The sequence below is a fragment of the Homarus americanus genome, unplaced genomic scaffold (assembly GCF_018991925.1).
Source record: "Homarus americanus isolate GMGI-L3 unplaced genomic scaffold, GMGI_Hamer_2.0 scaffold47521, whole genome shotgun sequence".
Taxonomy (NCBI): domain Eukaryota; kingdom Metazoa; phylum Arthropoda; class Malacostraca; order Decapoda; family Nephropidae; genus Homarus; species Homarus americanus.
The window spans coordinates 1-245,000 of NW_024718149.1; the positions used below are offsets into that span (position 1 = coordinate 1).

General features: G+C 43.6%; 2 protein-coding genes across 14 annotated transcripts; both read right to left on the reverse strand.

Annotated features, from left to right (window-relative positions):
* Positions 1-2,181: 2,181 nt before the first annotated feature.
* LOC121859221 (protein sickie-like) lies at positions 2,182-135,025 on the reverse strand (the record flags this gene model as incomplete). Of its 13 annotated transcripts, none has more annotated exon segments than XM_042355950.1 (27): positions 2,182-2,327; positions 2,520-2,716; positions 5,554-5,799; positions 6,044-6,934; positions 7,499-7,671; positions 7,876-8,003; positions 9,442-9,760; positions 9,982-10,065; positions 10,231-10,257; positions 11,031-11,182; positions 13,871-14,052; positions 15,965-15,991; positions 17,694-17,876; positions 18,173-19,093; positions 21,641-21,810; positions 24,141-24,252; positions 68,197-68,400; positions 70,823-71,012; positions 73,145-73,276; positions 73,594-73,747; positions 73,888-74,893; positions 75,091-75,198; positions 77,457-77,583; positions 78,499-78,516; positions 79,952-80,148; positions 101,948-102,077; positions 134,875-135,025. In XM_042355950.1, coding segments are annotated over 27 exon segments (6,360 nt in total), but the record flags the coding sequence as incomplete, so codon positions are not given.
* A 103,978-nt stretch (positions 135,026-239,003) lies between these two features.
* Positions 239,004-243,987, reverse strand: LOC121859223 (proline-rich 33 kDa extensin-related protein-like). Its single transcript, XM_042355962.1, has 2 exons — positions 243,875-243,987; positions 239,004-241,629 (listed from the first exon to the last, which is right to left on the reverse strand). Exon 2 carries the CDS (start codon positions 239,851-239,853, stop codon positions 239,005-239,007), a length of 849 nt encoding a protein of 282 aa, XP_042211896.1. The 5' UTR covers positions 239,854-241,629; positions 243,875-243,987; the 3' UTR covers position 239,004.
* Between the last annotated feature and the right edge of the window lie 1,013 nt (positions 243,988-245,000).

Here is a 245,000-nt window from a genome sequence, read left to right on the forward strand (position 1 = left end):
AAAAAGTCGATAATCTACCTCCCCAAAAATCCGATAATCTACTTTCCCGGAAAGTAGATATTTCCCATTTTCTGTGATACAAATTTCCCGTTTTCTATGATAATCTACTTCAGAAAATCCCCAAAAAGTCGATAATCTACTTTCCCGAAAAGTAGATAATCTACTTTCCCGAAAAGTAGATAACCAACTTTCCCGGAAAGTAGATATTTCCCATTTTCTATGATACAAATTTCACGTTTTCTATGATAAGTAGATGACCAACTTTCCCACAAAGTAGATATTTCCCATTTTCTGTGATACAAATTTCCCGTTTTCTATGATTAGAAAATCAACTTTCCCAAAATGTAGATATTTCCCATTTTCTATGATAATCTACTTCGGAAACTTAGGTAATGTTTCCCCAAAAATCTATAGTCTACTTCCCCGAAAATTCGATTTTCAAAAATAATCATTCTCACAATGTCAGCACAGCTCTTCTAACTCAAATCTCCGCTCCTGACCCACCCACTCATTGTTCATTGGCCAAAACAAAAAAATCTTGCCCAATAAAAATACTCCTATCACTAGAGCCAATAAGAACCTCCCACTTCACCCCCCGGCACATGCGCCGTAGACGCTCAAGAAGCGAACACGGAGGTCTGGACCGATGCGTGAGCGGGTGTCAGACCTCCTCCACAAGATGTAAACGAGACATGGCGACACTTGTGAATGAGCGAAAGTAATAATCTTGAAAAATTAATATCTCGGTTATCCTTAATTTCTGGTGGAAATATATTAGAAGAAAAATGTCTTAGAAGTGTCTAAACATTACGAAACACATATTAATAACAGCGAAAGAATGTCCGGTGTAAAATTATAAATTCATCACATTTTATACTGGTACCTGTACCTCCCTGTTTAATAGCTGCCTACTGCCTACACAAAAAATCTAAATTTGTTCATTTTGTTTATTAGGATTCATTCATCATTGAAGAATCCTATACTGTAAAAGGAACTTGTGTGTGAGGGTCCCCATTAGTCATTGGGGGTTACATACTGAAGATTTCCCCAATAAGAAATGATGGGATAAGAGGGTTAACATTCCTATTCATCACTAACACTACTCATCCAGCAAAATGAGTGGAATTTTGTCTCAAGAAATAATGTAATAAGGTCATGTTACATTCAAATTTGTTGCCACACCTTAGGACATCCAAACAATATAGTAAAGTCTCGCTTAATGTTGTCCCAAACAATGTTGTTTCGTTATAACGTTAGTCTTTAGATACCCATGATTCTGACAACGTTCTTTTATGCCCCGCCCGATTAATTCTAAAGTTGCCGTAGCATTGTCATCCAGCATTGATATTGTAAATAGAAATATCTTGTTACAAAGTATTTACACATAAACATATGTAGGTATGGGAGTGCCGGATTGTCAGTCAAACAATGTCTGGAGTGTAGACATAAGATGTGAAGAGTGGGGTCATATATATCAACACGGAACAGATGGTAAACAGGGGTCTTGTCCTCGACAAAAATGGCACTGGTACCCTCCTAACTGGCACAGGTACTCAAGAATGGACCCGGGAGGAACAGCACAGAGGCTAGAGCTGACAGCGTCCTAGCTGGCGTGCTGACAACCTTTCAATCATCATACTGCTAAGACCGCCTTGGTCGCGACTCCATGAGCCAATGGTTGCATTTTCAAAATGTGCCAGACCATGGGAGTTGCCTGACAAGAGTGTTCCAACTTGTACAGTACTTTAAAAATGTTATTTTTTTTTTTATCTAAATATATCTGCTAACTGTATTTTTATGCTATCTATATGTTGACTTCTTACTGTACTCTGCCATGGCAAGTAGTGTGAATGACGAATATGAGGAACAAATGACAAATAACAGTTACGTATTCCTCAGTCGATAGGCAATGAATACACTGTATTTGCAATAATAAGAACCCCTGTAATTGTTAACAAAAATAAAAAATTCTCTGAGCCACTCTGTTATAGCAATGGAAGGATCACAGGTATATTTAGGGGATAATTAAATTAGTGGAAAAAAAAAATTAAATATATATATATATATATATATATATATATATATATATATATATATATATATATATATATATATATATATATATATATATATATATATATATATATATATATATAAATAAATACAGTATATATACCATACCTCCCAAGTAGCCCTCTTCCCATATAGCTGAAGACCTTCTCGAACTGCCTCTATTAAGTAGGGTACCAGAGAATAATTCCAGAGGTCTGTAAACCAAACTTGGGAACCTTCTAGGGAGCCTGGGCAAGACAGGAAGAGGCGAGGTCCTGAAAAAATACAATTTATCCTTAAACAATCATTATTAATGTCTTTCTGTAAATAATACAGCATTTCCTACTAAGAATATCATAACAACAACAAAATAAGACCAATGGTCCCCTTCCTGTAATGAATCATGTTGTTAACATTCCAATAAATAATTACAATACTTGAAGAACATTTATCAAATCCCTCCTTACCAATAGTGACATCTGAGGACGAATGAGTCTCCAGGAACTTGTTGATGTGACTCCAGCAACGCGGCAGCCAGTCTAGCACCTGCTGCAGTCGTGGTAGTCTGGACCCAGCCTCTACCTCAACTTGTGTTAATCTTCTTCTAGCCACTCGGCCAACCAAGCCTTTAACTGGTTCCATGTGGTTGGCCATTAGCACCCACCTAAAAACAAGGATATGTTATGCAGACTTGTTCGAATGATCCTTTAATTGCTTCATGTGTCTTTTTACACATAAAACCATCATGAAGCCTTGAATTTTAATAATTAACTGAAAATTGAATAATCTACGATGGCAAAAATTATTCTCTCTGACAAATTTATTAGCAATTTTAAGTCATACGGTACAGTACACCAATAAATAAAATATCTAGGAATACGGCCGATGGAATTCAAAATGAACATATGATTACAATTGTCTCGATAGATTGGTAGGAGTGAATGAGAGATGCATTTCCTAATAGGCCAAATTATGGTAGCTTCTCTTTATAGTAATTACAGTACAGTAAGGTCAGGATATATCATGAGATAGGGTCCAAGGATGTTCGCTATACAGTATACTGTACTAAATCGCAATATATAATTACATGTAATCAATGGGGAAAATAGGGGTAGGTGCTGGAGGCCAATAAAATTTACTAAACTTGTCATAAAATGGCACAGTCTAAAGTTAGTAGAATATAAATTGCATTGTTGGAATCCTTGCAAGACAGCGAATAATTTGAATATAGACATCGTATATTTTTAGTCTTTTAGATTAGTGCATTTAAGTACTGTAAAATTTTTCAACTCATATTTATGGGGTGATTTAGGGGGATCTTTGGAAGTGTTTCTGACTTTATATGGTTTTTGGCTTTATGTGAGGTCCCAGGAACATAACCCCACGTAAATTGTGAGTCTACTGTAAATAAATTTATCGCTATACAGTGGTCCCTCGATTAACGAACGGTTCAATTAACGAAATTTCGGTTAACGAATTAGCTCCCATAAGGATTTTCAGTCCCTTAACGAACAAAACTTCGATTAACGACAGCCTTACGAGAAACACACTTTGTTGTGCACATCAGCTGATCAGCTAGTCTGCCAATACAGTACAGGTAATTGGTTCTATGTTTACATTCGTTTCCAGTGGAGTAATTATCAAGAAAGTTGGTCTCTTGAATATTTTTGCATTTTTTATATTAAAATTATTGGTCATTCTGAAATTTAGTTAACATATTGATAATATATACAGTACAGGGAACAGCTTTTGTGTGCTCTTCGGCTGATCGAATCACCCACCAACGCTTCTCAGTTTAACTTTGTTTACAGTGGAGTGAACATCGAGTTTGTTGGTCTCTTGAATATTTTTGCATTTTTACATTAAAATTATTTGTCATTCTGAAATTTAGTTAACATATTGATAATATACAGTGCAGAAATTATTATGAAACATGAAGAAGGCATTAGAACCAATGCACTCTGTAAAGAATAGGGCATGTCATCATCGACTGCCTCTACAATCAGCTGTTTGATATGTAAACAAAGCTGCCGGGAATACGACATACGAGTACACACCTCAAAGTAAGTTAAAATATAGTACCTGTATTATGTTGTTTTTTACTTATTATTGTACGGTACTGTATTTAGTTTATATTTAACGTTTTGTTAATTCTATTACCGGTATACATTATTTTGTGAGTTGGAACCAATTACCCAATGTCCCACAGAAATAATATTCAGTTAACAAAATTTTTGGTTAACAACCGACTCAGTGGAACCAATTGTGTTCGAATCGTGGGGACCACTGTACATAGGAAAAAGGCGATAATTTGGTAGCCGCCATATAAAATAATCGTTTAATAAAAGTCGCTATAAATCCCGACCCTACTGTACTGTACATCCAAAATCAACACTAAATAAGTTCCAAGTTCTATTATAACAGTTTGAAAACAGTAAACTCTACATGGTATAGTATTTTGTTTAAGCACATTCAAAATATAGTATCCACCTCAGAGGACGAGTTGCCATATACAGTAGGAAAAAAGAAGTCACAGGAAGTGAAGCAAATACAGTAGAATCCCAGTTATCTGGAGTCTAGGTGACTGGCAAATTCAACCAACTGACACCAAATGAAATAATACTATACAGCAATAAAAATTCCTCCAATATCAGCTAAAATCATAAGTTTGAATATGCCAATAGTGATGAGCTGCCATATTTATTGGACCATCTAAGGAACTACTACACCACGTGAGTTCTCCTAACACCATCTGGGAGGGAGTTACTACACTACGAGTTTGCTGTTCAACACCTACATTAATCTGTATGTTCACTGTATGTTCCTTTACCTTTCTAATGAAGGCTTTTGTTAAACCACCAATGTATGTAATAAGTCATTTATGTCCAATGTATATTTTCAGCCTTCAGGCTGCAGAACTTTTTCAATAAACCGTTAATTATTATTATTATTATTATTATTATTAAATTCCACTTCATATAAATGATGTGGTTCAGAGTTAAAGAATTTAGTGAGCACAAGGTGAGCCTAATTTGAACAAATTTCAAATTGCATGTGTCAAAAATGAAGAAACAAAAATGCATTTAATACTATAAACATTTTGCCCCCCAAAAAAAAATATTGTATCATGACAAATGACAGGAAAAGTCATTAGTATTCCATATACAGTACAGTATTGTATTATCATATCCGGAATGCAGGGCTACCAATGAAAAGCAAGAACCTAGTCTCGAGCATTTGTCAAAATCCCTTATCTGTTGTATCATAATGTCAAACACAAAAATGTTAGGATATATACTGTATTTTTTTTTGATGTACAGCCAATCCAAAAAGTATTGAGAACCCAAGCGACTGAAAGCACATGAAACATTGGGCAAAGACCAACCCAACTGATACATGAATGCATCATCTGAGGTTATTGCTTGTTTTTTATTTCACCAGACAGACCCTGGGGTCTCGATGCTTCTGGGTTGGCTTTACATACCATTTATTATTACAAACCTGAAGTTATGATGAAGCTGCAAATTTGTAGTTGAGCATGATGTGGTTTGATTCATGGTACCAATGATGTAGGGACACTGAGTATACTTTGCACTAAGGAACCCATTAAAAACATCAGTTAAGGCTCCTGCATGATGCAAATTGTCAAGTATAATAACCAAGGGCAGATCAGCACTATTATTCTCACACTGGTCGCTGACATGTGACAGGTATGCTCCAAGATCTTTTCCTGTCTTGTGGTCAACACTGATGGAAGAAAAATTGGAAAAAAATTAGTATGCACAGCTCTATGCATTTATTCTATCTATAATGCCTGGAGATCTGTATCACCTCTACTGTAATATCTAGGTAAGGAAGAACACTAAAACTGCAAAAAGATTATGTTACATGAAAAGAATAACTCCCTGGAAAAATATGCTCCTTATTTTCTTTAATTTAAAATAAATGTAAAGGAAACCCTAAATCAATTGGACTAGATAATTTTACTTACTTAAAAGTTGCAATATATCCTGGTGTTGGATCCTTCCCCATTCTGGTGACTAAGTATTCAGCAAGTTTCTGAGCCAAATATGTTTTTCCAGTTCCTGAGGGGCCACAGAGAATAATTCTTCTGTGCTCGGTGAGGAGAGACATGTATCTCTGAACAATTGACTTGGGAATCAGAGTCTCAAATGCTAATGCATCTACATGATTAATTGTAGCTCCCTTGAGGATGATTTTTATGTTTGTAACTTCTCCAACTAGGTATCCACAAGGCAGTAGCTCAGGTGATTCTGGATGACGGCCTCTTGCAATTTCCCCAATGTGATATGAAAGGATGGATTCTGCACTAAGCCCAAGATTAGACACTGGGTCAACTCTCAGGATGTATTCCTTAAAAATGCGCTTCACTAGACTGTCTAACATATCCCACTTGGTCTTTCCACTCACAGAAATAGCACCTATTATACACTCACAAGCTGTTATGCCATCTACAGGAATCATGTATTTATCATAATTGCCATGACACCCCATGAACACTGTGATACTGACTCTCTTTCCATCTTTATCACTTGGGTCAATTAGAATTACATCTGATGAGTCGGGCATCGTAATCTCTTCACCAAGACTTAACCTTTGTTCTATTGAGTCTGACACGGGAAGTGAACTTTGTGAGGAGTTCAGAGATTTTGAAGACACCAGTCTATGCAATCTGTCATTGTCCTGTTTCAATGATACCATTTCTGTTCTCATCTTGCTCAAGGTTTCCTTCAGGGATTCTAACTGGTGAGCTGAAGTCAGGGCCTCTAGACGTATGTCAGTGAGAGCCATGTCCTTCTCCCGCAATTGGCACTTGAGGATCTCGACATCTTCTTCCTTTGGTTTACTCTCCATGCACATGCTTTTGGAGAAGAAAAAATTAAGAAATAGTACACAGTATACATATAAAAAAGTTACACCAAGGAACCTTTACCTAATTCATGCTTTAGGGCCGAGTCTAAAAGCCTATTAGTATGGTGCAGTACTGCACCCACAATCAAGCTGGTAAACTACTGTACAGTAAAGTACAGTACTGTATATTAATTATTTGTGATACTCATCAGAATCATTTGATCCCCCTTCAATCATTAACTGATTTTCTTTTAAATATAACTAACTGCTCTCATATTTTTAATATATATTTCAAGTTATGGGCATGATCTTTGTCTCAGATACAAGATGCAGTATTTCAATTTGTATATTCTTGGTGCATTAAACTTTTTTGTTAAATCTTCTATTTTAATTGTGTAAAAGCATCGGTGAAGGACTATTATTATTTTTTTTTCATAAAGATTATCTTAACCCAGTGGCAGTCCTGGTTCTCATAAAAAATTAGCTTAATGCCAGTCACATTATCTAGCACAGTATACTGTAGTGGTACTACTGAAAATATTCTTAAAATAAAGATAAATTACTGTATACTAACCTAGACATAGACTGACACTCTGGGTCAGTTGATCCTCCATTTGCCCGTTGAAGTTGTGGCGACGAAGGAGCAGAACAGTCACCACGATCGCATCCCTCCATGTCTGATACTGATCCACCAGGTTTGCTCTTTTTGTGCCCTCGGGAGAATGCCTTGCTAAATGAGCTCCGGAGCTATGAGAAATTTGATAAATATATTGTTGATGACTTCATTTTACAAACATATCTACATAAGCATACCTGAATGTGATCATGACATTCTACACAGTCAGCATTTTGTATTTTCGTAACTTATATGGAACTAGAATAATTCTCAACAAATCAACACAAATTATAAAAGTTTAAAGTAATAATTATGCTTACAGGATAATAACTTACCCATCCCTTCTTTTTGCCAGATTTTGAGCTGTCACTTTTATCGTGGTTTGAGGTGTGAGAGGTTGCTGAGCAAGCTGAAGATACACTTGACACAGACTCTACAGATGTTCCTCGCACTAGTTTACCACCTGTTGTCAAAAATGTTATAAAATGAGACCACTACAATTAGCACCAAACACTAAATTTCTTTACTTTAAACAGAGAATATATGAATGCTTTCTCTCCGCATCACTGGGTAAAAATACTGCATGTCAAACACTGTATGTCTATGTATGAATGAAGTGTTATGATCTCAAATTAAGGTAAAACTAATAATTTTGACTTCCTTTTCTTCCTAGTTAATTATGTCAAGTCCTCTGCTGCTAATCCACCAGACAAAATTTAATAGGTATCTAGTTCTAACAGAGGATATGAACATGACCTTTCCAATGATTTATAATGATTTAGTCACTACATGGTGAAGATTTGTTATCCATCCATTTCCCACCAGACAAATTATAAAAAAATACATGCACCTGACAAACATTTTCTAAATTCGTTAAGTCTCTGTATAATATCACATGCATTACTAGGTGGTCTCCTTTCACCCTTGCAAGCAGTTTCTCAATATATTGGAGTAGGGCTGGAATATAAAGCAAAACACACACATACACACACTAATTCATCTATATTATGAGTACACTTTACCACATTCAGGATCAACCCAGAATAGTTCAGCTGCTTACTAAATAGACATCTTCAAGTTCCATGTTGGTTTGTAGCCATTTAGTGCCCCTTAGGTTGGAATGCAAGTTCCTGTAATCTTTATAAATTAAGAAGTGACTCTTTTCACTAAGTTCAAGTACATTGTTCAACCTTAGGCACACTTCTAACAGCATTTTATCTGAGGAAATGCAGCAATAACTACCTTATGAAGGCCCTTTGTAAATGTTTTCCATAGTGAAACACTGTAACCAGGAAGGACAGAAAACATTCATTTCTTTGTTTAACAACAATATTTAAAATCAATGAGATTTGTGCACGGAAACAATTTAAGACATGACATGTGCAATTAATAACCACAAGAAATAACAAATTACACCAAAAGCCAGCAAGCTTCAACAGAGGAGGCAAAGTGAAGAAAAAAAAAGACATGCAGAAGAAAATGTATAACAATTATCATTAGTACAGTACTGTATTTCTATTGCATTAGTTTTGTTTTGTAAATTGTAATTAAACTTATGAAAAACGATCAAGCTTGTTGGAACAGTTTACAAGTAATTAGCAATTCACAGCAAAATTTGTATAAAGGGGGTACAAGAAATGGAACATTAATAAGGATAACAATAAGAGTACATGGGAGGAAAAGGAGGCTCATTCTGTGACCTGCAGTTAGCCATCACCCATGCCTAACCATTTTATAACCAAATGGCTCAGTAGTATGTTGATTCATGAATTGATAATTTTGTTATTCTTTAGTTGCCAATGCCTGGCTGCTGTAAGTCAGCTCAACCAATGAGAATCAGCATGAGCTTTGAAATATAGAAGAGAAGCCTGCTTGCTTGTCAAAAGGTGACGAAGTCTCACCAGCTTCACTGAATTCACACACTACAAGGTCTTTACAATTCCCTGTGAAAGTGTGCCTGCGTGCAACATCATGACCCGGTTTTTCTGGTGAACTGGAACGACTTCCGGTGGTAACATTGAGCACAGAACACGAGGCAATGTTGGGAGGGTGCTGGGAATGGTGGTGCCTGGTGGGGGAAGGGGTGGAGTGGAGGTGGTGGTGGTGGTGGTGATGGTGGTCAGGGGACGTACTTTGCAGGCATGCAACAGTCAGCCCGGCATCTACACTCTGCTGGCGTAGTGCTTCAATTGTTTTCCGTAATTCCATAACTTCCGAGTCCTGCAATAGCAAATGTTGAGGCTATAATTAAAGAAATAACAGTTGACATTACTCAAGAGGATAAGTTAATTTTACAAAAAGTGTATACAGTGTAAAGTAATTAAAAAACAATTCAAGATTTCTTCTGAGTCTTGTTTTCTTTGATCTTAACATAATTCCTAAAGATAAATTATTTGTAACAAGTAAAAGAGGATAGGGGGCCATAAAAATACTTTTTATACCTTTTGTTCAGATGTAGCTGTAAGTTGTTGTAATCTGTTGGTCATGTTTGTAAGAGACTGTTCAAAGGCAGCTACAACATGAGCCTGAGGAGAGAATGACTGTGTATGAGACTTCCGCAAGGAAAATATACAAGAATGTTAACAACCAGCCAATACTTAAGTGATGTGCCGAATGATACAGTGCCTGACTATGTGCAATTTATCATCTGCCACCATTATTTACCCAAGAAAAAGTTCTCTGATAATTACCGTATTCATGAGGTTGAAAACTGAACTCTGAAAAGAAAAATACTTTAACAAAAATAGTGTTCTCTTAAAATGGAATGAAATCTAATATATATTTATGTGACTGGGAGAACAAAATATATAATTACATGATGTTCTTAAATAAATTTTTACACAGGGATGCACAATTAAATTTTTAAAAAACTATAAAATAGTTTTTTTAATAAACCTTTGGATGACATTTCTGCATGCAATTATCTTGTGGAATGAATACCTTATGTTTGGCTGGTTGTCAGTAACTTTATGAATACAAAGCTTCTGAATAACTGAGAGCAAAACATAACAAAAAGTTCTGAAGTTTCTAAAATGTAGAAAATACACAGGTTACATCAATACAATGAGGATCAGCAATTCTTGATCTGTACAAATATCTTTTATCACTGTACATGTTTTCTCAATTCTTCTAGCCAAGACATTAACTGTAAAATGAATGCCACCATGGAGGTCACAGATTTGTATAACATTGTATAGTAGGTATTAAAAATTTTATGGTGGCATCAGGAAAATCAGCTTCTCTAGTTATTTATGTATTAAAGAATTAGGCTAAAGCTGGTAGACCTATACTTATTAGATACCATTATGTTCAGAAACCTGTTACTACAATAAGCAAGTTCCTCTATCAATAACAGTAAATAAGTACAACACAAATGTCTGATTTTTTTACATAAATCTACAATCCACAATTCAAACTACAAACTATTCATCACAAAACAAGATACTATATACAGGGGTATCTTCAAAAATACAGAATTATGCAAACTTACATTTGTAGTGAGCTGGTTGGTCAGCGATCCCACTTTTTCTTGTGCGTCAGATAAATCCTTCCGCAGTTTCCTAATTTCTGCTGCCTGTTTCTCCTCTTGGGAACTATACAGTGACGACGATGATGATACAAGTGACAGTGAAGATCCATGACCTGAGGGAAATGTAGATATTTTGTTTAATTTTTCATACATATTTTATTCTAACGACATGAACATTATAGCAGTAACATATGAAATGATAACTGTATACGTACATGTACAATATCGATTGGGACTATTGCTCGTACAGTATTGTTCTGGTCCCAAGTTCCGATATTGGGATATTCAAGTGAAGATATGAAAATGTCTACTGTGAAGGTCCTTAGCAATTACCATTTCATAAAAAGTTTGCAGATTTTGACTTCTTTTAAGAATTTGTTTTCTTGGGTCCTCACATTTGTTCATATGTTACAGAAAATGAATTAATATTTTAGTTTGCAAGATGAAAACAAATTTTAATCAATACAGTATTACTGTGCTTGGTGCTCACTTTACGATCAGCTAAGTTAAGCAAAGACAAACTCCAGTCGAGTAACCATTAGCCTTACAAGGCTTAGAAAAAACAACAGCGAAATTGTAAATAAAATTGTGTCCCAACTAATATGCAGTTTGCCATATCCTAGTTAAACATATTAAGTTTATTGAGTTTTTCTTGTGCGGCTTTATGATAAGCAAGGAATATGACCTTGGTGATGTGAATCTAGAATATATAAGAACTTAAACAACAAAACAAGGTGCTGTAGCAAAATGTAGTCACTATGTAGCCTATTATGGTAATAAGCAGTCAGACAAAAGCACTGTACAGTATAACCCAAAGCAAATTTACAGCAAAATCTAAAAACCTTAGAATATGTTGAAATTTTAAAACATTAACAATTAAAGGAATTTAAAAGATCTAGAAAATTTAAATCTTTATTTCCCCCACCCCCCCAAAAAAAAATTTGTCAGCTATTTCTTGCAAGTCAAAAAAGTCACCGAAGGTAAAATAATTACTGTGTAATGTATCAGAGTTCTCAAATTGGGGTTCGTGAACCACCATGGGTACGCAGGAGGGTTTCCATGGGGTACATTGAGGAGTGGCAAAAATCAATACTGTATAGTATATACTAATTTTACGAGATTTAATTCACGAGGTGATATGAATTTAATGTTATCTTTACAATATGGAAAGTAGCGTCTAACCAAACACCAAATATGTTTTAACACTGTCATTCTATATTGATTTAGTGTTAATGCAGTACCATTCTATAATCAGTGTCTCAGTAATGGGGGTACGGGTCGATGGTCTAAGAACTCCGAAGGTACCTGGTGAGAAAAAGTTTGACAAACCCTGACCTATATGATTTTCAAATGAAATAGGGTTCAGGATGGTGTTTCCCAGCCGTGACAAATTTAGGTCGGATGTGAAATTGGTTTTAAGGAAAGCTTCACGTTGTCATTTGCAAGGTGAAAATTAAAACACTCAGATGAAAAATAAATAGAACATGATTTAACAATGCCAAGGCTTTACTTGATTGAAGCTCCCCTGATGTTTTCTTTTAAATATTACTACCCTGTACATACAGTGAACCCTTGAAGATCTGGACCCGGTAAATCCAGATTTTGGAAGATTCAGACAAAAAATTGGGGGATCTGGGCTAAGAAGCCTCCCTAAGAAGTATTCCCAATATAGAGCAAAGAACATTTTAGGCCTGTGGACACTGGTTGACCAGTTGGTCGCACTGGACACAGGTGCCCAAGGAGGTGGGAAACTTAATCAGTTGTCAATTGTTATTTGTTGGAATATTATTTCATTCATTCTAGTAATGATATAATGTTTCTTATTATGTTATTGTAGGTATATGCATGGTTTATATAATTTATTAACCACTGTGCCCATCACTGTTTTCAAATTAGACTAAAAGATACGTACAGTATTTCTCCCATACGTATTTAGATCGTACGCCTGGCAATGGGTGCAAGTAAGGGGTGTGAGTGACTGAGTCTTCTAATTAGTACATGGGCTGCTGTTGTAACTCATCACTCCTCCCTGCCATATTTCTCTGGATTTACTGTTATTATGTTTACTGACAAATACATAGTGCTTAATAGTGATTAATCATGGCATCTAAAGCAAGTGGTGGTGTGATGAGAAAGCATGTACATTTATCTGTTGTGCAGAAACTCAAGTTAGTAAAGAAGTTAAGAGTCTGGTGTGTCTGTGGCTCACGTCTGTGATGAATACGGCATGAAGAAACTGTGTCAGACATACGCAAGGCCAAGGATAAAATTTCCGCATTTGCAATGAAGTATGATGTTGATGGTGCCAGTACGGCTAGTGCAAGGAAGCAAATGAAAGTGCTGAAGGATAAAGAGCTGGAAGAAGCAGTGTATAAGTGGTTAGTTCAGCAGTGTTTGTGTGCAGTTAAAGTTGGTGACGTGGAGATAGCTGAAGCGGCTAATATGCAGGCTCCTCTGACTCATAATAATAATTTGTTCTCAGTCCCCACTATACGATCACAGAAACACAAACTCATCTATCCGCTGCATAAGGTATGTGTGACTACATTACTGTATTTTTGGCATCTCTTTTATCATTATTTTCATTTTTTATACATTTTGGACATTCGCCGGAAGATTCGGACAACCGGCTTTTTCGGACAGGTGTATTTATGAATGACTCAAGTAGCTCAAACATACAATACTAAGGCCACTAATACTACCCACATATTTCGACAATTTGGGAGTTATTGGTAACTAACCCCCACAAATAGCAAGGGTCTACTGTACTGTACTGTATTTGTCTAATGAGAAACACTCACATTCATCATCTTTTGAAGTTCTGGGAATGACAGTTGAGTAGTATGGAGAACCTCTGACAGTGTTCAAGGGTGAGATGGGCAACCTGGCTCCTGCTGGTGGTGTTGGGCTAGTGGGCTGTGAGGCATGGTAACCTTCACGACCACTCACACTGCTACTATACAACTTTTCAGATTTTGTTGATCTGTTGAATGAGAAAATTATGCATTAAATATAGACATAAATTGAATCTAACTGAATGATTTGCATGAATAAAACATGAAAGATTTATTAATACATTATACGGGTAATGTTACATGGAGAACCCCCAAGGTCGTAAACTGTACTGTATATTGCTAACAAGAATAATGTTTGATATCAGGGTTTAATTACCTAATAATATTAAAGTGCTAATTAGTGGGAATACTAAATCAGGAGAAGACAAGTAATTTCAGTACCTGTACCAGTTGCATGTACTGTACAGTACAGTATGGAATAAAAAAAGATGGGAGGATTTATGGGAGACTTGAAAAAAAGGAAAAAGAATAGTGGAAGAATGGAAAAGGATACACTTATTATACCAGAATGAAAGAGAGAGTGAATGACAGTGTGAATGAAGATAGAATACACGAGTGTATCTGCTCTAGATTCCTGTCACTGCCCTATAGCAATAAATGGCTTTAAAAATAATGTATGACTTCTCTTATACTGACTGCACGAGGAAACATTAAATTAACAATTCTGCATAGTCCAACGTGTGTACTCCTATAAGGATGGGCCCAAAGTGTCCTGTTGCACTCTCAATTATCAATCGGGAATGGGGTCAATGAAGGACCTCGTAGAACTTGAGCCACCAACCAATGTTTATTAAGAGGATACCTAAGGCTGGTACTGCTTCATATATCCCTTAACAAAATGTAACGATTATGAGGCAGTGATGATTTTGTTTTATTCCTAAACATGAGTGACCAGTTCTCAGAATACACACTGCCACCTTCATTAACCTACACCTACAAGTAATGTATGCAGAGCATTACTTACAAAAAATATGGTACCCTCCTTGTATAAAAACTATGGTATATAAGTAAAGGAGGTGAAGTAATATACAGTAATTTGTTTTCTCTGGCTATAAGTGACATCTATCCACAACAACATCTAAAATAACATTATGTACGGCACTAGTATATCATAAGAAGTGCATATTACAAAATGCAAAAGGTGTTTACAAGCCATGCAACCCAAAAACAAAATTTTCATTTTGTTAAATCATAAAACTAAAATACTGTACTGTACAAGCATCTTCATAAGCTTAAAAATGTGTGCTTGCAGGTATGTGCATAGTCATGCATACACAAAAACACAATAACAAAGACCTAAAATTATTTCATCCATCATTGACAGTATGATCTGCACTATGCACATCTTTGCTAAGTTAGTTTGTTTACATGATGTCATCCACTTTGCTACTCTATGGTTATAATGAAGCTGTGAAGATAGATTTGTAATTTTAGGGACAGCTTCATTATAATCAATTAAGTCATGCACATTATCTATTATAAGTAAACCATTTACAAGAGTTGCTTCTTATAAGCTCAAACCAATACAGAAACTATTATACTTTCCCCACATATAGGCTCATGATAAAAATATAAATAAATAAAAGTAATAAAAAAAATTCTATAAAGGCTCAATGTTACATGAAATGGAGGTGATGCATGATTTCCTCTGAGTAACATTCTCCACAAATATAAAAATAAAGGCAAAAAATATCTTTGTAATACTGTAAAGTAACCTAACATGCTTTGGACATTCTACAATAGGGATGCAAAGCATATATACATGCCACAAGTAAACCAGCCTTTCAGAACGGTTCCTTTTATTGTGGCATTATCTGTCAACTTTTTCAGCAAATACTACAGTGCCCTTATCCATAGCAGCAAGTATGAAAATATATTCATAAAATTATTATACTATTAAGCATAAAAGATAAAGTTGATTTTCTATATACAATTTATTCTCAGAGCAGTCTATGGTAAATATCTGAGAAACGAAACAGTCATTTACGTCTTATGTTTAAATTCCAGCAAGCACGGAGATATAATGCCTCAAAACCATACCTAGGGAAGGTCCGTTCAATAAGATGGCTGTGGATGGCATAAACATGGGTTATTTGAAAGGACACAAAAGTCTAATTAATGTTTCACATATGTACAGCAACACAATACTGTAGACAGAACGACTAAGATATGGTTTAAATTTGTATTCATACATGTAAATCTATTTCGGTCGCAATTGTCAAGAAATTAAATAACTTTATGCTGTACACAGTTGCACTATTAATAGAACATGTTAATGTACTACTGTACTAAAAAACTTGCTTGAAAATACATAAGTAAAACTACCTTTACGGTTATTTTTAATATCAACTGCAAACAAGTAAAACCCAAGAAAACTGGAATTCAGTCAACTAAATTTTGAGACAATATGAATACTATGGGAAATAATTACATAACATTCTTTGTGAAGGAAATATTTGACTGTTTCAACAATCTTTAATCCGCATGGTCTTACCAATAAACCAAGTGAAAACTATACAGTTAAGGTACTGTAAGAGAGAAGGGAGATGAATCATATCCCAGTCTCTTCTGTATTGCCATCTATACCCAAGGTTCACCTTAGTACTGTACTGTAGTGTTATCTCTTCATTGGAAGGTACAATTATCATGTAAAATCATCTTATAATATTATACTGTACAGTATATGATACTGGTGAATCCTGAATTATTTTAAGTATTATTCATCCCTGGGAAAGACATACTGCCGTGTTCAAACAGCTCTCCATCACTTACTCAGTGATTCAAGGGTTTTACTATAAAGTGATTCATGTGTTTATTATAGTACAGTACTGTATGTTGATTTAGAGTGTACAAATAATCTAAATCAACATACAGTACTATAATAAACACCATACTGAAGTGATTATATAATTTGAAATCTGATAAATTAATTTCAAATTTGCATTGAGCCTATCCCAATCCTCTCACTGTTTGTGCATGACATTTGAGTAACAAAAACCATTTCTAGGCACTATGAAAACTTAGCAATACTCACTCATTATTTTACACTATGACTCCAAGTATAAAAGACAACTGATTACAAGATACAGCATCAAAATTAATATATTGAAGCCAAAATGTACTAACTAGCTTACCAGTTGGCCTTTGTTATCTATGTAAACACGATCACTGGAAGGGAATTACTTGCTATCATTGAATATCTATATCTGGTTGTAATTTCAGCATAGCACCACTTGGTTGGTTACCACACATTCTACCACTTGGTTGGTTACCACACATTCTCAGACCCAATAATGTCCTTCAAAAGCAGTTGTCTTTCTCTTTCTCAACAAACTTTATCAACACCTACACAACAACTGTACATATTTATGAATTTACTATTCATTAAATAAATGATTCTTAACTCTGTGTCAATGGTATTAGACTTCAGTACAGTATTGCAAACATCGCCAAGGATGATGCTTCATTCTTTAAAACCTTTATATCACGGGAAAAGAAAGCAGTGCGCATACAAGACCAATATACACAAACAAATATATTTCCAATGCAAAAGCAATGATAGTAGCAGAAGTCACAAACTGCCCTTCACCATTTCAAAGACTCCATATATACAACATGTGGTATATGCAGCACATATTGGATAAAAAAAATTTTTTCCTTATATATTCAATTCAAATTTTGGCACTAAATTTCATCATGTGAAGAACACTGAGTAACCCACCATACCCAAACCTACAGTATTCATAACACTTGATGGATGGGTGTTTACCTAACACTATTGGAGCGAGCGAGTCTAGGGGAGGGTGAGGAGGACATTTCCCGCTGGTGCATCATGAGGCGGGCTTGTGTGAGACTGGTGGCCCGAGCGTGCTGGATTTGTGCAGCTATACTCGAGGCGCTTGAGCTTATACTCTCCATGCTCTCTGCTTCTGTCAGACTGCCACCCAGTGGTCTGTTTCATTTTAAAGAAGCCGAGGTATGAAGCTGTATTATCAGGGGCTACTTAATAAATTCTGATGCTTCACGACATATATATTAAAAAAAGTCTTCTTACATTTACTTTAACTGAGGTGAAGAGTATGTGCAGCTTTAAAATAAAAAAATAAAATAAAATTATCAAATATTAGGATGCTATCAAGCTTATTTTAACATAAAAGAGTACTTACAAAACTAGTGCTGCTCTTTGTGAGGGACACAAAAAAGTGCAAAAAAAGAAACAAACATAAGCATTGAGGATAAAACAGTTACCTTGTAGGAGCAGAAGCTACAGAACCAGCATAGTTGCTTCTGGACACCCAAGAATATGGACTGCTGTAAGGGCTCCCACTGTATTGCAATTCTGCATAATTGGAGTAAGGAGAATCACTTAATGAACCATCTGTAGGTTTGATGCGAGGACTTCTCTCTCTGTAGTAAGCAGAAGGGTACTGTCCATATTCACCAACTCCTACATGAACTTTACCATAAGGAGACTGCATAATTCTCTCTCGAACAGACTGTGATAACTGGGCTGCTACAGGACCATTTAGAGAGTAAGATTTGAGCTGGTATTTCCGACCAAGAGAGCCTGAGGAATATTCACCATCACTGTGCACACCACTGGACATGTAATGTAAGTCACTAGTAGTCTGTGTTCCACCTGAGACCTTAAGCTTTGTTCTCGGTCTCTCTAGGCTGTGACTAGAACTGTCATGGTGAGAGGAGCTGCCTCCTGCATTATCTACTTCTTTCATTGCTTTGCTGCCTTTTGTGCTGCCTGTGCTGGATACACTACCAGTGCTAGTTGTTCTCTTGCCATTATAGCCAAAGTTGCTCGGTGCAGTCTTTGGATTCTGAAGCTTTTTAGAATCTCCATTGACCTGAGGAGTCATGGCTGCCTTACTTCGGTCTCTACTGCTCCTCTCCCCATCTCTTCTCTTGTCTCCACTTGCTCCTTTCTCAATCTTTTTAGACCCAGATGAAGCTGAACCAGAGACACCTGAACTGCTGTTCAGCCCAGGACTGCTAGGGACCCCAGTTTGTGGAGACCCTAAGTTAGATTTTTTGTGATCCATTTTGCGGGAACTTCCACTTGAAGGGTCTACACCTTTCTGCAATTCCCTAGTTGAACGCTCAAGGCTGCCCTTCCCATTTTCAACATATTTTTTCCATTGTGTGTTTGATATTTGTCTGGGGAAAATGGTTAAGTGTTAGTAACTTCAAAACCTCATGAAAGTTTTACCATATATAGTTAAAACCAAAATACAGTATTAGTGTGGCAGCAAGTTTCTAAAACAGAAAATGCATAAGCATTAAATCATACCTCTCACTAATATCAGACAAGAGCTGTGCACAATATATATATATATATACAGTCAACCCTCGCTTTACGCGGTCCGACTTTACGCGTTTCCACGTTTACGCGGTACCCTGCCAAACACGGAATGCTCGCTTTCCGCGGTGTGTGTACCCTTTTATGCGGAGAGCGGCGCGAGCAGGATGCGCACAAGGTCGCCCAGTCAACAAAACATTACCGAGTTCTTCACCCGCCACCCACCACAGCCGGCCCAAGTCAGTGATAGTGATAATGATAGTGAGGATATGGACTTATATGGACTTTGAGGGGTTTGACAAAGAGGCCCTGCAAGCCTCTGTGGTGGATAGTGATACAATTGATACAAGTGATACAGGTGAGGGCCAATAATCTGCCCTCTGCCTCGGAACCAACCCCCCATCCCCGTGTGCACAGCCATCTTTTCTACTAATGTAAGTGTTAAAAACCCTAATATTATTGATATTTCTCTTAATTATTAATTGTGTGCATACCATCATAAAATTAAGAAGTTATATTTACTACAACGTAGGTATTGTGTCTGAAAAAGTGGAGTTTGGGGGTCGGCCCGGTCTCTATTTCAATTAATCCCATATGTTATGTCGTTCACTTTCGCGGGCCGCCGTGGGTTCAATTGACCGCGTAAAGTGAGGGTTCACTGTATATATATATATATATATATATCACGGCCTATAAGGCGGCGGGGTGCATAAGACGCCCCCCCCAAATTTCCATTTAAAAAGTAGCTTTTGAGCTCTATTTGCTGTATAAGACCAGTACCCCAAATGTGACACTTACCCACTGACTCAGTAGTCCTTTACCAACCATCCTTGATTTTTTAAAATAAGGCCAATTCACTTCAAGTAATGTCATCAAATTATACTCGCTGGTGTAGTGTAAACACTAGTGACGTCACTGAAGCGTGGTGGGAGTGTTCCCTCGTCTGGGTGGTGTGACTATTTATACAACATGTGGTTAACAGCAACCACCGTATTCTAATTGTGATGTTTCATTAGGATTTGAGTGAAAAAGGTTACCAGTATGTACTTACTACATACATTTATTACACAAATATATATATATATATATATATATATATATATATATATATATATATATATATATATATATATATATATATATATATATATATATATATATATATATATATATATATATATATATATATATATATATATATATATATACTGAATATACTATGTACAAAAAATGAATGTTCAATGAATTATTTATGGTGCATTAGGGTACTGGTCACTTCTGATGGGCTATAAATAGCCTTCTTTATCTCCCCTACATCTCACCCTGAGCCAGACGGAAGGGTCTTGGTAAATAACATGTTTGCTTATTTTCCATTTACTTTAAATAGATTTACCGAATTATTTGTTTTATTTATTTATTTATAATATACTGTAATATATTAAACACACTGTAATTATTTTCTTTAATTTATAAACTGTTTTGCGACAAAGGAATGTTCTCCAGTAGTGTTTCATTAGGATTTGAGTGAAAAAATATTACGTACTTACACAATTGTTCCTCTTACTTTGACAACACAACATACATACAGTATATTATTTCTCAGTTTTGATCTTTTTTTTTAATTTTTGTATTTATTTATAGTTAGTTACTTAAAATAAGGCCAATTCACTTCAAGTAATGGCATCAAATATTACCAGCTGGTGTAGTGTAAACACTAGTGACGTCACTTGAGCGTCTGTAATTAACCGTCGATAGTTTCAAGAATTAATGCACTTTTCCTTTCTTGTCTCCTCACTGGCAAATGGGGGGGGGCGTGGGGAGGGGTGTGTGATGATAGCTGTGTTTATTACAGGGGTATAAATCTCTTTTACGGTATGTTAGACAGGTTTATAATACATTTTTATTATTTTAATATACCGGTAATCTTAATTTGAATCCAGCTTGCCAAACGTAAGTTTCAGTATAAAATAATTAGTGGTAAGACCTTGTGAGTGGCTTACGATGTTTTCATCACCACTCTTGACACACTAAACCACAATATTTAAGAGGTAAGAATTTTAAACTTGGTGGTTTAGACGACCCCCTAACTTTGGGCAGATTTTTTTAATGTTCAAATTTCGTCTTATAGGCCGTGATATACGGTATATATATATATATATATATATATATATATATATATATATATATATATATATATATATATATATATATATATATATATATATATATATATATATATATATATATATATATATATATATATAGTTTAGTTTACTTTTTATAGAAGTGTATTAATTTCAGAAGTCATACTTCATGGTATTGGATTTTATTATTAATAACCTCAAGATTAATTTGTTTAATTACTGTATTGATATTCTGCAAATTAAGATACAGTAGTTACTCACTTAAAGGCACTGTTGTCAGTCTGCTGAGAGCTCTCCGTCTTCTTGACATGAGCTCGGCTGGACACTACTTTGTACATACCAGAAGGATCTACCCCCATTGCCACTTTACGTGATGAGGACCCACTAAGTCCCACTGGCAACTTCAGGCCAACTTCTTTCATGCTACGACCCTGAAATATAAGATTTCACATTCAGTATTATTCCAAGAATACAGTATTCAGTATCCTGGCTTTTAGAGAGTGGCCATATTTATGGAGATACTGTACTTTCTTGTGTTAATATCACTATGTACTGTAATTAAGAACCAAGACACAAAAGACATTAGTATTTTCATATTATGTTATGAAACAAATTGTCAATACTGTAATACAAGTTCCATAATCCAATTACAAGTCGGTTATCAGGACTGTATCAAGAGAGAAAAGGACTATGATGACCTTCCCACTGACCCACTGGTTCCTTATGAGGCAGATTCTTCTTCATCACCCTTCTACACCCATTACAAGATATGTTTGTGGCATTAATCATCAAGTGTTTCACCACAAAAATTTTACTACTTTATACAGACAGAGAATTTTGGCAATAACTCTATATATCTGAGTGATACTGATATTTCACATAATAAATTCAGAGTGGTAAAAAAAAAGAATACGTTAGAAACAGCACATACAAGACACAAAGTAGTGAGTAGGAGGGAGGGAAGAACAGGATGTCAAATAAGTGAGCAGCAAAGGTTATATGACTGAAGAAATTTGAAAAACTTACCACAATGATATCTATTTCACTTTCAGAACCAAATTTTAATTTAAAAAAGACAAAACTGTGCACAAATCATATAAAATAAATACTGTACAAAGCATCAAATGATGAACAAATGCATAAGGAGTAGAAGGAAGCAAAAGAATGTCCATACTGTACTGTATATGAGAAATAGGTACAGAAAATAGACGAAAAAAATTAAACATTTATAAACATAGTTGTACGTATATATTTGAATTCAGAATATTTACAGATTTCGGTAATGTTATGTTACATTTACTTCTCAATTTAACAAGTAAGATACCAGAGGGACAGTTCTAGAATTTTCCAAACCGCCAGGGTGGGAGAGGAAGCATACCTGTGCCGGCACGAGAAAAAAAAAGATGGACAGTTCAAGTCACCTAATAAAGTTTGGTACACAAGATAAAAACAGTCTTGTTTTGTTCCAGAAGAAATATATGATAGCTAAGGTTTTGTGTAATGAATTATTTATATATAAATCTGATGTTTAAACTACGGACAAGAAAGGCTTAAGTCTCAATCCTTTAGGCAACACTAACACTAGGCAATAACATTTTCCAGAGTCAGGTCGTGTTGGGGACCAGCCAGTGAATATATCAAGGGACAAACGCCGCTCATGAGGAATGGAAGCCTACCCAAGGCTAAAACGGCTTCCAGTATTTTTCTTCTCGTTCCAAATCTGTAGACAGATTCCAAGGAAAGACTTTATCAAGTGACAAATCCAACAAAATATACCACAATTTTAAAGGAAAATTGTAACTCATCAATAAGCAAGGAATAAATTCCCATCAAGGCCGGTTCACTGGGAAACAAGTGTTAGAGTGCTTATCACTATAATTATAGTATGTTTAGTGTGTCCGGCGAGGTGAACCCGTCTAAGGCTTAATATACACTAAACTTACTAAGAAATCACATTAGATTGTTTTTCATGTTGGATTATGTTGGCAACATAAACCCCTACACTATATTTCAATGTGATGATGTTGGGCGTGTTGGCCTTGAAGCAACACAATCGTCTTGGACTCAGAAGAGAGAATATTCTCAGCACGAAACAACTTCCTGTCGCTAGGTTGTCGCACCCCACCCAAGCCACTACTGCAGCTCCTGACGAAAATGCATTCACAAAATAAAAACAAAGTCGAGCCGGAGAAGCTGGATAAATCGATAGCCGGCATTTATCGTGGACACAAAGCCGCTGTCCACTTTAACCCCGGCTTCCACGAGGGTCGTCCAGCTCCAACACGTGACGATAAACACCTTATCTGGGAGCTGAAGACAATCCAGTTAGATCCCTCACAATTCTTAATTGTTTTTCAATAGTATAATTAATATCCTAGTTATGCATTAAAAGACCTTAGTTGTTGAAGCGAAATAAAAACATTAGAGCATCAGTAAAAAAAAATTCAACAAAATACTGATGCTTTGCGTTTCATTATCCGCTCAGCTGGGCTAATAGCTGAAATGCTAAGAAGGAACGGGGGGGAGGGGGGAGAGAGAGAGATTATCTACCATATACTTACCCTTGCCACCATTCCTGACAGTAGGCCTACCCAAAACTTCCCTATAGTGTAGAACGAGAAGAGTTGGTGGTTATGGTAATAACAGTGAAGTAGGCTGGGTGGGATGGGGTGGTGGTGCTGACCTTGGAGTAGGCTGGGTGGGATGGGGTGGTGGTGCTGACCTTGGAGTAGGCTTGGAGGGGTGGGGTGGTGGTACTGACCTTGACGTAGGCTGGATGGTCGGAGGACAAGGAGGACGAGAGCACGTCCTCAGCAGACATCTCGTTCAGGGTGTCGCTCACCCCGGAACTCAGGCTGCTGCTGTCGTCGAAGCTGTAAAGGAGACAAGGTAAACATTAATCACACGTTTGGTTGGTGACAGGCCGGCTGGGTTGTTCTGCTGGTGCAACACGAGTTTAAAGTTAATGTACTTGTCTATCTGTCTCTCTTTCCCTCCGGGGGAGGTAAAAATAACCTCTCCGGGGATTTTTCCTACAAATTATACGAAATTTATAAATTAATGACTTAATTACACCTCTCTTCTGTTTTACAGGAACACAAAATAGTGCACATGGAAAAACCAACACGTATGATACCGCGATAATACGGTGTACAATATATCAGGTATGAAAAATAAAAGGGGAAGAAAGACTCCAACAGCTTCACTATGAAAACCAGGCAATACCTACACTATGTTCTTTCGTGACAGATGGTGGGTTAGCGAGTAAGGGTGGTGTGTGGGTGTATTGTGGGAGTGACGAGTGAGGTGTGGGGTGGGGTGGGAGGCTACGAGGCAAGTGACAAGGTTTGGGATTTGTAGCGAAAAGTCGGATGGAGGAATGGGATTGAATATGGCTCCCAGGTCCTTTAAACATGTGAATCATACATCAACAACTTCCCAGAAAAACAATATAGAAATTGACATTAAGCTTTTCCTTTGACACAAACATTGGGAATGTGACAGCAACACGGCCAAAATGACTGTACACGTAGGAAACATATAGTGAAACGACAATACTGTATAGCATTATAGATCGTTTTAGAACAACGACAAACGCAGTGTGCACAAAAACGCGGTCCTTGAGGTGACGTCACTCAAAGTGATTTCCCTACAGACACTTTGTTCGCCGTCACTTTTTACACGAACACTTCATAAAACTGCAGACCGATGCACATGGCTTAATGTTATTACATGATATTCCTTGTGGATGAAATAAATGTAAACAATAACTACTGTACGTACACATACATACACACAGGTGAATATGTAATGCCGGGTGTGCGAGTGTTAACACTGAAATCCATCGAAAGGCCTTTAAAAGGCGGTGAATTGTCATCCACACGTCTGTCACTGCCAGGGTGATCCATGTCTCGCATGACGGTGGCGAAGCTGCATCACTAAGTTATTTATTTATGAAGCCGCTCCATATTACTCACCCACCCTACACACTAGCTCAATATGCAACTTCACTATGCCTTATCTGCACAGCTCATCGCCCACCATACTGTTCAATAGTGATTTTGACTTCTTGCGTCACAACACTGGCCTACTGTACACCCACACAGTGAAACTACACTAGTCCACACAATGACTCATAACTGATTCACACACCTCATTACAATGATGGTCAAGAGACACAACTCCAATTATGGAATAGCACTACCGGAATGATATATAAGCTATCATTTGTGAAATATAAACCAAGAAAATCTTACGAGCGAAAGAAAAAAGTCCATATACTTATTTCATTGAGCTTACGCAATACTGTTGATATATATCTACAGATAAGATGTACCATTCAACTTTGAAAAATAATATTATGTGTGTACAAAACAATCTCATCCAACAAAACATATACCATCCTGCAGTTTTAAAACTTACTTTAGGCTGGAGCAGGCCATTAAACGCTATATAGAATTTGTCTTTACTCGAGTCGGGAAGCCTACTGGGGGAGAGGGAGGGGGGAACGACTGCTCACAACAGAGACAAATAGACTACAATTTCATATATGTTGTTGTAAATGTACGAGGTAACAGCCTTATTCGTACATTTGGTGGGGCGCCAGCTTGAATCAGGAGTTACGCCTAACAAGAGCTAAGCCTAAAAGCTTTACCCGGGAGTGCGCATCGACACAAGAGACCAGCTAGTATTGTTGACATAGCTGCCACACAATGAAACAAGGCTACACAATGCCCAAGACTCCTGCCAAACATTATGTATATATTCCATCCAAGAGTCATAAGCCCTGCTACTAAGCCAAAATTTTGAACTATGAGCTCCGCTGCTCTCGCATGATAACAATAAGATAAAAATAACACTAGGCTGCCCTCTCGTATAACAATAGTATAAAATAACGCTAGGTTTCTTTGTTACATGTAAACAATAGGACAAACAAATAACACTAGACTTCTTTGTTGCATGATAACAATCTAAGTTAATTAACAACACTCGATGATATAATCACAAGATATCAAAACTTATAATATTTTGAACCAACACCAAAAAGTTTACCTTGCTAACATATTAGGATCAAGGACTAGCCTACGTATATGTAAATATACAGTATAGGCTATATTATTAGGTAGCATGTAAAAGACTGGGATTAACCTCATTTATTTTATTTAATGTGCTATATAAAGATTATTATTGAGTAATACTACAGATTACTTTTTATGCATATACACTAAATTTATGACTACCATCTAAAGGTGACTGCTGGAATATTCACCAACTGTAGAGGAGAAATAGATAAAACAGAATTCTCTTCTCATCTCTTAAATTCTTACTGTCAATGTTTGAAAATTTCCACTGCAATTAATGGTTTGGAAAATGCATCTGCATTGTATATAAATTCCTCCTTATTTACACATGCACGCACGCATGTGTGGGCAGTTCAGATACACGCAAAATTACGTGACAAGAGACGCGCAGAGCAACGTTATAATAATTAATAGTTCTCATTTTTCTTACGGCAGAAACTTAAAGTTGATTAATTCGCGCCTTTGAACAACAGTAAGTCAATCTGTGTATACATATCTCTCTCACCTGTTGTTTTTATCATGAATATCATTTTCCAATAATTAGTAAACGGCGAAGAAATTTATCGTCTACAGACTAATAACAAACTTTAAATGTCATGAAATTGGGGATGTGGGTAGAATAGTGGAAGCGAGGCGAGAAGAAAAACTACACAACGAAAAATGAGAGGAAGATGATTCGAGAAAAGGAGAGAAGGGTAAAAGAATTAAAAGAGAGGAGTGGTGAGGTGAGGGTAGATAGGGAGACGAGCGGGATTAGCCGAGAGAGGGAACAGAGGAGGACGGAAGGAAGGGGAGGCTGAGTACCGAGGGACGGGGTCACAGGTATAATATTCTGTTTCCTAGAAGACGGCTGCTGTGCCCTGGAGGGTCTGGCCCATGCAGTTAATAATACTGCGTTCCCTCGTACCTTCCTAAAGTGGCCTGGGGCTGAATTTTTAAAACATCGTTCTCTATAATTCCTCTCACAGGAAATATAACAAAGTACCTACTAACTACAGACATAAGAAAAAGATGGCGGCTAAAATGTGTTAAGACTACCGTAGCTACACGAGTCTTCTTGACCACAGGTACGAGTGAAAACACTAACATCAGGAACCTGGCCCCTACTTCATAACACTGTCGGGAGATTCTCAAATATTAGTACTCAGATTTTCTCCGTGCGGTACTTGAGGCAGCGAGAGCACATAAATAACACAGTCTCTTTAGTCTAAAGCCATTTTGGCCATTAACCTTTATTTATAAAGTGAGCCTCCAGGGGCGTTATCTCCGGGAAGGAAAATACTTATGATTCTTTGATAATCCAGGCCTATAACTCATATTCTTGAAGATTTGTATGTTAACTGTTCAACGCAAAGTTTACATGAGATACAGCATTATGTAGAACCACAGTTTCAGTGCAATGTTAACGTAGTTCGACCTTCATTACTGTCGGATCTTTATTAGCTAGTTGAATGCGTTACTGGGATAGTAATATAACACAAGAATCAAAGGTACAGATAACACACAGTACAAGTGGTTTGAGAAATCAATGCGTGTTTTTGTAATTATGTGCATATTTTGTTTTTCCTGGAGTGGAAATTTGGAAACCGTGCCCGGGTGTATATCAACAGTTGCCAGGATGAATGTCCAAACTGACACTCTTGACTTATTTAAAATGCTGCTAAAGTGATTTACTCTACGCTGTTCATGTTACTGTGGTTGACTTGTTAACGTCTGCAAATAAAGTATTCAACACGCTCGACAACTTTGCAATACTCTGATGATAATATCCGGCTAGTGTAACGTAACCAACACGTTTTATGCAATTGTTCCTTGTACGGCCTTGACGCAATAAATGGTTGCTGTCATCACGAGAAAAAGGTAACTATTATATTCAAACTGCCTTCTGCCTTCCGGTTTCATTTACATTTTCAGCCTGGCATAAAAGTTTACAGTATTTCAATTTCATAATACCGGTGAGTCCAACTAAAATATCCTGATGTTATTTTTATTTAAATTATTTATGTGCAAATTGAATGTCAGTACAGTAGTTTGTGATGCATATTGGCGGGTCGCTGTCTGCCGGCTCACTATAATAGTATTCAATATCGAAATCTTTTATTAATTTTTTTCTCCTTTATTCATTTCCTTGTTTATTCACTGTACACAATTTTGTACAGTATATAAGAGGTAAATGCTATATCTATAGGGAGGGAGGGACTGATGTAATATATCAGAGTGTGTGTGTGTGTGTGTGTGTGTGTGTGTGTGTGTGTGTGTGTGTGTGTGTGTGTGTGTGTGTGTGTGTGTGTGTGTGTGTGTGTGTGTGTGTGGTGTGTGGTGTGTGTGTGTGTGGTGTGTGTGTGTGTGTGTGTGTGTGTGTGTGCGTGTGGTGTGTGTGTGTGGTGTGTGGTGTGTGTGTGTGGTGTGTGTGTGTGTGTGTGTGTGTGTGTGTGTGTGTGTGTGTGTGTGTGTGTGTTTTAAGTTCTTTGCAGTGCTAAATTATGTGTGTAAATCTGTAATGTTATAAAACCATTAATAAAAATCATATTACATATAACATTCTCAAACTTTAGCACCACAGTACAGTACATCCCTGTATTACCTACATAATACGCTTCGTTTTAAGTTATTCCGGGGTTTAATTATGAAACAGGACTAAAACCAAAGATTTAATCGAATCCAACAATGATATTAAACCACGAGTAAAACTTATAAACTCGCCCTTATGAGTATAAGGTTATATCAGAGAGCTGTGGACACCTACCACTCACTCTAAATCCAGTTCACCTATAAGCGACTGCGGCATGCCATGTTATTCTAAACAGCTAAAGGAAAACTAATACCAGAAGCCGGGGTAAAACGGTAATATATCCAGTTAAATTTTCAGACTAAACGACTGTCAGCACAAACTCTGAATAATGGAGCGAGTAAATCGACCTCTCTCTCTCTACTTCCCGGCCATTACCACCTAACCTAACCATCCTAGCTTAGCCTAACCAACCAACTAACCAAATCTAACCTTTGCTTTATCTATACTCTAGGCTAGCCTAACCAACCTATCCCTACACCACAGAAAACAATAATTACAAGTTGACATTCTGAAACGTGAACAAAATAATAATGTAACAAGTCAAGCTGGCCTGAATGAGGTTGTCACGTCAGTTTAACAGTAGACATTTGTGTTACGTCACGTTCAGTACTTCAATGCTACAATATACCGAATACAGTGTATACTGAATTTACAGCGAAAAATGTATATACTGAACTGAACAAATGTAATTATCACAGCCTAACTTAACCAAGACCGACTCCTCCAGTGTTATATCCTCGATGAGAAAGGTAACTAACGTCACATACTCTCACCTCTTCTCCACCCACCTAGGCTATTCCACCTAACTCTCCTCCACCCACCTGGGCTATTCCACCAAACTCTCCACCACCCACCTGAGCTATTCACTAACTCTCCTCCACCCACACCTAGGCTATTCACCAAGCTCTCCTCCACCCACCTAGGCTATTCCACTAACTCTCCTCCACCCACCCCACAGAGCTATTCACCAAGCTCTCCTCCACCCACCAGAGCTATTCCACCAAACTCTCCACCACCCACCTAGGCCTGTTCCACCAAACTCTCCTCCACCCACCTAGGCTATTCACCAAACTCTCCTCCACCCCACCTGAGCTATTCACCAAGCTCTCCACCACACCCACCTAGGCTATTCCACCTAACTCTCCTCCACCCACCTGGGCTATTCCACCAAACTCTCCACCACCCACCTACTGTAGGTCGTTTCACCAAAACACTCCTGCACCCACGTAAACTGTTTGGCTTAACTCTCCTTCACCCACATAGACCGTTCCACCTAACTCATCCACCCCACCTAGGCTATTCTACCTAACTCTCCTCCACCCACCGAGGCTATCCCACCTAACTCCTCCACCCACCGAGGCTATCCCATCTAACTCCTCCACCCACCTAGGCTATTCCACCCAACTGTACCCCACCCACGCAGTCCCACCCTAGTCCCTTAATCCGGAGGGCGCTCCAACTAATACCGCGTCATCGGCTGTTCCGTCTCACCCTCTTCCAGTGTTCCTAGCAAGGCCGAAAAAATCCCCTCCTTACCTATCCCTTCCCCACGGTAAGAGTTTGCATGATGATTTATTTTTCTCCAAACAGGGGACAGGAAGACGCATAAGTTGTAGTGGTTTCAGAGTAATTTCCAAGTTATTTTTGCCCCAATTATGTGGTTAAGAGAGTCCGTTATACCCGTTCGGACAATTCGGTTTCGTTCAAGGGGAAATTTTTAATGTCCTAGAGCAGAGTGAGCGAGGTGTGCCGCCCGCTCACGTCTAGACCCCCTGGAGCCCTCGTGATCGGCGCCTAATACCGGTACCCTTCCCCTGGCGCCACCCACCCACCCAGTTTCGATTTTTGTCACTTTTTTTTTCGTTTACGTGACCAGTTTACACGCACACCTTTACATAATAATATCTAATTTATTTTTAACTTATGCACATTTTACCACATATTACCTAATGTATGTGATAATACTCTTCCATCACCAGAAGGAAACAGCTAATAATTGCTTCACTTGTTAGTTCTTGAGTAGAATTGGATTTCTTATTTTCAAAATATAGTGATGTGATTTCTTATTACTGTTTCAAAATACTATCCTATAAAGGCAACAGAAAAAAGACTTCAATAGACCCGCGACCCAAGACTAAAATCAATATGGATCATCAACAGTGCATGAGGAACTGTGGGTGAAGTTTGGTTGCAGTGCGGCCAATTACCTTAAATTATGGAGTGGAAACCATTAGTCTACAGACAGATACAGCTGACGCACTGCACTATGACAATCTACCCAGATTATTTCGACGGGGTGACCGAAAAAAGGAATATTATGAAGTTGGTGTTAGTGCGTTGTACCCGGGTTGTGACGTGGCGATGTTTATTTCCCTCAACGCCGGGAACCTAACCTGGAGTTATGGTTTGCGTGAACCTGCGACCTTAACTCACGCTCAACCGTAAACAACAATTTAATGCTCCTTTACTTAGCACTTAAAGAGGAGATTGTGTGGTATTTACACTAACGAATTATTTATTCTGTTAGTTGTTTAACCTGCAACACAAATGTAAAGATGTCATAATTATACAGTATGTATACGATACTTATGATTTACGTAAGCAGGAGCTAAGGTGTTTGCCTAGTAGTTTAAAAACATTATCAATATACAGTATTTACATTGCCTAGAGATAAACTCATTAAATACACATTATATAACGTCTCAGGCTTGCTCACTTGCATTATATATTGTGTAAGTTAAAAGTTATACAATATTAGTCATATATAGGCTACTACAGTATATACATATAAATAAAAGTCTGTCTGTTTTTCTAACTCCTTAGAGGGACACATGACTAATATACTGTATACACACCCACGTCTACTCAATCGTGTTGTTATACCTTTTATGATTGTTCTACGGCAGACTTCTACACTATAAATGGCTAAAAGCGGAGATAAAAAACTAACTACACTAAGAACAACTACAATATGAAGTGTCGTAGTGAGCTTACTCGGCGTCGTAGGAGTAAGAGTAGCGATGACGGAAGTAGTTTTCGTCGTAGGAGGACATGGTCGAGTATGTGTGTGTGTTTCTAGATGGACGTTAACGGTGGAGGGGTGGAACAATGCTCCACTACATCACTTCTCTGTACCTCTCCCGATCTCACTGGCCTAGCAGCTGTCTTCAGTGCCCATACCTATCATTACATAACACATCAACCAGTTCTTCCTAATAATTCAATGGGTCTTCATTCGCCTTTGCCATTTTTTTTTTCAGAGTTCATCAACTAACTGGTACTTTCCAAGGGCTTGAAGGTTTGCGTTACTGCCAGAGCGATGCATGTTCTGTTTTAACTCGATGTCTTTTCTTTCAATCAAATAGTCGCTCTTCACTTATCATAGAGTCTGTAATCTCCTCAACAACTTCACGAGGACAACAATTCTTCCAACTCCAGGTCTGGTGATCAGGGTTCACCGAGCACCGCCTTCTTAGAGTGGAGGAGACTGCGCGTCTTCATGTCCGGCGTGTGAATTGTGTCATCTCTACAGCCTCGCTCCATCCTTTGTTGGGTTCCGGGGGCAGGATGGAGGACCCCCACGAGCCCCTCCGACACAAGAGAGCGGTGGAGAAGGTCGTGAATCACTGCCAAGGCCGAGGGAGGTATGGCCACCCTTATTGATTATCTAATAAATGTAGTTTCCAGAGGCTTACACATCAACTACGATAATGAAAACCTCGCCACAATGTCCATGCTCATTACACACATGCCAACGATACCTTGGACACATTCACCTCTGACCGGACCATTCACGCTAGCTACTTCTTTTTTCTTATATGAGTTATCATGTGTCAAACGAAGAAGTTCAAAATATTTCAGGCTTCCAAACACTACACAAATGTTTCTTCGGACATATCCAACTAATGCGACTAAGAACCAACGAGAATCAAGGACGTTTGTTCATGAGTGTTTCTATTGGTCACATTCACAAGACTTCTTTATATCACAACGAATCACAGTGAAAAGTGAAAGGCCTCTCGTGACCCGCCGTTCAACAGGAGACGGCCATCATGTAGCTGCCAGGCACAGTCTGTATACACACGAAAACCATGAGTATACACATGTGTGCATCGAACACTTCGTGTGTACACGGAAATCAAAATCAATAACTGTAAGAATATGAAGTTAAAATAAAAAGGAATACTACGTAATAAATATCATAATCGTTCATTACATTATTTGGTAGAAGTTTAATTTCAGGATCAGTATTGTAGCGTTCAATACAGACAAACCCCCTCAGGCTGGCTGCTAGCTACACCAGTGTTTCCCTCACAAACAACACTACTGACCAAGATGACAGGAAAACAACCCTCAGCTCATCAAGTTCTTTATAACCAGCGGAGACATGAACAAAGGCGGCAGACGACCTTCCGTGAAGCGTATCCTCGACACAACAGATGATCTGCAGCTCACCGTAAACACCTCCTCCTGTATCAACTCCAAAACAGATTCATGGCTCAGTTCAGAGGGTCAACAGCAGAACCTATTCCTTCTGGACCTTATGACAACTACACTCTGATTCTCTCTTCATGTAATCAAATACCTTACAAACCAGAATCAGTCCTCTTACTTGCTTACGGACTATATAATGGTTCTCTAGTTATCTTAAGACAGCAAAATTCTTATTTAAAATTTATCCATAACACTAATAATAACAATAATAATTACAATGATAATATTGTTTTCGTCGACAGCGCACCACAAGGACTAAAATATAATTTGGTACACTTAATTAGCTGATTAAATTTTCTAATTAGAACATTGAGATGCTGGCAAATGCGTGACTGAGGTTAAAGAAGGAAAATAAAACACATATACATACCAAGTCGTGGTACTAACAATATCGTGTGTATGGTATAGTCAAGGTTGGCACGAACATACGAGAAATGTTGGAATCGAACGTCTTCGAACGTGGGGGGGCACTGGGCGCCTCTCAGTCCAGCATACTGTGATGGCGTGATATGCGGCTCCCAACACACTCACGCGCGTGCAAGCAGTAATGGATTCACACACGTGAGCTAAAGTCCGTGTGCTTGCATGTTCAGCGGTCGTAAATCTAGCATTAACGAAAAATTAGCCCAAGCAGAAAACCAGCTGTACTAAATGTCAAACTTGAAGTACTGACTACCACTCCCTGGGGCGCTAAACCCTGGCTCAGTAAAAGTTCTTCAACACCAAGTAAAATGTAAACAATATAAATTTCCACATGTCGCACTTTAAGCCATTGCCCCATAATCTATATACACCACACTGACTAAATAATACACTATAAATATACAGTACTTAACCCCCTAACCAACGTAAAAGACATCCCCCTTTCGTAAACTTGACCCACCAATAATAGAGATGAAACCTTAGGCCAATCAATACGCAGTTTTTTGTCGGCGAGTGTTTCCATTGGTGTCCGGAGAGACTTAAGATGAAGACCCGGACCTCTTGGCCACCAGCCCACCATCATCCACGAGTTGGGTGATCTCTCTCTCTCTCTCTCTCTCTCTCTCTCTCTCTCTCTCTCCCTCCTATATCCCCGCGCTCTCTATCCTGCCCCTCTATATTGACATTCCCAGGCCAATTGCCAGTACTCATGGCATCCTGTGGTTGCCAGGGGAATGTTGACTTCGCCAGAACAACATTTGCTAAATACACTGGTCTGTCCTATAAGCTCCCCGTCACTCCCTCACCCAACCAACCAACCAAGCTCTCCTTCACCCAACCAACCAAGCTCTCCTTCACCCAACCAACCAAGCTCTCCTTCACCCAACCAACCAAGCTCTCCTTCACCCAACCAACCAAGCTCTCCTTCACCCAACCAACCAAGCTCTCCTTCACTTTCTATAATCCTCCACAAGCAAGATGTTCACCAAGGTATTCATGTTACCCGCGTCACGCAAAGGAAATATCAATTACATTACCAATTTGATACAAGTAATGGATACCACTACAGCCACAAATCAATGAAATACCCTGACATCTCCATACCTGTAATACCTGTAATACCACCACACAGGTACCAAATGCACTGTAAGGGTATACTGTACTGTAATGAGCTGGTAATTTCTGTAACTGTTCTTGTATTGGTATCTGCACCTGTACTGCATTTGTTATTCTGAACTAATGTACTGTACCTGCATCTGTACTGTAATTAACGAATCACCTGAAGATTAGGACCCCTAACTTATTCCACCTGATAATTAAACACACTAACGCTACCAACGCTACCTAGGTTACTGTCCTTTCTGAACCAATCAAGTGAAAATTAAAATCCAGGAAGCAGAAACGTCCAGGTGGTGGTGGTGACCTTTCCAGTCAACAGGTGACTAAGTGAATCACATCCTCTGCCGCAGTCCTACGCCCACGGTATTGCGGATATTCCCAGAACTCCGGCATTTACCCGCGGATTCCAATATGCAACGCCATTCATGGGGTCGAGGGGAGGAAGGGAGGGGTGTTGACGACTGTGGTGGTTTGAGGGGTGGCGGGAGAGAGAGAGAGAGTGAGAGAGATCACCCTCGCCTTAGACAACCATAACAATGTAGAACTCAGAAAGGTGCCACGGTTAAGGAATCCACACCCCCCCCACCCCACCGTACACCAACTCCCCCCACCCCCTCCCTCCCTGACACCTACACAGCCAGTCGACGCCTCCCCCGGTGGAGAGCCCTCATGCCTGGGCCTAAAGAATATGCTCCACCACGACACTCGACAACAGCACCACCATCACCGCCTAGATAGTTCTATACCCGCCCCACCTCTAACCTTTAAACGTGTAGAAAAAACTTGTTAAAAAATATGGTGGGTCTACTGACATATAAAATAACACCTTTTTTCCCACCCCAATATTCTATACTCAAAGCTGGAGATGAAAAGCTGCAGGGTGTACTCATGCTTAAATCAAAAGCCGTGTAGAGGTCGAGTCAAAAGATCGGCTTTAAAGAAAAATAAAATATGGTGGTTTGTACTCCTTCACGTTAATGATATTGCTCTACCTGTACTCTCTCTGACTGGCTATTCAATCTCACACACACACACACACACACACACACACACACACCAAATTAAAGGCAGGTTTTTTTTTCTCTATTCAATAGTACCCACAACACAACTATTAGATTATTAACAGCTTACATATCTACAGAAGGTATTGGTGGTGGTTGTTGGAGGTGTGGATGGTGAGGTGTGGAGGGTGTGGTGTGGATGGTGAGGTGTGGAGGGTGAGGGTGTAGTGGAGGGGTTGGCTGTGTGAACATATGGCTGGTTTATTTTAGTTTCCATATCGTTGAACACCCTTCCTGTCCCTGGCTCACCCTAACCACACCCTCCCTGTTCCTGGCTCACCCTAACCACACCCTCCTTGTCCCTGGCTCACCCTAACCACACCCTCCCTGTTCCTGGCTCACCCTAACCACACCCTCCTTGTCCCTGGCTCACCCTAACCACACCCTCCCTGTTCCTGGTCCTCCTTAACCACACCCTCCCTGTTCCTGGTCCTCCTTAACCACACCCTCCCTGTCAACACGGCGTCTCCCATCCAGACCAACCTTAAAATAGTCGAGAATCACGGACCAATGATCCCTCACTCCACCTCCTACGGTAACAACATGATGGTTCACCGACTGTCACCCCCCCTCCTTCAACCTCCCTCTCCCCTCACCACCGTCACCATCCCTCTCCTCCTCACCCCCTTCACCACGAACTCCCTCAGCATCGCCTTACAAAATCAAGACCGCGTTGAGGGTATGGCAGACTCGACACGAAAATGTAAACAGACTTGAGCGACATTGACTCCTCCTCCTCCTTCAGGCCTCATCCATCGAGCGATACCTCCTCCTCCTCCAACAATGTCCAGAAGGAGCGACACACGACATTCTTTTATGAGTGTCTCCGGCCCGGCGCCCACACCCCAAGTTATGATGGGTGGTGAACGTGGACGGTGGTGGGTGGTGGATGGATGGACGGGTCATGAATGTGAAGACTGGCTTGGGTGGGGCAGGTGAAGGTCCCGGAGGAGGCGCCATGGGGATATAAAAGTCTAAAGTCCTCGGCCTGGTCAGTTGTCGTCACTTTTTACCAACATCTTTTTCTTGGCGGTCAGCCCAGTAGGTTACACAAATACCTACGTCGGCCACTCCTCCCTCTTGTTCCCCCGCCACTCAACACCTTACACAATCAATCCACATCAACAACAAAATATACTCATTCCTCTCCAAGCCAATAACACGAAAAAATGATTCATGGCAACTTTTTTCTCAAAGTCAGAATCACGAAAAACTTATTATTTATGGGAATTTTTCTAGGAGTTTCAGAGCAACACCCAGACAACAGTGTATTTGTTACGAATGACTGTGATGTAAAGAGATTCTATGCTCTTTATACTGAAGATAAAGATAACGTTCCAATACTTCCTAAATGTTGCCGCAGTTCTTTCCTTCTCGCATTGTTAATAATCTCATGGGTCATATTTTACAACATGATAATAAAACACTTTATTAACCCTTGACCTTGTTTGTATTCTTCCCGCCACAAATGGATGATCTTGTTAAAACTTTCCTGCACGAACACACACAACACGGCAGGATATTTGCTGGCTGGACGAGCATAAACTCATACATCCGGGATAATAAGGCAATTACGGAACCCCGACTTAAAAATATCACAACTTCGAAATAACCTGACGACTTTTTATGAATAAACTACTGTAATAAGGAGTGTATATAGTTAACTACAGTCATTACAGTAAAACAGGTGACAACTAAGTAACAAATGAACGACGTTGGTTACAGCTGACGTGTGTATAATAAGAAGGTTAGTATAATTGACTTAGTGTATTGTATTATCAACATTATCTTTCCTCTGTTGTTTTCAGGTTGGCCAGAACCCTTGAGCGTCCACTCTTGTACCACTCAGAAACACAACTCGACTTCTCACTTAGTCATTTCTCAGGTTTTTTTTTTTTTTTTTTAGCATTGTAAAGTGAGCCTCAGGAAAGCCAGGCTAGGTTTTCTGTGTGTGTGTGTGTGTGTGTATGTGTGTGTGTGTGTGTGTTCTTAACGTAGGGTGAGTGTGCGTGTATGTGTACATGGTCAGGAGGGTCGATGGAGGGAGCGAGGTGGCTGACGGCGTCGTTCATGGCAACGCTGGCATGGAGGACCGTGCTGGTGATAGTTATGGCGGTAGTGACAACAATAGTGGTAGAGAATAATGGTATATTGGGTTGGTGATGGTAGTTGTGGTGGTGGTAGTTGTGGTAGTGGTCGTGGTGGTTGGTAGTAGCAGGGGTAGTTTTGGAAGTGGTTGTGGAGGTGGAGATAGTGGTAGAGGTGTAAGTAATCTCACTAAAGAATGACTGTGGTGCTGTTCCGACAAATCCAACTACACCGACATTCTGGGAAGCTTTCCAATCAGTTTAATACACGAAATCAAGAACCACCTGGAACACGGCTGACTGGAAGGTACCGAGAACCACTGGAAAAGGAGCGAGGGCTGGAGAGGGGGGCAGACGAATGCAAGGGTACTCCAGCTCTCTCTCTCTCGTTGCTATACCCATCGCCATGTACCCACACCAGGCCAAGTCTTCCCTCTTACCTCGTGTACCCCTTCACTTCGTTACCACACACACACACCTCCTACTACCACCCTCACCACACACACCCTCTCCCCCACACGCCACAATCGTCACCTCAGAGCCGAGCATCATGGTGGGTGGAGGTAGTAGGAGGCGGCAGTAACACACACACACACACACACACACACACACACACACACACACACACACACACACACACACACACACACACACACACACACACACACACACACACACACACACACACACACACACACACACACACACACACACACACACACACACACACAAACTCAGGGTACAAGAGAGGAAATTAGGAGGAGGCGTGAAAAGCTGTTCGCACCTGAGACCTGTCCGGTGTTAACGAGAGAGAGAGAGAGAGAGAGAGAGAGAGAGAGAGAGAGAGAGAGAGAGAGAGAGAGAGAGAGAGAGAGAGAGAGAGAGAGAGAGAGAGAGAGAGAGAGAGAGAGAGAGAGAATTAGAAATGAGAAGATGTAAGTGCAGGTGGAGTGAGACAGCGGGAGATGGGGGAGATATAGTGAAGAGGGAAGAGGAGGAAAAGAAGGAGGTGGTGAGAAGGAAGGGAGAGGGGGGAGACAGAAACTGACAAGAAAGGCGTAAAATTAACTGGTTTTAATTTTCTGATTGATCATTTGACAGGATCAGGAACCGATGGGCGGCAGGTTGGTTGGTGGGCGGGCGGCAAGGAAGGTTGGCGGATGGTAAGGGTGGTTGGTGGGCGGCAAGGAAGGTTGGCGGATGGTAAGGGTGGTTGCGGGCGGCAAGGAAGGTTACATGGTAAGGTGGTTGGTGGCAGCAGAAAAGACTATAGGAAGCACTGCAAATGGTGCAAAATTAGCTCGGGAGGAGGAAAGAAGGGAAGATTGGCTAGTGTGCATGTGGGTAGGGTGGGAAAGAAATTAGTGGGCGGCATAAAAAGTGGGTGGGTTGGAGGGCGGGTGAGTAAAACAGACGGTTGGGCGGGACAAGAGAAGAGGGAGGTGGGCGGGTCAAGAGAAGAGGAAGGTGGGCAGCAGAGATGGTGGGCGGCAGGTGTGGGGGGGAGGGGGAACTAAGAATGGGGGAACCTTTTAAGAAGACAGACACTCTGGAGGCCAGGCCGCACAAAGTCCCCCTCGGGGCCCACATGATGCCTCACAGCCTTACCATGAACACCACCACCACTATCACCACCATTACCACAATCACTACCACCACAATCATTACCACCACCACCACCACCACAATCACTACCACTACAATCACTCCTACCACCACCATTAACCCACCACAATCACTACCATCACCATTAATCACCACAATCACTCCCAACACTTCAACAATCACTACCAGTATCACCAAACATCACTAAACCACCACCACCCCTACACATTCACCACTACACCATCACCATAACCACCACCATCGTTGTCTGATTAAAACATGAAACAAGATTGTCCCAGAGGAGGCGGCCAAGATTACATCACCAATATTACAAAAAGCTCCCCCCCCCCAAAAAAAATGCAAATTGAAAGACACTGCAAACCCGCCATGAGACACCTTTAACACATTGTCAATCTTTTTATTAAATTTCTATCAAAAGTAAAATAAAATCAAGATGTTTAAAATTACGGCCCTTTTTTTTCATCGTATATTCCATAATAATAATAATAATAATAATAATAATAATAATAATAATAATAATAATAATAATAATAATAATAATAATAGGTTTTAAGACATCGACACAACAGAACACTCATGAACACGATTATCATGTGTTTTTTTTTTATACAATGGAGGGAAAAACTGTTAAATCATAGTCGACGATGATATATATATTTTTTGCCTAAATCACACCACCAAGATAAAACAAAATAGTGGGTTGAGAGACATTAGCACCTTAGAAATAGACAAAAAAAATCACATCATGCATTTTAAACACACCAATACAGTGATACAAAAATAAAGTAAGACCGAAATATATACCTGAGAACTAATAATCATTTTTAGAGTAAATTACATTAACAAAATTTAAATATTATAGAGAAGCAAACTTAATTGTCATGTTTATTGGATAAAACCCCTGGCGTACAGCTCCATCATGCACCGTGTGTGTGTTTAAGATCTCAGAATGAAAACATGTAAAGGGCGGCAGAATAATAGTTAATCAACAGGTCAGAGAGATGACTTCCGTGTTGGGTTATTATGTCAGAGTGAGATTAGCAAGTATTATTATAAAGGTAAATTTAACAGGTGCCTTTCAAGATGGCTTCAGTATATACTCAATAGGCTTAAGTTATGTCAATATTTTCGTTCTTTGTGTATTAGTCTGGCTATATAAACTAGTCTCAGAAAAATATGTACACACTCACTTACAGATTTCGTAGAGATCATGAAAATATATTACTACAACATTGTCACTCACTTGCTGATATGTAAGGTCTCTCAAGTAGGAGTGACAAAGTTGACGTAATACCAACACTCACGCCATGTCCAACGAAAATATGTAAGGCAGTGTGTGCACAGGGTGGGTGTGTGCATTTTTTTTTAGACACCCTGTATTTCAGTTTTGGGTTAGGATGGAGGAGTTCCGGTTTAATAAAGTCATCATAAAAGAAGAAGCACTGGCGATAAACTTAGCATAAGGTGGGTAGCACAGGAGAGGAAAGAACAAAATGTGAACCAACCAAACTCTGCAGAACCACAGGATCCAATAGGGCAATTTTGGCAAGTTTAGGTCAGTTTTGTTTGTGTAGTTTTGTATCGTTTAACTTAGTTCGTGTAGTTTGGTTAGGTTAATTTTGGCTAAGTTAGGCGTGTTAACTTAGTTTTGCTTATGTGAGGATAAGTTTGTTTGATTAAAGTTTCCTTCACAGCATAATTCACTCCTCGGCCGCCAGCCTCACGGGCGACGCACAAGGTGTGGTGGCTTCGACGTGGATCACTCGCCACAGCTCTACAGTACACCCCCCCCCCCCTTAACCAATAGCTGGAGCTCACCTTAGAGTTTCAGGTGTCGGGAGTCACTGAAGCAGCCACCTGATCTGTGCTCCTACCTAGTTATTGCCAAGTTACTAACACACACACAACTCTCCCAGCTGTGAACAACCTTTAACTTTGATACGTAAATGTAAACACTGAGCGAGGCCTGAGCCATGCAGTGGTGCGTAAATTACAACTAAAATATGAGCGACAAATCCATATAATCCATATTCACATACAATTATATAAAACAAAGTGTGAACAAGCATGCAATCCCTGGATACATCTTTATATGGGATTAAATTATGAGAGAAAAGTTTTATAAAATACAGATTAATAATAATAAAGTTTGGGCTTAGCTGCATGAAATGAAAATACACAAGTAACATATAAGTAGAGAATAAGCCTTGCACCAACACAAGCAGACAGATCGACCAACATGCAGACACACACATCGACTAGTTGGCGCGCACACGCCACCCCAACGACCTCCCTCCCTCCCTTACCTCGTCGCCCCTCCCACCCCCACTCTGTAAATCCAACATTCTTGTGATCAATGTCTTCTCCCACACAAGCCGTTTACATAGTCAACTTTCCGGGTATAGAGGACCCGATATCATCTCCCACCGATACTTTTTACTCCCACCGATAACTTGGCCTCGGGAGGGAGGTGACCCAAGCAAATGATAATCATGGGATGTTCAGGTTCGTGTTTGGCGCGGGCTCTGACGTCATCGGATGACTAATTTTCTAATTACTAGAAAGAGACCCAGTCGTTGGCAAGGTCGTGTAATTGTCTAAATGATTCCCTGCTGTATATATTACCATTGCAAGATTAGGTCATGTTAACTATGTCCTATCATGCTGGAGCCTCACTCTACAACACGAAACTACTCTCCAGTTGACAACTTTTAATCGTCAGACTTTACACCAGAGCTCAATGTTAACTCCACATCATTACCATCAACTGTCGCCCTGGCGTCAGGGTGTGTTCACTATTACGTATTTATATATTGGGTGATTTTCTCCGTGTATTAACAGTGGGCACGCGACGTGCACGGCCGCGACTGCAAGTTAGCTTCGCCCAAGGTCTATGGCTTCACCTTCACAATATTGTAGACGCGAAAATTGTTAACAATAAATTCCAGCGGACGCATTGTTTTGTCCACGCTGGCAGGATAATGACCTTGTTAAAAATGGTGCAACGTTTTAATACAAGCAACTCATGATCTGCTCTCCACCGGGCCTCTCGGGTCAACTCTGGTGGCCAAGAGGTCATTCAGTGGCGGATTTGGCCAGCGTCTTTCATTCCCTCCGTCTTAGTGACTTTTACCACCCACCCTCCGCTCCCTGAGTCGTGACTACCTCACAATTTATACCTTTACCAAACTGAATAACGAATTTGTTCCGTAGAAAGTCTTCAAACAGCATATTCAAGACTAAGACATCTTGATTAACACTGTTACATACCACTAATGAATTACTAAATTCTCTTGATTAATTATTCCTTTTGTGTTAGCTAGAGGTTCCTCTTCATCCCATTCTAGAGGGAGGGAGACGCTGGGGTGTGTGCTGAAGGCCTGGAGGAGCGGGCGGGCACACCCCTGACACAGACTGTACATCAATATTGAGTACCCCGACCAACTCTCACCTGCTTCAGGTGTTACAACAGAGAATAATGTAGGGCAGCTCGCCACACCTACTGTCTTGTTTATCATTACAAGATCACAACTTTCGCTTCTAGTTATGCATAAACAGAATTGCTGGATAGATCTCGGAAGATCTTGGTGGCCACTAAGGCACTGTACAGTATAAGTAATCGGTTATATAATGGGTATATTGGATTTTTTTTTGCCAACTACAATATTTTGGGGGAAAATCTATTATTTTGGGAAACTAGTGGTAAAAATAAAAATGGCGACTCCAATATGCAAATCACTGCAATTCAATTCTACGATGCCTTGTGCTGAATTCAATTTAAATTTTTTTCACTAGGGTAGCCGGTGGTCAGGAGTGCCGTGAGGTAAAAGCGTTTGTGTGCAGTGCCAGACACAACACCTGTGGTTGTCTGGGTCCTGTGGTGAAGCAGTGCTCTAAGGGGCTGCCTCAGCTACCGGCGATTGCAGTCATGGGAATACCTGCTGGTGACGGCGTGTTCAGCCTTGCTTCTTGCACCAGGTGGCGCTGGAGGTCAACTTGTGACCCTTCCTCAGACCTGCTGCCAACTTTGTGCCAGTCTTAACTCCAGTAATTCTTGGCGTTTCTCATCCTTTACCAAAATCTGTTCACTCTTACTCGAGTCTTACTAACAATACTGCTTGATATAGCTTGTTAACCGTCTCTTTTATACGGGCCTTCACAATGTTCACTGCCGTCTTGTTTACTTGTGCTACGTAAGACTGGCGGCTCCATCGTGTTGACTGATGGGGTTGTGTTGTGCGAACCTCTACGTCGGTAACCCTCACCCTAACAGTCCTTCACGCTATCAATTCTGCTCTTAACGATCACTTTCGCTTGTTAGTATGGCTAGATACTGTTTACTGACTCTGTAGTATAGTTTTAAAATATTTTAATGCTGAACATAACAGTCTTGATGGTACGTCGTGCTAACTCATTATTACCCTTAACTACATATTTGAGAGTGCGTCTGGCAGCTCTGGACCTGTGTCTCTCGGGTCTGGCAGCCCTGGACCTGTGTCTCTCGGGTCTGGTAGCCCTGGACCAGTGTCTAAGGTCTGGTAGCCCTGGACCAGTGTCTAAGGTCTGACAGCCCTGGACCAGTGCAGGTCTGACAGCCCTGGACCAGTGTCTAAGGTCTGGTAGCCCCTGGACCAGTGTCTAAGGTCTGAAATAGCCCACAGACCAGTGTCTAGGTCTGGTAGCCCTGGACCATGCCACAGGTCTGGTAGCCCTGGACCAGTGTCTAGGTCTGACAGCCTGGACCAGTGTCTAGGTCTGGTAGCCCTGGACCAGTGTCCTGGGTCTGACAGCCCTGGGACCAGTGTCTTAGGTTTTGTTGGCCCTGGACCAGTATACAAGGTCTAGTGGCCTGGACCAGTGTCTAAGGTCTGGTAGCCCTGGACCAGTGTCTAGGTCTGACAGCCCTGGACCAGTGTCTAAAAGGTCTGGTAGCCCTGGACCAGTGTCTGGGTTTGGTAGCCCTGGACCAGTGTCTAAGGTCTGACAGCCCTGGACCAGTGTCTAAGGTCTGACAGCCCTGGACCAGTGTCTAAGGTCTGACAGCCCTGGACCAGTGTCTAAGGTCTGGTAGCCCTGGACCAGTGTCTAAGGTCTGACAGCCCTGGACCAGTGTCTAAGGTTTGGTAGCCCTGGACCAGTGTCTAAGGTCTGACAGCCCTGAAACTCTCTTTTAGGTCTGGTAGCCCTGGATGTCTCTCAGCTGACAGCCCTGAACCTGTCTCTCAGCTCTGACAGCCCTGAACCGGTCTCTCTCAGGTCTGACAGCTCTGGATAATCCCCCTGGATATCGCCATCAGCACTTCCTTCCCCACCACTACCCTCCCACACCCGACAGTAAGACAACACCTCCTAGACGGGGATAACATAAGACCCCGTGATAGAGAAACACTCATCTGGACACACTGAACGTTAATGAACCGGGAGGTAGGCAGGATAAACACCCAAAGAAGTGGTTAATTATTCAACTTAATACTTACACTCGATGATAAATAATGATGACAAAAAACAACTGGAGAAGAATTGGCAACATTGAGAACAAAATTACGTGTGTGTGAGAGGTGATGCAGGTCATGGCAACACTAACAAAGTCCCAGAAAATATCAACACTACAGTGAAGGAGGAGGAGGAGGTGCGACCAGCCCACGGTACTGAGGAAGCATGTGACGTACTTGTTATGAGAGCATAATAAATTCCGCATCGCTATATATATATGGACGACTCTCCCTCAACATTTCTCTTTGTTGTCACGAACACACCGCCACTACCCATCATGACCTCCACAACGTGTACTCCAACTGTCACTGTCTTGTCAATACTACCAACACCACAGGGTAAATATACTGTACACTCTGGGGTAAATAACAGTCTCCTTGCAAAAAAGGCAAACAAAAATATAGTCGAGTTTCCAAGATTTCTAATCAACAGCCGCGAGGATTACACGACCACAGAATTGCACTCTTTTTTTCCAGGGTTCTCGTTAAGAGGATCAGAGCTCCATCATCCGCCTGAATATCCTCCAGAACAGTGGCGGTTACTAATGATGAATGCTATACGGGCTAAGGTCCCCTACAGTCACATAGTCCAGCAACACTTGCACGCGTCCACACTCGAGATCTCCGCCACGGGGGGCATCACGTTTCCACAGGTGATGAGAGTGGTGTCAGGCGGTGTTCCATGTTTTCTGTGTCACTTGGAACAATAATAGAGACTTGGACTGGCGCGATAACGTGCTCCCGACTCCTGGATCATAAGAGCCACTGGGTGGTCTGGCCAGTTCGGGGTTGCCTCGCGCCCAGCTGGTCAACGTTGCCGCTTCTTCACAACTGGCCCAACTTAGATATTTTCTCCTGCTAAAGTCCTACTAGTTGTTTTGAGTTTGGGTAGCTTTAAGAGAACTCTCATAATGTTTCCTGCTATACCGATGTTAAAAACTTCACTTTTAACCAACTTTGAGTGTGGGAAATGTATTTTGGATGTAGTTGGACCTGCCGGGCTTCCATATTGATTCCCACACTGGAGTTGCCGGTTACCTATATCACCGTGGAAGGTAATATTACCGCACACTTTTCCTTTGTTTACCACCAAGAAGAGCTCCTGTGACCAGCTCATTGTCAAGAGACAGTAGTAACAGAGAGACGGCAAGTAAATCTTGGCGACAGTTTGACAGGAGATAACTGGTTGCTGGCACCTTGACCGTGTGCAGCTGTGCCACGTCTACGACCACACGACCCTAAGGATTCTCAGATCGGGCGTGTCATGAGGACTCGAGAGGAGGAAAATAAACCTAATTGTTACATCATGAGTTTTAATATTTTCCTTCTTCAAAGTTCTCTCATGATACTAATTGCTACTCTAACTAACCACAAGAGTTGTAGAACACAATGCCACGAAAAAAGTAAAAATGAAAAAAAACAAAAAAAAAACAAAGACACAACTGGGGAAAATAATTGTGGCTTCAAAAAATGTTGCTGGAGAGAGAGAGGGAGAGAAAAAATCTTCACGAGCAGAGGCACGAAGGCTGGCGGCAACAGGCTAGGCTAGCCAGTCGAATACTGGCGGGCAAGCACAGGCGGGGGAGGAGGGTGGGGTGACAGGGTAGAAAGGTTGCAAAGAGGGAGAGGGAGGGGTGGGAAGGGATGGGAGGAAGGTTGCAAGGGAGAGGGGGGTGGGAGGGAATTAAGAGGGAGAGGGAGGGTGGGAAGGTTGCAGAGGGGGAAAGGGTGGGAAGGAGCAGGGAGAGAGGGGAAGAGAAGTTACAATGTAAGGAGGGAGAAAGGGCGGGAAGGAATCGAGATTGTAAGTGAAGGAGAGAGAGAGAGAGAGAGAGAGAGAGAGAGAGGTTACAAGGATTAATGTCAAAATATCATGTATCAGACTTGTAATGAACGAAGGTGATCACGACTCACGCATTACTGTGACCTGCCAACCAATAACACGTGTACCTGCTGACCTGCCAACAAGCACCACGTGTACCTGCTGACCTGCCAACAAGCACCAAGTGTACCTGCTGACCTGCCAACCAATAACACGTGTACCTGCTGACCTGCCAACAAGCACCACGTGTACCTGCTGACCTGCCAACCAATAACACGTGTACCTGCTGACCTGCCAACAAGCACCACACGTGTACCTGCTGACCTGCCAACCAATAACACGTGTACCTGCTGACCTGCCAACAAGCACCACGTGTACCTGCTGACCTGCCAACAAGCACCACGTGTACCTGCTGACCTGCCAACCAATAACACGTGTACCTGCTGACCTGCCAACAAGCACCACGTGTACCTGCTGACCTGCCAACCAATAACACGTGTACCTGCTGACCTGCCAACAAGCACCACGTGTACCTGCTGTAAGGGCGGAAACGATCCTCCGGCTAGTTACCGTTGCTAACTCGCTCGTTTGCTGGTGCAGACGACACTTGGGGTGGTTGGACGGAGGTGAGAACGGCAGCGACTATCACCGCCGCGGGCAGATTCAACCCAGCCGCCATACCGTCAGTATCTAGCTACCCTGCTGTCCGTCAAATTCTGGCTGTGATCTCATCATAGGTCCTGGACTCGTGGGCTGTGTTCCCAGACCTTCACCTATCAACTGCCAACTCTCTGGTCATCTACCACTACCGCATACCACGGCCATCAGTTCACATTCCGTCGGTGCCCCGGTGTTCTCCTGCCTTTTCAAGACGTCGCTGAGTGTGGAGTCGAAGTGGACGTTTCGTTACCCTGAGTGTGCATCACCGTGTTCCAGAACCTTCCCCCAGGGCCACTGCCGTAGGAAATATTTGTTCATGGTTTGATTCTATAATTGTTTGATTCTATTAATTGCTGATTCCCCTGTGTTGTTCGATTCTATCAATTGTTGACTCCATTTAATTGTTTGAATCCATTAATTGCTGACTCCCATTATTTGTTTGATTCCTTAGTGTTTGCTTCCATTAATTGTTTGACTCCCGTAATTATTTGATGTTTGTTGAGTGGTGTCAGAGTTTTGTGTTATATTTTTATAGTAAAGAGATGCCAATCTCTAACGGTTGTTTGTTATTCCTCGGAAAACCATGGTCCTTGACTTTCCTTTATTAAGATCCTGATTAGCCTGGTAAGGGATTTCTATCCCTAAGTCCCAGGCCTTTACAAGTGGCGACCTTGCCAGGATTGTCTCTGACCTTTGGTTTCTGAGGTTTAACATTCGTTCCGGTGTTGTTGTAAGTCGCCGTGAGCGCGCCACCTTGCTGTCTGTGGCCCGGAAGCAAGTGTTGTTCAGTGGTTATCCCTTCCTTCTGTGTGCTAATTTTGTTGCTCTCCCTTGTACGTGGGGAAGTTAATTGGTGTTGGTTGGGGTGCACTGTGGATGCTGTCATAGCATTTTTGTTGTTGTTTCACCTGGTGCGGTTTCGTTACCCTGAGGTGATTCAGCTGGGCTGGGTGCGGAACGAGGTTCCCTCCAGTCGGATCAAATCATTTACTGGTCTGATTGAGCCACTAGGTGAGTTACCTTTGGCTATTTGCGGGGTAAGTTGTTTGTTTTTTCCTTTGTTCTTGGCCTTTCGGATCATTATGTCTGCTTTTGAGGTGTGGAAAGGTCAAGCGGTGGCCCTGGGTCTGACAGGTAGTGACATTGGTCAGTATGTGGTCACCCAACAGAATGCCGAGAGAGAGGCACGTCAGAAAGAGAGAGGAACGTCAGAAAGAGAGTTGGAATTAGCTAAGTTGCAGGCAGAAAAGGACCTAGAACTGGCTAGGATTAATGCTTCAAGTAGACCAGCATCCTCTGGCCATATACAAGACAATGTGGTAAAACCCAGCTTGCCTGTGTACCGTGAAGAAGACATCGCCTCCTACCTTGTTAGGTTTGAGCGGATAGCCGAGCTGCTTGGTGTAGCCCCAGATAGCTATGCTGTAAGGTTGGGTAGCCTACTGAGTGGTAAGCCGGTAGAAATTTACACGTCCCTGTCTGCCGACATCACCCGAGATTACTTCTTGTTGAAGCAAGCTCTCTTGCGAGGATTTTGCAAGACTTCTGACGGTTATCGTGCTGATTTTCGCAGAACGAAGATTAGAGAGGGAGAAACGTACCAGCAGTTTTCGATTCACCTGGGTCGTTTATTTCAACAATGGCTGGAGACATCAGGGGTTGAAGAAACCTTTGAGTCTCTCTAACTTCATGATATTAGATCAGTTTTTGTCTTCTCTACCTCCAGACTTGAGAATTTTCATCAAAGAACACCAGCCAGCGACGCTTGGAGAAGCTGTGCATCTTGCCGACAACTGGGCGTCTGCTCGCAACGCCTACCCCAAGTCTTCCCCTCCTGTAGTGAAGATTGCGAAGCCTCCGTCCTCCGAGGAACCATCCCCAGGAGTACACAAGAGTAGTTCACCAGCCGTGCGGTGTCACAGCTGCGGAGGAGAAGGGCACATTCGTTCTCGCTGTCCCAGGAATCCCCTCGCCTTCAAGACTGCTGACACTCAACCCAGCAACAAGGTCGGATTCTGTTTGGAGGTCAGGAGCTGCCCCCGTTATTGTGTCAGTGGAACAATCAATGGGTCTAGGGCATCTACTTTCATCAGGGACACTGGTTGCTCGTGCATTATTGTCTCTGAAGAAGCCCTGCCTGACGCTGACGTCTCCAGCTGCCCGAAGGTTAGTGTCGCCGATTATTTAGGTCGTGTTGACCAGTTCCCTGTTGTTAGGTGCTACCTGCGTTGCCCCTATTTCACTGGTTGGTCTAATGTGGTAAGAGCTCCCATTAAATGTGCAAGTGTCCTCATTGGTAATGTTCCCGGTGTTCGTGACCCTAACGACCCGGAAACGTTAAAACTCTCATCGCCACCAGCACCAGTCTCCTCACCACCAGCACCAGTCCCCACGCCACCTGCTGAGGACGACGACTCGCCACCTGCCGAGGTCGCCTCGCCACCCTCTCACGCCGGCCGCCAGGGTCCAAGCTGTAGGGCCACGGACGGCGAAGGTGAAACGACAGCATCCCCTGATTCTGCCGAATTTGTTGCCACTGACTGTGACGCCCAAGGAGTTCGCCAAGCTTCAAGACTCGTGTGCCACTCTGAAGCGGGTAAGAGAGAAGGTGACTTCCGGGGAGAAGGATCAGGTGAGAGATGGGTCGGTTTATAAGTTTGTTTCTATTAATGGGGTGTTACACAGGTCTTGTTTCATCCAAGCGACCAGCTAAAGTAGGTCGGGTTTTACTTGTTGTCCCTGCTGTTTGTCGTAGTAACATTCTCTCTGTAGCTCACAAGAGCTCTCTTGTAAGTCACTGTTCTCGTAGGAAAACTTATAGGAAGGTTGCTGATCAGTTTTACTGGCCAGGTATGGGAGCGGATATTAGAGCTTTTTGTAGGAGTTGTGATCAGTGCCCACGTATGTCCGCCAAGGGTAGAGTCCGTCCTGTTCCACTTGAACCCTTACCCGTAGTTGCAGAACCATCTTCTCGGGTAGCCATAGATTTTGTTGGACGATTCTCACCTCCTTCCTCTAAGAAGCCTAAATTACATCAAGCTAATTTGTTAAAGCAATATAATTGCAGGACCCACATTGCTCGTGTCCTTGACGACGTCCCCAAGCTGGAGTTAGTCGAGGCACTACCCTGCAAGAGTGCCTGTGAAGTTCGGACGCCAGAGTCTGTTGATCTCGGTTGCCAGTTGCTGCCAACACCTGACGAGTTAGAAGAATCCTCTACGACTGGAAATAGGCCCAAACTTAAACTTGGACTGAAGTGGACCCCACGTGCAGTTCCTTGATACGGCCTTACGTTTTGGACATCAAGTTACCACCTATTCTTTTCTATGACCTTTCTTTATTGTGCAATGTGTATTTAAGCATTTGTTGTAAGATGATTATGCTTTGTGTACTAATCTTAAGTTTTAATCTACCTTACAGTAGATTTTTGTTGGGGGAGCAGTGTAAGGGCGGAAACGCTCCTCCGGCTAGTTACCGTTGCTAACTCGCTCGTTTGCTGGTGCAGACGACACTTGGGGTGGTTGGACGGAGGTGAGAACGGCAGCGACTATCACCGCCGCCGGCAGATTCAACCCAGCCGCCATACCGTCAGTATCTAGCTACCCTGCTGTCCGTCAAATTCTGGCTGTGATCTCATCATAGGTCCTGGACTCGTGGGCTGTGTTCCCAGACCTTCACCTATCAACTGCCAACTCTCTGGTCATCTACCACTACCGCATACCACGACCATCAGTTCATCACATTCCGTCGGTGCCCCGGTGTTCTCCTGCCTTTTCAAGACGTCGCTGAGTGTGGAGTCGAAGTGGACGTTTCGTTACCCTGAGTGTGCATCACCGTGTTCCAGAACCTTCCCCCAGGGCCACTGCCGTAGGAAATATTTGTTCATGGTTTGATTCTATAATTGTTTGATTCTATTAATTGCTGATTCCCCTGTGTTGTTCGATTCTATCAATTGTTGACTCCATTTAATTGTTTGAATCCATTAATTGCTGACTCCCATTATTTGTTTGATTCCTTTAAGTGTTTGCTTCCATTAATTGTTTGATTCCCGTAATTATTTGATGTTTGTTGAGTGGTGTCAGAGTTTTGTTATATTTTTATAGTAAAGAGATGTCAATCTCTAACGGTTGTTTGTTATTCCTCGGAAAACCATGGTCCTTGACTTTCCTTTATTAAGATCCTGATTAGCCTGGTAAGGGATTTCTATCCCTAAGTCCCAGGCCTTTACACCTGCTGACCTGCCAACCAATAACACGTGTACCTGCTGACCTGCCAACAAGCACCACGTGTATCTGCTGACCTGCCGCCATTGCGTACATGGCAGGCTGGGTCCGCTTCAGGCTGGGGCTGGATTTCTTTAATACTGGGCTCAATTCAGGCCTGGGGTGACGCAGGCTACCTCTGATGCAGGCCGAGCTTGACGCAGGCTACCTCTGATGCAGGCCGAGCTTGACGCATGCAGGCTGGGGTTAATTAAGGTGTTGTCGGGTGGTGACACAATAATAACAACACAGTCAACTTCACCTGTGGTAATACATAAACAAAGGAAGGAGGGAGGGGGAGAGAGAGAGAGAGAGAGAATAATCAACAATAATAAACAAACGAATAAAAATGGAATAAGCATAAAATCAAAATGTAGTCGTGGTTGAAGACGAGAGAAAGGAGAGATGATAAAAGACGAAGAGAATAGTACAAAAGAGATAAGAGTAGAGTGTCATGTGCAAGGGGGGAGGGGGGGTTCCTTCTGCCCTCCTTGTTTCCTTCCTTCCTTCAACCACTCTTCTCGTACCCCCCTTCACTCCTATCCCATTCACTCCCATCCTCCATTTCCCACACCTCCGTCTCTTCTGAAGTCGTTGTAGCATTTAGTAGTTGCAAGAAAAAAACAGACTAGTGTTGCATAGCGAAAGTTGATGCACAATCTCTCGCACAAACAGTACATAACGACTCGTACCATGTTTATATGGCCTTGGTGCTTATTATGAATGGATCGTAACCAGAACTATTACCAAACCTAACTTGACCTAACCATATATAACGTAATCATACCGAATATAACCTAACCTCACATGACACCACAACAATAATACTGTAAAATTAATTATTATATATCCCTTGTTTATACATATCTCATTCTAATATTAGTTTTATTTTGTTTTCATTTCATCATTATTAAAATTCCCATTGTGCCTCCCCTTCTCCTCTCCCCTTCACCTCACGCCCCGTCACTTCCCTATACACCGGAAATATCAACGGGTTTGTGTAACATTGTTAAAAGTTGTCACATAACTATTTGAACTGAGCTTTAATCACACACCTACCCACGTCATAGGACCGAGACTCATCAATGTATATACACAAATTTATATATATACACTGGCATATAGACACAAAATTTACATACACAGAAACATGCACAAATATTATACATACATGCATACATACACAAAAATTCAAAACACACACACACACATGTAAAACGCCCATTCCCAGCTAACGCGCACCACCACACCCCCCGTAGCCGCTTATTCCCTGCAATACGTCCAATACTAAACAACAATTTATATAACAAAATACACCCAAACACTACTGTATACCTCCCACCATCATACACGACTAGAAAATACTCCAACTACAGATGATACAAAATTATACAAAGAGTTACAGTATAAATCATTAGGTTAGGTTAGATTAGGTAGTTATGTATTTTTTTTTTACCAGGAAACGATAACTTGTATGAATTTGACGACTATACACTACAAAAAAACCACTCCAAATATAAACCATTACGGAATAAAAATTTTCATTCACAACAAACGGGATAAAATTATGAATTTTTTTTGGCCGGTATGTTTATTTTATTTTTTTCTTCATTTATCTGTTATTTATAATGTATATCATCATGGCACTACCAGCCCCCTCCCCCCCCCCCACACACACACAGAAACAAGCACACGAAGGCAGTGACAATGAGCACTGAAGGAGCACAATTGGCCCGTGATATGCTAATTACCGATAACAAAGAAGCTCCGACGTGGGGAGAGGTCAACTGTCTGGCCTCGACCTGTGCCACTGAAAGGTCAAAGGGTGAAGGAGGGAGGAGGAGGAGAGACTGTCGATAGAGAGGAGGGGAGGAAAGACGATCGAAGGAGAGGAGGAAAGAAGGTTAGAATAGAGGAGTAAAAAAAACTGATAAAGGGGAGAAGCAGAAAAGGCGATTGGAAGAGAGAAAGGAAACGGAGTATGTAAATTAAGGTCACATAGGTCGAAGTTGGTTGGTTAGAGAAAGTGAATAAGGAATAAGAGAGGTAAAGAAGAACAGGGGGAAGATAATTACGAGAGGACTGAAAATGGAATGTCATGATGGGAGGGAAGGAGGGGGAAGGAAGGAAGAATAAGAGTGGGGGAGTAAAGTAAAGAGGGGAGGGAGGGAGGGAGGGAAAGTCGATGAAAGAGGGAGGGAAGGGAAAAGAGAGAGGGAGGGATGGGGAAGGAAGTAAAAGAGGGAAGGAAGGACAGCTTTTATTGGGGTGCAATGGAGTGAGGGGACTTGCTAAGGCTTCACCAAAGTACACAACACTACGGGTTTGACCACCTCCCCTCTCACCTCTTCCACCTCCCCTCTTCCTCCACCTCCCCTTTCACCTCTTCCTCCCTATCTTAATCCACAATATTCTTCCTATTCCGTAACCTCCCACTTGCCATCACTTTCCCTTGCACGTCATTCTTTTCCACCACACGTCATTCTCTCCCCACCACACGTCATTCTCTTCCCCCAATAAATTACTACTACCTCCCCACTAACTAAAGAGAGATAGAGAGAGAGAGTATGTGTGTGTGTGTGTGTGTGGTTAGGGAGGATTACACTAGCTTAAATATGAATCACACACAATCAACCTCCAATGAAGTACCGCGTATGTGTGTGTGTGTGTGTGTGTGTGTGTGTTTAATTTTCCCCACCCGGTCAAATTAACTTTTTGAAAACTGTATTATTCTATTATCTGGGGGATTTAAGGGGATTTTTAGTTACCCCATTACTATATTATTTGGGGATGTTTAGTATTTTAAGTCAACTATTATTTTTAAACTTAGTTATTTATTACTTATTTCTATTTCGAGATACAATAACCCCTAATATTTGGGGTTTTTTCATTGTTCAATTCTCATCACGCCGTGTCCGTGTGTTGTTCATAAGATAAACTCTTCTAGTCCTGTAGTTGCTAAGGTTAGGTTAGGTTAGGTTAGGTTAGTCGGGACGTTGGTTAATCCATTACAGAAATCCGGTTAAGCAAACATCCGAATAACTAAGTCCTGGATAACCGAACACTATATCGTGTCCCGGATAACTGAACACTGGCAAACAATCCATCCCGAAAAATCTAACACCCGCAAGCCACCCATCCTGGATAACCGAACACACTAACCATGCTCCGGATAAGCGAAAATTCTATTATCCGTGCCCTAGATAACCGAACATTTTATTACCCATGTCCTGGATAACCACAAAGCCGTAAAACAATCATCCCCGGATAACTGAAGTATGGCGACCGTCCAACCTGAGTGGTAATTTCACACGAGCTTTGAAGAGCAATTTTTCCGGAGGCGCCTCATGTTGTCAAAGAGGGCACAATCTCTCTTCTCTCTCTCTCTCTCTCCTGGCTCTCTGTCTGCCTTACTTCCAGCGGTCTCTCACACTTCCGGCTTTTTCTCTCTCACACTTCCGGCTGTCTCTTTCTCTCTCACACTTCAGGCTGTCTTTCTCTCACTTCCCCCGGCTCTCCCTGACTCAAGAAAGGTGTGGTGTGTGCGTCTTCTGGCAGCAGTTCCAGCTTCCCTCGCCAGGAGCCAAAACGTTTCATCCATTATCAAAAAAAGAATAAAAGAACCGAAGGCAATTTTCTTTTATATAACGTAATGGTCATATAAAATTGACAGTCATTTCTTAAAAAAGTGACGGCCATAGCTTCTAAGTGACGGTCAATTGTGCTAAAGTGACGGTCAGGTCTTATAAGTGACGGTCAACTGTGTTAAAAGTGGCGGCCATATCTTATATAAATACTGAATCAGTCATTATCCTGGAAGGTGACGAGTGGCCACCAGGTCAAGACAACTCACACCATTACAAGAATCTGTTTACGTCAGGTCACGAGGGCGTCTTCCGGGTGTGTATGTCTGTATGATGGAAACAATATCACAACACTCCATTAAAATATTGTAAAATAAAATAAGTCACGGAGTTAAAATATTTTGCCTCGCTTCTTAATAATACGTAAATCATATTCTCCATTAATAGGATATAAGAGAGAGGATCAGGTTGACGGTAACCTCAATGGTATTTCAAAGCCACTCTGGCCATAACATTTGTGTAGTCGGTTAAATGAGGGATTTAAATTTAACGCAGGAAGCATGAAGGCTCCACCACTTAGCCTTTTGAAGTATGGAGGCTCGCCACGCTAGCCTGAAGACTCGTGTACATGATAATAACATCAACAAACTCTCTCAAGGGTTCACACACACTCCAGGAAGAAGCAAATTCCACAACCCACTAAGAAACTTCCACAGCCGCTCTCCAAGACCTTGTTAACACATAATGAGGAGAAAGTTACAATAATTTACACGAAATATAAAAATCTTCCAACATTTTATCGTCAGCAAACAAAGGAAACTAGTAAAATGATTCCTGACATTAACTTGACACACGGAAGCGACAAACAGTCACGCTGACATGACATGCGGAGACAGTGTCGGAGGCAGACGTTGAGATCTTACAAGATAAACTATCTCACACATGGAATTATTTCTTCGAATTTTCGATGACTTTTCAAATATATATATTTTTACGAGATTCCATAAATTTTCACGCCTCGAAAAATTGTCAGTGGCATTCATCTGATTTCCTTCCAAGAAAAAAAGAAGATATTTCCGGTATGTCTTGACTTCAGGATTCCCAGAACCAATAAGAACAGCGCACCAAGAGACAACTCTCCATAATGAAAATATCCCGACACAGTGAAGACATGTGCGGGAAGACGTGAGAGCGTGAACTATGTCAACACAATAACACACGTAAGAATAACCACAACACTACCTGGTCAACACACACACGACCATAACACACCCTACCCTCAACACACCCCTGTCACCACCACCACCACCTTGTAAAACTGATTACACGAACAAATACAATGAAAACAAATACATCACCTCAACACATCACAAACAACCACAATACCAGCAGCAACAACAAAAACCATAACACTCTCCTGACAACACACTTTACCCTCAACACACCCACTACCTCACCAGTCCTGGACAAATACACTCAACACGCCACACCACCTCAATACATCACAAATACCACAATACCTGTAGCAACAACAAGAGCAAACAGCCGCCAAGAGTGGTCCCCTCCTGCCAGACTTCCAAACACGGCAGCAAATACGCTCGCAACGTCAAAACTTCGTCCGATAAATAAGAGTAAGTCCAGTGAGGCTTTGGGACCCAAAAATAGTAAGGACTCGCCACAAAAAAATAAAAATAAAATAAAATAAATAACAGAAGGAACTCGCTCAGCCAAGTGCTTCCCGGATCAACCAACAAATTCCCTGATCAGAGTCGCACTTCCTGGAGTACCAACTGGCAAGTTCTATTTACAGCTACAGAAGCATTGAAAAAGTGAGTGGGTCCCAAGGTCCCATAGGCATGACTCCCCGTAAGGAACAGTGTGGATACAGCACACTATATAAAGCCTTCGGTACACAAGGAGGCAGCATGGCAGGTACTGCACTCGACCGCATTCACTTCCCAAGTTGTAAACTTAGGTACCCATTTACAGCTGGGTAAACTGGGAGCGACCGGGGATCAACCACCTAGCTCTGGAACAGAAGGCGAGCTCTGTATCTGACTGAGTTATTATACCCAGACAAATAAGAAAGATGAAGAGATAAAATTTAGCAACCACTTTGTATCTCTGTTTTCGGAACTCATAGCCTCAGGACACACTTCGCGCGGTGGGGGGGGACAAAAACCAGCAACAGCCATTACCACCGGGTGACGTCATGACAAGTGTGGATCGATGTTAGCATTACTCTACTTAGCGGGACGTTCATCAATCATTCATTAAGGTGGAATATAGCCAGGGAAGATCAATATCCCTGGAGCAACACGCACACCAGTTGTGACCAACACCCTGAAAATCACATCTCACGGCCGGTGTGCCCAGAGTCGTGTCTTTTGCCCCTGGCGTGAAGTGGCGAACAAACTCGAGTTGAACTAAGAACTATTAATACCAGGCTGTAGTTTATACACGTTTTTAAACTCCTTTAACTAGTATTAAAAGTTTATTTCCGGTTTTACAGTAAGTCAGGATATTCAGTTTTCACACACACACAAAAGCAACGATACACCCTGTATTCTTAAAACTCCACCGGAAAATAACTTACATAATTTTTCATATTTCAACAAACTCGAACAAACGACATTAAGGTAAATTTATTTAAAACTAACTACAACTGCAGTTTTGACGTTGATTTCGATATAACCTGACCTCGATTATTTTCCAGACAATCTTACCCAACAAGGCAATCAATCGTTTATTTATTTCTTAACGATTACAAGTCAAAAAGCACTCCATCATTTTAATCATCCCGTGTACAAGAACAGAGCCTAACCCGTCAGGAGTGGTATATCTCTCCACTCACCCTATGGTCGAGATTTCTGTGGCGTGGCCACTGGTGGTCGACATAATGGTGTCTCCGTAAATTTAGTTCCTCTTGCCTTAACACACCAGTCCGCTCAGTGGGTGTCCTCCAGCAATCATGTTCCCACTCCATAGTCGGAGGTCGTTCCTCCCACGTCTACAAAGGCGGGTTAGTTTACACCTTTCAATGTCGTGACCAGCCATAAATTACGTTTATGAACTCAGTACAAGAACGATAGAGCTTTATGGTGGTTTGTACTTGTGGTGTTTGTGTGTGTGATATTCACCAGGTATAGAGTTATGGCCACTGGGGACAGGTGTGGTGTGAGCCGGCGTCTGTCACTGACACATGTGGGGTACGCGTGGCGAGGGAAGGGGTGGCCAGCTGTTCATCGCCTCACCATACGACGCGAATTTACTTACATATTCACCTTGGGGACTTTACTCCCCTCCCCAACTCCCGGGGATGGACACCGGGCTAAATAAGTGATGTGGGTATGTACATGTCGTTTAATATAATCAGGATGCATAAATTACACATTGCCAGAATATAAGACACCTCAGCTTATTCCACCTTAGAACATAAGAAAATAAGGAGTCTGCAATAGGCCGGTTGGCCTGTGCATGGCAGCTCCTGTCGAGAGTTACTACCACTCTCTATCATCCATGAATCTATCCAGCATCCTTTTAAAACTTTCCAGCCTAAAGCAAACCTAACCTACCAGGTAGCGTTAGGGTGGCTAGTCGGCGGGTCACACTAGCTATTTGTCTAGTCTGCAGGTGACTCCAAAAATAAATTAATGAGTTCCGTTAACTTGTTTCTGCCGCGGATAAATGTAACCCGACGCTCACTGTCACATGACCTAACACAATACAACACACAACTCTGCGTCTCCGTCATGTCACACCCAGCACACTGACCTGCGGTGTTTACTAGCCTCTGCCACGCTCGCCTGCCAATTTCCTAAGTTAAACAATACACCGATCGTAAAAGAATAACCAAGGCTGATGAAATGTAAATATTCCATCAGATTCAAAGAGGAAAGTAAATATCCACCAACTTGGAGGACAAAAAACATTTGTTAAAATAAATAAATACAAGTGTCGTGTAACAGGAAAGCCTTACAACTGTACAAAACATTTACGCTGCTAAAAGAATAAAAATCGATACAGAACACACGTAAATGTCAAATGTAATTGGCGCATCTGCTCGGTATCGCGAGGCAAGGGAGGCGCTGGGGAGATTAAGGCAGATGTTATCTCCCCAACAGCAAATCCCCCCCCCCCCTCCCCAGTGAGCGGACGTCCCTTCTCCCCGCCCTTCCCCCTCCCTCGCTTCCTAGCCAGTGCCTCCTTCCTCCCCTCCTCTCTTCCCAGCCAGTCAGCTGACACACCAGATGGCCCGATAACACGGCTCTGGACCAGCTCAGGCCAGGTCAGCTGACACTATCAATACGGCCACATCCACACTAACATAACGCTACCTGTGTTTTCTTCAACCCAGTAACAAACTTCCCACTACTACAAAATTTAATATTAATCATGAAATATTATTTTTACACCTGTATATAATAAGTAGGTCTGTTTTTTTAATTAACCCCACAATGACCGTGACGTCAAGATGGGGTTGCCAGTTACTACCACAACTACCAATACACAATTTAAAAATAAAAATAAAAAATCATAAACAATATAACGACAGTAAGCTTGAAAAATTGGTTTAAGTATTAATTCATCCAGAAATAAACCACCAAAAAACAATTTATGGAAGCAATCGCAGCTCCCACATCATCCATTACAATTCAAATTTTAAAGTTCCCAGAGGCCACAGTCATATCACAACTACACCCACAGTGAATTTCTTTGACCGCTTACATTTATATTTATCATCTTTATCACTGTAACTTTCCAACCTTCAAAGAATTTAGTTTAGAAACATTATTATAAACTATTAGTAGAGTGATCGTATGCAATCATTTCTGCATAAAAGAAATAACTTAAACTTCTCAAATGTAATAAATTTCTAAGAGGAATACGATTTTAAACATTTCGACATAATCCATTTTTCCATGATTATTTCAAGCTAAAGAATGTTAATCTGAAGAAACATAAATAATTAATGGTGATAACTTCAAGAATTATAATATATCTTTTCTGCATTTTATTTTTTTCGGCCTTCAAAGACCATTTGCTGCACAAACATTTTTTAAATTCTTCCGAAGTATTTTTTTTACATTAATACCGTATATCTTTACCAGTTAACTATTTCCTCTACTAATTAACTATTTTCTTTACCAGTTATTTTTTTATTTACCAAACACATTTTTTTCCCTCAAAGGAAATTTCCCCTCTCAGCCGCCCGCCTCACCATGCTAGGTCACCCCGGCAACCTGGCCAACAATGACTCACTGTACACTTGTGTCACCATCAAGGTTATTTATGTGGTCACAAGGACGGCCGCCACGGTGCCACCTGAGAGCGAGGAGACTGACCCACGCCCATAATAAACTGCAGGGATTTTTTTTTTTTAATCCCGAGCCGAGATTATTCCTGGGAATCTATTTTATTTATTTTTTTCTGCGTGCTGGTATGTATGTATGAACGTAACGAGAATCGGTATGTAGTAAAAGTGGCTGTGTTTGTGCAGCAAGGCTATCGTCCACCAGGCACCAGATACTGCCTAGACCATCACGTGACACCATAAGGCCAACCTATAACTAGACCAACTGAGGGAAGGAAGGTGAGCTGCACGTTATTTACCAATTTATTACATCAATCACAATTTCAGTGAGGTCAAGAATGTTACTTCCGCAATGTAGCTGCAAAATATATACTGTACCTCGATTACAGATTTCAAAATTGGAGCGAATCTCAATCAATATAACACAACTGCGTTGTAAACATTTCAAACCAAGTTATTTATACTTTCAAATGTTTATTTTGTGATAATACACGAAAAAATGAGAACTGTACATGCAAATAAGTATAAAAGATGTAAGAAATAAATATTAAATAATATAGAAATAATATAAAGGCAATTTTACCAAAAGTCAGGTTTTGCGAAGAAGAAATTCCAAATTGATCGGAATTGAAGTTTTGAAATTAGTTCCATTAAAATACCATTTTAATGTCCGTTTTCATTTTAAAGACACTATGAATGTTTTACTGCAGCAGCAGACAGCTGGGGGCGGTGCATGGCAAAGCGAACACGACATATTCCACAAATGGCGAAAAAAAAAGGACAAAAGTTTTGCGCCAGTTACCCCTGAATTGCCTTAATTTTCTCCTGAGTGCATCAATGGCTTGGCATTATTACCAACCATTTCTCGGTAATCGGTGGATGGTATGCTCTAATTTATTTAATCCTTTCTTTATTCTTGTTTTATTTTATGTGTTGGAATGAGCGTTGGCATATCCCTATGTGAGCAACAGCAAATACAATTTAGCCCACTATTAAAGGCTGTTATTTTTTCTTTAAAAAATTAAACACTCGTCTTCTCAACATCTTACTCTTAGTGTTGATTACAGCTTCGTGTTTTTTATTCATAAATAGACTCATTTTTAAAATTATGAGCGGCAACATAACGAAGGTCAACTTTGAAACTGTTACATAATGCACTCACACAAACACTGACTTCCTCCCTCTCCCCCTGTTCATCACGTGTCCCTCTAGGGTTCACACATAAATAATAACACCGGTTGTCATATATATATATATATATATATATATATATATATATATATATATATATATATATATATATATATATATATATATATATTGTTTAACACTAATAATTTAATACGATTATTGTTACTAAAACTTTCCTTAGCAATGAGTGAAGACTTAACAGAAACACTAGTGATATTTCATTATATAGAAAACATTGTACACATAAAACAGAATCAGTCCCAATTATTTCTAACCTCCGACAGCCGCATAAAAGCCTCAGTAACATAAGAACCAAACATTTAACAAAACTTAAGAATATCTCTTATTGTATTAAACAGATAATAAATAATATTGATTTTGCCTTACACTAACACGGCCACCAAGCCCCGCACTATCACTGAACCAGATGTAAGCGAAATAAAAACAACAATAACCTGTCCCTTAAGGTGAACAATATGCTCCTCACGCCCACCTCACCTGGCGTATGAAAACTCGAACGGGAAGCCTGTGCGAAGGCGAGGAATCCTGCAGTACGTCCAACTAACCTGGCGCGCACCACGGCTTAACCTGACTTGACCCCAATCCCTCCTAACACCCACCTGATGGCACTGACCTTTTGCACGGCAGCGGCTTCCCACACAGGCCTATCTAATATGCAGAGAACTTGTCACCGCGCCGCTGAACCAACGACACAACCCTGCTTCTGCTGCCAGGGGAAGACGACGCCCAGTGCCGCCACCTGCCAACTCGAGGCCTACACATACTGAACTTCTTGACATATTTCGCACGCGATATTTTTACCCTACCAGTTACGAGACACAATTTCTAAGTTGTTTAAGTTATCATGTTTCTGCCTATGTTTATATGAGACAGATAGAAGTGTTCTCACATCCCAAGCCAGGTAGAACAATATTTACGTGCGATTGTTTACGTATCCAGGAAGAGCGGCTTTTTACAGATGAAACTATTTCCACCACACGATATGCAGCTCTAAGCTCGCGACAACTACAGTGCAATCAACATGCACGTAACCAGCGCGTCCGTAGAGTAACTTGTTTTTTTATCAAAGCTTTGCCATTTGTTTTTAATTTGCCCCGTTACTGCCACAACACTGGACACTTTATTTTCTTCATAACTACTAGCCTCTTAAACATATTTCTGAATACTGACTAATTATCAATATGTACTTGTAATTGTTAATAAATTTTCTCTATGTCCTGCCGTCAAGAATCAAACCTTTATTGAACTTAAATTAACTAAATTATGGAAACATTTTAATATATCAGCCAATATACAGTGACGTCATATAGAAAACTTTCATTACAAATTTCAATATTTACGATGCTGTCAAGTGTCCCGGTCAACACGGCTTGTTCAACATGTTCCTCGCTACATATTCCTGACAGTGTGGCGTCAGTGGAGGAAGCGTGCCACTTACTTTCTTGGTGTGAAGCCTCTTATTCACGCCGATGTCATGTCTGGCTTGGTTTAGTGAGTATGAATAAATACTTAGATGGAAGGAGCCTCCCTAACCTAACCTACCCATACTCCAACTTAAACCTAACCTACTACCCTTCAGATAGTCTAACTTAACCTAACCAAACTCGGTTATAGCTAAAACATTTGGGTGGAAATTTAAGAATTCTTTAAGTCCTTCCAGTCCAGCTCACCCAACGAACATTATTTTACCGGAAACATAACTACAAGAAGTGCAGCTTGATTCCCTATACTTAAGACAGTCAACCTTGTTCAAAATGACGATCATAAACTCATTAGAAGATGTTAAAAGATGTGTCAGAAAGTTGATCTCATTAAAGAGTTTATTAAAGTTGGGGGTTTGGGCCAATTAGTGGGGAATTTGGAGAGGGGGGAGGGGGTGTTAGTACAGCATATTTGTGTTTCTCTTGCGTACATGGTGTTACTTAGTGTACATGATGGTGTTAGTGTACATGATGGTGTTACCTAGTGTACATGATGGTGTTACCTAGTGTACATGATGGTGTTACCTAGTGTACATGATGGTGTTACTTAGTGTACATAATGGTGTTACCTAGTGTACACGATGTCACCACCCTCAGCCCATCACTTACCCACCCCACCATCTCCCTCCCCTAACCTCCATTCCTCTCTCCCCACTCTTTCTCCTCCTTCATTCACCCTCTTTACCTCCCCCACCCACCACTCTGTTCTTTCTCTCACCCACTCCACCTATCTACTCCTAACCAAGCCCACTCCAGGTCACCTCTCCCTCCCCCCTCATCTAAATTCCCACTCACCCCCACTTCGCAGCCACGTCATGACCGCGCCCTGTTCCCCCTCTTCATAACCCCCCCTCCCCTCCCCCACGTCAGGCGGCCGCGACCACCATCCGATTCACACGCCCCACACGCCCACAAATTGAGAGATAGTAGGGATGACTTCCTTATTCCCCCTCGCGTCAAATGAGTGTATTGCGGCCCTCTAGCAATGGTGAAGGGAGGGGAGAGGGTGATGGGGGAGAGGGTGATGGGGAGGGGAGGTAGAAACGAGGAGACGGATATAAGAATAGGGGATAAGGTAGGAGAGGAGGGAGGTAGGTGTAGAGGAGAGGACAGAGGGGTGATAATGATGTCCAGTAGGGGTGACAGGAGGGGTGAAGGAGAGAGTGACCTACATACCCCATGACAGACGAGAGCAACAGCCTCCACGAGGGGTGAAAACACGACCTTGGAGGACCACCTGAAGATTAGGCACACCCAACTTATTTCACCCAATGATTAAATAATTAAACACCTAAACGCTACCTGGGGGAAGGGAGGGAGGAGGGGAATTCGTACGAATCTTTAGGTTAGGTTAGGTTAGGTTAGGTTAGGTTAGGTTAGGTTAGGTTATGAGAATCTGGACTGAAGATACGAGAGAGGGGGACTTATGACGTACTCAACATAAAACAATAACATCACCACCAAGGAGAGAACGAAGATAAAACATGTTAAACCTCAATGTTCTACTAAAAACCAGGTTTGTATTACACCAAGGACAGTTTTGTTTTTAACTCTCCCAGACACGACAATGTGTTTAAAATGTTGCTTTTAATTTCCATGTTTAATGTTTGTAAATTACCTGACCCATACAAAGTCCTATCCTCCCTCTCTACCAGGCATCTCACCATCATCCCTCCCTTCCTATCCTCCTCTCCCCTTCCTCCCCTCCCGTCCCCCTTCCTATCCTCCTCTCCCCCATTCTATTTTCCAGTTAAGTTTCGACCCTTCCCCTCTCATCCCTCTACCTTGTCGTACACATTCACACATCCGTACATACACTTCGCATATACAGTAACACGCACTTACAAAAGACACTTTGGTATGTGTTAGTGAATCCATTATACTGTCAGTGTACACACAATCATTTACACACACACATGATCTACGCACACGATAAGGTTTACGTACAGTACACGAGGCTTTACTTACACGATAATGGTCTACGCACACGAAACCTTACTTACAAACGCATATAATACTCTGATAATTGACCCTATATAAGTACACGACAGTACGCACATAACACAAATTTACGTACACGACTGTTTATACAAAGGGCCCTCCCTACGCACACGACATTTCACGTAAAGTACTGCTTACTCACCAGCCAATCAATAAACAAGGCTTGTAAACAGACGGGAGTGGGGGAGTGGGGGGGAGAAGAGGCGGGGGAGAAGGGGAGGAAGGGGATGAGAAAGGAGGAGGGGGGAGGGAGAAGGGAGGAGGAGGAAGGGGAAGAGAAGAAGTGGGAACAAACAAGGAGGAGGTTGTTTGGTAGTTACCTGCGAACCGTGAACCATCAACAAGAGGAGGGAGCATTCACCTTTCATCTGGGTTCATTACCTCGCTTATACCTCCCTCCAGGTAAACATCGCTATGTCGCTAAACTTCTGCTCTGTTACATCACATCTCTGCTGCTAAACTACTCTATAGCTAAACTACTACTTTGTTATATCGCTAAACTGTTACTTCGTTACATCGGTAAACTGCTACTTTGTTACATCGCTAAACTGCTACTGTGTTACATCGCTAAACTGCTACTGTGTTACATCGCTAAACTGCTACTTTGTTACATCGCTAAACTGCTACTGTGTTACATCGCTAAACTGCTACTGTGTTACATCGCTAAACTGCTACTTTGTTCGTTTATAACAACACTAAATCAGGCCCTGCAACACAGCTGAACTGCTCGACCGCTACAGTAGCTTAATGGTCGTAGGATCAGGAAAAAACACACGGCCTGGAAGTGCGGGAAGTAGTGCCGTTAGTGCTGCGTTAGTATGCAAGGCTGACGAGTGGTCAAATGGGCCCCAGTTCAAACACGCCCCAGGTCCAATAGGCCCCGAAATTTAACCAAATCCTCACCACCAGGATTAGGGCAAACTCCCAATGGGGTGCCAATCCTTACAGACCCGAGTCTTAATTTAATGAATGAGCGAATGGAGAATTTGCACAAAAATGCATATAAAGCCATTATTTTTTTAATTTAGGTGAAATTGAAGTGCAGAGGAATGAATATGCGAGGGACAGAGCGGCCCTGGGGTATGAATGTACAGTACGTCGTAGGTGAGGCGAGGGGAATCCCCTTCCACGGCTCCTCCAGCCAACCCTAGTGAGCGTGACGTCATCACTCAAGTACCAGGGTTGTGACACACCTATAAGTCCCCTCACCTGCCCGAGGCACACTACACACACTACCATCACAACACCAAAACTAATTATGATGATGTCAGCTTTATTGCCCATGAGTCAATTTTTCGGTAAACCTTGTTCATCGCTTGTTGAACCCGAACACGCAACAGTATTTACTCGTGTGTGATTAATTTGCTCATAACTTTATCAAATCTGACCACAACAACAGTACCAATTTTTATTTAAACCTGACCAATACACCAGAAGATCAGTTAACTGTGTGTGTAAATGTTTATTAAATCTAGTCTACCATTTTTGTTGTGTGTATGTGCGCGTGTCGTTACTCTACATTCCGATAATTTCGACGTCCAATTCTGGCACTAATGAGAAAACTTGAAGGCTGGGTTGCGTAACCATTGTTAAGGGAGGCAGGATCTCCGCCCGGCCAAACTTCCTCTACCCTGAGCCGTCACACACAGCAACTCGCACACGTTTTCACTTCTTCACAATAGAAATCTGACGTCTGGGAGGTAGATGTTCCTGCAACCTCCGAGTCACTTAACACCTACTAAACGTCTATTACATTCATGGTTACCTTCTAACACCACAATATGCACCATTAACACCACCAAACATTACGCGGAGTTATTACCCACAACAGATCCCTTACAGTACACGACGCCCTAGAAACTACCCACCATCACCAGTATTGTTAAACTCGCCACACGCACAAGTTGCCTGTAAAACTGGTGTCAGGTTTTGCCCTTGTCTCCTGCGTGCTGGTAACCTGAAACCGTGTAGTTAACACCTCAAGAAAAAAAAAAAACACACACACACACACACACACCTAACACCCCTGGTCACGGGCAAGCCATGAGAACACCACAACCAGGCAGGTGTGGGGTGTGGGGTTAAAAACATTAGTTCACTAGCTACTGTCTACACTAAGTATATAAGAAATGGTGATATTTTTTTTTCACTCAACACTCGGGGAAACTCGCTACAAAAAGCTTTGGTCACATAAATTCATATGACACTTCACTCGAGACAAGTTGTGTTCGGGACTGTAATTCTGGGTTGGAATAGGAAGCATTCTATAAGCGTTTACCCGTCCCTTACACCTTCGACATTCTGAGTAAAACATATGGTACAGGTATTTCATAACTAGCCAGGTAAATCCTCCTCATAAAGGCGATCTATTGACCTTCATAACAAGCCTTTACAGAAGCAAATCTAAGCTCTAAAGTCACAACACACCGGAGAGGAACTGTAAAAGTCACGGGTTAGTTGAGGCCACACACACACACACACACGAGGTGAGGGAGGGTCCACCCGCATGCTACCTCCAACACTCACCGCCTTCTGCCTCGCGTCTCTGTTGGAGTTACTGCTGGTATGTTCTCATCACCAAATATATCATCCTCCTCCTCTTCTTCTTCTCCTTCATCTTTAACATCTTCGTCTAAATAGTCGTCTTCGTCAAAGTGTCTAGGCTCTGACGAAATGGTGGAAGGAGAGAGAGAGGAAATCTCCATCTCGTTTTCTGTTCCATTACTTCTGCTTTATACGACAGAAAATGGGAAGAGTGGAAAGTAAAAATACAAAGAGAGACAAGAAGAAGTTATAAATATATAATCAACAGTACTTAAGGTAGATAATTAAAACAATAAGTCATGCACTTGAAGGAGGAAATGTTATTCAAGAACAAGTGACAGAAAACTTATTGCTAGTTAAAAGTGCACTCATTAACATTTCTAAGAGGAGAAAGCAAAGAAAAAGCAAAAATAATATTTCCACTAAATTTATACATAAAAATTTAGATCACTTTAAGATTAGCCCCTAGATTATTTCCCTGATGATTTAACACCCTAAAGCTACTGAAACTGGAAGGGTTAGGTTAGGTTAAGTTAGGTAAGCATTAGGTTAGGTTTGATTAAGCAATGGGGGTGGTTAATCTTAAGGTGAAACATGTCTAGAGGCTAATCATCAGGTGATCCCACATAAATACACAATATACAGAGACTCATCCGCTATACAGAACTCGTGCAGCAGTATGGGAGGCACACGACACACCTCCGCCACAACCTTGCACTTCAAACAATAACCTCATATGACAGGGTGCGTGAACAGTGTATTGCCAACTGAAGGCAATCAATGTATCAGTCACCCTAAACACGGGTATATGTTTTGTTATTCTCTCTATGTGTGTGTGTGTGTGTGTGTGTGTGTGTGTGTGTGTGTGTGTGTGTGTGTGTGTGTGTGTGTGTGTGTGTGTGTGTGTGGAGGACCAAACTACTCTCTTAAGTATTACTGAATCATGCATTCGCTCCTGTATGACCAGTATACAGCAGGGGAGCCGGGCACACCCTCCCCCGCCCTCCCAGGATAAAGCTATCTGCCCCCAATGCTAGGGTGGCGTCTGTCTCCCTGTGAAATATTCCCACCAAGTTCAGGTCACAGTCCCTCTCCACTAGGCTGGGGGGAGAGGAATAGTTTGACAGACAGACGAACACATTGACATGCAGTAACACACCACCCTCGTCCACCTTTCCTATGTTGGTGCATGAGATGTGTTTAATGGCTTTCAAACCATGGCGTAAATGTTTATATTCATGGCTGCCTGACAGAAACATCACACTGGTAAATATGATATAACTTTTATCTGCTGTGTTTGAACCACCGTTTTTCTCTCCCCCTCTATTATACCTATACAAAAATGCCAGAAAATTCTAAACAGAGTATGGCGAGTCATTATGTCTTGTTTTATCTTTCAAATTTGTAGTTTAATTACTAACGTGTTTTCTGACAATTTACACGTTTCTTATATATAAACCTAATCTAGTGACTCCAACATGTCTGGTCAGCAAGAAAAACAAAAGACTGCTGCACTGCTAAAAGAAATCAGATATAAACTGTGAAGCCATGAGTCATGAGTGGTGTACCGGGCCCACACCCAAATCAATAGTGGGTGGCCGTTTTCTCTCACACACACACCTGACAACACAGAGAATGTACATGACACGAGGACTAACAAAATATGGAGACTGGCTAGTAAACACGTCATCGGCTCTCATTATTTACCAGACAACCGGATATGTATGACGTAACTTCTTATGACAGCAGACACGACCCAACTAGACTTAATTTATCTAAACTAACCAAACAATTTTAGGATAAGTCTGGCTTGTACTCTATGGTGTAAATTGCTTCTGCTCTACACACAGATTCTATGATCAAATCAGCCAAATGAGTGAGAAGGCCGTGTATTTTCTCAATAGATTATACCCATGTATACTGAACTGAGAGCTAGACCCGGTAAGCTATCACTTCCATATCATAAAACGTTATCATAAATTACTTTTAAAATCATTCATGCTAAATTAAGATTATTGTATTTGTGAACATTGAAACTGAACTTTTGACACACCGTATATTGCACGTGACGACAATAAACACATTATGACCCCTAACTAATATACTGCTGTACTTGTGAATAAAGTATTACTGAAGACGATCATCAATGTAAATTCATCTATAAATAAAATTAATATGTTTTCAATGTTGATTCGTTGCATATTTAATATCGTGTTCAATGCAGCATTGATGTAAATGATATAAAAATAGTTGTATAGTGGACGATATCATTGTCCGTACACAAATGAGTCGTCAAATTAAAAGAACTTGCAAGTAAACAACTCAACTGGTTAGATGTTTTCACCGACTCATTATTCCAACAACACCTTTTTCTGGTTACATTTCTAAATGTTTGTTTCAAGCTTTATATAATGTACAAACGTATTTTTCGGGAGAGAATAGAAACTGTTTTGTTTTATAAATGCAAACGTGCTGCACTTTCCATTCATAAATCATTCTTATTCCTGCTCCTACACAGCAAGAACATTTCCACGCACACAATCACATACATACATACATACGTACACACAAAAATAACACCCAAGACATGCAAAGGTGCCCAACTTACCTGTCGTCTTGAATGAAGTGCTGCACTTTGTTCATGCTCTCGTGCACCTGCCTCATGCCTTCCTTGAAGCGCTGGTTGAGGCGGTGGGCGTAGAGCGAGGCGCCGCCCTCACTCAGGTACCCGTCCAGATCTGACGAGTTACCCGACTTGTACCCAACATTACGCAGCACATCCCCGTCCGACATGTAGCCTGTACCACCCCGGGGAGAACAACAGTCAAGTTATTACCTTTAACATATATAATGTTTAATAACAATTAAACCAAAACAATAGAATAGTTACCATCATTAACATTCTTTATAATAATAATATTACCGTAACAATGATAATAATAATAATATCAATAATTGTTTGTACTGTGTAAAATCTTCAACAGTGAATCAACAGAAAGAAGTTACTATAATCAACATACTGAATAAATACAAACTACCAGTCACATTGTATAGAGTATAGATGAAAGATAAAACTAAGTTATTATAATTATAAAAATATACAGAAAAATGTTCATAAAAAACAACATTAATTCTGTAGTTAATTATTTGCAGGTGAAAACAGAAGGTCATTACCATTAAGTTAATCTACAACAATAATTACAACACCCGACCATTAACAACCAGTATCTACAAACACCAATTCCACAACTAATGACTCACCCGTGGAGAAAAAAGGCCATTATAATAAATTACTATAGCGTATAAAAACCGAACTGAAATTAACACCGATACAGGTTTAATTCAATGTCTAATTATCTGCAGGTGAGGAAATAGGTCGTGGGTATTATTATACGTGGTCACAAAAAGAGCCCACACCACATTAATAATTACAGAACAGTGTAATAGAATAAAAATATATAAAAGTATAAAAGTTAATAAATACTGTATATGAAATAACGTAAAAGAACAAATATATAATCACAAGAGAAAATGGTTTATATTTTTAAGAAGCTAAATAGAGGAAACCCAAAATTGGGTCTAATAAGTGACAAAAACAGTTATCTTAATTTTCTTTAACTGTGAATGTTAGTAGCACACAACACCCTCCATTATCCTCGACATTGAATAACCCGATAAGAATGACGACTAAAATACCGTTGTCATTCACTTCTTAATTTCCTAAATACGAAGATAATATACAGAGAGAAGCATCACTTTCCTCTAAAACACTCCAAGGTTACTTTTCATTATCTGCACTCAAGCTTATTTTGATTCAATTGACTTGCACTTTATCATACTAATTTCTCTTACATTAAACGCAATATGGGTAAAATCCTGCAATAAATGTCCACATAATAACATGATCTTCAGAAAACGTGTAAATTTTATGTTAAAAAAATAATCCAAGTCACAATTACTTCAGCTCAACAGTACAATAATCTGCCATTAGTCTACTTTACAATAAGGCTATACTACACGTCCCACCTCACTCACCGCCGACACAAAACATCCCAAGCCTGACATTATAACTTGACCTTGATTTCAAACTTCTGGTTCGTATATGGCGTCTCAGAAAAATGTATACACAGTCTTACAGATTTTTGTGAGATTCGCGTAAAGGCTTCTTGAGGGCGAGATCTCCAACATGTGAGGACTATATTGGTGACTTAATGCAAGCAATCACACTATCTCCACGTAAATCTGTAAGAATGGGTGTCTACATTTTTGTGACACATTCTACCGATCAGACTATATTTATAACTTGACAAACTGCCTCAATAAGCAGTATTTGACCTTGGTAAAAAATACCACTACCTTTCAAAACTCTTTTATCAATTCCCTTTGACGGAGTGCCACACACATCACAAACTGAATATCCTGAAGAGATTATTAGACGAGTTTCAAAATGTTAAGAGCCTGAGGATGTATTCAGGTCACAGCTGAAGTGTCGCCTACAGATGTGTAAGGGTTCAGAGAGTCCGTCCACTTCTCGTACCACCTGAAGCACCAATACAAGGTGGACGTTGTTAAGATTAAGTGGGACTCAGACTTTTAAGGGGAGGTGTTAAGAGGTTAGTAGAAGAAATGAAGGGCAGAATGAAGTTAAAGAATAAGACAAAAAGTGACGCTAAGAGGAAAGAGACGAGAACAAAACAAGTCAGGAGATATACATAATCCGCACATTCCCGTATTTGACCTTGACCCCTGACACAGACTAGTGTTGTGGGTGCAGGGAGGCTCACAGACATTAACAGTATTAATGGACAAACCTTTTAGTGTGAATGTGATGACGACAAAGCCATAATAGGCAGAATAGGTCCGTTTTCAAAGAGTACACTGTACATAAATGGGGTAAATACAAATATTTAATATAACATTAATGACTTACCGTTCGTGAGTTCAACACTCTCTAGGTCGCTGTAGTCGGCATCGATCACTTGGTTGGATCCAGGGGGTCGTTTTAGGTGAGGACCGAGACGCATTCCCTTCTGAGGCACTGTGTTGGCGTTGTCCTGCAGGGCTGTGGGGGAGAGACGACCTGTGGTTAGAACAACATATTAACTTGCTCGTTAATAGGAATAAAATATACACCGATGTAAGAAGTCATCCACTTGAAAACATGCCAATATTTTATTCCTCGATATAACAAACAGAAGAAAGCTAAGGTGGAATGGATATACTAAAAGAGAAAAAAGTAAAGAATTGGTTAAAATGAATGGAAGATTCACATTAAGAGACAAAAGACATAAATGCCTTTACAGTGAAAAGAGGAAATACAAGCAATACAAGAAAATTTCTAGTCGTTAAGATGACTAACGTCAAAGAAGAGACACACACCTAGCCTGGAGACGTGTAGTGAGGGAGGCACAGTGCGGGTCTGGAGGCCCAGGCCACGCATGTAGCCATACTGCGACGCGCGAACCAGCGGCTGCATCGGCTTTATATTGAGGATCACTTCGTCTCCGTCTTCTCCTTCGTGCTTCTCGTCCACCTGTGAGAATTAAGGCAGATTGCAAGAGTGTATGAGCTACATCATCTCACAAACAACAGAATATTAAGTATGTCGTTACAACAGCGTTCCTTCATGAATTTTATTATACAGTAAGTTACAAGATATACTCAGTTGTTTACCTTCCTAATGTGAGTTTTGAAGTCGGTAACACTTCCGTCCTCTGAGCTAGTTGGTTTATAGATTACAGAAGAGTTGCCAGAAGAGTTGCTGTTGCTGTGCCCACTGTTGCTCTGTGACGACTCGCTGATGTTGGACCCAGACTCTGAGGGGGTCACCAGGTCCTTCTCGCGTGGGTTGGGCATCGGGCTCACCAGGGCAACACTGATCCCTGTGGCAGAGTCTTCCCGTCTGCCCAGCTGCTTCTGTCGTGGCAGAGATCCCTTAGGATCCCGGGATTCTTGCGCATTGTTGTTGTCAGTGCCCGCAGGTGTGCCAGCTGGCCGTGGGGAGCCAGTGCCTCCACTCCCCACCTTGGGCGATGACACACCTTGGCGAACCATCTTGTTGTAGTCTTTTGTCTGGTGGGGAGTGTTAACGTTGGGGGAGGCTGTGGGAGTCGTTGGTCCCGTCCGTTCTGGAGGCACCGCTTTCGTCTGGCCCTTCACGTGGGCTGTAGGTTTAGGGATACCTGTGCCAGGGGTGCCTGGAAGTAGAGGGCTTCCTGGAGTAGAGGCTATCCCATACTCTGCTGATTGCTGATTTTGTTGTTGCTGCTGCATGGCTGAGAGTAACTCTGCTTGTGAAATTGGGCCGAAATCTCTGTAGGAGTTCTCCTTAGGTGGGAGGGCTGGGGGCTGCTGGGGGTCCGAATTCTGGCCTGTGGTCTCAGGGCGCGGGGCCAGCGCCGCCACCCGTGACTCTTTAATTTGGTCAGCTTGGGGCGGGACGTGTTGAGGACGTGAGCGGGACCCGCCATCCAGCTCCAGGGTCAGCTTTTCGCTTTTCTTTCCCCCGCGTTCTTCACGGCCACTCCTCTCCCTACTCTCACCACGCTCAGAGCGGGGGTCCCGGTGGGCCTTGTGACCTCCCCGCGGTGACCCTCGCGACTCCTCACGCTCTTTATCCTTCCGCGAGGACTTGGGGGATTCCTTCCCTTCCTTACCGCTAGACTTGGAAAACTTTGACCTGGAAAAGATGACAGAACATATTACTTTTACATTCCTCAGTTTACCTCAATGTTTGGAGCAACAAATCCACAGCATCACCTTAAGTCTTAGGACACTCAGCATGCAGGAATATTATCCACCAGCCGACGACTCTGTCATCTAAGACAACCCAGAGGTGAAGCAACAAAGGTGAGGAAGGACAGGTGACGGGTGTACCTGATGCCGCGGAGTCCCTGTGGCTTGGTTGAAGGCGGGGCGACCCCCGTCTGGGCGTCAGTGTGGCTCGTCTGGTCACTACTGCTGCTGCTCGTGCTCACTGGCAAGCTGTACGTACACAGGCACGTTAGTGCAACACACCCACACCACAACACACGTCAGTAATGGGTGTACACAAGGCCAGCGACACATACATGTTGGGGTAAGCTCGTGTGTGTGCAGGTATACGCAACAAACTTTATATATACAGTGAGTTGTCAGTATATGTACAATCACAGGTGTAATTAATGTTAGCTGGACACACACACACACACACACACACACACACACACACACACACACACACACACACATGCACGCACGCACGCGCACAGACACACGCACACACGTCCGTCAGTCCGTTCGTTCGTTTAGTGTACGACGGTAAGTCACTGAAACGAGTCTTTGTGTGAGTTTCCGATCTGAGCATGACTTGGCACTTACACGTGAGGCTACAGCTGGCCGTCACCGCACCAGCTCTGGCCTCACGTCAGGTGTCAGCACGCTGAGAGCCGACGTGGATGACAGTGTATAACTGGTCATCCTGGTTCATCCATCACAATAACCTTACCTCATTTTTTCACCCAAATACTCTGGATTATTTCAACTGCTATTAGAGTTATTAGAATTATTTAAATGTTATTGTTAGTAGCATTATCATTACTACCGGAATCATCTTAACTGTTATTTTGGCGACAATAATTGTTTTTTGTACAATTATTTCTATTTCAGTAAAAAAAAAAATCTGGTACAATTGCTAAGAATGTTCAAGTTGGTGGCACAAGTAAACGGAAAACCATAAAAAATATCATTTCCTTTGTTTCTAAATGACACCAGAATACAGGAAATCCCTTAAAATTTACATTAAATTTCTTTGTTTATAAATGTGACAAATAGACGGGAAATAACTAAACACCAAAATTACTTGAATGTTACTTACAAGTAAATTTTATTATTTTTTTAATAATTGCCACTAAAAAAGATTTTAACAGTACAATAGTGTATATTTTTCCGCTTATAAATCACTCAAACAGTAAATTTAAGAATGATTTACCAGTACCACTAATAAACGGTGAATTTAATAGTACTGTACTGTACAGTGTATATATATATATATATTCACTTAATATCGGGAAATTTTACTTTTTCTAATAGGATCACTAATAAACGAGATATTAGAAAAAAACGTAAAAAAAATTTAACCACTTCCTTGTGCAAAAGGAAGAGACCAGCGACAAGACGGCGGCGGCGGCAGCGAGGGGAGGAACTAACACCACTTCTTGTAATAACCGGAAGTAGCGGTTCAAACACCCCCCTCCCCGGACACACACAATATATCACAAAAAAAATCCCGCATGTTTTTCATTTCATTTATTTTATATCAATGAAAAAGGTCCCAATTGTTTTAAAATATGTGCGTTTCAAATACCATTAAAAAATTATTCCGCGTTTCGATAAGAATTATGATTTTTTCCTCCAATACAAATTATTTGTGGGTCTGCTAAACCAAAAAACAAAAACAAAAACATTCTAAATCGAGAAAAAATAATGTTCACATCCATTAATAAACATGTCAATATTTTTACGAAGAGAAAATACGAACGGAGAATCAAAACAAATACTGTACTACCTAGATGTGCAAAGGAATAAAATGTAACAAAAACAAAAGGTCGGGATCAAGACAACCAATCCTAAGTCATGTTCTCTGAAGGATGATGTAAACATGACCAGTTGTTTTCTGGTAACTATGACATCGTTGTTTCGCCTCGTCTTACTCCCCAACGTTTATACAGTATATACCGTTGTGTGGCTTTACTGTATATTATATTTTCCAATCATCTTTTTAGTCAACACGATACTACAACCAATCCACCCACGCGACGCAACGACCATTAACTCATGGCGCTACGACCCATCTGACCGTGACCTGAGACGCAGTTGAGTCTAAGAGGACCTTTAAAACACTCGACTATGAAAGAAATAACGTGACTTGAGAAGCACTTAGATCATCAAAGGACTCCAACATATACGTGGAAATGATATCCACAACAAACACCAGACACACGTTTGTGACGCAAGAGTCAAATGAACAAAGAGACGTACTTCATGAGCCCCCTCCCCCCTGCACACACTATGACAATTAAGAGATGTTCATATCATATAGACAATTTTCTCTCTCACACACACACATTCAAATAAAGGCATTAGGCGTGAAAAGCAAGTGTGGAGCGAGGGAAGGAGACGAGAGAGAGAGGGTGGCACTGGTAAGGCGGAGTGGTGCCAGTCAGTGAGGGAGGGTGCAAGGAGGAGGAGGCAGTGGCACTGACCTTTGGTGTGGCGGTAGTGGAGGAGGCTTGGCGTCAGAACAGACGCTGGTGGAAGAGTCGGAACGCTCAGACCTGGCCGAGCTGAACCCACTGCTGCTACTTGTCCTCTTGCTCACACCGCTACTACCTGAAGGGGGAGGAGATGGTGGTGTTCCGTCAAGTCATTGGCGAAGAGAACACGACGATGGAGGTAGTGTAGGTTGTGATGGAGGGAGGGGGTTGTGAAGGAGGGAGGGAGGGAGAGGGTTGTGGAAGGAGGGAGGGAGGTTGTGAAGGATGGAGGGAGGAGAGGGTTGTGAAGGAGGGAGGGAGGGGTTGTGGAAGGAGGGAGGGAGGGAGGAGGAAGGAGGGAGGGAGGAGAAGGAGGGAGGAGGGAGGGGGTTGTGAAGGAGGGAGGGAGGGAGTTAGAAGGAGGGAGGGAGGAGAGGGTTGTGAAGGAGGGAGGGAGGGGGCTGCAAGGAGGGAGGAGGAGGGAGAAGGAGGGAGGGAGGGGTTGTGAAGGAGGAGGGAGGAGAGAGGGTTGTGAAGGAGGGAGGGAGGGAGAGGGTTGTGAAGGAGGGAGGGAGGGGGTTGTGACACTATTGGAGAAGGTGGTGGTTCATGTACTGTGGTGGTGAGGTAGAATGTGGCGGCAGTGTTGCGACAGTTTGAGAAGGTAAGAACCGTGTAGGTTGTGGGGGAGGGATGGAGCGTGAAGAAGGGTGAGGCGGGGGGAGGGGGGTGAGAATGTTGGAGGTGGTGATGGTGGTTAATCTGGAGTATTGTGGTGGCGAGGGAGTGGTGATGGTGGGGTTAAGCAGTTGTGGTGATGGTGGTGAGGTTAAGCAGTATTGATGGTGATGATGGAAAGGGAAGGGTAAATGGTGGTGAGGGTGATGCTCTAGGTAATGGCTGGACCTGGCCTAATAAAGGTGGAAGCGGTAGCAGGTTGGGAGTCACTGTGTTGGGGGGATTGTGGAAATGCCCAAAATATTACTTTAAAAAATACGTATAATACAATCCAAGCATCAAAGCTACAGTAGTTACGACCATTATCACTTACCTATATCATCTCCATAAACTGCAATAAATAAAAAATAAAGAAAATTAAAACTTTTAATTTACTGTTTAAACATTCATACAATACGCATTTATGGACAGAAAATACTACAAAAAAATCATCAAAGAAAACGTAAATATAACTAGGTTTAAGAGGGTAGACTGAATCATTTTGTGGTTACGGAGGGTAAGTTCCAGTCAATGGTTATTTAGTTTTATAGCTCACATAAAACGCGCATTACAAGACATGGGGAAAAGAATACGAGGTTACGGCTGGACAACTTCACTACCAATACAAACGAAACAGGTCAAACTATGTTGACTTGTTATCCAGGAGTCACATGCCAACACACTTTTGTACTTCTCACACACACACACACACACACACACACACACACACACACACACACACACACACACACACACCAACAAATACTTCATTCCATAAATCAAATTATCATTTACACCAGCGATAAAACAGATTTCGGAAACACCATAAATCCTCCTATGGGAGAACGAAAGATTGACACCTGCTGGAAGGCCACAGGTAGGTGTGTGTGTGTGTGTGTGTGTGTGTGTGTGTGTGTGTGTGTGTGTGTGAGACTTTTCTCATCTGTTTCTCTAGTTCCAATTTATAACACGGACGGCAATGAATGGGAGTGGAGAATATTAGGAGAGTAGAATAATGAGGGAAGTTATCATAGACGACTCACGAGAGAGAGACCTACATTCCATCACTATTGAACTGTAACATTCATCTCCTCAGGGCCTTGTCTTACAGTAGCACTAAATGGAGACTGCGTGACGAGAATGCGTTGGCCCAAGTGTGGATATTTGTCTCCGTGAGTCTTTGTCTGGTGTAGCCAGTCAGTATCCCACACCACTATCACCACCACAGCACACATCACAATCAATCATGAACCACTGGAGCCCCATCACCACATGTGACCACCACCACCACTATCAACCACAATGCACCACTACCACCCACCACAGTGGACTTCCATCAGGCCAAACTACAGCATGACGGTGTGTGTCACCCTCATAACGGGACACGCCGCTAAAATATCAATTCTAGCATTTGCCGCCAACACTTTACTCCTGCCAACCCCAACAAAAAGTAATATTTGCAGAGTATCTCCAACGTGAATCTTGTGTCTGGATAATCTTGTTTTAAACTGATTTTTTATTGTGGGTTTGACTGTTCCGAAATAATAATAATAAAGACCATTCAAAAACTTTTTCAAAAATTAAAACTATCACCCGATAAATTAATAAATTTATAAACTAATAGAAAGCTAAACAAAAAAATATATATATAAATTATACAAACAATAAAAACATGCTATTATCCAACTTACGTAATCATGAACTGACAACAAAGACAACTACTAAACTAAGGACAGAATACTGAACACCATCAATATTAAAAAATATATATTGATTCTCACTCTTACTCGTAGTTTTGTTCCTGCCATCTTTTTCTTTGTGGTTGAAGAGCTTGAATTTGTCGAGCATGGAATCCTTATGCTTGGGGGTGGGTGCAGGAGCATGGTAAGGCGATGCGTGAACGTGATTAGTTGAGGCGTTGTGAGCGGGCTGACTTGCAGGACCCCTTAGTGAGGATCTTGCCAAGTTTGACGTCCCGCTCGTTCTGTAAGACAAAAAGAACAATAATTTAATATAAAATAACGTACTTAAACAAGCCAAGAAAAAATATATGACATCCAAAATCGGGGAAACCGTATTTTTCACAGATATATAAGGGGCTATCTTGTTTTTAGACATAATAGAACAAATTACCTGGTTGGCTTTTGTTTCCACTGTTCGACACCCATTTTCCTTATTTTCTACACTATTCATTCACACACAATGTTTGCAATGTTTATCTTTTCTCTATTTATGTCAATAATACTTTCCGGTTCCGTTTTCTATCATCAAAGCACTAAAAATACATTGATCAATTAAAAGACACGAGGAGCACTCACAAGGTGAAATATAGATCACTCAGGACGGAAATATTACCAAATAAAATAAGGTCTCGAAAAAAAAAACTTGCCACACTTCAACATACACTGCAGCAGTTAGAAACAAACCACCTTCACGCACCACCAAAAGCCAAGTACCACCTGAAGCTGTGATCTAGACCACCGCCAACACGCTCCCTCGGTAAAAAATAACAGTGACCAGATACAACGCTCTGCCGCCAGTCAATGACAAGAGAAAGGAGAATACCAAGACAGAGGACCAATACACCTACACCCCGCCCCCCCAACCACCTCCTTTCTGAGACGCCAGCACTGGAAACTGACTTCTCTACGAAATGAGGGAAGACAAGAAGGAAGCGGGACAGAGAAAGAGGGGAAAGACAGAAATGGAAGAAGACATGGAAGAAGAGAGAGGGAGAGAGGGAGAGGGAGAGAGGGAGAGTCACCATCACCCTGCAGGTGTACACTCCCTGCCATTGTCTCGTCAGTCATCAACATTACCAACGTGAACCCCTCTCTCCCCCAGCATGACGCTCCCCCGTCAGCGAGAGGGGGGGATAAAAGCCCTCCAGCCTCCCAGCAAGAAATAGGAAAAAATCACCCTCCCCCAGCAAGACAGGGGAATAAAAGCCACCCCTCTCGCTTCCCTCAGCACGACTACCCCCCCTCCAATACAAACAATGGAACAACACCCCCCACCTTCACACCCCCTGCAGCGCTGACACCCTTCACCATTAGGATGTGCAGGTCCCAAACACCACTCTTGGCAGGACACGCCCAGCAGGACAACCCAAGCAGGACACCCAGCAAGACACTTAGGACACCCAGCAGGACGTCGGGTTACACAACAAAGATCTTAACCTGAGCTGACAAGAGATACTTTATCACCTACAGACAATTTATCACTCAAGCTACCAATCCAACCAAGTACCTCCCTCACGTTGGCTGGCTGCCGTGTTACACAACCATTTATGTATGTATGTATGTATGTATGTATGTATGTACGTATGTCACAAAGGTTGAATTTAATTGTGTATGTATTTATGTGTCTTGACTTCATATATATGTTCAACTATTTTTGTATTAACGAAATATAAAAATAAAATCCACGGTAGTGATATTAACACACACACACACACTACCACACCCACACACTACCACACCCACACACATACACACACACACACACACTACTGCACCACCCTCGTCATCGCCACCTCCTGCAGCCCCCCACCCAACTCGCGCAGTCAGCCACTATGACAAAATTCAGCCCATAAGAGCCCGCACTGATAGATATAAGAACAGCACCATCCCATCTATTGTTAAAATAATAAACAACTCCTGATTTATGTACTGTACAGCCCTGTAAATGTATTCAATGCATATTATATCATTATGTCTAAATCAAATGTAAGTCTGTATATTTTCAGTCACCGGCTGCAACTCTATTAATAAACCGTTTATTACTATTATTATTATTAAATACACCAATCTTGTAAAACTTGAATTGAATTGTAACAGTTTATTTAGCCAGAAAAACACAGATGCAAAGTGGATAATAATAACAATATTAACATGGCTGAGCCAGTTGAGAACCTGAGCTCTCTTTTAGGCACCTGATATATACTATACATTTATCTCAAGGAAGTACTATGTAACATTTAGTATTATCTGGAATAGTACAATAGCATGGTGGTAATAAGAACATCTCATAATGTTACCAAGGTTATCACTTCAATGTTTATTAATTTTATTATTTATTATTATTTTTATTTATTTATACATACATATACACATACCTATACATACATACATATGTACACATATACACACACACATATATATATATATATATATATATATATATATATATATATATATATATATATATATATATATATATATATATATATATATATATATATATATATATATATATATATATATATATATATATATACATAAATATATACAAATACATATATATATATATATATATATATATATATATATATATATATATACACATACACATATATATACACACATACATATACATATAAATTAGAGTGGACTTGGAGACGTTGTGTTGATGTAATTCGTGTAAGTTCTAAACTAACCAAACTTCACGAGGTTCGACCTGAGATACGATGACATATGGCTGGGTTCCTGGCTTCCTCGTGTAGAAATGGACACACACTATAACCTAGTCTATCTAGTGAGCCCGTGTTACAGCCCATCTCGCCCACCCACGCCGTGACCACGCCTCGCCCGCCCCTCCCGGCAACATCACTCTACCAACATCATCTTCAATTAGTTGGCCATCGAGGAGCAGCAGACACACGCACCGGGGAGTAATTAACAACCACCACGGCCGACAAGGGCACTATTTTCCCCTCAAACCATGTGAGAACGCCTTTATGAGATGGCACGTCCCCTCGCCCAGTCCCCTCCTCGACCGATACCACCCACCCACCACCACCCTCGGGTAATGGTGGAGAGCGGAGTGACTCATTCAAAGGGGGAGAAACAGCGACTTGCAACGCGCTGCAACCTTAACGAATGTAATTTTGGTTTGAGTGAGTGTGGTAACCCGCAAGAAGTGTTAAGTGATTGTCTGGTCAGTTCCCGAGTTCGTCTACCTCTTATTTCAAGGCTTTTTGTGGTCTATGCTTTCGTCAATCCACTCTTTAGAAATTCTTCCCATTTTTTTCCATACTCGATACGTTGATTAAAACATCTTCCTTCCAATCTCCTAACCAGCCGTGCACAGTTGACGAGCAGAGGAGGAAGCCCCGGAGAGGATGATGACAGTTAGCTGGGGTGTAATTAAGGCCTCTTAGTCACGCGTTGTCAGATTTCACGAGAAGTCGACAATGACGCGCGAACGAGGGACCGAACACACACACACAGGATACTCCCCAGACGTCCCTACCACCCACCCCACCTCTATCAATCACCCACCAAAATCTGGCATTCAATCTGGTTTTACGACGTCAATTACTTCTAACACCCCTTGTGAGTTGTGTGAGGTCAACTGGGAGGTCTTTAAGAGCATCTGGGCCACCAAGGGTCAGGGAGGCTGGTTGGGGCAGGTCTTTGTGTCAAGCACTTGTAAGAAACACTGACCACCGGACCACAACATCTTCTCAGCTCGCCCATCTTCTCTAAAACGATTATCACCCTCCCCTCACAACACCAGTCCCCTTCTTAGCGTCCACACCCCCCCCCCTGGTCAGTAGCCTCCCCTCCCCCTCTTTACTCATATTTTTTATGATTCCCCTTTCCCTCACCATCCAGCCCCCCTCCCCTCACTATTCACAATTCCCATCTTCACTCAAGTCCTCAACACCAGTGAAAATAACCCCCCTCACTGTTCAATACCCTCCCTCATTGCTCCTTGTCCTTTCCCCACTACTCAACACTCCTCACCGTCCCTCCCTCACCCCTCACAACCACCTACCTCAAAGTTATTCCCTCAGAGCTGAGTCCCCGTCTCCCCTCGGAGCACCATGGAAGCTTCATTAAGCAGAGCGAGGGGAGGAGGTCCAACCCGGGGTTAAGATGGAGGGGAGGACCGAGTGTGCCCCCCCCACCCTCCACACCCGTCCCCACCCCCACACAGTAACACCTACACCCTCCACACCTCATCTGTAACACTCAACGTCACAGAAAATCATCAACACCCACATCACACCCACACGCGCTACTCAGAATCAACAATATGCACAAATATACTTGATCTGATGCACCAACGGTCGGCAACACCCACAATACACTGACCCCCTCCCCCCACACTGTTGTAGTAACCGGAATGCTTCACTTCTCCATTACAACTTCCGGTCGAAAAAACAAATCACCTGTTATACCCCACGAATTTCTACAACCCAAACATCGCGTCTATCGAAACTATTAAACCGTGGGTGACTGACTGGACCATATACGCGGGGGGTCACCTCTTTAAACGGAGTATACAGTACATAGGCTGAAGATTAACACACAAAACTAATGATTGGAAACTCGATTGATAACACGTGGTAGTGATGATGATGACGGAAGATGTGTTTGAGAATAATGAAGATGATGTGCGAAAAGATAATAATGAGGGGGAGATGTGGTAAATAATAATGATGAGGTGTGGCAGACAATAAGGGTGATAGAGATGTACCTTAAAATAATGATGAAAAGATGTGCATTAGAGAATAATAATAATAATAATGACGATGGTGTTATCAAATAATAAAGGAAGATGTGCCAAGAATGTGTCGCATCCACCACCATTACCTCCACCACCACTACTACCACCATCACCACTACTACCACCATCACCACTACTACCACCACCACCACTACTACCACCATCACCACTACTACCACCACCACCACTACTACCACCATCACCCTAATCTCCCGTGCATGTTTAATGAGAAGCTGGAGTCTGGCAGCGTTCGTTAAGGAGGATGAGGAGGACGCTGCCAAGTTGCTTCATTATAACACCACTCAAGCACCAATATAATGACCTTGATCACAACCCATGGATAATGTGTGTGTGTGGTGATTCTGCCTCACTGATGGGAATGTTCATCTTCTTGCCTCACACCATCATCACGTCACCCATCACCGACCCCATCTTTATACCTTCCCATCCTCGAAAAAAAAGCCAAATACAAAATAAATAAAAAGATCACCTGAAAATATGACACTCCAGATTATTTCACCTGATAATTACCCGCCCTAACGCTACCTGGGAGAGGGGGGGGGGGTAGACTAGGTTATACTATGTTAGATTGGCATAAAGGTGGACTAGTTTAAGATAAAATAAGCTGGGGATTAATCTTTATGTGATCCAATAAAAAATTGAAAATAAAATTGATAAAACACACACACACACACACACACACACACACACACACCAGTAAGGAACCTCTTGCGTAACCCACTTTCCCCTCGGCCGTGTACTGAGGCGCCGTAAGGGTCACTTCATCTCAGCTGCTGGTAATTACTTGGTGAAGTGCGCTTGTGGTGAGGTGGCCTGGCCTCAACGCGGCCGGACAGTTCTAATGCATCCCACACCCACACCCACCCCACACCATATGGCCAGGTGGTAATGAATTAAGCTTCAAGTACTCAGCTTCCTCCCCGTCACACTACCTCGGGGTGTGTGACCAAGACAAGACCACCAAACTGACAAAAAAATCCGTATCACCTGAATATTAACCAACCCAGCTTATTTTACTTAAAAGCTTAACCCTACCAGCTTATTGTACCTGATAATTAAACACCTTAGACCTATCCTAACCTCTCCCCAAAAAGGTAACGTTAGGGTGTTCATTCGTCAGGTGAAATAAGCCAGGGTGCCTAATCTTCACGTGATTCAATATTCTATCTATGCTAATTCCTTCATCACATTTATACTGTTATAACTTACAATACGTAATATACCTTATTGTTCTCTGGGGTACAATGGTATACGTATCTATTAACCAAGACATAAACCGTAAGCTATTTAATGATGTAACAACGGATCACCTGAAGATTAGCCCTCTTACCTTGTTTCACCTGATGATTAAACACCCTAACATTACCTGGGGGATTAGGTTAGATTTGATAAGATGAGCGTTAGGTTGGCGTTATGGTGGGTAATATTAAGGTAAAATAAGCTAGGGTGTCTAATCTTCACGTGATCTCCCGTAAATTACTTAATGGTGTGATATCTACCAGCACCGTACACCACTAGGGTCACGGAGACCAGCTGCCGCGTGACAAAAACCGTAATGAAGTGACGTGAGAGAGAGGAGGTGGAGGGCTGGGTGACGGGGCTGCTGTGACCCTGAGGAAATGCTGGGAAGGCCACCACCAGCCTCCCTCCTCTGTGGTGTTCCTGGGAGAAGTCAAGACACTCTCCCTCATCTGTGGTTCTCGTGGGAGGATGCTGGGAGAAGTCACGCCACACACTCTCATCTGTAGTGCTGGGAGGGCCACACCTAAATCACTCATCTCCTGGGAGGGTTATAGCACTCTCTTGTATGTGACGCTCCTAGGGTGGTGCTGGGAGGGCCACACATAATCACTAGCCTGTAGTGTTCCTGGGAGGGCCACAAAACAACCTCTAGTGCCCCTGAGGTCCCGGGGAGTTGCTTAACCATCCACAGGCATTTCCCAGTCACCCTCGTGAATAATGTTGTGTTTTATTCTGGTGTGTAGAGGCACCACGTCACGCCTCGGTTACACCAGCCTGCACCAGATTCTCAACAAGTAACACTGAGGAATCACATGAAGAACAGCCCTCCCAGCACCTGATGACTTAACACCATAACGCTACATGGGGGGGGGGGGGGGGGAGTTGCGTTTGTTAATCTTATTGAAATAAACTAGGAGCTATTCTTCATGTGATCCGTATCTAATTATAATTTACTCTACAATTTATACGTTATTTTGTGCTAGTAGATAAAATATAGTCGATGTGATCTGTTCACTAAACTCCAGGAAGCTGTAGTTGGTCTCATCACAAGCTTTAAACCGCCCAATTAATCCCGTAACTGTAATCAAGAGAATTATCACAGACGGACCAACAACAAACTGAACCTCAACATATTATGACTTGTATCTAATGGAAGGCGACAACTGAGGAGGCCAGATGTCCCGAATAAGTACCAAGGTTGAGTAACTGACAAGAAACGGTTCAAGACAGTTTTCAGCTCGACTAAACATAAAATAATTGATTATACAAGAATCCGCAACAAAAGAACAAAAGCTATTTAACACCACACAGAACCAACACTTGTCGATCTCAGCACCACCACCAAGCACTTCCCAGCACACGACCACGCTGTTCTGACACAGTGTATGTCACGGATCAAAACCAACCACCACACACTGAACAACATGGTACAGGCTCTGACGTCATCATCAATATGGAGTAACACGCACATATGTTAGGGATTCAGCTCTATATATATACACTGCACTTCTGAACAAACTGGTCACTAGGAATCCAACACTTGTCTGAGGCACTATAATGTTTAGTGCACAACATAACACCGTCCAGCACAACTCTTGGCCCAACATCTCTCACCGTGGATCATTAACCACTGATCAGCTCTGAGAGGAAAATACCACTTTTCATATTGATTAAACAGAAACAATAATATATCACTTGTCGCAACAGTCCAATACTTGTTATATTCACTCTTTTTTTTAGTTGAACACTTGTCGAAATATTTCTACTTGATTTATTGCAGTTCAACACTTGTGACGACAGTTCAACACTTCCAGTAACTCATCACTGGCACAAGTGTGTTCACCTCCAGACACGGTGACACACGGTGGGCGTCAGAGAGGAGGTTCAGCATCCAGGGTACCGGCGCCAGACACAAGGGTGACGCAGGCAGGTCCAGGCGATGATGTCTTCAACGCCGCCACCAACAGACTGCCTCTAGCGCAGCGCGGCGCCACCATCCGTCCAGCTGGCGACCCGTTGTACCTGCTTCGTCCGCTCGCATGGTTGGTGTCGCCACTAGTGTTTGACGCACCAGTATCCCATTCGTATAACGCAAGCACATCCTGTTTCCCATAAGTGAGACCCTATCAAGTTTTTTTCTTTTTGTATGACCGTGTAGACTTTTTGTAGCTTATCCTTTTTAGTACTTTCTCTTGCGTGTACAGCAGCTTTTTGTACATGACTTAGATCTACAAATACGTCACTTTTTCATTACCGACATCGACTTCCACCCACGAAGCCGTTAAAGTCCAAATTCCATCACCAATCAGTATGTGCCAATAGGTCCGCGGCAGTTTCCTCCATTCTTATGTTCTTAAGTTTACGATAAAGTTCATTCACGACCACCCATAATATTAGGGACCATCCTACACTCACAGACTTACTTGATAGATTAATTTTTAACCCGACGAACACACACACACACACACACACACACACACACACACACACACACACACTAGAAAACCCGTGGGCTACAGGTACGAGCAAGTGGTCACATCTTACTAGTGAACACACAGGAGTGGCCGGACCTGAACACTTAAGTCTCCCGTGAGAAGCGTAGACAAATTTCCAGTAGCTGAAACACTCCCTGGCTTAGTTAACTTCCAACCTAATTTAACCTAACCTAACCCAATTTAACCAAACCTACTAATTTAACCTAACCTAACTACCCTGTAAATGTAATCCAACCAAACTTTACCAAACCGAACGCTTCCTATCCTAAATAACCACTAACCTAATCTAATGTTCCCCAGTCTTTAGGATAAGAACGCAATAGGATTGGGTTCTAACCTCAATGACTGGCTGCGATTAGTGTAGGTTGAGCCAGATTAGGATTTGGGTATTATATGCAAAGAATCACATGGACTGGATTTTAAGTCTTAATTCTAATTGATTTTATTGGTGGAGAGGGTGGGTTGGGTGGGTGGGCTGGGTAGGTGGGCTGGGTGGGTGGGCTGGGTTTTAGGGGTGGAACAGGTGAAGAAGTGATGGATGTGGATGAGTCTTAATAGCGAGGTGGAGTGAGTGGATGTATGGGTTTAATGGGTGATGGTGTGTGTCTTTATGGGGAGGTGTAAGGAGTGGATGGATTTCATGGGTTGAGTAAGTGGATGGGTTATAACGAGAGGTGGTAGATACGGATAGATTTCAGTGGATATGTGGATAGATCATTAATGGGTAGGTATAATGGATGACACAGGTACTAGGGAAAGTTATTCTATAAAAACAATAATAATTACTTAATATTGTGGATTTTCACCTCATAAAAAATATTAACAATGAATGAAAAAAAAACGAAAAAGTTGCATTTGTGAACAAGAAAAAAAAATCGACCCCAAAACTCAAATTGTCTATAAAATTAGGAGAAAATTGTTCCCTCATCTCCTCGTCATCATCGTCTCATGTCATCATCATCGTCTCAACACAGGACGTTCTGGTATACCGCGTAAAACAAGGCAAGTGATGGAATGGGCGGGAGTCATGGGCGGGGAGGCACAGGGTTCACAGTGTGGGAGTGGGTTAAGTATGGGCAACGTGGGGTGGAGGAGAACCTGTACGGCAATAATATTCGCCTCGCTGGTTTAACCTCTGAACGTGGGCGTGGATGGGTAATAATTATTTCCCTCTATAATCCATCACCATAAACACACAAGCGTAACAATATGCAAATGAGTCCTACGTCACCCAGCGTAAACATTGTAACAGGTGGTGACGCGTCGTAGATTCCAGGCAAAATAGTTCTGGTGTACAAATAAAAAGAGCGCGCGGGGCTGTCTGCGGGCGTCACGGTGTAAGCCCTCCCTCCTCCTCTCCCTCCCCCGACCATCTGAGTCATCGCTAGGACCCGCCCCCCTCGTTGTCATGGTTACCTCTTGCCGCACGCTCTCCAGCCAGCTTTACTACGCTACCCCTTCCCCCCCTCACCCCTCCCTCCCCCCCTCCCTCCCCCGCACACACAAACAGTCCCTCTCCGAGCCATCACAGTGGATGCTCACCACCAGTACACCGCCACACCCCAACCCAGAAGCAGTTATTTTTTTTCCACAGAATCACACCCACTAATTTCTGTGATATCGAAGACAAAAATTTATATTTGGGTGGAGGTAATCTGAGGTAGTTTTAAAGACGCCCTAGAATTAGTCAGATTTAAATGGATTTTGAAAATAAACATATTCACTTTATGAGTTTAAATGATCTCTGACCATTTGTATAATTTTGTAACAAAAATCATATAATGTATCTGTACTAATATCCGTCCGTCTTTAGGTATGAACGGTCTTAAAGATGATTATGATGCGGTCCAGTAACTTCTTATCCCTCTATACCAGACCACAATTATTTTATACAAGGAAGGCACAAATAACGACCCTCATCTAAACCACACTGAACTTATCAAACACACAATTTTCATTTTTCTCAATTGTAAAAAAAAAAAAACATTCTGAACGACACATACACAAAACAATCCTCTTCTGACCCAGTGTTCGGTAGGGTGCGCAGGGGGAGAGAGAGAGGATGGGTGGAAGGGAGGGAACTAGTGTGAATTAAACGAACGAGCGAGAGACTTAAAAAGGGGGAAAGCAATGATAATAAAAGAACGTGAGAGAGAGAGAGAGAGAGACAAAGAACAGGAGGTGGAAGAAAGGGGAGATGAAGTGGATGAGTAAAGAGAGGGGGTGAGGAAACGAAGAGGAGTGAGTTGGAGGGTGAGGGGAGGGACGATCAAAGGACTGAGGGGAAACCTGGCGGAGAGTGAGAGGATGAGGGAAGTGACGATAATGAATAGTGAAGCGAGGATGAGGAGTGAGGATGATGGAGGAAGGGGGAATAACGAGAAGGGAGCGACGATTATGGGTAATGGAGGAATATTAGATCACACACACACACACACACACACACACACACACACACACACACACACACACACACACACACACACACACACACACACACACACACACACACACACACACACACACACACACACACACACACACACACACACACACACACACACACACACACACACACACACACACACACACACACACACACACACACACACACACACACACACACACACACACACACACACACACACACACACACACACACACACACACACACACACACACACACACACACACACACACACACACACACACACACACACACACACACACACACACACACACACACACACACACACACACACACACACACACACACACACACACACACACACACACACACACACACACACACACACACACACACACACACACACACACACACACACACACACACACACACACACACACACACACACACACACACACACACACACACACACACACACACACACACACACACACACACACACACACACACACACACACACACACACACACACACACACACACACACACACACACACACACACACACACACACACACACACACACACACACACACACACACACACACACACACACACACACACACACACACACACTTCTTCCGGCTCGTGCACGAAAAGGAAGGGGTGTAGTGATGGGATGGGGAGCAGAGAGGGGTGGGTGATGATGGGGTGGGGAGTACAGTACTGAGGGGCGGGGAGATGGGGTGAAGAGCAGATAGTGGCGGGGTGACGATGGAGCAGAGAATTATTTATATATCAAATACTTTCATCGTTTAATGCCTTTACAGACCAGAATTCTATATAAACGCTCGTCAACACATCATAAACAAGCTTTTAAATGTCACCTTCACCATATAAATTCATCATCAGGTATTCCATCAGTGACGTATGTATGACGAAATCATGACATCATACCCCAGCACGACAAGAGGATAAGCCATGACGTCACGGTGACGTAGTGGGCCTGTCCAGCAGGAAGCCGCAAAAGATAGCGCCGCTGGATTCCAGGCTTGGTGAAGGACATGAGGCATCACTATAAATACTGGTGAGAGGGACAGGAGGCGTGAGAACAGCTGTCGCAACAAGGTAAAGAAACCTGTTTACATCATCGTGTGAGAGACAGCCTCCCCCTCGCACACTCCGCGACCTTCTGTGTCTCTCCTTAATACTTCAACTACCAACCTCAATCCCTGTCCTGGTTTAAGGAGGAGGAGGAGTGCCAAGCTGGGAGGTGCTCACCAACTTCACACTTCCTCTCACGCCTCATCCGTCCACCACGACCCACACCTCATGATACAATAAAATAGACGCTTTACAACAGCCGCTGGAGCTCTGAGGCGTACACTAGATATTATTCTTTCGACTCTATATGCTGCAGTTCCTTAGACATAAACGATGTATCAAGTGATGGTCATTAATGTAGCGGTGGTGGTGGAGGCGGTGAGGGAGGCGATTGTGGTAGTCGTTCAGGTGGTGGTAGTGGTAGTCGTTCAGGTGGTGGTAGTGGTAGCCGTTCAGGTGGTGGTAGTCGTTCAGGTGGTGGTAGTCGTTCAGGTGGTGGTAGTCGTTCAGGTGGTGGTAGCCGTTCAGGTGGTGGTAGTGGTAGCCGTTCAGGTGGTGGTAGTGGTAGCTGTTCAGGTGGGTGGTAGTGGTAGCTGCTGTTGTGTAGGTAGTGGTGTAGTGGTAGTCGTCTGGTAGTGGTAGTCGTTCAGGTGGTGGTAGGGGTAGCTGTTCAGGTGGTGGTAGTGGTAGTCGTTCAGGTGGTGGTAGTCGTTCAGGTGGTGGTAGTCGTTCAGGTGGTGGTAGCCGTTCAGGTGGTGGTAGTGGTAGCCGTTCAGGTGGTGGTAGTGGTAGCCGTTCAGGTGGTGGTAGTGGTAGTCGTTCAGGTGGTAATAGTAGTGGTGGTGGTGAGGGCGGAGGTCACCCAGGGAAGTAAGGGTGGAGTCTCACTTGCTCGATATTTAAGGATGCAAAAATGTTGTCGACTTGGGAGGGCGTGTGGGAGTGGAGCTGTCTGTTGTGGTGGTTCTGTGGTATAGTCTGTTGTGTTGGTTCTGTGGTATAGTCTGTTGTGGTGGTTCTGTGGTATAGTCTGTTGTCAGTGGTTCTAGCAGTCATTTATGGAGCCTTTGTCAGGTCTTTGTTTTGGTGTCAGGCAGATCTGTATATATATATGTGACTCTAGCCATGACAAGAACCTTCATATGACTGTGTGCAAAGGTAGGAAGGGAAGGAGATGAGGGAGGGGAGGAGGGGGTGGGGAGGGAAGAAATGAGATGAGGGTGGGGTGGAAGGGGTGGGGGGAGGGAAGGATTGAGGGAGAGGAGGAAGGAGGGAATAACATGTAGATTATCCACCCCAGCTTATGTCACCTCATGATTAAATACCCTAACGCTACCCGGGGAGGTTAGGTTAGTGTGGTTAGGTTAAGTTAATATGAAGGTGAAATAAACTGCGATCTGAAAGGAGTAACTGCAGCAACGAGAGAGAGAGAGTATGGGAGATACGGAACTTGAGCTGGTGGCGGCGGCGTGGGAGGACATCTGTACAAACTGAGGGAGCACCACGTGGCACTGTTTACACTGTGACGTCCGACTATCAACACACACACCCGCCACAACCAATCATACCACGACAGTGAGTGACGGACGGCTGGCTGGCTCTATGTAAATACCCCACCCAATATGACAACATGCCCACATTAAATATTTCCTTTTTTGCAACAATATTTAAATAATACATATACATATATTTTTTCAAATCAATACGTTATTTATTTAAGCTACTAATCTTAATATGTAGTAATGGTTGCCCCTCGTGTCCGAGGATGGCCGGCCCAAGGGCCACCTAGGCGTGAATTTGTTTAAATTGTAGAAGCTGTCGCCAAAACAACAACCACACCCTGAGTTAACGAGTTGCATGACCAAGTGTCAATGAACAGTCCGAGAAGACCGGACAACTCGCCTACTGCACTGGCTAACCATTACCCCGGAACGTGATCCGCAAATCGATTAACATCTTCGTCCCCAACTACTGTACTGCTGGGTAGACAGAGGCAAATGGCGTAAAGAAACTTGCCCATAGCGTCACCCTGCCCGGGGATCGAACCCGGGTCGCTTGCGAGCCGGGCATGCTGATCATTACACCACAGGAACACACCTGTAGTAATGTAGGCTATACATAACACACACGATTGCAGTAATATCTATATAACAAGGTCGTCTACGTGACCTTTACACTTCTAACATAACTTAAAAATTATGCATGACAAATAGTTGACTTCATCTTTCTTAAAAATAACTTGATCTAAAAACATAACATCCTGTAGCGCAGCGATAAGGCAGCAGTGTGACAGTCGACAGAATGGCGGGTTGTCTGTCAACACTTCGGGGAGACAGATAACCGTACGGGGAAAGATACGGTATAAGGCAATGCAGCGCCGAGATAAGCTTTGTACTAACTATAACAAGGCGATAACGTTATCCAGGGGAAATATAACGTAAGAAATTGTTATAACCGCCACCGTCACCCCGCCACCATCTCTATTAATTAGAACGTATTCACTCTACATCAACACAGAGGCAATAATAACCAGCTTAGCTTCCACCTGACCACAACCACCCACCTAACCTAACCTAACTACACATAGCTAAATTTATGCCCACATTTTATTCTATTCTTTTCTCCACACCTCAGGAATAGTTACCAACCTCTGAGAATCTGCGGCCGGAAGCTAGAGTACCAAGAACACACACACACACACACACACACACACACACACACACACACACACACACACACACACACACACACACACACACACACACACACACACACACACACACACACACACACACACACACACACACACACACACACACACACTTAACGTATTGGATGAAGAATGGAGAGAGAGAGAGAGAGAGAGAGAGAGAGAGAGAGAGAGAGAGAGAGAGAGAGAGAGAGAGAGAGAGAGAGAGAGAGAGAGAGAGAGTAAACATGAACCAACAAGAAAACGCAGAAGAAAACCTTGTTAGATCACAAAATAGAGAACAGAGAGAACATGTGGATAAAGATTAAACACAAACATAAAATAAACTAATAAAAATGTAAATAAAAACACACCACTCAGTAAATGACAAGAGAAGAGAAAGAAGGAAAAGGTGGACGAGGAAGAAGGAAGAGAGAAAGAAGGAAGAGAAAGAATAAAAAAATAGGAAAAGAAGAGAAAAAGAAGAGAAAAAGAAGAAAAGAAGGATAAGAAAGAAGAAGACGGAAGAGAGAGAAAAGAAGAGAAAGCAGAGAAAGAGAAAACAGAGAAAGAGAAAGCAGAAAAAAGAAAGTGATAATTCAGATTAAAAAAAAACAAGATCCTGACCCTTTCCTCCCCTTGAACAACAAATGAAAACAACATAATTAATACTCACAACAACTAAGACACGCTGAGATTACTACAGGTGGTGGGAGGAAGGAGCACGTCTGATCACCCTGGTCACCATACTAACACTGCACCTGGCTGCCTCTTCCCGAGTCCTCCCCCCTCCTCCAACACCTCCACAACACAAGTTTTACATCACGCTTCATCCTCTGATTCTTTCCACTATTTACTCATGATTCAAGATAGACATTCATTCTCGTGTGCGTGTTTATTCTTCTTGTTCTCGTAAAAAATAGATATATATAGATAGATAGATAGATAGATAGATAGATAGATAGATAGATAGATAGATAGATAGATAGATAGATAGATAGATAGATAGATAGATAGATAGATAGATGGATAGATAGATAGATCATCTGAAAATTAACCCCAACTTTATTACATCACAAGTTTAACCTAACCTAACCTAATCTAACCAAACCAAACTTTATCTAATCAAACCTAACCTAACCTATCTAATACAACCTAATCTAACCTTATCTAATCAAAGCTAAACTAAACGAAACCTAACTTTATCTAATCTAACCTAACCTAACCTAACCCGAACTTGACCCCTGACACAGGAATCTTACACAATTAAAGAAAAATTCCATCAGCTCTTATTTACTGAAGGTTGAGAGACAGTTATCTCAGAAGCCAACAAGGGCACAACGACGGCAACACGTCATTACAGGGTGACGGAGAGAATGACTTAATACCACCCCCCACCCCAGCCCACTCACTCCCCCACCCCAGCCCACTCACGCTATATTCGTTGACACACACACATCATTACATCAACCTTAACTGACGATGGTAATATTTTGACGCTAATAATCCTTTGACAGATACAGTACAATGGTTACAGTTCAGGATTACAGCTTTAAATGTAACTCAGTATTATATTTTGTATTTATTCCACAGTCAACGGTGGGTGCCCATGTTCGTACAGTATTCCACATATAAATTCAACTAAAATTCATCATTATCTAACGTGGCTGTTATCATCATCACAAAGAGTGTATTATTATTATTATCTTAACTATTACAAAAAAGTGTATCCGTACTGACTGACTCAAGTGGTGATGACGTGATATAATGACACGCAGAGACCTTGGAGGTGGTCGGTGGTGAAACCTTCATAACAGTGAGAGGCAAGGCTTCCACCTCCACACTCTGGGGGGTTAGTGGTGAAACCTTCAGGGCTTCCACCACAAACGTCAACACTCAGGGTATGCAGGAGGAGGACCTAGACGGCAGAGGCGGTGTTGTCTTACTGGCTGACCCCCCGCCCACCTGGCTGAACCGTGTGGGCGGCTGCACGTGGGAGGGAGGAGTCGTCCCTTACACATGGCTGGCCTAACCCAACCACCGCATACCTTCCTGTCAAACTACCATGGCGTCCTGTACTATTCTACTAGCCCCTGTCAAACTACCATGGCGTCCTGTACTATTCTACTAGCCCCTGTCAAACTACCATGGCGTCCAGAACTATTCCACTAGGCGTCCTGTACTAGCCCCTGTCAAACTACCATGGCGTCCTGTACTATTCCACTAGCCCCTGTCAAACTACCATGGCGTCCAGTACTATTCCACTAGCCCCTGTCAAACTACCATGGCGTCCTGTACTATTCCACTAGCCCCCGTCAAACTACCATGGCGTCCAGTACTATTCTACTATACCTTAATAAATACTATCGTGTGCTCAGAGTAGTCTCACTATAGGCTATAAGTGTCTTTGTTATTTGTTGTTTATTTACGTCACATAAGTTTAGTGAACATCCCGATAAATTGTTAACGGGGTTTATTGAGACGACTTACTCACGCATGATGACGTAAGATCCCGCAAATCTCTCCTCCTCCTCCTCCTCCTCCTCCTCTTTCTTCTTCTTCCCCCTTTCCAACTTTCTCTTCTTAACCAACTCTTCCATTTAAACTCTATTCGCCCTTTTCCCACTTTTCTTTCTTCTTTCACTTCTCATTACCTTTTCATATCCTTTTCTTCCCTTTCGTTTCTCAATCTTCCTTCCATTCCCTTTTTCTTATTTTCTCTCATATTCACTGTTCTTCCTTCATCCAAACATTGCATCCACCTCCCTCACCCATCCACCACCACACGACTAAGAGTGTTTTCCTCTCTCCACCCGTCAATCACGAGCTTATAACAAAATCAACACACGAGAACCTCCCTTAATAAACATATTTAGCCAAAAAAAAAATCCTTAAACAAACAGATATTTTTACTGGGGTACAAATAAACATTCTGGTCATCACAGCAACGCGGACGAGTGCAAAACCTGCCCCAACCAGTCACCGTCCCCGCCATCACAACACCTTCCTCAAACTAAGCTGATCACAACAACACATAATACTGCGTCTGACGCCCAAGGCTGGCCCCATGAGACGACTATGTAAGAAAAACTCTTGCCTAACACACTCTCAGATGCTGTCGGGTTGGACTATTATGTGGCAAGACTTACTAGAATATGGTTTTGTGTTCGCTATCCATATTCACAACAGTGGTTAAGGTGTAGTCCAAATATGGAACACGGGGACGAGACCAGATTCTACAAATTCATAAATTATCATTCTAATTATAATTAACAAAGGCAGATACATTCCTTCAAAGTTACCTTAATCTGACTATATTGATATACTCATTATGTACTAAACAAAGCGTATAGTTGTTATCGTTGACATAAAACTATGAAAGTGTAAACGAAAAATTTTAAAGCGCCTCTTCCAAGGCGCACCGGAGGCGTTTTCTCTGACCCCCGTCGCCCACTCAAGGGTGACTCATCTAGAGAAGTTGTTGGGCCAGATAATAAACAGGGTGTGGGCCAGGCAAGAGCGCGCAACACCCACTGATATCCCGTGTTTTATGGCCCTCTACAGGTACTCCCTTCCAAACGGTTCTGGTACTCAATGTGACAGTGGTCAAGATCTCTCTAAGATAGTACAGTAACGTTATAAATGTTTCGCCATGTGTGTGTATATTTATGCATATCATGACAATTTTTTTTAAATTTTATATATCTTATGATTGAGGTAGACAATGAAAAGACTTGGTAACATAATAGAAAATGACTGAAGTTTATAAATATATACACATGAACATAACCTTCCTGTTGCTAATAGCCAACATTCCAACTAATTCGACCACACAGTTTACTACTGTCCTCACCACAGTGATCAGTTGTGTACACTTGGTGGTAAAAGAGGCTGGGAGTCGAGATCTGCCTCCCACCACCTACAATATTATTGTAGTGTCCTGCGGCAGTAGCGGCAGCGACGCCCCCTGGACGCCGGCTCCACCTGTTGCTTCTGTGGGCTGGCTGCCTCACACAATGTTTATGTACGGTGATGGTGCAGGAGCCTACACCTTACTGCTAGTTGTGGTGCAGGAGCCTAGAGCTTACTCCTAGTTATGGTGCAGGAGCCTAGAGCCTGCTGCTAGTTGTGGTGCAGGAGCCTAGAGCTTACTCCTAGTTATGGTGCAGGAGCCTAGAGCCTGCTGCTAGTTGTGGTGCAGGAGCCTAGAGCTTACTCCTAGTTATGGTGCAGGAGCCTAGAGCTTACTCCTAGTTATGGTGCAGGAGCCTAGAGCTTACTCCTAGTTATGGTGCAGGAGCCTAGAGCCTGCTGCTGCTCCTGACGATACACACGGGGGCAGCTACAGTCACACGGGGCACCTCAATGCCGTCTTTCATTACCAGAAGCCCCAGACCTCCCTCGTGTCCTTATCTCGGCCTCCTGACCTCCAGCCGTCCTCAAACACTCCTAACTCTCTCACTAACTACCTTATACCTCCCTCACACCACAACACCTCCCTCACACCACCACACCTCCCTCACACCACAACACCCCACACCACCACACCTCACACCACCACCCACCACCACCACACCTCCCCCACACACCACCACCACCACACCTCCTCACACCACCACACACCTCCCCTTACACACCACCACACACCCCCCACACACCAACACACCTTACACCACCACACCCTCACACCACCACACCACCACACTCCTCACACCACACAAACCTCCCCACACCACCACCACACCCTCCCTCACACCACCACCACCACCACACCTCCCCAGCACACCACCACACCCTTACACCACCACACCCCCCACACCAACACCACCACAACCCCACACACCACACCAACACCACAACCCCACAACCACACCACACCCCCCACCACCACCACCACCACACCCTCACACACACCACCACACACCTCCCTTACACCACCACACCTCCCCCACACCACCACCACCACCACACCTCACACCACCACACCTCACACCACCACCAACACACCTCCCTCAGCACACCACCCCACCAAATACACCTCCCTCACACACCACCACCAACACACCTCTCTCACACCACCACCAACACACCTCCCTCACACACCACCACCAACACACCTCCCTCACACACCACCACCAACACACCTCCCTCACATCTCAAAAGTTCTCACTCCTCTATCATAACGTTTACTGCCAGTGATATATACAGTACAACTGTTCAATCATACAGTGTACATACAAAGCTAACATACGTATACACTTACCCCCAGGTACACTAAATGATTGGGGGTTAGGTTAAAGAATTGCATATAGTTGTTGTTGATATTACATAGCGTGCAGTTTTCTATACATATCAAAGCGGCTTAACCCCAGAGTTGACATATCGACTCGTTTCTAAATATGCATTTTTTACGGAGTGAATAGGACAGTCGGCAGCGATAACAGGATGCCCTTAACATTGATATAATCTGGTATTAATGAAGGTAAATATTCCATCCCCACAATCCAATATTTATAAACAACTCATTAATACTTCCCCAACAAAACACTGCATTAACATTCTATGATGCTTTCTTGTCTCTCCTCAGTGTAATTTAAAACCACAACTTGTCTGTCCTGTTATCCCGCTTCTTCTCCTCCTCTTCACGTTCCTCCCTTTATTATCTAGGTCTTCCTCTCATTCCTCTTCAGTGATTCCTCTTACGTGACTCTCCCTCTCTCTCCCTCTCTCATATATTGTGTTTTTATTTACCAATCCTCCCTCACTAGATATTAAATTCCCACTAATTAAACACAGCAGACAGACTCCTCCTACCCAAGAGTGCCACTGCCAGACCTGCGACAGCTCCAGGAAGGCAGACACTCTCCCCCCCCCCTTACCAGATCTCTCTTCTCCTTCCCACCAAATGTTAACCTTTCGTTCCTTCCCCTGCAATTATCAACCTCCCCTCCCCTCCCCTTCCCCAGTCAGTGCCAACCCTGCGATTTCCCTTCACCACGTGCCAACCTACTTTCCCCCTCTCCCCTGCAAGTGTCAACCTATCCCATTTCCTCCCCAGCAAACGCCAACCTACCTCACTACCTCCCCTACAACGCTCAACGTTCCCCATACAAAGGTCAACCTACTCCCTCCCTCCACCACGTGTCAAACTACTCCCTCCCTCCCTCCCTCCCTCCCTCCCTCCCTCCCCGGCAAGGGTCAAGCCTCCACGACCCTGCAATATGACAAACCCGTCCAAGTCTTCACAAAAGCAGGCAGTTGTGTGGAGTCGTCGGCTGCAGGGTCTACCATTGCCTTACTTGGTCAGCCACTCCCATCACCGGGTATGTTGGTTATATCCGCCTATACTTACTGGGTATACTGTTACATTACCTCACTAAAATAAGATTCAAGGTCAGCTGTTAAATATATCCCTGTAATGACCTATGAATGCCATCACTTAATCTATAAATTGTAGGAATCATGTGAAGTTTAGGCACCCCAGCTTATTTCACCTAATTATTAAAACATCCTAACACTAGCTATTATAGTTGTGGTTAGGTTAGGTTAAGGTTTGGGTGTTTAATCATCAGGTGAAATAAGTTATGATCCCTAATATTCACGTGATTCCAGTTATAAGACATATTGCTTTTAGTTTGTGTACGAGCTGCCATCACGGAAAGTACTGAATGAATAACTTGGCCGTCACTCACCGCAGCCAAGCATACACACAACCTTCGAGACCTGTTGATAACCCACATTCCGTCACACTGCTACACACGACTGTCATAACAAACTAATTACCTTCTCCTAATTCGGCTCATTATTATAATCACACTATTTATGGGGTGGTCTGCATTATATTATTCCTATTTCAAATTTAGTGAGCCTTATTCGTACAGCGTTTATAAAGTATTATGGTAAGTGTGATAAATTTAACCACTGACCAACGGGGGATAGTTTGTGGTGGGTTTGGGAGCAAAACCTCAATAAATATAAATTTACCTCAACTTAAAAACATTAAATATCTTTAAAATAATACACAACATGGCACTGTATACAGTCATGTTTACCAAGCCCGCACTGCCAAATATTTATACTATTTCCTGACACAAATTTGCATGTACAGTATGATGCCCTGTAGTTGTTCTCAGTTAGATTACCAATGTTACTAACTTAATGACCATATAAGATATTTGCCTATATATCAACACCTTGACACTCAACACAGGGGTAGTCCGGATGTTTTAAACGTTCTCTCGGTGGATGGGTCAGTGAAGGTTACTGAGGTGGGTACAGTACAGTACTTACTTTGAGTGCTTCTCACTGAGAGATGCTCTGCCGCCATGGCTTCTTGGCTGGGGGATGAAAGAGCTACTGCCGTTGGCTGGCGAGGTGGAGCGGCTGCTGCTGGCTGATGCTGCACTCTTCAACTGGGAACCTGTACGCAAAGAAAACGGGAAGTTACTCTCGGGAAACGGGAAGATTATATAATTGCAACGGGAACTTGTATAACAATAGCACTTTTGTTTAATCGGCAAGAATTATTATTTCACTAAATTTTAATAATACCTTTCCTACTATCAACCTTACCCTTAGTATAATATGAACAACCCTAACTATTCCAAGTATAACTAACATATACTGTACATCAATCATAATAATGATAGCACAATTCGTAATAACTAAATATAGACCATCCTAGGCAATCTTACTAACACGTTATCCTGAGTGTATCATAAACAATAGTTACCTTATCAGTCCTATGTACCTACATCACTAACAAATAAATATTCAAAATTCAAGTACTCAAAGTCACAGTACATTAAACAATGCAACTATAATTAGTAATACCACTTTCAATACACTTAGAAATTGTATTACATAAAGAGATCTTTGGTTGCCAATAATGAGTGACATAACCCCCCCCCCCCTCTCCCTGGTCCGTGACACCACAACAAAGGCTGAAGTGTAACCATTGCCGCACGACCGACACATGAGGCGCGGCTCACCAGGAAACCACATTGTTTACCCCGGCAATATCCGCTCTACTTAACAATACCAAGGAAGGAAATAATGTGTTCAGAGCCATAGATTTATAAAGTAACTAAAATTACACATGTTACATATTTTGAGAACCATTAAGTTAATAAAAGTCATGCATCACATCTAAATTTACAGTAGGTGTCGCCAATTTCGTGAGTGGGGAAAAAAAGGCAACATTTTTTTTAGGCTGTTTAGTACATATTCATATTTACTTTAAGAAATTTTCAGAATGAAGTGTAGAACTAAACAATATACGAGGAAAATGCATATTCAAACAAAGAAATGCACCACAAAAGAAAAAAAATGGGTGGCGTGGGAGTTCTCCTCGACACATGACACCAAAGTGATCCAATGATGCGGAAACTGAAGCTTGGCATACACCCACCCACCATCTGTCCCCTGGCGCTGTATTGATCACGTAGCAAGTTGAACTGATCGATTAGTTACCCTCAATTCACCACGACCACAAAATTGCACTCTTTCAGGGAGGGGTGAGGGCAGATGTGAACACAGAACACCAATCAAGTTACGAAAGAGATACATCGACGCACATACAAAAACATCATTGCCTTTACATATTCATAAGCATAGAAATTAGCATCGTCAGTGCAGATAAACATAAAATATCCACAATAACAATGTTTACACACGAGTCGCTAACTGCAAACTTGCCAACGACAGTTCACCACGGCGTAAAACATGTATCAAGCAAATAATACTATACCTGTATTCACATATGAGAGTAACGCAGAAAAACAGTAAAGTAAATTTCTAGCACAGTAAAAGAAAAAACACAACAGGAAACTAACCTTCAACTTTCAACGATGTGTAAAATGTTCATGTACTTTAAATATTAAATGCTTTCCATCCAGTATATTTCAAATTAATACGTAAATTACATATCTTATGAGAACTCTTGTCACACTACTGGCTCCATTAGTTTTGTTATGATCTTCATATAATACAATAATCCCCTGACTTATATCACACTGAAAAATCTATATTGCAGTGAGTGTAAATTATAATATTTCTGGTGATTCAATATTCCTGCAACCACCTCACACATCTATCCACATAACCACACATATCCATCCACATAATCACACAAACCCACCCACATATAATTCATAGTCACACACACAGCACATCTCTGAAGGGAACAGAGGTCGTGGTGACATATGTCCACTGTGAGTCACTACGACCCCTTCCACCCTCACCGCCTTGGTCTCACGTGTGCCCAGGGAGGAACTGATTTTTTTTTAAAGGGGTGAGGAAGGGGCGGTAGACAATAAAGGTTTGAGATGGAAAAGTGTAACATTAGGGTAAGGGAGATCAGGAGGGTAAGGGAGAATCAGGAGGGAAGGGGAACATCAGAATGAATAGTGGATGGACGAAATAAATGGACAGAAAGAAAGAAAGAAAGAAAGAAAGAAAGAAAGAAAGATGGCGATTTATAACAGGCAGGGGAATTTGCTTCTCGTCAGAGGTCAACAGTAACAATCAATCATACGTAAGTGATTGATGACGCGAAAGTTTGAGAACTTGTGCAAGTCCTGACAGGTGTGTCTACCTGGAGAATAATAATCGTACAGTTCGCCAGACAGAACCTTGGTAACTCCCAAGTCACCGCGATAATCTAACCTCTCCTGTACAGTACATGACCACCCCACCTCACCCCGGTAATATCCTTCAAGCTCCAAGCTATTTTGTACCAATAATCCATTGAATGTATGAATTTAACTATTATTTAAGGAGTCAGACAGTCACCTGATTAACATTAGAGCGCACACATGGACAGTATTAACAGACTGAAAATGGACTAGACTGACACTTCCCTCCTGTACATGACCCTTGACTAGAGCGGAAACCGAAGTGTAGACGGACACACCTTGCGACCCCAAATATTTCAAAATTTTCTATTAACCCCTTGCGGGCTCCACAATAAGGTTCCGCGGGTGCCATGGGGCCCGCAAGCTACAAGTTGGAGACCACTTACTAAAGTGGTGCATCCCAAAAAGAAAAAAAATCGCCCAGACAGCTACAGACCGGTTCCAGAGCCAACACGGTTTACCATAACAAAACTCACCCCAACAGACTTATGAACAAATATCTCAGTGTAGGACGCGGGATGGCCAGATTATTCCCAAAGCTAACAGAGTGTACATATAGGTGCCGCCCCACTTACACAAGCTTACCTCCCGGCGTCCAAGGGGTGGCCATGTTGACACAGCGGCCAGCGAGTCTTGACACGCGGGGATACACCTACACGCCTGACGCCTACAAGCCTAAAGACACTTTCACATCAAACTATTTCTTCCTGTTATATAAAGTATACTGTTTGGTGCTACCATATAAAATAAAGCAAAAGTGTACCCAAAGCTGATTATGATTTCAATTTAATTTTTTCATAAACCGATTACTGTATAATAATGTCCAGTTTAGAACATACGTAACGTACAGTACAGGTGCTTTGGCGACTGCACCCACTGCTTAACAATATACAATCGACTATATACACCTCGTGTATATACGAAATATTTAAACTTCACGATCTTACAAGTAATATAAAAATCAACAAATGAGCCGGTCACCGAAACGAGGTTCGTAGCCCTCGAGAGTAATGAGACGAGTGAGAACTGAGAAGCGTGACTCACGAGGCTAGGACAGATTAATCTTTACTTAGAAGGTGGGAAGTACGAGCGTGACCCTCCTCAGGTGCTTAAGCTTAGCTAGTCATAAGAGTAATGAGGTCAACTCCTACCCTGCTGGCATTAGCGATTCGTTTTAATATATACAGATTGATTTGTATATGAATTTTCTGTTTTTAGTATTAAGAGCTATGGTGAAAATGGAAGGGTAGAGAAATCGTTAATTACTTGTAAACACTTTTGTTTAAACATATTAAAGAAACTACGATAGTTTATCAACTACTTGGAGGAAGAGAACGACCTAAATACCCGAAAGGCGAAGTGACGAGCCAATCCAAAACCAATGTCGAGGAGAAAATTTCGTCGTTTGGTATTCAAACCTTATTGTCATCACGTTCCGACACGGCCACGTTAACCACTTCGTAAATATACAACTCCACTGGGGACTGAAAGTCTACCTTTACTTACATAATAATTATATAAAAAGGTCAATCTTGAGGAACCTTCGTAACAAGAAGGGCCACCATCTAACATACTCAGGAGCTGATTACCACGTGCAGACAGACACCTTAAACACGGCGTCGTACGGGGTCCACCACCACACGCCCGGTCCTTACGAGTACACACACCCAACTGATCTCCAGGTCCCCCTCCCTCCCGAGATGGTCATCTCTAGGACTAGGTAATCCCGGGTCGAGGGAGACACTATTCCAGGCTTGTGTTGACATTCCAGGACCGCGTTCCTCGTCGCCTCCTCTCGGCCACTCCACTTAGTGTCTCAACCTGTGTGGCTTCTCCAGGGCTTCGGCTTCCACTCTCACTATCTTCATAATATTTCTGCATCGAGCTTCGTTTATACAACATTAAACCAATCTTCCCTGCACCTAAAAATATATCTAAATCCTCTGTAAACTTTGAAGTATAAATTAACATGAATATATACCAACAATTCCCGGCCAAGTCAAGGACGGGTGGTGAAGTATAGAGTCATTACCACGATAGGTCTTGGTACCGAGGCTGAAGTGCTCGACCCCCCGTCAGTCTCGTGTTTACATTTCACTGCCTTTATTACCCGTTTACACTCCTCAAACTAGGCTCTAGGATGATCGTGTGTATCATTAATGGGATTATGATATTTTTTTCTAGATCTTTCACATATTCACACACCGACTTCTAATTATATGAACTAAACTGATATGGTTTACTATTATCATCAGCAGGAAGGGTGAATCAGGCGTCTAAGTCCACCTGTTTATGATCTTACTCTACGGGAGGAACCATGAGAGCCAAGATGTTTATATTAGTCTGCACTTGAAGATCACTGACCTACTTCTCACAAATAATAACAGATGGATCTCTTGATGATTAGGATACCCAGCGTATTTCATTTGATAAGTATACTGTACACCCTAACGCTAACTAGAGGGGTTATGTGTTATGTTGTTAGATAAAGTTAATTTAATGTAAGGGTTTTTAATTATGAGGTAGAATAAATTTGGGGGTCCTAATCTTTATGAGATTCCGCTAAATTTTTACGCATTATCCCTCTTGATTCCTCGACGCGGACGATTAGTTTCTGTTGTGCTGTGGTTCTGTTTGTTTATACAGCAGTGAAACAACGGGACAGCCAGAGAAAAAGTCTGTTATCAAGGTACAGTGATACAGAGTACTGTGCCCACATGAAGGAGGCTTCTATGGGACCTTGGCTCACTTTTACTACAAAGGGAGTAATCTGTGAAAACTAGCCAAGTGAGGCGCTGACAGTCTACAGCTCCTGTTCTACCATCTGTCAGACGAGGTAAACACCTTTATACCCACACCTGACAGTAATCAGACATGATTTGTATACGTCTTAAGTAAGAAGATACGACTCACAGGATCTACCAGAATGTACACAAACACTACGGTGATGACGCGGGAGGAGGGGATGACGCGGGAGGAGGGGATGACGCGGGAGGATACACAAACACCGTCTATTTAAATAAGACACGTCAATAACATGGCTATTCAGAGGTTTATTTTGACGGCGAGGTAAACAAAAGCTAAATCCTCAGCTCACGACACGCCATAACGTAACCGTGGGGAGTATTATGGTGTATGGTCAGGCCGTGAGATTAGCCAGAGGATCCCCCATCCCACTCCCCTCTGGGTCGTCATCAAGATAAATGAACATCACGCCTCGCAGCCCCACTTAACACCTGGTCCTGCGCCTATATTACTTGCCCGCGCTATATTTACCCTTAATAAAAAAAAACATGCATTCCTGCCAGTACATTTAAATATAGACAAACATTTCTGCATTACGGTCGTAAAGTACGCTGGGTGTAATCTAAAATGAAGATCGGTAAGACAAGACGGCATAAAAACGACTGCAACTGGAATCCAACACCATTACGAACGTCTTGGTGGATCGTGTGTTACATCATCTATATTGGGCCGGGTCGAGAGCTGATGACGGCCCCCAGTAATGGATCATCAGCGTGGTGGCACAAGATGGATCACTGCTCAAAGATCCATCGCCCTATTATGAGCTTCACACAGGCCGCCATAAGAGATATTTCCCCATTACAATATCCGATAGTCACCCTCGTTGCCACATGTCACCAAATTCAATGTCTCTTGATTTTCCCGTCAATATAAGACATTACGACGACAAACCCGACATTTCGTCACATTATCGCTGATGAAACTACACGAGATTATACACATATTTCACCGGGTGATCTTAAGCCACGAGTACAAAAAAAAACCCAGCAGTAAAAAGGAGAACTGAGGAGGAATGAAGGAGCAAAGATAACAGGGGGATATATAAAAAAAAACGTAATAAACAAAGAAGAGAGATGAGAAGGATCACTAGGTAAGACTGTCCAAACTATGAAGACGAGACACAGGGAGACGAGACGATGATTTCTGGTATAAATGAAAAAATGAAGAAGAACACGGCGTGGAAAAGGAGGGAGGGGGGGAGACGTCAAATTATTAATGATCGAACGACGTAAATAATGGAGATTCAGACACAAAGAAACAGAGGAGGAGGAGGAGAGAAACAAAGGTCAAGGGAACATAAAGATGAAGAGAGAGAAAACAAAAAACTACTGTGGAAAGAAGAAACGTAAAGGAAGAGGAATGAAGGAAAAGGAATAGAGCAAAGGAGAAGATGAGGGAGAGAGGAACGCAATGTGAGTGAGGAAGGAGAAAATGATTGAAGGAGGGAAGGAAGGTGGGTGATAGATGAAGGGAGGGAGTAAAGTAGGTTAGGAAAGTGAGTGATGGAGGGAAGGAGAGAGGGAGGGAGTGAGAAAATGATGGAGGATTGGAAGGTGGGAGGGGAGGCAAGGAGGGAGGTGGAGGGTGGTCAACAGGTGTGCGGCACAGGTGAAGGGGTGTCCAACACGTGGGATAATTAAACTGAAAATCTACCTCATACCTCCACAACTTCAATACCTCCTCGACCTCCAACACCACCGTAACAGCTCTCCTCACCACCAACAGAGTAAACAACAGGAGAGGAGGAGTAAACAAGGAAATAAAATAGTAAACAACTTTACCTGAAAGCCAATAAGGTGCCAAACAAAACACTTTTATATTAAAATCTTAAACACACCTAACACACCATTGTTTCATTATCAACTAAACACAAATAAAATCATCAACAACAAGGAGTCTTAACATGATAAACCTCTAAAATATTCAGATACATAAGATACATAATTTACCTTCCAAGATACGTGACTGAATAACCATGAATAATTATCACAAAGATGTATAAAACTTATTCACTGGGACTATAAAAATCTGGGTCCTTAGTTTGTGCTCCCGGTATTAACCACTCTTACTAAACCCAGCACTGTGGTGATAAGTGTGGCGTCAGGTACAGGTGTGTAGAACGAGCCACAGGTGTCCATCGTTCAGGTGGGCGACAGGGACACACACACACCTCACCAACAGCCTTACTTTTACGGACTAACGAAGGACACATAAACCTAAACTAACTTATGGACGAAAATAAATATTGAGTGAATATTAAATGTGAGGTTAATAATAATAATAATAATAATAATAATAATAATAATAATAATAATAATAATAACAATAGGTGACTTCAGACGACAAGTATGAATAAAATGACCAGAAGAAACTTGGTGGTCGTCACAGTTCATAGCCTGTGAGGGGTGGGTTATGGTATACTGTACTGGGTGTTGTTCTCCCGGGCTGAGCAGACCACCAGGCTACTGTTTACGACACTTCAGTTAATATTTACTAGCCATCAGTGACTGGGTCTTTCCTACCGATATCTGGAACAGGACGCCCTACTGCCGCACCTCCATACTGACCACCACACTGGGCTTTATGTGTCGAGTTTATATGTAGTTTTCTGTGTTTTATTGAATAATTTTATAATTTTGGGAAGGATTACACTAGTTTCTCTGCCCACTGGCGGCGGGTCACCCAACAGTCACTGCCAAGCGTATGTGAAGACCCTGGACATAGGTATTATCATGTACGGCCTGAGACTGGCCTCTCCTTCGGTGCGCATAACAAGTGAGTGGGCATCCACTGAACCTGTGCATGGAGCAATGTTGGGCCAGCCTTAATGTGAATAGTAAACACGACTACAGGAACATGACGCACCAAGACAGACACAAAAATCTTTACCGGCAACTTAGTAAAAATATAATCACTGATGAACAGCAAGAGACGCCCGGGTGGAGGACGGTGAACAATGTATGGCGTGAATGATGAACAATCCTTGGTCAGGTAGGATGAAAGGTGTAACATCTGGTGGTATACTTGCATAGGGTAGGAAAACCGGTTAACAGTTTTGAAGACCTGGGCTGTAAACACGAAGACGGTTGACAATAATCATAGCGCTGAAGGAGGTGGAGGAGGTGGGATGATGGCTGGACAGGAGGAGTTGATTTTCACTATCAATAAATACGAGCCATTCTGGGTCACCACCTCCAATACTACTTGCACCCCCTGCCATCATCATCACCACCCTCTACCACCATCATCACCACTAATTACTGCTTGCACCATCACCACCACCCTCTACCACCATTACCTACTACTATCAACACCTACAACTACTACCACCGATAGCTACCATTAGCCACCCCAGGCAGACTAAAGTACAAGAGCTAAGAATACTACTCCACGCCACCACAATCTTCCCGAAACAAGACAATTACCCAGAGTAACGCAACCACCTCCCACCCTCCCTCCCTCAACGCACTTTCCTTCACTACTTCCCTCACTCACCATCTCCTTTCCCTCCTCATCGCCACATCTTCTTTCCCTTCTCCCCACCATTACCTCCAAGACTCTACCCCTCCCCCCTTCCCTATCCACTCTAACCCCCCACCCCTAAACCATTCACTCTACCCCTAGAAACCTTCCTCGGCCTTCTAACCCCCCCACACCCCATTTACCCAACACTCTTCTTGCACCCGTTCCCTTCTACCAAGGAAAATATCACACCGTCACTGTGGGAGGGGAGGGAAGGGAGGGATAGAGGAGGATGGGGATTTCATACTTTATCCCAAACCAGTATCAAGCAAAGCACTGTCCCACCTCACCACCCCCCCACACACTGTCCCCACCTCACCCACCCTCAGACACCCCCCCCCACACACACTGGACGCCTTACAACTTCCAGCCTCGCACCTGAGCCAATACACAACACAGGTATTTTTCCTGCCTGAACTACATCACAGAGGATCTCCATTTGTAGTCTTGAAGATTATCGTAAGAACCGTGACCTTTAACCTGTAATTCTTCTTCTTAAGTGTTGGTAGTAAAGGTCTGAAGGTAAGAGAGTATGAATGATTATAAAGGAGGGAGGTTTGGAAAAGGAACAACAAGAACAACAAGGACAACGACAAGGACAACAAGAACAACGACAAGGACAACAAGGACAACGACAAGGACAACAAGAACAAGGACAAAAGGGAGATACGCCTATTACTCTATTCAACATCATTACTTCCTGCCCGGGGTTAATAATTGCTATCCTTCAATGTTCACTAAATTAACCAGCACGAAAAAAAAAAAATACACACAAAAGCGATGCAATAAACAATAATGACACGGAAAAATGAGGTAATAATGACAGGTAATATTTTCTCCACACCTGAGTTACGCGGAAAGTGTTATGATGAAATACAGGTAGATCACACACACACACACACAGACACAGACACAGACACAGACACATGTAATAACATGTAATAAATCAGTATTCACTCCCAGTAAACACTGTCCCTACACTGTCACTATGTTGAAATGAACTGTAGTTTGAGCTGATCCCCATCTAATTATATGTCTTATTTATGTCATTATGTCACTTGTATATTATTTGTAATTCGTAACCCATTCCCAAATATGTAACTGTATATTTTCAGCCTTCTGGCTGCCAAGCTCTTTCAATAAACCGTTAATTACATATTATTACACACACACACACACACACACACACACACACACACACACACACACACACACACACACACACACACACACACACACACACACACACACACACACACACACACCCCACTTTAATCTCAAACCTTTTAATAACATCATTCACAAAGAGGAGGGAGTCACTTAGTTAAAAGATAAGACTCCTCACCTGCTGTACCTTACACCTATAGCAAGGATGGGCCAGCTCGTTCACTTACCAATAGGCAATTAAGGCAGGAGTATCGGTAGAGCTCATTAACTTACTTATGGGTAGTAAACCAGGACTATCTTACCCATTGGGGAGACAAAGTGACGAAACAGCAGTTGTAATGCAGAGAAAGTAGTACTGTTATACACTGTCCGTACTGTTCAAGTGTCTGTTGAAGTACACGCGACTTCATCATCAGTACACACGAACACACGAACACCCATTTCGACAGACTAAAACACACACAAATCAACATAAACATACACATGAAAGCCTCTAATAGCCAACTAAAATCACACACGAACGCTCATCCACAGCACACTATACTGTACACCACAGAAAACAGGAAGCCTAACCTACAATACGCATCACCCAGAGAACCAAGACGGAAAACTCACTTCATCCGCCACACACACACACAGACACTCACACATTAAGCTGCCAAGAGCCATCATTGGACACATAACTAACGGCACCACCGCACCCACCAGCCCCACCCACACCCACCACCCCCTCCCACACCCACCAGTAGTAGTAGTAGTAGTAGGTAGATGTTCCTCCCACCCCCTCGACTCCACCATCAATATTCCCACACATTATTACTGATCCTTGCCCGACTAACAGTTCACCACCTCTAGCGTCCCTCCTCTGCCCTCACGTGACACAGGTGAGGATTTTCGTCAAGGAAGTCATCCATGGTATAATCCTGCCAGGTCATGACTTGTAGCTCGGGTCATCTATGTTTAAAGTGACTTCTATCTATCTCTAAAAGCAATTAATAAGCAACAACAACAATAATAAAAATAATAATAATAATAATAATAATAATAATAATAATAATAACACCAACAATAATAATAATTAAACTTCACCCAGTAAACCATTAGCTCAGTTTCCCTTACTCTACCCCTTAATTACTAACCTCCCTCCCATCACTCATCCCCCCCACCCCACCAAAATATGCCAAGACCCTGTTATTACGGCCACAAGCAGCCACAATGCCGTGACACTCTGGTTGGTTTGCGGTTGACCCCCTGTGTGTGTGTGTGTGTGTTTACAACTAATAGTTTTCCGCGGTTTACAATTCCACTTTTCCTCGGTTCAGAAATCCAGTTTTATATAATTACAAGCCCAGTTTTCCTTGGTTAACTGCTCAAATTTACTATAGTTTACCAAGCATAGTTTACACCTCCAGTTCACAACCAGTCTACAAGCTACAGTCAGTATACCAGTTTCTCGGTGGCAGCTTCTGTAACTTAGTGACGTCAAGGCAATAAATTCTAAACTGCTGTAATGAATTCCAAGTGTATTTTACCAGGCGGGGAATTTCCAGAGTTTACCCTTAATGAGTGGGAGCTATAAAGTGAGCGCGGCAGAACCTACGTTTTCTTTGAGACACTTTATTACCGCCATAACCTGCGGTATTACTGAAAGCTGCAGCATTAACTAAACTCTGTAAGAAATAAAAAATAAATAAATTAACCCCAGGAAAAAAAAAAAAAAATATTTAATCCCGATACAGAAATATTAAAAATAATGTTATCAGCTTTATCATGGATGCAAACAGAACACAGAATTAATCATCACCAGAAATAAAATTATAGAATTAACCAAAATACTAAAGAAGTAAACAGAGAAATAAAAGAGAATTATCCATGACTTGATAAACAGAAGAATTAACCAAAATCCAAAATATGAAGGAAAGACAAACATCACACTGACACCAACTAAACTAAACCATACAACAGAAAACGCATACAACTCCTTCACAAAAACCGTCACGATATACACTGAAAAATACAACACAACACTGCATTACCTATCGCCTTACTTCCTCAAACTTTAACCTAATGGAAACTGTTATATATCAGCTATAAGGCTTTGAGGAAATTATATATTATACCATATAAAATATAAATGAAGTAAATATATCAGAAGACGACGAAAATCTCAATAAACACAATTTATATCATAACACTAACTGAAAATAAACAAATAAATAAATAAATACCAATAAAAACATTTAATAATTAGTAAAATGCATTACCAAAAATTAATCTCTCACCACATATTCTGCCCTACACTCGTTGGTACTGTTACTATGTCCATTTTTACACACAACAGCAGATGGAAGTGTCGCCAGCAGCCGCCTCACAAAAAAGTACATACTACAGACGTCAGCTGGAATGTAAAGCTGTACAGGAACTAAGTACATGTAATGGTAGTAGTACAGTTCGCTTATGGTGTAATTTAGTGTACTTGTACTATATGGCGGTGTACTGTACGTCTACCAATGCTCCCACGTACAGATACTTATCACTGTAATGGATCCTGTTACTTCTACTTATCACTTATAATGTACTTATCACGTCTTAATACAGTAGTTGTAATGTACGTCTCACAATTCATCCAACATAACGAACATATTTCAGTTATTGATACAGTACTTATGATGTAATTCTTAATCTTACTACAGTACTTATACTTTTTAGCACATTTTACTACAGTACTTATTACTTATAATACTCATACATCTTACTACGGTATATTTATTATATACTTATAATGTACTTCACCGCCCAGTACTCCGAGACATAACATTTAATTACACTAACATTACCATAACCAAGAATAATAACATAACATAACATAAAATAACAATCTTCGTCAAACCATAATATGCAAATTACACTATTATCCCTCAGACTAAACATTCCCTTGATATAAATCTTACTGACAGGTCCTATGGTCTACACTACACAAGGGTTTACATTCGCTTATGTTTTCGTAAAATTTGTTTTAAACCCACATTTTTAAACATTAATATTCTTATACACAATGAATTAAAATCTACTAAAAACTTGTATTATATTTAAAGTAGGACCTGAAACCAGCCGAGTTACCTGTGATATTCTAAAAGTAAAGATTGAAACCACCAAAAGAAACCAGAAGTATCCTCACAATACGACTTGGAAACAATAATAAATGTTGCTTAGCTTTTATCACATTGTACCGAGAAAAGTAAAACTCCCCTAGAGGAAACACTCAACTTTCCTCCGGTATATTTCCCACAACAGTCCTGAACCACGAGGAAAGATCCTAATATCTTTTTTTTACATAAACTTAATGAGCAGAAAGCCACAGAGAGTGCGTGACTGGCCTGAGGGAGCTGATAACACTGTCAACATATAAACAAAAAACAAATACCATCCACGAAGCGCAAAACTGAAGCTACTGGGTATACAGTTGAACCACTAGAACCGCACGACGAACGACCATGTGGGTACTAACAATAGCTGAGAACTACTGCATAACCGTAATCAACACGCTACATGGCCGCCATTACATGTAAGTTACCCCGTCACGCCACAACAAACGCCAAAGCCCCATAATACCAGAGCGTGAGAACAGAAAAGGAGGGAATCGTGTAGTGCCGGAAGGTGGAGTGTGGCAGCCGTAGAGCTTGTTCGGATAGGTTATAATGATCATAATAATAAATGACGATAATAATAATAACCAGTGTCTAGGTAGTTCTCAAGAGACCATGGCTACACGAGGACAAAAGTTGAATTTTTATTACAATACATATATATCTCGGCCACATATTTTGGATACCTGTAGCCTTCACTACCTGAGAGTTCCACACACACACATACAGACACACACACACACACACACACACACACACACACACACACACACACACACACACACACACACAGCAAGGGACTTCCTGGGAAAACCTCTAAGATGATTATCATTCCTCAGAGAAGTAACCACAGTGACGGCCTCTTCTAATGACACCCTCCTTACTTCAGTTAACAACACAACACCAAGACAACAACACCAACAACAACACAACACCAACAACAACACCAACAACAACACAACACCAACAACAACACAACACCAACAACAACACCAACAACAACACAACAACAACAAAACCGAGACAACACTACCGAGAACGTTATACGATGCCATAAGAAGGAAGAATAGAACACAAGACAGGAAAAGTAGTAAATGACAGAGTAATTAAAAAATGAAAGAGACTACAAGAGATTTCAATGAGGTTTACAGTATGAAGAGGAGGAGGAGATATACCTCTTGTGTTGATAAGTCGTACAGGTGTTAGTGTCACGTCACGCTATACACCGCAACATTAGCTCCACCATGAGTATTCTGCTGGTAAAATTCCTAGAGAAAAAATGTAATGTTGCGAGTTGTATAATCTTGGAAATTATAGATGGTGGTATAATTTAGGTGGAGGCGTGTGAGCGGTGAACTAGCGGGAGGAGTGTGTGTTGGAGGCGTCACCTCACTACACTTCATCCGTCATCCTCCCTACCTGCCTTCCCCCCTCCCTACCTCCGTGACCATCTGCAGGTCACACACGGATACTCACTCGTTAACTTGATCGTTCTTGTAAACCTAAACACACTCACGCACACCAACGCAAGTGTTCCCGCCAGCGCGCGCTTACACACACACACACACACACACACACACACACACACACACACACACACACACACACACACACACAGCACTCGTACACAGCATACTATTGGGCCACCGGATATGCTGCCGTTCCCTCCCAGCTGCTGCACTACTACACACAGTACTAAAAACTGCAGTGTTGCCTCCCAGTAGCAGCGGACGGGCACAGTTGCTTCTCGGTTCACGCACTGCTGCGCTACTCATCATATCCAGAACACCTGTGCAGCGGCCCTTATCACAGGTGTGTAGCTTCAAACCAGGTGCCAGGTTGTTTAGGTTCATATATATCTCTCTATAACTCTGAGGTCTAAGGCAGATTATGAGGATCACCTGAAGATTTAACACCCTAGTTTATTTCACCTGAAGATAAACCGCCCTAACGCTACCTAGGGGGGGGGGGGGTTGCGTTAGGGTGTTCAATCTTCAGATGATCCGATTATAACTATGGATATATCCCAGTAAATCTGAATAATGATTTCGAAGCCTCCAAAATGATTCGTGTCTCGTCTAAATGCTTCGATCTGAATATACTGAAGCAGCACACACACAAGACCGGTCAGGTGATAAAAACAAACACACCCATTTTAGGGGGGAACGGAAATCGGTCGATTCATTTGCATAATTACACCAATTAAACACCATCCCAACATGACGTTTGTAATTAACCACCCGCGTACGAATACCATACCTGGCGGACGCTGCAGGACCAAGGATGTAGCCCTATCTGATAGGATCTGAGAAGGCGCGGCGCGACCTGTAGAAGATGCGAACTAATCTCCTGTTTACCTGGGGATGCCCTGAGGTGCCCACCTGACCCATGGGTATATAATTCAGCCTCCCAGGTGAACCGTGGCAAATCTGAGTGACCTTGAGGGGTACTTGGGAGTGGTCAAAGTACACACGATACGAGCAGGTATGATCGCGTTGATTGGCAACCCCCGGATGTACTCAGGTACGGGAGATGACTCGGCAAAACGTATACATACACAATATAGGAGTCGTGTTATTTATTTTCTTCACGCTCTGACTTCATTCAATGACCAGGATGATTGACCTGGGGCGAGGAAAAAATAATATCGTGTCTCGCCCAACATAATAAATTATCTCTTTTTATATGCCAATAGAGTTATAGAGAACATCGACTCTTTATAAACTTTATATATCAAGAACTTCCGGAATATATGAGAGAGAGAGAGAGAGAGAGAGAGAGAGAGAGAGAGAGAGAGAGAGAGAGAGAGAGAGAGAGAGAGAGAGAGAGTCTAACAGGGCACCAACTGTTGACAAAAGAGAATTTCTAAATATGTGGATTCCTTTCTGCCGCTAATTGACATCACGGACAGCTATTAGACTCAGAGAAGACCACAGCCACGACAAACACGCATCACGGACAATGCAACGGAAGGTACGGAAGGTAATTTTCTGGCAGGATGAATACCTCGCCGGCGTTACATCTTAGGTATCCCTAAACGACAGCTCCGTCCATGATGGTGATGGTGATGATGATGGTTATTATGGCAAAGATGATGGTGATTGTGATGATGGTGAAGATGATGGTGATTGTGATGATGGTGAAGATGATGGTGATTGTGATGATGGTGAAGATGATGATACTGGAAAAATTGTCCTCGACATTTCCGGACGAGATTGGCATCCTGCAGCAGATATACCTAATTCAAGTACTTGTCGAGTGGGGGCGTGTTGTTACATTGATGTGTTGTTATGTTGATGCGTTATGTTGATGCGTTGATATGTTGATGCGTTGATATGTTGACACTTTCTTATATTGACACTTTGTTATGAAGACGCGTTATACTTTCATAATCTATGTTTCCTGACGAGTTTTTTTCTCAAACAATAATAAATGTTGAAATTATCGCTACGCCACACGTATCACTATAACGTAAACACACAACCTCGTACAGCGAAACACATTACGTTTGGGGTAATAACAGCTGGCAGTGCAGATAACACGTGTGGCGGAAGTGGAGCCGAGATAATGGGAGTGGAAGAGCTCTTGTGTTGATAGTACTCGTCTGGAAGGGAAATCCTGGAAGGTGGCCATGGCCCTTGTGTGCACGCTGCTGGCTGAGGAATCGACGTGGGCAATGTGGGTTAACTTGGACTACAGGGGTCGAGGTAGGCTAAAGAGGTCGAGGTAGGTTATGGTGGTCGAGGTACAGTAAGCTAAGTAGGTTCTCCCTGTCACTTGTCAGACACCTCTCACCTCTTCATGTCAGTTACCTCTCACCTTTCCTTGTCAGTTACCTCTCCCTATCACCTCTAAATGCCACACACCTGTCACTTAGAGAACTAACATCTGTGGCCAGTGTTCACGTGTACAAGGTCGGAAGGTCGCCGATGTTTTACCAATAAGGTCAAAACTGTTCACACACAAGAGTGACTGCCGGTGTTAAGCCAAGTGACATTACAATGTATAAATGTTAAACCAATTTCCTCAGTGGAGTTTCAGCATAATAAATATTTAGAGAAAAATGGCGGAGTCATTGAGCGCCTGCAGGAAAAAATTACAAGTGCGCAGGAATGTTCGTGTCATTGAGGAGTAGAATATTTATTAACAGACGAACCAAGACAATCATTAACCTTGTAGGTTGTGACCTGTGCTCAGGGTCAGCTGATGTATGCTGCAAATTGTTGTCTTTTAACGGATCATAAACAATAACTAAGGAGGGGATTTCCCGTCATTTCCAGCCTTGGTCGTCAGCTGACCTACACTAGCGTTGTGACCCACAATTTCTAAGGAAGAAAGCTCTAATTTATTGTTATTATCATTGGTAGTTCCAGGGAGGGGCCGACCCGGACGCACTTCCTCCTAATCTACTTTATGTGAACGTGTATATACTGCCTTACAACAAAATTGACTTTACAGTGACTCTGATTATGCTCTGAAAGACGCGTTCATAATGGCTGATGTTCTGGGGGTACAGGCGGCCGCGAGGTAGTACATTAAACTCCCCTCCCTCCCCTCACATCTTACAGCCACCTCTGGTTGTAATGACAGGATCAACTCATCTAACTAACTTTCTTCTCATTTACCGCCTGAACATCATACGCAAGTTCCCTTCTGTTCTTGTCATGACGGAGGATAAGCGGTGTTTACTTTAAATTGTTCCAGCTATAATCACCGGGAACTCGACCGCCATCTTTGCGTTAATATCACCAGGTAAACAACACCAAGAAACGCTCTACTTGTCATCAGAGGGAGAGCTGCTTGGTGGTAATAGCGAGAAAATGACGCTGGGGAGACACTATCAGTGAACGGAAACTTACGGTGAAATGTGTACAGGTAATTAGTATCTGTTGTTCTCTGACACGTACACACCCCGCGACCACGACAGCTGCAGAGTCTTACCAAATATGACGTAAATATTTGTAAGGCCGACCTCCAACATTCTATTATCATGGTCTTCACTAAATCCTGAGCTAGAAGGTCAATAGTGGATTTGTTGAGGCTGAAGCAGTACAGGTTTCCGTGTAGTAATTCACCAAACAAATGACACAAAACAACAACTTTGAACACTACCAATGCAGATCTTTTCTTAAGGTCGAGTTATTAATTTTCCGCCATTACATAAACCAAAAAAATCTTGTCACAGGAACACTATAAATCCACACACAGGTAGGGACTAAAGAAGAGGTCACCTGTGATGGCGGCTGAGACAATGGAAACCCTATGAATGTTAAGCTACATCTTTCCTGCGATAAACCAACCCAAAGCGAGCCTGTCTGACCTACTGATGGATTTTTCCGCGTGTGTGTTTTATTCTTCTTGTAAGGTTTAACGAAGCCAATGGCCAGATCCTGCTCCCCCTTACTAAAGATTAGGTTAATATAGTTTCAGGTGATCAAGGAAACACCGTCAGAGTTGTAGAAGAAAGAACAGAACGCGGAAGCTAAATACAGTAGTGGAGACCTGACGAGAACAGCCCCAAACGTGACACTATGTTGAAACAATGGTCCTCAGACGTCAATAGTTGCCACCATCCTCCAAGTAAGATAATTATAACCGCTAAACTACTCCTCCTCCTCCTAGTGCTTGTTCTTCCCCTTTCTGGATGCTATCACGAACCCACACCACCAACCACCACCACCATTTACTACCACAATTACTCATCCCCTGCCATCCTTCCATTACTACTACTACTATTTCCTCCTCTATGTGTATCTCCTTACCACAATCATCACCAATATTTTCCCCCTACCCCCAACAACCACTACCACCATTACCCCCCCCTTACCGCCAACAACCATCACTACCCTCTCTCCAACCAACAACCACGACCACCATTAACTCCCCTTCAAGTGGTGAGCCTTTTCTCCACCACTACTCCCTCTCTCCTCCAACAACCACCACTAACTCCTCTTCAGGTATGAGCCCTTCCTCCACCACAACCCCAACACTACCGGCTCCCTGATCTCTGTGCGTGGCTCCCAACACTCCGTCAGCCGTCACTACCTGGCTCTCGGCTCTCCTACCTGACCCAATTGTGTGGTTCTGGTGGGCAAGTGTTAGTAGGAGCGTCCTAACACCTACCCTGGCCTAGCCTAGCCTAGCCTATCCTAACCTAACCTGACCTAACCTAATCTGACCTGACCTGACCTGACCAAACGTACCTTAATCGCTCCTAATCTAATTTAACCTTTTTCCTAACCTAACCTAACCTAACCTAACACTACTTAGAGGTATGGAAAGAGGTTAGGTTAATTTTGGTTAGCGTTCGGTTAGGTTAGGTTAGGTTACGACAGGTTAAGTTAGCATTAGGGTGGTTAATCGTTAGGTGAAATAAACCGCAGTGGAAATTCTTCAGATAATCCAAACCCCTTCCAGCACACAGCCCTTGACCCCGGCAGTAACCAAGACTAACGGTAATCACCCCCAAACGACCAATTACCGGAACAGGAGCAATTAGCTTTACACCTACATTATAATCTGACGGTGGTAGTCATTAAGGAGTCCCGTCACACGTCGTTCATCACCCCAGGAACCTCTCGACGGCATACGAAGGATAAAATGTTACCTGGGACGTGATGTAATTAACAGGTAGGAGTGTATAAATTACCTGTTGATTAGCTTCTCTCATTATGGTTTATCACGTAACTTAAACCAAATGTGATACAGAAAAAACCGAAATAAACGGAAAAAACACACCAAATTTGATTATAAATAATAAATTAGGTAAACAAATATAATTTATCAATATAGACAATGAATAAACAAACAGAAAAACAAAAACAAGTCAACAATAACATAAACAATGAATAAACAATGAACCAAACAACAGAAAAACAAGGAAACAAACAAAAACTAAATTACACTTTTAATATCACCTTCCTGACAAACAAAGTATTTCCTGTAACAGACAAAGACAACAAAATTAAAAGTTCCATAACATATAAATAAAACAGAGGATAATGAGGGGGAAAAGTATGATATTTGGGACACAAGAAAAAATATATGATAACGTAGTAAGTAAGAATAAATTGTAAAATAAATTAAATAAAGAATACGATAAGGTATGTAATAATTAATACCTCTCAACACAACATAGGAATACACTCAACACAACATAGCAATACACTCAACACAACACAACAACACCCTCAATACAACACACCACACACAGCGACATCTCAAAACAACACAGCCATACCCTCAACACAGAAATAACCTCAACATAACACAGCAACACCCTCAATACAACACAGCAACACCCTCAATACAACACAGCAACACCCTCAATACAACACAGCAACACACCAACAGGAACGGTGAAGGCTGCCTCACGCTGGTACCCTCATGGTATTCTTCTCAAATGGTACCTGTACTGGGCCACGTGTTGCAGGAGGGGGGGGGCAGGAAGAAGGGGTGGGGGAGGAAGTGCTTGTGGGTTGTGGGAGGGATGAGGGAGGGTGCTTGAAAGGGGTGCAGCAGGGTGGGAGAAGAGGAAGAGGGAGATGAGCTGAAAAAAGTGGGAAGGAGGGAAGCAACTGAGCGAGGGAGGAGGACCATTGGGGTGTCATGTACACCCTGTCAACATGTCAGGCAGCTGTAGGGTGTCAAGGGGTGACTATAACGGTAATTAATGAGATAAAATATCCAGACGTATCATGGGACTGGACCAGCAAGGGTCTAGGCTACTTGTTAGGGGTGTCAGGGGGCCTGTGGGGGTGTCAGGGGCCTGTGTGGGGGTGGGGCCTGTGGGGGGTGTCAGGGGCCTGTGGGGTGTCAGGGGCCTGTGGAGGTGTCAGGGGCCTGTGAGGGGTGTCAGTGGGGCCTGTAGGGGTGTCAAGGGCCTGTGGGGGGTGTCAAGGGGCCTGTGGGGATATCAGGGGCCAATTGAGATGTCAAGGGACCTGTAGGGTGTCAGGAGGGCCTGTGCTGGTTGTTAGGGGACCTGTGCTGGGTGTCAGGGGGCTGGGTGTCAGGGGGCCTGTGCTGGGTGTCAGGGGCCTGTGCTGGTGTGCAGGGGCCTGTGCTGGGTGTCAGGGGGCCTGTGCTGGGTGTCAGGGAGAGCATGTAGAGATGTCAGGGGGCCAGTAGGAGTGTTTGGAGAGCTCATACAACATGCATACACGTACACAATCACGGTGCATGTATCCATCGTAAGCACTAGACTAAACACTCTGGTAATGGTAACGAGCTAACGAACACCACACACAACAAAAGCCGCTCTCAGCACCCACCACAACAACGTCTCCCGCCTTACTAAAAATAAAACGATATCATAAGCAGTAGCCGATGACCTTCACAACAGCCGGACAACCTCACCAAGTTATCAACGGATCATCATCATAACACCTGATGATTACTCCTCTTGAGTCTTTGTAAGCGCCATGACGCTGCATGTTATCTCACAGTCTAACAGATAACACCAGGTAGCAACACCTTCTGTCGGAAAACAAAGCCCAAAAGCGAAAAAAAATATAAATAAAAAATTACCATAACAATCTATCGTGCCGTGATGAGGCGAGTTCTCGTTTTTTGTTGTTGTTGACGCGGCAGCTTGTTAAGGGGGGGGGGGGATAAAAATTATGATGGTAATTTCATAATTGCCGAGATTATATTTACAAAATAGATGCATTAAGTTAATTAAGACGAAATCATAAAGAGGGCTTAGCCTTGTACAGTACCGCGGGTGGACCTTATATAATGGCCAATTTCCTATAACTTATTATATGATAAATTATAAACTTGACTAATAGTTACATTGATGATTTAAACACATGTAAATATATACAACATATATACACGTTGGAGTCATACATATAACCGGTAGATATATATATATATATATTATACTGTGTAATATATAGTGATATGTCGCAACATATCCTGCAGGTATAGTACGCTCTTACACAGCTTCCCGCCCCACCCCTCTTACCACCCACCCCACCCACTTCTTACCACCCACCCACCTACCCACTCACACACCACTCGCCACCACCTGCTCAGCTTGTCTTATAAAATTCAGTACCGTCTTTTGAAACAGCTGCCTAATAACAGCCCCCCAAAAAAATACCCCTCTTTATATACAGAGCCTTACCAACCCCCCACACGTTAATAAACCTTACTTGGCATGTGCGTTTATATATAAATAATAATATGTAAGTAAATAACACACACACACACACACACACACACACACACACACACACATACACACCTCTTCTCACGATATAAACACTTATCAAACGTTAATTTTGTTTATATTGTATAATGATGTTTTAAAAATTAACCGTTGTCTTATTTTCAAATCTAACCGTTGTGTTGTATTTGAATATTAACGATTTTGTTTAATTTTGAAATTTTGATGTATTTAGCGTATGATATCATTAATTATTTTGAAATATAACCGTATAATGAAACAGCTATTCTACATTTAACCGACTTTTGACTGGAAACTTAACCGTTATTGTTATTCATTCGTGAGGTGTGGAATGGAAGACACGTAATAACAATCATTAGTGTTATTTAGTTATTTAGTTTGTCAGGTAGTTATTTAATTATTAATTCTGTGTTATGAGGAAAAGTTAGAATCTTGGCCTTTACTTGTATATAAATTGTCAGATGACGAGGAACTTGTACCCATCGATTCTTAACTATCTTATTTGTGTCATTACGAGAAAAAATAAACTTACGAACTTTTTGAGAATAGAGGAAGATTCTCATATCCCGTACGTTAATTTTCCCTCCCCTGACAGAGGCCCAGCCAACGCCTTTAGTTACAAGGCTCAAAGCAACTTCAAGGCCACAGGTGAGACGGTGTTATTGTGTCGTGGCTTAATTGAACCTGTTTTATGGGTTCTTACATCATCAATTACTGGGAATTTTAACCTGAAGAGTCTCCGAGTATTTGGTCAGGATTCTGTAAAGGTTCGTACGTTAGGTGTTGTTTTGACTTTCAGATGTTCAAACTGACCTAATTGGCTCCATTAAGCACTGACATACAGGTGTGGAATTGAAGCTGAAATTAGAGTAATGTAACTAGAACATAGGAAATAAAACCCCAAAAAAGAGTGAACTTCTGAAAAACTTATGATGAGCAAATTATAGTAATTGTATACAGTATACTCATGACCCTTGAATATAAAAAAATATAAACATCCGATTCAGATCACAGAGAGATATAAATAGAGAAAGAAAAATATATAGACAGACAGATACATAGAATATTTACTGTATTAACCACAGCAATACAAAATGATACATTGCACAATTTCATTACGTACAGTCACTACATAAATATAACTATTAAAAGATCATACAAGCATACACACACAAGTCCAATATACAACCAGCCTTAGGATACGCGGCAAAAACAAACTCACAAACGTAATAAAATCCAAACGACCTACAGAAGCTGGATTACTGAAGGCAGATTACAGATATGTTGCTCGTTCATTCATTCTGACTTCTGAGCCCTCAAGGTCAGGCCCCAAGAGACCACCACCACCACCCGGCCTATAAATACTTCTTCCAGACCAGCAATCACCGCCACAAACACGTCCTCGTTACGTCCCATCCACCACTGGGGCCGTAATACCAGTAGCTGCGTTCATCAAGAGCTCAAGGCCGCTACTGTTAAGATGCTATACTGTACCATCAATTTAATTAACGAGTTGCTACCACCGCTACCACCTGACTTGCTACCGCCAGTTTATGTACTAATACTTCAAGGACTTGCTCAGACCACCTCAAGAGGACCTGTTGTTACCACGATTTAGAGAAGTTTCTACCATCACTTTATGACCTGCTACAGAACCAATATTTCAATGAGTTCCTACCACCAGTGTATATATAATGTTGAGGGGACAATATTCTTTTATAAGGGTTCCCAAGGCTTCACGGGTGACTTGAACTGGTGGTATACCGGGACCCACCAACGTAATGCTTTCATTGACGTAACTGTCGTAACACAAGTAGTCGCAGCATACGACAGCCTTAACACCAACCACCCTTTTCAACACCAGCTAGCACAGGCGTTATACCAACAATTCTGACGATAGCATCTATTAACACCACCACCACCAACACTCGCCGGTTGCATCAACGAGTCAAAGATGTCAGACGTAAACCAATCGCATTTAGCACCAGCATCAGTTGTGATACACCAGCTGAGATTCATAATACCAGCAGTCGGGTTTGAATTTACATAAAGCGACAGAGTACAGGAAAAACTCACCGCGGGACACACACTCACCACCAGCAGGAAGACTTGATCATGATGCAGACCATGACAAATAACATTCAGTACATAAAATGCCAACGTCATTCTGTTTTACTGCCTTGTAAATCATGTCAGGATACAATTACCTCGGTAAAGCACCAGAAAACATCGGTCGACGGATCATTATGTGAATACAACTCGAAGTGCTTTAATAATGGTGAGCTGGCTGGCTGACTGGGGGGTGGGGGATGGCTGAGCCCGCACCAAAACATTGTTTACGTCAGGGAAGTGTCCAAAAGGGCGCGCGGACCAGCTGCTCTTCGCCCACCACCTGCTTCTCCATCTGCCTCCCTCCCCCCACCTAGAACACGAAGCTTACTAAACTAATCTTCTACGACCAGCCATCTGCAGCACATGCTTAAGGCTCTACCGGCGGATGTCTTAAACCTGTACTGCCCGGAGGAATATACACGACAATTATCATATCTGGCGCGGTCATTATTAACGCGGAAACTGATAACACGCGCGAGTGTGTGGTGGAGTGGGGTGGAAAACACGTAATGTATCATGTTACAGCAATTGCCAATATCCCCACATCCCGCCTGACACCACCACACGCCACACCTCTCATATTACTCCCTGCAGAGGTGTTTCCATCCTGATGTTAATAAGTCTATCAAGTTGTCAGTGTAAAGTTCGTAGTACAAAAGGCAAATTCTCATTACAATAACGTTCTACCTTTCCTCGGTATAGGTGAGTCTAGGTACAGGTAAATGTTAATTATCATCACAACATAAGTATCTATATAACAATCAGTATCTAAATTACCATTGCAATTAATTATGTAAACAAAGAAACTAAAAATGTTCACTATTGTCATCAATAACATGACTCTCAAACTACCATTCCAAAGTAAACAGACAAGCCAAACTAACTCCTCTACTGCAATGACTCACTCAAGCCTCCACTACAAGAGGTCCTGTTGCCGGGGTTAAAGTCTCTTGTGTTGTTACGAGAGAGACTTGAGAGGAGAAGTTTGTTGAGTAACTCGTAAAGCAGCGGGAAAAACAAGTTATTTGGCCGCTAAGGATCTCTGGCAGGAGACTGTGATTGTATGGGGGTAAAAACTCTGAAATAAGGATGTTGACACTAAGATGGCACACACACACACACACACACGCACACACACACACACAACCACAGCCAACTCGTAAATCAACCTCTTAATCCAACCTGTAAAATTTAACCTGTAAATTAATCAGTATCTCATGAAGTTTAGGCACCCCAACTTAATTCACCTGGGGGAGTTAAGTTAGATTAGGTTGGATTAGTATCAAGGTGTTTAATCATCAGGTGAAATAATCTGGGAGGGGGGGTAGTATCTAATTTTCATATTATCCATTAATCTTTATCTCAACCTATTAAATAATCTCAAAGTCAATGTGAATGTCAAGCTATAAGGAAAATTAAGCCACCCAAAGCCACCGCTAGCCAAGACACGTACGACTCTGGCTGTCATTTGTATACAGACCCAAGCGGCTTAGAACGACACACAAGCCACAATACCCGCTAAGTAACCTGGCCTAGGGAGGAGGTAAAGTAGTCAATAAACCACAGCCACAACGACCCCCCTGCCACACACACGACCCACCACAAATACACGACCCACACACACGACCAATACACGGCAATCGCTCCTCTTAATCTCCCGTGACGCGCCGTGAAAAACAAGTGTCGGAGGAACCTATCAGCTCAAAGGATCTGAGGGAAGAAAAGGTGTTTGGGGCGACGATATGGACGACTGTTGTGATGGTGTGACAGGCAGGGAGAGAGAGAGAGAGAGAGAGGTAGGTACACGGTGTTACTGACCAGAGGGGGTTAGATTATCCTATGCAGATTAGTGACAGATAAACACAGACGAGAATAAATTTAGGGGTGTATTAAAAAGTCGATTTGTAAAAGATAAACAAACTATAGAATAAATTTGGGGGGATATGAATAAGATAATTTGTACTATATAAACACAAACTGGAATAAATTTATATTAAGTGTTTATACAACCTCAATAAAACACTTCAGTTTTATTATACCTAAATTATTTCACAGGGGTCATAATTTAGCGAGGCAGGTATAGGTGGGTTGGTGGGCCACATTACCCGCCAACAAGAGCGAGTAACCAAGTCAAATGAGCATCTCGGTGGGTGGGCGGCGAGAAGGTGCAGGGAGGGCGATCAGTATCCACCCTACCACCTCGCCCGGTCTGGTGGTGGGGGAAGGGGGAAGGGGATCGGGGGATGGGGGAAGGGGGGTCGTAGGGGAAGAGTCACAATATCTTCTTTTTTTTAGGTCGAATGATGCGGGCGTTTTGGAGGACGACAAGAACGCAAAAAAATTTCTTTCTTTTCGCCTTACTGGTATAATTAATAAGACTTACTGTAATGGTTTAATAGACACAGGAGAGAGAGAATTACGCACGATTTATTATTATTATTATAGAACTTTCTGACACTGAAAACAAAAGTTCTAGTAAAATCAAAGGGGTTTTACTTCTACAAGACAAACAGTAACTAGCCCGCCACTCCCCCCCCCCCCACCCAACGATACAATAGCTTTGGTTATTATTTCAGGGTAACAGTAAAGGTGGTCCAGCCTTCACTATACGCTTGCCTCCACCCACCGTGGATGTGTGTGGAGGGGGGGTTATGTGGGGGGTGTTGTGTGGGGAGGTGGGGCAAGGTAGAGGTGAGGTGTTATGAGAGGGGGCAGGAGAGGGAGGGTGCGAGGAGGTATGTATAAGGGGTAGGGATAAGGTATGATGTAGGATTGTGTGTGAGGGAGAGAGGTGTGGGGGAGGGTGCAGGGAAAGGTGAGGGGGAGAAGGTGAGGGGGAGAAGGTGAGGGGGAGAAGAGGGGTGTATGTGGCGTGAGGAAGGAACGGGAACACGGAAAAGCTGCGGTGGTGATGGGGTGGTGAGGGGTGAGGGTGAGGTTATGGGGTAAGGGGAGGGTGATGAGGTGAGGGGAGAGGAAGGGGAGACCGTTATTCGTGGTCGTGGTTCCCGTGTCAATCACACAGCCAGGACGGGGCCATGTACTGCCCACCACCACCACTCACAACTACAATCTACCAGCACAACCATCCCCTCCCCTCCACTCAACCACTATCTACCATCAGCGAAAACCACACAATCCACCATTCACAAAGACAACCCACAACCACTAACTAACATCAACACCACCACTACCACCACTTAAAACCACTACCCTCCTACCACAACCACAATTAACTTCAACAACTCCCAACTACCACCACCACCACTAAATACAGCCACTGTAACCCGTAAATATATAGTCAAAACTTTAAACCCCTTACCACCGATACTCAAAAGATACCTCCATCATATCGACCTCCCACCAGTACCACCCATACCAGGCCACTCAGGCTTCCAATACCAAAACGTCTCCCATAAATAAATACTATCTTACTCCAGCCTAAGATACACCCGGTCATTATACACTCAACTATTATTTGTAAGTGTGTATTAGTGTTAGGTACTTGGGAGTGCAGGGAGATACCATTACCACTACCATCACCATACTGTCCTTCTACCACCACCGCCACCACCATACCACCCTTCTACCACTACCGCCACCACACACTACAATGACCTCTATACCACCATCCTCATCACGACAAACTTTACACCACCAGACAGTCACGACTCTGCCCTTCATGACCACCTGCCACCACCTCTTAACCTTCTCCCCTTCCACACACACACCCACACACCCACACACTCACATACACACACCCACACTCTCACACATACACACACCCATACACTCACCATAACCTCACGTTTCATCATCACTTCACTATCAACATCACCCTCATTAACTCCCCCTTCCTCTTACTACCATCATCACCACCTTCATCATCTCTACTTCTTCCCCTCAGCGCCAGAAGGAAGTGACCCTACAGAACATGGTAGGTTTTCTCCAGGTATACGCCAGCCTCCTCCTGTACTAAGACCTACGAACATTAAGGTACACAGGCCTGGCGTCTTTCTCTAGTGTATCTCAATAAAACAAAATTTTTAATATATTCTAGAAACAGATTTGTGGAATTGCCCCAGGTAAGAATATGACCCAGGTAAGAATATGACCCAGGTAAGAATATGCCCCAGGTAAGAATATGACCCAGGTAAGAATATGACCCAGGTAAGAATATGACCCAGGTAAGAATATGCCCCAGTGAAAAATACTGTCTGCTAGGGTGGCGTCCATGCAACTCCATCTCACAACAGTTCTCAACAGCTGCAACATAATTGAGTCTTGAATTTCGATTTCCAGGTGGAGGGGAGTAGTGTCCAGCCAGCCAAACGTACAATAGATAATACTAACAGTGAATAAGAAGTAAATAGGGAGGTAATGGGTATTTAACAGACGTCCAGGTAACTCAATAACAACTGTCAATGGAAATAGTTCAATTATTTCATTGTATGACGTCTGTAATAGCCGATAGAATTGCTTCAAAACTTAGAAAATTTTGGTTTATTTTCACCGGTTCGTCAGTAAAGTCCGATCTAATTGGTTAAAAAGGTTGGAAGAAAAGTAATATGGGTTATTTTCATTGGCTCAATCAACTGAGGTATTTTTATTCAATCACGACTGCCAAAGTTTAATGGAGTAAGAGACAGCATTATAGTACACCCTGGGAGTACTAAAGTCAACATAAGTACAGTACATTACATTACATTACACATTGTTTACATCCGGGGCTTCACACTGATTCATCGTCTTACCAACAAATACTCGAAACACTCCTGCAAGACTCGAGGAGGACGGTGTTCCTTGAAATGTTTCCCAATCTACCAAGTATTTGTGGTCATGTTCGCTGGTGGGTTGCAGTAAGTGTAGGACTGACCAGGGCGTTGCTCTTGTTGCAGGGAAGGGAAGACGCGGCCCGGAACTGACGCTGGTAAAACGCCCCTTGGCTATTGATTGCAATTTGCTCGTATATTGCGGAGACTCTTGCTTCTGTAATACTGATGATGACGATGACGATGATGACGATGACGATGATGATGATGATGATTCACCCACCCGAAGCTTTTTGTCATGTTGAACACAGCTGGATGACGTCATTGAGTCCTCAATTGTCTTTTCAACTCAAAAAAAAAGTACTTGGTGTTTTGTTATCTACCACAACTTCTACAGGGTTATCTTGCACTACCTACGACTCCACGACTACCTCACACTAACCACGACCACGCTGACCATCCCACACTAACCACGACCACCATTACCCTCCGTGCACGACAGGAAAAACAACATTGCTCTTACAGTAACAAAGAACTCGACAACACGAAAGAGGAGATGAATTATGGGGAGGTAATGACAGTGGTCAACCTGGCGTAGTCGACTCGTACTGTGAGGGTGACGCAGGAGGGAGTCGTGACGGTGGAGGGTGGTGACGGAGGGGGGAGGTCGTGACGGGGGAGAATGGGGTGGTGGTGATAACGATAGTGAGGGAGAGGACGTAATGGTGACGATAGTGAGGGAGAGAACGTGATGGTGACAATGATGAGGGACAGGATGGTGACGGAGGGAGTGAGGACCTATCTCTCTCCCCTCACCCTCATCTCACCCACCCCTCCCCCCTTTCCTTCCACCCCCCCCCCTTTTAATCACCCCCAAAACAGGTAGCATCACACTTCCGCTTCTAATTCCGGGTTGTTTCCGCTCCGTGGACTTGATTACAGACGCCGTGCCGTAACCCCCGTCCTGTGCCGCTGCTGTCCAAAAACAAGTAGCCCAGCAGATGGCTATGCTTCCTCCTACGTGGCGTCATCTGATTGGCCAGCGTAATAAAAAAATAAAAGGTGTTTGTGCCGTGGTTGGTCAGTGCTCTCAGATACGGTGCGTTCTCATTGGTTAGTGCAATACGTGATCTGTCATTGGTGTGGCGTGAAATGTCTTGTATGTCTGTAGTTGGTCAGTGCTCTTAAAGACAAGGTGCGGTCTTATTGGTCAATTCATAAGTTTCATTATCATTGGCGTAGACGTCAATCTAACTATGCAATGTTGAATTTTGATTGGTCTAAAGGTCTCACAAGCAAGAGGTTTAAAGTAATGCCAACAAGTAATTATCCTTCATCCTCTCTCTCTCCCCCACTCCCTCACTTCTTCCGCTGTCCTTTACTTCTCTCTCTTTTCTCTTCCTATTTGTCTCTCCCTTCCTCCTTTTCAATTCCTCTCCCTTTCCCTTCATCCACGGTATTTATTACAACCCCCCTTCCCGGGTCACCCAATCAACTAAGAAAAATAAAAACCGATTCGCCACTCAGCCACACAAACCTCTCCATCCACCTTCACCAGTTCAAAGATTCGCTAATCAATTTCACTACACCAATATTTAGCCAGGAAGAATAAAAAGCGTGGCAAAAACACCCAATCCACTACGCCACCACGATCACAATTCCGATTCGACGAGCTCAAAACTTAAACGCCTCGTTACCGCGACTGGTGAACCATACAGGCGATGAACAAGAAACTCCAGCACCGGGGGGAGGACTTCCTGTGAGGGGGGAGAGGAGAAAAAAGAAAAAAAGGGAAAGAGGAAAGAGGAAGGGGATGCGGATAGAAAATGAAAAGAGAGGTACTGCCAACACTCACAAATCTACTGAAATGTGATCTAAGTGAAAGGCATTTAAGAAAACAAACAAGAATTATATTTTCTCTCCAAATAAACACCAAATAACTTAAAATATCAAATAAATATCCAAACACAGTACAAAGGAATGATACCTCCATTAAACACACACACACACACACACACACACACACACACACACACACACACACGTAAATTAACAAAAACCCACAAGTAAAAGGTTACAAAGCTAATTCACGCACCAGGTGTGTCTGTTTCTTTACCCAGTACGTGATTACCTGCTTAACGGGACAGGTAGGTCAAATTATTGCAGTCATGGGGTGGACCTGGTGGCTCGAGGCCCTATAGTGAGGTGGGTACTATACTATGGTGATAATGATGGTGGCGATTATGGTGGTAGTGATTATGGTGATGGCTATGGTAGTGGTAATGACTATGGGTCGATGGTGGTGGTGACTATGGTGGTAGTTTTGATTATAGTGGCGATTATGGTAAGAGTGGTGGTGATGATGGGTGGTGACTATGGTGACGGTGATGATGGTAAAGAGAACTAAAGTCACGATAAAGAACACACATTAAATCGTCATCACCGGGAGACCACGACACTGACATTAAACTAACCAATTTGTCTCGTTAACGACCTGCACACCAAAACACGGTACTGAGATTATACACTGAACACCTGCCTGGCTATGTGGAGACGAGAAAAACGACAACTACCACAACTGCTCTGGGACTGTGCGTGAACGACAATCAAAACATTAGCTATCCATAAGCACCCTCGGACTGTGCATTAAGGGTCTGGTTATGTGAGAACGACAGTAAAAACGACTACTCTCTCTAGCTGTGTGTGTGTGTGTCGTCCTTGAGAGAAACACGACAACTCCATCAGTGTTTCCGGCTGCGACACTGACGTAAACCTGATGGTGGTGAAGGGGAGGGGTAGTGGGGAGGGGGAAGGGAGTAGTGGTGGAGGGAAGGGGATGAGTGGGGGGAGGGGGAGGGGTAGTGGTGGAGGGGAGGGTGAGTGGGGGAGGAGGGTAGTGGTGAAGGGAGGGGGTGGTGGGGGGAGGGGTGGGGGAGAGGGGTAGTGGTGGAGGGAAGGGGTAGTGGTGGAGGAGAGGGAGGGGTGAGTGGTGGAGGAAGGAAGGGGGTAGTTAGGGGGGTGGTAGTAGGGGAGAAGGGGGAGCAAAAGACCTGCTATGAATAATAACGCTACGAGTAGAAGAAGAGGTAGAAGAGGAGGAGGAGGAGGAAAAGGAATAAAAGGTGGATGAAGGGAAGGAAGATAAAGAAAAGAGGGAGGAGGAGGAGGTGCGGGCCACGTCCTTCCGCCCGTGTATGTGTCTCGTGTTACCGTGAATAGCTCCCTCTCACGACCACCTGCGATCTCCAACGACCACCTACAACCTCCAGCAACCTTCCGCGACCACCTATAACTATCTGCGACCTCTAACGACTACTAGCGACCTCCAGATACTTTCCACAACCACCTGTAAACTATCTGTGACCTCCCGGGATCACCTGTGACCACCTGGCTGTACTATAAGGTTCATTCGTCCTGTTAATTTGGTAGTGAGGTAGTCCAGGTTCGAGGAGGAGGTTCAAGGAAGAGGTTCGAGGAGGAGGTTGAGTGGGTTCTGCACTGGTTAATTTGGGAATTAGAAATATTTACAGGAAAAAAATTTAATTGATGTGGAAAGAAGATATGAGAACAAAATAAATAAATAAAAACTGAATGAATAATAATAAGAAAAACGAAAAAAAATTTATGAACCCTGATGTAAATATAAAAGAAAATAAATAAAAGTAACAAAAACAAGAGCATTAAATATAGTAAGACAACAACAAATATAATGATAAAAATTATTAAAACAGGAAAACAAAATAAATTACAAAAATTAAAATTAATAAAAAACAAGAATTCAAGAAAATACAAAAATAAAAATTAATAAGTACCTAAAAAAAATATACCCCACCTGAGGTATAAACAATAATCATCGTCTCACCTGCGTGCCAACTCTTCCTGACCAGGGATGAGGGTGGAGGTTCCGGTCCGATCCTTGGCGACTGGACAACACCCACACCTATACTCCGACGGTCTCCAGGGCCCCGGTTCAGCACCTTCAGCATGGGGATGGGCATGGTGGTGGCGAGGGCGGCCTGGTATACTGTAGATTGGCGGGGGCGTGGGGGGGGAGGATGGGCGGGCGGGCGGGCACTCACAAACACCGCTCACTCCTCCATGTTTTTAGTTCCAAGTCGCTGTGAGTCACTTTGTGTTAGGAAATATGACACTTAATCGCTTAAGTTGATTTAACACATGTCTGGCTCTCTATGGTTCACGTGTCTGGCTCTCTATGGTTCACGTGTCTGGCTCTCTATGGTTCACGTGTCTGGCTCTCTATGGTTCACGTGTCTGGCTCTATGGTTCACGTGTCTGGCTCTCTATGGTTCACGTGTCTGGCTCTCTATGGTTCACTTCACTTGGTTTATTTTATTTTTTCCTTCAAAATTTTTAATTTCTTTCTTTCACCTCAGTCGAGTCCATCTTTATACGTGTAATTATAACTAAATAAAACACACACATAGAGATTAGCTTAATATACCGTGAATGAATCTTCACTACGACCTGACACATTAAGTCAACACAAACTTGTAGTACACAGGACACTCCAGCTCTTCCCTCTACACTCAGGGGTTACGCTACACCTCTCCCTCAGTCTGTCCCGGAGAGAACCCAAACGAATTGAAGTGTGATATAAGATATGAACCTGTCTTCTTACTTGTTCAGGTTCAAGTACACACGAGGTTTTTTCTTCACACACACCCTAGCACCCCCCCCCCCCACACACACACACACACGATTTAGAACAAATATTTGTACGAATCCTCGACATTAACCAATAAAACCCGACAAGGACGGAGGGTGGAATGCTCTTATTTACTCGGGCAGGTTCATCCAGGTTCAAACATACACGATTACACTGTCGCTGCAAAAGTTGGCACAAGAAGTAATACAAAACAAATCCGGAGTCTTATATACGAGTCTGTGTTTTACCGCCGCCAGGAACTGTGAGGTGAAGAACCTAAGGGACTCCTGGGGACCTGTGGAGGGGGGGGGGGTGATGATGGACGTGTAGGACCCTCGAGAACTCTGTCAATGAAACACTTTTAAGGACAAGGAACGTGTGAACGCGAGGGAAGGACCTTGGTGACATGTGGGAAACAGAAGACTTGTGGGGGAACAGGGCCAAGGGCGTCGGGAACCTGTAGGAGAACGAAGGACTCCTTAGTGAAGGATGGGAATGACTGAATTAAAATAAATAAAGGCCAGGGCGTGTGAGACACCTAAGAGATACAAAAACTCCCACTGGTGAGGTACGCGAAGGAGCGGGACATAGTGAATACATAAGGCGCCTGTTTAAAACCTCCAGGGACACGCGGGACCTCAGGGGGAGTGTGGGCTTCACTGTCGGTGGACAAATAAGACCCTTGGGAAAAATGGAGACGAAAAATATGGACCTGTCTGACCCTTGGGCCTGACCAGGGAACACCTGTACGAGTCGAGGATCAACGCCGTACAGCATGGTGTTTATGTCTTACTCCGTCTCTGGTATCTTGTCGTATAATGATCAGCTATCAGGAGCACACTCATCCCTGACCTGCTCGCGGCTGTGTCAGCATAGTCTGACTAGCTAATGGTTGTGTATCAATTTCCTGATTGGCTCTCGATTCTTCGCCCATTTTCTGATCTGCTATCGGCGGTTTATCGTACTCTGATCGACTATTAGACGTTCACCAATCTTCTGATAAGTTATCGCGGCCTTATTCATATTATTACTACGCCCCACGAGTTCCTGAGAACGAATCATCAGCCTAAAACAGCACTACCGTGACACAGCAGCACCAGGGCGGGAGGCAGCACCATCATCAGGCGCACAGACTCTAAGCGTGTAATTTACACATCCCGGAGACTATACTTTGACCCACCGGCAGCGTGCGTAGTGGCCCATAATATTAGACTTTAACAAACAAGATTATAGTAATAAATAAGGTATACTGCTCCCCGCCACACACCGAGTTACGTGAGGCAGAGAGAACGGCGGCATGGATGATGTAAACGGTTGTCTTCCATTTACGGTGAAGGTAAATATTCATCACTAAAACACTGCCGTGCTTTTCACGACTACACTGCCTGGGAGGCGGAGTCCTAATACTAAGACACGCACGAGTGTACTGCCTAGACGCCCACTGAGAGGTACTGAGGCCGTGAACAAGCCCACACAAACAGCTTACGGTGCGAGGCTTTCCGCTTTTCAACTTGTTACCAGCAAACACGAAAAAACACCCAAGGAGAAGTACAAATCTTTAGGAAGGAAAAAATAACTATGTTGGTTTGCGGACAACTGCCAGCGACAGTCAGAGAGTGATCAGAATATCCCCGAAGAAAGAAAATTTGCGAATCAAGTTACTGAGGAAGCCGCCGCAGGGTCGACACCAAGTTTACAAAAGCGGCGACGGAAGATGGACGAGAGAGAGCAGAGGCGCCTTAGAGACCTCATCCAAGGTCAGCCACATCCCGGCCAAGGTCACATCCCAACGAAGGTCACACCAACGTCTTAAAACAACCACCAACCCGCTGAACCGTGAACCAGCACCGGTAAACCAGTTTTTTGTTCTTTACTTAAACGTCAGAGAAATGTTTCAGCGTCCGACTGTGTATCTTGACCGCGACGCTCTGTTAACCACCCCAACAAAACAACACCTGAGGCTACTGCGTCTCATTACCTGGCCCTAACCCCCTCCAAACATCTCACTATCTTGTAAAATACATGAAAAAATTATCATTATTTATATCTCTAACACAAGTAGCCTAGACCCCTCCACCCCCACCCTAACAAGTCTCTCAAGGTACCATAGAGAGGGGCTACCTGCTTCCTTCCACCTGTCGTGCCCACCGCCATCCGTCATTAGCCCACCTGGAGCTCCTCTGACAAAGACCCCACAACTCCTGGACCAGCACCAAGCTACCTGTACCTCTAGTCTATATGGTGGTGTTATTTACTCTACCAACAATAACAGATTTTTTAGGTACAACGGTGAAATAGTACTCCACAGTATTGAATGACTGATAAAACACAAGATCATTTAGGTCACCAGCTTAAGACTATTAACTGGTATAAGCCGTTATATCTCAGGATCAGTTGGTCAGGAACGTACACCCGGGTGGTCTTGTGGTCTAGGTGTAGATCAGACCCATCAAGGATATCTGTCACTGTTTTTTTTTACTCCGCCACTGGCCAGGTTCCGACATAGAGCAGTGGTGTTGGGAGTCTTTCTCAGGTATATCTTTTGTCTCTACACCAAGGGACGAGAAGCCACCTGGTTCAATGATGCCATAATTGATAGTTTTTCCCAGGAAGGATTCACAAGCTTAGATGTTACGTGAAATATTATACATTACATACGTTCTTCACCAGCTGCTGTTGTGTATATACCACCTTCACCCTGACGTGACAGATGGTACTCTAACAAACAAACAAACAAACAAACAAACACACACACACACACACACACGAATCAACAATAACCAGGATACATTTTTTATTAGTCTCGAAATCAAGAAACATAAGACCCATTTCCTATCTGTCAGACCAACGCGATATTTCAGTTCCTCTCAGACGGAGTAGACTACCTGTGTGTAATGTACTACCTGCTCTAAACTACCGCCCTAACGTTACCTTGAAGGGTTATGTTAAGTTATGTTAGCGTCAGGGGGATTAATTTTCAGGTCACATTAGCTAGGGGGGCGAATCTTCAGGTGAAGCCCCCCCCCCCCCTCCGTCCTCAAGTACCTAATCTAACTCAACCCAACCTAACCTAACCTAACCTAACCAAACCCAAGGACCCACCAAAACACTTCAATCACCCCACCATGGAGCGTGTGAACCTTCTTGATAGGAGATAACTTATCACTTGCAAGCTTATCATACCTTTGTTGTTAATCTTTATCGGGTGCTTTAATAGCCGCGGGAGGAGACTATCAGGGGCGAGGTGAGGTAAAGTAGGAGGATGGTGGGAAGGGGGGAGGAGAGGAAGATAGATGGGAAGTGAAGGAGGAGGAGGAAGATTTGGGAAGAATAAGAATGGTAATGGCAGGTGAGACCGACACACACACACACACGAGGAAGGTAAACAAACTCGGGAGCAGCTGTGACCAAACACCTGACCTTCAGTGAACGAGGAACCAACCCACTTACTGACAGTCTCACAAAACATCTCACTCAGAAGCCACAAGTAAAATCCGTTTCTTTTAAGAGTCACCGCCGCGTCCTGAAGCACAATACGATACTCTGACACAATGAGACGGCACGGGAAAATTCTCCAAACAAGTGTATATTTGTAGATGAAATTGGAGAGATGTTCGTGATGAAATAAAAAAGAGTCATTCCGTTGTGTTCAAGAGCCACTGAGGTAAAGGCATCCAAGGTGGCAATCAGAAGACGTGAACGAAGTAGGAAAGAACTCTCGTGTCCAAGCACAAAAGACGTTCTGGAGGAGTTTTCCCAACATTACAGCGACAAAAATATAACTTGGTGACGGAGTGAGCATGGACTTCCGACCATTATGCTTCAACACGTGAATCTTATTACAAAATAATGATCCACAATCACACACACACACTAGAACGAACCGTGTCATTTTCTACACCAATCTTAGTACAGTGATACAACACTACCACTACCGAGCCTCCCCTGACGCCGCCGCACAACACGCCTACCATTACTGTACACCACACACACGCGATTCACTGAACACTACCAGTTTCTACAATAACCAGACGGAACACACTACAAGGCCTTCGTTGTAGTCACCAAGAGATAACTAAAGCATTTATCAACACACTATAACACCTCCACTATGTTCTATCAACTATTCTTGTATAACATTACAACATTCTACAATAAATCGACCACATTCACCAACAGATCGTTCACACATCTTAATAATTTAAACCCGGCAGAAGGACTCACAAGTCGTATTGTCTATCCCCTTCACACACAGATACACCCTCAACACTCTTCTCCAACACCGCTAATATACACTTACACCTCACCACACACACACACACCTACCCGGGCACGACACCTTCCCGGGCACACCACCAGCTGAGACTGATGCCCCACCGCTGTGTGAGTAGGGTGAGTCAAGGATGGAGTGGGCGGGTGGAATACGGTGTAAAATGATTCACTGCTCCAAGAACCGCCCGCCGCGAAATACTGCTACGGCCTCTTGCGAAAGCTGGGGGGAGTAGCGTCTGTAGTGGGTGGGAAGGAGGGGGGGGGTTGTAGTGGGGTGGGTGAGAGGGTCTTGGGGGAGGAGATTAGAAGGTGGAGGGAGGCTTGTAGTGAGTGGGCGAGAGGTGCTTGTAGTGGGTAGGTGAGAGGTTTGTAGCGGGTGGGCGAGACGGGCTTGTAGTAAGAGTGTGTAGTGTATAGTTAATAGAGCTAGTACGAGGTAGGTGATTATAGCGAAAATTTGTAATGGTATTTGTGATGATGGTCGACACTGGTACTGGTTAATGGGTAGAGGAGGAGGAGGGTCTTCCCAAGTGTGTGTGGGTACTAGGTGGGTGGTGTGGGTATGTGTGGAGCCTGCGGGTATACACACACACCAACGAGGGCACCTGCTCTCTCGCCTCCTGTAATTATATATATTACTATAGTACTGTGTGTCCCGTGCCCAGACCTAGTACCACCGCCTCCACCACAACAACACTCTCCCCCTTCTACACCACCACCACAACTCTCTCCCCCTCCACCACAACTGTCTCCCCCTCCTCCACCACAACTCTCTCCTCCACTACAACTCTCCCTCCACCACCACAACCTCTCCCTCCACTAGAACTCCCCTCCCTCCACCACCACCACAACTCTCTCCCCCTCCACTACAACACTCTCCCCTCCTCCACCACCTTCCCCTCCTCCTCCAACTCACTACAACTTTTCAAAGAATTTAAACTAATCTCCAAGAGCACTCTCAGGCTCTCTGACCCGTCCATTGTTCTCTCGTCTCGTAACAACGTTTGTAAACAAGTAAACAAAGACTATCACAAAAGGTCAATGAGGTAATTTCCCCTCGAATGTCAACAATCACATGACTGGATGACCCTTCACCTCTACCAGTAAAAGGTGACCCTCAGGCCCTGATATTTAAATTATTTAGCGAGGGAGGAGTGGTGGCCTTGGCACTTAATCTGGAAGTATAAGATGTGATTTAAATTGAAAAAAAAAAGTTATAAGGCCAGGGAATGTAAAGCAGGGAACCAAGTCTCAGCTGAATAACGTACTGGAGATATAACGAAATCCGATTATGGGAAAGACTTAGGATATTTTAAGGGATCATATTTTTTGTGTTGTCTTATATTTTCCGGACTTACTGTAGGGAAGCAACAAACACTCTGGGAAGATAAAGAGCACAACACCTGAGCGACATCCTCTGACGTCACGGGCTGAAGAGGAATTTACAACCCAGAATTTGTTCATCAAGTTCGTGTTTTTTTTTTTTTATGAACTGTGGTGAGTCTTTGGGTGTCCGTCCGTCAACCAATTAGCTGCCTTGCTACAAACTGATCTTAGGCCTCAGTTGCAAAAGCTTCCAGTGAACAGACTAAAGACGTCATAAAATGTTAACTGATAAAAAAATCGAAATCGCCAAACAGTTCTCCAATTACCAACCGCCTAATACTAACCATACCCCTCCTGGCTACACGTCGTCTGCAAATTACCAAACTGAGCGCAACAACCCCGAGAGCACCTGGATATACCATCGCCAGCAGGAGGAAACCCCAGAGTTAGCCTAGTGTGTGTGGAGGCTTCCTGGAACACACCCCCTCCCTCCCTCCCCCCTCCCAGTGACCACACGCAACAATATGCCACCGCCCGCCCGCCCAGCCACTCTCCACTTACACCACCTCCACCAGTAACAGATCACCTTTCCTTAGTTCTGCTGTTACACTGTCTACGGTGACGCTCGTGTGTGTGTGTGTGTGTGTGTGTGTGTGTGTGTGTGTGTGTGTGTGTGTGTCCCTGCGTATCAATCTAAGAATCTGATGTAAAAAAAATGACTTATTTTCCGTGTACAATATTTTTATTTTGTTTTCACCTTTTGAAGACGACAGTTTAGACATCTGTGTGTAACTCTTTAAGGACTATAATTTAACCTTTGATGACTAGTTTAAATTTAACCCTTTGGGAGATAGTAAACCATTTCAAAAACGTAAACATAGGAAATAGTGCTTGAAATACCCGACAGTTGATTTACCTCAAAAAGCAAAACAAAACAATTTACACCCGAAATCAGAAAGAAGAAAATGTTGAGCGCACCTGAAGACAAAAACAAAACAATTGAAGTTCTCCTGTCGATCTCTGCCGCGTAAACTAAGCCATAAGAACACTGTTTATACACGCGGGGATTCAATTCACACTGTAAGATACGACTAAATCGGTACATTCCCGCAGACAATAGCTGGGTAATACAGGTCTGAATACGTAATACCTGAGCTGAGTCTAAATATCTGCAATCTTAAGATGTTTATAACCAAAGAATATGCGGCACAAATGTTTACTAATGTGCATCTGATTATCCACGTTTCAAGCAGTTTACTCTTAATATATATAAATATATATTCTTATCATTATAGACCTAAATACCCTGACATTAAACATTTTATTCCCCCCCAAGTACATATACAGTACACACACATTTTCTCCATTTTACACCTACTGTACATATTCACACAGTAAATAAACATAGTGACCATTTTCATCCTAAATATCGACTCTTACACTACACTACAACACACTCACCCCTGGTACTGACACACACACACACACACCCTTGGTACTGAACACACACACACTCACCTTGGTACTGAACACACACACACACACACACACCTGGTACTGAACACACACACACCCCTGGTACTGACACACACACACACCCCTGGTACTGAACACACACACACACCCTGGTACTGAACACACACACACACACCCTGGTTACTGAACACACACACACCCCTGGTACTGAACACACACACACACACCCTTGGTACTGAACACACACACATACCCTTGGTACTGAACACACATACACACACACCCTTGGTACTGACACACACACCCACCCTTGGTACTGAACACACACACACACCCCTTGGTACTGACACACACACACACACACCCTTGGTACTGACACACACACACACACCCACCCACACCACCACCACCACCACCCCGGGCACCACACGTCCAGCTGAGCACTTCACCCCCACAAAAACAACAAACTCAGGTGCCTCAATTACAGACCACCTCTTTTCTGTTGTCTTGAGGTATTTACTCACAATCACAGTGACGAAAAGTTCCTACACCTGGTTGAGTGATGTCTGAAGGTATGTTTACGAAATATAACATCAATATAAACACCGAACTATAAGTTTAGTGGATTACATAACATCGAATCAATGTTTTAGACATTATTTTGGGGAAACTCTTGGATTTTTGTTTACTATGGCACTTGTGATGCTATTTTGTTTGGAGAAAGTTTTGGTTGATTTTTCTCGATAAATTTAACTTATTCTAACCTCTACTATAAGTCTCCCAGACACGTCACTCATCCACACAACTGTACCTCTCTGTTTTACCTTTCTAAGAACTTATAACGTGGCATGACTGGCAAGGACAACTCGCTAATAACGAAAATTAATACCGTCATCTGAACACTCCTCCGTCTTCTCGTTGGCTATAAACAATGCAGTGAGAGAGACAACGCAGATGTCAACGTGTGAAGGATTTGGGGGGAAAACACGAGGTGGTGAGGCTGTTGTGTGCAGCATCAACCTTGAGACTCGACGCACGCGAGATAGCTTTGTGGTGTAGCCGCCCCACACACCCGGATAACCCGCTCCCCTCTTTGTAATACCAGGTTATACTATTGATCACTATCTATACAAGACCACTCTACTGCTGACAATAACCCAAGGCTACGACTGATCAATAACCACTGTCACTAATCACCACCAGTGTGAACGTGTGGATGAGGGGCGGTGGAGCAGGACCTTCACTGCGACCTTCTCCGTCATCCACAAAATCCACTGGTGAACGGTCTGGAGAATCCTAGACAAGTGTGTGACTCACGGTGTTGGTGACCCGTGATACCCGCGTCATCCTTGTGTAAGCTGGTCACTAATTCTCATCAAGCTATAGGTTACAGTTCCTCCACCATCACGATTGTCACAATGTATTCTTAGGAACACCGGACGCGAGTGACGGGCATCCTGTTGTCTTGTTGTGTCTTAGTAACTCTAGGAGAAATTATTAGCAAGTGCGTCACCAGGCCTGTACTCAGTGAGTAAAGTTTTACCTCACCGTGAGTCACTCCTGGCTGAGTCACCACTGACTTACGACCTTACGCACGCGATGTTTGCTTCACGTGTTGACACACACTGTTTGTAAACACGTACAGAGGAACGTCAGCAGCCACAAGTACCAACCCCACGAGTCAACAAAACCTACAAGGATGTTAACTTTGTTTCAATTTGACGTATTAGTTGTTTTCAACCCAGAGAAGAATGAGATACTGAAGTGAACAATACCTCAACAACAGTGAAGTGAATAACTTGTAAACAACTCTTAAGAAACAACGTACTGCACTAGTTAAATTTTTTTGTTACACACAGTTCAAAGAGGAAAATAATGATCACATTTCTTGTTTTCACACCAATGTTGCCTTAAGTTTACTACTGTACTGGCAGTTTCCTGTGACACTGTTTATGTCACTCTCAGTAATTCTCACGAGCGGTGTTGTTGTTCACAGCAGTAACATGGTTGTTGTAAACCCAAGTATATTTTCTACGCGGGGTGAGTACAAGTATACTACACAGTCACGTCATAAACACAAGCGGGTCACTGAGTTAACTACCGGTATGAGGACCCAGAACACACACACAGCTCCACACACCGCCACGGTCAGGCAGGGACTGATGCCGATCTGCTGGTAGGAAACGTTTGCGGTACTACGTGAGGGGTGGGGAGGCAGGGGCTGTGTGTACCTCCCCACCTGGACGCCCCCCCCCCCTCCACCATCGGTCTCACCTCCCACACCGTGTGTATTTTGTACACTTTATAGGCCACGGTACACATGTCTCCGGAAACACAATAACACAAACACACGATGACGAATCACGTCCAAGCAACCCCCCTCCTCCCTCAAACTACCCCTTCCCTCTTCCTCCAATTAGCTTCTTCCCCTTCCCTCTTTCTACCCCTTCCCCTTCCATCCTACCCCTTTTCCTATTTCTACCTCCTTCCCCCACCCCCCTTCTATTCCCTTCCCCCTCTCCCTCCTTCTACACCCCTTCCCCTTCCCCCCTTCCCCACCTCATCCCCCCCTTCCCCCACCTCAACATACAGTACATCCAGGGGGAAGGGTAACAGAGAACGGTAATAAGCTCAATAAACGTGACAGATCCGACTATGGCATCAGACTCCATCACAGGACCGTCTCTTAAACACTACCTGATCCTCTTTAAAACCCACAGCCGAGTCTCACACACACGTAGCCGAGACAACAAGTGACGGTCGGGGATCTTGAGTCTGTTGTTATGCAAATGAGTTCAGGGAGGCTCCAAAAAATAGATAGATTGATTGATTTAGAGATACATAGACAGATTATATAGGTAAATAAGTCTGAGATAGAGAAATACACAAGTTTGAGAGAGAGAGAGGGAGAGAGAGATCCTGTATCACGTATAATATCACGACATATCCTGTGTCCGGAACTTCCAGGGTGCGCATCCTTCAACCTACAGGATAACATGTGGAAGAGAAGAGAAAGAAAGAAGAAAGTAAAGAATAGAAAGTGAGAGATAAAAGAACAAAGTGAGGAAAAAAAAAGAAAGGGAAGATGAGAGAAGGAAGGGAAAAGGGAAGAGGAGGAAGAGGAGAAGAAGCACACAAAAGAAAAAAACAAGAAAACAGGAAGAGACAACGTAAGGAAAAGGGGAAAATACGAAAGAGAAGAAGAGGAGAGAGAGAATATTAACTAGGAAGAGAAAGGAATGTGGGGGAAAGGAAACCAGAAGAAGGGGGAAGAGCAGGGCGGAAATTGAGGGTGTGGGGGGGGGGGGTGGAAGGTGAGAAGGAAACAGAAGATAAACCCGGACGAACGACAGGAAAAGGACGGAAATGGAAATATGAGGTTCAGGATGAGGGATAGGAGGAGGAGGAGGAGAATGGAAGAATAAAGGGAGGAAGCAAGTACACATCCAGATAAAAATATAAAGGAGAGGACAGGGTAAAGGTAATACTGACGTTGTTAACAAGATCACACGGCGTAAGACGAGGCAACACAGAGAACTAAACAGTAAATAATGAAACAAGAAGACGAAGGAATACATAGGAACGTATAGGATAAATGATATAGGAAGAGGATGTATAAGATGTGGTGAAGGAAATGTAAAAGAAAATATATATAATGAAGGAAGGAAGGAAGATGATGTTTTGAGACGAGAGGAGGGGTTGTGGTGTAGGGTAGGATAGGGTAGGGTAGGGTAGGTTAAGAGAGGGCAGGGTCAGGGAGGGCAGGGCGTGGTTGGGGCAGGGTATGGTTAAGGGCACTCGACTTTGACCTCAACACAAGACCTACTCACCAAACCCATTAAAATTATGTGATTTGTCTGACGTTGAAAATGACCACCTGACCTACCGCCATCCCACCAGACACCCCACCTCACTCATACCACCCTACCACGCCACCCCACCAGACACCCCACCTCACTCATACCACCCTTCCACGCCACCCCTCATACCTGTCATAAATATACCAAATAACAGTAAAACATCTTAACTGGTAAGAAAAAATGTAGTATTATTAAATCTATATCTACAAGAGGATACTGTGGGATATACCTCAAGAAAAGTGATGGCTGGGTCTTGCTTACTCTGGTTGGCTCAAAAAAAACCCTGCGTTTATATGTCGGAACACCAGTGAGTTAATTAATTAAGAGCCAGGTACCAGGTAAGTCACTCCCAGCGAAGGGCCCGTGTGCTAGGACTTATCCTCAGTTAATTGCAACAAGGTATAGTCACAGTGGCAGGAAACGAGCTAATTGTAGGTTAGGTAACACCCCGTGAGAACTCGTTAAGACGTTACCCTTCTTCAGGTCCGTGTGTGAGCGAGTCTCTATCTCACATTGATGACTGCTAAAGGCTCTTGTACTTCATCATGGCCTGTACTAACCTCCTCATGGCGTGTACTAACCTCCTCATGGCGTGTACTAACCTCCTCATGCCCTGTACTAACCTCCTCATGGCGTGTACTAACCTCCTCATGGCCTGTATTAACCTCCTCATGGCGTGTACTAACCTCCTCATGCCCTGTACTAACCTCCTCATGGCCTGTACTAACCTCCTCATGCCCTGTACTAACCTCCTAATGGCCTGTACTAACCTCCTCGTGGCCTGTACTAACCTCCCTCATGCCCTGCTTGCCTCCTCCTGTACTAACCTCCTCATGCCCTGTACTAACCTCCTATGGCCTGTACTAACCTCCTCATGCCCTGTACTAACCTCCTCATGGCTTGTACTAACCTCCTCATGGCCTGTACTAACCTCCTCATGGCCTGTAGTAAACTCATCCCAGTCTGTACTAATATCATCATGGACATGTAGGAAGTCAACGAAAAATCGATCGTACCCATCAACTGAAAAGACTTCCCATCACCTGCCAGGACTTCCCATCACCTGCCAGGACTTCCCATCACCTGCCAAGACTTCCCATCACCTGCCAAGACCTTCATGTACAGGGGTTGACTGTGAAGTAATTTAATTCTGATCAACTGGAAATCCTCCTCCTCCTCCTTCGATAAAGTTCACACGTTCTGATTTGTCACACACACACACACACACACACACACACACACACACACACACCACAAAGCAAAGATCACCCAGGAAACCAATGAGGTGGATGACCGGGATACCTTGATCGACCATGAATAAAAAAGTAAATGAAGAAAAAAAAACAAATTAAAAAGAAATAAAAACAAAGAAAAATTAAAACCGGAAAATAAAACGGGGAGAAAAGAAAGGCAGTACAAGCTGGTGAGGCCAAAAAGAAAGAAAAAGAAAAGTGAGGCCAATGAAAGCGTGGGAAGAAATACCACAACTCCCCCCCCCTACCTTTCCTTCCCCTTCCCGCCCCCCTGTCCATGCAGCCCTCCTCCCTCCTCTAGTCACTTGTTCATTCACACTTTCTCTCCCTCTTCTACCCCAAACACGCATTACCTACCTAGGAAGGGAAAGGGAGAGGAGGGGGAAGGGAGGAATGGAGGAAAACTGACTTGCAGGAGGACGGTGAGAGGACCATCACCATTCTTTAAACAACGAGGACTGGGGAGGTGAGATGATGGGGAGTAAGTGTTGAGAAGGGATGGGTGGAGTGAGGTGAGAGAGGAGAGAGGAGAGGAGGAGGAGATGAGGAGGAGGTGAGATGGGAGATGAGAGGAGGAGATGAGAGGAGAGGTGAGGAGAGGAGAGGAGATGAGAGGAGAGGAGAGGCGAGGAGAGGTTACGTTAGGTTAGGATCTGGGTTTTAAAATAATAATAATAACACCAACAATAATAATAATAATAATAATAATAATAATAATAATAATAATAACACTAATGATAATACCACCACCACCAACAACAACAACAACAACAATAATAATAATAATAATAATAATAATAATAATAATAATAATAAAAATAATAATAATAATAATAATACAGTAACATTAATAAAAGTGAGGATCACGTGAAGATTAAGCACCCCAGTTATTTCACCCCGAGAATAACCTAACCTAACCTAACCTAACCTAACCTAACCCCCAGGTAATATTAGGGTGTTCAATCAGCAATAAACTAGGGTTCCTAATCTTCATGTCATCTAATAAGCAATAAACTTTATGGAGGATTAATGGTATGTTGCAGACAGACAGACAGACACACACACACACACACACACGTACCAAAATAGCTGAGTGGTAAAAAAAAAAGCTAAGTCCACAAAGCTCAAGATAGAGTTATAGACCTGGAGGATGACCGTCTCGTTTAGCATGCGGGTATAGCACTGTAATGGCCAGGAATTTCCACCCTGGAGGAATTACTACAGTGGACCGGAAGGAAGGCAGTTAAGGCTGTGATGACGACACACACACACACACACACACACACACACACACACACACACACACACACACAGACACACACACTTCCAACATACTAAAGTCAAAATATATACAGACAACGAGTTATATTATTACATACACACCACCACCCAATACACTACCTTACAATATATACATTATACAAATTTATATATCCATCATGACTGGTAAATAGTACACAATAGGTCTATATATCCCGTCGGTGTGCAATAGCGGACAGAATTCCCTGGACACTTTCTGGTAACCGCTGGCGTCTAGTTGAAGGTCATATTGGAAAGATATATTGTGATTTTTTAACAACTAGTCAATTTTTATAGTGTTATTTTCCAAACATTAATACACAATCACATACGACACACAATCACATACGACACACAATCACATATACGACACACAATCACATATACGACACACAATCACATGCAAGCGCCGATATATTTACAGACACAAATCCTGTCTGGAGTATTGACAGGTACAGGACGCCTATACACAACAACGGACGCGCTAACAAAAGTATACAATAGACTAGCTAACAAAAGTAAACAACTCGCTAACAAAAGTAAACAACTCGCTAACAAAAGTAAACAACTCGCTAATAAAAGTAAACAAAACGCTAATAAAAGTAAACAACTCGCTAATAAAAGTAAACAACTCGCTAATAAAAGTAAACAATAGCGTCAAATTCTTTCTAAAAATATATCATGACTCCAAGTTGGTTTAACATTTAAAGTATTTTCTTTACGTACGAATTTCTTTTTTTGTTTTTTGTATACGAATAAATTTACAAACAAACTAACCTGTTGTTATTTTTTTTTCATTGCCAAGGTCACCAAATACTTCACATTCTATTAAAAAAGGAGATATTTGTTTCTTCTTATTTGTAATTATGTTGTAAAATAATGAGTAATATTATGGTTGTAGTTGTTGACAAATATTACCCACAATAAGACGTCATATTCAGCTGTGTCTTGAGTAATGACCGAGTGAATGTTACCAGGTCATTAATTACTTACAGGAAATGATGACGTTGACAACCACATGTTACCACAAACAATTTACCTGCACTATTACTTAACATTAATGTACACTAACACTCTAACTTACAGCGTATTACCTAACATTAATGTGTTATAAGTACTTCCAGTTTGTAAATATTAATGCTTGTATGTTAGTTCATATTTCCTGTACACAAATAAACACAGATTTGTCAACTATTTTAATATTGACGACATATGGTGTTTTTTTTCTTCATGTCTTTATCGGATCACCTGAAGATTAGCCACCCATTTTATCTCAACTCAAGATTAACCACCACAACGTTATTTAACCTGAACTCACCTCAAGATTAACCTAACCCAACCTAACCTAACCCGCGAGGTAGAGTTAGCGTGTTTAATCAGCAGGTGAAACAAGCGAAAATGACTAAATCTTGAAGTGATCCAATTTATCCACTGACGAGGTTATCCCGTCTTAGTTAGACAGACAGACAGACAGACAGATAATAGTGTTGACAGCATTAGTATTTTGGCAGCCATGCAGAGGTGTCGTCTCCCAGGCGTGAATCCGCTCCTCCCGCCTCCAGGAGACTTGGATCTCTTAACCGACTTGTCTTCACGTCACGATGCCTCACTCATCTCCTCCTCCTCCTCCCGGGTACCAATATACAAGTGCCGCCGAGATGCATAGATAGATAGATAGATAGATAGATAGATAGATAGATAGACAGATAGATAGACAGATAGATAGATAGATTGGTTAGGAGATCGAGCGAAATGAGGAGAGGAGGAGGAAGGAAAATGGAAGAAAGGGACAAGGAGAAAGGAAGAGGATAAGAGACAACACCTCCCCATCAATGGAAGTTATAAAGACGGATGTTGCCAGCTGGTGCGTTAACACTAGCTGCCACCACTACCACCATCACCCGCCACCACTACCACCATCACCCACCTACCACCATCACCTGCCACCACTATCACCATCACCCGCCACCACTACCACCATCACCTGCCACCACTACCACCATCACCCACCTACCACCATCACCTGCCACCACTACCACCATCACCTGCCACACACTATCACCATTACCTACCACCACTACCACCATCACCTGCCACCACTACCACCATCACCCACCTACCACCATCACCCACCTACCACCATCACCCACCCATCTACCACAACTATCCTATCTTCTGTCTCATCCACGCTACACCACCTCCCACAAATTACTACCTGTGTGTGTGTGTGTGTATATGTGTGAATTACAGCACACACACACACACACACACACACACACACACACACACAACACACACACACACAACACACACACACCAAGGGAGACCAATTAAGACCTAACCAAGAAGAGTGAGACGACCATAGAAACGACCTTACCTGAGTTACCTGTTAGGGACACACCTGATAATGCTCACTAAAGGTCCACACTAATGCTCAGGGGTCATATATCACTCACCTGTGGGGGGAGGGTAGAGGAGGAGGAGGAGCTAGGGAGAGAGGGAGGGGGAGAGGGAGTTAGAGAGGAGGGAGGAGTTTAGAGAAAAGGAGGGAGAGGAGGGGGAATAAGGGAGAGGAGTAGGAGTGGATAAACAATAAGCAAAAGAAGGAGAGAAGATGGTGACGTAGAAGAAGCCATTATAGGGAGGAAGAGGGGGAAGAAGAGGAGAAGGAGGAGGAGGACGAACAGGAAGAGGAGAGGAAGAGGATGAAATATGACATACAGTAGAGAGAGGTAGAGAGAATGACCACCACCACCACATGTCTTAATTAATCAACGTCAGCCGTACTGTCCACTACACACATATGACAAGAGACATGACAGAATGTGTCACCCTGGCCTACTGACACGAAAAGATGTGTATATCCAGGTCGTGGTATGGTTTCGGAAATATATCCAGGTTGTGTTATGGTTCCGAAAATAAATTCAAGCGATTCACTTATTCTTTTTTTAACCAATTACTTAATATCATATTTTGTCCAATTTGTGTCCTAATTAGTTTATTACTTACAACAAATAGGGAGGCCATCTCTCTCAGGGGTCACCACTATACCGCCACTATTACCACACCATCACCACCATCACCACTACTACCACCATCACCACCAAGGCAGGACCTCAATAGTTTCCTCCCCCTCACTGTTCAAAACATCATCATCTGGATTATCAACTTCCTCAATTTCTTTCTCGTTTACCTCCCTTCCTCCTTCTGTTTATCATTGTCCCCCATGTCTCCACCCTTCCTCCTTGTATTTATCATTGTCCTCCGTATTTCCTCCTCTTTCTTTTGTTTATCATATCTGTCAGTCTCCCTCCCCCAGACAGTAGCAGGTACACTGTCTTCTCACCTCCACACACAGTAACCCAGCCTTGCCTCAGGACCAAGCCACTTAACGTTCAGCTTATCTTATAATATCTACTTATACTTATAACCTCTACTTATAATTCTCCTTCTGGCTATCTGTTAACGCTGTACTGGGGGGGTGAGGTTAGGTTAGGTTAGGTTAGGTTAGGTTGGGTTAGGTTAGGTTAGGTTAGGTTAGGTTAGGTTAGGTTGGGTTAGGTTAATGTTTAAGTGTTTCATCATCAGGTGAAATAAGCTGGGGTGGTTAATCTTCATGTAATCCTCCCTCTCTCCCTCGCCTCTAGCAATACTTCACGCTTAATCAGATGATCTAGTTACGGGTCTCACAAAGCGGGTATACAGGGAAGTAGTTCTGGGTCACTCTCTTGTCTTGTTTTTAGTGACAAGAATATCGTGAGTGTAGGTCAGGTCACGAGAGGTCAGTAAACTTGACTCAACCTGAACACAATCATAATCTAACCTAACCTGTACACATCCATAACCTAATTTAAACTAATCTGAGCACCTCCATAACCTAACCTAACCTAACCTGTACACAGACTACTGCCATAAGTCATTCCCACAGATCACTTCAAGGTTACTTCTACAGGTCACTGCTACATCAAGTTCGTCTTCTGTACAAAATCGAAAAAGTCATCCCCGAGCACCAGGTCACGTGGCTACACTACCTCTGATCACCACACCGCTGAAGATAATTGTACTGTGGCTGGCCTGATTGTCCTCTGATTGTAGTGACGACGCGACAAACAACCCTGTTTGTTATCAAGGCGTTCAGGGTGATTACGGCGAGCTCTGATTGTTATCCTGGTGGTGGAGGGATGGTGGTTGGGGTGGTAGTGATGGTGATGGTAGTGGTGGTAATGGGTGATGGTGGTGGTAGTAGTGATAGTGGTGGTAGTAGTGATAGTGGTCCCTCATAGTTACCAACCTTGTGGAAATGTTAACAGCGACCTCTACTTGTTATTAGGATGCTGGTGGTGGTTAAAGAATAATAGTGGTAGTAGGGGAGGGGGGTAGGTAGATAGTGGTAGTGAAGGTTGTGTAGGGAATAGAGATGGTGGTAGTGGTGGTAGTTGGGAATGGAGGTGGTGGTAGGGGTGGGTGGTGGGGTCGGGAATAGTGGTAGTGATGGTAGTGTTGGAGGGTGGGGATTGTGGTGGGGTGAAGGACCGTGAGGGCGTAAGGATACTGAAGGTCGTCCTCGGGGATGAGATGGTCGTGTTGGCGTTCAAGGGTGTTACAGAAGGTTATTGCCGGGAGAGAGAGAGAGAGAGAGGGTGTGACGCCACGTGAATCCGGAGTCTCAGATCATCATACATTAACTGTCTCCTCTTGTCAACGTGAACGAGTACAACACACCTTAACTATGGCAGCGTCTTAGGGTAAGGATCAACACTAATCTGACCACTGTGTTTGTGTTGATGGTTTAAAGCAGATTGTCAGATGCGTTCGTTTACGTTGGGTAGTTAGGTGCGTTCTTGGACAGCCAGAGGCGTTCTAGTGGCACCAAAGAACATAAAAAAGTTAGCACACGTATCTCTGAGACTCCACAGTTCTGGTAATGATGGAGGAGGGAGAGTGACGACGGACCCGCCTCCCACCATCCCGTGTGAGGGAGGGAGGGAAGTGCCGGAGCTTTAACTCGTCCACACAGTGTGCAGTGTGTTATAAACCCGTCCAGCGTGTGTGAAATTATAGCGTGCACCCAAACACGTCAGCCAGTCTTAATGGTGAACACAAGTAAAGCGTTGTAACATTTCGCTGCGCCCGTGCAAGGCCGTGAAAGGCACACTGGCGGGGGTTCAATATCCACAGTTTTTATCAACTTCCGTGAGCTTAAAAAAGAAAAAAATACTCACACACATTCCAGCGTCCAGCTCTACGCTCTCCTTCCTAGGAAATAAAGCTCTACATACTACTCAACTCTATCCTGCAGGTCCCCGATATACTCCCCCAAGGACTTAACACGCTTATTCACAGAGCTCTATAGAAAGAGTCCTGCAGGATTCAATACGTTTCCCAAGAGTTTGATAAGCTCCCTAAGACTTGGTACGCTCCCCGGGGACTACTGTACGCACAGTCTCCTGGTATAGAAAACAAGACTTTCTGGGACTTGGTATGGGTTCCTGGGGCTGACCCTGGCCTGCGAGGCTTGGGCCGTGTCCAAATAACGTCCTGATGGAGGCGTCTGAGGTGTGTCCATCAAGGGGCTCCTCCCTCCTGCCGCAGTCCCCACACCGCCCACCACCGACACATACTAATTACTGTCCCCGGAGACTGAGGTCCCTGTACGCCCTACAGGACGCTCCGCCTCACCTGCTGGTGCTGGTCAATGGTGACGGCTACCATGCATGTAATAAGCCAGCAGTAATGGTGATGGTTATGGTAGCAGTTATGGTTGATGCGTTAGTCTTGATAATGGTGAGGCAGGTGAGAATCACAGGTGAGATGAAGCTTACACAGTCGTGAAGCTCAAGGTGACAGTTCGTGGTTCAAGCCAAGTGTGACTGACTGCACGAGTGGTGACAATAGTGGCGTGACTGTCATATGAGTGGTGACAATAGTGACGTGACTGTCATATGAGTGGTGACAATAGTGGCGTGACTGTCATATGAGTGGTGACAATAGTGGCGTGACTGTCATATGAGTGGTGACAATAGTGGCGTGACTGTCATATGAGTGGTGACAATAGTGGCGTGACTGTCATATGAGTGGTGACAATAGTGGCGTGACTGTCATATGAGTGGTGACAATGGTGAGGTAACCGTTATATTACTGATAACCATGAACACAGTGATGGTCCAGCTGCCTGTGTCAAGCAGTGCCGCGTGTCTTCCCCAGCCTGTACACGACACAGGCCAGCACAGAACATGACAAGTGAGGTGCAGGTGTAAACAGGTGCCCGACAGTTCCATAACATCAGTAAATCGAAGCCACCACAGCCGTCTATAAGCAACACCTGTCCATAAATCTCTATTAATTACCAACAACTCACCTGTATTAAGACTCCCAGCATCTGGTTTACACTCCAGGTATATAAACGTCATACACTATTACCACCACTAACGCCTTAATAAACACCTGTACAAGGCCGGTGCGATGACGTCATTCACTACAACATAACCAACCATCACCAAGGGCTGTGACATCACTTACCTGAGCTGTGACGTCACTCATATGGACACCTGTTACTGATATACCTGGTCACACTGATTCACTCACCTGCAAAGATAAGAAAACATAATTAGTATTTGGTAGGTATTAACAACTAAGGTACGTACACTATTAATAAGGTCTTTAATCACGTACACTTACACATCAACTACGTACAGTACACTAAGTCACATCATAATCTAGAAACACGTAAGATTATACAGTGTCCTTGTTGAGTGAAGACCCATGCAGGATGTGGTCTCGTGTGGTCGTCCTCACGGGGGCTATCTGATCCACTGACCTGTTCCTGTCTGTAGCCCACACACTGGACGTAAACACAGGGCAGGAGACGGAAGGGCAAGAGGGGCAAGGGGACAGTGAGAGAGGGTAAGGGTGTAGGGAGGGAGGGGAAGGGTGTCAGGGGGAGGGGAAGGGGGTCAGGGGGAGGGGGAAGGGGGTCAGGGGAGGGGCAAGGGGACAGTGAGAGAGGGTAAGGGTGTAGGGAGGGAGGGGAAGGGTGTCAGGGGGAGGGGAAGGGGGTCAGGGGGAGGGGGAAGGGTAGGGGTTACACAAACTTCAACAGACGCGTAACGAATACTCTTCCCTGGGTCTTGAAGGCATATAGTGTTACTCCTAATTGTTATTTTAATAGTAACAGAAGTATACAATTAAAATCATATGGTAGTTATTTAGTGTTCTGGCGTGAGTTATAAATCTTATCAAATTTAAATCTAACTAAATTAAGCTCTAAATTATTATATTATTTTCTAACCTAACCTAACCAAACCTATCTTAACCAAATATGACTTTAACTTAACGTATTCTAATCTAACCTAGCCAAACTTAACCTCTATTAACCTACCCTAACCTAACTTAACCAAATCTCCCCTTATCTAGTTGGTTAGGTACAGTAGAATTAGGTTAGGGTGTTAGGTTAAGTTCTTAGGTTAGGTTGGTTGGTTAATTTAGGACATGTTAGTTCAGTTTATGTTAGGTTAGCTTAGGTTATGTTCCTTTAGCTTAGTTTAAATTAGGTTAGCTTTGATTATGTTAGGTTAGATTAAAACGATAAAACCACCTTAAAATTATCCACATTCGTACACACACGGACCAGGATAATTACCTCAGGTTCAACAATTACAGTATACACTTGAGGTTAAATCCGCACATACCATCACGTTTTTCACCTAAGTATAATTATTTTTTTCTAATATATTATTTTTCAGAGTGCAAATCCTCGGCAATCTTGTGCGCGCGCGCGCGCGCGCGTGTGTGTGTGTGTGTGTGTGTGTGTGTGTGTGTGTGTGTGTGTGTGTGTAATCTCTCTCTCGAACTACGTATTCCAGGAGAGAGAGAGAGAGAGAGAGAGAGAGAGAGAGAGAGAGAGTCATTATCTCTGAGTACTTCCTGTAGTTTCGTCTTCTGGCTGCAACAACTCCACCATTCTGAGTCGTTTGTAAGATTTTTTTTTCTAAGATTATTTGGTATCCGAGGGAGACATTGTTGGTGAATGATGATGATATACTGGTGAGGGAGCGGTGGTGGTGAGGGTGGTGTGGTGGAGAGGAGGAGCTAGTGTGGCGAGGGTAGAGCGGTGGAGGGGAAGCGATGTCGAAGGTAAATGTAAAGTGTTGGAGGAATTGAGGGAGTAAGAGACGGAAGAAATAGAGGAGGAGGAGGAAGAATTGAAGGTAAATAAGAGAAAGAAGATAGATAATGACGTAGACTTGGAGAGAGAGAGAGAGAAGAGGAGGCGTAAGAGAAGGTGAGGAAGGAAGAGAAGGGGGATGTGTAAAAAGAGGGGAAGCTGTAGGAAGAGGAAACGGAAACTAAAAGAGAATGAAGAAGAGGAGGGGAAAGAGGAAGGGTTTCACCATGGGCGGGGGTAGTGAACAAGCCGGAGGAGGGGGAGGAGGAGGAGAGGAAGAAGAGGAGGAGGAGAGGAGGAGGAAGAAGGCGAGGACAGAAGGAGGAGGAAGAGTTACATCATGGTCGGGGTGGTGAACAAGGCGTGTCTATTGTCTGGAAAAAAACACATTATCACGGAATTCCTATAAATTAACTGACCGCGTCCCTCACCAGCCCTCACTAACACTAACACTGTCCCTCACCAGCCCTCACTAACCCCTGACATAGAACTAGGATATTTCATCACCTAGTTAAGATATCAGAACCTGTCATCACATAACTCAGTGAGCGTTACAGCGGGTTCAGGAGTTTTCATTTTATCCACCTCTCAACCCGGGTCAGTCCCTCATATGACCTCTGGGAATGGCCACGATCAGTCATGAAGGTCACCCTCCACTCCCTTGATGCTCCCCACACTATGAATATTCACCTGAAACACGTAGCCAATATATACACAGGGAGAATCTAAACTGACTCCCATATCCGGTCGCCTTCTGATGTACCCCCCCCCCCCACCACCACCACACTCGGCCCCGAAACACGACTTTGTAGGAGTGTAATCAACAATATCGTAAAGCAGTAAACTATGGTATTTCAGCATTCATCGTTACCGTTATCACCCCACAATAATAAAAAAAAATCCTTATACCAACCGAGTCTTCAGAGCACAACGCGGCCAACAGGATTTATTACCCCTAAAGCCACGAAATTTCTGGACTCTTATTATGATGGTCATTCCACACGGCCAAATCTCGCGGGTGAAATGGTTACGGCTGCAATAGAGAGCTGTGAGGCGTTGGTCACTACCGCGTCGTACATCACTGGACATCTGTGGTGGGGAAACGGGAGCGTCCGAGCATCTACAATTTAGATGGAAACCAGAACAGAATTCCATGGCGGTGGTAAATTTATCACCAGGTACAAAATAACCCCCAAAAGAAACAGAATTCTAATATTTCACCAGAGAAGGGAAAGCCTGGGCGGTCACACAGACGTTTTCTCTTGCACTTTACAATATATTCCACACGGACGTGACGCCAAAAACTCGAGGAATTCACGTTAAAGTAAAAGCTATAAAAGAGTGGTCAAGTGTCCGAGTATTGTTGAGTGGTGGACCTCCTCGCTCCCGCCACCAACACACACACACAGGAATGCTGCCGCCTCGATTTCCCAGTGACGAGAAGTGTGAAAATATGTACTGTACCGGTGACCCACAAGCTGCCTGGCACCACCACCCTCACCGCCTTGATTACACCCATTACCTGAGACAAGAAGCTCTCATAAACGCCTTCATTAAACAGCCATTTATCTTCGCGTAACTACTAATTCCACCCACCGTGAAATATTTTCGTCCCCAAATAATTATACGCAAGACAACACTCAATTTTTTTCACGTATTAATAAAATATACAACGATTCCAAGTAGAATATTTGACGAGATGTTAACAATCTTATCTTGTGGTTAACAGTGGAACAACTTGGAATGTTGGATGAGGTCGACCACCACCACACTAATGCAACCACCCACCATCACCACAATCTACAATCCATGCACTACCACCACCCACTACTACCACACACTACTACTCACTACCACTACACCACCATCACTAACCACCAGCACCATCACATACACTAACCACCAGAACCATCACCCACCATAAACTACCAAACACTTACCACCACCACACACCACCGTCACCCACACTCACCACAGCACAAAAACCCCAAAGCTATCTACACCTACCTGACCCAACTCACTCACTTCCTCACGTGATGACCTGACCTACCTGACCCACACCTGAAACTGACCAAAAACAAACATTCCAGGTAGAAGGGCAGGTCATGGCCTTCTCCTCGCTCACCTGTTCTCCAGTCAGATGATGGAAAAAAAAACGGACCACAGTAATCGGCTTCCCACGGACCAGGATGTACTTTTTGAGTGTGATCACGGACGCCCAACACCGACGCAGACTTGTACTTCAACCTGGGTGTGGATACGGACGCCGATACCAATACGGACATTGATTACGAACAAGGAAACTGACCTTAACCGGATGAAGGACACAGACGTACAGTGCATTTCTCTCCATCCTTACCTAACCTTACGTTCTACTCTTAGTTCTCAGGTCTTCATCCTCCATCCATCCTTCATCCTCCATCCTCATCGTTTCTTCCTCTATAATTCGTCCTTTCCTACTCCATCCTTCCATCCTCCATTAAACACCAACACAACACCCTATTACCACAATCCAAACCTTTATACGAACCTTCACTAATTAGAACACCTTTTAAAAGCCTTCTAAAACACATTCCAATCCTTTTTAAACGAACCTTAACCTATTCGAACATTGTAAACCATATGATAGAACCTAACCTAACCCCAGACTATAACACACCCGAATGAACATCTCAGGACGTATAATTATCAGCAGGAAACTCTCCCAGGAACCTATAATCGTCGTGTTGAGAGATAAAGGAGAATTCTATTTTTTTTTACAGTCAGTCGTATTTTTTGTTGTTGTTGTACTTTGACTTGAGTTTCCAGTGAGTGTTATTCAATTATTATTACCGATTTTCGTTTTTTTGTTTTCTTTGGGACATAATTAGATTTTTATCAATAATTTAATATATCTTCAAAAAATTTAAAACTTCATTTATTATCTCTGTATAATTAGACTATACTAAAAAATAAATACTAAAGCCTATAGCAATTATTAAACACCAAGATTTTAATTATATACCATTAAACATAAACTGTAATTAGCGAATATAATGTTAAGATAAAGAACAGGTTATTAAGCCCCAGTTAATTATATTTCACTGACTCGCTTAAACTGCAGTGTCAAAATGGCGTCGAAATCACACTAAAAACTATACTCTACCTAATGTTATGATAGAGGTCAAGATGGCGGCGGGAATGTACCGTGACTATAGCGTAACTAAAGTCATTTGTTTTGTTATATGAAGACGGTAACTAAACTCATATCTTATTTACGTGACAAAAATAAATGATTAAATCTGTGGGAATGTACAGGTGTGTGGTAACCTACCTACCTGCCCCCAGCCAGCCCGGTGAAATTAATGACCGTGTATCTATTGGGAGGTAATTTCACAGCAATTTTGTCCGTAGATCTAAAAACCCAAAATGGGACTCCTCTCCCTCCTCCATTACCCTCACCACATTACGGTCAGTGGGAGGGAGGAAGAGGGATGGAAGAGAAAGAGAGGAGAAGGTGGGTGGGAGGGATGGACGAGAGAGAGAGAGAGCAACCAGACTAGCGACCCAATAAACAGCAGCTCCACCAAGGTCCTCCTCCATCTTCAGGTCCCCCTCCAAGGTCCTCCTCCATCTTCATCACCACCCGTGTATCTCGCCTGGATATACGTACTAAGTGTCCCTCCGTCGTGTTGCTGCATGTTCCTCCACTATAAACTTTTTTACGATTGATTTATTCATTGTGTTCGTGAGATGCTGTTGTGTTAGAGGCGCCGGAAGGTTCAGTAAGTATGTATGTTTGTATGTATGTATGTATGTATGTATGTATCTCACTGAAGTATCTGGGATAACGAATGGATCAATTTCAGTAATAACCTCCACATTCATACGGTAACACCTGAGGTACAGTCATCATCTGGTCATAGGTCACTAGATCATACGTTAAGTGAACATTATACTGTAGTCTTGCGTCAAGTTGCAGTGTCTTGAGGATATTTTCTTAGATCATAAAACTTTGCTACAATTGGCTAGAAAAACTTGTAATATGAGTATTGATTGTTTTGTTTAATGGCAGTAGTACGCGATTGAGGGGACGCACCGTGTACCTTGACCCAATGGCTGATGTTTTCATACAAGTCAGGTGAGGTCAGAGGTGCAGGGGCTACACAGGTTGAACGTTGTAACAGTGGACCAGTAGGTATTACTACACATGTCCTCCTCACGATCACATGTCTATTATGCATCAGGTCAGGTCACAGTGAGGGTCAGCTTCAGGTTGCGACAAGTACCTCTTACTCGTGGGGAGCCTCTTGTCCTTACACGTGTTCCTGCAGTCTCCTCCGTGTTTATCTCGATCCAGCAGAGCCTCCCCCACGTCATGTGTCCGTCAGACGTCACTTAAACCAACCCAGAAGAAGACTACGAGTGTCGGATTTGTGACAGAGGATCACCTTAAGATCAGGCACGCCAGATTATTTCACATGATGACCATAACGCTTACCTAACCTAACCCCTCCAGGTAGCGTCAGGATGTTTAATTGTCAGGGGGATAAGGGTGGAGGGGCTAATCTTCAGGTGATCCTCTTGCCCGTGTGCTTTATGTCAGGGGCGTCCAGCAAAAGGCAACATCTACATCACAATACAACAATCTAGTCGCATCAAACCTTAACCGCCCGTCAACTACTGCACAGCGTCGCCCCCTTTGACACCACACAACCTCTCCACCACTACTTTAAAAAGCCCCCAATTTGACAATCTCGTCTGTCCTCTCATACACTTCATAAGCTCCAATTCTCTTTTATGTTTCCTTTTAACGTGACTTTAAGACGTTTTACTCAGCCAGTCACGGTGGACGAAGCTGGTGGTGTTGGTTTAACCTTGAGAGTTGACCCACGTGAGACTCGTAAATTACTGTGTTACTCCTCAACCTGACAGATCTCTGAAGGAAAGAAAATTGATGTTTTAGAGGGATAATACCACTAGACGTCATGTCATGGGTACGGGGCAATAGCTGACGTCATGGTATGGGTACGGGGTAATAGTTGACGTCATGACATGGGTACGAGGTAATAGTTGACGTCATGACATGGGTACGAGGTAATAGTTGACGTCATGACATGGGTACGAGGTAATAGTTGACGTCATGACATGGGTACGGGGTAATAGTTGACATCATGACATGGGTACGGGGCAATAGTTGACATCATGACATGGGTACGGGGCAATAGTTGACGTCATGACATGGGTAAAAGACAGTTTTTAGTTTAACAAATTCAAGGAACCTCATCCGCCCACAAAAGTCTATGGAGTCTCACTATCTGATTTCGTGTTTTTTTCTTTATAATAAAACAACAATAATAAAAATAACAAAAAATAAATTATAACAACAACGATAACAACAACGCTCGCAATACTACTACTACTACTACTACTACTACTACTACTACTACTACTAATACTAATAAACGTGTCAACAAACTGTCATTAATAGCACACTGAAGGGTTTAAAGTGAGGGACATTACTGAAGATAAACACTGTACCGCACCCCTCCATACATAACCGTATCTAACCTAACCTCTCCATACCTATCCGTATCTAACCTAACCTAACCTAACCTAACCTAACCTAACCTATCCGTATCTAACCTAACCTCTCCATACCTAACCACAACTCAAGTAGCCTAACCAAAACTAAATTAAACCTAACCTAACCTGTTTATAGATGCCTTCTTTGAGGTCAGGTTAGCGTGGGTTGGGTTTGGTTAGGTTATTCTTGGGTTGAGTTGACCTATATTGGATTGGGTTAGGTTAGGTTAGGGTATACTGTGGTGAGAGCCAACATGCTGCACTTCTCTGGTGACGGACAGGAGGATGTGTTAAAGATTAATAAAATATGAACTTATCAACCTTCAAGTGGGTGAGTTGATGTGTGTATCAGATCAGTGTTCACCCTCCTCCCGTGTGTTCTATATTCTCCCGTGTGTGTTTTATCTCCTCCAGTGTTCCTTGTGTGTTCACCCTCCTCCCGTGTGTTCTATATTCTCCCGTGTGTGTTTTATCACCTCCCATGTTCCTTGTGTGTTCACCCTCTTCCCGTGTTTGTTCTCGTGTTCAAGTCTTCCTACGTTTGTTTCAATTTGTTCTCCAATGTTCACTTTCTCCTCCAAGCCACGTCAGAGAGTAATTATGACGTGTATGGTGACGTCACGCTCCACTGACGAATCACCAGGTGAGGAAATTTCTCACTGAAACTTTCAACATGGCGTGTAAGATGGTTCAACATGAGTCGAACCGGCGACCTTTGACTTAGGAAGCGAGTACTATATCCATTTAGCCACCGCACCCCAAAGGTCAACATGGACTCAGACTGCATTAATATACAAGTGTCATTCAATACCTCATTATGATGCTTCGTGAGTACATCTCTCTGGCCTTATCACTCGTGTGTGTGTGTCTGTGTGTGTGTGTGTGTGTGTGTGTGTGTGTGTGTGTGTGTGTGTGTGAAAGAGAGAAAGACATCAACGTCCCAGCAGCCACCAGTCAAGGACACACACACACACACACACACACACACACACACACACACACACACACACAGTAAAAACTATACAATTACCCACCAGTGAGTAAGTCGGTCCTGAGAACACACACTTGACCAAGACTCTCATACGACAGTGAAGTGAAATCGACTGGTAAATCGAGGTGAGAATAACAACGTAAGGACGAGCTGAACGAACGAACCCGGATGTGAAGGTTATAACGATAGGTGTCGATAATTCTGCTCAAAACATCAAGTTAGGTTAGGTTAGGTTAGGTTTAGGTTTGGTCAAAATATCACAGTTGCCTTAAAACTGCACTAAGTTTTCTAGTGATCCTTAAAATAGTAAATCCTTTAAAACAGACATCCCTTTAAAACAAACCCTTAAAACAGACACCCCTTTAAAAAAATAACACCTCAAACACTTACATATTTTTTTATAGAAAACTCCACTGTCAAAGACCTCCCCACCACCTGGTTCATTATATCAAGAACCATGTAACTACCCCCACTGAATCATGAGTCCTTGAAGATATTATGTCAATTTACCCTCTATTGGGTAGTCCACACTAATTAGTCATCAATTAATATAAAACATTAATGATTATGACCTTCTGTGTTATGTTCCAGTGTATGAACCTCAGTCCACTCAGGCAAGGATGTGAGTTACTACCAGCCTCAGTGCCAAGACCTGACTCAACTATACTCAGGTTAAGTAAAATTGTACGAAAAGAAAAGGAAGGGGGAAAAAAGAGAAGGAGTAGGAGAAAGAGCAGGAGGAACAAGAGAAGGAGGAAGGAGGATTAAGGAGGGAGAAGTAGGAACAGTAGGAGGAGTAGGAAGAGGATGATCAAGGCCATGTGAGTGACAGGATGAAAGGAAGATCAACAAGGGTAAGACTCCACCGCTTTAGTGCCACGACTCTACAGATGGTGTAAGGCTGCACGACTAACTAGGGACACTCTAGCTCTTCTGAAGGACGATGGGGTTGAGGGAGAGAGAGAGAGAGAAAAAGAGAGAGAGAGAGAGAAGGGCAGTGTCGGAATAGTAAGGAGATACCCAGTAGAAGCGGCGGCGGGCCCCTTACACCCGCATACTCTACACACACACACACACACCACACACACACACACACACACACACACACACACACACACACACACACACACACACACACACACACACACACACACACACACACTCCTATGTGTATGTGATGACAGATCTGGTTGTGACCCACAGCTATAGTAGAGAGAGAGAGAGAGAGAGAGAGAGAGAGAGAGAGAGAGAGAGAGAGAGAGAGAGAGAGAGAGAGAGAGAATCAATATAACAAAGACAATAAGAATCAAGAGAGAAAGAAAAGACAATACAATAAATAATTCAAGATAAGGAATCCTAAAAAATAGAACGAAAAAAAATGAGAAAACCAAGAGAAAAACAACAAAAGACAATCAATGCGAGAGACATGAAAGATGGAGACAGACAGACAGACAGACAGACAGACACTTAATCTCCATTCCCTCAGAGTTCTGGCACTGATGAGAGAGGGTCATAACACTACTTCCTTTATACAACGTCAAGATTTTTTTTTTCTAAGTTGTATGATAAATGATGTATGACTGTTTATGTCTCGTGGGAGCGTCCTTCACTCACCACCCACTTGAACGCCACGACAGACAACACGCAACCGTAACAAAGCTTCAGTTACCCTTTGGCAGTAGTAGTGAGCCAGCCAGCCAGCTTCCTCTCCTCCGTACTTTACACCCTCTACACAGCCCACTCCCGTCTCCTACCCATCTCTTCTCCCCTCCCTCCAGTCCTCTCCCGTCTCCTACCCATCTCTTCCTTTCCCCCATAGCCCTCTACACAACCTTCTCCCCATCTCCCCCCTTCCTCCACAGTGCTCTACACACCCTTCTCCCCATCTTCTAATCTAACTGGACATTCCTTCCTCCCAAATTAATCTTTCCTCCCAACCAACACCTCAACACCACCTCCTAACACACAAGCACTACCTACCTACCTTCTAACCAGCTCTCTCTCTCTCTCTCTCTCTCTCTAGTACAAGCAGTAGGGTAATTGTGTCAAGGGAATGGCCGTCATACACAACCTGCGATTCTACCACACCACTACCACACTCTCTCCTTCCGTCCCCCCTACCTCCGTCACGCCACACGCGCTGGACACCTGAGTCTCACAGGGTCTCAAATTTCTATTTCCAAGATTCTCCTCGAAAAAAACAAAAAAAAAACATTAATTTCCCTCATCCATCTCTGTCACAAGATTGAGAACACACAGTAACTCGTAAGAACAATTATTTCTTTTTTATAAATTAATTGTTGGAATGGTTTATTGTCCTTGTTTCATATGTGCATTAACAAGTATTTACGATGGAAACCCAAACAAAACAAAACAGTCTCCCATGAACCGCCGGCAAGGTTATGAAAACACCATTAACTGTAATTAAAACACGTTAAATATATCAAGTCCTCACATACATAAATAAACATTAAAACACACAAAAACAAACACACATTTCATCAGTTATACTCTCTCTCTCTCTCTCTCTCTCTCTCTCTCTCTCGAAAAATATAAATCCTCAACAGTGTCGCAGCGAAAAGTCATAAGTCTTCAGCCACGTTCCTACTTAACTCTCATTAAAGCTGACACACAGTCGGGTTACCACCACCTTCGAGGCCTGCTAGGTGACCCCCCCCCCCCAAAAATCCTCACCCCCACTTCTCCCTCCCCACTACCACCCCCTCCCACCAACTCCCTCACCCCCACCTCTCCCTATCCCCAGCAGGAGGTCTCTGTTTACCTCAGTTTCCCTAAAAATTATTCTCCATGGTGCTGACACTGACACACTCCCTGTCGGCCCACTGCTGGATCAGGGGATAGATGGACGGATGGATTGATAGATGAATAGTAGTTGTTTAGTCAAGTGAATGTTGTAGTGGTTGAGTGACTGAGTGGTTGTGTTGGCTGGCTGAGTGCTTGAGTGGTTGCTTGCATCGTTGCCCGAGTGGTAGTGAGTGAGTGACCTTCCCGCTTCACCAGTGACCGTGAGATTCTGCTGCTGAAATACAACAATTTATCCAACAATTGTATTTTAAAACTCTGATAGAAGACGATGGTGGTTGCGGGCAGCTAACAAGACCACTCCACTTACCATCAAGGGAGTGGCGAGAGAACCATGGCAACCAGGATGTGTCTCTACAGCACCTCCTAAGACTGTGTGTGTGTGTGTGTGTGTGTGTGTGTGTGTTCAACAAAATCCTCTCCATCACCACCACAACGAACATGGAACAACTTTAAACGAAGGCTATGAATCACGTTACAAAGCACTGTGTATATAGATTGATAAAAACGAACTAACACTTTTAATATTCCTGGCTCGTAAAGATGATTATCTCAACATCTGAATTAAATAAAACTTCACTAAAAAATACACACACACACAAAAAAACACAAGAAAACACCATTTATTTTTAGGCATCTGTAAAGTGCTAAATCTCATTAACAAGTTGATTTTTACGAATTTAACAGAAGTTCTATTTGACGTTATCTTAAATATTTATCATTCACGGAGGTTATATTAAACATGCTGACTCAGTAACACACAAGGTCCTCCGTCTCATGAAATCAGAAGCTCTATTTCTTCATCGTCGTCAGTAGTGCATGAACCCTCAAGGCTGCCTCACTTACCATGTTTGTTTTCGCCTACCGTGTATGTATGTCTCCTCAGCTGCCTCGAGGTGTGTGTACGTAACGTCTGTACCTCCATACATATATATAAGATGTTTATTGATGTTCCACTGTGTATACGTCCCATCTGATGTAAGTTTATGTACGTCTCAGTATGTAAGTCCAATCTGATGTGTGTTTCTATGCTTGGCCTCTTGTACACATCTCCTATGTAGGTCCCAGCTGGTGTAGTATCCAGATGGTGTAGGTCCCGACTGGTGTAGGACCCAGATGGTGTAGGATCCAGCTGGTGTAGTATCCAACTGGTGTAGGACCCAGATGGTGTAGGTCCCAGATGGTGTAGGTCCCAGATGGTGTAGGTCCCAGATGGTGTAGGTCCCAACTGGTGTAGGACCCAGCTGATGTAAGTTGGGAGGTGACACCGGAGACAGTAGATTCTTTTCTCCCTTTGAGGGCACCAAGGTCAGAGTGCCTAAGGCCCTCCCATGTGTGTGTGTGTGAGGGAAGGAAGGGGATTGGAAGGTCATGACACGGGTTTGAGAAGTTAACAATAACAATAATAACACCAATAACAATACTAATAATAACAACAACAGCATCAAAGTTAACGAGACCATCAGACCTTTGCTATAGAACCCCGTTTGTGTCTTAAGACTTAAGTCACATAACCAAGGTCTGCCTGCGTCACGGGTCATACATTAAAGCCACTCATGGGCGGTGTCTTATCACTTGGATCTTGGTCCATAATGTCTACATAAATTTTACTCAAGTCACTGAACATGATTCCCAATGACCTCCGAGGTTGAGTGATGATGTGAGGGTGAATCGTGTCCAGCGGTTTAAACTCCTTTCTAACCAAAAATAAGCAGTTTCACCTCCTTTCTAACCAAAGACAAGTGACCTCGAGTCCTTCCTCAGTAAAGACAAGCAACCTCATAAGTCAACAATGACAGACACGTGCACCAGAATAGGACAAAGGAACCGTCACTGCACCAAGACAACTGGGAGGGATGCAGTCAACTTGGTGCCACATGTCGGGGAGGGTCGCTGGCTGATGGTGCCTCGCCGTCAAGTGGTGTAACTGTGGACAGTCTCACCACTACCATTATCAACACCACTGTCAGCATCACCACACCCACTACCTCCGCCATCACCACACCACCACCACCACCACCATTGCCACCATTAGTATCACCACCATCACCACAACCATCAGCATCACTACCACCATCACCAATACCACAAGCAACATAACTACCACCACCATTTACCCTCAAGTGGTACAAATATGCTACTGGTACCCTGTAATAAAAACAAAATCACTCTATAACCGAACTTCAATTCTAACAAAACCATTTTTTCTCCAGGATGAATAAACACCCAGAACGCCAAGCAATAAATAAATAAAACAGAAGACGAACACACAAACACAAATGATTAACTTACACACATAGATAAAATAGTGAGTGTTTGTGTGTGTTTGTGTGTGTGTGTGGAGAGGAAGGAAACAAACAGGGACGGTCTCACACAAGAATATAAAATCATGTATTATGTTCACTCTTTTACCAGGACGCTCGGCTCGGGGAGGAACTTCACGAGCTTGTTGTGTGTAAACTTACCGCGTTTGTTTAAGTAATGCTTTTGTTGTTACGGTTTTATTCTGTTATTTATTTTAAGTTATTTGTGTTGTTATTTGTATTATATTATTATTATTATTATTATTATCAATTACTTATTATCATAGTTAATTTATAACGAAAACAATAACAACGTCTTTTCTCCCCTCAATCCTTAAAATATAACCAAAATTGTAAAAATACTAAACATTAAAAACTAACCTATAAAACATACTTTCAAAATCGTTTCCTTAATGATAGACTCATGACTCAGACACCTGTAAATTATACATAAAGAAAACCGTAAATAATAACACTAACACGAAAGAAAACGGAACAACAACTAAGATAAACTGAACTTAACACGGAAATAACACCTGTGGTAATACATCACTAAAACATAACACTTATCTGGATAAAACTCGATTCATTAACCTGTATAAAACATCTCAAGTCAACAAGGTTAAAATACCAAACCAGGATGTGTAAATATTCTTAAGAAAGGAATAAAATATAAAAGGAAGTAGGAATAGCCAGTTTGAAGGAGGACGGGAAGATGGTGGTGAGGAAAGAGAGCGGGAGGACTACGGACAGGTTAAAGGGGGGGTGGGGAGAAGGGGGGAGGGAGGGAGAGAGGCTGTGATGACTAGGATAAGCCTAGCTAGAGGGAGGGATGGAGGGAGGGACGTGCCCACAAGGTAGTGATAAGGATTTTACTGCGACCAAGACATAACCCTTCCTCGTCCCTCCTTCCCTGAGTCTCTAACACTAACACCAACATCTTCCCTTCACCAACACCCTCCCTTCACCAACACCCTCCCTTCACCAACATCTTCCCTTCACCAACTCCCTTCCTTCACCAACTCCCTTCCTTCACCATCACCTTCCTCCACCAGTAGCCTCAACAGCCCTCCAGATGACAGGTGTACATTAAGACAATTAACACCTTCAACAAGTCACTATTTTCTCCGATCACCTGAAGATTCGTCCCCCCCCCCCCGCCGTCCAAGTTTAGTCCACCTGAATAACCACCCTGATGCTTACATGGGGGGTTGGGTTAGGTTAGGTTAGGTTAGGTTAGGTTAGTCTTCAGGTAAAATAAGCTAGGGTGTGTAATCTTCAGGTGAACCTTTCTTTGTCACAGACCAAAACACACGATTTCACAAGGACACAAAAACCACCTGGCCCCTCGCTCACGTCTGCATGGTTTCAACAACTACGACCTGACCACATAGCTGTTATAGATGTGCTCCATTTCCCGCCGCAGTTTCTAGTTTTCTTCATCCCATATAACGAGTGACTTGTTTATATACCGGTCACGTTGTCTCACTAGTGTTTACCTGAGAGCGGTGTGTCTTATGGGGGTTAATTTGCTACATGTTTTTTGTGATTTGCGACTCACTGGAGGGGTTGGGCTGGGTGGGGCTGGGTTGGGTGGGGTTGGGTTAGCGTCAGAGGTTTTTCTACCATCAGGTGAAATAAGCTGGGGTGCCTAATCCTCAGATGATCCATAGAGTCAATTAGTTAAAACACATAATTAATTTATTTCGTAATCATGTAACTCATCAAAATAAATAACTAAACAAATCTATAAATAAAACGAAAAAAAAACACCTCTATTGTGTATCTGTTTTACATACATATATAACAAGAATAAATTATAACCCCCCCCCGTACGAGGTTCTCAAAGCTGCAAAAGTTTATAAAGTTTTTACCGTAACTGGAAACGTAGGGACGAATTATAACAGGATTACTTAAGCTGAGGCAGAAAGTTGAGGTGCCTAAGAAAGTCAAGGGATTACATGAGGATTATTCCCCCAAAGCTTATTTTACCTGATGATTAAACGCACTAACGCCACCTGGGGGATTAGGTTTGGTTAGATTAGGTTAGATTAGGTTAGGTTACATTGGCGTTAGGTTCGGTTAGGTTAGGTTAGATTAGGTTAGATTAGGTTTGGTTACATTGACGTTAGGTTAGGTTGGTTAAGTTTAAGGTAAAATAAGCTGGGAGGTTAATCTTCACGTGATCCATGTAGAATTTCTCTTATTTTATGTAAAGGAAGAAAATAGACGTCAAAGTCCTCAAATATCCTGTTTGTTACACTTCAACCTAACCTAACCTAACCTACACCAGCTAAGTTGTTGTAATCCAGGTAAGGTCTAGGTAATTCAGTAATATTCTAAAGGCAAATGAGCAGTATATATCGGTTACCTTTAAGACACCTACAGCTCGCGATAGACTCAGCCATTAACCATACTATTGTTCACATTGTATCTTTGTTAGTCTAGCTAAATTAACCATCAATTTTAATCTCAACTCCGTGAACCACAGAGCAAAGAACAACCAATTTTCTTCACAAACTACAAGTCCTAGTCTTAAATTACAACCAAACACGGTGGCCTTAGAATCCAAACACGAACCAGAGACGTGTTTGGTTGTCATATTGATCAATAAACAGATATTCTTATGTTTTATAATTCCCACGAGATTATTGTATTATTAGTAAACAAACAATGTTAGTCCTTGATGAGAGAGAGAGAGAGAGAGAGAGAGAGAGAGAGGAGAAAAATGTGTGTGTGTGTGTGTGTGTGTGTGTGTCCCTCGCCATGAAGGACAGACCATCAGGTAAAAAACAAAAATACATATGACGACGCCCTTTACCATTAATGGTGTGGGGAGGGAACAAGAGAAGGAGGCGGGAGGGAAGTGAGGAGGAGGCAGGGAGGAGGGAAGAGGAGAGACAGGGAGGAAGGAAGTGAGGAAGAGGGTGGGAAGAGAGGAAGGAGAAGGGAAGTGAGGAGGGAGGGAGGAAAAGGAGGGAGAAAGAAAGAGAGGTAAGAGCGAAGAGACGGAGAGAGAGAGAGAGAAAGGAGGGCAGGGGAGGGAAAGGAAAGTAGGGAGGGAGAAGGATGGAAAGGTGGGGGCGTAGAAAGGGTACATCTAAAGAGAGAGGGAGAAAGAAAAGAACATAGAAAGGAGGAAGAGATTCAGAGAGGATGTTGGTAGTCGAAGAGTGATTGATGAATAAAAGGGCAGAGGAGGAGGATGAGGAGGGCTAGAGTGCGGGAGGAGGTGACGGAACAGGGTGCGGGAAGAACAGGGTGTAGGCGGAGGTTCAGGGTGTAGGAGGAATGTTCAGGGTGAAGGAGGAAGAACAGGATGCGGGAGGAGGAAGAGAAGGACCAGGGTGTGGGAGGAGGAGAAGGCCGGGAGGAGTGCAATGTAAGAGAAGACAAAGTAAACAGCATCCATCAGCTGGTCTCTGCTACTAGTCAACAAGACACAACCATTAGCATAAAACAGCACCAGCAGTTTACAGGGCGTACTCTGGGGACCATAGCCGCCTGAGCAGGACCTGGGCGTTACCAAACATCAACCAACAACCTTCAAACACCACATACTTGAACCACTAATGTGTAGGAGCACTCGATGTCCCCGTTCCCATAGTGGACAGCAGGGAGATTGCCACCCATACACACTTGACACCTTAAAACACTTAACAACTGTCATGACTAACCTTTGGGGCGTTACAAGTGTTGTTGAGACTCTTGTAACTTTTCACTCACGCCCCTCGAGTATGACGGCGGGTACTTTTTCCACTTGTGTGATCGTCGCTACCATCTCGTTGTGGCTCCACGGTGCACTGCTCACTGCTCGGTCACTGTCTAAGTCTTACACCGTCACTGTCAAATCCTCGATACACTGTCACTTAACATCCTCTATACTCCGTCAAATACTCTTGGCACCGCTACGATCACTGTTCAATGGCGTAAGTTCACTGCCAAGACCAATTACGTAAGGCGATATATACTGTAAGTGAGTAATACAAACAGTAGTAAAGGTAGAGTCAACAGTGGTGATAATGTGATCGTCAACACACACACACCAGAGGCTCCTCCTTCAGTCTCTCCGACGCAGCACCAACACTTCAGCCGACGACCCGCCGACACCAACAGTCAGCCAGAGTGTTGAGGAGCAGGCGAGAGAAGAGCGACCAACCCTCACACTGTGCCCACCAGCGGGCCAATCATAGCAGCCCACACGAGGGGTCCCGTCATGCCCACCAGGGTGCCACCTACTGCTTTACACTCACCCGAATACCCCCTCCACACACACACACACACACACACTAATTTGTGTAGCATTTTTGTGTTTCCAGGAGATTGGGGATTACGTAGGTGTGTGTGTGTGTGTGTGTGTGTGTGTGTGTGTGTGTGTGTGTGTGTGTGTGTGTGTGTCGTGATATTGATACAGTTTATTTAGTCAGAAATACATAGATACAGAGTCGATAATAACAAAAATATTAACATGGCTGAGCCATTTGTAGGCACCTGATATATACTGTACATTTATCTCAAGGAAGTATTATGTAACATTTATTATCATCTGGAATAGTACACGATTATCACTTCGTTATTTATTTTTTATAATTTTTTTACATTATTATAAGTATATACATACTTTACAGTGGTGTTGATATACATAAATATGATAAGGGAGGGAAGCAGTACAACCTGAATTGTATTAAGGTGGAACAAGAGGAGAGAGCTGTCAGTATCGTGTCTAGTCGGCAACTATAATTACTACAATGGTAGTTCCTATCTATCTATCTACATGACAATGTATGATATAATGAGGAGGTGAAAAGTAATAATATTGGTGGGGGGGGAGGAGGAGGTAGGAGGGGTAGTTTAGTGGTGGAGGGAGAAGTGGGCGAGATGGGGAGGACAACCTCTGGAGGAGGAGGTGGAGGCCTTTGCCGTGTGTGGACAGAGATGTATCGAGACGCCCTGTCTTTCTTAAGTGTGACGTCACCGTAAATCCCTTTAATCTTGATACAAGAACTAAGGGCACAGTCCGGTCGTCCGTATGTCTGCCCGTCCGTCTGTCTGTCTGTCTGTCTGCCCGTCTGTCTGTCTGTCTGTCCGCTGTCCCTATAAAGGCTCGGTTCCTCGTCATCGATTCACCGCCACAGCTCAAAGAGTCGACCCCGTTCATCACTATCTTGCCACCCTCGTCACGTTCACAGCCGTTCAACACCACACTGATTACACTTAATGCGGCCAATCATTCATCGCTGTCCCTGTCATCATGCTCACACTGTCTACCATCATCACCACCATCATCTTCACTATCATCACCACCATCAACCCGTTACCTCCCTCCCTCTCCCGTCACCTCCCCCATCATCTCCTTCACCCCATCACCTCCCTCACCCCATCATCTCCCTCACCCCATCACCTCCTTCATCAAATCACCTCCCTCACCCCATCACCTCCCTCACCCATCACCTCCTTCATCAAATCACCTCCCTCACCCCATCACCTCCCTCACCCATCCACCTCCCTCACCCCATCACCTCCTTCATCCCATCACCTCCCTCACCCCATCATCTCCTTCATCCCATCACCTCCCTCACCCCATCACCTCCCTCACCCCATCACCTCCCCTCACCCCATCATCTCCTTCATCCCATCACCTCCCTCACCCCCATCACCCCTCCTCACCCATCACCTCCCTCACCCCATCATCTCCCCATCCATCCCATCACCTCCCTCACCCCATCATCTCCCCATCCCATCATCTCCCTCACCCTATCCTTCTCCCATCATCTCCCTCATCCCATCATCTCCTTCATCCCATCACCTCCCTTACCCCCACCTCCCTCACCCCATCATCTCCCTCATCCATCATCTCCCTCATCCCATCATCTCCCTCATCCCATCACCTCCCTCACCCCATCATCCTCCCTCATCCCATCATCTCCTCATCCCATCATCTCCTCATCCCATCACCTCCCTTACCCCCATCACCTCCCTCACCCCATCATCCTCCCTCATCCCATCACCTCCTCACCCCATCATCTCCTTCATCCCATCATCTCCCTCACCCCATCACCTCCTCACCCCCATCCTCCCTCACCCCATCACCACCTTCATCAAATCACCTCCCTCACCCCATCACCTCCCCTCATCCCATCATCTCCCTCATCCATCTCCCTCATCCCATTACCTCCCTCACCCCATCATCTCCCTCATCCCATCATCTTCCTCATCCCATCATCTCCCTCATCCCATCACCTCCCTCACACCCCCATCACCTCACGCCGACCATCGAGGCTGGACACATTGTATTAACTGCCAACTGCTTTATAGCGCAATAAAATTCTAATTAAAGTCCTTCACAACTGGCAGTGGTCCCGGATGAGGGCATAGGGGCGAGAGGGGGTAGGTGTTTAGATGAGCAGGGGGAGGAGCAGTGGCACTCGTGTGGGGTAGGAGGGTAGGAGAAGAGGAGAAGGGAGAAGGGGTAATTAATAAAAGCTATGGAAGATGTGAGGAAAAAGGAAAACAGGGAGGTTAGGATGAGAGGAAAACGGGGAGGGAGGAAGGGAGGAAGGTGGGTGGGGTGGGAGGTAGAGCACTGACCAGGAGGGGGAAGAGAGGGAGGTGGGGGGACTGGAAGGAATGGGCATCAAAACTAGTTATCGACCATACTGGGTGTGCCGCCTCTCTCTCTCTCTCTCTCTCTCTCTCTCTCTCTCTCTCTCTCTCTCTTCTCTCTCTCTGCTGTCACACGGTATGACGATTATCCAGGACAAAATTACAGGAATTCTTAATTGGGTCACCCTGGTTGGTGAACTCGAATGACTCGGGAGATCAATATATGATCGGCAGGGTGGTCCGCATTTGTTGCATGTGTGGAGGGCTAAATCTAGTGCGGGAGGGGAAGCGGCAGCGTATCCGCCTGGGTATGTTGTAGAAAAAACTTGAAGATTTTAACCGCAACCGCCACCGCCACCACCGCCGTCGTCACCATCACCACCACTACCGCCACCGTCGTCACCACCACCACCACCACCACCGTCGCCACCGCCACCACCACCACCACCACCGTCGTCACCACCACCACCACCACCTCCATCATCACCATCACCACCACTACCGCCACCGCCAGACAGAAGCCATAAACCCACTATAACCATCACGGTGGTCACTTTAACTCTCACACTCTAGGTGGTCAATATTTTTTCACCATAACCATAAAAAATATAACCTTATATATAGCCTTACTAACTTAATATTTACTGAGGTAAGGTAAGGTAAGCCAGGTCAGGTCAGGTCAGGTCAGGTTAGGATAATGTTAATGTTAATATAATCTCAACACACAGATCAATAAAACAGAAAATAATCAAGGACTCTCACAACCATACCTGGACCTTCATAAACACCTGTTAATTTACCCATAACCCTTCCTAGTGAATTACCCCGACCCTTTAACACCATCACCACTAAAGGAGACACCCAAGGATATTACCTCCCATATATACCATGAAATAAAGATAAGGGACACACTGTAGAGAGCAGTAATGACGCCACTATATCCAGGTAAGGAATTAAATATACGGGTGACCGCTGATAAGGGGTTTATTCTCGTTGACAATAACATATGGGAAGAAATTTAGTGGTGTTACCATATGAGGCTCAGGGAGGGGGGGTGGGAGGAGGGGGAGGAGGGGGTGGTGGGAGGAGGGAAGGGAGGAGGGTTAAGGAGGGAGGTAAGGGAGGAGGGAGGGAGGGAGTAAGGGAGGAGGAACGGAGGAGGTGGGAGGGAGGGATGGGGAGGGAGGGATGGGAAGGGGTTATTGTTTGTGTGATATTTGTTAAATGTTATCTGAATGTTCATAATCTGGTCGACTATGTGATGTGGGAACAGATCTTTACCTTCCTCGTTGTGGCCTTGAATTTGTTCCTGATGAGATGTCTTTGTTAGCTTGTTCCCACCTATACCTCTTACACCCACCTACACCACCATGATCATTACCTCCTACACCCACCTACACTTCCTCGACCCCTACTTACACCTCCTACACCCACCTACACCTCCATAACCCCCACCTACACCCACCAACACCACCACCTACACCACCACCTACACCAACATTGTCCCTCATTGATCCATCAATTTGGCCCTCACACCTAACAAGCCCTAACCTAACCATAATCACTCTTAAAACACATCCTCATGAGGCCCCAAGTGTATTGTTTAAGTTTGTTTAGGTTTGTTTAGGCTATATTCTGTTAGGTTCGGTCAGGTCAGGTTAGGTTAGGTTCTGTTAGGTTAGGCTCGATCAGGTCAGGTTAGGTTAGAGGTCACTGAGTATTGAAACACCACGTGACCTGCCCTCTCAGCCCCCTCCCCCCTCCCTTTCCTCTTGATCCAGCACTTAACACACTTACGTCTTGACCACGCACACAACACACGTACGCCAGCCAGCAAGCTTGTCCATCAAACAACTTGACTCACCTCAATGTCAGCAAATTCACCCTCAGTCTCTCCTCTTAATTCCCCTTGTTAAAGAGTCAAACAGAGTAACGGCCCCACTCCCCGCTCTGTCCTCCAACCTCCCTTCTCTACTTTGACACCCCGACAACACTGGCACCCCGACAACATTGGCACCCCGACAACACTGGCACCCCGACAACACTGGCACCCCGACAACACTGACACCCCGACAACACTGGCACCCCGACAACATTGGCACCCCGACAACACTGGCACCCCGACAACATTGGCACCCCGACAACACTGGCACCCCGACAACACTGGCACCCCGACAACACCCCGACAACATTGACCCAGACAACCACCGACAACATTGGTACCCCGACAACATTGGTACCCCGACAACATTGGTACCCCTACAACAGTAAGGTCTCATTATACTCCACATTACAGACTTAAACATACTCTAATACTTACCTAGAAACAAATTGTAACGGGAAATGTGAGGACAAGGAGATGAAGAGAAGGGGGAGGATGAATAGAAGGGAGGGGAAAGGGGTGAAGGACAAAGACGGGGAGATTACTAGAAGTAGTTTTTGGTGTGGGGAGTTTGGTAAAGAGTCAGTGAGTGTTGAAAATGGTGGGGTGGGGAGTGAAAACAAACACACACACACACACACACACACACACACATCAGTGAGGACATGACAGACAATTGAGTCAATTGAACGTCAACTCTGATACAGTCCAGGACCTTTCATGGCTGTAACACCGATCTTTGTCTGCCTTCACCAACCGACACACACACACACACACACACACACACACACACACACACACACACTACAAAACAATTACAGTTGAACTTCCCAAAACTTAATTCCAGCCAGTATAAATCTACACCCACTGGAGCTGTCAATATTTCCCTACACATAAATCTAGTTTTAAATGAATTATTGTCGGTCGTTCATCTAGCTAAAACAACACAATATTCACCTTTAATTATCTCTTATACACCTTCTTCTGGCACAAGCATCTTTATTGTACACTGACTGACTGACTGACTGACAGACTGACTACCTAACTGACTGCCTGACTGACTGACTGACTGACTAACCACAGCGAAGGTATAAATTATATCTTCTTTCACCCTCTGTAATAAATTGAAATAAATCACCGAAATAGATCACTGAAATAAATCCATATAAATCCTTATCCAAAGCCCCTGGATTTTGTCTCACGTCCCTCACCCACCTCCTCCCTTTCCTGCAGGTGAGATAAACAGTCATGAGGAACCCTGAAGGATGTTTTACCAGAGCTCCAAGGATCTCAATGGGCTTCAGGGTTTAATGCTCACCTAAATAATAACGAGTAAATATATACATGAGTTAGGGATCAAAATTTCAAAAAGATTCTTCAGCTTTCTATGAACGAGATAGAAAACGGGACTTAAATATAAATGTCTTGTTCTTGGATTATGTTATAGACGCAGTGTGTGTGTGTGGGAGGGACGTCATAGGTGAGGTTAGTGTGCTTAAAGTGTGTTTATATACTGAGGTAAACGCAATGACCACGAGAGGGATATTCCACACTTTCAGAGGTGGGTCAAAATTTCCCGCTAAGAAAGACCTGATTTCTCTTTCCTCCTTATTTTCCTCTATGTCTTGTCTCTTATTCTCTTCTCTTCCTTATTTGTGAAGAGAAACTTTCTTTTTTCTCTTTCTCTCAATCTTCCTACTTTTTCAACGTATCTTTCTCTCTCTCTCTCCCTTTCTCTCCCTATCCTAATCTCCCTTCATTTCCATTTCCCCCTTCCCACTTCACCTCCCTTAATTCTTCTCCCCTTCTCTCTTCACCTCCTTGCATTTATTCCCTATCTCTCTTTTTACTACTCTTCATTCTTCTCCTATCTTTCTTCTCTTCTCACCACTCATCTCTCTCTCTCCTCTCTCTCTCTCTCTCTCTCCCGGTTCTAGCCTGGCACTTAAGCACTCCTCCTGTTGCTCCTTCCTCTCTTAAATCAACAGCCTACCTCCAAGCCCCCCTCCTTCCTCCAACACCCCCCCCCCCTCCCTTTTACCTCCAGCCCCCCCCTCCTTCCCCTCAACCCCCCCCCCCCTTCACCCCTCAACACCCCCCCCTCCCTTCACCCTCCAACTCTTCCCTCTAACACCCTTCTCCCACCTCTACATGTCCTCTTCCCCCCCCCCCTCTTCCTTTTCTCTCCTTCTCTTTTCGTCTTTCCTATTCTTCTTTTCCCTCCTTTTCTTAACCTTCTCTCCCCCTCCATCATATTCTCCTTGTTTTTCCTCATCTATCATCTCTCTTCCTTAATCATCATCTTTCCTACCTTCCCCTCTCTCTTCTTTATTTCAAGCTAGTAGCACACCACACACCACACACACACACACACACACACACACACACACACACACACACACACACACACACACACACACACACACACACACACACACACACACACACACACACACACACACACACACACACACACACACACACACACACACACACACACACACACACACACACACACGTAACTATGGCTCTTACGCTGCTGTAATTTTACCAAGATTTATTTATCCTCCACAATCTGCGCAATTCCCGGGTAAGGAAGACATTTGCATATAACGCCCCTTACTCACGCCCTCACACCCACGCCCACGTCACGACAATTTTACTCTCACTCGCCACCAGAAACTAGAACACTTTTCCCCTCATTCATCACCACAACGTAACGTAACCTGACATAACCTAACCAAACCTGACCTAACTTGGCCTGACATAACCTAACCTAACGTAACCAAATACACTAAACTTAATAAAATAACATCAAACTATTCAACAGCAAAGAAAATTGAACCTACCGAGTCACAAACATAAGGACGAAAACGATTTTTTTCTTGATTACGATTATCTTTACGTAATCCAAGTATCAATATTTTGGAGTCTGATTATAATTACATTGATTTTCCTCTTTAGATTACGATTATGATCTCCCTGGATTATATGGACCGTGATTACAGCTATAATTAATTAGGTAACATGTGAGTATAAATTCTATGTAATAAAAATTAACAATAAAAATCAGCTTTGACTTGAACACTGACTTGAAGTAAAGCGCCGAGTGACTTGACAGACTATTCAAACTTGTAAGTCAATAATATGTAATTCATTTATAATCATAATGTAATACGAGATTAAGACCATTTGGGGGGGGTGGGGGGTGGGGGGGGTTACGAGTTCAAACACAAGATAGATTATGATTACAAGATTAGGATTATAATAAGTCCCATATCTGCTACTCACCACCCATCACAACACCACCACCCATCCTATAACCTTCCGCTCACCACCCATCACAACACCACCACCCACAACTATAACTTCTCTCACAACACAATGCCTAAATCAGTCGGTTACATCTCACCAGCAAAGGGTCAGGAAACGACCCACATATTTCAGGTGGGTGGTGGGTGTGTGGCTGGGTGGGTACTTGGCCAGTTGGGTATTTGATGAGGTAAAACACGGTCAGTTGGCTAAACAAGCAAGCTGGTTGACTGGTTAGCTGGTCGACTTGTTAGCTTGTTAGCTGGTTAACTGGTTAGCTGTTTGACTGGTTAGCCGGTCGACTGGTTAGCTGGTTAATAAGTTAGCTTGCTGACTGCCTAGCTAGTTAACTGGTAAGCTGGTTGACTGGTTAGCTGGTCGACTGGTTGGTTGCCTAGCTTACTGTCCTGGTCTGGGTTAGCTTGAGTACAGGCTGGGAGCAGGCGGGACCCACGTGGTTCCTCTCCCCATCACCAATACTTGCAACCTGTAGTGTCTTTTGTGTGTTGCAAGGAAACTAGGGTGTTACAGGGGGCTAGGATGTTGCAGGGGGGCTTGGGTGTTGCAGGGAACTAGGGTGTTGAAGGGTGTTTGGGTGTTGCAAAGGGCTAGGGTGCTACAAGAGGACTAGGGTGTTTCAGAGGGACTAGGATTTTGCAGGGGGACAAGGGCGTTGCAGGAAGACTAGAGCGTTGCAGGGGGAATTGGACGTTGCAGGGGGGACTATGGCATTGCAAGGGGACTATGGCGTTGCAGGGCTGTTATGGCGTTACAGGGCTGGAGCGTTGCTGAGGTGGGCGTTGTGAGGGACTTTGACGTTGCAGGAGGACTATGGCGTTACAGGGGTCTATGGCGTTGCAGGACTATGGCGTTGCAGGGGAATTGGGCGTTGCAGGGGGACTATGGCGTTGCAGGGTGACTAGGGTGTTGCAGGGAGACTATGGCGTTGCAGGTGACAGGGTGCTGCAGGGGGAATTTGGCGTTGCAGGGGGAACAGAGGGGGTAAGACACACACGACCTAAGCCCCGGAGAAGATCGACGTCGTTCTCCCTACTACTAGACCTGAAGAAGAGTCTCCGGGGAGGCGAGAAAACGACGCTATAAAGAGAATCCAAGAACCTGCCTCAGTTTTCAAGTGGCGTTGTCCTCCTGGGAACGGATTCAGAGCATCCACCTCCACGCCTGCCTCTCTCTCTCTCTCTCTCTCTCTCTCTCTCTCTCTTTGTCTTTCCTTCACCCACAAAGTCTCTGTCTGGGTTGTGTGGAAGGAGGGAGGAAAGGAGGAAGGAAGGAAGGAGGAAGGAAAGGAAGGAGGGGTTGAGGGAGGGGAGATATAGAGGGGGAATGATGATCAGGAAGAGGAGCAGTAGGGGAGACGGTGCTTGGAAGATGATAAGTAGCAGAGGGGAAGAGGAAAGAAGGGAGGAGAAAGAATGTAGAGTAAAAGTAAGAGAAGAGATGAGAAGAAGGGTCACAAGACGAGAAATTAAAGAGAGGAAGAAATAAGAGGAGGATGGGGATAAAAACAGGGAGAAAGATGAGGAGGAAGAGAGAGACAACAGGAAGGAAACGAGGAATACCAACACGGGAATAACAAGATGAGAGAAAACGACACTAAAACGAATGAAATAAAATGGAGAAAGTCGGGAAAAAATCACCTACATATCAATAACAATTTCAATAACATCAACAACTACCTTAATGATTATAACTCTATTTATGTGTATAATTAAACGTAAGTGAAGAAAAAATTCCCTCACGAAAAAAAAATAGTTTGTTCGGTCAGTCATGAAAGGCAAGTACTGGGGGTGACTAATGTAGATACCTGTACAGAAATTACACTAATTAATTACTAATTAGTTCATTGGACCAAACTGGCCTCCTCCTCCCCACACACACACACACACACACACACACACACACACACACACACGACACTGCAAGTTAGATAATTAAAAATTTTAATTATATCAAAATAAATTAATAAAACAAAACGATAAATAAATTCTAAAAAAAATATACAAACTACATATAAAAATAATAATCAAACACCACACAAAAACAATCATAACCTGCCCATAAAAATAATTAAGCAACTAAATTAAGTGAACAAATAAATAATGTGTCAAACAAAACAAGAAAGTGTATCACAGTAAGACAACTCTACTCCCTCCCTCACCAGACGCTAGGGTGCGTATAATGTGTGTTACTCATCTCATAAAGCGAGCTGCGTGTGTGTGTGGGGGGGCCTTCATTAGCCACCCTCTACCCCTGATCTTTACCATGTACAGTACCCACAGGTACTTCACAGCTACGAGTCAAGTCACTGATCTTGCCATGTACAGTACTTACAGCCTACGAGTCAAGTCACTGATCTTGCCATGTACAGTACTTACAGCCTACGAGTCAAGTCTCCGGTGTCCATCTCAACCAGTGGGGGACAGAGGCGTAACTAAAGGCCGTATTATCACCTCGCAGAATAAATACCTATTATAATTTACGTGGCTATGACCCTTTTATTAGCGTTCTCGGGTTATCTATCTCTCTATCTATCACGTTTTATGTCCATGGTGGTGAACACTCGCGTTACGTTCATATTTTTTTTTTTTGCAAATCCTAAAAAATCTTAAAAAAAAGCGCGAGGCAGACAATTAAACCAGTTACTGAGCTTTAGTGTTAATAGTCATGGTGGACGGCCGATGATGGGTCACTACCACCCTTAAGTGTATGGCTGTTACGGGTGAATATCCCCTTAGCACGTACTAGCCGCCGCCCATAATGAAATATGAGCTGGGGGATAAACTGTGGAGGGGGGGTGACGTCACAGGGAGGCAGCTGTACCCTAGTAGTGGAAATGCTTGGTGGGCGGACACCCCGTCTGGGGCTGCTCGCCCACACCACCACCATTTATCCCTCATCTGGCAACCCACGCACGTTTTTCACTCGTCATTTGAGCAAAAACTCACACCATATAAACATGATATGGAACCCTTGCGGCCCGCTCAACACAGTAGGTCACACAAACACCAAATGTTTACTTAATTCCTTTTGTGGGACTTTTAACAACAAAAGTATCAATATACTGTATGTTATTATGAAACACACACTAGGTTCAGGGACCGTGGCCATGAGCCTTCAAAAGTTACATTTCGCGGGGGAAAATACAGTGCAGAAGCTAATGGCCAGTTACTAAAAATGTCCTACTTCGAAAACTGATACGGTCAAAGGGCCGATATTACCCGACGTTCAGGATAATTTGGTGCCACCATAATCTGGAAAGTTTATAGTTATATTTACCTGCTGTGACCAGGGCGCGGAGGTAACAGGTATGTGGAGGACACGCTGGTGGAGGCCGTGCACGCGTCACACCACGAGCCAGCAGCTACACAACCCGTGTCGGAAATGCCTGAGAACCGCACCAGTGGCCCGCCCTGAAGCCTTCCTAGTCGTGTCCTCAACGCCTCTTTGCCTTACATGGGGCGGTGGTCTTGTTGCACGCCCACACCTGCAGCAACACCTCGCCGCCCTTCTCTGCTGCCCTGCCCAGCTGTTAAGTGTAGGTGCCCAAGGGCGTGGGTGTCGTATGTCACCAGTCATGGGCCATGGTCGTGGTCTTGGTGTACAGGCAAGTTATCTTCACAGTTGGGATATTATTTGTACAGTATATATTTAGGAATAACAAATATAGTATAGTAGAAGCAACACGTTCTCTCTATCTGTTATCACTACAACCAGTCCAACGACCTGTGTTGTTAACCTCGAGGGGCACAACAAGCGAGAGTTGGCCAGATGTTTAAGTGGTGTGAGTGGCACACATGTCCGCAGTGTAAGTTTATTCTGCATAATGTAAGTTTATTAATGTGTGCTCGGAGAGTATATGTGCAGTATATTACATTAGTTTTTTAAACTAGTTATTTGTGTAGCTCCTCGAGTAATATGTTATTTGTAAAAGACAAAAACTGAAGAAACTGTCGTAATGTTGAAACACGAGACATCTTTCCAGAAGATTCAACCTTCACTCTAAGAGATGACCTCCGTAACCCTGATCAGTGTGAACTTGCGAAATTAAGGACAAATTCACCATAAGAGTTTGGTTGTGTAACTTGTGTTGACATATCTGGAGTGTGAGGACTATGGAGTAAATCACTTACGGCGGCGGACGACAGAACAGACCAAGTCTTACGTTCTTGTTGCTTTACACTCATGTTGGATGATATATTACTGGCGGATGAGACAACCATCTGTAGCGAGCACCAGGAACACTGTGAGAGGTGATTTACTTTGCTTAACGTCTTATTAATTATGTCCCTTAAACTCCATTATGGGAGTGGTGATTTGCCCGGTTATGGACCTTTACTTTCGCTATTTGTCCGGCATTCGTTCTTCATTGGTGGAGGTTAGTGGCGCCGATACTAGATTACTGAATCCTACCGAGCACGAACCTAACTTAACCTCTCATACTCAATGTTTTGTGCGCACTTATCTTTATTCTGTTTCAAAATAATTCAGTTTTGTAAGTCAAAACAGTTTAATATCTAATTAATCTGAAACTTAAGAATTAACATATTTGGATTGTCAGGAGTAACGCTGTACATTATATAATAGTTAGTGATGAAAATTCTTCATTTTCATTGAGGCTTAAAGTCGTTTCATAGAGAATGTAAAAATTGTGACGGGTGACTACGATAAAACTCAGGTTCCTTATAGGGTGTTGTATAATGGAAAATGAAGATCAAATTCGAAGTATAACTATAATATTAATCTGAATGAACAGATCCCACCCTTTCTAAACACTTTAAATGAATAATCAATCCTTGACAACTTTTGAATTCATACCAGAAAAAAACAGACTTTTATGATAACGAAGAAAGTTTATATTAGTTCTAAACCTGATGCAAGATCAAATTTGACTTCATTTAACTATTATTTTCGCCTATTGTTTCGCTGTGTTTCCCTTCTACTCTCTACTGTGTATTGGCAAATTCCTAAAATATATTTCTTGTCATCACTAACACTATAATTATTTTGTATGTATTGGCTGGTTTAGGGGGATACTCCTCCACCTATTACTGTACTGTGGGTGGCAGAACTCAGTAAATACCTCCACCCTCAGCTCACAGATCACTCCTATGAATATTTCTACTAAAGTGATCCAGGCTGTCTCTCACTCGCCCACACTCTCCTTAATCCATTCAACATTCACACCCAACCTTTCCCACTAGCGCTGATCAATTCCCTCAGCTCTGATCAAAACCCTTAAAAATAGCATCGGGTATCTCTTTAAAATCCCAATTCCTTTCGCCTCCCCGCAGTGCCATCCAATATATCTCTATACTTTACGACCCTTGATGGAAAATACCCTAGTGACCTTTACCAAGTTAGATTATGGACCGTTTCTAGAAGGTGTGACCTTTGGCGGAGGCGCCGGCGGTGCTGCCTCGGGAACGAACACACACACACACACACACACACACACACACACACACACACCAGCAGAACCCGCTCACGAAGAAACAATTACTTCTAATTTCAACTTTCACACAGCAGACCACCCGAGCGAGGAATCCATATATGTCAGTAATTACGGAATACACCTGAGCTAAGAGGTAATTCTTTTTTCTTACGGCCGCCTCTGAGCCGGTCTACACACCCAGCTGCAGAAGGCAAGACGAACAACCAACATTCATTACTTCACTTACTGGAAAATAAACATTCGATTCTGACCAAAACATTAAACACCAAGAGTCTCAATTAAGTAATAAATAACCTTTATATATTTTCACTGTGTGTTGAGGTAACCTTGAGGGCGGAATCTTTAGACGGATCTAGTTAATATTTCACTGAGAGGTTTGGGTGTGTGGGTGTAATGAAAGGTCGAGGAACAGTCCCTGGGTCAAGTAATACTCCACCATAACGTCTCTGATACTCGGGATGGAGAAGGAACTTGTGGGATCAAATAATAAGTTTTGGGTTTAGTATCACGACAAATCCCCCAAAGGTTCCTTCATTGGGTTCACTTGTACCGATAGAGATCCTAATAAGATCATCCATTGGGTTCATTATTATTAAAGCAATATCCCCTATTAGGTTCATCCATTTGTGTTCATCTGTAAAATGACAGAACTCACACGTTCCTCTACCGGGGTTCATAAGGGCAACGAAGCTGAATCCAAGCAGTTCAATTATCGGGTTCACATGCATCGACGCAAATCCCAAGAAACTCATCCAATTAAGATTCAGGGCGGGGGGTAGGGGGGGTGAGGCTTAATATGGAAGGAAAGGAAGGGGGAGCACTGTGCATGGGCTAATTCAATTAAAGTTACGGGTACAGAAAGCTCTCCATGGCAGGGGCAGGCCTTTCAAGCCAACACACACAGTAATGGCACCTGAGACCTGCCCGGAGGGAGACTTCCATTAATAAACCTCACACACACACACACACACAGGAACACGGGAGGAGTGGGGCTATCTGGGGAGATGAAGGGGCCGTGGGAAGTGGGGATGAAGTTTTCCCCATCGTGGTAGGCGGGGACGGGGAGAAGATCATAGAGTAGAAGGTTCCCTGGGGGAGAGGGAGGAGAGGGGCGGGGGTTGACGAGCGTAGAGAGGGACAAATACACTCCTGATTATAAGAAAGGGGTGAGGTGTAGAGAGGATAGAGAGCAGTTTTAAAGAGACACAGATGAATAAAGGAATTACTGTGATGGAGGCAGGTGAGGCCGAAAGGAGATGTGGCCCTGGGGAGAGAGCCAGTGGGATGGAGGCGGATAGAGACGCCCTAGGATCCAGAAAGCCGAGAGAGTTGAAGACTTAAACAATAACAAGGGAGGGAGGAACGACCAGGTTATCTATGAATCACCGACCATAAACTCTACACTGTGAGGATAATTCAAGACCTATAATTACACGTCGCCTTCTGCTACATACAAGGTGCAGGTAGCGTGAGATGAGGAGATAAAAGCAACACACGCGCCGATATAAACACTGACGTCTGCATTGTACTTAAACATTGGATCGCTTATAGACAGACCACAGTAAAGATGTTTACGTCGTCCTCCTGCTGGGCTCAGTGTGTTCCTGGGGTACATCTTGACGTGTGTTCCTGGGGTACATCTTGACGTGTGTTCCTGGAGTACATCTTGACGTGTGTTCCTTGAGTACATCTTGACGTGTGTTCCTGGGGTACATCTTGACGTGTGCTCAGAGCCTTGTGACGTACAGCTCGTAAATTGGAATCCAAATCGTAACCTGATCTTTGGTCTCTACAGCCCTCAAATTAACCTTCTGTTGTATTAAACTGAGTACAGATCCCCCCCACCCCTCGCGTCCCCAGAAAAACAAAAACAAGGCCAATTTAAACTTATATTATAAAAATTCGCCGTAAACAAGCGGAGTCTTAAATTAGCACCTCCTCCTATTCAGCGGCTCAACACACACACACACACACACACACACACACACACACACACACACACACACACACACACACACACACACACACACACACACACACACACACACACACACACACACACACACACACACACACACACACACCCACTCCAGCCTCCAAGCTAAACTAACTAATCTTCACCAATACCAATATTTTATTAACCCCGCGTCTGATATTACCAAGCGGAAAGTCAAGGATTGAGGAGGCGAGTCCAGATTATCAAAAGTTTTCAAGTTATTTTTTTACCCAAGTTAAGAACGAGAGAGGAGTGAGTCTCAGTAGAGAGTCTCAGTGCAATTTTGACTACAGTAATTCATCGTCCAGCATCTTGTTGTAGCTTACATGAACCTGTTAAGATTCGTTCATAACACACACACACACACACACACACACACACACACACACACACACACATGAAATCTAATATTCGAGCCTTTTACAATCCAGGTACACGACTAAAAACTAACCTAACCAAAATAATATCATACTACCATCATTTACTTCAGGTCACGTTATTCAAGTCTGGTTCAGATGATAAAGTAATCTACTACGTCTAAAATCTAAATCCTTCAGAGTCCTACCGAAGGATATATACCCTACAGAAGGTTCCCAGACGTGTGAAGTCAATGATGATCCTGTGGGTTAGTTTTTATCATAGCCTGGAGGTGAGTGAGGGTCGGAGGTGAGTGAGGGACGGAGGTGAGTGAGGGGCGGAGGTGAGTGAGGGACGGAGGTGAGTGAGGGTCGGAGGTGAGTGAGGACAGCGGAGGTGGTGAGGACGGAGGTGAGTGAGGGCGGAGGTGAGTGAGGACGGAGGTGAGTGAGGACGGAGGTGGTGAGGACGGAGAGGTGGTGAGGGACGGAGGTGGTGAGGACAGAGGTGAGTGAGGTCAGAGGTGAGTGAGGTCGGAGGTAGTGAGGTCGGGAGGTGGTGAGGTCGGGAGGTGGTGAGACCGGAGGTGAGTGAGGACGGAGTGAGAGTGAGGGGCAGGAGGTGAGGCGGAGGTGAGTGAGGATCGGAGGTGAGTGAGGACGGAGGTGAGTGAGGTCGGAGGTGAGGTGAGGACGGAGGTGAGTGAGGACGGAGGTGAGTGAGGAGGCGGAGGTGGTGAGGATCGGAGGTGAGTGAGGACGGGTGAGTGAGGGACAGGAGGTGAGTGAGGGTCGGAGGTGAGTGAGGGACGGAGGTGAGTGAGGGGCGGAGGTGAGTGAGGGACGGAGGTGAGTGAGGGACGGAGGTGAGTGAGGGACGGAGGTGAGTGAGGGGCGGAGGTGGTTGTGTACTCTGTCAGTGCTCCCGCCAACCAAACTCATCACCCACCAAGTTTTTATTTACCTCATTCACTTAATAAAAAAAAACAATAAATATAATTCACACAAATATAATTACAGTGACCAGCAGGACCCGAGGCTGAAGTTATTTAATTACCAACAAAATATTAATCAATTTAACTTTGTCGCCCTTTATGACGTATTAACACTGATTTTACCTGTTAATTGATCAGGTAAATTTAACTTGTGACTAAATGAGGAGATCAGTGTGTGTGTGTGTTTGGTGAGAGACCCCGGGCGAGAACAGGACAAGAGACGCGAGTTGTGTTTATCAGACCACTATCTTTACTTCAACATTGCTAAACTTTAATTGCGTTTCCGAGCGAGTTTTTTTCTTTTCATTTCGTGTCGCTTGTTTTGTTCTATCCTTGAGAGCTTCGTGTACAGGGTGTCACAAAAAATATATAAAAATGGCGTCAATATTGCCCTCACTTATGGCAGACCTCACGCACCGATAAATGAGGATAATGTTGCTCTACGGAAACCTGTATGGCAGAGTGTACATATTATTTTTTTCCCTGAGACACCCTGTATAGATGATGTTGTCCCTCGAGCCTCGAACCACAGATCTGTCACCAGCAAGTCAACAGGGATAACGTGTACCATCACGCCACCAACACACCCAAACAACCACTGAACGGCATCGAACCCCTGATCTAGACCCAGAGAGACTATAACATGTACCATCACACCACAATCGTACCCTATAACAGCCTCGAACCATCGTCCTCAACTTCTCAGGGTCGACATACCTGTAGGTACTGACTCAGCCATTGATAGCAACAGTAAGGTGGAGTAGGTTGGTGGAGTGTGTCTCAGGTGGAGGTAATGATCATTAACCTGTCTCAGTGGTCAGGTAGACACACACACTGGTCAGTTGAATCGAGAAATAAAAGCGTCAAACTCACATCTCAATAATACAAACATATGGATATGATAAATACAACAAAATAAATAAATAAATAAATAAATAAATAAATAAATAAATAATCTGTAGCCAAAAATAACCAAAGATTCATATCACTGGCACAATATCTTTGGAATCTCAAGACCTTTTGGTTCGAGAATCTTATGTGGTCGGTCATCATTAAGAGTCTTTACAGAGTAGAGTACCTGTGTGTGTGCAACAGACTGAGACATTTTTCAGAAAGTCTCCGCGTGTGAACTAAGCCGACCTGAGGCCATTAGTGGAGAAGGTGTGTGGGTAGTGGTCCACAGCAGAGATTTATTATTATTATTATTATTATTATTATTATTATTATTATTATTATTATTATTATTATTATTATTCCTTCATACCTTCGCTAATCGCCTCCCTTCCTTCGTTTGTGGCCCCTCTTCCACCACCCACTCACTGTCTTGTTAAACACTCCTATTACTGTCCTTCACTCCCTCGTTAGTCATGTTGGCTCCCTCCCCTCACTCCCCCTCTCTCCTCCCCTCACTCCCCCCTCACTCCTCCCCTCCTCTCCTCAGGTGGGTGTTCCCAAGCGAGGTGTCGTGGAGGATCCTGACAAATTTCTCATGTGTCCTCCCCCTCCTTCCTCTTCTTCCTCCTTCCTCTTCTTCCTTACCCGTCTTCCTTCGTCCCCAATAGGTGTACAGTAACTTTCTTCCTCTCCTCCTTCTCCTCACGTCTTTACCTTACCAATTATTATTCTATCTCTTAGTCATTCCTTCTCCGTTTCTTCCTTCATCCCCCCCTCTTCATTCTCCTCCTTCCTCCCTCTTTACCCCCCCTCTATCCCAATTCCTTCACTGCTTTCTCTGTCTGCCTGCCTGTCTGTCTGTCTGTCTGTCTGTCTGTCTGTCTGTCTGTCTGTCACACACACACACATACATCTTAGTAGGATTATACCCCACAGCCTACATACAAACAGGCACGCAAACATCCGCACACAAGCATTCACAAGAGCACGGACCCCCAGAACACACACACACACACACACACACACACACACACACGAGGATGAACCACATGACAACATCAGTATTCTGCCGTACAAGAAAAACACTCACAGCCATGGTGAGACAATAACACAGAGGAGAGAACTAATGGTCGCTGGGGAGAGGGGGAGGAAATGGGGTGAGGGGAAATGAGAGAAATAGAATGAGAAAGGAATAGAAAGGAGGAAATGAGAAAGGAGAAATGGGGTGAGGAGAAATGGGGAGAAATGGGGTGAGGAGAGGAAATGGGAGAGAGAAATGGGGTGAGGAGGAGGGAAATGGAAATGGGGTGAGGAGAGGAAATGGGGTGAGGAAATGAGGTGAGGAGAAATGGGGAGAGGAGAAAGTGGGGAGAAATGGGGTAAGCAGGGGGTGAGAGAGGGGTGGGAGAAGGGAGGGTTAAGATGGTTAATGACGGGGAGAGGGATGCAGAGGAAGAGGTGAGGGAGGAGACAGGAAGGGAGATGAAAGAGGTAAGAGGGAAGGGAAAAGGTTAGGAAATAAAATAAGAAAAAATAAGAATAAAATATAAAGAGTTAGAACTAATAGTTATGACTCGCCATTCATTCCTTCCCTCCATCACTAATCTCCCCCAAACAATTCTCTCCCCTTCTCCAACACTTCTCCCTCTCACTTTTCGATCCCATATTCCCTTTATTTATTTCCTTCCATCCCTCTTCTCAAGTATTCTCCACCCTGTTTCTCCCCCATTCCCTCTCTCTAAAGTCTTCCTCATTCTCTTTCTTCTCTCATCCTTTCATTCCTCCCCTTCTTCCTCCCTCCTCCTCCCCGCTCCATCCATCAGCGGGGCGCCAGGTTACCACAGTCCTTAATCTACAACACAAATATTGCTCTTGCACTTTTGTTAAACGAGGGCAGCTATTTCCACCTACCTAATCTCCCCTCCCTCTCTCCTGATATAAAGAGAGGGGGGAGAGGTGAGGGGGAGGGAGAGGAAGTAGGGGGTGACAGAAGAGGAGAAACGAGGAGAAATGCAGGAGAGGAAGGAGAGAGAGTGGATAATAAAAAAGAGAGTGAGAAAGGACGGAGGAGATGGGAGAGAGAAGGAAAGGAAAAGGAAGGAGGAGGGAAGGAGGAGGGAGAAGAGGAGGAGGACTAATGTTTAATTTTGATCCACATAACTGAAAACTGTTGCTATTTCCGCTCTATCACTTCTTATCTCCCCTCTTCTTCTCCCCCTCTTCTTCTCCCCCACTCTACCTACCCTCCTTCTCATTATCTCCTTCTCTTCCCCCACCCTCTCTCCTTCTCCCCTACCCCCCCCATCTCTTGTATGGTTCAGGGGAGTGAGGGCGAGTGGAGGGGTCCTGACTGGTGTTGTTGACTGTCACACTTCCTCACACTGACTGTCCAGAGTCAGGGAGTGAGGGACCTAACTGGTATTACATAGAGACAGTTACACGCCCCCACACACTAACTGGCACCAGTCACCTTATCTGGATAGAGTGAAGACAGTCAAATACAGTCACCATTAAAAATCCACATCAGATCCCAGACACAAAATTGCACCATAAAAAAAAATAATAATAAAATTGATAAAAATGATGATAGCAAAATCTTATAATTATTCCATTGTTGTTTCCCGATAGTTTTGACCTCATTCCTTCCTTCCTGATCTGACTGATGTATGTTTATCTCCTGTGAGGGATTGTTTATATCAAGTAAAGGTCAACGCCTCTTAAGACCAATTCTCCACTCAAATTCGTTGCTAGTACAGTAGTTGAAGGTTGGGGCCCAATAGGACTCAGGGGTTATTGAAGACTGGGCCCCTATTTGACGTGCAGCTAGGATTATAAGCTTATACCACCCAGAGGAATTTTCACGTCAGTTTTAACATTATCATCTGAGGCCACAGGGAGTCACGCGAGGTCGCTGTCACGCCCACGGCCACACACGACGCCCTCACAGATAAGGCGGCGGGGCTAAAGCTGGGTTTGTCATGTCATCCCCACCCTCAAGCAATACACACACACACACACACACACACACACACACACACACACACACACACACACACAGTGGAGGTCAGTGAGGGGTGAGGAGAAGGATGGGAGTGACTTGTAGATTTTCTTCAAAGATGCTTCTCACTCCAGCAAACTCTCCCGCCTCCACTCTTAATACTAACAACAACTTAACATCCTCGAAATAAACCTCCAAATTAACCTCCTATAAATTTACCTCCTCGAAATTAACCTCCTCGAAATTAACCTCCTCTAAATTTAATTCTAACTACAAATTCTCCCCCAATTATTATTACCCACTACAATTTTTTTTTACATTTTAGTTACATCATTATCAAAGTTGCCATCATGACGTAGGTACAATAGCGTGTGTCTCCCATTTTATGCTTATTTAAGTGTCTTCCATGCCTGACACTTTAAGCTTATTTAACTACCTTAATTACAGACTTGGCCACGCTACATTTAACGAGTCAGCTTAACCGGCCCTTTCATTAAAAATTAACCTCAACCATTACTTAGTTTAAAAGGACACAGACAATTATAGCAACCTAACCACGACTGACCTTACCTACCCCCTCTCCCACCCCTCACACAGCCACGATACGAAGCAACAGTGTGTCCGTACAGTGTGCTCCACCCGACACACAGGGGAGACATGAAGCGAGATATGATTGGATCAGGTTCCCTCCTATCAGCATACGAGACGTTTTCATTGGTCGGTATCATGTAAACAAATACGATGGGCGACATCAGTGAGAGAATGATCCTCTCTCACGTGGTTGTTGCGTGGCAGCCTCTTACTGGTGTAGTGGGGATGGTTGGTGTGGTTTACGTGGTATTCTAAACTGTGGTCTGCGGCTGCTGTGGTGGTGATAGTGGTGGTGAAGGTGGTGGTGAAGGTGGTGGTGGACCAGAGGATCATCACCTGAAGATTAACCACCCTAATGCTAAACTAAACTAACCTATTCCCTCCTCCCCAGGTAATTAAATCATCAGGTGAAATAAGATTGGAAGAGGAGGGGGGAGTAATCTTCAGGTGATCTCAACCATAATATAAATTCCATGACAAAATAGAAACAAGATGGAAGCCAGACTGAACACCACAAATCAACCTAATAATTGAGGCATTTCCTGAGTCGATCGTCTTGGAGTGTTGGTCCGCATGTTTACACCAAAGTTACCTCTCGTTCCCTCTCTCTCAAGATACACTGTCCCTCTCACTCACATCCACCTCCCTCTCACTATCTTTCTCATCTCTCACTCTAGATCCTTCTCCTCTCTCCTCTCACACCCCAACACCCCCTCCTCTCCCCTCTCACACCCCAACACCCCCTCCTCTCCCCTCTCACACCCCATCATCAATAGTCTCTCATCTCCCTCCTTCACAAACATTCTCCTCAACTTTCATCAATTTTCCCTTACCATTTATCAGTGTTTCTTGACCTTATTTTCATCACTACCATTTTTCTCTCCCTTTTTCTTTTGTCTATTATTATTCTCTTTACTATTTACCATTTATCAGCCTTGTTACTCTTTATGTGATCTTTATTCTCCTTTGTTCTTCATTGCTTCTCTTCCTCCCATCATTATCTTATCCTCTCCCTTCCATCCTCCTCCACCCCCTCATCTATGCTCCTATTATCCTCCTCCTCCTCTCCCCATCATCCGTCTGTCTCCCCATCATTGATACCATTTACTTCCCATCTTTGTCCTTCATCTCCCCATTCCCCCCATCTATGGTCTCCCCCTCCCCTCTTTATCATCCCCTCAGATCCTACCTCATGTTCCCCTCTTTCCCCTTGAATCAACTGCCTGTCGCCGCCTCCACACACACACACACACACACACACACACACACACACACACACACACACACACACAGTCACCCCCTCTCCATTAAATATTCACAATATGCGTGGGTGCCGACAAGAACAGTCTCTGATTAGCATTTGCAGGCAGTCGAGGCGTAATGGATGTGGGGAGTCGACTTAAATGAAGATGGGGAGGGGAGGGGAGGGGGGATGGAGGAGGGAAGTAGGGGGAGAGGGGAAGGGAACAGGAAAATGGTAGGGGAGGGGAGAGGAGGAAAAAGGAGGATGGTGGGAGAACGGGGAGATAGAAAAGGTAGGGAGAGAACAGGAGAGGAAATAAACATCACAAAGGGAGAGACTTAGAATATATAAAGGGAGATTAAACTACTTAAATAATTACATTACCTAAACATCAATAAAGAGATACATCAAAGGTAGAGATAATCACATTACCTTTGTCTCAACACACTGACGTAAGGGAAGGTGTAACATCACAGGCAGGTATTCATGTTACCTGTCTCTCGGTCTGTTATGGTAATTACAACACAATGTAAACAAACGGTGAGTGAGGTTGGCTTTTATACCTAACTAGGAGATAAGTTCCTTCCTCTATCTCTGCCTTCCTTCCTTCCTTCTCTCCTTCCTCGTGGCATCTTTATCCCTCCCTTTCTTGTCACTTTCTATATATTTAATTCCTTCTTGTGTCTTCCTTCTTCCTTTTCTCCTCGTGTCTTCCTTCCTCCTCCTCTCTCACTCAAGCTCCATATGTCCCTAATCAACTTTCTCTCTATTCCTCTTGTCTCTTCACTTTCCTTCCTTCTTCTTCTTCTTCCTCCTCCTCCTCCTCTTCCCTCGTTTGTTCCACTTCTCATCCCTCACATCTCCTCTGTCCTTTTTGTTTCCGCCTATCTCTTACAGCTTCTCCTTCACCTCTCCCTCTCTTCTCCCCTCCCTCCAGACCTCCTCTCTCCCCTCCTCATCCTCCACGTCAAGATCAACGCGATTGGCTGTCTTGATTAAGCACCCCAGGCTGAGGGGAGCTTAATAGAAAATGCAAACAGAGAGATAAGATCCAACTACCTTCTCCCCATGTACTACCACTCCCCACCCTCGTTTCTCCCCCATCACCTCCCTCCCCTTCCAACTACTGCGCCTTCATTATAGTTACCCCATTTATTACGTCTTACCCCCATCCCTACCCTAGCTTCTTCCCCATCACCTTCAATCTAGTCCGCAACCTCCTCCCACCACTACCTCATCCCCTTCCTCCTTTCCTCTCGTCTCGCCCCATCCACTGCCTCCTATCTTCATGCCCCCATCCTTATGCCCTTCACCCCCTCACTTCTCTATCCTTTCCCCATTTGACGTCATCACTTAACAAGACACAGGCTCTGACGTCATCATTTACTAGGACAACAGGTTCTGACGTCATCACTCACCAGCATTGAGGCTCTGACGTCATCACTCACCTGTATAGAAGCTCTGACGTCATCACTCACCTGTATAGAAGCTCTGACGTCATCACACCAACACAGCTCTGACGTCATGACTCACCTGTATAGAGGCACTGACGTCATTTTCAACTCACCTGCGAAAGAAAAACAAATAAATAAATACCAATACAAATAAAATATATAAACAACATCTACAGGAATATAATGAAAACAAAATTCTCAAGACTTAATTTTTCCACCAAATAATTACAAAATACAAGAACAATTAAAAGCTTTCTTTCCTAAAATCAAATTAACTCAAATCAGATTCAAATTATATCAACACAAATGGACTTCCCAAGACTCTGGTCCACACTGTAATAACAACGCCAACACGAGCATTCATCATCGTCTGGCGTTCCTCTTCGACACGGCTGTAGAAGCTATACATATATGATGAATTTCCGCTCATATTTTTACCGCCAGTGGTAGTGAGAGGAGGAGGAGGAGGAGGAGGAGGAGGAGGAGGAGGAAGAGAATTATGTCAGAGGAAGAAGAAGAGGAGGAGGAGGAGGAAGAGAATGTTAGCAGAGGAAGAAGAAGAAGAGGAGGACGAGTAGAAATACGAAGACAAATAAAGAGGAGGTGAGAAGGAAAGAGAGAGAGGGGATAGGGAGGGAAGGGAGGAAGGAACAGGCATAGATGACAAAGAAGAAAGGGGAAATGATAGGAAGACAATAGTAATAACAAGAGGAAAGGAAAAAGATTAAAGAAGACAAGAGAAGAAACACCCACGGCATTATAGAAGACACGGGAAGAATGAGAGGAAAAGAAATAATGAAGAATATGAAGAAGACACAGACATTGAGCCATTACAGAAGCCATAATGTTTTACCTCCGGACTTTAACTACAAACTTTTTCAATTTATCTTTCGAGAGAACAAATTATTCAAGTTTTAATTAACACAGGAAAAAAAAAACCCGTAGACTCGGATAAATGAGGAAAATGGAAACGGTGGAGGAAAATTGGACTGAAGACAAGTGCTGAGTGACGTCATTGTCTTCACGGTTGGGGGTGATGATATTGTCCTCATGATCAGCTGGTACTGTCCATGTGAGCAGCTGACACTGTCTTCACGAGCGGCTGACACTAATGGCCAGCTGACAGTCCTGACCATGATACACAAGACCAACTAAACTAAACTCCAGGTAGGAAAAGACTTCGCCTGACGCAAAATGTAAAAATACAGGTGGGAGTTAATTAGTGGTCTTTGTGCCGCCTACCTACCTGACGGGTCTACCTGGGGCCCAGACACACCTGGTATAATTAGCAATAAAAGTCTATTTTGGGCCGAATGGGGAAATGTGAATGCAATTTGTGGGTCAGTTTGCAGAGTTCAACCTCGATGATGTTACTGGATAATAATAATAATAATAATAATAATAATAATAATAATAATAATAATAATAAGTACTGATAAAAGGTCAAAAGAATGAAAACTACAGTACAAAAATATATAGACAAATAAAATAAGCAAATAAAAAAATTAAATACATTAATTCCCTTGCTTTATTTATTTACATTTTTTATTCATTTATTTAGAATATGTGTTCAGAAATTTTAATTGGATGAGACAAAGGTAAAAAAAAAAGTTACAATCAAGATCTACGATAGTTTCCCCTTAAAAAAAAACATTATTTATTACAGAAAATGGAAATCATGTTACCACCTGTGCATAACTAAGCCTTGTAGGTAACGTGCAGAGTGGACCCAACTGAGGTATTTAATGTTAAACTGTTAGCGCTAAATTACCTCTTTAACGGGATAACTGGAGGTAATCTTGAAACACCATGTGGTATAAAATATATCCCCGCAGAATAATGCATATACTGAGTCATGGTCGTCTCCCCTTCACCCCTCCCTTCCATCCCTACCCTCACCTCCCTCCATCTCTCCTCTCCCCACTCCATCCCCTCCCCTCCCTTCCCTTTCCACCCCACTCCATCGCTACCCACCTGATAAAATTGGATTAAGTCGGTAAGAAAAGTGTAAACATTGATAAAAAGGTTGAAAGAGAGAGAGAGAGAGAGAGAGAGAGAGAGAGAGAGAGAGAGAGAGAGAGTTTAGTTTATCCAGGGTTTACTTGTTAGTTTTGGAATGGTTATAACTCAATCGTCAGGAATATGGTCTTATAAAATTGGAATTAATACTTTTGTTGTCTTAGGAGGTCCAGTGGTGACGTGTGGTGATGGTGTGTGGTGGTGAAGTGGTGATGGTGTGTGGTGGTGAAGTGGTGAAGTGGTGGTGTGTGGTGGTGGTAGTAGCGTGTGGTGGTGATAGGGGTTAGGTGGTCAAGTGGTGGTGATGGAGGTAGCATAACACAGGCCGTAGGAGAGTGAGGGCTACATCCCTATACCGTCTCCCCTAGCAACCACCACCACTGACACCAACACCACCACCACCACCAACCACCACTGACACCATCACTACCACTACCACCACCACCACCACCACCACCACTGACACCAACACCATCACTAACATCACCGTCACAGCTCACCTAACATGACAACAACCACTATTGCCATAACCACCACTACCACAATCCTTACCTCTCTCTCTCTCTCTCTCTCTCTCTCTCTCTCTCTCTCTCTCGTTATCAGGGTCGCCACTGTCCTACACTTATTCCACTTAACATAATCTAAAACCCATTAATCTTGCTCTCCCATACAGCTCCTCCCCCACCCCTCCTCACCCCTCCTCACTCACTCACTCACTCACGCACTCATTCATTCACACTTATTCACTCACTTTTATTCACTCACTAAATCACTCGCTCACTCACACTAACTATCTATCTATCTATCTATCACCACACACACACACACACACACACACACACACACACACACCATTTGGTTGGTGGTTCTCTCCGTCAACTGTCCTGAGGATAATATTCAGACGCACTTCTCGGATAGACGCATGAAGGGTAGGACGTATGGAGAGACAGAGACGGACGCATGGATGGACAGAGATGGGCTAATAGACGCATTGGTGGACGCATGGAAAGGCAGAGACGGAAGCATGAATGGACAGAGATGGACTAATGGACGCATGAAGGGAAAGACGCATAGACGGACGGCGATCATTTGGCGACAATCACTGCCATGCATAACTAACTGACCTGACTGACACACATCTCTAACTAAGGTAAAACTCAGTACCTTAATGCGCCAGTTTAACCCATACTTAGATGACCTATGACCTATGGTTTGTGACCTTCACCCTGGTCGTATAATATTGACCTTAGCCAACAAGAAGCCCAGAGTGGTTCAGTTGTTAAATATTTTGTGATGTTTTGTTTGTTTTAGACCAAAGGTAAATACAGAGGTTTCTCAGTGATCACAATAGCTCCTCCGTAAATCGCTGGGAGGTGAATTACTCAACTATCCGCCTCTATTATATACAGGAGGGTTATAATGGGTGTGGCGTGTAGGGGAGAGAGAGAGAGAGAGAGAGAGAGAGAGAGAGAGAGAGAGAGAGAGAGAGAGAGAGAGAGAGAGAGGTTGTATGGATAGAACAGAGGGGAAAGGTAAGAAGGGAGAGGGAGGGAAAGGAGGCTGCGGGTAGGGGGGGGGGCGAGGAGGAGACAAGGAGGGGGAGGGGGGGTAGAGAGAGGAGGGAGAGGAGGCATGGGGAGTGAAGGAAGAAGGGGGAGGAGGGGAAGGTTTGAATATGGCACCATCATGTCCTCTAATGATGCAAGCATTGTGGAAGTTATAGCTACAAGGGCTGAGGGCTGCGGGCTGGGGAGGGGGGGAGGTGGGGGGGAGAAGGATGGAGAGGGGGAGATGAAGGGGTAGGGGTAGGAGAAGGAAGGGATATGGGAAAGGTAGGGAAGAGGGGAGGGGGAAATGGAGGATGGGGTGATGGGAGAGGAGGGGAGATGAAGAGGAGGAAAGATGGAGGGAGGGAAGGAGATGGGGGTGGAATGGGGAGATAGAGGGGGAAGGGAAATAGGAGGAGATAAGGAGGGAAGGGAGAGAAGTTGGAGGTAGGGAGATAGGCGTAAAAAGTTATAGGGTGAATAGGCGGGGGAGGAGATGGGGAGAATAGGCATAAGAACACATGGTGAGATAGGGAATGGAGAGAATAGGTGATAAATAGGGAATATACGAGGGAGATGAGAGAATGGTGGAGGAGGAGGAAGTGGAATTGAGTGGAAAACGCCATGGAGAGAGAGAGAGAGAGAGAGAGAGAGAGAGAGAGAGAGAGAGACTATGGTAAAGCGAAGAGGAAGAAAAAATGAAGAGAAGAAAGACTGAACAGGAGAGGTAAATAAAACAGGAGAAAGGGATGAAAAAGAAAAAAAATAAAGAAAGGGGGAGGAGGGGAAGAAGAGAATAGAGAGGAGAAAAGGGAAGAGCAGGAATGGCAAAGGATCCCGAACAGCTGTGAAATACAAAGGAATAAATACAAAGGAATGAGAGAAAATAAAAAAGAGAGAGAGGGGAAAAATGAGCAACACAAAGGAGAGAGAAGATGAAGAGAGGACGAGGATAAACAGGAAAATGTGTATTAGAAAGGAGAGACAGAGTAGATGAAGAAGGAGGGAGGACATAGTGAAGGGGAGTGAATCAACCCCCCCCTATGTACGCTGATCTAAACAATGAACTGGTTAATACGCTGTACTACACAATGCCACACTATCCTGACCACTGGGGACTGTTATAATGACCCTTTGTGACCTCTATTGTAATTCATTTTGCTCCACTACTCATAGGGTTGGTATGGGGGTGCACAATAAACTCGCCGTAAATTCCAATTCAAATCTTCCTACTCTCTCTCTCTCTCCATCTGGGTGTATCTCTACTGTACTATCTCACTTTCTCCATCAGTCTCTCTCTCACTGTGTAACCCATCTTTCTCTCTCTCTCTACGTCCATATCTCTATCTCTACCTATCCCTCCCCTCACTATCTCTCCGTGTGTGTGTGTGTGTATTCTCTCACTATCTCTCCCTCCTCCCAAGGACTCGCCACACAACCAGAAACAGTTCCTTGTCTCCTGATTCCCACACTTCACCCCGCACAGTTCTCTCACTCACCCCCCTCCCCCCCACAGTTCCCTCACTCATCCCCCTCACCCCACAGTTCCCTCACCATCCCCTCCCCCACAGTTCTCTCTCACCCCCTCACCCCCACAGTTCCTCATCCTCCCCCCACAACCACCCCTCACCCCACACTCCCCACAGTTCTCTCACTCACCCCCTACAGTTCTCACTCCCCCACAGTTCCCTCCTAATCCTCACACTGCCTTCATTGTGGCCACTTGATGCAATTTCCCCTTAAAAAATTCTGAGAAAATCTGAACACTTCTCATCGTGATATGAAAATCTTAATATTTATCTCAGTATGAAAATCTGACTCGTTCTTAGTATAAAAATCTGAATGTTTCTCAATACAAATGATGACTAAAATTTAACATATGACACAATGGATGACTAGAATTTAACATGACACGAAGAATATTTAGAACGGAATGTCATATATGCATTTCACCTGACCTCTACACTTGGTAAATGAGAGACGATCATTACAGGTATATGTTGAGATACAGGACAGGTGTGTGTGGGGAGGGGGGGAGTAGGCAGGTGTTCAGTACGAGGGTCATATGTCCACCTCGAGGGGGGGGGTCCTAGTACTCGACCCTCAATTTTGTCCTGACCTCCTCCTCGTCTTCTTCATCCCCACTGGTCTCCTCCTCCTCATTAACTTTCTCTGTCTACTCTTCCTCCCCTCCTTCTCTTCTTCCTCCTCCTATAGTCTTCCTTCACCTACTCCTCCTGTACCCCTTTCCTTCTCTTCCTCCTTTCCCTCCTCCTTTATTCTTCCTTCACCTGCTCCTTCCACCTTCCTCCTCTTATATTCTTTCTCCAACTACGTCTCTTCCTCCTCCTCCTTCTATACTCTTCCTCCCCCCTCCTACTCCTCCTATACTCTTCCTCCTCCTTCCTCCTTTACTCTTCCTCCTTCCCCTCCTTTACTCTTCCTCCACCTACCCCCGCTCCCCCCCACTCCCTGCAAAATTAATTACGCACTGACCTGTCGTGGTGCTCGTTTGACCACCCGACCGTCTGTCTGTCTGCCTTCATGTCTCCTGCTTTATTGCTTGCACTTATGTCTGCCGAAATACTCTGCCATCCTTCCTACTTTACTCTCCATGGCTACCTGTGTTTTCTTTCTCTCTGTCTGCCTTATTACCTGTCCTTCATTACCTTTATATTTTGACTCATATGTCTGCCGTTCTAGGTCTTTACATCTGCCAAATTACATAAATAGTGCATCTCTTTGCCTGTCTCAGTGTCTGCCGTCTGCGTTAATTTTATGTCAAGCAAAAGTTAAATTTTTTCCATCTTAAAAGTGTATGTGTTTAGGTTCTGCTGTTTCTCTTCATTAACTGACTTCTCTATGTTCGTTTATCCACACTCGTTTTTTTTTTCATTCTTTTTGTTTGTGTTGTATGTCTACCCCCTTGTTTTGTTGCCTTTCTTCCTGCATTTTTTTTTATATTTCTTTCTCTGTCTGTATTCATTGTTGTTTACGATCCACGGAACCAGTTAATCGTAAAGGTGTTCAAGAATCACGAAGCGGTTGTGTTCTTTTTTTTACTGTCTCGTTTCGTTCTTCGATGCTTCATTTCGTGTTCTAATCTTAACTTGGTGTTGAGATGTTTTAAGACGGGAAGAGACAGTCATGTCAAATTTCCACCTCCTGTTCACCAAGCCCGACAACACAGTCACACCCACCTAAACCTTCCTGGGATTCGCAGGTCAACATCAGAGGTCATGATCCCTTTCCATCCTCCACACGATATATAAACACAAAAATCCCATCCTCCTTGCTGTGTGTGGCGCTGTCTCCTCCCCAGCAATCCCTTGTAAGTCGCAGCAGGAGGAGGACTGGTGTGACAGGCGTGAGGGTCCTGTTTCCATGTTCGCAAGGCAGGGGATAGAGAGGCAGACGACCCCATTGACAAAGTCCATTTATGCGGAAGGGGGTGTGTTTGATCGTGCAGCCTTGACGGTGTTGGTCGTGGAGGTGTGCCGCGCCCGTAACTACATCAGTTTGCATTCCTAGCAATAATCTAATGTTTCTGAGGAATAATGACGAGCCTGTGTGTTGACGTTAACAATAACCACTACAAACACCTTAACATTAAGAGAATATCCTGAGTAATGAACAATTGGATATATTAGAGCCGCACTACTGGGAGTTAGTTCCTCTGGTCGGGATGGTTGAAGTTGGTCAATAGGCGGCACTGCACTGGTCTGTCGAACTTGTACTGATCCACCAAGTTTAGTTTCCAGTCGAGTAATCACATCTGCAGGGGGACGAGTCAAACACATTCTCCTCATGGTGAAAATTAACCGATACGAATGACCAGACGCGAGTGATATTATCCAAGTGTTTCTGAACACTGTTCCGTGTCTTTTACTACTACTACTACTACTACTACTACTACTACTACTACTACTACTACTACTACTAATAATAATAATAATAATAATAATAATACAACTGTTACAATATTTTAAAATTAAGACACTCGCTAAAACATAAATGGCACTGTTAACAATAAACTGTACCCGTTGAGAGGTGAGAATATAGCATAAAGTCACTTACAGATACGACCACCACCACCACCACCACCGAGGTCCGTAACTACATTATCACGGTCAGAGATCACAATTGCTTCATAGGGACAGTGACCATTAGGTAGGAAAGGGTATAATTGGTCTCACGAATATAAAATTGATCTTTCATAGGCTAACATTTATAAAGAATTGTATCCTTGCAGTTTTATTTTATAATTTATGTTTAGTCAAGTCTAAGAAGGAAGGAAATGCTTGAAGATTATATTTATATTATCCCCGTCGGCGCCATCTTGTGAGAGGATGATGAATTACAGTAAAAACATTTCTGACTGACTGACTCAAGTGGTGGAGCCTGTTATATAATGTTAAGTGGTGGAGCCAGTTATATAATGTTAAGTGGTGGAGCCAGTTATATGAGTTAAGTGGTGGAGCCAGTTATATAATGTTAAGTGGTGGAGCCAGTTATATGAGTTAAGTGGTGGAGCCAGTTATATGAGTTAAGTGGTGGAGCCAGTTATATAATGTTAAGTGGTGGAGCCAGTTATATGAGTTAAGTGGCCAGCCATATAATGTTGAGTAAACCCTTTGAGGACGACGATTTAAACTTTTAATCATCCGTCTCAAAGGGTTAAACCACCATTATGTTGAGCTCTTGTTTTATCTTCAAACAGTTAAACCAATCCAGAAAGAGTTAAACCATCGTCTTCAGAGGGTTAAGTGGTCATACCAGTAATATAATGCTGTGAGTCACGTGTATTGTATTAACATGTCTATCATTACAGAATTGTTTAATAATAACCATTACACTCAATCCTTCACCTCCAAGCCAGGAAGACTCGAGTCTGGTGGTGGTGTTGTCAGTAAAAGTTGACAGTTCATATTTCACTTTCCTCAATTATTTATAAAACTAATTCTCCGATGAAGATTCAATATTTTACAAACATTTTCAGTCCGTCTACAAAATATTATTCAATCATAAGTTCATAAATTTTAGAAAATTACAGAGTTTATTTTTATTGAAGACTGACCACAGTGTGTGCCTGACCACAGCCTAGCCTGCTTGAAGGTCAACTGGCCATTAAGGCAAGTGACGTCCGAACACAACGAAGCTCACCAGCAGTGTAGTGGACGAGGTTATGAGAATATTAATGCATTTAAAATCTTAAATATTAAAGGGCAACACTTGAGGATAACGAACCCGACACTCTAGTTCCGTCGTCGACTTTTCTGAACTTGGTGCAGTCAATACAATCGTTCACACACAAAACACTACATCATAACCTAACTAACTTCAACATCCACTTTCAAGTCATATATGATGTTAAACAACAAAATTATCCTACTTGAGAATTAGAAAAGCTTATCATCCATACTTCGTTTCCAAGATGTTGTACAGCGGCGCAGCTAATGTATGGTGTAACGAGTTGAGAGATCCCGGCTGTTTGTCACCCCTTAAACACACAAAACGACAATAATTCGATATAATAATGGTGGTAAAATTTGGTTGTGTTTGTTTAGAGAGTCATGATGCCCCCACACACACACACAACCAGGAGGGCGGTGGCCACAAGGGTATTGTACCTCAACACGTAAACACAACAACAGACTAATGTGGTGATGACACTGTTGCCAACTGCCAGTGACGGAGGACAACCACAACATAATGTTCTTTTATCTTATTTTACTCTTAACAGATATTAATACATCTTGAGCTCTCGGTATCTAGATTAGAGTCTGTATATGATTGTTCCGTCTCTCCAGAAGTTTTATAGGACTAAAACTTGAATTATTTGCTCAATAAACCAACCATTCGTGTCAGAGGCGACTACTATACCAGGAAAAGTATGAACCACCTTAAATGTTGAAGCTCAAGACGACAGGACCAATTACAGCACAATTTTTACAGACTTCCAGCATTAAAACAATTCAAACACTATTTTACCTATTAATATATACACAGTTACTACACGTTATACTAAAGACGGATCTTCTATTCTTAGCAGAGACAATTAAACCCAAATTTTTGCGAAGGTTTTGTATTTACACAACGTGAGTTAACTTTTCAGCTCCCTCCCCTCCCTTTGTTGGAAATCCCGTTTTCTGTAAACATGGACTCAGCTGCTTCAGTAGTCTCGACACAGGGCCGAGACGTCTGGTGGCTTGGCTGGGCTGGGCTGGCTGGGTTGGCTGGGTTTTAAAGCCTGACTGCTCTCCTATTACAGATATACCTGGAGCCGGATTCTTTAACAGTTTCGTACGTCAATTGTTTTCTCGTAACTGGAAATTTAGAGATACGATAAAGTCTCCCCGGTGCAATTTCGTCGCCATTTTAGAAGGAAAACTTATTGTCGTAGCTGCAACATTGAATTTAATTAGGAAGTGTTCTCATGTCAGAGCCAGAGAAGAAGAAGAAGCCAAGGATATTACTTTCATAACTCAAGACGGACCACACATAACCAAGTTCTTCCTTTACTCTCAACAACCAGGATATTGTTCTTCTATGTATTTCCGGCTTAACAAGAGTGACCGACCAAGGAATATAGTGATAAGATCCGTATTGCTGCTCTAGAAAACACATAATCCCTCTAGCGTAAAATCTTCCATCACTTAAGATCAGGACATTTTAATGATGGGTAATGTATTTTATTAACTAATACAATACATTGTTATAGCTTAGTAATACAATTTGTAACATCAATAACGTCACAGGCAAGATCTTTGTTGTTATAGCGAAGTAATACAATTTATAATAACAACGTCTCCAATATATTCAAGGGCAGCACCGACTTGGTAGCCACACTCCACTGAAATTTCATCTTTACACAATAAAACCATGACTGTGTGGAGTTTCCTGGGGAAAAATGGCTCAATACGAGGGTAACTTGAGAGAGAGAGAGAGAGAGAGAGAGAGAGAGAGAGAGAGAGAGAGAGAGAGAGAGAGAGAGAGAGACGTGGGATACACTCTGGACTGGATGATGGTGATGCAGTGTGCTTAGGAGGGAGGGAGGGAGGGAGAGACGGAAAGAAGGCTCAAAGAGAAGTCGTTAAGATGTAAAAGACTCTCTCTCCTCTCCCAGCAAAAGATTCTCCTCCTAGCTACGACTCTTCTCGCCAGCTTAAGACTCTCCTCCCCAGCTTAAGACTCCTAAGACTCCTTCCATTCTTTCTCCAGCGTCTCCTTTGTGTGTAAGAGACAGCAAGCAAGTCGCAAAATTTGGTCGCCAGCATTTTTAGTTTAGGGATCTGCAGCGTTACCCTTTGTGTATTGTGTTCGGCCCCTGTTATCTGAGGACGGCGAGTCACCTACTGTACTATTATTATTATTACTGTTGTTATTACTATTATTATTAACTTTATTATTATCATTATTACTACTGTTATTATTATTATTATTATTATTATTATTATTATTATTATTATTATTAAGCTACAATAATATTACTTCATATTCAACAAATCATAATACAGTACATGTTGATATTGCATTCGTCATATTACAAAATACAATTACAATGCAAATAGTCTACAGTATAAATGTAATTATCACAGCAGTTAGAATATTATTAAGTGAAGTAATTGCAATAAAAAGCTATCTATGCAATATTCGAGATGAACAGACTCGTTGCACCGTGTTATTGCAACTCTATCGACTGTCTCCATCTAGAGCTCTGGGAACTGGACGCTGAGGAAGAGGCCATAGGTAACAAGGAGAAATATATGATAGGCAAAAGTGATAAAAGATGGTGAATAGGAAGTACAGGGTAAATGTGTAGGAGAGAGATAATGTTGGAGAGATGGTGAATGTGTAGGAGAGAGAGAATGTTGGAGGATGTTGGAGAGAGAGTTAGAACATATTATAGGGTCGATGTTTAGGAGGATAATGAGAAGATGGTGAAGATGATACGAGGTGTGATGAAGCCAGGAAGACTGATGGGACACAAGGATAAGACTGATGGGACACAAGGAAGAATGAGGAACACACTGGTAACTGAACACCTAACCCAGCCATCACACCAACAACAACATCCGGAGGGAACAGACCATAGACATCCCCCACCCTCCCTTTCCCATTCTCCTCTCCTTCCCTTATTCCCTTCCCACCCCACAACTCCTCCCTCCCATCCTCTATCCTTCCCATCCCACCCCACAACTCCTCTCTCCTTTCGTCCATCCTTCCCTCCCTACCCTCTCCTTCACGGGTGGAGGGTAAGGATAGGGAGCCAACACAAGCCAGAAGCCCTGCACGTGACCTGCCCTGCTCCCCACCACCACCCCCGTGACCTCTGACCTCCCAGCTCATCTTACACTGCTGGTTGTTTATAGATTAGTCTACTGGTAATAACACCCGCGTCTCTCTGTCGTGCCTAAAGCTGTAGCCATATTTAGAATTTCTTGTAGCCATGTTTAGAATTGCCAGTAGCCATGTTTAGAATTGCCAGTAGCCATATTTAGAATTTCTTGTAGCCATGTTTAGAATTGCCAGTAGCCATGTTCTATGTGTAACAATATCTACTCACAGTTCTGGTCGTTAAGTTTCTTATCTTGATATTAGGTGATAATTGACTACTGCTATTATCGTTTATCTCTGCTAAACAAACACACAAACTTCATCTTGATCCTGATAAACACCACCAAACACCATAGGAGTTAAACACTACAGGAGCCAAACACCATAAGAGTTAATCACTACAAGAGCCAAACACCATGAGAGTTAAACACTACAAGAGCCAAACACCATAGGAGTTAAACACTACGAGAGCCAAACACCATCAGAGTTAAACACTACAAGAGCCAAACACCATCAGAGTTAATCACTACAAGAGCCAAACACCAATCACTACACAAGGCCAAAAACACCAGAGTTAAACACTACAAAACCAAACACCATAAGAGTTAAACACTACAAGAGCCAAACACCATAAGAGTTAATCACTACAAAAGGCCAAACACCATAAGGAGTTAAACACTACAAGGCCAAACACCGCAAGTTGTAATCACTACAAGGGGCAAACACCATCAGGTTAAACACTACAAGAGCCAAACACCATAGGAGTTAAACACTACAAGAGCCAAACACCATAAGAGTTAAATACTACAAGAGCCAAACACCATAGGAGTTAAACACTACAAGAGCCAAACACCATAAGAGTTAATCACTACAAGAGCCAAACACCATGAGAGTTAAATACTACAAGAGCCAAACACCATAGGAGTTAAACACTACAAGAGCCAAACACCATAGGAGTTAAACACTACAAGAGCCAAACACAACAACACCTAAACTACACTAGAGCCACAAGAGGTGGTTCGGGAGGCAACGTTTAAGTGCCACCAACTAAGCTAATCCTCCCACACACGCCAAGGACAACACCCTCTCCTTAAGTGTTTCGGTGTACATCTGTTCCCTTGTTCCCTCTCCTCCTGTACAGCACCACCGCGCGTGACGCCACAACCACACACGGGACGGAGGGATGTTAAACAGGCTCACGTCTACTCTTATTTACACAGTTGTTCTATGTTTCTGCACCCGCCATAACATCACAACGTCACGGAAAACGGAGAGAATGTAAACACAGATGACGTCACATCCTGGATTTAGATATCTTTCTTCCTTTCTCTCAGCGTCCGCCGTCAATTCGTGACCTTGCAGAGATTGCAGAATGTAAACAAAAGATGACGTCACAGATGGTTGGTCCTCTATTGCGCCCGCCATTCTCGTAGAAAACGAAGAGAAGTAAACAAAAGATGACGTCACAGCTGCCTGCTCCCTCTCTCCTCTGACGTCACCCATCCTCGAAGAAAATGGTGGGATATAAACAAAAGATGACGTCACGGCAACCCGATCTAAAACAGCCGCGGCCCAACTTCCTCCTCCAACTGTCTCTGAATCGTTTGACAAATGTATTACTTCGTTCAGTTTTCGGGACAAAGGTCTTATAGCGAGGGAGGACGAGCTGTGAGGGGCAAGGAGAGAGAGAGAGAGAAGGGGGGTGGGGAGGAGTCTCGTATATCACAGGACCAAGAACTAACGAGGGAAGTTCCTGTGGTCTGGAGACATACTTTAAATATTTATGTTAGTGTATTAGATTACCATGACGGGAGGGGAAGTATAGGCAGATCCGAGAGTAAGAGAAGATGAAAAAAGGAAGAAGTAGGAGACAGGAATGAAGGAAGAATGTAACAAAGAACGTGGAGAGAGAGAGAGAGAGAGCCAGCCAGTACTGCACGTGTTCAACTCCATTATCTTGAGGGCTCACATCTAACCAGTCACGCCTCCAACACGGGAATATTTCACTGGACACGCCACACTACCATTACCATATCCACCAGAAAAATGGACATACTACCATGCCATTACCATATCCTACCATATAACACGATACACTACCATGATACCATCCCATCTAACGTGTAAATGAAAGTCGCAACACCATTATTCTACTCCTGAACACAATATATATAGACAGGTCAATACCATACACCATACAGGCCAACACTATACACGACAAGACCATACAAGTCTACTACACCATACACACCAACACTATATATAAATGGAGACACAATCGCACCTTTACCAACTCCACCAAACAGATGGACACGCCACAACGCCATAACCACATCCATGACATATAAAGCCACGCCACACCATAAAGCCACACCATAAAGCCACACCACAACGCCACTTCTACAACCACTATATAGAAGGACACACCACTGGGACATTAAGATAAGCCCGAACACCTTTCAACATTTTTCAAAACCTCGCACATCTAACACCCCCCTCACCCCCCTCACCCACCCCTTCTCACCTCCTACAACCCCTTACACGATCCACCCCAATCCCCTTCGTCCTTTCTTCCAACACCTCGCCCCCTCCCTCCACCAATCCCCCTCCCTCCTTCTTCTTGCCCACTTTCCTTTCCAACTTCCTTTCCCCCTCAACCCCTTCCTCTTCCCTCACCCTTCCTCCTCCTCACCCCTTCCCTCACCCCTTCCTCCCTTCCCCTCACCTCTTCCTCCTTCCCCTCACTTCCTCCCTTCCCTCACCTCTTCCTCCCTTCCTCACCTCTTCCTCCTTCCCTCCCTTCCTCCCTTTCTCTTCCTCCTTCCCTCACCCCTTCCTCCTCCCCCTCAACAATGGGAAAAAAGAGAAATTCCAAATTGAAAAACTTCCAGACTGACCCTTCCCTCCGCTCTACCCCCCCTCTTCTTGTCCTCACCCCACCCCCCACCCCCCTCTCTGCCCCCATTCACCCATTAAAGGAAAATAGTACTGGACCATTTTTTCGATAACAATTGTTGGTCTTATCAACCTTAGTAAAGAAGTCACGAGTCTCTCTCTCCGGGTCAACAAAGGGACCGTAATCTCGCCCTAAGGTTTACTCTTCTACTAACATAAACAACAAAACTCACCAAGGGGGGCAGAAAAAAGCCGGCTGGTCAGTGTGTGTGTGTGTGTGTGTGTGTGTGTGTGTGTGTGTGTGTGTGTGTGTGTGTGTGTACATGATCTCTGTATATGTGCGTGTGTGCGTTGTTTGTCCTCAATATGGCTGCACTTTACTGTAAAAATAAGCTTAGGTCTAATGGAATAAAAACATTTATCAACCAAACCTAACCTAACCAAACCAAACCAAACCACACCAAACCAAACCAAACCTAACCTAACCTAACCTAACCAAACCAAACCAAACCTAACCTAACCTAACCACCATACACCACCATTATCAGCTACTGACCTCTCATCTATCTCTCCTGGGGGTCACGTCTCTAAGCCGGGGTCATACAGGGTCAAGGCTCAACACATAGGAAGGTTTTTAATTCGATTATTTTGACTTAATATCAACAATTTATTTTTTTTCATTTTAATCATATTTTAGAAACTTAATCAAATCACTTATAGAAAAACTCCCATAACTCCCATGACCTTACCATAAACTAGAGTCATGGGGGAAGGATGTGCACAAGGATGGGGTTATGGGTTATGTGGGTTGTGATAAGGAGTAATGAAGTCAGAACAACAACGATGTCAAGTGAAGTGATGATGTCAGACGCAGCATCATACTCTAGTCATAGCAACAAGTCCTATTTCTCAAGGTTCCCGAGGATCACTTGTCCCTCGAGTGAGAGTTATAACAATCAGATAGTCTAGGTGTAATTTTGACGCCATTGAAGCCGTCATCTCTGTGCCCCGGTCTGTGGGTTTAGAGTGGAGAGGTGAGGTGGTGTTGACTGTACGTGCCATCAATAAAACGAGTCCCCTTATTCGTATTATCTCCTGTAAACACCATCCGACTCGTCCTCCTCCATAACCATTAACTGCCACAATACCCCCTCCCATGATACCATTACCATTCATAACGAGAGAAGGGCTGCATAACTCACCTTCACGCCGTCGATAAACACAAAGGAAAAACCTGAAACTCGAGCCCTAACACACGTCAGTTTTTGTGACGCGACAGCTGGCGCAATTGTGGCTACGAACAATAGATGGCGTTCACAACACTCGTGGCCATCCATCACACCGACGGCATTAAGGTTCACCCAACCCTTTTTCTTTTTATTTATCCGCTCTGGATGTTTTAACAATTCACATCGGCGAAAAAAATCTCAAACGCTATTTTCCTCCATAAAATAATTATAAAATTACTTGATTAACTAACAACACGCAATTAGCAGGATATATTGGGTTGTTAAACGATATTAAAAGTGGTTTTTGTGTGGCTTCGAGTACACGGGCGGGTTTTGGGTGGCTGGTTGGCGGTAGGGTGTCGGGACGCGGGGGTCGGGTAGCAGGCAGGCAGGCAGGCCCGGGAGGCAGGCAGGCAGGCAGGCAGGCCCGGGAGGCATAATAGCACTATCCTGCCACCGTGTAATGTACCATGCGAGGTTTAAGCCACTGCTGCTGGGGGAAGAGGCAGTAGGACGCCAAACCTTTAATACTAATGAACTGCTAAGTCGAGGGTCTTAAAGGGTTATTTCATCTCGACGCAACATATCCCACAGCTTAAGATTATTACCTGGGCGAGACGGCGGCCACGACATTACTTCTCAAAACCTTCCTGCATTATATTTCCTCATTAGTGACTCATACTGGCTATCACACTATCATGGTCACCAGAATGGCATCAAATTTGTACCAAGACTCGACCACAAGAAACTGGAGAGAGAGAGAGAGAGAGAGAGAGAGAGAGAGAGAGAGAGAGAGAGAGAGAGAGAGAGAGAGAGAGAGAGAGACCTGCAACAAGGTTTTAAATTTGGGAAAACTAGACATAATTCCCTTATCTAGATTTACGATAAAAAAAATCATAAAAAATCACTGGAATGTTTTGAGACTATAGGTGACCAGATCCCTTCTCTTATCAACAACAACCATAAGGGAAGACTCAGATTAAAGGTAACTTAAGATAACTATTTCTTACCTAAAACTTAATGGTAAAAAAAAAATAGAAAAAAAATAAGGAAAACAATTTAACTTATGGATGTTTTGAGAATCCCAGTATAGCATGAGGGGAGGTTGATTAATGATGTGAGGTGAGGGGAGAGGGGTGAGGGGAGAGGGGTGAGGGGAAGGGGTAGGGAGAGTGATCATGGCCCGCTCTGTAACCTAACACCTACGTTGTTTGATCTCGTTATACAACCGCCCACCATGTGCACCTTCCTCCTGTCTCCCTCCCTCTCTATCTCCCTTCCTTCCATCTCTCTCTCTCTCTCTCTCTCTACACAAGGATCACTACACCCAAAATACACACAACACCCCCAAATGATCCCATTAGGCCTACACCCAAGACAGTATACATTACACCCAGGAGTAAACATTACGACAGTATCAATAAACAACAGTAATTAATTATCATACCTTAATAAGCCTCAATAAACAACAACAATTAATTATAATACCTCAATAAACAACAGCAATTAATTATCATACCTTAATACGCCTCAAGAACCTAAAAAACCTCAAAAATTAACATCACGTAAAATATTGAACATTTAACCATAGCATAAGTCTAAGTAAACATTACAGCCAAACGGAACAGAAAGAGAAAGACAAGAAGAAGAGGAAGAAGAAAGAACAAAAGAAAATGAAAGAAGGACACAGCAACAAGTAAGGATTAACAAGCAAAGTCGATCCAGTAAATTAATATTCCGCCTTTTTCATGTGTGTGTGTGTGTGTGTGTGTGTGTGTGTGTGTGTGTGTCTGTGTGTGTGTGTGTGTGTGTGTGTGTGTGTGTGTGTGTGTGTGTGTGTGTGTGTCCCACAGTCGCCAGAAATGAACTTCAACAACGTGCAACAAGACAACATGTTGAATTGGCACTGCTCAACAACACTGCAGAGACTCAATAGCGTGCAACAATCACCAGAGGAGGAGGTGGGAGGAGGGAGGAGGGAGGGAGGAGGAGGGGAGGGGAGGGGGAGGAAGGGGTTGAAGGGAGGCATAAGGAGTAACCAACCCACTCGCACATAGGCCTCAACCACAATTAAAACCACCACCACCATAACTACCACTACTACTACCATCGCTACCCAGAAGGTCATCAGCCTACCATGCATAACAGGGTAATAAATCCCCCCCCCCATACAGGTATAATTACAGGTAGAGGTGAGGATTCATGACCGTCTTAGTGTGGTGGTCGGTACAGCGGGGTCGTGTGTCTCCCCTCACCAGACACCGAAGGGGAAACTCTCCTCCCTCCCCTCCCCTCCCCTCGCCTTACCCTCTGAGGGGAATATCCAGATCGATATTCTTGTTAATTAACTCACAACATACAACTGAAATCTCTCATGGTTGCCTTCGGTTCAACTCTCGCTGCGTAGTAACAAGGGAGGAGTAATTTATCTATATTTTTCCCCTCAGAGTTGATTTTTACACCAAGATGTGAGCAACAAAATTTGAGTCATTATGTGAGGGGGTGATTAATGGTGATACGACGATGGTGAACGGTGTAAACAAGTCTTGTGTATATAAAAGTATTGTTTATAACCTCGGGGCAGGGTATTGTCTTCAGTCCTGTCTGTCTGTCTGTCTGTCTGTCCCCCAAAATAACCCAAGATCTGTTTTGAGAATTTGTGTTTCAAACTTGGTAGATCTGATTAACATATCATAAGTTCTACATGATAAAATTTTAGTGCAAATTTTGCTATACGATCCAATTGTTGCCATGGTAAGGTTCATGCAGTGTTAGCATTAGGTGTTTTGGAAGGGCTAAAGAAAACGGTGATATGGGACAGTCTCCAGCGGTGACTATATTAATCTACAGTAACAGTGACACTAGAGTTAGTTATTTACTCTGCCAAGGTGACGGTTCGCAGGCAGACTTTGTATCTACTCGGATTATGTTTTAAACGCTCTAATTAGGTTAGGTTAGGTTATATAAAATAGTTGTGACCCTTTTCTCACCCATAAGAAATACGGGAATATTTCACAGTTTTAGTGACGTTTTCTAAAGGACGGTAATCACCACACACACTGAGACCCTTATTCCCCTCCCATCACCCCCACCCTTCTCACCCCACCCCACTCCTTCCCGTCACCCTCATCCCACCCCACCCCTCTCCCCAAAGCCTATACCCCTCACCCCCCAACCACCTCCTCCTTACCCTCTTCCCCTCACGCTATCCCTCTCATTTCACCCCCACCCTCACCCCCCCTCACCCTATATCCCCTCCCCACCTCCGTTCCCTGGCGTTTCGGAAGTCCGCCTGGCGAAGAGTCATAAGGGGTGCCGGAGGCGATAAATCATTTTCAGAAGTAAGCACAAAGTTTGCCTTCCATTAGGGCAGCTCCTACCAGCGACTGGCACAAGAGGCAGCCGCCGTTTTTTTTCATCTTCAACGAAAAACGAGATGCGATTTTTTTTTTTTAACGATAACAACCTCATGTTTCTTGCTGACCTTGTTGGGTGTTTAGTGGAGAGAGAGAGAGAGAGAGAGAGAGAGAGAGAGTCACACACCAATTCTGCCTTTTAAACACAGCAAACACCCAATGATTGCTTTTACCGGTCTGATTAACAAAACAAACTGGATGGGAGATTGGAAATTTAAAACACAAGAGGTACATAAGATTAGTAGGTTTAGACCAGTGATTGGAATACGTGTAGGTCTTGACTGGGGATTAGCATAAATAAGGCATACAATAACTAAAACAAACACAATAACCATGAATCCCACTAAATCAACTGTAGCCACACACAAAAAAATCCCCCTAGAACTTCTGTATTATGTAACGAGGAAGGAGGATGGATCACGGGTACAGCAGTTGCAACAAACGACCCGCCTGGACCAATTAGACCAGAGGAATGGCGGTCATCTGTTATTCATGACAGCTGCGAGACCCTTTATGCTGAGGAACAGGTGTAGTGGTCACGTTAATTAATGGAGGTACACACACACACACACACACACACACACACACACACACACACACACACTGAGGGGAGTAAGAGGGAGAAATTCTGATGCTATAGAGACAAAAGAAGGGGAAAAATGTTAATGAATGAGAAAAGAGGGAAAGAGAAGGGATGGGGAAGGAATGGAAGTGAGTATGGGGAAAAGAAGGGAGGGTGTAATGGGAAGAAGAGAGAAGAGAAAAATAATGTGGATATATGCTATACGAGGGAAGAGGGAGGTGGGAGGGGAGAGAACGAAGGGGAGAGGTGGAGAGACAGGGAAGAAGGTGGGAAGGGTAGATAAGTGTAGAAGGAACACGAAGTAAGGAGATGACAAGATGAGAGAGAGAGAGAGAGAGAGAGAGAGAAGAGAACTGATCATACAATCATATTTGGTCCCCACCACCACCACCTCTGTAATCAAGCAGTGAGATCCTGCTCCTTTGTGGTTACCTGCCGAAGGTGTGCCCGGCAGGGGTTTACCTGAGGAGATGTTGGCACCCACTAGAGAGCACCTCAAATTTTACGAAGGAAAATGAACTTAATATTTATGCATGTATTTTAAAGGCTCTAGGATCACCTGCTGAGAAATTTATCCTACGTTAAATCATTACTAAATATAAATAAATAATTTCTTCTCTTTAATATACTCAAATATATCTCAAGTATATTCACAGTCTGACGAGGAAAACTTAATTCAAATGCCTATTGAAGCGTAACGTCTTGAAAGGAAAACGTAAAATAAAAATATGAAGGCTTCTCCCACTCTTGAGCAAAACATACCTAGCAGAAAACACGATTTTTTTAATACAGAGGAATCAATTTTTTAAAGGATAAGATCATAAAAAAAGTTTGATCTATAAACACAGAGGAGGAGGAGAAGGAAGAAGGAAGAAGAAGAAAGAAAGAAGTAAAGAAAGAAAGAACTAAGTAAAGAAAGAAAGAAAGCTCTCCCACTCGCTATTGTTGTTGCTGGCTGTAAATGGGAGACCTCCAATGTTTTTCTTTAATCAGACAGAGAACAAATTACATATTTATTTTCTTGGTTAGAGAGAGAGAGAGGCTGGAGTGTACATCCAGGTATATAATCGCCCTTAACACACAGGTATTCTCATCTAATAGTAAGTTAATTATAAGCGTCAGGTAAACTAATCAACACTTTTAAGTTAACAGCAAACACAATTCCTGTCTGCAGCGACTCAGCAGAAAATCTTTAATTACAGCGAATTCCCGTAAATACTAACCCGGAAAACATACCTGCATCGTTAATGAACACAACAATCATATATAAATTCTCAGAAATGTTCGTAGTGTCATTATTTCCCAAACTTTATGCTAAGGTTTCATGAATTCTCATGTTCAATAAAATTTCAAAAACATTTCTTAGGTTTCAATAAATTGTTGAAATACTTTCGTAAGTTCCGATAAATTCTAAGACAATTCTCGATAGTTTTCGCTAATTCTCTCCAGGTTCAATGTTCTAAAAAAGAATATATTTTAAAATTCCTACAATTCACGTAAATTCCCCCCAATTATCCATAAATTTTAGTAAATTCTCAAAAATTATCAAGCCGACTTTTACTCCCTTGAAGAGCCGATCGATATATTGGTCAATAAATTACAAAATTACGGCACTTAAGTTGACTCCCGGTGTTTAAGAGAGCTTACGAGTCCCGCAGGATGTGAGGAAGGATACACCAGGACCTTGGGTGAGGGGCGGTGGAAGGAATCATATTAAGATTTACAATTAAAATTTACTTGTGGTGGTGGTGGTGGTGGTGGTGGTGGTGGTGGTGGTAGTAGTGGTAGTAGTGGTGGTGGTGGTGGTGGTGGTGGTGGTGGTGGTAGTAGTGGTAGTAGTGGTGGTGGTGGTGGTGGTGGTGAGGTGGTGGTGGTGGTGGTGGTGCATGAGGCGGTGATGTCATCCCTCGCCAGGATTATCAAGCAGTAAATGCCAAGAATTATCTGACCCAAGAGTCATAATTTACACTAAAGTACCGCAGGTTCTGGTCCTCATGTACCTAACCTAACCCCTCAACCTAACCTAACGTACCCAAACCTAACCTAACTTTAACCAAATCCAACAACTGAATAACCTAATTCAACCCAACCCAACCCAACCCAACCCAACCCAACCCAACCCAACCTAACCCAACCTAACCAGCAACTCAATAACTGGTTCACTCACTCACTCAACGAACAAAATTAAATTCACTGTCACAGGCTCTTCAAAACTCACGTAATTTATTTAATATGACTTAAATTCAACTAAACTTAATGAAATTTACCTGTAGCCCTAGAGCCCAGGTAAAGCATTATAATATATAGATATACCCATGGGTACATTTACTAATTAGTCTGTGGCAGGTGTTAGCCCAATTTCAGAAGATGGGTACGCGGGGGTGGGGGAGATGGGGGGGGGGAGATGGGGGGGAAAGATAGCAGGTGGGGGATAGGTAACGTCCCCTCCCCCATCACACAGGAGAAGTTGAAAGAGAAAGAGAGGGGAAAGGATAAGAGAAGAGGAGGAGGAATGAATAAAGCAAGAAAAGTAGGAGGGGGAGGAATGAGGAGGAGGGAAGGGAGGGGACTATACTAAATATTGAGGAGGTTTACCTTACCTATACAACACCTAGAACCCCAAGTACCAAGGTATCAACAGAGTATATATACCAAGGGCCGTTTAAGCCCCATGTGTGGAGTCGGCTCCTGTGACGCTCCTATCACGCTCCGCCTTCCATCATCTCTCTCTCTCTCTCTCTCTCTCTCTCTCTCTCTCTCTCTCTCTCTCTCTACCATATTGTTTGTTCCTCTCTCCATCACCACCACACTCCTCTCTCTAAACTGACTATCCTCACCTCACATCTTCTCTCATTATCTCTCTTCTCTTTCTACGTCTCATTTACTAACATTCAAAGAAAAAGGGAAACAAAGTGCACACAGTAAGAGTCCCATCGATCAGTCTTCCTCTCCAACCCCCGAAGCGCGTATCCAGCCAGCACAATTCATTCTAGTTATTATGCAAATGGAATTAAAGTCTAAATTTAATATATTACAATGGTTTTAATCTCATGTCAGGGTGATTAATGGCCCTAATTAAGTGTGATATGCTAGTGTGATGTAGTTAGTGTTATATTAGAGTGATATATTACTATGATATATATTCTTCTGTTATTCTGGTTTATTGTGTGTGTGTGTGTGTGTGTGTGTGTGTGTGTGTGTGTGTGTGTGTGTGTGTGTGTGTTTCTATGTCTGTCGACTCTTGACTGATTGATTTGAGATAATATATCCTCCTTTCCCTCACCCCCCTCCTTCCCTCCCTCACCCCCTCCCCTCCCTTCCTTTCCCTCACCCCCCCCCCCTACTCTAGGTTCTCAAGCACATAAATTTTTCTTGACAAGAAAGGAATGGAAGAGAAAAATTGAATTTCCATTTTATATGTTCTTGTCTCTCTCACACACACACACACACACACACACACACACACACACACACACACACACACACACACACACACACACACACACACACACACACACACTAGTGCTTTCAGACAAAAAACCCATCTATCTCTCTGTCTGTCTGTCTGTCTCTCTGTCTGTCTGTCTGTCTGTCTGTCTGTCTGTCTGAGTTGGTTCATCGATTTTCTTTCTTCAACAGACTCTTTGTGTCTGTGGGCGCCGATCTATGTGTGTCTGTCTGTCTTGTCTTTGTGTCAGTGTCTGCTAGTGTCTGTCTACCTGTCATGGACTCTCTGCTCTGCACCCCAAAAGGAAAGTTCACCTGTACAGTACTTCACTATGGTCAGGTGTTAATCGATTAAGAGCGCTATTACCTGTGTATGTCTTTCCCTGTTTCGCTGTTCCATGTTTACTATCGATTTTTAACAGCACTCCCTGCGCCTATCTCTACATCTGTCTGTCTGTCTGTGTCTGTCCACCTCTGTCTGTCTGTCTTTGTCTGTTTATTTGTCTGTCTGTTACTCTCCCTTCTTCTCCTGTCTTTCGCTATTTTCCACTGTCTATATTCATCTGTATCTATGCATCTGTCTGTTTCTCTGTCTTCGTCACTATGTCTACGTCTCCATCACCTGTTTCTACCTCTATGCAGCATCCCAGAACCTCTAAGTACCATCCTAGGCCCCGAAGTACCATCCTAGACTTCCATGTACCATCCTAGACTCCCATGTACCATCCTAGACCCCGAAGTACCATCCTAGACTCCCATGTACCATCCTAGACTCCCATGTACCATCCTAGACTCCCATGTACCATCCTAGACTCCCATGTACCATCCTAGACTCCCATGTACCATTCTTTCTAGAACCTCAAATACCATCCTAGAATCCCCCGTACCATTCTAGAACCCCAACTACCATCCTAGACCCCCCCTCCCCCAAGTCAGCCAGGCCAGCACCACCTACTCCTCCTCCAACACAGTTCTTTGATAGTTCTTCTTAATTATTCACACCCACGAAATATTTACCTGAGGGGGGGAAGCGAAAAGGACACCAACCCCCAGGAACGCGTGTTAGGTAAATGCCAAATTTCGATCGAGAGAGACTTGGTCGATATGGCGGAGGGAGAGAGAGAGAGAGAGAGAGAGAGAGAGAGAGAGAGAGAGAGAGAGAGAGAGAGATGAATAAAAGAAAATGAGAGAAAGTGAATGAAAGAAAAAGACTGAATAAAAGAGATAGAGAATGAATGAAAGAGAATGAAAGAAAGAGAGAGAAAATGAATGAAAAGACGTAAATATCACCTTCTACGTCATCAGTTAGTATCATTCATTAATCCACCACAACCACAACCATAATCTTCTTCCCACCACCACCACCACCACTCTAACACCATCACTATATCACCATACCCATATCACCATACCCTCACCCAGCACCACTCACCCAACTCCACCACAACCACCACTACCACACAATCATCAACTATAACACCATACTGAATCTTCACCCCACCACCCACCACCATACCCTCACCCACCCACCCACCCACCACCCACCCACCCACCATACAAAGCCAATCTACCTCTCCTCTCCAAAATCCGATCACATCTCCTGACCAAATAAAGAATCCTTGACCAAACTCTAAGACGCTAAATATGGCGGCCGTTTCTCCTTAACTGGACAATAAAGAGACTGGAGGTAGGGAGGGAGAGGGAGGGGAGGGGAGGGGGAAGAGGATGGGGAGAGGGGAAGGGGAAAGGGAAGGAAGGGGAAGAGGAGTCGAAAGGGGATGGGAGAGGAGAGAAGGACGGGGGATAGGGTTAGAGTGTACTAGTGTGTGTTCTTTCCCAGGCGTCTCTTCTACCCTTCTCTTCTGTTCCACAACACAAACTTTACTCGTTAATTCTCCCGAGAAAGGAAATGGGATCCGTTCCAGCACGAGGTCTGTAACACATATTGGTAGTCGTAGGCTGTTTTCTTCACTCCCTGGGAACACGAGACGCCTGGTTAACTCTTTCTTCTGCTCCACTATCTTTCCAGTTTGTTGTTTTTTTTCCATATATTTCTCGTTTAACCTTTTTGATCTATTTCTTTTTATTTTGTTTGTATATGTGTATCGCTTGTTGCCTCATCTGCCTTAATTTACCTATTTATTATTTTCTAATTTTATTCCTCTGTCTACTGTGTTTACCTTTCGCTGATCTTCAATATTTTTTTCTATATTCCAGACGATTGTAAGTTTTTTAAGCAAACGAATGAATTTTTTTTTTTAATATTACAAACGACTTAATGGAGACGACTTAAGTTTTAGGGACAGATGACGAGCATGATTTATACCAGACACCTCCTCCCTGATTCCCCAAACACAACATCAGTGAGCACATTAATTAAGCCAAGGCAAAGGGCTACGCTGATTGCTAAAACCGAGAGACTTTGCCCCTAAGGCTCATCAGTGTCTCCAATAACAATATACCAGACGAACGGTGGGGTGTAGAAGAGGTCCTCTGGGATACATTGGCTAGCACGAGGCACCATTCCTCCTCTTCCTCCGCTGCGGCTTTCTGTACCAACTTGTATAAAATGGCTGAAACATTACATCACCCACGAGAATCTTTTGGAAATTGGATCTCGTTTACGTAGGAATATGTTCTCAAAGTCTCAAGTCTGTATGAAGAATGGGGAGGTGTTTTTCTTCAAGGAATTTCTTCGGGGACTCGAGGTAAGCATATTGAAGTCTTGTGATACCCTTACAAAGTTGATGTACGGTATTAACATGTTATCTTACGTTACTGTCTTGTACACAATATAAACAATGAAAATTTCAATTTTCTCTCTATTTAATAAACATCTTTTGTTTGATTATAACATCCATCGACCTGATTGAGACCTGGGAATAGTACAAGACCGACATATGAATCACAGTAGTGCTTTTCTGGGAGTATGACAAGCTTATCCACGAGCTAAATACCTTGGGGCTTTATCCACCGAATATAAACGTCACGGCTTTATCCACCAAATATACACGTTGAAGCTTTATCCACTGAGTATAAACGTCGCGGCTTTATCCACCGAATATACACGTTGAAGCTTTATCCACTGAGTATAAACGTCGCGGCTTTATCCACCGAATATACACGTCGAAGCTTTATCCACTGAGTATAAACGTCGCGGCTTTATCCACCGAATATACCCGTTGAAGCTTTATCCACTGAGTATACACATTGAAGCATTCCACCCCCCTCGTCCAGATTAAAGGCCATAAATCTAACATGGTTCTTGTTCTCATTACCAGCTATATATATGCAGTGACTATCGATCTGACAGATAATTACAATGTCTGACTTCCCTTCAGAGTGACCCAACACCCTCGGTAGGCTTTAGGTTATCATGGATCAACTAACAACTCCAAATTTCCTTTATATTTACATCAACAGTCAGCAACTTTTTATATTTTATTATGAACAAAATCTAACCTACCCTAACCTAACCTAATGAAACCAAACCTAACCTAACCTTACCTCACTGTACCTAACCTCACCTCACTGTACCTAACCTCACCTCACTGTACCTAGCCATCCTAATCTATACTGTACCTAATTTAGCCAAACCTAACCTAACCTGACCTCACCAAACCTAACCTAACCTAACCAAACCTAACCTAACCTGACCTCATCAAACCTAACTTAATATCACGTTACCTAACCTAACTAAAAAATCTAAACACTTCTTTTTTGGGGTCATAAATGATTTTGAAAAACATCTTTTCTTCTGATAATATATTTTTTTGAATTAAATTTTGTGTGAGAGAGAGAGAGAGAGAGAGAGAGAGAGAGAGAGAGAGAGAGAGAGAGAGAGAGAGAGAGAGAGAGAGAGAGAGAGAGAGGTCAATGACATAGAGATAAAAATACAACAAGAACAAAAGGCGAGGAAGAAAGGAAAGAGAAATAATAAATGAAAACAAAGAAGAAATAAAAGCAGAAAATAGAATGAAGAAAAACACGGAAACAAAAGAACAAAAGGAATCAAAACAATAGAAGCAAAATATATAAAATTATCAAGTAATTTGGGTCCATCTAGCTGGGTCGAGCAGCCAATGAGGTGACTCGGGGATGAGGGGGGGACAACCAATCAGGTGGCGTGGTGGAGTCAAGGGGGTTGTTTACAATACCCACCACACACACACACACACACACACCCACTTAACGTGATGATGGGCGCTGCTCTCCCACGCGCACGCAACTCTTCCATCCCTCCTTCCCTTCCCTACGCACCCAATTCTCCTTCTTTCCCAAATGTTGCTTAGTCTTGCACGCACTTATTCTCCCTTCTCGCTCATACAACTCTCCCTCCCTCCTCTGCCATTCCTACATGCATCTGACACAACTTCCTTCCCTCCATCATGCTCCATCCCTCCCTCCCATCCCCTTCCCCATGTCCTTCCCTCCCTCCACGTCCTTCTATTCCCAACTGTGCATATTTACGGACACCCATCCACGGACAAGAACACACCACGTCACGTCCTTTACAACATCAACCTTATAAACGAATCCACATTGACTATGATTATCTAACCCACATAAAGTAACGCATAAGGTGACTACATTACATCCCACCACAACAAAGGAGGAAACTTATAGACCAAGTTAAACCGATAATAATAGTGAGTTTAAGCTTATGACACCAGCAAGCACGAGAAGATTCCACCGCAAGCAAGCAAGTAAGTAAGAACGGGGATACTGCACGTAACTCGTAAGACTCCGCACGAAAGCAGTCAATTACATCGAGATGGCGTCCACGACCTCCCGTCAACACACACGCCAACACCCCCGACATCTTCACAATGTGGTAGAGGGGCAATTACGTGAGGCAGCTCCTTCCACACACACACACACGTACCTCCAGCAACCGACGATGACAATAACGATGTAGCGATGATGACGAAAATGACTATAGATGATGATGATGTAGAAAAATAATGACAAGAAAACGGTGATTATAACGAAAGTGAGAGAAATAAACAATGACATCACAACGAAACCACCGTCCAATCACAAAAAAAAACCCGATCATAAACCAACGAAACTACAACGAAAACGAGAGAAACCAATAACACCAAAATATAAACTGACGAATAAAAGTAAAAAAAAAAATATTACGATCACTTGTACATCATCAGAGGAGCTCAAAAAGAACAGGCCCCTGCACCACCAATCTCACGCCTGTAACCCTCTCTCTCTACCTCCCTCCCTCCCTCTCTCCCTCCCTACCTCCCTCTCCTCCTTTCTCCTCCTCTCTCCTCTCTCTCCTCCCAACTCCATAATTCCTTCCCTCTGATTAAAGAGAGTCGTGTCAGCCAGCCTCTTCACCCCCGTACCACCCCACGACCCACGACCCGTCTGGTGAAATTAATATAAAATGATTAAGTCACTTCTACCAGGTGTACACGAGGGGATATTTTTTTATAGTTGGTTCGAATATTCAAGCACGCAGGCAGACAGGCAGGCAGACAGAGACACAGACAGGCAGGCAGACAAGCACGACCCAACCGTCACTTAGATACTCCTGGCATCACGCAACATTAAACTCATCGTCATCATCGTCTCTTTTAAACATGATCTAGAGACAATCTGACGTCTCATCTTCACTCGTTGCTCTGCTCAGGTCGAAAGTGATGAACAGGCTATATCAGTACATGTTCTTGTTCCTTATATCAAAAGTATCATATATGAGAGTATTATAACCCAGATCCTCATTAAAAGTGACACAGGTAAAGTCAATCCTTCATTTTAGTTTGATCATTCTAATTAGGCAAATGACATACCTGCTGGCGGAACAATACACAGGAGACCACATACACGAGAGGCTGTACACACACACACACACACACACACACACACACACACACATCATTTTCACACCATCCTAAGCACTGAATGACACACATGCACATTAACCATCTATCAAATTCACGCCACGCCCCGCTCTCTGCCTCTCAAGGTTGAAGGTCAGACACACACACACACACACACACACACACTCTTGGCTGTGTGTTACCTCTCGTTCGTGTTTACCTGTGACTACTACTACTATTAATACTATTACCTACTACTAATGTTACTCTATTACTCCTGCTACTACTATCACTACTATTCCTACTACTAAAAACACCACCACCACTACTAATACTACCATACTACTACTATTACTGCTATTTACGTGGTCTCCAGCCTCCCCAATAATAGCCATTATTCGCCACCATTTATTTCATCTTTTAATATTAAACATCCTAATACATAAGAAACTATCCACCACAACCACACTACCACCACAACCACTACCACCACCACAACCATTACCACCACAACCACTACCACCACCACCACCACACCACCACCACAACCACTACCACCACCAACCACACCACCACCACCACCACCGCCACCACCACCACCACCGGCCACCACCACCACCACCACCGCCACCACCACCACCACACCACAACAACTACCACCACCACCACTACTACCACCACCACAACCACCACCACCACCACCACTACTACCACCACCACAACCACCACCACCACAACCACTACCACCACCACCACCACCGGCCACCACCACCACCCCTGCCCACCACCACCCCACCACCACCGCCACCACCACCACTACAACAACCACCACCACCACCACTACCACCACCACCACAACCACTACCACCACCACCACCACTACCACCACCACAACTACTACCACCACCACAACTACTACCACCACCACCACTACCACCACCACCACCACCACCGCCACCACACCACACCACCCTGCCCACCGCCACCACCACACCACCACAACAACTACCACCACCACCACAACTACTACCACCACCACCACAACCACTACCACCAACACCGCCACCACTACCACCACCACCACACATACAAACTATCAACAACCACCACCTAATGATATCCGGGATACAATTCACCCTAATGATGCTAGGTGTTGGTTCTACACCCCGATCAACATCTTGCCCGAGAAGTGGTTGTTGTCTCTGTAAACATCACTTAACAACTGCATCTCTAAGAGCCTCGTTTGACTGTTAATCACTACCTAACAATCAAAGCTTTTATCTACTTCTTTAATACACCATCAAGAGAATTATAATTAAGTATAATGAAGTATAATATATATTCTAACAAGTATACAACTTCAATACATCAATAATATGTATACAACAGAAATACATAACAAAAAACATGTATAAAACAGAAGTAACAAAATAAACATGCAGAATTAATATACAGTATGTGTGGCGTTGAGGGGGGAACACGGCACTAACCAACCACCCGGAACTAAACCTTTTATATACCCGTATGTAAGGCGGGTACAGTGGCCCATCTATTGTCTACTGGGAGGAAACAAACCGTCTCTCTCTCTGTTATGGTAATGTAATCCACTCTATCGTCTTTTATTTTTCAATCGTCTCATCCATCAACTCAGATCAATTCCTTCCTTCTCTAAGAAATCCAATTCTTTATCCAGGCGAGAGAAGGTTCTTGTTTCCACGAGGCTGTTATCGCTACTGGCAATGAGAACTTGTTTTATCGTTCATACATTACATACATACATACATACATACATACATACATACATACACAGACAGAAGGAAATGCACCGCTAGATATACCGTAAATCCCTTCTTGATGAGGTTAACTCAGGCTGAATAATGTAGGAAGATCAGAATACAATGTGATTCAACTCTCTCTCTCCTTCTCCGGCAGCCAAGACCAGACGACTATCGATCAATTTATCGATAACTTCATTCATCTATTCTATATACGCGGTGAAAATAATAAGTGTGACGTCATAAGTAGGTGTGTGACGTCATAAATAGGTCTGTGACGTCATAAGTAGGTGTGTGACGTCATAAATAGGTCTGTGACGTCATAAGTAGGTGTGTGACGTCATAAATATGTGTGATGTCATAAATATGGCCGCTATTACAGAGTTCTCGTATATACTACATTTCCCCACCACCACCGTCGCCAGTCTCTTGATAATAACAGAGCAGCGTGTTGGCGGAGTACGGTTCATATTTTTGGGGGGAGGTGGAGTTTGGTGATAAAGATCTATATAATGTTGACTTAGTTCTTGTTGTATATATATGACTGAACTTGAGGTAGAAATAATAATAATAATAATAATAATAAATACACACTCTCACCCTTGACCACTCGTGAGTTTGTTTCCGAGAAGATACTTTTGCCACCAGACCAGAACACACACACACACACACACACACACACACACACACACACACACACACACACACACACACACACACACACACACACGCTAGTTCAACAGACAACAATGGAAGGAGATAGATAGATAGAGACAGCGACAGAGAGATAGGCAGACAGAGCAGATAAATAGAGGAACAAACAGCAATGAGAGAGAGAGAGAGAGAGAGAGAGAGAGAGAGAGAGAGAGAGAGAGAGAGAGAGAGAGAGAGAGAGAGAGAGAGAGAGGGTTCACCACACCACCTCACAAATCGCAGAGGACAACAGAGGCGCTGCACGACATAGATTCTCCCCCAATACACACGAGACACTGATAGAGGGGTGAAAGGGGGCGATAGGATCAAGCAGGGGGACGATAGACGGGGGAGGGGACGATTGACGGGGAGGGGACGATAGACGGGGAGGGGACGATAGACGGGAGGGGACGATAGACGGGGAGGGGGACGATAGACTGGGAACGATAGACGGAGGAGGGGACGATGGATGTGGGGGTGGAGAGGGGAACGATATATGGGGATAGGATAGGGACGATAGATGAGGGAGGGAAATGACAACGATAGACGAGGCGAGACGACAAATTCCCGCACCAATTCAGTCTCTCCTACAGGAAGGCGACAGTTGTACACGAAACTCAGGATCAATATAATCTCTTCCCGATACCGGTGCCAATGTCTAGGGATTATGACCTCTAGTGACCATTGTATTAAGTGTTGTTGTCCTTCACTCTACTCTTAAGAGGACAGGAGGAGGGAGGGAGAGTCCTGTCACGCTAAGGGGTGGGGGGTGTGGATGACCTTTGGCAGATTGAAAGCATCTTCTATCCCTCGTAGGTAGCGTAGGTAGCATGGGATAGGAACACATCTTTCCCTCGTAGCATGGGATAGGAACACATCTATCCCTCGTAGCATGGGATAGGAACACTTCTATCCCTCGTAGCATGGGATAGGAACACATCTATCCCTCGTAGCATGGGATAGGTGGACAGGCGGACGGTTTTGATAACATCCCTTAGGCGTCGACCCATCAGATCCCCCAATTACAAGTTCCAAGTGAAATCGAATGTAACCAAATGTTGTGGATGAGAAATATCGAATACTGATGGTGAGAGAGACAGAGATGAGACACTTGGGATGAGAGCACACTGGAGATGATAGGGTGATGAATGGAGGAGGGTAGGAGAGTGAGAGGGAGGGAGGGAGGAGAGAGAGGGGGGGAGAGGGGGAGCAGGAAAGAAAGAAAGAAGAGAAAATAGTAGGGAGGGGGAAGAAAAGAGAGGGGTATGAAAGGGAGGGAGACAAGAAGAGGACAGAAAAGGAGGAGAGGGAAAAAGTTGAGAGATACTGGAGAAATGGGGAAAGAGAAAGGAGGAGGGAAGGAGAGAAGAAAGTGGGGCATTGTAGAGAGGGAAAAGGAAAGGAAAAGGAAGATGAGGAAGGGAAAAGAATGGGAGGGCAACTGGAGAGAGGGAAAAGAGGAAGAAGGAGGGGGAGAGAGGAGGAGGGGGAGGAGGAGGAGGAGGAGGAGGAGGAGGAGGAGGAGAAGGACTGAAGACATACTGCGTCGATAAGAGAACACAGAAAATGATGGACTGTTGATCACTTACCATGAGGAGAGGAGGAGGAGACGAAGGAGGGGAGGCCGGGGAGGGGAGAGGCTGGGGAGGGGAGGAGACTGAGGGAGGAGGAAACCAGGAGACGGGAGACCAAGGAAAGGAGTAGGAGGAAGAAGAGGAGAATAGGAAAAGGGCCCAGGAGGAAGAGGAGAAGAGGGAGGAGATTTGACGAGTGGATGGAAGGCTTCAACAAGATACTGTATATAAAGAAAACAGTTCAGTGATGGTAATGCACGGAGGGAGGGAAGGAGAGAAGGAGGTGGGAAGCAAGGAAGGAAGAAAGGAAGGAGGGAGGGAGGGAGAGACGGACCTATTGTGACCTAAAATCGACAAAGTTGGGCGCCTCGTGATCTCTAAGTCCTGTAATCATAGAGAACAAAATTTAAACCCACTTTAAAACTCCTGGAACACACACACACACACACACACACACACACACACACAGATGAACGATAGAGAACTAGGCACCTTAAACACTTCACTTGATTCCCAGCAAAAACAATAGAGCTTAAAAGTGAAGAATTAAAAAAAAATACGAAAATATAATAAAAAATTCATCATCTTTCAAGTCAAAAATACAACACTGAGCCACACTTCGACCACCAACGACAACAGAAGAAGTAGCAGGTGGCGGCGACGAAGGAGGAGGTGGGAGTGCGGGGTGATCCTCTTTACACCACATCCTAATGGCATATATCCGGTGGTTATCAGGACACTTCCGGAACTAAGGAGGCAGAAGTAGCAGCAGAAGGTGATGCCGGAGGTGAGAGGGGGGGGAGGGGGTCCTTCTACAGCAGCAAATCTATGGCACGTTTCCTTTGGCTGAGATACTGGGACTAGTGGAGGTGTGAGGTCTGAGGGGGGTGAGGTCTGAGGGGGGTGGGAGGTCTGAGGGGGGTGAGGTCTGGAGGGGGGGTGGGAGGTCTGAGGGGGTGAGGTCTGGAGGGGTGTGGGAGGTCTGAGGGGGTGGAGAAGCCCAGGGGTGAGGTCTGGAGGGGGGTGAGGTCTGAGGGGTGAGGTCTGGAGGGGTGGGGAGGTCTGGAGGGGTGAGGTCTGGAGGGGTGAGGTCTGGAGGGGTGGAGGTCTGAGGGGTATGTCCAGAGGGGGTAGGTTAGTGGGTGTAGGGGTAGGTTAGGTACTCCACCCACCAGAGAGAGTGAGGGGCGGAACTAAGAAGAAAGAAAGAAAAATGGGTCGTAATAACCGCAATCATTAGGCCCCTTTCCTCCCATTTAAGTAGGTTTCCGGTACAGGGAGGTTCCTCAAAGTTTCCTCTCCCTCTCTCCTCAATGCATAAGAGGGTGGGGTGCGGTGGGGTGTGGGGTGGGGTGGAGTGGGGTGGGGTAGGGTGTGGGTGGGGTGTGGGTGGGCGGTCTCTGTTGTATTCTAGTCAGCTGGTGGTGTTAATAATAATAATAAAAATAATAATCAACTTCGTGTTATCTTCCATCTCAAATTCATCACTTTCCACACACACACACACACACACACACACACACACACTGTCCGTCTCAATAAGGTCTCATGTCACTACCAACTCCTACGAACACCACAAGTTATCCCTCAACTTTTTCCTTTTTCTTTGTCCTTTGGTGTTACTCTCTTCTTCCCATTCTCTGTCTTCGTGTTGTTGTTCTTCTTTCTGTTCTTCCTTGTTTATCCTCATTGTGTTTTCCCTCCTTTCTGTTTTGTTTTCATTGTGTTGTCGGTCTTTTCCTTTCCTCTCTCTCTCTCTCTCTCTCTCTCTCTCTCTCTTCACAAGAACTTCTTTCCCCAACTTAAAGAATCAAATTTGAATTTCTGATGGAAGAGATTTCATTGGATTTTGTACCCAGGCCACCACTATCTTTTCTCTCCCTCTCTCCTTTTCTTCCTTCTCTCCATTCCTTCCTCCCTTCCTTCTCCCTCTATATTTCCTTTTTTTCCTACTTACCCTCCCTTCCCGTCTTTTCCATCCCTCCCCCCTCCCTTCCTTCCTTCTTTACTTCTTTCCTTCTCCCCATTCCTCCCACCCTTCTACCGTCCTCCCTCCTTTTTTCCTTCCCACCCTTCCATCCCTTGTTTCTTCCTCTCTCGCCCTCCTTCCTTCTACCGGCTCTTCTACCGTTCTCCATTCTCCTCTCCCTCCACCCCCCCTACCCTCCATCCCCCCACAAGTACCGTAACTTCACCAGACTTTTAACTGCCGTATGTTTGAGGAAACTATCTATATTTTTCCCCTAAACTTTTCCAAACTTTCAACAACAATAATTAAATTCCTCTGAGTTCTGATAATTTTAATGAAATAACTTACATAAGGGAATAAATCACAAAGGGGAGTAAATGACATCGGGAAATAAATCGCCTAAGGAAACAATTCACATAAGAAATAAATTGCATAAAAATTAAATTAAAAAATAAATTTGCTCAAACTCATGATTAAACAAACACACAAAAACACATTGATATATTAAATCACAAAAGCTGTTTAAAACACTAATATACACATAACCAAACAGGTGTTTCCATGAATCGTCGAAATAAGAGACTTTAGTGACTCGTCATAAAACAAAACACCAGTGAAAGTAATCCATCATATGAATACAAACCCATACGCACATAGATACATACATACACAATGAACGCACATAGATACATACATACATAATGGATGCCTCTTGGCGTGAATGTGTTTAAGGTGTAGAAGCTGTCGCCAACACAACAACCACACCCTGAGTTAACGAGCTGCATGACCCAGTGTCATGAATAGTCCGAGAAGACCGGACAACTCACCACCGCCGCACTGGCTAAACATTACCCCGGAACACATCAGCAACTGACACATCCAGGTCCCCAATTACTGCTGCAGAGACAGAGGCAAATGGCGTAGAGAAACTTGCCCATAGGCTTCATTCCTGCCCGGGGATCTTCTGCCACACACACACACACACACACACACACACACACACACACACGCCCGCCCACACCCCGCCCAGACTGTAGGCCGTCACCAGCAGGGACCAACACATTCCTCTGTTTTATGTGTGACTGACCACCGTGACGCGGGCGCCGGGGAGACGGCCAATATACAGTCAGTCTCTCCTAAGCTTACTGACGATTGGATAGTCTCCCCTAAGCTTATTGATTGTTGGATGGTTTCTTCTAAGCTTATTGACTGTTGGATAATTTCCCCAAAGCTTGTTGATAGTTGGATAGTCTGCCCTAAGCTTATTGACTGTGCTGAGTGGCTGGGGCGTCTCAAGGAGTCTGTGTGGTAATTTGTTGGTGATCGAGAAAAAGAGAACGAGAATAGACATAGAGAGAGAGAGAGAGAGAAAGAGAGAGAAAGCGAAAGAAAGAAAGAAAGAGCGAGCGAGAGAGAGAAATAGAGAGATAAAAAAGAGAGCGAGAGTTAAAGATAAAGAGAGAGAGAGCGCTAGAGAGAATTAGAGAGAGAGAGAGAGAGGGGCGTGGCAGGCTCAGGGTCGCTGTGGGTGATGATGCAGCAGTAGTCAGGTGGTATTAGGGGGAATCGACTCTACGTATCACCAAACACCTGGCGAGGATCCTTACCATCTGTACCCAGGACCACTGTATCCTGTAATATCCTGCTGCCATGCTCACCATATCCTGTAATAGCCTGCCATGCTCTTGTACCACTATCCTGTAATATCCTACCACACCCTTGTACCACTTTGCCCTGTAATATGCTGCTATGACCACTATATCATGTAATACCCTGCCACGCCTTTGTACCACTGTATCATGTAATAGCCTGCCACTGTATCCTGTAATATCCTGCCATGACCTTACAGACACCATACTGCACTATTGACAGGACAGACTGCTAGATGGCACCTGAGAGAGAGAGAGAGAGAGAGAGAGAGAGAGAGAGAGAGAGAGAGAGAGAGAGAGAGAGAGAGAGAGAGAGAGAGAGAGACCAATTTGCCTAAAGAATAATACTAAAAATCAGAAATTACCCCAAATTAAAGGAATTTCCCTAAAAGGTTTCAAATGCCTTAAAATTAAAGGAAATTCCCAAAGAGTTTTACATACCAGAAGTTATAAATAATTCCCTAAAGAGTAACAAGGTATTCCCCCACTCTCCCCTTCCCTCTCAATCCTCCCCTTCCCACCCGCGTCCCCTCTTCCCCTCCCCCACCTCCCATGCCCTCCCCCTCCCACCCTTTGATCTCTCCCCCTTCCCACCCCCGTTCCTCCTCCCCCTGTGTTAACGATTAGCAAGGTGTAGGGATTTCCCAGACGTTTAGAGGAGCGCTGGACTGAATATCTGAACAGGTAGACGAACAATCAATATCGTAGTTAGTCAGTCACACACACACACACACACACACACACACACACACAGGCGGGTCAATACTTACACCCCTTCAACCATTTCCCATCTTGACACGCGATCGGAAACTTTTGATCGACTCTGAAAAGTCGCATACGAACGTGAGCTAACGTTCAAAAGCCGCAAGGAAACGTGATGTTATCTTGGTAAACCGCAAGCGAAGGTAATCTCACTCTTAATAAGCCGCAGGTGAACGTGATCTCATGTTAACAAACCGTAAGTGAACGTGATCTAACTGTTAACAAACCGCAGGTGAACGTGATCTCATGTTAACAAACTGTAAGTGAACGTGATCTAACTCTTAACAAGCCGCAGGTGAACGTGATCTCATGTTAACAAGCCGCAGGTGAACGTGATCTCATGTTAACAAACCGCAGGTGAACGTAACCTTATAATAAAAAACAGCTAAAAAATCTTACAACCGATAATTATCTTAACTTTACGACCAAAAAATTATCGTAAGAAATTATCATAAACATAGTCACAAAATTTCCTTACATTGTGTATAAAACTGACTTATGTGAGAATGAACTGACTTATGTGAGAATGAACTGACTTACGTGAGAATGAACTGACTTACGTGAGAATGAACTGACTTACATGAGAATGAACTGACTTATGTGAGAATGAACTGACTTATGTGAGAATGAACTGACTTATGTGAGAATGAACTGACTTATGTGAGAATGAACTGACTTACGTGAGAATGAACTGACTTATGTGAGAATGAACTGACTTACATGAGAATGAACTGACTTACGTGAGAATGAACTGACTTATGTGAGAATGAACTGACTTACGTGAGAATGAACTGACTTATGTGAGAATGAGCTGACTTACGTGAGAATGAACTGACTTACGTGAGAATGAATTGACTTACGTGAGAATGAATTGACTTACGTGAGAATGAATTGACTTACGTGAGAATGAATTGACTTTCGTGAGAATGAATTGACTTACGTGAGAATGAATTGACTTTCGTGAGAATGAATTGACTTACGTGAGAATGAATTGACTTACGTGAGAATGAACTGACTTAGGGTAAAGAAGAAGTCAAATGAGAACAGGTAGTAAGTCCCATAATTACAGGTATTCTTGTTACGTAATTTCGAAGGTGTAAAATTACAGAAGAAGAAAAAACTCTAAGACATATCGTGTAATGGCTACATGTCCTTTGACTCAGACATAATACAGACATAATATATTTTTCCCTCGTATTTGTATGACTTTTTCTTGTTTATTTAAGTCATTTTTATTGGAGTGATATATTTATTGTTTACGATGTTTGTTTGTTTGTTTGTTTGTTTGTTTTGTTTGTCACTGTATAATAATCATGAAGGGGGCCAATGTATTTTCTCTTGTAATTCCTTATGGCTAATTTAGGGTGTTGTCCGCAGAGTCATGCAGACAGTATAGCAACAGTGATAGGTCAAGTAAACGTCTGCCTGGTCTATTGTCGTCTGATGAACATATTTGATTTGAGGATATTACCCGAGGATGAGGGAGGGAGGGAGGGAGGGAGGGAGGGAGGAGAGGGAGGGAGGAGGAGGGAGGAGGAGGGAGAGAGAGGGAAGAAAAGAAGGAGGAAGGAAAAGACGAACGGAGGGAAAAGACGTAGGGAGAGAAGAGACGCGAATAGAAGGGGTGTTTTGCGTGCGTGCGTGCGTGTGAGTGAGTGAGTGGGAGCTCTCACGCACGCACGTATGCACTAGGGCGCCTCTCTAAACTGCCCTTGAAACAGTGGGGTCAATATTCCTCACGTCCAGCAGCTGAACTATAAGGCGAGACACCAACCCAAGTCTTAAATTAGTAACTGAATCAATACAATAACGTGAACTTACTATACAGAGAATGGAACACGACGTTTTGCTTCCCTTCCCTTCCCTTCCTTTCGTCCCTCTTTTCCTTTCCTTCCCTTCCCTTTCTTCCCTCCCCTCCTTCTCTTTATTTTCCCTTCTCTCCTTCCTTTCCCTTTCCTTTCCCTCCATCCCCTTTCTTCTCTTTCCTTCCCCCTCCCCATCCTTTATCCGCCCACCACCACTAACCCCAGCCCCTCCACTGATATACCTGCTGGGTCCCATACAGTGTGACCATAAGGAGGGTGGTAGTGGTGGTGGCGAGTGGTGGTGGCGAGGTGTGGTGGTGGCGGGAGGGTGTGGTGGTGGCGAGGCGTGGTGGTGGCGAGGTGTGGTGGTGGCGAGGCGTGATAGTGGTGGTGGCGAGGCGTGGTAGTGGTGGTGATGAGAAGTGTATGATGGTGGTAGGGGTAGTGTGTGTGTGTGTGTGTGTGTGTGTGTGTGTGTGTGTGTGTGAAGTAGTGGTGGCAGAACAAGTCATGGATGGTGTCAGAACGCGTTGTGGTGGTAGAAGTATATAGGCGGTAGTAACATCGCCATCGCCACTTATCATCCATTTGACACCAGCTGGGCGACAATTGGGTAGTAGGTAGGTATCAGGTATGAGGAGGAGGAGGAGGATGATTACCAAATGAACGGCCGTATAATCAGATGAGCAAACGACATAGCAGACAAGCGGCCAGGTGGGAGAACGGATGACCAGGTGAGTGAACGAACGACCAGATGGGCGAAAGGTATACCATATGGGAGGGCAGACGTACGGGTGAGCAGGTGTCCCCAGTTGTTGGCCGACACCTCCCCAGCTGTCTTGATAACCGATCGCTCAATTGTGGGTAATGTTGACGGATGGTCCCAGGTAAAAAACAAAAGGTAAGGTGAGTGAGGATAGGGTGGGGGTGGGGGTGGTGTAGGAGGGGGGGGGGGCAGGATAGTGTGGGGTGGTGGAGGAGAGAGAAGGAGGGGAAGCTATGATAGAGAGGGAAAGAGAGAGGGGGAAGAGGTGGGGAGGAAGGGGAGGTGAAATAAGGATAGAGAGGAGATAGTGGTGAGAGGACCGTCAAATTTTCCATCACATCCATCCCCTGATAGCCTAGTGTGTGTGTGTCCGCCCGCCCGCCCGCCCATAATTACCAACACGGGCGTACTTCAATATATGCAAATTACCGTAATGCGTTATTCCGGGGATGACACTCGTATGCCAAACATTACCCACGGAAAAAAAAATCCATTGTACTACTGAATCCATCAATAGTTCGTCCTGTAATTAATAGAGTATATACTGACAGAAACTTTAATACACCGTCAAGGCTTTATTAATCCCAGTACGGTAGGTGGGTTGTAGTCATCCCCACGTATATAGGGTAAAGGCTCCAGGACAATATACCCGTGTTATGTAATTTGTAGAGTAGGACAAGCTGGTATACATCATTTACCATAACCCGGATTTATAGTCCCATTACCAGAAGAAGGAAAACAGTAAATCTTTCTATGGAGTTTTATTTTTTTCTAGCGCACAACTGGAGAGAAATTACAATATAATTCACGTTTTTTGTTGTTTTTTTGCCTCACATACAACAACTAGATAAACGTATTTAGGTATATAAACACAAGTACATAGAGCTATATTGGATATATTATTGGTTTGTCGTTTACTGAGTCTCCGTTGTCAGAACCATATTACAGAAAAAGAAAATGACAGAAAAACAAAACAATATGTTACTTTACAGACAAAACCAAAGACAACTGGACCTTCTAACATATGATATACACAATGAAATAAATTCTATATATAAATGAACAGTAAAATACAAGTCAAATCATAAACAGAAGTATTTGACTAATTTCCCGTGGATGTAGTGGATTACCTGGTTCATTATATCATGTTAATTTATGAACACATCACGTCGTCCAAGATGATATGGTGGTGGTGAAGGTGGTGGTGGTGGTGGTGGTGGTGGTGGTGAAAGTGGTGGTGGTGGTGGTGGGTAGTGGTGGAAATGGACCTTGAGAGAGACGCCAAGACGATAATGCTGATCCTTAAGGCACTTATGGCCACGTCTCGAGTAGAATATTACCATTGATACTGACTGACACCTTCTGTGGCCAGTGAAATAGCTGGGTCAGAGAGCATAAGACTTTTATTTGTTATTTGTGGCGATGAATGAATCAGTGAATGAACGAACGTATGAAATAATGAATGAATCAATTAAACATCATTTGAGTTGACGTACACTCTGCCCACGAACTGCTACCGTGCCATAGTATACTGTATATCGAACTAGTGACGCTGTTACTGTAAATAATGCAGTCACCCCTGGAAACTGTCTCATGTTATCGTTTTCTTTAACTCCCCAACACCCGGCTTTTCAGTGGGTGAGCCTGATCAATTTTGGAGCATTCCCCCGAGTTTGGAGCACATTCACAAACACGTTCACGAGTTTTTCAGGGACCACAGTCACACAAACACGGTCTAAACAATACCCCGCCTCTTAGTTACGGGCAGAGTAATTAGCGAATGAATCGATGAGTGGAAAAAAAAATCTGAAAATTAATGAATATTTTACTTGTATATCAGTAGAGGTGTTTGGTCACACAGATACCATAAGATACAGTAAAGGGAAGTAAATTAGAAAATGGAGAAGAGAGTAGAGAATAAACTAAGATAAATCGAGAAAAAGAGTAGAGGGTAAACTTGAGAGAAACATTCATTACCTTCCTGTCCGGGTAGAGGCGGTGGAGGTCGCTGGGGTGGTGGAGGAGGCAGGGGCTGGCAGTAGTTACTCTCCAGTACATAACCTCGGTGGTGCAGTGAGTTGGTACTGTACCCCGGGGCCGGCTGTACCGGGCTGTTGTACCCTGATGCATGGTGTACAGGGCTGTTGTACCCCGAGGCGTGGTGCACAGGGCTGTTGTAACCCGAAGCGTGGTGCACGGGGCTGTTGTAGCCTGAGGCGTGGTGCACAGGACTATTGTAGCCCGAAGCATGGTGCACAGGGCTGTTAAACCCTGGGCTATGGTGCACGGGGCTACAGTGAGCTGAGGGGTGGTGTATCGGAGTGAAGTGCACGGGGCTGTGGCCGACGGGGCTGTTGGGTCCCGGGCTGTGGTGAGGGCTGTGGTAAGGGCTGTTGTAAGTGGTGTTGTAGTACGGGACTTCGTGGCCACACTTCACCTGGTGGCTACGGACGTGGGCGGCCCGGCGGTGTGAGGATGGGCTGCGGGGACCGGGCTGGTGGTGGACTGGGCTGCCGGGGTGGTGGGCGGGCAGCAGAGGGACGTGGGTGGGCGTGTGTGGGCGCGATGTGGCATTCTGGGGCGGGGGGTTACACTGCACGTGGGTCCAGTAAGGGCACGCCTCGCCCTCGTCTTGTGGCTCAGGGAACACCGTATCTAAGGGCGGCCTTGACCCCGAGTCCTTCTTGCCCTTGCCCGGCTTGTTCCAATTGAACAGTTTAGTGCAGAACATGGGCGCCATCTTGCCTGCTCTCTCTATCACTGTTCCAAACAAAACAAATCGTCTGGGGACCTTCCTACTTGATCAGAGGAAAGCCGAGCTCCTCTAGATAGGGTAGAATGTTCTCTAGGGGCCGCAGACGCCCCCTGCCGGCGGCCATGGCAGAGCACACGCCGCGGGGCGGTCGGCTCTCACACACCAGGGGCGAGGCAGACGGGCTAATGAATATTATGGGATCTTCTACGAGGATCGCATGACTGGAGGCTGTTACGGTCAGGACTTTCCTTTTTTATGTTACTACAGGTGCGGCGTTTCCCTCGTCTTATTACACCACAATGACTTCACTTGGATCCCTTCTTCCAATGGTGATATTATTTAACTGAGTTCTTAAAGGTTAATGATCCACAAAGGCTTGCGTGCCTTCATGCTCGGTATTCAGAGGAGTGAAGGCCACAACAGCACCTCAATAGACGTCCGTCATACGTGCCGGGGCCTGACATCAGCAGATGACTCCAGCATTCAATCCGGAACCTCAACAGCAGACATCAGTATTCACTTCCCACGCGCAATACCAGCCAATCCCAGCAGGCTTGAAACACCCGCCTGGCATGGGAGGATTGCTGGAGTCTGTCCCCTCACTGAGGGAGGTGTAGGGAAGGGGAGGGGGTTGCTAGGAGCAGCGCACAAGGGGAGACTGCTAGCTATTGTGTTCCCCTCACTCCACTCTCTCACTTAATGTAATGTTATTATTCCGCTCTGTCTCTTCAGCAGCTGCCATGCCTAGCTCACCAACGTTCAAGGTCTTAAAAGACCCGGCTGGCTTTAAATTGCTGAAGAGCCCGCAGGTCAACAATAGGTGTGTGTGTGTGTGTGTGTGTGTGTGTGTGTGTGTGTGTGAATGGTGGCTCTTGTCCAGCTGCTGTGAATGGTGGATTATTCACACTTTACCTCGTCAGTCAGTCTCTGGAGATGACCAGGTCTTCTTCACCCACAGTGAGCCGTGTTAACTCACGTTGTCCTACACGTGCAATAAATACTTAACCTGGGTTAACCGTTGCTAAAGGAAGTTACAATTTTCTTCTTAATAAAATGAGAGCGAGTGGTTGCTGCTACAGGTTCTCTCTCCGTCCCATTGAGGAGAGAGAGAGAGTGGTCTAAGTAGAGGGTAGAGCCGTGTGTCGGCGGCCGCCCCCAGGATCAGCTTCACTTTATGGCTCTCCACCTTAGCACAGCGGTATTACTGTCACTCAAGTCCTCGACCGTAAATCCTGGTCCACCTCCAGTAAGGATCTCAGCTTGCAACATTCACGTAACTCATATTACTGTAAGTGACGTTTACCTGTCCACCGTCATGACGACTCGAGCAGCACCGGTGACGTAATGAAGACGACGGCAACTTGTAAGTGTTACGTTATCAGGGAAGATTCAGATCAAATTCCCAAGCCACCAGCCGAACCCAAAAGTCTCTCACACGCACGCCAGCTTGGGTTCCAACGAGTCCCAGCGGGGCATGACGCACTCAAATCCTCTCAAAGGTGCTCATCACTATTCCCTCTCAAGTTTCCACGGTTAGTTTGTCCAAGAGGGGCACTGGGGTGAGGGGAGGGGTCTCGTCCCTCGTGTAACTTGACAGTATTAAATGATCCGAGTAATTTTTTTCTAACCTTGGCTGGACGATAATGGTGATGAGGAATGAGTGAGAGAGAGAGGTCACCAATCTGCCAAGACTCGTCACCAAGTTCTAAGGTTCATAATATACTGCACCAAGGCATGAAAGATCACCTCAACTTTCTTCTCCTGTCAATGTAAACAGATGATGTAACGAAGTGTATTATTTCAAGGAACCTCAACACGTCTCTGATGCTACAAACAACAAGTAGAAGTTAATAAGCGTTAGTGTGTATGACTCGTCAGCCACCCAACACTCATCATTCAGTAAGCTCTACTCATCAGTGGCTCCCCCAATGAATTATCACTTACACGCTGCTTCCCTCGTTCTTCCCCTCATTCTGATGGAAGGGAGAGGAAGGGGGGAGAGGATGAGGGGGAGGAAAACTTACAACACGGATGACGCATCTCACTCTTTGTTTGTTTCTGTGTTTGTCTCCTCACTCTTCGCTTCCTCATCGTCCTACTGATATCTTTGGGGAGATGTTCAAGTCTGTTTCTGGTTAATTTACTTATTTGTTTCAGTTTAATTGTTTTTTGTCGGTAAATCAGAATTTTAGATGATCAAATCCAACTAAAGACAGTTCACTAACTCCGTATTCCTTAGTGAGAGTTCAAGGTTCGTTTATCTTACACGAAGGTTCATAGGTTCATATATAAGGTTCGTATCGATCACTTCGAGACAAGTCTTGAAGCAACATCAACACAACACCGTCCTAGTTCCCTTTGTTCCCAGGCCGTGGTTCTCTCCCGGTATTGGTTGTGTTCGACTACTTACAGGAGGAATGAATCACCCCTCGCCCTTCCACCCCAGGAGGTGCACACATTTACTGCCACAAACAAATGGACCAGATTTTATGCTTGGCTGGAGTGGGCGACTGCCTGGCCGCATCAGAATATTAATTAAGTCTTCAAACACTCATTCTAATGAAGACCATGAAATATAAACTTCTCTCTCTTTCACTCGTTAAATTCTGAATAATCGATGACTCTGATGATAATAACTCGTCAAGCTCCTCCAGCTCATTACTAACATTAGAGACAATTTCATTTGCAATTTTCGTCCATTTTTCTTCATTAACGAAGTTGGAAGATTAAAACATTTCGACACAGTCTACTTAGGAACGCGCAAGAAGCCTCCACAGCAGCCGCCTGACCTCTCTGTAGACCCTTGACAGTCATGCATATTTCATACGAGCATCATGCAAAAGCGAGGCTGACCATGAGCTGGGGGACTCCCGGGTGCCCCAGTGAGGGAGGCGAAGGCCATCACCACGTCACCACGTCACTCAAGATTTGTTTTATCTAGGAAGGAGGACGAGGCTGCAGGCGCTAGAGGGGTGGGATGTTGCGAGGGAGTCTAATGGGTTGGGGGAGGGGGGGGGGTGCGTGTGCTGGTGAGTGGCAGTCTTTAGGGGGTGCTGGTGAGTGGCAGTCTTTAGGGGGGAAGACTGTTGGTGAGACAAGTGTCGCCAAGATAACTTATATACTGAGCGACGCACCAAGCTGGCAGGGATGCACCAGCCCGGCCACACAAAGGCTCAGGTCTTGGTCCTCCAGTAGTGGTGGTCGGGCAAGTTTTGGGCCACCAACAATCTGTTTCAACACCTCTACGGCTCTTTACGCTATATCATTATCAGTGCTTAATTTTCTCTGCTCGCTGAGTGTTGTCAATCAATACTTGTAGATATTTAGGTCACTATACGGCAGTCGTATACAAACAGGATTTATCCCGTATGCATCAACGATCAGTAAAAATAGAATCGCATTGTTTTCGATTTTCCTGTGTCGCTGAGCATCAAGTGTGTCAACGTCACTAGAACCACTGTCCAACAACACTGGGCATAGTTTAATAATAACGAGGAGACACAACACTGAGGGATGAACAGCTGACTCCCCTGGGGCGGTGAGGCACTCGGCCACCTTCGCTGACCTAGCTACAGTCCCCTCATGAGCGGCGGCAGCAGCAGCAGCGTTAGTAGGATCAAGAACACTACCAGCAGGGTGAAGAACCAGTTCAGGAGGTCAGCAGGAGTGACAAGCAGGAGCTGATCGTCTAAATCCCACATGGACGAAGGTGGCGGCGTCGAGCAGACCAGGCGAGAGAGACTACCAGATGGTGTCCCTAGGCCCTGAGGGACACTCCCGCCCACAGCCTATACTGCGATATGACGCTTCGCTCATTATTGTGTTCACTCTCTCCTGCATAAGCCTCTTCCTCTTAGTACTAAGTTTGTCTCCCTATCCTCGCGCACCTTTCGTTCGTTAAAGTTGAGTTCGGATTTAATGTCGAAAAAACAAACCGGGAAAAAACACTAAAAAATACAAAATAACGACCCGAAACACTAAAAAATAACTGTCAATTCGGCGTTACACTTTTTCATAACATCCGGAGAACGCGGCGAGCAGCCTCCACGAACAAGGTCAACACCAAACTGAGGGGACGACACAGCTCCGAGGTGGGGAACGAACCACAGGCTGAGAGCAACCAGTTGCCGCGTAGGGTTTTGTTTCCCTGAACCCAGACCGTCCTGGGGAAATTTCTTTGAGTATGTGTAGATTTCCCCGTAGATAAACACACAATATAGGGCGTAACAACACGTTCAGGGAAGTTAACAGATGGAGCGGGGACAATAAACGCCGTATAATGCTGCGTTGGCAACAGAGCTGGGCGCCTGCACTGTCCTGGCCGGGGTGATCACTGGCTGGTAAACTGTACACCGTTCCATCGTTAACCCATATTCAACCCCCAGGTTAACCCAGCACCTGATGAGCTATGATGGTGTATGGCAGGTGAGTGTGTGGGTATGGGGAGGAAAGGTTGGTGGTAGTGGTGGGGACACACAGAGGGGAAACAGCCAGCCTCGCACGGCCCGACAGCCACGCCTTCCTCTACGCAGACGCATCGATCTGGACTGAGAAGCAAATTTTAGCCCTGTCGGCGGCAGAATTAAGTTGATATGAATTAAGTATCCATGTGTGGAGACCAGGAGATATGTGGCCAGTTCTCTCCCACACTGATAAACTGAACACATTATTCCTCTACACATTTCTCTCACCAACACTTGTGAATAATTAAGTACAGAATAAAATATAAAATGTGTCTAGTCCTTCAGCGACCAGTTTGTTTTATCCCGGGAGAAATTATCTTAAGAACTTATCTCACAATATGTCGACGCGATGAAACAGAAAAACAGATAAACGACATCATCTTGAATTACAAATTTTACGAACATTTTATTCTACGGGTAGCATTAGTGAGAGAGTTTTGATTTAAAGTTCCAATGAAGGGAGGGAGGGAGGGGGTGGGAGAGACCATCACAGCACCAACGCAGGACAGCCACGTAATAGAGGTCGCGTTACCGTGGCAGATCCTAGAGTGATGGATTCTGTACCCACTACCCCAGTCAACCTTCCCTCCCCAACCTCTGGTAATACACAGTCATAGGCCCCACAACACTGGCCTCAAGAGTATTTGTTTGCTACGTTCTCTACTTAAT

Excerpts from the sequence above, each read along its gene's own strand:
- LOC121859223 (XM_042355962.1), bottom strand. The coding sequence starts at position 239,853 with ATGGCGCCCATGTTCTGCACTAAACTGTTCAATTGGAACAAGCCGGGC.